This window comes from Convolutriloba macropyga, chromosome 3 (genome assembly GCF_964194025.1).
Source record: "Convolutriloba macropyga chromosome 3, txConMacr16.3, whole genome shotgun sequence".
Taxonomy (NCBI): Eukaryota; Metazoa; Xenacoelomorpha; order Acoela; family Convolutidae; genus Convolutriloba; species Convolutriloba macropyga.
This window is the reverse complement of record NC_134470.1, coordinates 43,396,684-43,685,041: the sequence shown is the minus strand read 5'-3', so window position 1 is coordinate 43,685,041 and position 288,358 is coordinate 43,396,684. Positions and strand designations below refer to the sequence as shown.

The following is a 288,358-nucleotide window of genomic DNA, read 5'->3' as shown; positions in this document are numbered from 1 at the left end:
AATACTCTTCACCTCTCTATTCCTTTTTCTTTTCCTATTACTAGTATACTTTGAATATGATATAGGACCAATTAAACTTCGTGTAAAAGACATCAAAGACCTACAAGATTGAACTAAATATAATACAGATAATACTCATTTCACGAATATTATAAATATCACCGAATCAGACCATGAAGATCTGTGGAACATACGAGCAGACTATTGGTTTCATAACTGGGGAAAACTCAGACCGCCAATTCAAATAGATACACCATTCATTAGCAGCAATATACAGATCGAAAATAATATACAACAACTAGAAAAAGCACAGCTCAAAATACACCCTCAAATACCTAAAAACCTAGAATTTCCAATATCAAAACAGAAAATAACTGTAATACACCAAGTACAGACAAGTTTTAACGCAGCGCTAATAGAATCATATAGCAGAAATCACAATATTCCTCAACCAGCAAAAACAATATTCACAAATGAAACAAAACATAACAAAATACACAAACGCTCACGAAGAATAATCGATGAAAATCTAAAACGAATTAAAAACACAATCTCAAGTGGACCACCAACAGGACCACATGACATATTTGTCGAACATTACGACTGTGAAATTAATGAAATCAGCAATGTTAAATACTATGAACTTAATAAAATTAGCACCTGCACATTTAGACCTATGGATCTCGAAATGGAAAAAACTGGAATACAACTACTCTCTAGAGCAAAAGCAATAGAAATCAAAGCTTTCGCAGTCGAAGGCACAATAAAAGAAACTGTTCATTGGTGTTCACAACACACCGATTACATCCGAGCAAGTCGTCAAAATTATTTTTACTCGGATGCCCAACGAACAAAAACATTAGACCCTGATGAGGTCAGAAATGTACTTGCACGGATTAACATCCTAAAAAATACTAAATATCTACCTAAAAATTATAATATATCTTTTAATTATATGAATAATCCAAGTTTACAAAACAGAATAGAAAAAGCACAAGGAGAAATTAGATTATCATACATCACCCCATTAACACCACAATACGGTAGATTAGTTTAAGATTACACAGACGAATCCTGGATACCAACCGCATCTAAAAAAAAGACAATCCAATTGCAAAGGAGGACGAAAATTCCAAAGTCGACTCTATTTCCTAGATTGGATTTTGTCGTTAAGCGAAGTATCACTAACCCTTAACCTAGAAACGAATGAAATTTCACTAGATGGTACCAAATTACCATGCAATGTAGAAAAAGGATAGTGTTACCCAACAGCCCTAACTAAATCAACCATTGTTTAGGAACCTGAAATACATTGTCAGATCTTTGAAATGTACGCTTTGATGCATACATGGTAAAATAAAAAGATAGATATTGGATCGAAACAAACACCGACTGGACCTTAGTTCAAAAATTCAATGAACAAAACAAAAACACAACTACACCTAAAAACAACACCCAAATAGCAACCAGATTTGAAGTTTATAGTAAATCAGAATTTTACTGCGGATCCACAAAACCCTTATACCCAACGGAATATGAAGACATCTTCATAATTTATGAACATGGCTGTGATATGAACACAGGAAAACCATACGATACAGATATTAACACCTTTGATAACGAAAAATTTATAAAAATTAATAGTAAAGATATTTCGCAACAACCTAATAAAATCAAAAACCACAACAATTACTACTACTATGGTTTTGTCAAAGAAATAACACCCCTATAAATGCGAGGGGACTTGTATATGTGTAAAATCTATTCAAAACTCAGTCTACAAGCCGTTGAACTTTACTCAAAACTATGCGAACAAACCAGAAACATTAGACAACTAGCACTTACACAAGTACACAAAGACACACCACTACTAGGTTACATACTAATCGGAGATCGTTCAATATTTGTACAGGAAGAAGGTATAAATGTCATGAAAATGTACCGATGCGCCAAAAAGGTGTCACAATTATGGGTACCAGATGATAAAACCTGTTACGACAAAATATCCATACTGTATAAAGGAGTTGTACAATACGTACATCAACTGACACGAACGACATAGGCCTGGGCTAAAAAAGTCCCTTGTTCACATAATGATTTTGATCAACTCATCTCCATTGATATAAAAGGAACAGTACGATATAGACTAACACCTTTTCCTATAAAATTTGAAACGATTCTTCATACAATTTCACCTGGAGAAATTAGAGTTGATAACTTTTTTAGTAGAGCTAGCTTAATTGAAAACGGGATATTTAGTAAAGACAACTAATCAAAGAACGAGAACGAGATTTGTTACGAGAGTATATCAGAGACAGAGCCGAGCCACTGCATGAAGCCACCTCAGCTAATGCTAAAAAATTACTAGAACTAGACCAACTAGGACTATTAGAAGCCTATAAACGCTATGAAAATTCACTCAAATGGCTTAAAGATCTTAACATTAACGGTTATAATTTCCAGATAGACCAACCCACCATAAACTGGAAATAAATATTTGATGGCAAATGGCTAAAAGACCAAATCATAACCGTATTTGGTTGGCCATGGTATATACTCGAAAAAATAGCCATTCTATTAAAATAGCCTAACACGAATTCTTTTATCGGGAAAATCCGGAATAGTTTCACACACACTAACACAATTGATTGCCGAAGCACAAGATTCAGATAATTCATCAGATGATGATAATAATAGCCATGAAACACAGAATAACACAGAAAGGATCAAACTTCAAGCCACAATGAAACACGAACCAAGGACTAAATCAGATATTCAACTAACCGAATCAACATTTGTAATAGACGATGACAACGATGTATATGTTGATACTAATTACAAACAGTATAACGCAACAATCAGACGATCAAAGAAAGGCATACAACTTAAAAATACTAATCACAAAATAAACCCATTGTTCCAACAAGAAGATCAAGCCTCGAACCTTTACACCAAGAACTATTAGCAACAATACACGACAAAGGATTGATCCGAGATCAACCATTACCAAAAATACCTCCACTAATACCACCACCTTCAATGATAAGACCACCGCCATATCAAACTCCAAGTGCGCCTGACTTATTCGATAAAAGACAAAATTACGAGACTACTCAAAAAGACGAAAAACCAAAACATTTAATTCCTTCTGTTAAATTACTTGAAATCCAAAACCCACCACCTTTGGATTTCCAACATTTAAAAGTCAATAAAAATATAAATCCATTGAATATAACCATGGATATTATGGATGAGGAAGATAGACCTCACACAAATGAAGTAACCTATTTAGATTCACAATCCATGACCAATTATGAAATTTAATACAGTATTCATAGAAAACTAAAAAAGATTCAAAAAAATCACCTAATTTATTAAGATATTCTCTTCGCTGTCATATCTAACCTATATTACATTCCTATTGAGTATAACCTTCCCATGTATAACCTTTATAATCATTGTTCTTTCCATTTTTATAACCTATTCCAACTGCTAACTCACCTCACTGATTATTCACCTGAATTTTTATTCACTTCACTAATTATTCACCTAACTGATTATGAAAGGTTGTTCACATATGCACCCATTCACAAATATCAAGTCGTTGGCATCACTAATATATATCGATAGCATCACTAATATGTAGTAATAATTGTAATGTAGCATCACGAACCTGTAGTAACAACCTACTACTATTACAATAACCTGTAGATATCAACTCATACTTAAAAAGATTTATTACAATGATTCAATTATATACAACAACTAATCTAGATTTGTTTTAGTATGTCATCAGAGTGCGAATTTAAGCCAGACTCTCCACTCAGTTACTCTGTGGAAGAGGGAGAGATTAGTTCCGGAGCAACGAGCCCGAGCTCCGCCGCAACAGTTGTAGAATCCACCACAATGGATACAGCAGTCCAAACCAGCACTAGAACAAAGTCACCAAGCACGTCTGGACAACCTCCATCTGAGCCACAACCGTCCGAGCCGGAACAGAAACTGAAGAACCTCGTTGTCCACGTTGATAACACCTACGGACAAGAAAGGCATAGCTCACTGTCGGAAAAGAGGAAACAGATCTCTGCACGAGCAAAACAAGCCCACCAACAACAAGTCAAGTAACACCCCAACCACCAACCCATAGCGAACTTTTCTTATCAGTATAATCAAGTAAATGCATCACCGCTTTGCCAGTCGACACCTATAGTAACACCTACATTGCAACAAGTTTATTTCACTAACCCATATGAAAGCCAGTATCCACCGATTCCATTATACCCGCCTCCAGCCGCTTTCAATCCTCCAATGCCTGTATCAATGCCAGAGCCAGCCACAGAAATAAACGGCACGACACCTGTGCATAATAGATTGGGAAAACCTGTAAACCCCATCATTGGGCATTATAACCTAGTTCAACGGGGAGAGATCTCAAACACTCGCCCAAATAACCTGAGATTTCCACACGCAGTCACCCCACGAAGCACTAACCCTAAAAGTTTTTTCCACGTCCCCACATACGAGCAGTCACCTAGCACACGCGTCAGCGAGACCATATGGTTCAAAATAGATGATCCCCGACTGTACGCGGACCCTGAGTATATTTAAAGCATATGTTCCACATGAAATATTCCACCTAAGTTTTAATTTTCACCCACCCCCAAAGATGTACAATGTAATAATTTTAAGGTACATGAAACGAAGCTCATACATAACTTAATTTATTATACTTATCTCTGAGACAACCTCCCACATGAAAATTTTATATATGTAAACAACCAAATGACTTCACCTTACTTCATGAAATTTGCATATATTATTAAGAACAAGTACATGAAAGGCACCCTGAGAAATTTTGACCCCGTGAAAAATTATTATATTTTCCAACCCATCGAGAACCCTGAAAGACCACTTATAGTACCAATCGAAGTGCTGGAACCAGCCGAGAACTATCATACATATCACATTAACGGAAGTGTTCCAGCGAAACCAGTAAAGAAATTCATAGAATATATAGAATCCCGACAACCGACGGATCAGGAAATGGAAATACAAAAAGCGGTAAAAGCAACAATACCCCACATCATACCCAACCTCCTACATGATGCACTAGCGTATTTCCTATCGCAAAACAAAGAGTGCGTCAAAGAGTTTGAAGAAATCAAACAGCTACCTAATTACCCGCAACAATCAAAACTGATTTAAAATTATTTAATAAACTGTCTCACTTCTATGTATTAACCTGTCTCACTTTTGTACTAACCTCTTTCATTCACCTGTTTCACTTTCTGATTTAAATTGTTTCACTTCTGTATCACACCTTTCTTTCATCTCCTGTAATGTCCTGATAGTGTATATCAGTAAAATGTCGGTCACTATTCTGTCCTAAACATTAATTAGTTTGTAATCATTAATTAGTTTCTAATCATGGTTTAATAAAAGCTTCATCGCTTCACCTATATTTAATTAATAACGAAGTGCCACCGCACTACACTAAGTGCCACCGCACTACACGAAGTGCCACCGCATTACGCGAAGTGCCACCGCACTACAAAATACCAATACACCTTAGATCGACAATTGCAACCGCACTTGAAACAAACAACTCAGAGAAATAGATTGGGAGAATAAACCACCTGAAGTGTAGATTAGTGTGAATATATTTAAGTACCCCCCATTATTATTCCTACTTAGGCAATAAAACAAAACTCATTTCTGGAATAACTTACCTCAACAATTTCAATGTAATATATGTAATGACAACTGTACTGTATGTAAATAAACGACTCAAATGACACCCAGCATGTAATTAAATATGCAATTAAATAAGTTAAGAATTTCATACATCCCAAAATATAAAGACACGTATTACCCCGAAACATGCACCTGGATGAACTTTAACGGTCATATTTTCACTAATATAGTTTTAATATTCACAATACACCTGCAAAGCGTTATCGCAAAACTAGTTTATGAATGAACTAACTAGTAAAAACATAAACGGAAAAATATAACAACTCTAAACACCGCAACGTTGACCTCCATTCGAAAATTTCTCAATACAATGTAAGAACACACTATCGTGAGTAACCGCCAATACTCATGGAAGTAGATATAACATTTCTGATGTAAAACAGAAATGAATCGACCAGCTTCGAGGTACACATTTTCTCCTTCCATCCCAGTGTTCAAAAAGTGAACACACACTTCTAATAGATAACCTTTAAAGGGAAAGAATTCAGATGTCACCCAGTTTTTGAGAACACTGATTCCCCTCCATATAGAACACTAACAACTCACAATGAAAAATGAAACACCTGTGAACATTCTCGAGTCATTCACCCCTACTGATTGTAGCCAAGAACTATAAACAATTGTACACGATACTTTCCGAGCGTGTTACATAGCAAAATTTAACCTCATAAGAATCAGGTGATTGTAACAATAATTTAGAAGGCAGAATTGTAGTACAATCAATTCCTTGCCATAGAATTTTTACATCCTCACATCTCACATTTCAAAACTCCTAGAACATATGTGATCGACTTTAACATGAATAAAGCAGATCTCTTCTTTTTCCAACCGGAAGGGATACATGTATACATGTAAAATTACAAAAAATTACAAAAATAATTGAATGTATAGTTAACAAGACCCTTGTGAACCATTCACGTTAGACTTGTTAATAAATACCTAATTTCACCTACACCTCTACCAGGTAACACTATAATAGTTTTTGATTTAATTCACAACTCACCCCTAACAATTGAAACTAAGAAACTTTCGGGTGGGTCAGGTAAGTCACTACACAACTACAAGGACAGAACAGCAACACACCAATGGATCATCGGCAGCCGCCGCTTGTGGGAACCATTGGAACTCTGATAGTTCATGGAATAGATACTTTTGTGGTTGTTGATGTTCAGAGAATGTCTTTGAGTAGCTGACCTGCCTCCAACGACCCCACCAATACAACCTTGCATGCGAATACGAATCTACCTACAACTACAATTTATTCAACTAGAAAAGAAAAGTAAAAGAACAAACTATACAGGATACAAAACTTTCAAAAACTCAACAACCCGGAAAGATGGAGTCAATCTTGATTGACATCCAGAAATAAAACTTGAACGAACTATTTATTCAAAAAAAAATAAATTATTTATTGAAACTCAAATACTCGTTTCTGATTGGATAAAATTATATTTTCTATTTTCCCTTTTAGAAATACGCTAAAACCTTTCCTTTCACTCTTTAGTTGGTTCCTTCAGAGTCAGACTTGATATAACAATAAAGTGTATGAATCTCTCTCTACTCCTCTCATGAAATATATTTGAGACTAAGTCTAGATAGCAGCATTGGGGACCCTGCTCTGTCCACTAGTACTCCCATCGAAGAGTAACAGACTAGAGTCATAGAACTTTAATTAGTCAGGTAAGCCTTAAGATTATTATTTTTATTGAGACGACCATAAGACAGTTCCAGAAGTATCCTATAAAAAGGCAAGCTCAGAACACGTCTTACTTGAGGGGTATAAGTTTTGGATACTCCTTCTATTTGTTGTTGGTTAGTTAAGAGTACTAATGTACGAATGGGTGAAGGTTTAGCTGTTCGAAATCTCGTATTCATTTCAACGGTTAGTTTTTTGCGATTCTGTAAAATTCGTGTTATTGTTTGATAGGTTTCGTTAAATTGTTTTACTTTATCTAAGAACCATTTTGCAAGAGTTCCTTTTTGCAATTTTGCAAGTTTTGGGTGATTGAAGTGTTGTTCTAGGTGGTCGCGTTCACACATTATTGAATAAAACGTATTCCCGGATGGCGGGGTAGGGGCCCTGCCAGATAGTATTCATTTGACTAAGGATCCAGGGTGCAAAAACTTTTACGATCTCGAAACCCCTCCAGTAAGTTTTGATGAGACTTTGCATGCGGCCCCGAAATGGCGAGAAAATGAGAAGTCTAATAAGTCCCATCTCCCAAATATGCTTCTGAGAAGAGATATTGCCCGTTGGGGGGGTCGAAAACCGACTTTTTGAGAAAAGTCATCCCCGCTCGCAATTTTTTGAAATTTTTTCAACTTTTTTGTTTTGCAGTTCGATCAAGCACAGGTATGATTGTTATGGCGTGCAAAGAAGTCGGAAGTCACAGAAGTCAAAATTTTTCAAAAAATCGTAATTTTTGATAATTTTTTCTTGATTTTTGACTTTTCTCGGAAATGATTGACTTTTGACCTTTGATCTCCATGATAAAAGTTTTGGGATAGGAGCATTCTAAATGTCATTTTTGATCAACGATTTTTTGACGGTTGGGGGCACAAAGACTCTTTTCATAAGGAGTTTACGGCTAGCCTAATTGAGCTATTGACGTTCTGTAAAGTCCAGTCGGCCATTCAAGTAGTTAATAATGCACGCAAGTGTTAAAAAATAAGAAAAAAATAAGATTTTTTGAAAAATTTGAAATTAATATTTTGAAATTTTGAGCCAATTTTTCGAAAATTTGAATAAGTCCGAAAAAATTCAAACATTCGAAAAAGTAATTTCTGATGGCAAAAACATGCTTCTCGGCCAAAAATTACTACTGGCTGATATTTTTTGGCCAAAAATCTGAGTAAAAACACTTTTTTTGAAGTTCTGAAAATTTTGCGAATTTTTTTTCAACTTAAGGCAAAATCGGGACTGGCTGAGGGGCTTGCCCCTGAAGACATCTCCCACATTAAACAGAAAGACATGGTAGTGCAGCCCCCTGAAATTTCAACCCGAGTCGGAACGGCTCGTCCAGGTAAGCTTTGATGATCTTGCAAAGAAAGGAATGTTTTTTGAAATTTTTTCATTACCTTGAGAGAAAATCATATCAGCCTTTTCTGTTTTTGACCGGACAGCAACTCCATTTTGACCTACGCAAACTACTGTGAGCGGCAAACTCCTGATAAAGTTTGACCGGTTGCCGAGAGGCGCAACTCCTGACCGCTCTAGGTGAGTGTGTGTAGGTTGTGTCTTACAGATGCTTTTATCTGAGGGATTCCAATTTCCAAGTTCATCAGTTGTCGTTCCCATCTTAACTTGTGTTGGTTTACGTGGTTTTTTGGTTAAATACTACTTCATAGGGTGACATTCCTAATCTAGTTTGGTATTGTGTATTGTAGGCGTAGGGGAAGAATTTTGCTTTTCGTGACCAATTATTGAATTTTCCATCTATTAATGTTCTTATGAACTGTCCAATAATACGATTTGTTCCTTCTAATAGACCGTTGGTCCATGGTACGTAGGTAGTACTTGGTTTAAATTTTATTTCAAAATATTTACACAGGTGTGTAAGTTCGGTGTAAATATATTCCGACCCGTTGTCTGATCGTAGTTCTTCCGGTAGTCCGAATGTCATGAACCAATGTTCGAATAATGCTGTATATGCATAGTAAGCGTTATTTTTTGATGTACAAATAATTGTGACAAAGTGTGAAAATGCGTCTTCTATTACGAAAATATATTGATGTCCGTCAGAAGGTGGGTTTATTGTCCTTTTGTATCTATCATGATCATTTCGTTGGAATGTGTTTTTGTTGAAGCAAGGTGTTCTGTGTTTGCTTTGTTATAGTTACTTGCAAATATTTTATTTGTTTGCCATTTGATACAATCTGCTAATAAGATCCTGATCAAAGTATGGAGGTTAGGGAAATGATATTTTTCCATCAGTTTCCGTTTTGTCTTTTCTAATCCTGTGTGACCAACTGTATCTGTTCAGTGGTTTTCAAAGAAAGCACATAGTAGTAGCGTGAGGGGTAGGCGAATTCCTATTAGTGATTTTTTCTTTATTGTGATAAGCATTGTCATTCGTGATGTGTTTTCGTCTATCACTATTGATTTAAATTTTCTGTTATATGCGAATAGTCCTTTATTTCCTCGGAATTCTGGTGTGACTGAATGTGTTTTATTATTGTTGGTTTTCCACATTTTTACTCTGTGTAGTATTGGGTCTAGAATTTGTGTTTCTTTAGTAAAGAATTGGCGATTTTTCTATTTTCGTCGTATAAGATGTCACTTATTTTAACCATGTCAAATTGTTGTTTGGATGCTTGTACATTGTTTAATAATCGACGATAGTCATCGTCGTGATGTTTAATGTAAGGTCCGTTTTGGTTTTTAGATGTTATTAGGTCATCTTTTTCAATTATTGGTGAATTCATATTTTTAATTTTCGGTTTATTTTTTGGTATCAGGTTTGTTTTTGTTTCATTTTTAAATTTTTCATATGAAATTGATTGGTATTCATTTTTATCGATATTAATTTCAAAGAAATTATTGTGGATATTAGCAAATAAAGGGCAGTATGTTTGATCTGTTTTTTCTACATTGTTGTTATAGCAGATGCTATATTGGCATTCGGTATTATTTCCAAACGGTGTTTTTGCAAAATAAAACTTAATGTTTTCTGGTATTTCAACTGTGATATCTCTAGTTTTTGTGAATTGTTCTTCGTTAATAGTTCTACTGAGGAGATCTGGCAAGGCTAAGTTCTTTCCTTCTGTCCATATAATATGGAGGGTCGGGAATTTCATTAGTATTAGTTGGAATCTGTAAACTCTATGATTAGGTTTATTTTTCTGGGTGAATAGATATATAGTAGTTTCATGATCAGAAAACAGTATTATCGGGTGTTTTGATCCTGTTAAAAGGAATTCATATTCTGTTAGTGCAAATATTATTGCGCTACATTCGCGAACGAGAGTTGATAGTCTCATTTCGATAGGTGTAAAAAATCGTGAATTTGCTGATATTAGATTCATTTTATTTTCTGTTGGGTTTTGTTGTAATAATGCTGCTCCGATTCCGGTGTTGGAAGCATCGGTAATGATGTAAAATGGTTTATTAGTGTCTGTTATTCTAATTTCGAGTTGTTTGGTTATGGTTTGTTTCATTTTCTCAAATACTGTTTGGTGTTCTTTTGTCCATTTATATTCTGTTTCTTTATGTAATAGTTTATAAAGGGGTTGTAGTATGGGTTGCATTCCATAGACATATTTAGCTAAGAAATTTATGGTCCCAAGGTATCGTTGAAGTGATTTCATGCTATTTGGTGGCTCTAATTTTTGGAATCCTTCAATTCGTGAAGTCAAAGGTTTTATTTTTTTATTTTCAATTATTTTTCCAAGGAATTTTACTTTATTCAACATGAAGAAAGTTTTATCAGGTGCTGCTTTAAGGTTTTCTTTTTGCAGTATTTTGTGATATTCTTCCAATGTTTCATACATTTGGTCGTACGTTGTTGTTTGAATGAAGATATCGTCTACGTAGGTGATTACTGTTCCTTTCTGAATTAATGGATATAAGAAGTCAGTAAGAATTGAGGCGATTGCTGCTGGTCCAATTGATGTACCATAGAACAATCGTTTAAAACAATACTGTTCATTTCCAATTGTGAAATGGGTATATCTCATGGATTCGTTATCTAAGGGAATTTGGTTATATGCACTGTTCAAATCTGCTGTTGTGAAAATTGTACAGTTTATTCGGGTTAATGCTACATCTACTGGTTCAATTGGCCAGTTACACTTTGATTCGTCTATCATACTGTTCAAGTATTTAGCGTCTAAGAAGATTTTTAGTAATTCTTTTTTTCGTAGGATGATCACTGTGTTTGTGAATGTGTTGCCGGTGGATAATTATTCTTTATTGACAGGTGAAATTATATCGTACTTTTTCAATACGTCAAGTAGTTTTCGAATTCGATCTCTTAAGTGAATTGGTACTTTGCTGACTCTCTTTTTTTTAAAGATTGCATCTTTTTTATAGGTAGGTTCAGTTTTACTTTTGTTTTTCCAACGTCAAATTTTGTTGTAGCATATACATTTCTGTATTTCATAATTATGTCTACTATTTTGTCAAATTGTTCTTGTGTTAAGTGAGAATGTTGGAAATCAAACATTTGTATAAATTCTTTGTCCTTGTCATTGTATTTGGTGATATTAAATTTACATTTGAAATTAGGTTTTCTTTCGAATGTTGGAACTTGGTTTATACTTTCGTCGTTGTTTATTTGATATAATGCTGAGAAAAGGTCTAACAAGTTTGTTTGGTAAACCTCCATATGAAACGTTTTAAATGTTGTGTTTAATATATAAATCCAATTAGTTCATTTTTGAGTATCATTCTATGATTATTTTTGTTAATTAAGTAAATGTCTGCGAAATTCTCATTTTCTTTGGTTAAGTCCTTAATATCGGTGAATGATAGGTTATGATACTAATTAATAGGTTCAAAGTAATGTAGTGATCCGTGAAGAATTTTTCCGTTTGATTTTTCCATTTTTTTGAAAATGGGAATTGGGAAGGTTAAACATTTGTGTTCGCGTGGTTCGAAGTATTGGGTTTCCTTGTTGTATACAGGGTATATTCTAGAGTAATATGGATATTCTTTGGTTGTGTTTCGAAAGAAATGAATTTCATTGTCAATATCTGTTGGTGTGTTTATTGTTAATTTATTTGTGTTAACGTTTATTGTTTCAATATATTCTTTAAAGAAAGGTGTTCCAAGAATGTTATGGTTACATTGTGTTGCATAGAAGAATATATTAAAAATTGGTTGAGGAGTACTCCTACTATTAGAGATTCTTTCCGGTGTTACGTTTAAATTTATAGTTCCCAAAGTTTCGATTTTTGTATTATTTGCGGTATCAGGGTTATAATTGATTTGGTTAATTGGAGCTGAGGATTATTGTAATTTAACTCGTTCCATGTGTCTTCGTTTAGGAGATTGAGCGTGGCTCTGGAATCCAATAAGAAATCAATTTCGAGTATTGGTTTTTGTTTGGTAAAATCGGTTTCTAAGCTTGTGCATTGATACATTGGTAGTATCAATGTAGGATTTGATTCTATCGTGTTGATCGAGTTGCAAGTGTTCTCTTGTGCGTTACAATTTTTCTAATAATTGTTGATCTTCATCCGAAGAATCTGTTGAGTAATTGCACTCGTCAATTCCAGGTGGATCTTGTTCATTGTCGGGTGGTTTGTCTTCAATATTATTGATTCTATTTCCATTTTGTCGACGGTATGGTTTATGATTATTTCGGTTTCCGTTTTTACTACTCTGTCTGTAGTTTTGATTATTTGATCCTCGATTTCTATCGTTGCTGTTGTATCTACTTCCATTATTGCTATTAGAGTTTCTATCTCTATTATATGGTGATCTGGACTGGTGCGGTGATCGTGAATGTTGATATGGTGATCGTGAATTGTATCTTTGGTTATTACGAATATTTGAAGTTGAACGGTTGGAATTACTATTATTGTTGTTTCTATTATATCTGTGGTAGATGTTGCTACGATTCCTGTTATTAGAATAGTTTCCGTTATTATTGTTTCTGTTATAACTCTGTGATCTGTTTCGGTTTTTGTTATCATACTATAAGATCGATGGTTGCTGTATGATCTATTATTGCTGTAGGGTCTACTCGAGTATCTACTATTATTATTATTATAGGTTCGATTACTGTGGGTATCTACTATTTCGGTTAGGTGTTCTACTTCTGTTGTTCCTGTAAACAGATGAAGTTGAAGGTAATTGTCTACCGTTGACGTTTTTTGAACTTATTTATCTGTTAGGTAAATTCTGGTTATTTCACATGTGACCGTAGAATGATCTTTCTCGTGGTTTACTTTGTTGTTCTCTCTGCGGTCTTTTGAAACATCTACCTTTGGTATGACCGTGTGAACTACAACAACTGCAGAATAATGCAAACTTTGGTCTGCCTTTGAAATTTTTTCTATCATATGTATTGTTGATTCCATTCTATACATTACAGACTGCGTCTTCGAATTGATCAAGATTGCTTTGGCTTAGGTTATCGGTTTTGCTACATATATCTGATGTTTGGTTAATATCTATTCGCTGGTTACTGGTGCTTTGATTTACTTCATACAATGGTTTATGGTTGTTTGTGATAGTCCTGGTTAAGTCCATTTGATTGATTTTTTCTAGTAAGGTTTTAAATGGCATTTCGGGTTCTCGAGGTGTTGGTTTGTGATTTGCGTGTTTTTTCAACGCTGCTGTTTTTAGTTCATTATCTAAGCATCGTATAAAAGTTTGGTTCATTACGATATTTTAGTAATGTTCAGTATATAAGCTATATGCTGTTTTGACTAGTGTTTCAATTCTTAATGCTAGTGATCTTATTGATTCATTTGTCTGTTTTTGAGTTTGTTGGAGCACTATTTTGGCTTGTTGTTTAGATTTTTCGGAATCGAACATATCCGAGAACTCTTTGCAGAATAGTTCCCAATCCAATTTGGTTTCACTTGGTAAGGTTGAATACCATATTTGATCAGGTCCTTGTAAGATGTGTAGGATCAATGCTGCTCTTTTTACTTTCCACTGATGATGCCCAGGTTTGTTTACTGGTTCTATACCGTTACTGAATATCATTGCTGCGATGATACTATTGAGATATTCTTCAACTGTATATCCAGGATCGGCGCCGTAAAATGGTTTAATTGTTGTGGGTACTGACCCATTTGAGCTCAAGTTTTCTATATATGGTTCTTCGTTTATAATCATTGAGATTAAATGTTTATAAAATGATAAGGGATGTTCCGTTACGGAATTATTCTTGATTTTGGTGTTTTCAGACTGTTGTTTTCTTTGATCGTATATTTCGGTTCTTCTTCTATTTTGTGTATTTATTGCATTTCTTTGATTTTGTTCTGTATTGAATTCAATTATTGTTTGTTGTATTTGATCATAAGCTTCGTTTAGTTGTGCTTCGTGTCTTCTCTGGAGGTTTTCGCTCATTCTGTTAAACTTGTTCTTCATTTTTTCTAGAAGTCTGTTAAAATTTGCTTCGGTTATTCTTGAACTTTTGTTTTCATTAAAGCTTGATGTCGCAATATGATTATTTGTAATATTAGGTACTACTGGGTTATAGGTGTATTCTTTTTTATTTCCAAATCCAAAATGAATGCGATTTTGTTGTACTTTCGGTTTTTTCTTTCTATCTGTTATCATTGCAACTTGTGGATATGAATCACTTTCGTCGTCTGTATCATTTAGGCGTTCATGACTGTTATTTTTATGAGTGAATAGGTTTGCACTCAGATTCTTGTAGGGTATAAGTGCTGATTTCCGTTTCTCCGATTGAACTATAAAGTTTTCGTTGGGTGTCGAAGTGGACGTTTTATTTTTTGGTGTTGTCATTGATAGTGATCCAGTTTGTTCTCTATCATAAATATTAACTTCTTTTTGTTGTGCTTTTATATAATTAATACTATTTGAGCTGATTTGCAGTATACTTTCGTGGTAAAGTGATGTGTATGTTAGATCCCAGAGTTGTTGTAACTATGTTTTTTCTAGGTAAGGTATTTCCTTTTCGAATGCTTTACCAATTAGGGATCGTTTGTTATTAATATATTCGATTTTATCTAACCAAAATAGATAGCATATTTCTGATACTATCTTCAAGATATCTCTCGCTGTTTCTTGATTGATTTCTCTCCTAATTTTAATTATTTTAGCTAACCAACTTCCAAAGCTTTTGATGTGGGATCGTAGTGTTTCATTAATTGATGGGTTATTTGTTTCTGGTATTATTTTAAGGTACGGTGTGATATCTTTGAGTAAATTGTAGGTTGTTTGGTTTATAGCTATAATTCCATCTCTGTCTTGTTTTAATTCATGGTTATGTATGAAGAATCGGACTATTTCTTCTAAGGTGTATTCTGTATGGTTATTATAATGTGTTATTGTTTTATTATTTTCGTCGGTTATTTGAAATATATAATTTTTGTTTAGTTGATCAGTTGTTAGAAATATTGCGGGTATATAGCGTGATAAGTGGTGTTTATTTGACGTATGTTGGGTTACTGGTTTGGTGTCCAGAAACAGGTTAATTTTTAAATTTTTTTTTATTTTTTGTATTATCTGTTTATTTTCTCTTGTACAATCAGGTGATATACTAAAAGGTGTTAACAATATATCGTTATCCATTATATTAGTTAATACTATACTAATATAGTACAGGTGATTGCACTATACAAGTGAGTAATGAGAATTACAGGTGAGAAATTTAAGAATAAAATGAAAAGGTTATTGGTTGGTTTTCTGGATGCTACCAACACTGGTCGCACCAGATAAGACGTGTTCAGAGCTTACCTTTAATAGGATACTTCTGGAACTGTCTTATGGTCGTCTCAAGAGTAGTAATAATCTTAAGGCTTACCTGACTAATTAAAGTTCTATGACTCTAGTTTGTTACTCTTCGATAGGAGTACTAGTGGATAGAGCACGAGTCCCAATGCTGCTATCTGGATTTAATCTCAAATATACTTCACGAGCGGAGTAGAGAGAGGGTTTCATATACTTTATTGTTATATCAGGTCTGACTCTGAAAGAACCAACTAAAGACTGAAAGGAAAGGATTTAGCACATTTCTAAAAGGAAAAATAATAAATATAATTTTCTCCAATCAGAAACGAGTATTTGAGTTTCAATAAAAAAATTTCTTCTCTTTTGAATAAATAGTTTTTTCAAGTTTATTTCTGGATGTCAATCAAGATTGACTCCAAAACTTTGCAAGTAAATCGAAAAAATATGCGACTTTCAAGTGGTATTCACAACGCAAAAAACAAGCTTATGTCTTTCCACCCTAAAAATCATTTTGCGATAGAGACCTGCTATCCTAAGTGGTATATGAGATAAATTGAAATTGATTCGGACCCATCCATGTTGGACAGACAAGCCGACATGTTACCATAAGGATATCAGAACTTCAAAAGAAGGATTCACAGGTGGGTCGTCATCTTGTTGAATGCAGTGGCTCCACGAATGACATTGAATGGAAAAATCAGGATGCCTGTCAAACAGTAGAGAAACTCATGACCATCGAAGCTATATACATCAGCAAGTTGAAGCCGGGACTAAACACACGCTATGAATATAGGGGGCGGGAACGGACGCTAAATGTTAGTTCATATCATAATTTTGACTTGGGAAAGAAAAATAGGGCAAAAACATTTTGTGTATGCCAAAGCAAAATTTGCAAAACCTCCTCCCAGACGGTCAATATTGAAAAATCCGGAAAAGGAATGTTTTCAAAGAAATTGATAACAGCTGTAAATATGAGTTGCAAATTGGCCAAATATTGCATAAATAAAAATTTTCGATTTGTTTCTTTAATATAGTTCTTAGAATTGTTTAAATTTGTGTCTCAAACGTAAATATTTATTCATTTATCCTTTAACAAATCGAAAATTTTTATTTATGCAATATTTGGCTGATTTGCAACTCATATTTACAACGGTTATCAATTTCTTTGAAAACATTCCTATTCCAGATTTTTCGATATTGACCATCTGGGAGGAGGTTTTGCAAATTTTGCTTTGGCATACACAAAATGTTTTTGCCCTATTTTTCTTTCTCAAGTCAAAGTTATGATATGAACTAACATTTAGCGTCCGTTCCCGCTCCCTATATTCATAGCGTGTGTTTAGTCCCGGCTTCAACTTGGTGATGTATATAGCTTCGATGGTCATGAGTTTCTCTACTGTTTGACAGGCATCCTGATTTTTCCATTCAATGTCATTCGTGGAGCCACTGCATTCAACAAGATGTCGACCCACCTGTGATTCCTTCTTTTGAAGTTCTGATATCGTTATGGTAACATGTCGGCTTGTCTGTCCAACATAGATGGGTCCGAATCAATTTCAATTTATCTCATATACCACTTAGGATTTCAGGTCTCTCTATCGCAAAATGATTTTTAGGGTGGAAAGACATAAGCTTGTTTTTTGCGTTGTGAATACCACTTGAAAGTCGCATAGTTTTTTCGATTTACTTGCAAAGTTTTGGAGTCAATCTTGATTGACATCCAGAAATAAACTTGATTCGGACCCATCTATGTTGGGCAGACAAGCCGACATGTTACCATAAGGATATCAGAACTTCAAAAGAAGGATTCACAGGTGGGTCGACATCTTGTTGAATGCAGTGGCTCCACGAATGACATTGAATGGAAAAATCAGGATGCCTGTCAAACAGTAGAGAAACTCATGACCATCGAAGCTATATCCATCAGCAATTTGAAGCCGGGACTAAACACACGCTATGAATATAGGGGGCGGGAACGGACGCTAAATATTAGTTCATATCATAATTTTGACTTGGGAAAGAAAAATAGGGCAAAAACATTTTGTGTATGCCAAAGCAAAATTTGCAAAACCTCCTCCCAGACGGTCAATATTGAAAAATCCGGAAAAGGAATGTTTTCAAAGAAATTGATAACAGCTGTAAATATGAGTTGCAAATTGGCCAAATATTGCATAAATAAAAATTTTCGATTTGTTTCTTTAATATAGTTCTTAGAATTGTTTAAATTTGTGTCTCAAACGTAAATATTTATTCATTTATCCTTTAACAAATCGAAAATTTTTATTTATGCAATATTTGGCTGATTTGCAACTCATATTTACAACGGTTATCAATTTCTTTGAAAACATTCCTATTCCGGATTTTTCGATATTGACCATCTGGGAGGAGGTTTTGCAAATTTTGCTTTGGCATACACAAAATGTTTTTGCCCTATTTTTCTTTCTCAAGTCAAAGTTATGATATGAACTAACATTTAGCGTCCGTTCCCGCTCCCTATATTCATAGCGTGTGTTTAGTCCCGGCTTCAACTTGGTGATGTATATAGCTTCGATGGTCATGAGTTTCTCTACTGTTTGACAGGCATCCTGATTTTTCCATTCAATGTCATTCGTGGAGCCACTGCATTCAACAAGATGTCGACCCACCTGTGATTCCTTCTTTTGAAGTTCTGATATCGTTATGGTAACATGTCGGCTTGTCTGTCCAACATAGATGGGTCCGAATCAATTTCAATTTATCTCATATACCACTTAGGATTTCAGGTCTCTCTATCGCAAAATGATTTTTAGGGTGGAAAGACATAAGCTTGTTTTTTGCGTTGTGAATACCACTTGAAAGTCGCATAGTTTTTTCGATTTACTTGCAAAGTTTTGGAGTCAATCTTGATTGACATCCAGAAATAAACCTGATTCGGACCCATCTATTCGGACCCATCTATGTTGGGCAGACAAGCCGACATGTTACCATAAGGATATCAGAACTTCAAAAGAAGGATTCACAGGTGGGTCGACATCTGGTTGAATGCTGTGGCTCCAAGAATGACATTGAATGGAAAAATCAGGATGCCTGTCAAACAGTAGAGAAACTCATGACCATCGAAGCTATATACATCAGCAATTTGAAGCCGGGACTAAACACACGCTATGAATATAGGGGGCGGGAACGGACGCTAAATGTTAGTTCATATCATAATTTTGACTTGGGAAAGAAAAATAGGGCAAAAACATTGTGTATGCCAAAGCAAAATTTGCAAAACCTCCTCCCAGATGGTCAATATCGAAAAATCCGGAATAGGGATGTTTTCAAAGAAATTGATAACAGCTGTAAATATGAGTTGCAAATTAGCCAAATATTGCATAAATAAAAATTTTTGATTTGTTTCTTTAATATAGTTCCTAGAATTGTTTTAATATGTGTCTCAAACGTAAATATTTATTCATTTATCCTTTAACAATTTGTGCAGCAATTTTATACTGACGATGAACGTAAAATTAGTTTTAGATTTCATAATTATTTTTAATTTGACAAAGTGGTTTCTACAAGAATTTTTTGAGCTAAAATTAATCAAGTGAAATAAATGATCTCATTGAAGCTCAGAAGGGACACATTTTTGCAAGGCCCACAAGAAAAGGCTTCAGGGGTTCAGTTGATGGTTTCATAAATCTTTCCATATGATTAGCAAAATCCATAGCCAGCAGCACTGTCCGGAAGAATCTTGAAACCGAACTCAACCCACTGTTCAAAAAGATCTTTCAAAGAACCAAGACATTCTTCAAATTTTCGTCAAAATTCAGACGTGTTCCAATTTGATTGAAATTGTTTAAAGTCAGCATTGAAGTGGGGGCATATCAGATTTTTGGAAGAGCTGGATGAACCACTTGCCTATCTTCAATTACGAAGTAATTGCACTCTATAAGGACATCATAAATCCGATTGCAATCGAGAGTTTACGTTATGTTTACGCAACTCTGCTTGAAGGCACTGAGAACTTCTGGCGTTTATCGAGACCCGTGAAACGGTTTGAGAAATTAAGGATTTCAAATTAAGTCAGGATTTCAAAAGTGAATTTTGTAGTGTCACGTTACTATGCTTAAAACACTCACGTGCACATTTTAAAATGCCGAAAGTCTTCAGTGCCAGAAGTTAAAATGCCAGAAGTTGCATTTCGTTGGCTTTCGTCATTTTAAAACGTGCTTGTTTCGTGTATTGAGCATGGCTAAGTGACTCTGCAGATGTCACTTCGAAATTCTGATTTAATATCTCGAACCGCTTCGCGGTTCTCGATAAACGCCAGAAGTTCTCAGTGACTTCAAGCAGAGTCACCACTTAACCATTACTTAAAACACGAAACGACCACGATTTAAAAAGACGAAAGTCAATGGAATTCAATTTCTGGCTAAGTAGGAACTTTTGGCATTTCATTATCTGGCACTACCGACTTTCGGTATTATAAAATGTGCACGGGAGTGTTTCAATTACGCTTATAAGCAGTAAACTTCTCGACGAAGAGGTGAACGTGGAAAAATTTAATAAAAAATTCAACCCTGATTGGGAGCAAAAAAACTTGAGTTATTAGTCTTGGGGTATATTACTCGCATTACGCATATAGCATCTAGTACCATTAATCGGGGAGTTCTATGATGGGACACTCAGTAAAGGGTGATAATTTTCAGTATAAACTGGTGTTCGACATTTTATGATCAGGGAACAATGAGGAAACATTCTTAGGGGAAAAACGTTTTAGTATTTGTTTTTGAATCGCAATAGTTATCTTAGGTTCATAGTAGTAATAGTTGGTACGTTATGAGAGTAATAACGAAAAAGACTCAGTTATTGTTACCTTGATATCATATATTATCCATACATCATTTACGTTTGAGCACCCCCCCCCCCCCCCCCCACTCCGAATCTTTTCCGTTTGTGCCCCTCCCCCAGCTTAGTGGGTGCATATTATTTGCACCACCAGGAGCATGTGCCATATTTTTAGCTAATGATATAGCATGTAATGACACGTGCTCTGTAATTGGGGGATGCATAACGTACTTGGAGGGGGGGCACAAACGGAAAAAATCCCTTTGTTCGAGTTTTTTGAACAGTGGGTTGAATCCGGTTTCAAGATTCTTCCGGACAATTTTGCTGGCTTGTTAATACTTGATTTTTATATTAGCGGGCACTTTTCGAAAATCGGAAAATCGTCAATGCTAGTGTTTTAGGCACGTTTATCGGAGAAAAATGACTGTTATTAGTACCAAAAAAGAAGCCTACATTCCCTCAATCAATGTTGGCGTTGTCCACACGCATTGCTAACCGACTTTTCTACACTTGGTACTGGAACTACCCGAATACACTTGTTGGCATGCACTGGGGTTCGAACCACCTACCAACTTGACAATCTTCATTTAACTGCTGCAGTTCGCATGCCTAGACCACGGGGCTACGCCCCCCGTTAAGAGCGCAGATTCAGCACTTTTTGAAGTGCTTTTGCTATGTGATGATCATATAATCAGCATCGAAAGCCTACGAGAGCGGTTCAAAAAGTAGCTGTTTGACAAGATCGTTTCCGTTTTTGGATCTATTCTGTTTCCTCCCCCCCCCCCCCCCCAGTGTTTTTTATGACCCACAGTTACAAATTATATTTTGTTATAGAGCACGTTACTTTGTACGAAAATAGCACGTGTGCCTGGGGGTCATAAAAAATCTATGCTCACTAAACTGGGGGGGGGGGGGGGGGTGGAACAGAATAGATCCCCGTTTTTTTTATAAAGAATCCCCTAATCTTTTCCGTTTGTCCCCCCCCCTCTTATGGCACGTGCGTCGGGGGGTGCAAATAAAATGCGCCCACTAAACGGGGTGGGGGAGGAGGGCACAAAGGGAAAAGATTCTTATCATTTGATGTCTATGAAATATCTGAGGTAGGGTGTGTGTTCGTATGAGTGAGTGAGTCTATGTGGCGAGGTAGAGCGGACGTGGAGGGGTGAGTGTCACGGAGAAAAGCACCAAAAGTGTTTCATACCCTTGTTCTGTTCTCTTCATTTGTTATCCATGCCAAACTGATGAAAAGTCAAACAAAAAGAAGTCATTCCAAATTTGCCAAAAAGCACGTGAGATAAAGTCTAAAAACGAAAAAGCGGCTCTTTCTGGGAAGCAAAGTTTAGTGGACACAAAGACATCCCAGGTTTAGGTCCAGACCCAAATTGAGCTATGATCAGACTATGCAGACTGAAATGACCTCTGATCAGACTTTCCAAACCGAAGTTACCTCTGATCAGACCATCCAGACCAAAATGATTTCTGATCAGACTTTCCAGACCAAAATGTCCTCTGATCAGACCGAACCCAGACCACTGTCCAGGCTATAGTGCGCTTATGATCAGACCCAAATCCAGACCATTGTCCAGACTATAAACAGACTATGATCAGACCATCTTCATACCATGGTCCAGACTCAATTTCAGACCATGGTCCAGACTATTGTGCGCTCGAACCGCTTTACAGACCCTGTAATTTCGGTCTGGGAACACAGCGGTGTGCGCTCGATTGGGTCTGATCATAGCTCAATTTGGGTCTGGACCAAAACCTGGGATCCTTTGATCTATTCTCTACCCCCTTGCTTTCGAGGTAAATAAGAGCGCTATATAATACAATATCGTGTCCTCCCAGGTCGAGGTGGCCAGACCGAAGTGACCCCTGATCAGACGAGTTTCGAGCGCACACATGTTCCCGGTGCGCTTGAATTACATGGTCTGGAAAAAACTTCGAGCGCACTCTCGTCTGGACATTGGTCTGGAACTTGACTGATCAGGGGTCACTTCGGTCTGGGACGGTCTGATCAGAGGCAGTTTCGAGCGCACACTAGTCTGACCAGGGGGAGTTTTCGAGCGCACACTAGTCTGATCAGGGGAGGTTTTCGAGCGCACTTTAGTCTGATCAGGGACGTTTCGAACGCACTTTTGTCTGATCAGAGAGACTTTTCGACCGCACTTTTGTCTGTTCAGAGGACGTTTCGAGTGCACTTTAGTCTGATCAGGGACGTTTTGAACGCACTTTTGTCTGATCAGAGAGACGTTTCGACCGCACTTTTGTCTGATCAGAGAGACGTTTCGACCGCACTTTTGTCTGATCAGAGGACGTTTCGAGTGCACTTTTGTCTGATCAGAGGAAGTTTCGAGAGCTGAAATAGGTTAAATACTGTCGGAAAAAATCTACAGTTGAACTAACGAACAACTTTTTGAGATTTTGCAGTATGTTTTAGGTGTATTCCCCTCCTCCTTCTCTCAACCGGGCTGGGGACCGGCTACGGCGGAGTTACAAACAAACAACTATAGGAGATTTTGAGAAGAGTGTTAGGTAAAAAAACCAAGCTCAAACTCTATCTCCAAACAAAACAAAACATAAGAAATCGCTAAATGACTATAAATGATAAATGATAAATGACTATAAAACAACTGACTATAACTAAAATTCGTTTTTAGCGAAATTCGCAAATTTCCGTATGAAACCCTAACTTTTTTCCTAGACAAGCTATACCTAAAATTCTTTCTGTTTTACACTCTAGCTACACAGGGGATACTCCATGCCGAGTTTGGTTCGATTTGAACAATTCTTTGACCCGATGAGAAAGCCCTATTTTTAAAATTCGCTGATCGCGAAATTCGCAAATTTCCCCAAATTTCCGTTTGAAAAACGAACTTTTTTTCCTACGCAAGCTATAGAAAAAATTCTTTTTGTTTTACACTCTAAGTACATATGGGTTACTCTCCATACCAAGTTTGGTTTGATTTGAATAACTTCTTGACCTGATGAAAAATACTATATTTAAAAATTAAATATCCGAATTAATCGCAAATTTCCGTATGAAATACTAACTTTTTTTCCTAGGCAAGCTATATGAGGGCAAAAATATAAGAGCACTCTGCGGGAGCTCCCGCAGAGTGTTCTCTATATTTTTACCTCAATTCGCTAATTTTAGTTCTGAATCCGCTAATCGCAATTTAAAGGTGTTTAAACAAAAACAATGAAAATGAAACTAAAATACATGTGTGTGTGTGTGTGGGGGGGGGGGGGGAGTTAAATGAAATGTTTAACAGTTTTAAAGTCCTTTTAACATATTAACCAACTTTAATGTGAAAACCTATTGGAATTTTACAGAAAGTTCAAAAATGTAAACAGATAATCAGGACACGATACTGTATGTATGCATTTTTGTAAAAATTTAACTTAACAAGTTTCTAACTTCTGACGAAGCAATTTATTGCAAAAACGTTTCAGTAATTTAACATTTTTATATCGACTTTCAACTGTGTTTTTTAAGGTATTTCATTTTGTTTTTTGTACATATTAAAAAAGATATTTTGAAGAAATGAGTTATTTGTTTTAGAGGCAGTTTTTAAGATGTTTTGATATTTATATTTTATTTGATTTGATTTTTTACATGTAAAACATTTGATTTTCGAAAAAGTGGGTTTTTTTAGAAAATTTTTCTACTAAAATTTAAATCGAAAATGTGTTTGATTATTTATATTGCATTTCAAAAAAATCACAGGAAACAATAAGATCTAGTACACACAGAACTAAAAATCTTTTCTCCTACTAATAAACATATTCTCAGTTTTACTAGAGTTCAGTTGGAGCTTAGTACCATTGAATCATTTTTGCAGAGTTGTAAGTGCAGAGTTGTAAGTGTTGCTGTACATTTGAAATACAATGTGTTTTCTTCTTCAATATGTATAAATTGCTGGTAAGTTCCAAAGTGAGCAATAGATTATATTAGGGAATAAATAAATTGTTAAGCTTTCGCAATATTTTGTTGTGATTTAAATGATTGAAAGTTTTCACAGCTTCTTAAAGGAAAGAAAGCAGGACAGAAGCAAGCGACAAAAACTAATTGAAAGTTGCTGTGCAATTTTTTTAAAAAAAAAACCAAAAACTTAGATCCCCTAGACTGTCACTGGCCATCAAGTCATCCGAAGACGTCAAGAACTTCAAGATACAGAACAATCTTCATTTTATTGTGTCATTTTGATTCAAAACAAATAAACACATAATATAAGTAGTTACTGAAGATGCAATACACTGTGCATTACACTGACATTTTACAGAACCACTAAACCATCTGGAACCACGCTGACCTCAAATTTCATTATGATTTTTTGTATAAACGAAAACAACTGGCTTTAATTTTGTGATTACAAGAGTGAGGGCTCAGCTGTTACGGTCATCGGGTGGATCTCATACATCCCTTTCAACTTAGTTTCTTCTACGAGATCTCACGAAATACTACCATTTCATTGTAGCATTTTTTTAATTAAATAACCTGTTTCCGATACAACGGGAGAGGCATAATTTGCATCTGAGGAATGGATAAAGATTGTATGACAGTCTTTTACCTCATTCGAGACAATGGTCATATCAATTTAAGCTATATAGCTCATGTCCAATTTTCAGGTTTAATGGGAAGTGGACTCTGTTTTTGCTACTCTTGCGTTAATTTTTAAACCCACGCTTCGCATTTCGCCATGAAAACACAAATTAAGGTTCAGAAACACAAAAAAATTTTGGGACACCATTATCAGAAATGGATTATTATTATTATTATTATTATTATTATTATTATTATTATTATTATTATTATTATTATTATTATTATTATTATTATTATTATTATTATTATTATTATTATTATTATTATTATTATTATTATTATTATTATTATTATTATTATTATTATTATTATTATTATTATTATTATTATTATTATTATTATTATTATTATTATTATTATTATTATTATTATTATTATTATTATTATTATTATTATTATTATTATTATTATTATTATTATTATTATTATTATTATTATTATTATTATTATTATTATTATTATTATTATTATTATTATTATTATTATTATTATTATTATTATTATTATTATTATTATTATTATTATTATTATTATTATTATTATTATTATTATTATTATTATTATTATTATTATTATTATTATTATTATTATTATTATTATTATTATTATTATTATTATTATTATTATTATTATTATTATTATTATTATTATTATTATTATTATTATTATTATTATTATTATTATTATTATTATTATTATTATTATTATTATTATTATTATTATTATTATTATTATTATTATTATTATTATTATTATTATTATTATTATTATTATTATTATTATTATTATTATTATTATTATTATTATTATTATTATTATTATTATTATTATTATTATTATTATTATTATTATTATTATTATTATTGTTATTATTATTATTATTATTATTATTATTATTATTTTTATTATTATTATTATTATTATTATTATTATTATTATTATTATTATTATTATTATTATTATTTTGTGCACCATTGACGCTTTAGGGTTTTTCACTTCCTTATCTTACTTATCTCTGTGCTGTATCAAATTCGAATTTATCCGGCTGTTGAATACTCCGGTCATGAGGAGTAACAAGATAATCGAAAGGTATATTATCTTAATCTTCGCACTATCGGCGGTACTTGCTGTTAATTGAATCTACGAAACTATCATCGGAAAAGAATGTAACGGACAACTTGAATTCATTAAGATCTTACGAAAAATTGAAGAGTGATTCAAATTGAGTAACAGTGTTTAAGGCAGGTTATTAATGGCTTTTTGTCTGTCAATTATATGGACAAGAGGTAAAATTTGGTATATGGACAAATGGCTTGGGTCCAATAATAATAATATACATTAGTCCAGTCTGTACAGTAAAGAATTACTTTAACACACCACATCTCCTACTTGAGAAGTAATTTTAGTTTACAGTAAGGTAGATTAAAATTGGAATGTTAAGTTATGCTAGTATAGCACCTGTAGCTCAGGGTGTAACCAGACTATGATGTGAGTACTTGCGAAAATTGACAGAAATTATCTCTTTCTAAACAATGTTTTACTGGATTGTCAACCTCATATAGTTTAGTAGTCACTTTCTGAACCTTCTATATCAAACTCGCTGTCAATCTCAGATTCGGGACTCTCTGTAACTTGTGTTTTTTTCTCTTTTGTGCATCTGTGAGACGCTCGGCCAGTGCTTTGGAACCTAGTGATCAGTTCAGGGCAGCACTGAGGAACCTTTGGAAAACTGAGGGCAGCAAGTTTACGCTCGTCTGTAGTGATGACGGAATCTTGGCCGGAAGACACTTAGGGCAGACGGGTTGGTTCCAAAATTTGTGTTCTGTCATCACCATCTTCCGATATGATGCTTTTACCGTGACTCCGTATTTGACAAAGGTTTTCTTTATTCGTTTTCCTCTCCCCAAATCGCTTTCGTGCTGAACATCGATTTTGGGCGATGAATGTTCATTGGATGTGGTCGCTTCTAGGAAGTGTTCGTGTTCATCAAAGTAGGGATTGTAGATTGTTCCGCTGGTTGTATACTGATGGCTTGTTCCGTATCCCCTTGGTCATTTGTGTTGAGTGGAGTTGTCCATCTCTTCGTTGTTTCGATGGAGTAGTTTTGGAGTTAGCCGGGTGTTCCAGTTGTAGTTGGGTGGACCTTCCTTTGAGGTTGGGGCGTGGTGCCCGCTTCCTGATACCTTAAAGTCTCTCTATTTCTTGTTGGGTATTTTCTGACGCTTGCCAATTTCATATGCTGAAATTGGTTCGGGATCTGAGTGCTTTTGTCTACTGCTTTTTCATGGTCGTTTTTTGGGAAATACATGAACCAATTGGACTGGATGTTGGCATTTTTCCACCCCTTCGCAAGCGTTGCGTTGCTTAAAGTTTTTGCCGATCACCCAGGTTGCAATCAATAATTTATGTGGCAATTGGGAGTTACTCGACAGTTCCGTCTACGTTGTTCTTGCTTCTGTTCTTCTCAATTTTCTTCCTCGTGAGAATGGCTCTGTCTAAAGATGTACTCTCGACCTCTTTAGTTGGGCTAAGTGTCTTGGTTACGGAGACTAATGACTGAAGTTTTTGTTCTTTGTTTTTATGGTTTCGGATATGGTTCTTGTGTGTCTCAGTATCGCTTTCGGTATTGTCATCTCCCCTTTGTTACTTCGTTAGGGTTGGTTTCGCCTCGTTCAGCTTCAGCTAATCTAAATAGCAAGATTTTTTTGGACCAGCTAAGACTATTTAGGTTTGGTTGGTTGCGTGGATAGGTTTCCTAACGTATTTTTTGCGTTTAGTCCGAAATGAGCCTCGAATGGAATTACATCAGCGGTCCGATAGATCGTTAAACTCATATGCAATATTATGGCATCTAATGTTCGTTAGAGAGCTAATTTTGGTCCGTCCGATATTTTCACGCATCCCAGTTCTTCCTTCACCGATTTCATTGCTCTTTCAACTAGCCCGATGGCTTTACGGTCATCTACCGGAACATAAAATGTTTTGAAGTTTCTATTTTCACAAAAGTTTTTGAATGCGTATCTATCAATACATAATAAAATGTAATTTTCCTCGTTTTTTGTGTGGTAGATTGGTCCCGCAAAGTCAATTTGAATTTTGCGGTGAGGTTTAACCAAATTTTTTGTGTTGAGGTTTACGAAATAGAATCTTTATGTTCTTAAACATTTCGTTGTATGGGCTACACCCTTCTGCCTTTTTCGATTAGCTGTCTATTTTATTTGGGCCACCAAGCATTTTGAGACCGAGCTATGCAGGATATAGTGCATGAAAGGTGTCATTGGAGAATCGCTGAATACTGTTGGGATGGTTGTTGTTTTTTTTGTCTACACACACGCAAAGATCAATGATACTTCGATTGTTCCAGCGGTTATAGAGGTAAGGGGTAAATTTTTGTTAGCCTCTCTGTCCTGTTTGTAGAGACAGTTTCCGACCTCTCAAAAAATTCTGTTTCGTTGTTAATTAGGCTCTCAAATATTTGTTGAAGAAGCTGTTATTATTAAATTCTAACTTTTGCGACCTTTTTAGATTGACAATTGATAAAGAGTCGAATAGGTCCGGTTCAGCGTCTGATTCGCTCTCAATTCGCTCTTCTTGTTATGGTGTAATATTTATGTTGCTTGCTGTTCTTGGGTGACAGTTTCCTAATAGCATTTGTGCTATCCTCTTCCATGATGACAATAATTGTTGGTAATGGCTCACATGATTCCTTTGACATTATGAAATTTAATGTTTTGCTATGTTGTAATTTTTAATTTGCTGGATTGGACAGATTGTTCTTTATTAGGTTGGTGTATTTGGATTAAAATTTGAAGGAGAGTAATGAGGAGAGCAAATGAATTTTGAACGCACATTGGACGAAGTCAGTTTTTGTTTGTTGTGCACTGCTGTATTCGGTTTAGCGCAAGACGTCATTTTGAGAGTCTGTGAATATTTTGAAATTTATGATGTAAACATATTGAATGAAATATTCCATTGCACATACGAGTCTAGGTAGTTCGATTTCATTAATTCTGGATGTTTCATCACAATTGTCAAGGCATCTTGATGCGAATGCTACTGTTTTCTATCCGTTTTTGCGTAACTGCACCAGCGTTGCACTCAGTTGTTCCTCTGATGCATCGCGTTTGATCCTCGTCTCAAATTGTTATCAAAATGAGTATTTTCCGTAAATTTTCTTGTTTTCTGGTTGATTTGCCTGATATATTCCTCACATTTTTTTGACCAATTACATTTTGTTCTGTTTTCAGTAGATCTCTAATTGCCGTGCAACTTTTTGCTAAATCTGGTACGAATTTGATTAACTGATTAACTGCACCTAAGAATGGCTTGAGTTGTTTTGTGTTATTTGTGGCTTTTAATTCGGAATGACTTTCATTTTAGTTTCTAATGGAATGATTCCAGTTTTTGAAATTTTGTATTCCAACTACTCAATTTCTTCGACAGCTAATTTGCACTTTTTAAGTGAGATTGCAAAGTTGTTTTATCTAGTTGTTGAAGACATTTCTCTACTAGGTTGATATGACTGTCCTTGGAACCTGGTGAGGCAATTGAAATGTCATCTAGAAAACAATGTGGTTTTTTGAGACTTCAAATTGTCATATCAGTCGCCATTTGAAATTCCGCGGACATGTCAATTAATCCATTCAAACCGGTGCGAATCTGTATGATCCAGTTGCCTTGCCAACAACGATATTGTAATTACAATGAATGATGGTGTCTCTCTGTGTTAGGGAGCTTGGTTGTATGCATATCTTAGGCCAAATGAACTAAATCTTGTATCTAGTGTGTTTACATCAGGTTTTTTATATTGTCCAACGTTATCTAGTAAAGTTGATAGAACATCTTTATACGGCATTTGATAATTGTTCTTGTGAATTGACCTGTTGATGAGCCAAAGCTAATTTGATGGATTTGTCATTTTGACGGTGATTAAAATCGGGGAGATAAAGTATTAGTCGGGACAGTTATTACGTTTCGTTATGTGTTCAAGTTCTGTCAAAAGTTTTTTTCAGATTCTGCTTTTTCTTGGACGTTTATTGGGATTTTCCGTCCCATTTACTTAATCGTTTGGACATTTTTGTAGAAACTTGATCGTACTTCAACTTGTTTAGGTCTCCCGTTTCCTAATATTAAACTTGGGAACTTTAAGGACATTGTTTGGGACATTGCTCTGAATCTAGTAAGTTAATGGACTGACCCATGTTTAATGATTTTGGGATATTCGTAGTCCTAAATTCTCGGATTGGTCTCTCCTCGGAATTCTTTTCCTTCCACTTTGTACCACAAGGATTTTACTAGTTTGGGCCGTCCAATTGCCTAAGTTCAGACAGGCAAATAGTTTTCCAACGATTTCCACGGAATCATTCGATTTGGAGTTTTTCCGAAGTTCAACCTGCCTTCTGTGTAGTTAGCTTTGTCCGTTACTTCTCTTGCACTCGGAATCACGTTTTCTGTTATAATTGTTACTGTTTTTCCGGAGTCCATGAAAAACTCGTTTCTGTGCTTTTCATCTCAATCTTAACGTTTTATAATAGTCATTATCTGACCTGTCATCATCAATTGCGATACGTTCCTCTTCATTGTCTAGGGTTTTTTATGATTGAGCCGACTCGTTGGTCCAGGTGTTCATCATTGTTTGTATCACTTGATTCCTTACCTTGCGTAGTAGCTTCAACGTTCGAAACGGCTTTATGTCTTGTTCTGAATTCTATTTTGTACTTGAGTTTTGTACATGCGTGCAAAATGGTTTATGAATCCGCATTTTGTTGCCTTTCTTTCCTTGTGCTATGCTGTTTGCTTCGTGATCCATACTGCACCGTTTCCCCAATGCCTTACAAATCTGGTTCCACCTGTTTGTTCAGGAAATCTGATCCTAAAATATCTTGTTTGTTTACCAAAAAAAATTACTTCTCTAAAGACTTCGATAATGACGGAGTGTCTCGAATGAAGATCTTTTCTTGGTTCATCTTAGTTTCGTTCTAATATCGGCTAAAATACCAAAGGAGCAAGCTCTCTCAGACAACAGTGAAACTGTTCTTATGTCTCTTCCTTTTTTTCGGGCTAGTAACTAATAGCGGTCAATTGTGATGTTTTTTTAGGCAAATGTGTTTGTTAATTTCTTCCAATCTTCGTTAAGTATCGTTGTCTAAATGTCTAGATGAGCATGTTTTCCTTTAAATAATCTCCTGTCTTCAGTGCCAAAGTTAAAATACAGTAATGATTTTTTTCATGGCAGCTTCATCCAATGGTTGATGGTTACATAATATACATTTATCTACAATTTTTGACATAGCGAGTCAATTCCGGGGATTCCGGTTGTGTTCTAATCTCCCGTTCTCGTTTTTGTGTCTAAGTTTCTCCATCTACAGTAGCTTCTTTTGCGGGTTGGGTCGTTAGTGTAATCGTTGTTGGTTTATTAGTAATGATTTTTCTCGTTCTCGTTTTTGTGTCTAAGTTTCTCCATCTACAGCAGCTTTTTTGCGGTTTGGTTTGGTAGTGTAACCGTTGTTGTTTTATTACTGGTAATACTTATATGTTCGATTCCCTCTTGAGCAATTCAGGCTAAAGTAATTATTGATAACAACATTTCCCATGCGATTAATGGCTACTGTGTAGCTTTTTCCCAGAGTGGATCTATGGCAAGGGTGCCATTGATTTTTTGCCAATGCTGCACTATGTTTTACACTCCGGTGACGAGGAGTAACGAGATAATTGAAATGTATTGTAATTAAATCTGCGCGCTACCGGATGTACTCGTGTTAATTGAATCTTCAAAACTATCGGAAAATAACGCACCGACAAAAATCAATTTCATTAAGATCATACCAGAAAAGGGCCACTAATTCAAATTGCGTAACAATGCTTAAGGCAGGTTAATGATGACCTTTTGTCAGTCAATTGTATACATAAGAAGTATTGTTTTATATATGGACAAATAACTTGTGTCCAACATACACATTAGTCCAGTAATTACAGTTAATATCAGTAAAGTTAATATCAGCAGTATCATTACTCTAACATACCACACCGCTTTTTTATTGTTGATTGTCCCTTGTGTGTGTGTGAGAGAGATGATTATATTATATATTATTGTATAGGGGAAGCTTACGCTAAACTTTTAATAAAGGTACAGGATTTTTGCAGACAAACAAATAGGTTTTGTCTGGTAATAAATGTTTAATTGGCAACATTTTATCTATAAAAAGGGAATCACGCTACGTGGGCTATCAGATTTTTTTTTAATTGACTTTTAAATACCGGTAAACTTGTACTTGTATCTTGCAGGTATGATGATAGTGAATTCCAATTCATGCTTAATGAATAGAGTTCAGAAGAAGATAGAACGGTTGAATTTTCTTCCTGTCTTTTGTTCGTTTGACGACTTGGTACCAAAATGAAAAAAATACACACTTCAAACCACTGTTCATATGTTTTTCCATAATTCATATGTTGTTCCATAGAAAGCGCCAGAGTTCAATGGGTTTAAAAGATAAATGAAGCAGAGTACTGTAAACAACTAATGAAAAGTGGTTGGAAGAGTATGAAGAATACTCTGTTAAGAAATTTATTTTGGGCAGCGAGAAACGAATTCTTCATATCTCTTAAGTCTTGAGTCTTTGAGCGTGTTGCTTTTTATGCAGCAAAACCTTATGAACTCAATTTTCTGGGATCCAAATACAACCAGGTGATTCAAAAACAAGTTTCTAAAATGTTAATGTTTTCCTGCAAAAATTGTATCTGAAAAATATTAAAACAGCTACAAAACAACAAACAATTATCCGTATATTGCCAAACCTTACCAGTTTCATTTAGTTGCTCTGGAGTTTTGTACAAATATAAACAGAAAGAAGTGGTCCATAAGCCGATCCTCTAGGAACAACTTGTTTTAGCTCAATCCATTTTGATACAACTCACTTAACACAAGATTGTTGTAATCGATAGGCAGACAAAACATTTTATGAACTGTATAGTGCAATAATTGAAAAACTTAGACAGTAAAATTTTCTATTGGGTTTAATGTAGCACTGAGTCGAAAGCTTTATTAAATTGATGAAAACGGCTTAAATCTGCAAATTTTTCTCTAACATTTTAGAAAATGAAGTAGTTGTGGAGATAGGGCGATAGTTTACAGCATCCTTGATGTAATTTGTTTTGGGCGAGCGAAAGAGACTTTTCCCTGACATTTGCACGAGCTGATGTTTTGATACCAGACTGGTCCGCTATTTGCAGCTTTTAGGAAAGGGAAATCTGGTTTCTTTTTTCTTATCTTATAGAAATTGGAGATAAACGTAATAAGAGGGTTTGTTCGTACGCCATGCAAGACAATTCAATAGATTAGTAGTGATCCCTTAATATCAGATTTCACTGCATCACAAATAATTTTAAAGACAAGACACTATAGCCGTTTAGAGCTGCGTCATGACAATTGAATTTCTATATAAGCTGATTTGTTATGAATCTAATCTCCCCTCCCGCACTATGGCACTGCATGAAATATCAATGTAAGTCCGCCGTTTGGAACCACGGCGCCCTCTGAGGCATATGACAGCGTTGAGAAGGAGATGCAGAGAAGTAATTGTCAATTAAAACTTAAATTGATTAATTAAAACGAACGTTTTCGAACATTGCGTTCATCGTCAGGTTTAAAAGTTAAATGAAATCATTTAAAAAGTACATAAACTTGTCTTTGACTATAATTCTAAGAAATGTGTTAAAAATAACATCGAATTTTTGAAATTATTTACAGTTAAAATCACATTTAAAACGTTTTATTTACACTTATTTCACTAAATTCAATTCTTTTTTTTTGCCGGATTTTATGAAAATTCCGGGTATAATGCTTTCTATTCCTGCAAAGGGATTTTTACTTTCATTCCTATCTGTTTTTATTTTTTACTTTTTGGGGTTGACAAAATTTCGAATTAACATGTACCAGAATATTTTTTGAATTTAAAAAGTCAAATTTTCGTATTTGAACTAGTACTTCAATGTCAATTCCATCCCCCGATATTCATCGCGCGTATTTAATTGCGGTTTCAGCATTTTTGATGTAGATCGCTTCTATCGTCATTAGTTCTTCAACCCCGCGACATGGATCAAGAATCTCCCATTTTACGTAATGCGTTGTACCACAACATTCAACGAGGTGTTGTCCAACAGGGGAATCCGTATTTTGATGCTCCGAAATTCTAGTGGTAACATGTCGGCTGGTTTGGCCAACATAGATGAAACTGCATCCATTACATGTAACTTTATATAGCACACGAGATTTCAGATTCTTATCAAAAGGTGAATTTAGGGTGAGCAGGCAAATTCTTAGCTTTCTTGTTAAGAAAATGATTTGAATATCACACAATTTTGTCAGTCGACTTGCAAAATTTTGCGTGATATTTACTCTGTATTGAACAAAAAAAACCTAGGTTTAGGCTCCCTATTGTTAAGACTTTTAACTTTTTTTTGATGGTGTTCATTCTGGGGTGGTTTTGCGGTGACCTTTTCCTTCGTGACCATTTTATCCAACGTCTCCATCAATACTGGAGGACCGCTCCGTTGGGTATTGATTTTCAGTCCAGATCTCTTGATTTTTCTTAAGAGCTACATCAAAGGATTGCCTGTTACTGGTTGCATTAAAAATCCTATGCACAGTCCCTTGAATCAAATTTTCTTTTATTAAGACGTGTCTCGAGTAGAATTACCTTGAGATGTTACTGTACTGAGGTCTTACAGTATCTCAGGACTATATTACAATAGTGAGACTTACCTGACTAACTAAAGTTCTATATCTCTAGTCTGTTACTCTTCTATCTGAGCTTCAGTAGACAGTGCACGGGCCCCAATGCTAAAGTTTAACGTATATCTCAATAAGAGTAGGTAAACAAGAGCGGTGTAGAGCGAGAGAAATATACTTTATTATCATATCAGTTTTGGGTATGACTCTGATCGGTACCAACTAAAAGGTTACGTGAAAGGGAGAACAGTTAAACATCAAAGGAAAGGTATTTCTTCTATTTTAACCAATCAGGAAAGGGTATTTTCAGTCTTTATTTATTTAAATAATAAAGTCTTCAAATCTTCTTTGTTGGAAGTCAACTTTGACTCCATCTTTCCTGGGTTTAAGTTTTTCAGAAGTTTTTGTGAGTACTACATTCAATTTTTTTAAATCTCTCTGGAGGATTTTCTTTTCTTTTTGTTGAGTGTGTTGCGCTTTTGCCGGTTGGTCAGTAGGTCAATTCCTAGACATAGGCTGCCCACGGAGCAAGGACTGAACATCAACAACCACAAAAGTATCTATTCCAGTACCACTTCTAGTGGATGAAGATCCTTTGGGTAGGCCCGGTGTTGATGTCGAAGGCGATCCTGATGTCCAGTGACTCACCTGACTGACCTGAATTCTTTTTGTTTGCTTATGTTAGCTGTTAGATGTTCAGAATTTTTTCGATTTAGCCTATCCTGTTAGGCGGTATTAATGTTCTTTTATTACGTAGTATCCCTTCCGGTTGGAAAAAAAATTAAAATTTTTGTTCTAAACGTTATATGAAATTCGATGGAAAAATCGAGTGTGGTTGCGTGAGTAACAACAAGAAGGTTGTTGACAACAACGAAAAATTATTTGCTATATGTCATAACAAACGGTATATTGACATGTGATTTTCCTGTCATGTTGGATTATGTTATTGGATATGAACATGTATTATTTCAATTAATGTCTCCCGGAGTCATGATATACTCAAATGAATTTAATCCTTACAGACTGCTTCATCATACTTCTACCGTTTTGTGGTTTTGTTAGTGGTTACGGTTATGTTATACGAAGCGTTTATTGAATCTGTAAATGTTTTAAGGTCGCTAATGGTTTTGTATTGTTTAAATTTTGTAAAGTTTTTAGAACACGCTTATAGGTTTAATGGGTGTGGACAAAAATGTCCCATCGCCTGATTGCTATTAACGGTTATTTCATACTTTTAAATTTAGTAAAATTATCTGTCTGCGCGCTTATTTTATAAATGTTCGCCGGATACGACGTAATGTATTTCAACAATCCAAATAATTCTCTCGGGAAGAAAGAACTTGTTAGTTGTTACTGTTAGTAGAATAGATGCTATTGCTAGACTATTGCATGTGATAATTCATAGTTGTTAACTTCATGTCGTTATTATTGCATGGTTGTTTATACATGTTGAATGCTTACCTATGAATGATTTGTCTATTAATGGTTTACCTATGAAAATTCGTTGTTATAAGGAAGTAGACTTTCCTAGTAATATGAAATTTTCGAATTAGTAATATTTTCGTTTTTTCTGTTGTTATAGACTTCGAATATTTTGTTATGTACTGTTAGTAGATTACGGGTCAATATAGTTATTTGACATATTGTTAGTGTGATTAACAAAATATCAACAAACCATCAAAAGAATTGTCATGTCATGACCCAATGTGTTATGTAGTGTTATTCAAACGTTATTTTTACTGTTCGTTGTACATGTCTGTTAGACATTACATATAGTGTGTTATTCTACACTGTAGTGCATAAAGCTATTGTTTATATCCTGTTCCATTGTACACAATATTATCAGGTACTTTTTTGTATTTTCTTTATTTCTTATTTACAAAATTGCTTATATCTAACTATGGATAATCTTTGCACATGTACATGTACAATTTACTATCTGAAGGTAGAAAATGGGTAGGAGAATAAGAAACAATAATAACAAAGGGAATAAAAAGTGTCGTTCTGAAGAAGTCAATTGTTCTTTAAGTGTTATATCAAGGTATTATATCAAGTATCAGTGATACTTAAAGACAGTGTTATATTTAAGACTAATATAGCAAATCAAATCAGGAATGTAACAGTTAAAATATTTCAACTGTAATTGAAATAGCATGTTCAAAGAGATTTGGGTAGTGTTTTTGGAATGTTTATGGCTATAGATGGTATTGCTACAAATTGGTACAATATAGGAAAACGATAAGCATATATGCAGAGAATCAAATCCATTGTGAAATGAAGCTGTTAAGATTGAAATGGCATTGTTATTAAAGTTCGAGATTTGTTACTTGTTCCAATTTTCCATTTGTTTACAATTTCTCTGTTTACTGAGAATGGTTAGTTCGATCTCTGTAATGTATATATTCCTTTACGATATATTTATCGTGTGAGAGAAAGTATGCCAACACGTCAGTGACCTCGTTGATGTTTGTTTCCGTAATCGAAGCTTATACAGTCTCCCTTAGCTCTTTTTCAAGATCTGTTGCTTTTCGTTCATTGTAATATAGAATTCTGTACTGAAAGCTCTGTTTGTTACGCTTCCTTCTAAATGATATGTATGGTACTCTTCGCAAGGTTCAAGTGCCTCGAGAGGTACCATCAATGGTCTTTCAGGTGAATCCTTAGGTTGGAAGATGTATTAATTTTTTAAGGGATCAAAATTTCGCAGTGTTCCAATGGTGTATTCCCAATTCAGTTTATATCCATAATTCAGAAAGTAGGGGGATGTTAGTTGATCATTGATATGGGTGTAGCTTTTATCTGTATAATGCTCTTTATCTCTGAATAATGTGTAATAGATCAAATTGTGAATCAGTTTGGTTTCATGTACACGAAAGTTATTGTTCTGTACGTCTTTTGGAGTGGGATGGAGAAAGTTGAAACCAAGTTGGGAAATTTCGTGTTCAATTACGCTATATGCTGAGAGATCCTGAGATGCTTTTGCTACTAGGTGATCGAATGTGCATATTACAGGTACTTTAAACTCATAATTGTAGTCGTATAGGAACCGTTCCGTTAAGCTATAAATTTGTTTAAGGATGGGGTAATTAGCTTGATGGAATTTATCCCGTCCCATATTTTTTGTACTGCGTTTGACAGTATTAGTGTTCTCAGATGGCAAAGATGGAAAGTATATGGATATGCGATCTTTCAAGTTAAAGAGAGGTGCAATAACAAAGTTATAGTTCTTAGATTCAAATGGCATTTCTGCCCAATTGCGGTAAGACAATAATGGGTTGTAGTCACTGCTATGTGGGTTGTTCAATGTTCTAGGATCCTTTTCTTGGAACCATATGGTTTCCATAACGGTAGCTGTTGGAGATTGTTCGTTAATTGGTTGATGGAAAAATGACTTCCTATTGTTACTACGTGGTGATACTGCGTAGGGGAAACGTAATTTGTTTGGTCGAATATGACTGGAACTTCTTTCGAACCAACGTTGTTGAACATGTTGTTGCATTTTGTTACTATCTGCTGTATAGTCTTCAGGAGGAGGTGGTCTCACTGGGGGGGGGGGTAATTCGGTAATGGTGGAGACATATGTGTTTCACTCGGTTTCGAGGTATTTCACGAATTTTTGTACGGAGAGACTCCTGGTTTCGTCTTACATACGGTTGTTTTGGTTTAACAACTTTTTCAGAAATTATACGTGCTATTTCCTGTGGTGTTTTCTGATTGAGTGCTGTCTGTGTGAATTGTTCAGACGTTCTGTTCTCCACTTCCACCCTCACGGTGGTGACTGTTTCTTGTGGGTGACTGTTATCGATGTAGTCATCTGTTTATGTGCTACATTCGGATGCATTATCTCTAATTGCTCCAGGGCTGGAACGTCCAGATCCAGAGCTAAGCTCGCCTTCCTCTTCGTCATAGCTGGAGATATGGCTTTATATGGAGATTCTTGTTCATAATCCATTCTGGATGCCATTTACTAGAAGATTTTTATTTGTTAACTGTTAGTTTTACTTATGTAATGGAGATTTTGTTACAGGGGGAATGTTATTCGAATATTGTTACAGAAGAGTTGTTATAAATTGTTCAGTATTATTATTTCTGAGTATCAGGTTGTAGACTATGTGGTTATTCAAGTTACTAGCTGTATGTTCGCACAAATTGTTACATGCATGAGTTACACGCAGGAATTTTTATGCATGAATTTACATGAAAGGTATTGTTACTGGTATATTTGTCATCATTTCATATTGTAACCATTCTAATGATGTTATATGTTTTTATCTATCACTGTTTAGTGATCTTGTTACAATTTGTGACAAGTTACATGGTAAGCGTTATTCTTTGTTGTTCGTCAATCATATTAGTATCAGGTACATATTATTATCAGATACATGCAATATGTACATATATGAAAAAGTAATGAATGATAGATGTTTTCGTAATATGGATTTGTTACACTTCATAAGTGTCCGCAGAAAGCGAATCACAATACGTTACTTCAATTGTATGTGGTTGATCGTTCTTTCTTAGTATGTCTAAACTATGTCTGCGGTTATGCATTTTGTTAGCCGTTAATTTTAATTGGTCGATATCGATAGGTGGTGGATTTTGTATGTCCATTAGTTTTACTGTCGGTATTAAAGGTTGTTTACTTGTTGATCTACTAGAAGGTTGAGGTATTTCATAAGGTGTTGACTGTTGAATAGGTAAAGGCGTTTCATACGAATGTCCGTTAAATGATGTAGGTTGTTGCTGTAAATGAAGTGCACTGGGTCAGGGTAATTGATTTCCTAAGTATTGATAGTCAGGTGGTGGAGTAATAAGTTGTGGTTGGAGTTGTGGTATTTTATTTTCCGATATTGTTTGCAATGATTCTACCTTACACGGTTCTACTCTAAACGGTTCTTGTTTATATGTGCGTTCTGGTAATGGTGGTTTTTGGTTCTTGGTAGGTGATTCTATTGTTCGTAATTGTAGTCCTTTTTCTGTTCTTCTAATTGTTGTGTTATAATGTGTTAATTCGTATCTACATAAAGTTTTGTAGGTTCATCATTGTCATTATGATCTGTTATATGTGGTAAATCTGTGGAGTGTCGACGAAATTTTTGTTTATACTTTCGTGAATTGTTATTTCTGTGGTGTGTGTTGTTTTCATCACTGTTGTGACTATTGTCTTCTTCTTGTATTTGAGCTACGAGTTGAGTTAATGCTTGTGAAAATATTCCGAATATTCTTGTAAGTAGAATTTTTTTTATGCTTGCTTGTTTTCCGATTGTTTCATGTATTGCAAAAGCGTTATAAAGTTTGATGATAAGATTTGTTATAAATAATATCATACTTATCATGGCGTATATTATTGCCATTTTTTCTATGACGTACAATGGCCAACCAAAGATTGTTAATATTTGTTCTTTTAGCCATGCTCTGTTAAAGACCTCTTTCCAGTTAACACTTGGTTGATCAATTTGGAAGTTATATCTATTAATGTTGAGATCTCTTAACCATTTAAGTGATTGTTCGTAGTTCTTATAGGTTTTTAATAATCCTAATTGTTCAAGTTCTAGTAAATTCTGAGCATTTGTTGATGTTGCTTCTTGTAATGGTTTCTCGCGGTCTCGCATATATTCATGTAGTAAATCTCGTTTTCGTTCCTGTACTAGTTGTTCTTTACTGTATATACCATTTTCAATTAAATTTGCTTTACTAAACATGTTATCAAGTACAATTTCTTCAGGTGATATTGTACTTAATATTGTTTCTACTTTTACTGGGTATGGTGTTACACTATATCTAGCTGTTCCTTCAGTGTCTATAGAAATTAATTGATCGAAGTTGCTGTGCGAGCATGGTATTTTCTTTGCCCATAAATAGGTTTGTCTTGTTAATTGATGTACGTATTGTACTCTTTTTTTGGATAGAATTGGTATTTTATCGTAACACTCACGAGTTTGTGGTACGTACAAGAGAGATGATTTTATCGCGCATTTGTACATTCATTTTCATTACGTTATTCCTTCTTGTTTGACAAATATTGATCTATCTCCAGTAAGATTTGTATCCGAGGAGTGGTGTTTTCTTTTGTACTTTTGTTAGTGTTAATAGTCGAATGTTTCTAGTTTGTTCCCAGATGTTCGAATAAAATTCTATTGCTTGTAGACTTATTCTCGAGTATATGTTACTCATGTAGAGGTCCATTTTCATGTTCATGTGTGTGTTTTGTTTACAAAACCATAGTAATATTGTTTGTTTTCCACGTCTTCGTACCGTGTGTGTTCTGATTTTATTTGTTTTGGTTTAATTTTTATGCACTTTTTTCTTCTTCAAATTTGTCTTTTTTTTCTTGTTACTTTTTGTCCTGTGTGCATATCGAATTTGTATTCGTTATTATGTAAATGTCGTCGTACTCTGTTTTGTGTATTGGTTGGAGTGAACCCTATTCGCGTTCTACTAATGGGTAGACTTCAAATCTGGCGGCAATAGTGTCTAATTGTTCATTTTTATTTTTTGTGTTATATCATGCTGTTGAATTGTTGTCCATTCCGCATTTGTTTCTATCCAGTATCTGTCTTGGTATTTTACCATAAATGCATCAAATCTAATAAGTTCAAATAATTGACAATGTGTTTGTGGTTCCCAAATTATTGTTGCTTTTGTGAACGGTGTCGGTAGACACTCTCCTTTCCGGAGATCACATGGTAATTTTGTTCCCATATATGATATTTCTTCAGTGTCCAAGTTTATTATTAATGATACTTCTTTTATTTTTAATGTCAAATCTAGTATATCTATTCTGTTTTGTTTTTTTTGGTCCTTTCATGCAGTTTGACTGAGCATTTTCAGTTTCATTTGGTATCCACATCGGGTTTGTATAATCGTAGACTATTCATCCGTATGGTGGTACCATAGTAGTATCAAATTCAAATTGTATTCTGCCTTGCATGTCTTCAATCTTTTTCTGAAGTGGTGGGTTAGCTATGTACTTAAATGAAACATTATATCGTGTTGGTTTATATTTTGTATTTTTTAGGAGGTTAATTCTAGCGAGTTCGTTTCGAACTTCATCTGCATCTAATTTTATTGTTCTTTGTGCAACTGAGACGTAATAACTAGGTCTTTTAGCTCTAATATAATCAATGTGTTTTGAACACCATTCTACGCGTTCTTTGATTGTTCCTGTAACTGCGTAGGCTTTTATTTCTACTGCTTGTGCTTTTGATAGTAGTTGTACTTCGGTTTTTGTCATATCTAAATCGAGTGGTTTGAATTTAAATGTACTAATTTTGTTTAGTTCATAATACTTAACATTAGTAATTTTTATGCATCGCAAAGGTAACGTTCTATGAAGATGTCTTTTGGTCCAGTTTTGTTTTTCTTTTGTGTCTTTGTTGTTCATGTTGAATTTCTCTAGTCTACTGTTTGTTAATTGTTCTCTATAGAAATTCCAATTTCGTATCCATTTATCGACGGCTATTTCCCACATTGCTTGGCAGTCTGAACTGTTTTTAAACTCTTCTAGTTGTTTTATTTTGATGTCATAGTTGAAATATTGTGGATTAGTTTTAAATTTGGTGTTGTTGTTAAATACATGTTTTTTAAGTTGATTGAATTTCTCCTGGTTGAATGTGTATGATGTATTTGTATTTATTGTTTTGTTTTTGCTTTGAAAATTATTTTTTATGTGTACTGCCATTCTTTCATTTATACGATCCTTGATACGTTGTTTAACACGGTTATTTAGTCTGTGTTCTAATTGTGTTTTTGTTTAAATTTTCATGTAAATTTATATTATTATTAATAACAATATTAATATTATGACTTTTAGTTGAAGCGACATGTATATGATAAACTGGTGTGTGGATTGTAGAATGTTGCAAATCCTAATGTTTGTTTTGTATATCTGTCAAATTTATATATAAAATCAATGCAGATAAAAAGTGCTGGGGTCTTAGTTGTTATTATCGATGGTGTAGTTGCATGAAATGGATGGTTAAGGATAGTGTCGCATTTTATTGTAGTGTTAAATTTGAGTTCTAGACTAGGTGTTGCTAAAACGCTAAGTGTTGTGTTACGCTGTCGTGCTGTTATATTTAAGGTGTTAATTAATCTATTTCGTGACCAGTTTGTAAGTGTGTCTCCTAAGTTAGTGGGTCCGTATCGTGGTGGTGGTGGATTCCAAGTTTTGTGATCTAATGCAAAAAGATATGTTTGTTCAATAATCCTACTTCGAGTAGGTGGGTTTGGGTTTAGTATTGGTCTTGATCGTGTTGTACCAGGATGGTTTGATGGTAGTCTTACTTCTGGTATGAATGACTCTGGAGATAAAGCTGTATTCCTCGGTGGTTGTAGGGAGTCTGTCGGATCGACTCTTGGTATGTTTACTGATGTGTCTGATGATGAAATTTGATCTGTTCTTTGTAGTGTTGTGCTAGTACTTGCGGATTGTGGTGATGTTGCTGACCAGAGTGAGCTATTTGGTGACTGTAGTGGTTGTACGCGGAAATGTTCTTGAACAAAATTGAAGTCTTGACTTTGTTTGAATGTAGTAGTAAGAAGTGGTTTGCTCTTTTTTCGGATGGTGTTGGTGTTCGGATTGTACTATTAGCTGAATTATGACTCGGTGAATTTATACTAAAATTGTGCGTTGTTGGCGTTCCAGTTATACTTGGAAGTTCTGACTGTCTTGCTTCTATAGGTCTAATTATGTTAGAATCAATATCTGTTGAACCATATGAAATTAATGTTGAATCTTGTGTTGGAAATGATAAGGAAGATCTACGTCGTGCTCCTAAGAGCTCTCTTCTTTCCGGGCGGTCTCGCCTTACAGTGCATGGGTTTTCGTTTCCTGGGTTTAAATTATCATCAATTTCCGGGGATGTTGGTATGTTTGTTAAATCTGTGACTTTGTTATGATGTGGTCTTTCTTGATTGTTATTGTTGTTACTATGGTTACTGTTTGATGACGAATTTTTTATTATATATTTTTGCTCCTGAACAAGGTCCGTGTGGTGGAAGTTGAATGTATGGTGGTGCTAGTATTATTAGCGGTATAAGTTCTTGTTGTGGTGGCTGTGTTTGTGCTCCTAAATTGGATATCCAAATTTCGTTATTTTCTAGGCAAGGATTTAATTGATAAATAAAAACGTTGCCGAGTAATGGTGAATTTTCAGGGAGTCCTTTTTGTAAAAAGAATTTTTGGGAGTGTAGTTTGTAATATATTGATTCTTCTATATCTGGGATAGGATTAATTTTTATGGGTTTATGAAATACTCTATTAAACCTAAACACGTGCGTAGGAAGAAATAAATTAGGAGTGCAACTTTAATGAATTTAAAAATTTCTAGTTCTATAATATCTGTATTGGTTTTACATATCTGGTATATATCGGAGTGAATTTCGTTCATTAGTTGTTACTGTATTATTTTACTGGTGGACTTGCATAGATAACTCTACGGTTTCTGATAACTTCGTTTATTGTTACTATTGCTAAGTACGTAGAAATAACAACTATGCAGGGTACTAGAAAGATAGTTAAGAGGAATATTAGTTTAGATAATATTATGTATGTTGCTATTAATGCGTCTGGGAAATCAACTTTTGAAACTGAAATTACTGTGTTTTTGTTTGTATTAATTGTTATGTGTGTTGAAGTGTATGTGTGTGTGATAGTATCTTATATCGTAACTATAGTTAAAGGTGAAATTGTTTTGTATACTTGTTTTGTATACTATAGCTGGAGATTGAATGCAATGCTCCACTGCAAAGTGACAGTTATTTACTAATGTAACTGACACTTAACGATGATGCACTAGCAAATTCTTGTGCTTCTTTTGTTACACAACTATGACTATTATAGGTATCATGTATGGTTCTATTCTTTTAGTTTATCGTCTAATAATTCTATAGCTTCTTTTTTGCAAACTACTAGAAAAACTGTATGTAGTTTGTTTATATCAACACACCTTTCTGTCTTAATTTGTTGTTTCAGCGTTCCAAATTTTGTAATTGTTTTGGTGCAAGGTGCTGTGATCTTTAGTAATTCAAAATGTTGATCACCCCAAAAAAGTTTTATTTCTTGTCCAGTTTCAGTTTTACCTTCTATTATAAACAAATAATTTTTGGGTGATACTTTACAATTGGTTACCGTAACACTAGCGTTGTCAAAATGTATATGACATCCGAAAGGATAGTCATGGTTAACAAAATCGTCTCGTTGGACTGTTATCTTTATAAAAACTTGATTTCTATTGAGTGATTGCATAAACTCTGATACACTGAGCATGGGTGGTGTTTCATTACAGTGAAGGCTATAATGGTGAAATGGTCTCTCAGAAATAAAATTGAAATAAATCAGTTTACCTTTTGTTGTTAAAATGTTTTGTGGAGAATAGTTGATGATAAAAGAAACAAATTTGTTATAAATGTCTGAAAAAATGGAGTTTATCGGTTTATCGGTTTATAGAAATGATTTGCGTTTTTAATGAAGTGAAAATTTCAAAATGAATTGAATTCGTTTGAATGTATTGTGACAATACAGGTTGGGAATGGAATTGAGATCGAGAATCAAAATTTTAGAAAGTTATTAAAATCTGAGGCAAGTCAGAAAGAATGTTATTTTAGAATTGAAGTTATGAAATTTTTCTGGCTGAGTATTACAAGTTTTGTTTTGTGTTTTCAGCCTAGCTGAAATGTTCAAAATATTCAAGTTTTACTTAGGTAGTGATCTGTACGAGACAAAATCGGAGTTGTGATTTTTGTTTTACTTTCTGTTGCTTTCTACAATTCTCCTGACATTTAGATGTCTTCCCTTTTTCTTGTTTGTTTCTTGAAGTTGCTAATTTCAGATTTTTCTAGATCTAATTACTTTCTGGAGTGTCAAAGTTTTAGAATTACACGATTCGTTTGAAGTTTCGTTAACTTTGTTGTGATTGTTTTTCTCCTGTAATTGATATGTTTGATGGTATAATGACGTGCTTTCGTCATGGTATGATTATGGTAGTTAGTCTAATGATGTTTTATATTTACTCGTTAACATTTAGTTTCAAGTTGTCCGTTAATCAATAGGTGCCTTGTGGCGTCAACTTTGATTGTTACCAATAACTTGATGGAGAAGGTAATTTGTTACTAAATAGTGTGGTGCAAAAGTTAATTGGTTACCAAGTTATTTTGTGCTAGTGTTAATTGGTTATTCGATAGTTTTGTCAACTTCAAATTGATTTTTGTGCTATCGAAGTGGTAACTTCAACTGCTAATTGATTTTCGTCAGATCTATCATGGTATTCACCATCTCGTTGATGGTGTTGAAATTGTTAATTGGTATGACATTATCTGTTTGTTACTAATTGCGTTTGCAGGGAAATGTTCAGCCCTATAATTTGTTCTTAAATCTCTTCATCTATGAAGGCATAAAGAGATCGTCAAGTTTTTTTTTTCTTGTTGGTGTCAATTCCTTTCGCTTTTTTAATGGGTCCTTGTTACCTTTGATCATGCTAATGACGGTACTAATGAGATTTTAGTTTGCTAATAAATGTAATGACGTTGGTTTATGATGACGTCCGTCTTTGGATATAACATCCGTTTTTGCTTTTATGACGTATACAATTTGTGTAAGTGTGTTCAGATGGCCGAACTTTAGTCGGTCGAAATGATATAAATCCAAAATTATTCTGGTAAACTAGTTGGTCTAATACTGGATACTTATAACCTGAGGTTATTTGGCTGAGACACATGTGTCTTCCTAATTACTTCTTAGACGAGTATTTCTATAAAATAATGTCCAAGGTTTCTATGAATTAATGAATTGGGGTCATAGGTTCATTCTACAGTTGATGAATGTACTTTCGTTTCGCATACTAAGAAGTGTTTATGTGTTTACTAGGTATCATACTGGGTATCTTTGTGCGGAGTTGATCTGATATAGTATGTATCGGTAACTACTTTCTGTATGTAACGTTTATGTTGTTTTATAGGTAATGAATCTGTGTTCAACGCTGTATGTGTTAACGAGAAACAGATATGTATGGTTATTGATATTGATGATCGATGTCGATGTATCTTGAATTGTTACATTTATGCCATTACGTCTACATAGAACGTTATGATCGTTACAAAAGCGACAATATGTTACAGTTGTTACACAATCGGCAGAATGTTACAGTTATGTGTATTGCACTTATTTTTGTGTAATAATTATAGCACGTTCTTTGTTATAACTTTTCGCTGTTATAGCACTTTGTTACTGATTGTGTTATAACACTTCGTTGTTAAATTAATTGTTATCTACAGGAAGTTATCTACAGGAATTTACACGTAAACGGTTATTCGTCTTATATTTTACGCGCTAAGTTCCGTTTTATTATTTGTTTCCTTTTTCTGTACTAATTGCTGTTGTAACAGGGTTTACTGTGTTATTGAATCAACTCTTGTTATTTTGCAACTTTACTCATGTGTGTATATTGTTTACTGTTCTTTTTCTACTTTAACCTCTACAAAGTATCTATTCAATTCCGTGAATCCTCGAACGTGAGAGGATATTGTTATTTGTTTTTATTTGCTATTTGATTGTCTTTAATGTTTGATTGATTGTTTATTGTTTGTAATGTTGACAAATCCGTGATATCTATTCCAGTTCTAAGCTTGTGAACAACAAGATACCATTTGTTTTTTGATTATATTGTGTTTTGATTTCTTTGTTTACATGAGACCCTTTTTTTCCATTCAGTAGTGGTGGTTCCAAGGGCTACTATCAAAACCTATTAGTATTAGTATATCCTGTTTGGATATTCGGTTTGTTATTTGAATTTGTTGTTATTTGTTTATTTGTATTACAATATGGATGGTGATGGTGAATAGACAGTAAGATGATGGTGGACAGTGTAGGTGAAGATGGTGTTAGTTCAGTTTGTCGTTTGATTGTTGAAAGAGTAGTATTCGTTTATATTAATATCGTTTTTATATCTTGTTTCGCTAGAAGGTGTTAATACATATCGTTAAAATATTAAATGTTGTTTGTTTTAAACTGTTATTTATTGAACATTGTTTAGTGACATTGTTTAGTAACATTTTGTTTTAAAAACTTGGTACTAATTCACATAGTTGCTAGTCGACATATGTTATAGAGGTCAGAGTTTAGGTGGTTGTTAACACCTTTTAGTTTTGATTTGCGTTTGTTTTTATTTGTATTCCAATATGTATATTAATGTTTTCATTCAGTAATTTAAATGTGTCTTTTTACTTTATTTTTCTAATATTCTGGAGGTATGCACACAAGGTTCGGGTTAGGGAAGTGTGCAATTGTAGTAGAATACTGGATGTTAACAAAGTAGTAGAGTACTGGATATTTCAAAAGGATAAAGTATTGATTAAAAGTAGGATGATGTATTCGAAATTAGTTTCGTAGTGAAAATAATAGTCGAATTGTGGATGGGTGTATTATAGTATAATACTGGATGAACATTATCAGAATAAGAAGAATTTATATAGTGTTATATTATGTAGCAATTTAAGGTCAGTCCGTTTATTGTTATTATTATTATTATCATTATTATTATTATTATTATTTTTATTATTATTATTATTATTATTATTATTATTTTTATTATTATTATTATTATTATTATTATTATTATTATTATTATTATTTATTATTATTATTATTATTATTATTATTATTATTATTATTATTATTATTATTATTTATTATTATTGTTATTATTATTATTACTATTATTATTATTATTATTATTATTATTATTATTATTATTATTATTATTATTATTATTATTATTATTATTATTATTATTATTAATATTATTATTATTATTATTCTTATTATTATTATTATTATTATTATTATTATTATTTTTATTATTATTATTATTATTACTATTATCTATAATATCATTATTATAATGTTATTTTCTTTTTGCAAAGATTGTACTGATCATTTTTCGGTTCATCTGATTGTTGTATTGCTCGTTCTTGTTTAACATTTTCGTGTGGTTGTCTCAATATTGGTATTTCGTTTGTGAGAAGATAGTTTTGTAATCCCAACTTTATAGGTTTTTCTTTAGGGTTGTATGGTACAATGTGATTTCTGTGTATTGTTATTTGTTTTTTATTGTTATCTGTTAGTATTTATGTTGTTTCTGTGGGCTTATCGATGATAAGATAATGTCCTGTTTTCTCGAGTGGTTTTGCTGTTCTGAATCTAAGATTCATTTCATCCGTTAATTTTTTTCTGTTTTGTAGAATTTTGGTTATCGTTTTATATGTTTCATGGTAGTGTTTTTTTTGTCAAGGAACCATTTGGCAAATGTTCTTTTCTGAAATTTTGCAATTTTTGGGTGACTAAATTGTTTTCCTAAATGGTTGTGTGTTGGTTGTGTGTTACATGCACTTGGTTCAGTTGGGTTGCAGTTTCCCATCTCATCTGTTGTTATTCTAAGTTTTATCTTTGTTGGCTTTCGTGGTTTTTGGTTAAAAACAACTTCATATGGTGACATACCTAATCTTGTTTGGTATTGTGTATTATATTTGTAGGGGAAAAATTTTGCTTTCCGTGACCAATTATTGTATTTTTCCTGTAATAATGTTCGAATAAAATAACCAATTATTCTATTTGTTCCTTCTACTAGACCGTTGGTCCCGGGTGCATAGGTTGTACTGGTTTTGAATTTGATTTCAAAATAGTTACAAAGGTGTGTTAGTTCTGTGTTATCCGATCTAATTTCTTCGGGTAGTCCGAATTTCATGAACCAATGTTCGAATAATGCTGTGAATGCGTAATGTGCATTATTTTTTGGTGCACACATTATCGTTACGTAATGTGAAAATGCATCAACTATCACGAAGATATAGTTATTTCCTTCAGAAGTTGGGTGGATTGGTCCCTTTGTGTCGATCATGATAATTTCGTTGAAATATGTTTTTGTTGTCGCTAATTGTTCTTGTTTGCTTTTTGTTCTCGTTTTGGCAAACACTTTGTTTGTTTGGCATTGTTTACAAATTTAATATCAGCTATTAGTATTTTTAATATCAGCTATTAGTATTTTTAGCCGAGTATTGAGGTTTGGAAAATAGTATTTGTCCATTTTATTACGTTTTGTTTTTCAAGGCCTGTGTGACCTACTAGCTTAATGCAATGGTTCTCATAGAATGTACAGAGTAATAATATCAATGGTAAACAGATTCTTTGTATAGATTTTTTGTGTATGATTATGATTATTTTGATTACTCCAGATCGTTCATCAACTATTATTGATTTAAACTTTCTAAAGTAAGCGAATAGTCCTTTTTTTCCACGTATTTCCATTGTTACTGAGTGTGGTTTCTTGTTATGTTTTTCCACATTTTTATTTTGTGAAGTACAAGATCTAATAATTGTGTTTCTCTGATCAATTCTACAGTTACTTTTGTTTTTTCGTCATAGAAGTTATCTGATATTTTTGTGTTTTCGTAATTTGGTTGTTGTTTTGTTTTTATGTTTATGGTATTGATCAGTCTTAGGTAGTCATCATCGGGATGTGTTGTATAAGGTCCTTTTTGGTTTTTCTTAATAATGAGATCGTCTTTTTCTACTATTGGAGATTGCCAGTTTTTTATTTTTGGTTTATATTTTGGTATTAAATTGGTTTTAGTTTCGGTATTATATTTTTCGTTTGAAATTGGGTGATATTCGTTTTTATCAATGTTAATCTCGAAATAGTTGTTTTGTATGTTTGCTATTACTGGGTAGTGTGTTTTTACTGACGTTTCGTCATATGTGTTGTTACATATGCTGTATCTGCATTCTAGGTTATTTGCAAAAGGTGTTTTCGCGAAGAACAATTTTATAGGTTTTCAGGTTTTTCCACTGTTATATCACGTGTTTTAGTAAAATGTTCTTCATCAATTGTTCTACTCAGAAGGTCGGGGAGTGCTAGGTTTTTTCCCTCGGTCCAAATAATGTGTAAATTTGGAAATTTCTTTAGAATGAGTTGAAATCTGTAGACTCTATGGTTAGGTTTGTTTTTCTGAGTGAAGAGGTAAATGATCAATTTGTGATCAGTAAAAAATATAATTGGATGGTTTGAGGCTGTTAGCAAGAATTTATATTCTGTTAGAGCGAATATTATCGCTGAACATTCTCGAATTAGTGTGGATAGTCGCATTTCTATAGGTGTGAAAAGTCTTGAATTTGCTGAGACTAATCTCATTTTCTTCTCAGTTGGGTGTTGTTGTAGTAATGCTGCTCCTATGCCTGTATTCGAAGCATCTGTTACGATGTAAAATTGTTTCGTAGTATCTGGCATTGTTAACTCTAAATTGTGTGTTATTGTTCTTTTCATCCGTTCGAAAGTTGTTTGATGTTCTTTTGTCCATTTGAAATATCTTTCTTTGTGTAGAAGATTATATAATGGTTGTAGTATTGGTTGGTGGTTGTAGTACTTGTTGGTGGTTCCAGTTTTTGGAAATCATCAATTCTTGAAGTTAGTGGTTTTACTTTCTTGTCTTCTATAATGTGTCTTAGAAATTTGACTTTTTTAAGCATGAAATATGTTTTATCAGGTGCTGCTTTAAGGTTTTCTTTCAATAGTATTTTGTGATATTCTATCAGTGTTTCATACATCTGTTCGTACGAGTTTGTTTGGATAAAAATGTCATCAACATAGGTGATTACTTTTCCTTTTCTGTTTAAGGGGTAAAGAAAGTGTGTTAGTATTGATGCAAAGGCTGCGGGACCTGTTGATGTTCCATAAAATAATCGTTTAAAGCAATATTGTTCATTGCCAATTGTGAAATGAGTGTATCTCATTGATTTTTCATCTAGTGGTATCTGGTTGTACGCACTATTGAGAACAGCTATTGTAAATATTGTTCCGTTTATTCGTGTTAGTGCCACGTCAACAGGTTCAATGGGCCAATTGCATTTGGATTCATCTATCATGCTATTCAAGTACCGAGCGTCCAATACGATCTTTAAGGAATCTCCTTTTCGTGTTATTATTACGGGGTTTGTAAAGGTATTTCCCGTTGATAGTTGTTTTTTATTGACCGGTGCAATTATGTCGTATTTTTAATACATCGAGTAGTTTTTGATTTCGTTCTCGAAGGTGTATCGGTACTTTACTGATTCTTTGTTTCTTAAAGGTTGCATCTTTTTTCATTGGTAGATTTAGTTTTACTTTAGTTTTTCCCACGTCAAATTTTGTTGTTGCGTAAACTTGTTTGTATTCTAACATGATTGATACTACTTTTTCAAATTCTTCTTGTGTTAAGTATGGGTGTTGGAAATTGAACATTTGGATGAATTCTCTGTTTCCGTGTATTTGTTAATATTGAATTTGCATTTGAAATTAGGTTTTCTTTCAAATGTTGCGACTTGTTCAATTGTTTCATTGTCTTGAATAATTAATATTTACTTGATATCGTTTTCGTTTTCGTTTTTTAAATGGAATAATGCTGCAAATAAGTCTATTGAGTTTGTTTGGTACATTTCTTCGTTGTGCTTTCTAAAATTGATGCTTTGATATATAAAGCCGAGTAATCCAGTGTTGATGGTTTTTTATGTTGATTTTTGTTGATTAGAAATATGTTGATAAAGTGTTCTTTTTCTAGTGACAGATCTTTTATATCTGTGAATGATAAGTTTTGGTATTTGTTTATTGGTTCATAAAAGTAGAATGATTTATTAATTGTTTTTTCACTTGATGTTTCCATTTCTTTGAAAATTGGTATTGGAAAGGTAATGCATTTGTGCTGGTTTTCCTCAAAGTACATTGGTTCTCTATTAAAGATTGGGTATAATCTAGAATAGTAGGGATATCCTTTTGTGCTGTTCATAAAGAAAGTAATATCGTTATTTTTAAATGTGTAATATCGTCTCCAAGAATGTTATGATTGCATTGTGTTATATAGAAATAGATATTAAAATTTTGTTAAAAATTTTTTCTGCTGTTCGACGTTCGTTTTGGTGTTAAATTAAGTGTTACTGTCCCGAATGTTTCTATGGTGGTATTATTTGCTGCGGTAAATATTTTGTTAGCTTTTTCGAGTTGTATTTCTGGGTTGTTGTATTTTATTTCGTTCCATGTATCTTCGTTCAAGAGGTTTAATGTTGCACCAGAATCCAATAGGAAATCGATTTCGAGTATTGGTTTCTGCTTTGTAAAAGCTTGTTCTAGTTTGCTTTATTGGTACATCGGTAATATCCACGTATGGTTGCTTTCTAGTGTATTTCTTACGGTATTGCACGTGTCTTCGTTTGCGTTGTAAAATTTATCTAATATTTCTTGGTCTTCATTAGATTATTCTGATGAGTACTCGTTCTCATCTATTCCAGGTGGATCATCATTTTGTGTTTGTCCTTCTATGTTGTTTATTCTGTTTTCCTTGTAGCTATTGTAACGGTTTCCGTCTTTACTGCGATCTCTTGGTTGGTATATATTGCTTTGTTCTCTATCTGATGAACTTGTTCTATTGTCTCTGTTATTGTAAGAATAATGTCTATTGTTACTATTTGATCGTGGTCTATATCTATCACTTCTGTTTGAGTCTCTGCTATAGTTTCTTTGTCTGTTATATTTATTGTTGTTGTAATTATTGTTATAACTTCTGCTGTATGGTGAAATTTGTCTTGAAAAGCTACGGTTCGAATATCTCTAGTTTGATATACTATTGTTTTTTCTGTTATAATGACTGTTTCTATTGTAGCTATTAGTTCTACTTCTATTATAATTGTTCCTATTATAGCTGCCACTTCTATCCTTGTTATTTCTGTAAGAATTCCCGTAATCTTGTTGATTTCTGTTATTTTTACTAATGGAATTATTGTAGTATCCATTTCGTAATTGTGATCTATATGGTGTTCTGCTTCGTGAATTGTTGTAAACTGGTGATGTTGATGGTAATTGTCGTCCATAAACATTGTTTGAATCAATTTTTCTATTTGGTAGGCTCTGGTTATTTCTCATGTGTCCATAGAATAACTTTTCTTTTGGTCGTGTAATGCTTTCTCGTCGTGCTCTTTTGAAGCATCTGCTTTTTGTGCGAGCTGCAATAGCTGCAAAATATTGCAAACTTTGGTCTTCCTTTAGAGTTTTTTCTATCATATGTGTTGTTAATTCCGTTAAGAACGTTACAGATTGTTCCTTCAAACTGTTCCAGGTCATTCTGGTTTAGATCGTTAATACTGTTACAAGCTGCGTTCATTTGTTTGAGAGTTTGGTTGATATTTGACGTAGTTTGGTTGACTTCATATAATCTTTTATTATTATTTGTTGCTGTTCTTGTTAAGTCCATTTGGTCAATTTTACTGACTAATGTTTTGAATGGCATTTCTGTTTCTCTTGGCGTTTGTTCATGGTTTGCATGTTTCTTCAAAGCTGATGTTTTTAATTCGTTGTCCAAGCATCTGATAAATGTTTGGTTCATTACATTATTTTTATAGTCCTCTGTATAGAGTGAATATGCTGTTTTTATTAATGCTTCGATTCGTAATGCTAATGATTGTAGGGATTCATTCGCATATTTCTGTAGTTGTTGTAAAACTATTTTTGCTTGTTGTTTTGATTTCTCTGAATCGAACTTGTCTGAGAATTTTTTGCAAAATATTTCCCAATCCAGTTTTGTTTTACTTGGTAGAGCTGAGTACCACTTTTGAGCTGGTCCTTCTACAGTATGTAAAATTAAAGCTGCTCTTTTTACTTTCCATTGGTAATGTCCTGGTTTATTTACGGGTTCTATGCCACTACTAAACATCATCGCTGCTACAATGCTATTTAAGTATTCTTCGACAGTGTTTGCTGGGTTTGTACCGTCGAATGGTCTAACTTTTGTTGGTACTGAACCACTACTAATGTTCTGTTCTATTTGTGGTTCTTCATTTATGCTCATTGATGTTAATTGTTTATAAAATGGTAGAGGAGGTTCTACGACTTTTTTTTCTTTTTCGTCAGTTGTGATAGATTTATTTCTTCGTGTACGATTTTCTTGTTGTCTATTATTTTGTTTATTGTTATTTTCTGTGTTTCTGTTTTCTGTTCGATGAATATTTTGTCTATTAATGTCATCTATGGTTCTTTCAAGTCTGTTAAACATCATTTCCTTTGCTTCTTCTTGTCTTTTTCCTATGTTTTCATTTATTTGTCTAAATTTGTTTTCTAGGTTATCTATTAGTTTACTTGTATGATTTGTAACTTTTTCTGTTATTTCATATTTTAGTTCTTTATAATTGTGCACTTGTTGTTCTTAGTATAGTTCTTGATTTTCAAGGTTATCGTTTAATGAGCTAATGTGTGTATTATTTCTATTATAATTATGTTTTGTTGGATACTGATTTTTCTTACTAACGTTCTGATTTACTGATGGCGGTAGCCAGTTCCCAAAATTGAGATCTTTTTTATCTGAGTCAGAAAGGTATATTTTGTCTGCTATATTGTTTTGATGGCCAAATAATTTTGATATTAATGGTTTATCCGGTTTTATTGTTGATTTTTGTTTTGACTGTAAACTGGTATTTACTTGAACGTCTTTTGGTGTTGACCTTGATGTCAAATTTCTTGACAAATTAAATGATGAAGAACCTGCATGTCCTTGGTCCATAATTTTTACATAATTTTCTAATCCTTCTATGTACTTCAAGCTGTCTGAACTCTTAGTGTGCTTTCAAAGTGTGGTGAATAGTTCTCACTGTTCCAGATGTTTTTGAGGTCGTCACATAAGTTTTAAATCTCTTCGTAAAATGTTTCTCCAAATTGTATTCTTTTGTCATTAATGTGTTCAAAATTATCTAACCAGAATATTAATGTAAAATCTGAAAAATTTTTTTATTACATCTAATGTTGCTGTTTTAATTCTGCTTTAAGTTCAATATTTTTTGTTAGCCAATTGTTGTAATTTATTATGTCAATTTGTAATTTGTCATTTACTGATTGTATTTGTTTCTTTTGTTCGGTTAAATATCCGGCTGTATTCCGAATTATTTCATATGTTGTGTTTGGCATTGCTGTTAGTTTTTGTTTTTTCTTGGGAATCTTCGTGTCTCCTCAAGAAGGTTTTGAATATATCAGATAGTGTTGTTTCATTCTGGAAATTATAGAATATTTTTCTATTTCCTTTTTCATCTGTTAAGGTGAATGTGTAGTGTTTGTTAAGTTGGTCTCTATCCAGCAGTATTACTGGTAGATAATGAGCCAGATTATTTCTATGGATGTTAATTTGTTGTATATGGTTTGTATATGAGGTTACTCTTCAAATATATTAATATTCTGTAAATAATTTCACGGTTTTCTTGCGGGCAATCGCTAGCAATTGTAAATGGTGTTAAGAAATGACTGGTAGTCATTTGTGTTTGATGGCTGGTAGCCATTAGTATGTTTTTATATGTAGGTTAAATAATGTGGTTATCAATAATAATTCCGTTAGGGAAATTAAGGATTTTTTGGTTTGTTTTTGTTTTAGTTCGGAACGCTATCGACTGGTCGCACCAGATAAGACGTGTCCCGAGTAGGGTTACCTTAAAAGATTACTCTTCTGAAGTCTTATAGTATCTCAAGAATATATTACAATAGTGAGACTTACCTGACTGACTAAAGTTCTATATCTCTAGTCTGTTACTCTTCTATCTGAGCTTCAGTAGACAGTGCACGGGCCCCAATGCTAAAGTCAAACGTATATCTCAATACAAAACAAGAGCGGAGTAGAGAAAGAGAAATATACTTTATTATTATATCAGGTTTGGGTATGACTCTGATCGGTACCAACTAAAAGGTTAAGTGAAAGGAAGAATAGTTAAACATCAAAGGAAAGGTATTTCTTCTATTTTAACCAATCAGGAAAGAGTATTTTCAGTTTTTATTTATTTAAATAACAAAGTCTTCAAATCTTCTTTGTTGGAAGTCAGCATTGACTCCATTATGTTGTAACGGTGCACAGCTACGGAAATTTAGGATTATGCGGGTATCAGTTGATTTTTGATACAAATGACAGCTGATTTTTCTATCTTCGTTTAGGTTTATGTTTAGATCTAGGAATACCAGGTCTGCACTTCCGTTTGGTGTCTCATGAGTGAATTGTAAGTTCTTGTGAAGAGAATTTGCATACTCAAGGTAATCTAGAGGGTTCCCCTTTAGCGTGCACACTATGTCATCCACATACCTCTTGTATAATTTCAATTCCAGTATGTCCTCTTTTCAACCTTTTTCTTCACAATAGGAGCAGATCCAAACAATTTCATGCATGGTCTGATATTCTGTGTCAGTGATACCTTGGCATTTTGCATGAAACCAGTTTTCGCATGATTCGCACTCGACTCCTTTCCCTCGGAAAATAACGCGTCGGTTACAGTCAATGCATATCAACTTTTTGTCAGGTGTTTTGATCTCCCTTCCCTTTTTTGGTTTCTGCAAAGATTTTTCAGAAGATTTCATCCACAAATTTGCCAAAATTACCGCCAGCGAACTTGCTCGCCCACCCTAAAATCACCTTTTGATAAGAATCTTAGATCCCATGTGGTATATAAAGTTACATGTAATGGATGCAGTTTCATCTATGTTGGCCAAACCAGCCGACATGTTACCACTAGAATTTCGGAGCATCAACAGAAGGGTTCCCCTGTTGGACAACACCTCGTTGAATGTTGTGGTATAACGCATAACGTAAAATGGGAGATTCTTGATGCATGTCGCGTTGAGGAGTGCAAAACTTATTCCCGTGCGTACTTATGTTATTGCGTCCGAGTATGATTCGTTTGTGTTCCGAAATTTTGCTAGCAAATTATTTTATAGTGAGCGTTGTGGACGGTACTGCGCCTCCTTTCAGGAAGACACGAGCGGAACGAAATTACTCTTCTCGACGTCAAGTCTCCGTTGCCCATACTTGAGGCACTTCGACCAATCATGATATTTGTACGCTTCTGCTGATTATTTCGGGCATGAGTTGGCGAGTGTGGTGAAGGTTTTCATATCGAAGAAATAACGGCTGAACCTGGACCCCCGTAGGCCGTTCGCTTTAATGTCTATTTGCGCGTTTTCATCAGTGCTAGTAGTTTTGTGTATAAAGGACTTACCGTGAAGCAACTGAAGAGTCGGCTCAACTTCGACATAGCAAACGTCATATATGATCTTAGCAAAGTTGTCTCGGATCTCGTATCTATACCCACTCTTTGCACAGTAGAGAGCATTTTGTAGGGTGAAGTTTTGACCACATGGACAATTAATGGCCGTATTTTTGGCCTCGATGTTATATCTAATACAGAGACGGTCTTTAAATTGGACTTCCTTAGTGAAACCGTAACGTTTAACTGGTAGAGCTGTGAGCCAGTCCGAGGCTCCTTTTTCCAAAGCAGTTTCTATTACGTAGCGTTCAGCGATCGAATTTTATTCTGGCTTGCTGTTCGTTGGGCGGGCGTTCTGGGTTTTTGTGTGAGATGAGCATTTGAGTTCAGCGAAGCGTATGCGGTCAGCGAAGCGTCGTACTCTATTTCTAATATTGGCTCTATGATGATAAGGCTGCCCTCCCGGGTTGGTAGCGGTTACAATTTCTAGGCGGATTGAGATGCCAGATATTCGAACGACGGTAGGACGTTCGTTTGGATGTTGGCTTCCGCGTGTATAATTAAAAATTATCCCATTGCCGAGTGATTTCTTCTCAGCGGCCCTAGTCCTGTCTAGGTCAGAAAGTTCTTAAGTAAAGACTTTGTTACATCCAGCATATGACATGTAGATCATTCCTTTATATTTGACATATTTGATATCCTATATATTAAACGCATGACAGTTTATAAGGCACCGTGTTTAACGAAAGACAAAAATGCATGTTTAACAGGCCTCTGAAGAGCATGTTTAAGAACTATCGAATAGAATGTTTAGGAGTTCTCGCGTAGCATGGTTAAGAGGGCAGATTGTGAGAGGTCAATGACCGAAAAAATTGCTCTTGCAAAAGGTCAATGCCCGAAAAGCGCAGACTGCTAAAGAGTCATTGACCTAAATGCAAAAATCGTCAATGGCCGATAATCCAGCAGCCAAAATAATAACGCGCCACAAAAAGCAAAAAAAACAGGGATGCAAGAAAAGTCATTAACCCCAAAATATCAATTAGAAATGGATCCGAAAAGAGGGTATTGCCCTTTTTGGCCTTTCATTGATTTCTTTTTGTTTCGTTGACACAATGCTGGTTGCGAACATATGAGGTTAAACTATTCTAATTAATTGCTCTCAAACAAAGTTTGTAGCATTTTTGTTAGTCCTGTTGGTCTTTTTATGCCATTTTTCGCCTAACCGACTTTTTATACCCATTTGACTTCGACCTTCAAAACGGGATAAACAGATAGCGCCCAGCGGACATTTAGTTTCATTAGAAGTCCTAAGTCTTGTTAAGTAGTCTTTCAAGTGCTTAGTGTGATGTATGTACTGGGAGGTCCGTAGATTATGGTTAAACGGCCGTTATAAGAGTTTTTGAGCCCAAAATGTTAATTTTCGTGTTTTTTTTCATTTTTTTCAAATTTTTTTGGAACAGTCTAAAATTGAGGTTGGTTAAAGTGGATAAAGGTCTTTTGCAAGACACAGGTACTTTTTCTGACCATTTTAACAGCCATCTGTTTGGTACTCTAAAAAAACACGCAAATTTATACGAATTTTCTAAATTTTTTTCAGCCGTGAGTGCTGCAACGTTTCTAAAGAAAATGAAATGGAGTACAAAATTTGAACATCAGAAATTCTAGCATTTTTCTGAAAAAAACTTGTTTTCATTTTTTGTTACATTTTTTGTCATTATTCAAGTTTTTCAATCTTTGCTATTTTTCAAGTTTTTTTATTTTCTGTGTTTTGGTTTCTCTAGACTCAACAGCCAAGGAAGCTACTCTAGGGTTTGATAATAGGTTACTGCACAGTTTATGTATGTAATTCAATGTTTTTCAAGATTTTAACACCAGGAGTTCTAGCATTTTTTGAACAAAGTTTGCAATTTTTAATTTTTTTTACCCTTATTTTTATTCATTATTCATTATTCAGGTTTTTGGGGTTAAGAAACCTCTTTCAGGCTTCAAGAACACGTTACTGGATTTTTTGGCCGTGGAATAGTTTTCATTTTTTCCTATCACAAATTTTAGAATTTTTTTGTCTCAGTTTCTCAAGCCTCAACAGCCATGGAACCTTCTCTAGGATTTGATAATAGCTTACTGAATAATTTCTAAATGTAATTTTTTCAAGATTGAAAATTTTGTTATCTTTTTGAATTTTTCCGGGCCCAGGAATCTTTTTGGATTTATGGTTTGGTAATAAGCTACTGCATAGCTTTCATGAGTTACTGGAATGGAATGGTAATACATATTTTAGTAACTCAAATTTAATCAATTGTTTTCACAAAACTCAAGTTTTTGGAAAGTTATTCGTATTTTCCAAGTTAATGGATGTTTATAAGCCACTGAAACTCTTTAAGGCTTGAAATAGCGATACTGGGTAGTCTCGTGAGTCGTTGAAAAGGTTCTGAAGATATTGATATCACGAATTATTGCAAGATTTTGTTAAAATTTTAAAATTCGTTGATTGTTTTTGACCTTTTCTGAGTTTAACAATCATTACTGGCCAAAAAAACTTTTTGCAGATGGTTTTTATGACAGAAATCCAGACCAAAATAAAGGATTTGAACATTTTTTCCAATTCAAAATTTGGAAAAGTTTTTGAATTTCTCAGTTTCTATATGATTTAATTACCAATAAGGCTAGAAGTTGCGTCGAATCTCATCATGGAGAATTTTCCGCTCTTGCTGTCAGTCTTTCTCTTTCTTTCTCTCTCTCTCTCTCTCTCTCTCTCTCTCTCTTATGGTTGGGCTTTTTTCTTTCTCTTTCTCATTCACGTCTTCTCTCACACTACCTCAAACGAAGTTTGTAGCAATTATATCCTGATGATCTTTTGTACGCGTTTTTCTGCTTGAACAATTTTTTGTCAGACCCATTTGTCTTTTTGTCCTCAGAAACGGGATAAAGAGGTAGCGCTCAATTAGTATTAAGTTCTCTTACAGCCTTTCAGCTCATTTGTCTCCAAGTGTGAGAACCACAGAAACTGTTTTGGAGACTTATACTTATCGTGTGAAGGGCGCTTCTTAGAAATTGATCCCCCACCCCGCCCTCATATCAGCCCAACCCCACCACTCCCCACCCCTGCACATTATTCAGACGGTAAGGGCGCCGTGCAGCCAAAGATCCCCTCCCACCATGGCCCACCTCCCCCAATGTTGCACCCGCACGCTGCGGTGCACATCCCGTGCTCACCTCATGCCCCTTGAATTAAGCTAAAGCTAGCTTCGCTAAACTGTGGTAAGCTACTGATGGAGCCAATCGCTTGCCGACCCTTTGAGAGCAATTCGCCCGAACTTGGTCGCTTATGTTTCAACTTTTGGGAAATAGTTTTTGTGGGCTTAGCGAGTTTTACGATTTCCCGCTCACGATCGAATAATTAATTTATCCGTTAATTGCTTTCCATCAAATTTTTTCAGTCAAAGTTTTTGTCTGACAGATCAGGACTTTTGATATACTTGTTTGCCTTTGTATTCATGATTTTCTCTTGCACATTTTCAAGCACCATTTTTACTTTCGAAAATGAGGTGGAATGTGCACCAAGCTTAATTATTAAAAGTTTATCGGAGGTTCTGATATTGCTTCAAAAAGGTTGAAGAAGTTTTCTAGCTTACCGCCAACGCATGTTGGATTTCGCTAATACTTTTCGAGGGCGCTCCTTCGGATTTTAGTGGATGTTTCATTGTCATTAGAACGGAAAAAAACTTCAATTTAAATACAAATTAAGCAGTCATGCTTAATATTTGTGAACTTTGCGCTCATTTTCCTGATTTTTGCCGGATTTTTAAAATTAATTCACGATCATATACAATTTTTCATTCCTCGGTAAATGGATCAATGAAATTAGGGTTGGAATGCGCACATTTGTTCGTCCAAAGTTTTTAGAAAGTTCTTGAAAAAAGTTCATTTAGATTGCTTTTACGGGCCTGCTAGTTACATTTGAAACAAAAAGCGCTGACGTGTACGCTGCACGGCTCGTTACAATGATCTCAGAGGGGATCAGTTGGTGGTGGAGGAACCGTTCTATCTTGGGGTAAAAAAGGCGGAGTGACGGTAGTGCCCGCGAGGAGGTTAAACTAATCACTCAAACAAATGTGGAGAACACTTACTCTAAATGCTTGGCCGAGAAAAGACAAATTAAGTTAAAAGTATAGGGAAATAATCAAGCAGATGAGGAGACTTCTCGCCAAATGACGAAGAAACTTCTGACAGAGATGTACGAACACTATTTCCACAGAAACTACAACGAACTCGACAGCTGCACCTGGAGACTTCTATGCAACTGTGGAATCTGCAATCCAATGAAAAAACTCGTGCCAAACGAAAACTGAAGGGTTCCACACCCGAGGGCTCCGACCCTAAAGACTCTTCTACTACTACTACTACTACTACTACTACTACTACTACTACTACTACTACTACTACTACTACTACTACTACTACTACTACTACTACTACTACTACTACTACTACTACTACTACTACTACTACTACTACTACTACTACTACTACTACTACTACTACTACTACTACTACTACTACTACTACTACTACTACTACTACGGCATTTCTGAATTTGGACCACCAAATCCACGGATTTAGCATACCCCCGCGAACAATGAAAACGCGTTCCGGGTCCAAAACACATGCCATAACGTGATAGGTCAACGTATTTGTAGCTCAAAAATCGAAAAAAGCCCCGAAAAAACAGTTCATAGGACCATTTTTAAGTTGAAAGAAAATTTTTCAATTTTTTTTTTTTGCAAATTTTGGCATTTTTTTAGACTTTTTCTCACAATTTTTCCAAAAAAATTGCACTCTGAATAAAGTACGGCTCACGCACAATCCGTAGCAAATTGATTGATGGTTTTAAATTGAATATTCGAGGATTTATGAACCGAGCGGAGTAGGGTACCAAAAGCGGCCAAACACCACAAAAACTGCGAAATACAGAAAATGCATTTTCTCCGCAAATACACGTTCTTTTGCAAAAATTTTTTGATATGTGTCCTGTCGGAGTACTTTAAAGCATATTTGGTATTTGCAAGATAGTGCGTAGTCTTTTTAGAAACGACCGTTTTTTCAGCTTTTGATTCAGGTTTGTACTAGTAGACCTCACCTGCAAAACCCAAGGATCCAAAAATAAGTGATTTGGCAAAAATCATCATAGAAACCTGAAATTTTGCATGTGCCTTCCCTTTAGTACAACAAACTCATATGCAAAGTTTTGAAACAAATGATCTTATTGATTTTGAGAAAAAAGGGTTGAAAAAAAAGCGTTCTTAATTTGGGAGGCGGAAGTTTCCCTTAGTCTGGCCACTTCAGCATTTCTCCTGAACCCATGAGAATTTGCCACTAAAACAACTCATTTGAAAGTCGAGATTTTAGGCACATGCCGGAGACAAATGCGGCCATAAAAAAAATGCCAGTGACAGTTTTTTTTTTAAGAAGTTGTGTTGATGTCAATTTCGAAATCAGACCGTTCATCAGAAAACTTGAGGCCATTTCAAAGCAATAGTTATTTAACTTTTTAAAAAAGCTGCCTTTGATTGCTGCTGTAATGCAGTGATGGTCTCCTTAAAAAAACAGACCTACAAGTTCTAGAAGGGGGCAAATTGAAACAATTTTTCTGCAAGGAAGTCCTAGAATTTTTCATTTTTGAATGATCACTGACACTGACTTAATTCGTTCTACGCCTCGTTTTTTTGCAGCGATCAGGTATTTATTTTTACCGGGATGAGGCTAAAGTAGAAAAAATCTGTAAAAAACGTTTTTGGTGATATTTAGAGCTTTTGATTGCATCAGCGAAATTTTTCTGAATTTGGGTATGGAAAATTATTCCAATTCCAATCCGCTTATATAAAAATACTCTAGGTACTCTAAACGTACCTAAATGGTCCAAAAGCGCAATTTTTATAATCTTAGCAGATTTGTCTGCAAATGGCATTGAAAAAAAACATGAACCAATGGTTCTGCTTTTATATAAGTATTCGCATTTACTGCAAATCTATAAATCAAAAATATTTCAATTTGCTTTTCTCTAATCAATCCTGTACTTGAGATCTTCTACGCAAAAATTGGACACAAACAAATATGTCCACGTCAACTACAATGTAGGAGCTTTGCAACGATATGTGTTTCATTTGGTTAGTTATTCAATTAACATCCAATATCTTTACTTTTTACAAAAATTTTTAGAAATCAGCACGAAAAATGACAGTTTTGAAAAAAAGTGATACTTACAGCCCTCTTACGATCCCAATTAGCTAATGGCTGCAACAAAGGGATTCTTGTCTTCAAAGTGGACTATATATCAATTCACTTGAGTGATTATTCGTTGAGAAATTTTACATCATCTACAAATCGAAATTTCAACTCGCTGACCAGTGCTTCTAGGAGACATAAACGCACCTAAACGGTCAAAAAGTGCCCGTTTCTTTTTCCTTGCACAATTGTCTACACAAGAGCTTTTCAAAACTTTATATAGAGTCATTGTACCAGTCTTAAAAATGGGCGGACTTAGCCACTATTTACCAAGTCATAATAGCTTCGATTTTTCTTTTATCTTTGAAGCCACTTTAGGTACCCTTGAAGCAATCGTTTACAAAAAATAAAACATACGACTGCAAAGCCTATTTAAAATGCATTAAAATGAGCTATAAAGAACGCAAATTGAGCTAATATTTGTTACGTTCTGAGTAAAACAAACAAACATCGAATCTTGTCTAATTTGGGCCTAAGCGTTTAAAGGGTCGTTTCATGGTCAAAGCGGTCAAAAAACGCATGTTATTTTATCATCGCGCATTTTTGTAAACAAAATCTTTTCGAAACTTTATATAGAGCTATTGTACTATTAAAAAAAATGGGTAGACTTAGCCAATATTTACCAAGTCATAAACGACTCGATTTTTCTTTTATGTTTGATGCCAATTTAGGTACCCTTGAGGCTTTTATTCATAAAAGTAAAAAAAATGGCTGCAAGTCCTATTTTATGAGCTTTAAAATGAGCTATATATGAAGCAATGTAAAACAATATTTGTTACCTTTTCAAAAAAACAATCACTAGTTCTATCTTGCCTTTTTTGGACCTAAGCGTTCAAAGAGGAGTTTCATGTTCAAAGCGGCCAAAAAATGCCTGTTTTATTATCTGCGCCCAATTTTCAATACAAAAAAACTTCAAAAATTTATATACTGCAATAATGTCGATCTTAAAATTGGTCAAAAATACCCTCAGGATGACAGAATAGATAGAAAACTTGAAAATATTTCGTTTCTCCAGGTATTTTTGCTTCCTAGAGCAAAAGCTAAGAGAAAGAAAGTGCAAATTTATTGTTTTAATATAATCTCCCGCATTGAAGAAGTTCAAAAATACAATTTTTAACTCATTGGACGCCTATTTATACACCACAGGATGACAGAATACATAGAATCCTTGAAATTCGTTTCTCCAGGTATTTTTCTCCCTAAAGCAATGTTTTTCCGCAAAAAGCCTGGAATTTTTTATTAGCGCAAAATGACGCACGCAAAAGAGGTTTGTGATGAGGGGTCAAAAAAAATCCCCAGTGGGCCAAATGGCCCACTGGGGATTTTTTTTTTATGTTTTTTGCAAATAATTTTTTTCTAAAAATAGGCAATTTATCAATTGAAACTGAGTTTCGGTGCAAAAATTTGACACTTGAAGGAAATTGGTGGTTAGCAAATATTTTTGCAAGGCAATTTGTTTTCCTGGAAAGCCAAAATGTTTGAGATAAAACAGTGATATCGTGCAAACAGTTCTTCAAAAAAGGATCTCATTGAAAAATTTTTCGAAAACTTTTGTGAAAAGAGTGTTTTTACAAATCGCCAAATGCATGAAACGCTAATGTAACAAAACACTTGAAACTCACAAATAACAGACTAATCCAATTGCAGCCGGAACTTACAAAAAAACGCAAAAAACGTTGTTTTTTAGTTGTTTTTTTAATAGGAACAATATTTTTTTTCACGGCTCTCCACGTCAAAACGAAATACGGCTGTCTTTCCGTAATACGCCTGGAATTTTTTATTAGCGCAAAATGACGCACGCAAAAGAGGTTTGGGATGAGGGGTCAAAAAAAAATCCCCAGTGGGCCAAATGGCCCACTGGGGATTTTTTTTATGTTTTTTGCAAATAATTTTTTTTCTAAAAGTAGGCAATTTATCAAGTGAAACTGAGTTTCGGTGCAAAAATTTGACATTTGGAGGAAACTGGCGGTTGGCACATCTTCTCTCAAGGCCATTTCTTTTCCTGGAAAGCCAAAATGTTTGAGATAAAACAGTGATATCGTGCAAACAGTTCTTCAAAAAAGGATCTCATTGAAAAATTTTTCGAAAACTTTTGTGAAAAGAGTGTTTTTACAAATCGCCAAATGCATGAAACGCTAATGTAACAAAACACTTGAAACTCACAAATAACAGACTAATCCAATTGCAGCCGGAACTTCCAAAAAAACGCAAAAAACGTTGTTTTTTAGTTGTTTTTTTAATAGGAACAATATTTTTTTTCACGGCTCTCCACGTCAAAACGAAATACGGCTGTCTTTCCGTAATACGCCTGGAATTTTTTATTAGCGCAAAATGACGCACGCAAAAGAAGTTTGGGATGAGGGGTCAAAAAAAAATCCCCAGTGGGCCAAATGGCCCACTGGGGATTTTTTTAATGTTTTTTGCAAATCATTTTTTTCTAAAAGTAGGCAATTTATCAAGTGAAACTGAGTTTCGGTGCAAAAATTTGACATTTGGAGGAAACTGGCGGTTAGCCGATCTTCTCTCAAGGCCATTTGTTTTCCTGGAAAGCCAAAATGTTTGAGATAAAACAGTGATATAGTGCAAACAGTTCTTCAAAAAAGGATCTCATCGAAAAATTTTTCGAAAACTTTTGTGAAAAGAGTAACTTTACAAATCGCCAAATGCATGAAACGCTAATGTAACAAAACACTTGAAACTCACAAACAAAAGACTAATCCAATTGCGGCCGGAACTTCCAAAAAAACGCAAAAAACGTTGTTTTTTTAGTTGTTTTTTTATTAGGAACAATATTTTTTTTCACGGCTCTCCACGTCAAAACGAAATACGGCTGTCTTTCCGTAATACGCCTGGAATTTTTTATTAGGCAAAAAGACGCACGCAAAATAGGTTTGGGATGAGGGGTCAAAAAAAATCCCCAGTGGGCCAAATGGCCCACTGGGGATTTTTTTAATGTTTTTTGCAAATCATTTTTTTCTAAAAGTAGGCAATTTATCAAGTGAAACTGAGTTTCGGTGCAAAAATTTGACATTTGGAGGAAACTGGCGGTTAGCCGATCTTCTCTCAAGGCCATTTCTTTACCTGGAAAGCCAAAATGTTTGAGATAAAACAGTGATATCGTGCAAACAGTTCTTCAAAAAAGGATCTCATTGAAAAATTTTTCGAAAACTTTTGTGAAAAGAGTGTTTTTACAAATCGCCAAATGCATGAAACGCTAATGTAACAAAACACTTGAAACTCACAAATAACAGACTAATCCAATTGCAGCCGGAACTTCCAAAAAAACGCAAAAAACGTTGTTTTTTAGTTGTTTTTTTAATAGGAACAATATTTTTTTTCACGGCTCTCCACGTCAAAACGAAATACGGCTGTCTTTCCGTAATACGCCTGGAATTTTTTTATTAGCGCAAAATGACGCACGCAAAAGAGGTTTGGGATGAGGGGTCAAAAAAAATCCCCAGTGGGCCAAATGGCCCACTGGGGATTTTTTTTAATGTTTTTTGCAAATAATTTTTTTTCTAAAAGTAGGCAATTTATCAAGTGAAACTGAGTTTCGGTGCAAAAATTTGACATTTGGAGGAAACTGGCGGTTGGCACATCTTCTCTCAAGGCCATTTCTTTTCCTGGAAAGCCAAAATGTTTGAGATAAAACAGTGATATCGTGCAAACAGTTCTTCAAAAAAGGATCTCATTGAAAAATTTTTCGAAAACTTTTGTGAAAAGAGTAACTTTACAAATCGCCAAATGCATGAAACGCTAATGTAACCAAACCGCCACCCCCCCCCCAAAGGACCCACCAAAACACAAACCGACCAGCGCCAAATTTTGGCATGAGTTCTGGATCAATGCCATGGAACTCAGACAACTCTAAAAGTGAGATTTACATGTCAGTAAAATGGTCATCAATGTAGTGTTTCCCCTCCTCAGGGGTCAATCTGGGGTCAACTTTCCCGGTCAATTTCTCGAAAACGGCTGAAGAAAAACACAAACGCCCTTAGTACCGTCTGTAGCACTGCTTGAGATACGCATCATATTAAAAAATGAGCCCAATCGGTACATTTTTTGAGGAGTTATAGCAAATAGAAGGTACCGTACCAAATGACCCCAGAGCAGAGATACAGCACATTCAGAGCTAAAATTGACCTTCAGAACTTCATAAAATGGCCTGTAAAATATATATGGGGACAATCCCCATTACAAAACGAATCTAACGAACTAACTATCGAGTCTAAAACAGCGAATTTTGATGGTGTAACATGTACATACACGAAAAGTACCGGACACGAATTGGTGAAAATGGAGGTATGTGTCCTGGCCAATTTCTCAAAAACGGCTGAAAGAAACAAAACGCCATTTACAGGGATTCAAGTACGGCTCAAGCTGAGTTCAATTCAACAACCAAATCAAAAATCGGTTCACTATACGAGGAGATATTCCAACATAAAGGTACCGTACCAAATGTCAAAATTGACCAAGTACGGCTCATGTTTCGCTAAAATTCACCATCTGGACTACATAAAACTGCATACGAAATATATATGGGGAGACTCCCACTAACTGAGGATTTCAAAACAAACAACTTTCATAATATAGTTCAAAGCTTCAAGGTTTCACTGGTGTCAACGGGGTCACCCGCTGGTGTCAACCGCTTCTGGGGCTTAAATCGAGGGCAAGTTTACTGGCTAATTTCTCTAAAACGGTCGAACCAAAATAAACGCCCTTAGTACTGTTTGTAGCACTGCTCGAGATACGCATCATATTAAAAAATGAGCACAATCGGTACATTCTTCAAGGAGTTATGGCAATTATAAGGTACCGTACCAAATGCCAAAAAAAGCGAGGTGACCGCTCTGCAGAGTCAAAATTGACCATGTCAACTACATAAAATACTATATAAACTATATATGGGGATACTCCTCGCTAACTGAGGATTCTAAAACACTAACATTTATTGGGTAAATCGCGTGTTTTGTAGTACCGAAATTTGGGTCACCCATAATAGCCCGAAAATTCGAACTATTTCAAATTTGAACATTTATAACTTTTTGATTAGGCCGATTTGGGAAACCAACCAAACACTGCAAGCAAGAAGGGTTCAGTGCTAACAAAATGCGACCACTCTCGTTTAATTTGGTCCAGTAGTTTAGCAGATATTAACAAAATACTGTTCTGTACCCCATTTTTTTGGCTATAATCGAAGCCCAAGATCTCCGGAACCGACGTAAAACAACGTGAAAACGCGTGCCCGGCGTATTTGTGGGTGTAATTCTGGTCCACTTCCACGTTCTAGGTCACGGCAAACCTTCATGACAAGGTGGGAAAAAATTTCCCACCTCGCCATGAAGGTTATGATGTTTTGTGTGTTTGGACACAAAACAACATCCACAGAAATTTGATGAAATCGTGAAGAAAGAAAAATTGTCGAAATAACCTCATCCTTTCATACAAGTAGCTCCAGGGACATGAATGGAGACTAGAAAACACATACTGCACGCTGAAAAACCTGTTCTTTGCGCAAAACACCACTAAGCGATTAAAATTTGAGAAATGTTATGTTTTTCAGTATTCACTGTAAAATTAAACATTCACAAAATTTTTTAGGGAGAAACTAATAACCCCATTAAAGATACGCTTAAAGGGAAGAGAATGCAACCTAAATTACGTAATTTGATTAGTAATTGACAGAGAAATAAGAAGAAAGTACAAAAACTAATTGCCTATTTTATGCGACGAAATAAACTTCGTTCCTCAGCATTTGCAGACTCTACTTGATTATCCACCGTAAGTACTTCAAATAACCCGGGTATTATCTTTTTATAGGCTTGGAACAACGTAAATGATCAAAAAGATACAATTGAGAGAAATTTCTAACTGCCAAACCATTGCTTTCAAAAGAGTGTTTTACTTTTATCAGACAAAAAGTTTGATTAATTTTCATTTCAAGAGAAAAATGTTGTTGTTCTTAATTACCAATAGCTAAGAGAAAAATTTCAAGAAGCTAGTGAATGACATTTGATGAAACAAACATTAGCACTTGAAAGAGGCGCCAAAAAACTAAAGAGAGTCAAACAATTGAAAAGCATGTAAGAAAATTTATTAGAGACTTTAATTAACTTTTCTAGTTGTTAAAGTGCAGCACAGTCATAGCGCTGCGTTCTTTCCACAAGGGAAGTTGTAGAACGTTTATAAACGTTATGAGGACTATGCTGAAGTGGAAATTGAGAGTTTGAGTTCACTTGCAATACAAAAACTTTCCTTTGACTTATTAAGGATGAAAAAATGTTAGTTGAAAACTTTTCACTTTTATAATCTTAAAAATCAATGAAATGAAGTTTTATACTTTAAAATATGTGCACTGTTGAATTTTTGTCGATTGTGTAACCAATGAAGAGCAAAGGTCTAATGAAAAAGTAGCAAAAACTATCCTTGATCCACTTTACCCTAACTTTTTTACAACTTCTAAAAATCAAAAAGTTTTCAATTTTATTCAATTTTCCCATTTTTTGAGCCTTAGTTCTCACTTCAAACTTGTGTAGGGTTCAACGGAGGCCCAATTCTGCTGCAGAATGAGTTTAAAAGGGATTAGAACGTTGGGGGGCATTTGACCAATTAGGAGTTTTGCCAGGTATCTATTTCATCAGAGAAAAATAATGTTATCGCAACAAAAAACGTATGATTGACAAATTTGCCGCAACTTTTTGATTTTTCTCGCTCAACTAACTACTGACAATTTGTTTGTAGTACTTGCTATCTAATAACAATTTAAGATAAAGGGACTCTCAGAAAATGCTTTCTACAGAACAAAAAGTCGAATAAAATATTTAAAATCACAATCTGGAACACACTGGATGCTTTTGTTCGATCTTTGTACTACCTGCCACTTCACTCAGTTTTGTTATGAACAGAAAAAATTATTGAATCAATCATGAAAAAGTATCAAAAACTATCCGTGATCCATTTTACCCTAACTTTTTTACAACTTCTAAAAATCAAAAAGTTTTCGAATTTTTTCAATTTTCGTAAAAATTTTGAGACTTAATTCTCACCTCAAACTTGTCTAAAACTCAAAAGAAGTCCTATTTGGTTACAGAAAGAGTTTCAAAGGGATTAGAACGTTGAGACTTTCCACCATTTAGGATTTTCGGCAGGTATCTATTTCATCAGAGGAAAATGATGTTATCGCAACACAAAACGTATGATTGAGTATTTCGCAGCAACTATTTGATTTGTCCTCTCAATTAATTACTGACAATTGTTTTTTGTAGTACTTGCTACCTAATGATAATTTAAAATTAAGGGACTCTCAGAAAATGCTTTCTGCAGAACAAAAATTCGAATAAAATATTTAATATCACAATCTGGAAGATTTTTTTTATCAAGTTTGGCCGTAAATAACTTGTCTATTACAACGAATGAAGGAAGCAGCCAGCCTAAAAAAGAACAGCTCAGTATCATAAAAATGCGACTATGCTGAACACTTTTGAAACAGTACTTTAGAGATATTAACAAATTCCTCAAATATACCCAATTTTTCATAATCTTCATGTTTGAACGGTATTTAGGAAAAGTCAATTAGAATGAGTTCTGCATTTCGATATGCTCTTGAAAAACAGTTCAGCTGATTTTCAATTAGGTGCCCAAAATAATCAAAAAAAGTTTGCCAGAAATTAAAAATTCTCAAGATTGTTGCCAGATTCTCGCAAGATTTTGAATCTGGATTAAAAAAATTTCTCTTGATTATCAATTTGGTAACTTGTTTTTATTAGCGATATTGTTTCTCAAAAAAGTTTTCTAGAGTGTTTTTAAATTTATTTTACTTGTTTTCTTGCGTTGATATCTTGCAAGATTGCAGCAAGTATCTTGCAAGTTTTGAATCATCTCAAAATATTCTAGCAAGATCTGAATGCGTTCATCTTTAGGAAACGACTTCACTGATTGAAAATAAACGCAAAACACGCCAAATAACCCATGAAAACATCATTAGCACAATCTGAAAGACCAAAACACGATGAGAAGCTTGCTCGAGAGAATGCCCAACATAATCTTAGAATTCGCCCTACGTGGACAGATACATCACGAGGAAGTCATTTCCTAGCTTCACAACTGCTGCCGACTGCTTCGATTTAAATAGAGGAAAGACATGTTTGTTATAGCTGTTTGTCAAAGTTATGCCTGTTATGTTTAACAATTGACCTGCACTGCCACATAAATTTGGGCGAATTTTTTTTCGTGTTTGGTGTTTGTTAAATTTCTGGTCGAATTTTTGCATTTTAATCATTAAACTTTTTAAAGTCTTGAAAATGAGAAGTGTCTTTTTTTGTCGTAGTTTCACAACCCTTTTTAGCCCAATTTCTGATTCGGCCATCATCCCCATAACACTTACCCAAATTCCAAGGAGTAGTAGGAGTGGAGTAGGAAAATGGGCACCGGGCCAATTCCGAAATTGGTCAAAAAATCCATTTCTGAATTTGGGCAACCCTCTTCTGAATTTGGGAGGCGGAAGTTTTTCGTAAAATGGTCTTCTTAATTTGGGTAAAATGTTTTTCACGGCTATTCTGAAAATGGTCGAAGAAATTGCCCAAATTCAGAAAAGGCTACTACTACTACTACTACTACTACTACTACTACTACTACTACTACTACTACTACTACTACTACTACTACTACTACTACTACTACTACTACTACTACTACTACTACTACTACTACTACTACTACTACTACTACTACTACTACTACTACTACTACTACTACTACTACTACTGTTTCAACACTTTAATTCCAAATATGAAATAAAGGCACGGTTGGCAACAAATACAAATACAAATACAAATACAAATACAAATACAAACAAAACAAGAAGAGTTATTTGTTTGGTTATTCTGTGAAGTGCTGTACGACGAAATTGTTGAAGGCATTCTTTGACCCGGTTGCTGCTTTCTCCTGCAATCTGGTGAACGATACTTTGTTTCGTACACAGTCTCCTTCGATTTGACTCATCCACGTTTTCCGTTGCCCCCCAGGAGCGCGTCTGGCATGGGCGTATTGATCGGGCGGGTCCCAATCGAAGGCACTGCGGGCTAATCTTCCTGGTTCCATTCTCTGGATGTGACCGTACCATTTTATCCGTTTGAGCATGATCATCGTGGATAGTTGGGGCATTCGCGATCTTGACATAATTTCATCGTTCGTTGCTTTCTCCAGATATGACACACGTAGAATTCTCCGAAGACAACCACAGTGGAAACTCTCAAGTTTTCTCTCCATTAATTTCGAAAGAGTCCAAGTCTCTGAGCTGTACAGCACGGCTGATAAAACGAGTGCTTTGTACAAATTGCACTTGAGGTGCACGCTGAGCTGCTTGCTCTTCCAGAGATTTTGGAAGTTAGCAAACCGTTGTCTACCTTCTGCAAGTTTGCAATTGACTTCCTGGAGGTCTCCATGCTTGAGGCTGACATATGATCCGAGATACTTGAACGCTTCTATGTTTTCAAACTCGTTTCCGATAACATCTTGTACTTTGCAGGAAAACACGCGTGTGGCAGCTGCTTTAGGTTTGCCACAGTATCTCGATTGGTGAACTTTTCGGCCATTGACTGTTTTGAACTTCCTTTCACACTTGTCACAGGTGAGGCTCGCCTCTAGTTGCTCGAACTTTGACTTGTCGACGACATTCTTTGACAAACCGGCTTTGCAGAATCTTGTTTGGTGCACTTTGCGTCCGGTAACTGTACTGAATTGCCGCTGACAGTTCTGACATCTTAAAGACTCTTGATCAGCCACCGCTGACCCACTCTCATTTTCTAGCGACTCTAAATCCGCTACTGCAGATTGTTGTTGTGAAGCTACCAACGCTGGCTTAGCCTCCGCTAAGCTTTTCAATCTGAGCTTCCGGCCATCTTGTGTTTCGAACCAGCCCGCTTTCTTTTTCGTTCCCAGCAGCACCTCCGTGCCGATGGTTAGTCGTGACTGGCTAGATGTCTCTGCCAGGAGTCCTAGTTTGCCTTTGTGTGTTCCAGTGAGTATCTCCACGTTCTGTTGGATACTAGGCACTGCAACAACATTTGGGCTGTCGCATTTTACGCCCATATTCTTTGTTTTGGCCACATTAATCTTCAGACCAGCGGCTTCCGCTAGGGCCTCGATTCGATGTAGGTTTTCTTGCACCTCACTGTCTGAGACCCCCACGAGAGCAACATCATCAGCAAAATCTAAGTCAGCCACCAATCTCCCAATGTCTAATCCTCCATGCACCGAGTTAGCTAAAATGTAGTTGATGACAAGGCCGAATAGGATTGGGGACCACACATCACCCTGCCTAACGCCTGTTCTGACATCAAATAAGCGTCCCTTCTCACCTTCGGCTTTGACTCGACATTTGAATCCATCATAGCTGTTTCTTATGATGTTTATCACTTTTTGCGGCAGACCATAGTGTTTCATTATCTGGTACATCTGCTCACGATCGACAGAATCGAATGCCGCTCGAAAGTCTATGAAACAAAAGCTAATATCCAATTGAAACGCCATTGATTTCTCTATTATTTGACGCAGGGCAAAGAGTTGATCGGCGCATCCTCTGCTTTTTCTGAAGCCGCACTGCTCTTCCCTTAAGACGCGATCCACTGAATCTTTGCATCGATTGAGAGTAACGGAAGCGAACACTTTGCCTGGTACTGACAATAGAGAGATCCCTCGGTGGTTCGAACACTCTGACCTCTTTCCTTTACTCTTGTATAATGGGACAATTTCTGCTACCTTCCAGTCATCGGGCAGAACTTCCGTCGACCAACATTTATCTATGATGTCCCAGAGCCACTCGACAATACCCTTGTGTGCTTTCAACATCTCACAGGAAATGTTATCGGGTCCACTTGCCTTGCCATTCTTCAACCTGCGGACAGCTTCAAGCACTTCTTCAAATCGAATTGGGCTCAGGTCAATCGGCAAGCTTTCAGCTGCTTCTTCGGGATCCAATCTCGTACTGCAACTGAATGTTGAGGGATTCAGGAGTTGACTAAAATGTTCCGTCCAGCGTTCAAGTCGTTCCTCTTTCGTCCGTAAGTTGACGCCAGTGCTTGAAACTAATTTGGTCAACTGGGGCCTCCAGTTTCGGCAAATCTGCTGTGATGCCCCAAAAACCTCTTTTAAGTTGCCTCTGTCCGCGAAGCTCTGCACTTCTTGGCCTTTGCGTTCAAGCCATGCCCGTTTGTCTGCACGTAGAGCTTTTCTGACTTCCTTACAGCAGTTTGTGAACTCTAACAGCGCCTCCGCGCTGCTGTGTTTCTTTAACTGTAGATCGGCTCGTTTCCGGATAAGTTCCAGAGAATCTGGAGAAATCCAAGGTTTGTTCACTCGCTTGTCCGGAAGGAGGCATTTCACTGCTGCTTGGTTCAGGGCTTTTCGAAAATTGTCCCAAGACTGCTCTGTATTCTCGAAATCGCCGCTCTTATCAAGATGTAACTTGACCTCCTGCGTGAATAAGTCACGCGTTGTTTCATCTTGCAGCTTTGCAGAACTGATTCTGGGCGTGAAGCATGACTTTTTAGACAAAAGTTTCATAGATACTTCCGCAATGACCAGTTCGTGATCGGTAATTGTGGTTTTCCCTCTTCTGGACCTCACATTCGTCAGACACCCTCTGTATCTCACTGCAAACAGAATGTGATCCAGCATCTTTTTTCGACAACTCGGATCGGGAGGGTTGAAGGTGTACCGATGCACTTGTCGATGCTGGAACCATGTACCACCTACGAGCAATTTGTGTGAAGTGCAAAATGATAACAACTTTTCAGAGTTTTCATTTTCTTCACCCATTCCAAACGGGCCTCTGCAGCTCATGGTGTCATTCAACTGGTGTCCAGGCTCTGCATTGAGGTCACCGATGACACAAATACGCTCCCTATGTTTGAAACTGGAAACTAGGTCTGAAAGTTGACTCCAAAACAAATCCTTCTCTTGGAGACTAGCTTCATTCGTAGGTGCGTAGCAGACAACAACAGCTAGATTGGCTCTCCTCTGAGCCGCGAACTTGACGTAGCAAATACGTTCACTTAGAGCCACTTGTTCTACGATGCTGTTTATCAATGACTTCTTTACAGCAACGCCCACTCCTCCTTGTCTCGACTTTACACCAGACAACCACGAGTCAGACAGGTAGAGCTTGTGGTCTCCGAGATCAATTTCTTGCTCCTGCAATCTCGTCTCCTGCACTCCCAGAATATCCAACTTGTATCGCGCCAGATCCATTTTCAAAGCCTCTAGAGATCCGGCTTGGGTCAGTGTTCTGACGTTTAAAGTTGCAATTCTGAGTTGGTTCCTCGGGAGATTCTTAGCACCCCTTACCCGGGACTCGGGGCCATGGTTGATTGTCTTCTAGTTGTCTGGTCTTCTAGTTTGTGGCGCAACTAGTCGTATCTCAGCCTTCAAACACCAAAGCAATGAGTACTACTACTACTACTACTACTACTACTACTACTACTACTACTACTACTACTACTACTACTACTACTACTACTACTACTACTACTACTACTACTACTACTACTACTACTACTACTACTACTACTACTACTACTACTACTACTACTACTACTACTACTACTACTACTACTACTACTACTACTACTACTACTACTACTACTACTACTACTACTACTACTACTACTACTACTACTACTACTACTACTACTACTACTACTACTACTACTACTACTACTACTACTACTACTACTACTACTACTACTACTGCTACTACTACTACTGTTTCAACACTTTAATTCCAAATATGAAATAAAGGCACGGTTGGCAACAAACTACTACTACTACTACTACTACTACTACTACTACTACTACTACTACTACTACTACTACTACTACTACTACTACTACTACTACTACTACTACTACTACTACTACTACTACTACTACTACTACTACTACTACTACTACTACTACTACTACTACTACTACTACTACTACTACTACTACTATTACTACTACTACTACTACTACTACTACTACTACTACTACTACTACTACTACTACTACTACTACTACTACTACTACTACTACTACTACTACTTAGAGGTCTTACGCCGCTGCTAGGATTTGGTCGGTAGTCGACGATCCTCGCGGGTAAAATTTATAGTTAGACCATCCATGCTAAAAAACAACGGAGATGCATAAGTGAACCGAACCGGAAGTTCGCATGACAGTCTTGGTCTCTAACGATCGGAAAAAATTTTCTGAATACACACTGTTTCGGAAAACCGGTCTAGTGTAGCAGAACCCTAAGTAGTCGGGCATTTTCTGTTTTCGACGTTTCATACCGTGAAAATAATTTTTTTTTGAAAAGTAGGTTCTGAGTCGGTATTGGGTGTTGGGAAACAATTTTTTGTCAGTGTGTTGTACTCCTTGTCTAGTATATCATCTGTTTTTGCGTTTTTAGATCAATCGTACTGGGAATTCAAGTTTTGCAGGGTTTTGCCCATTAGCAGCAGGCTCCTCTCTCTTTGGGCAACCTTTAGTGTTTCCGTCTGTGCAATACATATTTCATATTTCAGAGTTGATTTGATTGCTAACAATGAATGATACAGTTTGTACCTTCACGCCGGAACCCCCCGCGCATGAAATTGTGTTGAAAAGCCATGATTATATTGAGACGACTTCGGAAGTTGCTGGCCCAAGCACGTCAGCTCCCACTACTAAACGAAAGCGGTCCCATCTAACAACACCAACGCCCAAGAAGAAGACGAGGAATTGTGCAAATCAGGAGAATGATAAGGACAGCCAGCTAGACTCGCAAATAAGTGCACACCGAACTCCGTATGGCCGCTTGATGTACAGTAAGTTTTTATTTAGTGAGATCAGACTTCGTAGCTATATATATATATACGGTATCCATTCTGAGTTTTTTTTTAGCCGACCCGATATCAGAGGCTTCTGATCTTGACGAGATCCAACATTTGGATAGTCCCAGAGTGCATCGTGTGATAAAGAAGTCACGCTGTTATGTGTGCGGAAGGAAATTGGCCGATATGGCACAGCACTATCAAAAATCCCACTACAGGATGACGAAGACTGTGAGACTTTATCTCTTGGATTGTAGAAGGCACTTTAATCGTTCCGGGTCATGTAAAGATCCTGTTTATGATTGCACGCTGTGCTTACGTCGCTTCGTCAACCAAACTGATCACAAGAAGAAGGGAGATGAGAGAAATCGCAAAATTAGCAACGGCCTCCGTGATCACTTTGACAATGATATAGTCCGCATCAACAACCCCAAGGACCCAGGAGAGATGCCTGAATTCATTCAAGACGAGTTATCTCAACTAAGAGAGCCCAAGGTGAATGGAGGAGTGCTCCTTGAGTATTTTGTGCGTGACCTAGTGAAGAGAGCTAGCAGAAAGAATAACAGCACGGACGCAGTTCATAAACGAGTGACAAAGACTTTTCAACACCATCTTAATCGTTTGTGGGTTACCACCGGGCAGTTCAAGAGACATGAAGAAGCAGCGAAATTTATTGACGAAATAAAGAAGAATGGGAACTACAAGGCTAGTAGTATGGTTCTTTTCATTGTCGTTCTCAAAAAGTACCTCAGGTACATAAAGCGAAACCAAAAACAGGTGAGACTTCCGTATGACATTTGGGTTGATGTTCTGAGCGAAATTTCAAGTGATTACAGACACCAAATGAAGAAAGATCAAGTTTTGTTGATGAACAAGAAGAAGGAAGAGACCCCGACAGCAGATGAATGTGCATCGATGTTACGCTGTGTCACGGACCACCTTGATAGTCCGACGTCTGATAAGTATTCATACAACTTGCTGAAGGGTCTGGTCTTCTTTTACTTTCACTCCTTATCCGGTACCAGACCTGGACCAATTCTCAACTTAAAATACGAACAGTGGGCACCAATGCGACGAGGCGAACCCGTGTACTCAACAGATCACAAGACAGGTGCTCAATTTGCTGTGAAATTCGAGCTCACCGTGCCCCCGGTCCCATGGTTCGAGAAAATGTTTTCCGCATTCAGGAAGGAGACCGGAATGGAGCCCTTGTACATATTTCCCACCATCCTTAACCACAAAGAGAAGTCGATCGCACGTTTCGTGAAGGACTCGTTAACTGAAGTAGCACCGAAGTCCCTCCTCACTAAAAGTTTTAACCCGACATCAATGAGAAGAGTGTTATCAACTTACATGTATGGGCTAAAAGAAAAGAATCCACAACTCTACCAAGCACATTTAAATCAGACTGCGCACGAGGACAAGACGGAATCGAGACACTACGTGATGGACCTTATAAACACAGGGAAGGTACTGCAAGAATATGGGAAGCTTTTTCGCCTACCAACAGAGAGAATCAGAACCCTCCCCTCTAACTTAACGCCTGAAGAATTCGACGAGATGAACAGAGAGACCATCTATTTCAATTGTAGCGAGCCCGGTGACCCCATTTTCCCCCATTTGTACGAACAAAAGGCTGGACCAAGCGCTAGCAGAGAAGTGAGAGAGGACCTCAGTGATAATGAGTCGGAAATGGATGAGGAGGACGTGACTGCTATGTTTGAAGTGGAAGCCCATGAACAACACGTCGACGACATGGAAGATGACAGCGACCTAGAAGCAGAGGAAATGGGTAACTATCTTCAGTCTGATGGTTAGGGGGGGATGAGGACGACGAAGAAGAATTTGACCCGCAGCAAGAAGATTTCTCAGACGTAGATGAGAATCTCTCGGTGTTTTCTTCCACTGTATCCGCCAGAAAACTCCAGAGTGTGGTCCCGGACAGCAGGAGGAAGGAGTTTATTGCTAGTCTAAACAAATTCTCTGGTAGAATTAATTGGAGAGCGGAGGAGAAAGGCCTACTTTTACTTTTTGCTCAAATAAAGACAACGCCGAATAAGCAGCAGATTTCGGCAACCATTCGTGAAAAACTGGGTAGAAATCCCCATAAAAACACCGTCAACAAGATCTATGACAAACTTAAAGCTCTAGTGAATCGGCTGGCCGAGTAAGAGACCTACAAACTTTAGTACTCAAACTGGTGAGACAGGACTTCATTGCTAACTTTGTTAAACTTCTTTTGTTTTATAGTGATGTTGATGTTGTGTTAAGCTTACTGTTGTTTTACTATCCTTGTTATGCCGTCTCACCTTTGTTTATTGTTTTAATTTGTTTTAGCTACTGTGTAGCCTATCTTTTGTTATATATACATTTATATTACTCGGATTATGCATTTCAAAAACTGCTCTAGCAGTCGGGTCCGTGGCCCGTTTCAACCATGTTTCAAAGCCCATGTATATAGAAAAGGATCAAGAGGAGACGTTAATTCAAATGTTGGGGCTAGATCTTGTTTTCTATTGAGATCAGAATTAGAGACCAATATTTCAAGTGGAAAAGTGCAAGAAGTGGGTTGACTACCCAGTAGTGGCTATCAGTAGGCTACGTGATCAATTTTTTGATGAATTTTTGTGTCAGGTGTCACTGTTATTAGTGAGCACAGATTTCACTCAGAGGCTTGTAGAAACTTTTTATACTTTCTTGCAGTGTCCATACAGGTAGGTTGTAGCTCTAGACAGTGAAAAACATGTTGTTAATCAACAACATGTTGAAAATGAGAGAAGTTTTTATCTTCAATATTAGCAGTAGGCTCCTCTCTCTTTCCACAACCACCGCTATGTAGGTACCACAAATAATGATTTTAGATACCTAGTTCCTATACTAGGATGTCTTTCTAGGCCAAAACAATGATATTGGTGCAAAAAAAGTCATCCAAAATGTAAATTGGGAATCTCACACACGTATAAGCACTAGCAGCGTGGTCTGCTCACCAACCTACTACTAAAAAGTTAGCCCATCTTTATAGCTTGAAATTTGAAAAAGCCGAAAACACAAATTGTAGTGGTGCTAGAGAGCTTTCAGAAAAACTTTAGATCACTTTCAAGAGCCTTAGGAATGTGCAGAAATCAGCCTATGAAAAATTATTATCACTCACGTCTGTGCTAAAAAGGGGTGTAGCAGCTAGGTCTGATCACCCACGATATTAGGGTCCACTACTAGGCCGGTAGTGGGCATTTTTCCGTCCGGCAAGTTAATTGTTAAGGTCTTATCTAATAGTAGCGATGTCGAGCTACCCTCCCAGCCAGGTTTCCGCTGTCTAAGGCCCCTAGTCTAGGCTCTGCACATAGTACGTAGTTGATCACACTGAGGAGCGGCGTCTCAGACAGCCGCTGATAACTACACCCGCTGCTCTATATAGCACGAAGGTCCCGTGCCCATACTACTACTACTACTACTACTACTACTACTACTACTACTACTACTACTACTACTACTACTACTACTACTACTACTACTACTACTACTACTACTACTACTACTACTACTACTACTACTACTACTACTACTACTACTACTACTACTACTACTACTACTACTACTACTACTACTACTACTACTACTACTACTACTACTACTACTACTACTACTACTACTACTACTACATACTAAATATGCAATCGTAGACAATTCTTTTTGATTATAATTGTTTGGGATCTTTTCCGTTTATGCCCCCAGTACGTTATTGTTGTTGTTGTTGTTGTTGGGGATTTACAGTTTTCACTGAGGGGACTTTTGTCCCAGTCGTCGTCTTAGAAAATTGTCCTATTATTTCTGCAGATCTGACAGTCACTGTATAGATGCCAGCTACAGATGTTATTTTCGTCGAATCGCTCGTTTACAAACTTCCACATGAAATTTAAAACTCGATTTTTTAAGGACTTTTTCGTATTAAATTCAATGTATTTTTCTATTCGATTTGCTAGTCTGCATGTACGGAAAAAGAAATCATTTCTAGCCTTTTCAGTTCTGGTTTTCGGGAGCTTGAATAATTCATTTGTTCTTCCTTTTTCTGAATTTTGTTTCAGCATTGGTAAAAAGCTATCGTCTTCTGTCAATTTCGATAAAAGTAGAATGTCATTTAGTTGCATGAACATTGGTAGTGGTAGTATGTTAAGAAGTCTCAGTTGATTTGGATACGGCATGACTTTTTGTCCAAGGATCCATTTGACTACTTTCTTTTGAAATCTTTCAAGCTATTGTAGCTCACCTCGGTTCGGATTTGTGCATGCAGAGCCATATAAGAGTACTGGCAAAATTAGTGACTTGTAGAGTCCGAGCTTGATCTCTTTTCTTACTTGAAGAGCTATGTTTCGTCGAAGTAGGTAGAGTACTTTGTTCGCTTTTTTCAGTCGCTCTTCGATGTGTGTCTTCCACGTCAGGTCATGGGAAACATAGATGCCGAGATCTTTGATGATTTTGGATGACTCTAGTTGAGTGCCCATAAGCTCGTAATTTTGTGTTTGACCTCTTATGCTCAGCTTTGCACATTTGTCCATGGCTAATCTCATTTTAGTTTCGTTTACCCACTGTTCAATACCATTGAGATCGTTTTGAACTTGCCAAAACGTTTTCTTCACTGCAAGAATTTTTAGGTCATCCGCGAAGATAAATGGGTCAAAGAAAACTAACACATCAGGTAGGTCATTGATGAATATGCAAAACAGGAGTGGTCCGAGAAGAGAACCTTGGGGTACCCCACTTGTTACATCTAAAGTTTACGATCTTGTGTTGTCTAACCGAACGAATTGTTTCCTATTGTCTAAGTAGTCAATGATAATTTCTAATAGGCAACCTCCCACTCCATTATTTGCAACTTTTTTTACAAGCTCAAAATGCGGCACTTTGTCGAAAGCTTAGGAGAAATCTGTGTAGAATGCTACAATTTCGGTGCTTGATTCGTTATCGAGTGCGTCGTGAAATGATTTTAAGAAGGATAGGATATTTGTATTAACTGAGCGTTTTTTAACAAATCCATGTTGGTGTTCTGTTAGGAATTTTTTGAAGTGAGCGTATAAAGTTGAACAAATGCAGTTCTCAAAAATTTTACTGTCAATGTCTAAAAGAGAGACTGGTCGGTAATTTTCTACTTTCCGTCTGTCATCTTTTTTGTAGATTGGTGTCACAGCTGCAATTTTCCAGGAGTTTGGGATTTTTCTCAGTCGTTTTATCTGCTTGAAAAGTACATTTAAATTCTTACTTGTTTCGCTTGCTGTACGTTGGAAAAGTGCAGGCGGTATGCCCTTTGGGCCTCGCGACTTTGTGGCATCTAGCGAAAGAAGTATTTCGTAGATTGCTTTCTTTGAGATTTCGAAGTTTCTAATTTAAGGATTTCTCAATTTTACATCTTGTATACTGAAAGGAATTTTGGGTGAGAACACTGAGTGAAAGAACTCGTTCATCATGTTGACCTGCTCTTGCATTTTTGTGCTTCATGTTTGTAGTCTCTTCATGTTGTAAGAAGTGAAACTTGATATCCAGGGAGGTAGACTTTGTCGGTGTCTAGTTCTTTTGGGGACGTGGACCTTGAATATTTGATCCATGTACTGGTAAAATTCTTTGCACACGTTGTTTATGTTAGTGAAGCAAACTGGTTTGAAGGGTTCCATACTTAAAATATTATTTATGCTTTTGTAGTCAGCGTTTCCGAAACTTCTAAAATTTCCAAGAGTTTCTTTGGCGTCTTGGCGTGGACATTCTAGTGTTAACTGGATTGATTTATGATCCGAGCAGTCGTAAATTGAGGAAAGTTTCTCGTCGAGATGTGCCACCAAATTACAATTTTTGTAAAATGCTACATCAAGAGTGTTCTGCCCACAGGTGGGGAAGTTTTTGATTTGTCTGTATAGGGATTCCTCAAACAATTCAATGACTTCGTTTTCTTCTTCATTTGCACTTGCTAGAGTTTTCCAGTTAACATCAGGACAGTTTATATCCCCACATAAAATGGTCGTTTTTGATTTAGGAATGATTTTAAGGAGTTCTTGGAAATTGTTAACCTCGTAACGGTACGGGCTAGTTCTTGGGGGGTTGTAAAAGGCAGAAATAAAAGTTTCGTTCTCAGCTAATTGTATTTTGCAGACAAGACTAGAATCCGGTTGCTCAGAAATGACTCTTTCGGAGATGAAGGAGTTCTTTACTGCTATGAGGGCGCCTCCGTGGGTATTTTTGTATTGATCCATTTGTGTGTTTTGTCGGTAGATGCAAAAGTCCTTTAGAAATAGTTCAGATGATGGAATGTTATCATTGAGCCAAGTTTCACAGAGACATATAACGTTGTAGTCTGAGTTTATTACAGCATTTGCAAACTTAATTCTCCTCTCTACGTTCACAAGGCTCCTTACGTTTAGTTGCAGAATTTTAGCAAAACCTAGTCAGTTTGACTTGGTTTCTACGGAGGCAATCTCCACTTTCGCACCATCGTTGAATAGTTCTAAATTTCGAATTTTGAGTTTATCTCGAGGAACTCCTTCTGTCAACAGTTCTCTTTTCTTTTTCAGAATCAGGTTTTCTTTGAGGGCATCTTCTTTGCTGAGAGCTGGTAGCAAGTAAATATTTCTCTTTGCTAATTCTTTTCGATGTTCAATAATTTTGGCTAAGGCTAGCCTGGCTTCATGTTCGTTAGCGACCGTTACTAAAAGAGTTCTTGGTTTCTTCCGTTCTCTCTTGAATTCACCTAGTCGTTTGACTTCCTTCACTTCAGGCCTAACGCCTATTTCACTCAGTATTTCATTTACTTCGTCAGTTGTGGGGCCAAGATTTTCAGCTTTTGTTTTGTTTTGATCTTCAGGGATTCCTTGTAATCTGAATTTTTGTTTGATGTTGTCGACGCCTTTCTCTTTCTTAATTAACTTTCCAAGTTTCCTATCTGTCTCCTGTGTGGATTCCACGGAGACCACGGCAGCATACGTTTTATTAACTTTTTCACAATTTGTTTTGATAGCGGTTTCTATCTTTTTGTCTACAAGCTCAGTCAATCTCTTTTCCATGTTTTTGAGTTGATTGCTAAAGTCCAAATTTTCAATCTGCATTGTTCTGCATCTTATGAATTTATCTCGCTCGTTTTTGTCCACGCATCCATTGCAGAGAAGCATAATGTTGTTTCCAAGATCTATTATCACGTTGAGTGAGGCCGCGGCAAGTCCTGTGAAAATTGTGGTCATGTGTATATGACAGTTGCAGGCAACGCATGTATATGTTTTCTCTTGTGCCTGTATTGGCTTTTTACAGGTCTTACAATTTTTTCCCATTTGTTCCATAAGCTCTGATCAATTCAAATTGAACTTAATCAGCAGGAGTTTCACAGAACTTACTACGTTGACTTAAAATTTTGATCAAGTCCAATTGAACCTAATCAACAGGAATTTCACAAAATAATTTGATGAAGACTTAAATTTCTGATCGATTCCAACTGAACTGAATCAATAGGATTTTCACAAAAATTTTGAATAGAAACTGCGATAGGGCTTAACAAAAGCTAAACGATTTTGCTTAAATTGACGACTGGGACTGAAAACTGGTTTTGATCAATTGCAATTGAACTCAATCAATAGGAATTTACAAAACCAACCTAGTGCTAGACTTACTCAAATTTTGGCTGCGTTTCGTTTCTTTTGCTTTTTCTTTCGTTGCTGTTGAGACGGGCTGTGTTTCTTTTTGATAATCGCTTTTAGATTGTCGCCGTGATTTCGTACAATAGTTAGGGTTTTGATTTCAAGGTGTGGTGCAAGATGTAGTTGGCTGTAACTGCGAACAATTTCTTTGTCCTTTTGCTTTCGCCTCGAGAGAAGGTCCTTTACGATGTGTAGAACAGGTATTCCCGTTCCCTTCAGCTCTTTGTAAACGTCTGGTGCTCCTTCTCTTACGCAGTAAACTATTCCAACTACTTTATTCTTGATATTCTTGATTTCGTTCACAAGTTGTTTTTGGGGTAAGTGGCTTTCTGGGGTCTTTGCGGGGGCTTGTCACAGAGTTATTGATTAGATCGTGCCAAATAATCAACTGCTCGTTTTTCGTTATCAATCGAAGTCGTTTTTGAATAATTTTAGACTTATCTTGAGCTCCTCGGTGAAGATTGTATCCTGGCTTCGTGATCACTTGTCTGGATAATCGCTTCTTGATGTTTGTCCACCTCTCCAAGGAATGGTGAAGAGAACTTGCTCCAATAACAATTACCATTTACAAACAAGGGCCACCACGGCTGCCCTGAACAAACATTATAACCTGAAACAGAGCACGTGTCAGTACATGGTAAATCATTGTAAAAATATTGCACGTGCTTCTGGGGGGGGGGTTGCAAATAATATGCACCTCCTAAGCTGGAGGGGGGGGGGGCACAAACGGAAAAGATCCAATTTTTCTACCGGAACCTGAAGTACCCGGTAATTGGGGCTACCTAATCAGTATCCGGTCGCTGTTTACGCAGTAAATAAAAACAATCACCTGTTGAAAAGAAATTAAATAGCCTCCCGTTTAGAAGCGGAAACTATTTTTCAAGTTCATCACAACAATTAGGCAAGGAGTGGAAGAAGAGTATATAGATTTCAATGTCTTTCATAACATTGAAATCTATATAGCTCATGGTCCTATTTCAGGTTTAATGGGACGTGGACGCTATTTCTGCGACTATTGCGATACCTTTTTAACCCACGACTCGCCCTCCGTTAGGAAAACACACAATAATGGCCGGAAGCATAAAGAAAATGTTAGATACTATTATCAGAAATGGGTTGAGGAGAAAGCGCAATCTTTAATTGACCAAACGACAGCACAGTATTCAAAAGTAGCAGGTGGGGCTGCCGTACCACCGCCTTCAGCCGTGACTCGGCCAAAGGTTCCGATAATGGGACGACCTCCGCTAATGACTCCAATGGGTCATCCAATGCATATGGGACCACCTCCTCATTTTGCTCGCGGCATACCTCCCCACGGTGCACTGCCTCCTCCGGGAATGGTACCTAGAGGAGTTCCTCATGGAATGGGACCTCCTATGATGATGAGAGGCCCACCTCCTGGAGGAATGCCACCTCATGGACATGGACCTCCTCCGCATGGATTTGGTCCTCCACATCCTCACCATCCGGGAATGAGACCTCCATCTGGCGCATCTGTGAAACCGGAGCCAGCTTCAGAGAGTTGATCCAGATGTTGCAAACAAGTCAAAATGCAATAGAATTAAACCTCTCGTTGTTTACAGTTACTGTTTCTAACCTTGTCTCGTGAATTGATCGATATTTTTGTCATCTCCTTAAATTTGATTAATCAAGTTGAGCGGAGCTAAGTAAGCTAGGAGCTATTGAGTGGCGCTTTGGGATGTTTTTTAGTAGCTGCACAGCGATAACTGGAGCTATTATTGCCCTCCTCTTGTTTTTTTTACAATTCAAAGAATTTGAATTGTATTGGGGCGCTGTCTTTTCTATTACTTGAAGAGTATTGGTGGAGCGTCTTTTTACGACGCAAAGAGGCTTTATGGTTTTCTGTTTTTTAAGACTCGAAGAGGCTTTAGGCACCCAACAAGTTATGTTTAGCCGCAGTGTTGAGATTCATTGCAGGACGTGGCTCACCAAGTACAACCATCAGCGCCAACGGTACGAACTTCTTTGGAGCAATCAAGGAACTGAGAGCATTCACACAGACATGGGACAAAGCTAAGATCAAGATTGAGTTATCGAAGAACATAATCTTAACCTTCAACTTATTGAAGACCCACAACAGTAGCCTCATAGACGAGGTTCTTAGTTTGACAATGCGTCTTGTCAAGCAAACCCAACGTACAACCGCTGTCTGAAGTAAGTGATGACACCGAAGATCTGTTAGCCCTTTCGCCCAATCACTTTTTGTTAGGACGTGAAAATACCGTTGTTCCTTGCATGCCATCCAGAAACGGTACCAAAATCTGTAAAAATCATTCAGGTACCGTTTCTGGATGGCATGCAAGGAACAACGGTATTTTCACGTCCTAACAAAAAGTGATTGGTTGAAAGGGCTAACAGAACTTATTAAATTAAATAGTTTCATATAAATGTATGCTCGAGCAACGATCACTACAAGGGGGATCAGTGAAAGTGGACCTCCTCAGTGCTCCAAATGTTCGACAGACGTGAATGAGACTGACAATTCAATTCTTTGTGACAAATGTGGATGCTGGATTCATGTGAGTTGTACAAACATACCTGCCCAAGCACTGAACATCCTTGAACTAGAAGGCGTCTTCTGGTTTTGTGAGCTATGCAGCAGGACTATGAAGAAACTGACAAAACTGAAGAACACATCAGACGCTGAATTTCGAGCAGACCTGGAAGCGGGCCTTGCCGAGATAAAGACTGCAATAGTCGAGTTAAAAGCTAAGTCACCTTCCTTACCTTTAGCCCCAGATTAAAATTCAGGTAATCAGTTAAGCACTGATATGAATATCAAATTGGATATGGAAATTACTATATCTGGAGTAAGTGAATTTACTAATCCCGACTCGAGTATAAAGCCTAAATCAGATGATATTGTGACACATGAAATTAGAAACGTAGCTTACATACTCAATTGCCTAGATGAAGATGATTCCTGCGTAACAAATTTTCGTCGCCTAGAGAAATTCAATGCCGGCAACAACAAACCACGATCTTTACTAGTTAAATTCAATAATCCTTGGGTCGTTCGAAAAATTTTAGCACGCACCTATCGATTGAAACGACACAACGAGGAAAACAACACAAACATCTTTGTGAATCGCTCCTTGTCGAAAGAAGAGCAACAGAAGAGAAAAGATTGTCTCACAAAAAGGTGGAAATTGATCTCCGAAGAGAATTACGACAAGACAGAATTCAAAATTAAATCTGAAGTTATTCTACAACGGTAACGAAATCTCGACAAAAAACGGTTCCCACGCCCTATGACTAAATAATTTAAAGTCAGACAATATAACATTCCTCGCATTTAACATTCGGAGCCTATTGAGTCGTGAGAGAAGGACTACATTTGCTAACCACATAAATGTACTTGCACTCACTTTCTTTATGATTACAGAAACTTGGCTTTACAGCAATATTCTAGACACGGAACTATTTCAACCGAGCTTCACAACTTATCGATCAGAAAGAGACCCCAGTCACGGGAAATCAAAACATGGAGTTGTTTTGATTGGCTTACGTTCTGATCTGGTATCAGAACAAATTTTTTGGATGATATTCCTGCAGGTATGCTCGTAGCTTGTATAGTCACAATGGGAGAACACCGTGTTCTGGTAGTCTGCTTATACAATCCGCCCAATGATAGCCCTTATTCCATGGCACAATCATCTTTGAATATTTTGCTTGAAGACGTTCTCAAACATTCATCTTAGGTTACTTCTATTATTATCTATGGTGACTTCAATTTACCTGACATTGATTGGGAAAGCTACTCCAGACAACCAAGCTTTTATTGATCTCATGTTGGATAACGATTTGATACAGATAATCGACTTTCCTACTGCAGCATCAGGTATCCTAGATCTTATTTTTATCAGCAAAGACCTCGATGTATCCTCCTGCAAAATCGGTGATGAATCGATTAACTTGCTGTCTAATCATTTCAGTATTTTAACTCAACTATCAATTCCCAATTTTAAGTCATTGCGACCTGGAAAACCAAATGCTAGCTTTAGTTATTGCAACGCCGATTTTGATAAACTCAATGCCCTCATACTAACTAAACCATTCTCAGGAATTTGTTGGAGCAACGTAAATGTTCTAATTGAACAATGGTATAATTGGATAAGACTATTCATATTCCAGACAGTTCCACGGAGAAAAAGGCACAGATCTCAATTATCACCTTGGGTAACCCAAACTACTTCGAACCTGATCAAAAAACTTTATACTGTAAAACGTAATCAGCCTGGTAACTACGAGAAGATTAAATTGATGCAAAGATCTTGCGAACGAAGTATCGATTAAGACCGTGCTAACTTTGAAAGTCGGCTAGCAAATACACGATCTAAAGGCAAGCTTTTCAAATACTTTCGAACTTTCAAGTCGACATGTATTCCTGCTTCTGTCTCTTATATAAATGAAATTGCCACTGATTCGAAGTCGCAATGTCGTTTGTTCTCAAAATTCTTAGCATCTATATTTACTGTATCTAGCGATTTTGTACCTAAGGGAGAGGTCGAAGTTGAGAACCCCTTGCTTGATTTTGACGTATCTCAAAGTAAAATTCGTTCTATATGTGAATATCTTGATGTTACGAAAGCCGTGGGCCCAGACGGAATACCTCCAATCCTTTTTAAAATGTGTGCTAAAAACATCAGCAAGTCCATGGCATCAGTGTTCTACAAAATAAAGCGAACGGGTGTTTTTCCTGTATGCTGGAAAAGCTCTATTGTCAGTCCAACTTTTAAAAAAGGTTCTAAAGCGAATGTAGAAAACTACAGGCAAATATCACTCCTTTGTATTATCTCAAAAATTTTCGAGCGAACTTTGTTTGATTCTCTTTATAGATTTGCATCACCCTATTTCAGTGATTCTCAATTCGGATTCCGGAAGCAACAATCTTGTATCACTCAACTACTAATATACCTTGAGAAAATCTACAATTCCCTAGATTCTGACGACGAAATTCACGTCATTAACACTGACTACGAAAAAGCTTTCGACAATGTCGATCACGGGATTTTGTTACAGAAACTATATAAAAGTGGGATTCGTGGCAGAGTTTTTAAATTGCTGCAATCATACTTAGCGAACAGAACTCAACGTGTGCGAATCAACGGAACCTTTTCCAAAGTAATTCCGGTTACCAGTGGGGTCCCACAAGGCTCAATCCTCGCCAGCCTTCTCTTTCTTCTTTATATAAATGATTTGCCCTTCAACTGCAAGAATTGCCAACCCCTGCTATGTGCCGACGATGCGAAATTCATCTCAATCAACAGCTCCTCATTGCTCTTTCAGCTGGACTTATCAAGAATTAAAAAGTGGAGTGATCATAATAAACTACCACTTAACGTTAAGAAATGCACCCATCTTGACTTCAGCAATACAACCAAGGCGTTTTTCTTTTCAGGCAACGAGATACAAAAGCATATTGTGCAAAAAGACGTGGGTTTGTTGATATCCCGAGATCTTAAATGGGCTGATCCGATTAGAGCAGCATGTAATAAAGCGATAGGTGTTTTATGCTTGTTTAAAAGGAGCTCGCCCCTTCTTACCATGTCCGTTAAACTGAATCTTTTCAAATCCATGATAATCCCTGTTCTTATTTACGGCAGTAGTTGCTGGTATGCCAATATCGACAATTTGAAATCATTAGAAAATGTCCAGAAACGGGCTCTTAAATGGGTTTGCTCGGACCGAAACAGTACTTACAAAGAGCTCCTGTTAAAAGCTGGAATACTTCCCCTGTCATTATACATGCAATTACAAGATCTGCTCACTCTATCCAAATGTATGACGGGATATTTTGATATCGATTTTAATCCATACCTTTGTTTGAGGAAATGCACTCGTGACATCCGATCTTCACACGACGTTAGATTTGACCACCGCAAACCACGTGAAAGCCAAAGCGAGCAGAGCTTTTTCGTCCGTACCGGTGCCCTCGTCAATAGACTGCCAGCAACGATCGACATCAATAACCCCACTGGCCTAAAACAACGACTACTACGTGTTCTCTGGACTTTCTTCAACGCAAATTACAACGAACTTGTCAGTGCGACGTGGAGAGTGTAATTTGCCATCATTCACCATCACGAAAGAAAAAGGGAGACGATCCCCGTGCCAGCGGATGAAGATATCTCCTGGCCGAATCCCAACTACTATTACTATTAGCTCAACTATACGCTGACAATATCTGGAAAAGTTTGGCTCAAGAATACATTCTTCATTGGAATTAAAGATCGAAATGGTCGAAAACGTTCGTGACCAGAAAGAACTTGTTTGGATAGAGGATGTGGCTATCAGAGAGGACAAATAATTTTAGTCTTCATCGCCGACGATAGCTTCGTAGGATCAGCAAAGGTCAAAATGGCACATAGGAGAATTCAACAGATCAGTAGTGGAATTGGCGCCGTTATTATTTGATGCTGTTTCCAAGATCGAAAACAGGGTGCGCATTGTTGGCACCGCTAATAAACAGAAGAGGTAGACATCAGCCCAACAGAAATATTAAACCCCATTTTATGAGGGAAACTCTTGAGTGACCAAACGTTTCAGCAAGTACTTAAGGCATTCTCTAAGCCACCCATGAACTCTGCGAAGGTGATTTAATCATATCTACACGTGTGTTGTTATTAGCCTTTATATTGTGCATTGTGCATTTCATATTTTGTCTATTTTATTAAACTTTTTGATGTGATAATTCTATAATCCCTTTGCTGTGCTTTCGTGGTCAGATGCCATTTTTTAGAAATGTTTATTGCGTATGTCTCGGCCTTGCTTTTGTCAACAAAGACATTGTGTGCAGTTGCTTAACAATTACTGTGTAAATTGTTACCTAAATCGCTCCTTGATTAATCAGTCGGCGAACCACGCATTATGAATGAAATTTAACTGTTTTTTCGCCTTAACCTAATTGTCAGAATTGAATTGTTTATAACTTTGTATTTTTAACCACCAGAAACTGTTACAAGGAACAATTGTCTGTATTTGGCTATTTTAACATTTTTATTCGGTTTTGTGTTCTGTTATGTCTTAAGTCTGGCGTTATTTATAAGTTATGTAAGCTTTCTGTCAAAAATTTAGCAACAAAAGGGACGTAGGCTGAAGCGTTACCAACTTCAGAAACAGATTGAACATAGTAAACGAAGTGAGGAAATAGGTTGGCGTAAAGTTCAAGAACCAGGTTTTAAAAATTGGTATCCGCTGAGACGCTTTAGCAGCCACAATATTTAAATTTACTCAAGCAGAAAAATTTTGATAAAAAATGAGCTGATGCAACAGCTAGGAAAGTCAGGCAAGTCGACCCGTGGCGGCCATTTTCAAGACTTAAATCAGGTTGTAATAAACAATAGAACTAAATTTTACAAAGGAGTAAGTTAGGCCGGCCACAGTGGACCCAGATAACAGGAACCAATATAATAGCGAACCAAAACAGCAATAAACGGAGCAATTACAGAGAAAAAAATATATAGGTTCGAAACCGACAAACGTAGTTTTTACCCAAAACAAGATATTCCGATGACCTCAAATATACGACTGTAGAAAATTTTGAGTCCAGATCAGCTTCCACGTCATCCACAGGTTTGCACCCGAACAACAAAGAAGAAAGGCGTGGTATGATAATGTACATTCCGAAATTTTTGAAACATTGTCTACGCGATCTCAACTGCTTTCCAAGTACGAATTTTGAAAATTTATTGAGTTGAGCATGCAAAAAAATTGTCATAACGGAAATCTGTGATACCTACAGGGACTAAAACTTAAACTATATTACTAAGTGCGAGAGAAGTCTCCTTCAATCTATAATTTCCCCATATGATATTGAATCATCAAATATAGATACAGCTTCAAGAATGACTAACTCTTCTCAACTCTTTATCAATTACATCATAAGACGATTATGAAACAATCATAGTAGTGGATACAATTTTGAAAACTGTTCATTTTGCAGCAATTTCCTGTCTTAACTATGTGATGATAAAAAGAAAAAAAAATTGACGAAAAAAACTACAGTGACGAGCGATAAGATATTATAATTTCAATGAATTATCAGAAGAGTATTAGCACTAAATGCTCCAATTAAAAACTGTTATATTAGAGTGTAACAACCAAAATTTCTAGAAAAATGGCTATACGAGAAAACGAAAAACAAATTTTAAGAATTAGCGATGACGAAACAGAAAACGATTTACTTCGTCAAAAAAAAACAACTTCTCTCAAATTTCATGGAGTTAAACAATGAAAAATCCAGACGGAACATCATTCAAAGTGTTAGTAATGAAGAAAAGACTCAAACAAGAATTTAAGCTTTGTTAAACAGTTTTGGTAATAAGATCTTAGAAGTTACAGTTTTTCTTGGCTTGCAAAAAACAAACAACGTTCCTCCACAAACTGCTTCGAAAAAGTAAGTTCCGATACATAACAACCACCAATGTGCTCATAGATTCATTATATACAAGTAAACCACTGTCCTTCAAAAAATACCTGCATTGGAAAATAAGGTGCTAAAGCGGGCGAGAGGAAACGCTTTGTTATCTCATTACTCACTTTACCACAGAAGAAAAATTACCGGAACATCTGAAAGAAGCCTGAGTAACTCCTCTTTTCAAAAAGGGAAATCCTGAAGACCCACTCAATTATAGACCTATTTTTGTGACTTCGGTAAAAAAAACTTTTGGAAAGACGTTTACTTCAAATATTTGATTTCCTAGAAAAGGGGCTATTATTGTCTGTCAATCAATTTGGTTATAGAAAACAAATTTCAACAATTGATGTTATCTTGAAATCTGTAGAACAAATAAGATAAGAATTAAACAAGAGAAAAACTGTTACAGGTGCTTTTTTTATCTTTCGAAAGCATTCGACTCCTTAAACCAAAGATTATTTTTACGGAGACTTAAAAATATGGATATTGACGAACATGTTACAAATTTAATAGAAATTTGTTTGAGTGAAAGAACGCAGAGTTGTCCTTAAGGAGTTAAATCAGATTGGATAACTTTGAAAAGAGGAGTCCTATATGGTACCATTTTAAGACCTCTGTTATTTAACATTTACGTCTCTTATTTAGCAAAGATTGTAGAAAAAGGTTGGGCGGTCGTCCAGTATGCAGACGACTTTTTTTTACATCTAACATTGATAAAATTTCGTCAAATATAAAACTTGAACACGACATCTCAAAAATTAAAAAACTTTTTCGAAAGTCGCAGTTAATGGCGAGCAAACGAAAGACAGAATATATTGTAATCAGCACCAGAAAGAAGTTAGCAAATACCGTTCTGAATGTCGACAACAAAAAAATAGCAGAATCAAAGTGTGAAGCATATTTGCGTAATTATTGATATGAAACTAAAATTTGTTGAAGTGAAAATGCTTGTGGAATAAAAAATTTGGTTGAACTAATTAATTCTTTTCCGGAGAAAATTTATTACTTAGTGCAATAGTAATAAGTCACGTACATTATTCAGCTTTAGTTTTGATAGGGTTGCAAATAACATTACTCACAACTTTGGAAAGACAATTAAGTTGGAGAATTCAACAAAATTTCAGCTAAAATTTGCTTGATTTAATAGATTACCTAAGGGAATTTATCGGCTATCCTGGAGGTCATTGAGAAACTAGAATGGGGTTTTGAAAATTTTCACGTTAGGTTTTTCTTTGGTGTGCGCAATAATCAAAAAACAATCCAAACGCGCTTTGTTGCTCAGAGGATTTTTTTTACTAACCGCATAGCGATGGCTGGGGCTATCTTTTGCATTCTCTGGGTTTTTACAATCCAGTGAATTTGGATTTTATTATCTCCTCTACAATAAAAAAAAATGGATTGTATTGGTTCTCTCGTCTTTTACAATCCAAAGAATTCGGATTGCTTTGGTTTTCTGTATTTTACAATCCAAAGAATTTGCATCGTAAAATTCTCTCTCCTTTACAATCCAAAAAATTGGATTGTTTTGTTTCTCTGTCGTTTTTACTATCCAAAGAATTTAGAATGTATTAATTTTCTTTATTTTACAATTCAAATATTTTGGACTATATTGGTTCTATGTCTGTTTTACAATCCGACGGAATTGGATTGTATAATTCTCTTTTACAATCCAAAAAATTTGGATTGTATTGTTTCTCTGTCGTTTCTGAAATCCAAAGAATGTGGAATGTTTTTGTGTGCTGTTTTTTTACAATCCAAAGATTGTACTGATTCTGGATTGTACTGATTTTGGATTGTACTGATTTGTGTCCTTTTTTAAAAGAATTTTAAAGAATTTTTGTTGTGGTGGTGCGCTAACTTTACAGTCCAAAAAATCTGGACATATTTACTCTATTTTTTTTTACAATTGAAAGATTTGGATTGTATTGGTTGTCTTTTTTATTATCAGTGAACATTAAGTCGTCACGAAAGAAAAAATTTTAGTGGGATCGAACAGTGTTTTTTCGAAATACTTTTAAATTGTAGTGACAATTTGGTGTTTTGAACATATTTTCTCTAAGATGGAATTTTTTCACGTGCGTCAGTTTCTTCTCTTTTTAGTGTTTCCATGAGCGGTTTCGAGATGATAAATTTGCGTTCTAACTGCGCCTACTTGCCTTTGCTTGAACTCATCAAGGGGCAGCTAAAACTTGATGAATTTGACACTATTTGTTGTAAAATTTGAAACTATTTGTGCTCTTTTTATTTATCTTAGTTGTCTTATCGATTAGTATCATCAATAACAAGTTTGGCTGGTTGCTAATGAGGCATAAAAGATCCTGTTTAATTGTTCGAGTTAATTGCTAGTGGTTTTCATGATTTTTTCATGATACTACTTCCGAAAATTTCGAGTGAATTGTTGATTATTTTGAGTGTTTGTTGTACTTTTTGTTCTCTGATCGTTTAATCGCATTAGGGACAGGTTCTGAGGTTGCTAATAGGGATACAGTTGATCCGTTTAGTCGTTTCTGTTCAAAGTTATTGCTTTCTATGACATCGACACTAGTAGTTTGAACAAAGTTTCATTAAATTTTTGTTGGGCGAGTTTTTATTGTTAACTTAGTCGTCTAAACTCAGTCTCATTTTTGACAGGTCTCATTGGTTGCTGAGAAAGCTTCAGTTAATGCAAATAATCTTTTGATTTCGTAGCTTTCTCTGACTTATGCGCTTTTTTAATAGTAATGAATTTGTGAGTTTGGCCAGAGTTGGTTGTACTTATTGCTGCCTTATCACTTAGTCTTATTAATGACAGGCCTCATCGGTTATCAATGAGGATTTAGTCAATAGATGTATTTGCATTAGTCCGAAGCTGTTGCCTTCTTTGACCTTTACACTATGTGTTTTCAAGAAGTTTCTCCGAGATTTTTTTTGGTTATATTTTTGCCTTAATCAGTAATCATTTTATATCAGTAATGACAAAACTCATCAACATTTTATGACCTTATTAAAGTGTTCTCTATTTTGACACCGTCTTTTGAAATAACTAAAGTTGTCTTTCTTGTTTTTGTTGTTCTTGTGGTCTTATTGCTTAATCTCATTACTAGCAGCTCTCATTGGCTTTCTATTGTGGCGTAGAAAATGGTCAGGTCATAAGTGAATCCGTTTCCGATTTTTCTTTCATGACTCGTCCTGCTATGGTTTCGTAAGATGTGTTCACACATTTTTATATGACTTTGAGCCTTCAAAACGTGATAAACGGTAGCGCCCAGTGGGCACTAAGTCTTGTTAGAATCCCTAAGCTTAAGCTTTCTTTCAAGTGTTTGGAGCGTTGATATTGTTGGGATTTTGCAGGTGAAAAGGTCATTTTTGTAGTTTTGCGCCGAGAATGTTTACAATTTTCATGTTTTTGTCAATTTTTTGAGTTTTTGTTAGATGGGTATGCAAATAACGCTTTTCAAAATTTTTCAAATTTTTTACTAGACAAAATTATTTTTAGGTCTTTTTTAGTGTTATTTGTTTTGATACTACTTCATACTTAAACAGAGAAATTAATTGTGATTTTTGCTTTTTTTTTAAAAATTTTTTCAATTTTTAGTTTTTCTATCTTTAGCGGTCATTGCAATTTTTTGGCTTGAATTTGGGTTATTGAATAGCATATAGAGACATTGAAATGGTTTAAAGTATAATATCAGTAAGTACAACGATTTTTCAATATTTGACTTTTTAAAAAAAAATAGTTTGTGAGATGTGTTGTCATTATTTGAGTTTTGCTATGATAAGAGTTAATGAAACTTATGGCTTGACCACGATTTAGTGTTTAGTTTTAGAAAGAGAAATTGTTTTGATCATATTGATATCAGCAGATGTTTCTGAGAAATTTGTTTTGTTTATCGTTCAATTTCATCCTCGTCTACTGCCAAAAAAAATCTAACAATGACCCTATTGTTCAATTTGGAATGAAAATAATCTGGAATGACAATAACTAGAATGTTGTCATACTTATGCGCGTTTTAATGAGAAGAGCAACTAATCTATCGCCTGGAATGTGACAAAAGCTTTGCAGTAATACCTTACGGAGACTTACGGAGGTTGTCCTTACGGAGACTACATTTGGCAAATCAATCTCTAAGTATTACCAACAGGTGGTAAGTTTTGTCCTATTATGTGGCCGGTCTTCGTACATGTCTAGACTTTACAGATCATGTCTAGACCATACAATTTTTCTGTAGTGTTTTTTTAGCAAAAATCGCATTAAATTGATGACTTAGCTTACTATAAAGAAACTGATGTGGCGAATAACACGCTGTAAACGTCTTCTTTTGAATGATGATCCATGTGGATAATATAAATTTCAGATCTTGATGAGGGTTGGATCAACCATTATAAGAGTGTCAAAATGCCACCATTCAACTTCAACTGTGCTGAAAACTAGGCCGACAGGTAGTTTATTGTGAAAGGGTTGCAATTTTTAATTGCTCTCAAATGAAGTATCAGGCTTTCATTCATGTAACAAATCTTCTTTAATAATAATTAAATTACAATCAATTATTTCAAATTTGTCAACATTGTTAATTTTTACTGTAATTTCCGATTAATCATTTTTGGTTACTTCTGCCAAAGTAGTTATTTTACATCATGCATGTTGTATTTCTCCAACATGTTTTAAGCCTACCTTTTATAGCTATTTGACTGAATAGTTGATCGAAAAACGAAAAATACTTAGCATAATTAAAGAAGAAAAGTAACAATCAATCATAAACTACTGACAAGATTAGCCTGTTTTAGCACAATTAAGGCCGGTAATATCTTTAACAGAAATGGAAACGCGTCAGTTTTCGATTAATTGAGTTATGAAGCATGAAATTCTTACCCAGTTTTCTTCGTAACTTAGCTGGCCTGAAATGTTGAATATTCTCCAAGTTTTAATCAAATTTTGTTACGGAGTCTCAAACTACGTCAACTTTTTAAAATCAGATATTAGTTACTGAAGATAGAAAATTCATTGAAATTTTTCATACAATGCCAGCAATGCACGAAGGATAAAACTGCTATTCGTTGTGAAATTGGTCTACATTTGAGACTATAGATTTCACCCAAAAATGAACAGAATAAGATAAACCAAAGTGGTGACTGGGACGATATCTCTGCGTTAATTGTATCAATTGCCCACTTGAGTAAAATATTGACTCAAGGTAATACGTAAAAAGAATAACATATATTCAAAAATCGCAATTTCTATTTTGAAAAATGAGTTTTGACTTGGTTAGAGAAACAATTTTAATTGAGTGAAAATGATAATTCAATCTGTTAAATTGTTTTACTTCCGATTTCGGGTGGGTAGATAGAAAAGTTTTGGATAAAGAGTTATTCAAAAATTTCAATTGCTGTACGGATCAGCGAGTTTTCGGACTGTCTTCTTTAGTAGAGAAATAATAACAGTGGCCTTTAAAAAACACACTAGAAGCTCAACCTCCCAGTGAATTGAATTTTCTTTATTCAATTTTTACCCAAAAATAGATTTGTTTATTGTCTTTTCATGTAATCGGTAGTGGCAGTTCAAGTAGTATAGAAAGTATTTATTTTGTATTCTTACTATATCTTGGGTAGATGTTAGACTAGTAGAGATAACTTTGTGAAAATAGAAATGGCACTGAAATGAACATTGTTACGGATTTGAGTAAACCGACATCTTCAGAATTAAGTTAGTTTTTAGTGGAATCAAATCAAATAACTTTTTGAACTAAAAAAATAATACGTAACTAACTATGGACCGACGGTTACTGCCGCACGATATCAACAATCTTACTACAATCACTGCTAAGATTGATGAACTTCCTGGTTAAAATTAATGCATGACCTATAGCATCATTAACAGCAGCAGCAAACTTAGTTCAAATGAATGGGCTGGGGCCGAATATGTTCACTTTGGTATCTTGTCTTGTTTAAAAATTGAATTCCTACAGCTATTCTTGAGTGATCAATGGCTTATAAGGTTTTATATTGTGTACGTCCATTATAGTTTGTATTAAAATTACTATCTCTCTAAAAGGTTGAGGGATGAAACTATCTTCAGGATGAAACTCAATTCCAATGTTACAGTAACACTCAGCTACATTTATCTCATTAAATACACTTGCATCATTAGTGTTCATGTAACTTGTTGGATTTCTTGTTGCAGCAGCCATCTGTTGCAACCTATTTTACTTCCAATCTCAAGGGCTCTTACTGGATTATTGGCAACTTTTTTTCCAAAGGTTAAAGCAGCTTTACCCACACTTTCAGACCCTCGTCTCAAAGCATCAGAAACCATCATAGCTTTTTTCATATTACAAGTTGTGCAATCACCTCTAAAAAAATTATTGCCTTACTGTTAATGTCACCCCAGATGTTCGTTGTGCCATTATATTTGCCTCCAACGCAAAATGATTTTAATTTTGTTATAGTTGTTTCCAGATTTCATTGCCATTGAATTTACTATAAACAAAAAATGATAACAGTAAGGAATATTTCAATAGTAGACACCGTTTGTAGTTAATTGGCTCTTCGTTTGGTAAATTCAGGATCTGCTGAATTGTCATATTTTTCATTCCATCATCATTAAATTTTTTTAAAAGATTGAAATTTTTCACTGAATTGTTAAGAGAAAACATACATTTGAGAATACTTCACAATTTTGCTTCATACTATTTTATCCACTGATTTCGAAAATATACCACAAAATGTAGCTGAATCGAAAGCTGTGGTGTTGAATATGTTAATCCTGTCCCAGTTTTGGCGAATGCAGTTGCAGTTGATGCTGTAGCTCTTGATTTTAAATTCTCTTATTTCTGCAACGGTAAAGTATATCTGTTTGATTTCTTAAGATATTTTTTCATTTTCACAAAAATTGTTTCATATCTTTTTTAATATTCAGGTTTTTGTTGAACATATTAATAGCTGTTATCTTGTTATAAATTATTCGCTCTGAAACAGTTTTTGGGGTACAAAAACCTTTCCTTATGCATTTATGGAGGCGCTGACGGTTCTGTTGTTGAAAGCATTTTTATATCTGAGAAAGTAAATTTTATCGACTTTCACTTTGTTTTTTCTTAATATATTAAGAGCCTTCTGTTTAATTTGTTTAGTTTTGTAAAAGTTTTTACTTTTTATTTCCTTTCTTAATTTATATTAAAGTTTATTCGTTATTTGTAATCTAATTTTTCTTTGTTCATTACAAAATAGATTTTAATTTCCCTAATAATATGTCCTTCATTAAGGTCATAATGCATCGCCAAGCTTGATCTTGATTGTTCTTTGTTTTTAACTGATTTACTTTCTCACAGTAATGCAATTCTGAACTGCACAATAGTCCTCATTTTTAAATGTTCATTTCTCAATCCTCTCCACCTATTAACACACTCTTCCATTAGGTGAATATTAAACTTTGCATTATTGGTGTTTCATAAGTTTTATATAAACTAAAATAAAACAATAATCACTGTAACTAGTTTGTCTTTTTTTATTGTATTGCCTTTTCCCTTTGTCATTTATACAATTTTGCCAAAAAAATTTGCCACAAATATGGTTTGATTTTGTAATCATTTTTGCACATTTGATTGTCATTTAGCTTTTTGTAAACTAAAATAAAAGCGGTGAGAATTAGTGGGGTTTCGTTTTATAAATGGCATTACGCTTTTTCCCTTTGTCGTTTATTCAATTTTAATTAAAGTTTAACCTATTCCCTTCACTTTTCGATTTAAAGTAGTTCTTGATCTGCTAATTTAATACATATTTTCTGTGTCTTTTGATTTTTGGTTATTGACTATTAGTTTTTTCCTAATAAAATCCTATTTACCATAATTTAAGATGAAATTATATAGTTGTTCTTTGTGGATTATTTTCTGTCTTGATAAATTTTCTGATTTGTTAATCATTTCTTCATACTGTGTCCAACCATAAGATGACCACCCATAGGCTTACCATCAAAAGCTGAGCTTCATGATCAGCTTTTGTTTCTAAAACTGGTAATTCTGACCTCTCAAATAAGTGGTTTGGAACTGTTGTTAATCCTGAAGCTTTTGTTTTTTTTTTTCGTTATTAATATCGTTGTTATCATCATTTCTAATTAATTTTTAGGTTAATGCTTATAGATGTAAGATTTCTGATAGTTTTGGCTAATCAATTCGCGTATCACCTTTTCGCTCAATAGAAGTAACATTAAATTCAATATTCTCTCTTTTCCTTAAATTAATGCAAAAGTTAGAACTAAATCCAAAAACCTGTTTTTAACAATTAATATATATAAATAATATCATTTTGTGAATATACCAAAAATTATACATCACATTTTGAAAATATGTCATCAATTAATTGTTTTTTAAATGAACTTTGTTGATAAATATTTAAATAGCAAATTAAATAGCAATGCCACAATCTACTTTATCTAGAACACTAAAAGATTTTATTCTTGTTTGTTTGAGAAAATTCGATACATCAATAACAAAATCAAGCTAAGAAAGAACAACCCTTTGTGATATTTGTAATAAATTATTCTTTACCACGCTTTCTTTTTAAATGTTCTGTTACGATTTCTCCCTTTGTCATTTACACAAATTTAATGAAAGTTAATCATATTCCCTTCAAAAATCGATTCAAAGTAGTTATTGATTTACTATTATAATATATGTTTCTTGTTGTCTTTTTTGGACTATTATTTTTTCGTTAATAAAATCATATTTACCATAATTGAAGATAAATTTATCTAGTTGATTATTTTGTCTTGATATAATTTTTGATATGTTAATAATTTCCTGATACTCTGTCCACCCCTAAGCTGACCACCCATAAGCTGATCATTAGAAGATGAGCAGCATGATCATCTTTTGTTCCTAAAACTGGTATATCTGACCTTTCAATTAAGTGTTTTGGATCAATTGTTGAACCTGAAGCTTCTATTTCTTTTACTCTAATAATATCGCTGTAATCATCTTTCAAGGTTTAGGATGTTGCTTAAGTGTTATATTCTGATAGTTTTGGCTTTCACTTCGCGTATCAACTTTTTGCGTATATTTGATATCCTTTAGGAATTTTTTTGTTTTTGTTTTCGATGCGTTTCTATCAGTAACAGGAATAGTAATGTGGTATATTTTTGGGGAATAAGTTTGATTGTTCAGTTATTCTGCCGTTTAAATTTGAAAGTTAAGACAATTGGGTTTGATAAATGATGCAGCAGACCTCATGTCATATAAACTTTTTCTTTTCAGTATTTTTCTCAAGTCGTCACTTCTCCGCGACTACAGGGAAAGATGTGTCTGCCTCATTCCCGACAACTGTGATCACAACCGACAGAGAAGGTGTAAAATATTACAATAATGAGCGTGATCGATATGATGACATGAGCTACTACGACCTAGAAGAGGACATGAAGAAACTGAGACTCCCTCAGCCAAGTCCATACAGTAGCTGATAAAATATAAACACAAACAATGAGTGAACATGGATTGGTTGCTCTTTTAAAATTTTCTAGTGAATTTAACTAAATAGATGACCTCTGTTTTCATTATTAATTGCTCTTGAACGAAGTTCATGGCAATTATTGTAAACATGTTGGTCTTTTTTATGCAAATTTTTCGCTTGACCATTTTGCGCTTTTCTTCTAGAACATTCTTTGACTTCTCAAGTTACTTTTTCACGCTTTCGTTCTTTTTTGAGTGATCTCCATTGCTCTTATTCCGAAGTAAAGCTTATTGCTAATATAAATTGGTTGCAGCAGCTTAAAAAGAAGTGCCTGATGGCCGACTGGGCAGTTAACTTGGTTAGGGATCGTGCGGTCAATGGTTCGAATCTCGGCATGGTCAAAAAATTTACTGCCCGCTGGTCGTTCAAGAGCAATTCTGTATTCATACAATTTTTGGTCCACAAACAATGTGGATCTTCCTTTGATAGCAATTGATCAGTCTCTCTGGCAAATCCCCCCCCCTCGACCTTTCACTCATGCTGACCACCCACTCCATTCGCAATTTGTTGGTTATCTGATTGTTAAATAGCGAACTATTGTCAAATGCACGTGCCATGGTGTTTGAATTTTATGCACTGGCTGATTTATAATTGCATTATAGTTAATGCAAAAGTGACAAAAGTTATGGGCCACAAGTGTTCAGGTATTGGTTGTTCCCAGTGACCTTATTACATGCCTCCGCCATATACAAACCAGAGAGGGGGGTTTCCATTAACGAGATTGATAGAATTGACACCGCTATTGCAAGAATAGTCTGTCCACCTTCGCTTTTTGTGTAATAGAAAAACGGGTGAATACTGAGTCACAAAAAGTTGATTTGATACAGTAAAAGGTAGGAGCACTCATATTTGTACTCCAAGTGTGTTTCCTTGTCAGTTCAATCTACAAAATGTGAATTGTGGACCATGTTCTATTAAGCGCAGCTTTCGAAGGTTGACCCAAAATAATTTTGCCGTAGTTGACATTTTGCGGTAGCAGCTTTCAGTTTTAAATGCCTAGAGCTAAGACAGTGACATTCAATTGTTATGCTATACAGTTGTCTATTGTGTAATATTGTAAACAGAGCTTATGATCACCTCAAAATACTGAGGCACTCTTTGAACCCAACTTCAAACGTAAATTGTTTGGCTTTGCTGCTGACATAATGCCTTTGGCTTTTGTAATAGTAAATCAAGTCACAAGGATTCTCTAGATTGCGATACAAGTTAAAGAACTACACAAATGATCTCAAAGTTTGACGGCATAGCCTGTTGTCAAGCATTGCATTGAGCTCGAGCTGTTTGGTGAGTTGGCTATATGACAGCAGCTATAGAACTATAGACGTATTTGTGTTTACCTTTCAGATTAATATGCAGTATGATGAAATTGTGCAGCAACAGCTATGAGCTGCTGAGGTAGCAACATGACCCCACTTTATCTATGGAATTACATTTGGCATTTCTTTATTGTTCGCGAGACGGGCTAATGTGTTGTCATTATGATTAAATGGTAATTTGTTACTTGAATTCTCGGAAATTATTGAAGAATAGCTTGCCTTAATTTATGTTTTTACCAAAAATATTTTCCAACGTGAACCACAAACAGCCTTAATTCTACTTCTTCCTTAAATTGGTGATTTTTTGCGAGTGTTGTCCAATATTGTCTCACTAACTTATTGGGAAGCAGTTCTGTTGTCGACATGGGTGCTTTGTCGTCCATTTTCTTCAAGGGTGAGTTAGCTAACCAGTCCTTTGTCCTATAATAAATTGATTGATTTAACGAGACATTTCCTTGAAAGTCAACCTGTGATGATTTATAACGGTGATTGATACTGTTTTGTAAGAAACTAGTTGGAGGATGGGGGGGGGGGTTGGTTTATGGGAATGACCACTAAAGTTTTCGGCATCGATAGAACCCCCTATAAAAATTTTAAAAAAGCTAAAATATCGTACTAATATTGATTGACTTCAACGAAACTGTCTCCGCTAAAAAGTCTATGGCGTTGTCTACAGTAACTGCTTCGGTTCAACTTGTTCTATTTGAAAATTAGGACGATATCTTATTCCCTCAATGTTTTTCGGCGGTTATCAAATTGCACCTGTTCGTTTTCCACGTTAACAAAAATTAGTTGTTCTTCAACATTGTTACAAATTAGTGCTTTTTGTGCTGATAATGACTGCATACCCAGATTGCTATTATGATAGTTATTATATTTATGAACGTAGTTTTTATCTACTGTTATAATGTCACTGAAATTGACCAAATTTAACTTTGGCTGCGCAACGCATAATAATAGGTTATTTGATCACCCACCCGCTTTTACGTTCATCAGAGATCAGCAGAGGGTGTAGGGGACTCGAGAAAGGCAGTTAGCGTGATTTAGTGAAATAGTGATCTGTGTTAGTGATGAGGTCATGGAATAGAGGGACATTAAAGAGGCATTCAGGATTGATGACCACGCGGATGAAATTGCATGCAGTGGTAGTCTCCATTGAAGCATTTCAAATTCACAGCAAGCAAACTCATGCTATTACGGAAGACCAGTTTGAGCTCAGAATTTGTTGCTAGTTCTGTTATTTCACCAGGACTGCTCAGGCTCTGCTAAGTTGAGAGAAAAGGATCGTTTCCATTGTTTTCGAACGACCGCGATTCGAAGAAAGTGCAGCAGATGAATATCTATTTTGTGAATTACTTAAATAATGATTGCGTGATAAAAGTAGTCAATCTCTTGTGTTTATATTACCATGTTTATACCATTGACTCCAGCAAGTTACATAAATTTTGCTGTAACAATTGAAGTTTGTTAAGTTTGTCTTCAGTGGTTTATAGAGTCGGACAGAGTTAGGTAAGTCTACTTCGCGCGCAGAAATAAGATTTCTAAATCTAGAAACCTTAAGGCAATAAAGAGAGCCCTGACCGGGTCTGCCTTAGAGGCAAGTTTTGGTGTTACTCAAAAGTGGATCAAATGGGAAAGAATTGGTTGCCGAGCGACCGACCCCACTCAATGTGTCGAGCAAGATATAACTATAAGATTGTTAGAATGACTATTTCGAGCTCTTCGAAAAACCTCACTACAAACCATTCTGACTTAGAATTAAACATAAGACCAGATTGTTTTGTTGATCTTACCAAAAAAAAAACTTGGCTTTCAAAAGGGGCTGCGATGTAAACATCTTTTTTCCTTGAACTGTAGGAGTTGGCAATCCTAACTTAATATTTAAAAGCGCCTTTCCCTTTAAAACAATAGGTATGTTTTTTTTTACTGTAATGGAAGCATATAGAGATAGCAACTGTAATAAAGACAATCAACAAAGCTTTTGAAAGTAAGACGTTGTTACATAAAAATCATGACTTCTACATTTCCGATTTCATTTTGAACGATTTGATTTTCTTACATGACTATACTCGATACAGTGACCTCTAATTGCTACTGTGTCCTACATATCTCCCCCTCCTGAGTGTCGGAGACCCAAAACACCGTAAAATTAGAATATCCACCAAAATTGGCAAAATACACAGAATATCGTAGAATATCCACCAAAACTCGCAAAATATCAAGAATATCGTAGAATATCCACCAAAATAATACCCAAATTGTCCCATAGAGTGTCCACAATGCCCAGTAACTTGTCCACATTGCTCAGTAGGTTGCCCACGTCGCCCAAAATTAAAATAAGCTGAATACCTAAAATAACCAAATTTATCAAAAATAATAAATGAGCGAAAATGGAAAGTAATTAAACAAATTTATCAAACAATGTCTTTTAATATCAATTAATAGTTACAAATGAGTAAAGAATGCTGAATTAGGCCAGGTTTCTGTCATAAAAGAGGAGAAATTATGTGTTAAATTGGACGAATTTGGCCAAAATTTGGGAAAATTTTACTTCCGTACAAAACTTGCCTTTAAGATTGCTTGTAGTTGTAAATAATAGCAGCTTTTATTACTGACAATTTAATGGGGAGTCCTTGGGACAAAATATAACTAAATATCCGAAAAAAATATTTGGGTAGAGTAACAATGTTGCAAAACAATCTGCAAAAAGCTGCAATTAAGTCAACATAAAGGCAAAATTGTTCAATTACTGCCTATCTTCTCAGATTCTATGCGCACATGCTTGACAGTGAGAATGCTTTTGCTCGTTGAGCAGAACCATGAGCCTTTTCGATGTTCTCTTAAGCCGACACAATCTAAATGAAACCATTTGATGAGGCAATTTTTGTTACAACATTTGAGCATTGCTCGATTGTATGGCTCATTACAAAGTCAATGGCGCTCTTGAAAAGTTAAATTTGTCTCAAGATTGCTCTAAATTGGGCTTTCTTTTGCATCTTTTTTCGACTGAATGCTCTTTTTGGCGGCTAAAGGCAATTTGCACGGTTTTAGTTTTTGTATACTGTTTGGCTCTAACCATTCTTTTATTTGCGCTGTTTTCAACTCATGATTGAAAGAGACTACATCATGTGGACCAGATTAAGGAGCCTCTAATGGCTGTTTTACAGGGTCAACACGCAGCCAGACATGAGGACATTGAGAGTTCTTTCGGAATAAAAATTTTTTCTTTGGAACTTGATTTTGTTTTTCTCTCTGAGGTGAAAACTAATCAGTCTAGATGACTTTGTGGCTGGCGAATATACTCAAAAGACAACCTTTCTTATTTATCATTGGCTATGGCATTGGGGATTAGAACATCAAGACCAGTGTTGGCCGATAATGCAGAAATTTCATTTTCGTCAGGTTTAATCCGGATTCCAAACAGAACAATAGGCAAGGCTCTGAGCCAATCGCTTTTAGCCGACTTTAAAGCCTCTTTAAGTGTTCTATGAAATCTTTCTATCTGACCGTTTGATTGAGGATGATAAGCTGTTGTTCTTAGCCGAGAAAAGCCAATAGTCTTTGCTAAGCATTCGAAGAGTTCACTTTCGAATTGAGAGCCTCTGTCTGTGGTTATGTATAAAGGCACGCCAAATCTAGAAAACCAGGAATTTAGAAAGGCATCACTCGTAACAACAGCTGTAGTTGATGATACAGGTTGTGCTTTAACCCGTTTTGTCATTCTGTTGGTAAACGTTACAAGATACCTATGAGGAGAATCTAGAACTGCTGAAAGTGGTCCCACAATATCAAGACTGAATTTGGTAATGCCGTCATTAGTCTGGCATGTCTTATTGTTTGTATTTCTTGAAATTTTGTTTTGTAGGCACTGATGACATTCTTTGCACCACAATTTGATTTTTTGATCGGCTTTTGGCCATGCAAATCTTGCTAGAATCATCCTTTTCGTAACTTTCCAATCAGGATGACATAAGTCATGGAACTGGCTGAAAATAGGAAAGCGACAATCCGGAGGTAAAATAGGTCGTGGAACAACAGATTTATCACAGAAGTTTCTCATTGCCAATAGTAACCTCTTGAACTCCGTTCAAATAATCACTTGTCATTTGAGTACAAAAATCTTCTGTCTTTTCGCTAATTCTGATAAATCGAAAACATCGATATAGACGCCGGATACATTTTGAGATTGTTCATTAGTACCAACTGAAGGACGAGAGAAACAATCGGCAACAATATTTTCCGATCCAGACAAATAGTGAATTTCATATATTCAGCTATAAAAAGCTCTGACTTGTCGAGGACTATGGTTATTAGATGCGCTTAATCGACAAAAAGTGCAAGCTATAGGCTTGTGGTCGTGAAAATAACAGTTTTTCTGCGTTCTATGAGATAACGAAAATTAACGGTTGCAGCATAAAGCAAAAGTGCTATAATTTTGTTCTGCTTGTGTTAGGCGTCTAGAGAAAAATGCTAGTGGTCGGTTTTTGTCTGAACCCGATACCTCATGGAGAGCTGTACCAATAGCTATTTTTGAAGCATCAGTTGTTACTGACAAGGTGGTATCTGGTGATATATGGTGAAGAAGTATTGATTTGCTCAAGCCTTCGTTAAGTGCGCTAAAAGATTCTGAAGCTGGGGAAGCCAATCATAAGTGGGTTCCATGGTATTCAAAAGCAATTCCTCCTTTTCTGTGTTAGTTGACTTGAATTAAGAAGATGCTGTAGAGGTCCGATAATTTGGGCATATTGCGGAATATGCTCCATGTAAAAGGAAAACTTTCCCATTATTCTTCGGAGCTCTTTGTAACTTTTGCGTTCTTCTAAACCAATCAAGCTTTCAACCTTTGATGTAAGTAGTTCAATACCATCAGAGGAAATTTCAAAACCTAAGAAATCAACAGTTTCTTAAGCCATATGCATTTAGTCAGGTTTATACGCAACCATATTCATTTGACAAGCGGTCATGTTTTTCAAGATTCGACTCAATATCAGAGGATGCTACCAATACGTCGTCTGAGTACACGAACACATCTGATATATTCTGAACAACTTCGTGAATGAAGCGTTGAAATGTTTTTCCTGCATTCTTCAGAACGAATGGCATTCTAATAAATTCGAACAAACCAAAAGGTGTAGTTACGGCTGTTTTTATGTCATCTGAGTAAATCGGTTTCTGATGGTATGCTTTGACCCAGTCAAATTTGCTAAAATTTTTTCTGCCATTAAGTTCGACCATTGAAAGCTCAAGCATTGGATAGCTATCTCTGACAGTTAGGTGATTTAGAGATCGATATTCTCCACAGGGTCCTCAATCGCCCATTTCTTTCTCCGGAACCATATGCAAAGGTGATGAATAAGGACTCTTAGATGGTCGTATTATACCAAGCCGCTGCATTTCATCTTATTTGGCAATTTCTGACAATTTTAAGTTTTTCTGGTGTCAACTGTCTTGGTTTAGAGAAAACTTGTTTCCCGGATGTTTCAATTTTGTGGACTGTTTTAGTTTTGCTTCGACATCAAAATTAACATCACCAAAATCATCAGAATATTTTTCCATGATTGCTCTTAGTCTCTCATTTTCACTTGACAAAAAGTCATTGTTAGCAACTTGGACTGATAAATGACTGTCTTCAACTGGTGTTAAAGATTGTCTCGTAGAAAGACCTGTTATGTTGTCAGTTAAGGTTATCACAATCAACTGTAATTTTGAACTCATTCAGGAAGTCTAAGCCAAGAATATTGTCTTTGACATCTGCTATAGAGAATGTGAAAGGAAATGTTCTTCGCAGAGGGAATCGATATTGATAACGACATTCTGCCAAAAATTTTAATTGAGTCTCCATTGACAGTTCTCAGCTCTGTTACAGTAGGTGTTAAGAAGTTTATATTAACAAAACTTGGCATAGTGATTGATGTCATTGAATCTGTGTCTGCTATGAAATCAATTGGATTGTCTCCTAATTTAGCGGCTATGCGAATGCAGAGATTACCCCCAGAGGTTGCCGCACACAAACTAGGGGTTACTAGTTTGAGGGATTTGCTGGGCAGTTTCCGCGGGATGTTGGTTCTATGTGTTTGGGTTTCTGTCCTGGCCACTGACACCATGGTTTACTTGATTTCGCCTTTTCAGCAAAGTAGAGATAATAGCGCCAAATTTGTGGTCTTTGACCTGCTGTGAAAGGTCTGTGTGTTCTCGATTGATCTGTTTGACTATGAGTGGTTTACTGATTGGTTGCTTTTCGTTGAATGCTGATCGTACAATGGTCTTTTTGGCATCTGCTGTTTAGAGGCTGCAAATAAGTTTGGAGAAGTTGTAGCATTTACAGTGATTGAGTAGCTGTACATTGTATCAGCTAATTTGGCGAATTGTTCAATAGGAAGTTCTAGGTGGGCTGAGTGCTGTTTCCACAGAAATTGGCATTGCTTGCATTAACTTGTGCTTTATGACATCGTCATCTAACGTCAAGTTACATTCAGCAAGCTTTCGTTGATTTCTCATCAAGCACAATGAAGGTTTTCGACCGTCCAATGAAAACATTTCCAGGGCTTCTTCAATCATTTCTTGTTTTGACTTCTGGAAAATGCCGCAGATATGATCTTTGATGTCTCTATAATTGTCTATGGGGAGATTGATTGCAACGTCGTCAGGAAATGCAGTTAGGATGTGATAGAATTTTGTCTCATCATTTGTTATTCCGGCGAGGAAAATTTGAGATTCCATTTGACAAAACCATACTCCAGGATGTGGCCTGTAGAAAACAGGAGGTTTCACAGAAACTCTTCCAGCGTAGCCACCTGGAGCTAAATGTTGCTGAGCAATCAACAAATTTAGATCTATCGCTCCAGAAAGAGTTTGGGATCCTGATGGAAATTGTACTGCAATACCTGAACCTGCAGTGTCAACTGAGCCTGTGCCTATACATGTACCCGCCATACCAATACCTGTTATAACCATACCCAAACCTGTACCAAACTCTGACCAGTACCCACCAAACGCTGACCAGTACCTACTGAAACCGAACTCGAAGAAGCAAATTTAAGAAGTCGAGCAAAGGTAAAGTTTGATGTATTAAAACGAGTAAATTTGGTTAGCGTTAAGGACAAAAATACTTATTCAGCTTCCGTATTTGGCGTATCTTAACAGTTAAGGGTCACCACTGTAGGAGTTGGGGAGTCCTTACTTAATATTTAACTACGCCTTTCCCTTTAAAACAATAGGTATGTATTTTTTACTGTAATGGAAGCATATAGAGATATCAACTGTAATAAAGGCAATCAACAAAGCTTATGAAGCTAAGACGTGGTTACATAAAAATCATGACTTCGACATCTCCGATTTCGTTTTGAACGATTTGACTTTCTTACATGACTCTACTTGATTCAATGACCTCTAATTGCTACTGTATCCTACAGAACTCAGGCATGCATCCGGTTTTTTGGATCATCAACTTTTACGAGGCCAGTTGAAATTGTTGGGATTAGAGGTCGAAAGACTGTACTGGACTGAATAATAATTGAGTAAAAGATACTGAGTTTAAATAATGGCCAGATTTTAATTTTTGGGATCAGAATTATGAGGTACCTCATGGTCATTTTCTGGATGCTTCTTGAGCTGAACTCAAACGTAATAGATTATTTAAAGTATTGAAAAGTAAGAGGATCTGTAGCGTCTGCAATTAACCTCACGTGTAAATCATTTGCGCTTAAGTTTCTCGCGGACGATGCAAACAAAGGTCGATTTTACGTTTTGAAATTTTATACACACTTAATAGCAATCACTTCGTTGATTATTCAATCTCATTATAAAATCAAATAAATTACAATCACGTGAAATATTAAATATTCTCGTCTTCAAAGTGGGTGAAATTCCTTCATCACTACGTCGGGTAACATTATTATCGAGATGTTTCATCATTTTGGTTTTTATATACAAAATTTTAACATAAATGTATTTATTCTTTTTCTCTCGGTATAATAGTATTTATTGTATCATTTATATTAACACTCAACCTTTCCTATCCATTGTTAAATTTACTCAGTATTTACACAAGAGAAAATGTTGACGTCAATTGCTGTTCGAAAAGAAGTTAGGTTGAAGGTATTTGAAAGGATCGGCAGCGATTGACGTCATCTCGAACTTGGCAACTGATGTGATGGGGAGCATAGAGGAAAATCAAATTAGCTTAGCTAAAAATAACTTTTTTAAAACTGCAAATTGAGTGATTATTGATATTGGCTAAACAACCTTTAATGTTATGTTTTTATCAATTGAAATTTATTGAGTTAATTGAAAAGTGAATAACAGTTGGCAAAATAAAAGGCTTTGAACCCGCATTTTACTCCAAAGATACCAGAGGTAAAACGAAATAGTAGTATAGAAAGAACCATCTTATTGCAGTAGTTGCATACAACTTCCTGCAAGATAACAATCTAATACCCCGGGATTTGAGTAAGATCAGTGCTGCAATTTTTAAATTTTTTTATAGGTTTGTAAAAAACCTATCATCGCAATAACTTAGTAATTCACACTTTTCAAAACTGGACATCTTTTCTAGTTGTCCGTGTTTTTCAAGCTCCTCACCGTTGTCTACCCTGTTCCTTCGGATTGGTTGAACATGTCTCTTCTTTGTTGGTTATCAGCCTGTTGTAGAGTCGGGTCCCTTCTGGTGCTTCTTTTTTCTTTAGATAAATTTCTATGTATCAGATAGAGGAAGTTCAATTCATTTCAAAGTTCGAAGTGTATGGTTCACGCAAGCTGCTGAGGAAGCAGAATTTCTATTAGTACGAGCAATTTTGGGTTTCAGGAGGAGACCCCCAGCCCCAAAACTTCCGGGTGGCATCGTTTACCATAAACTAGCAACAACCAAAGCCCGTTCTTCGTTTTTTTGATTGCATTTAGTTAGGAGGTCATTATCTTCTCGCTGGCTATTATAGCGCCCCTAATTTTTTCTTTGCTATTCAAAGAAATTGAATTGTATTGGGGCGCTGTTTTTTACGACTCGAAGAGCAGTATTGATTGAGCGTCTTTTTGATCGGTAGTTTTGTTGAAGTGTAATTAAAACAGGAAGAAAAAACCAAGTGTTCAGGTCAAATTGCTGGAGAAGAGAGGGCTGTTCTGTTCATGTAGCATTTTCGAGAGAGGGCGAGAAATGTAGGTGCGAAAAAGTTTTCGCTGAGTGAGCAATTTTTTTACCACCTGCGGCATTCTCGAAGCATTTTTTTAGTTCTTATTCCTTTTTTTTCAGGTGAAAGTGATTGTCTCAATTATATTAACTTGTGTTAGTACGTTCACAAGTGTTTTTGACCATGTTAAGCAAACAGTACAATTTTAGATTCAATTTTGAGCAATTTTTTACAATTGTGCTTTGTTGGAGCAGTTTTTGTATTCTTCGATTTTTTTTGGAATTAGGGTAATTATTTGGTTCACGCTAGTTGCTCTGGTTGTCTGGTGGCCTTTGGATTCAATTGATGGTTTTTAAGTTGTTTCAGTTGAAGATAATGGCAAAATTTTAAACAAATTTTGACCGATATCCGATTGTTTTTTGGTTTTTTGCCTATTTCTTCTGATACTGTGCTTGTCGTTATATTTTAAATTTTTCAGTTTTTAATTTTAAAAGTTGTTTTCAAAAGTTGTCACTGAAAGCTATGCCGGGAACTTCATGATGATGTTTGAGTGAATGATTGATCAAAACAAAACTTTTTTCACTATACAATATTTTTGATGTAACGTCTTAGAATTTTCTGGATAATTTTGTTCCGGAATTTTTTACAAAATGCAATTTTTGTTGACTTTGTCCTCAATTTCCTTTTTTCCTCTTCGGTTTTCTCTACATGAACCCTTCTGTTTGTTCTTCTCAGCTATTAGTTTCTTAATGAATGAAGATTAACTGTATCGCACTCAAGGCCTTTTGCTGATAGCTGTTTTGGAGTCGCAACTTTTGAATATAAAAAAATATGAGATGCCGTATCAGTTTTCGTTGTCAGATATTTTTCCATTGTTTGTTTTTACTGCTTTTTATTCAAAACGATTGGTATAAATGAGTAGAAGGTTTATTATGTCAGTTAGTTTGGTAAATTTTCTACTTCGTGTCGTTTCCGGAATTCTTGCTATGTTTTTTAAGCTCTGTTCATACATTTTTATGATTTTTGATGTCAAATTGGAGAAGTAATTTTTAAGCTAGACCACATTCCAATGACCTGTAAAAATTGAGAATAAGCAGTCAGACCCTAAAGGGTTTCACTGCAACAGTAAGCACACACTCTCTTTGATATTCTCGGTAAATCATTCCGAAAAGGTGAATTTCCGCTGACCGAAGAAAGCTGACTTAATGAGAGACACCGAGACTTTCGTACATGACTCTACTTGATTCAATGACCTCTAATTGCTACTGTGTCCTACAGAACTCAGGCATGCATCCGATTTTTTGGATCATCAACTTTTACGAGGCCAGTTGAAATTGTTGGGATTAGAAGTCAAAAGAGTGTACTGGACTGAATCATAATTGAGTAAAAGATACTGAGTTTAAATAATGGCCAGATTTTAATTTTTGGGATCAGAATTATGAGGTACCTCATGGTCATTTTCTGGACCCTTGTGCTTCTAATCTACGACATTGATACCAGAAGTTATGCTTCTTGAGCTGAACTCAAACGTAATAGATTATTTAAAGTATTGAAAAGTAAGAGGATCTGTAGCGTCGGCAATTAACCTCACGTGTAAATCATTTGCGCTTAAGTTTCTCGTGGACGATGCAAACAAAAGTCGATTTTGCGTTTTGAAATATTATACACACTTAATCGCAATCACTTCGTTGATTATTCAATCTCATTATAGAGAGAGAGAGAGAGTTTAGGCTTTTGTGGGTCTTTCCACATGGGTTTGCACCCTTCATATAACGACTGAGCTGAGCTTCTGCACCGGGTTACAATGTCCACAGCTGCAGTTGAAAGCCCAGGAACATAAGTTGACTTCCGAATAACTTTTGAAGAAGTAGTTCCAGTATATTTTTGTTAAATATTTCTTATCAATTTGATCGAGATCGACGTTCCCTACTTTTCGTATTATATTCAGTAAATAACTGGTTCTTTTCCAGAAGTTTTCTTCAGCCTTCCGTGTTCTTGTTTTATTAATTGTTATTAGCTCGTTTTGACGTGTGCTTAACAACCCTTCATTATTGTTTGTTTTAATGGGTATTTTTATTTTGTAAGATCCTTTAAGCAGTGAGATGAGCATTAATAGATCATGCAATTCAAAGTAATATGACAAAGGCAGCAACTTCAGTGTGGTCAGTCTTTGCTTGTAACTAATTTCCCAGTTACTGATTATCCACGACGTTGCTTTTCTTTGAATGCGCTCGATGTCTTTGCTTTCGGTCTTATTCGCGAACCATGCTTGTGAGGCATAACTTATGACTGGTATAACGTAGCCGACATATGCATTGAGTTTTGTTGTTTGCGATGCAAGGTTTGATATGTTTCGTTTTAGGAAATAAAACGCTTTCCAGGCTTTGCTACAACGTTTCTTTATATTCGCTTTCCATGATAACTTAGTAGCCATAATTATATCTAGATCTTTTTGCTCGCTTTTATTTGAGAGAGTTTTGGAGTTAAGTATAAAGGAGTGCCAGTTTTTTTCGTTTACTTTAATCGGCAGGATGTGACATTTGCTTTCATTGAGTTGCATTTTGTTGTTATGGCACCATTTTTCGATTTTTTCCAGGTCACTTTGTATATTTGCTGGATTTGTTGATACAAGCTTGAAATCATCTGCGTATCCAAACGCAGAGAATCTTATTTATAAGATCAAATAAATTACAATCACGTGAATTATTAAATCTTCTCGTCTTCAAAGTGGGTGAAACTCCTTCATCACTACGTCGGGTATGATTATTATCGAGATCTTTCATCGTTTTGATTTTTATATACAAAATTTTATCATAATTGTACTTATTGAAAAAGATTTATTTAATAAACCACTATTTAAAATGGTTAGTATAAAGTGTGATAAATGAAAAGGTAAAGCATGGATTATAAGTTGTGATGAATTTAAAATTAAATCATGACATTATCACATGGGATAACATTTCAATGAGCCCAATTTTGATTCTTTGTGCATTGTGTAAATTAATTGAACATGTCAGTGAATTTAGATGTGAGGATAATAAATGTAGATTATATGTTTATCTCAAAAGATATAGATTCAAACATACTATGAATCTGTTTAAAGAATATGATTATAAATATGATATTCAGATAAAAATTATTCTTATTCAATTGAATATAATCGAAGCTGTAGTCGTTACAGTTACAGTGTTAGTAATAATTGCATACAATATATATATATATATTATTTTACCACCCGCAACCAAAGACTTAGTCTGCTTCTTTTTGAATGGTGCATAAAATTTTAAAAATAAAAATGCTGTAATGGTTCTACTTTCCCATTAGTTCCTCTTAGGAACATCCGATCATTTTGATGATTTTCTTAAATGACTGCCAAAATTCGAGCAAGTTTTAAAGTACGGCTCATTCTTGATTTTCAGAGGAAAGCGTGGCCAACCATTTGAGTTACAAATGTTCGAATATTTAGAATTTTTATGTATTCATAAATCAACCCGTGTCTGAATATCCGCCCCATCAACATTTAGTACTTGTTGCCAACGTAAATTTTCGCTTTTCTCGATTGGCCAATATTGCTCTTGAAGATATTATACGGCCTCAAATGATTCAATCGAAAACGTGCAAAAAATTTCTTTCTCTTGGTATAATAGTATTTATTGTATCATTAATATTAACGCTGAACTTGTCCTATCCATTGTTAATTTTTATTCAGTATTTACACAAGCAAAAATTTTGACGTCGAATGCTGTTCGGAAAGCAGTTAGGTTAGTCCAAGTTATTTGAAAGGAGGCGCAGCGACTGACGTCATCTCTAACTTAAATTATCCATTCGCAACACTTCAATTTCTCGAATTGTAGAAAAACGATCGATAAAAATTGGCAACCGATGTGATTGGGAGTATAGAGGAAAATCAAATTTGCTTGGCTAAAAATAACTTATTTAAAACTGCAAATTGAGTGTTTAATTATATTGGATAAACACCCCTGTAACGGCTGCTCTCCTATCCAAGTCGAGGAAAACTTTACACCGCCCAGTGCGTTTCAGCGGTTTCAAATCTGTCCAGATAGTGTTTTTGCAGTTAACTTTTGTAAACTGTATTATCCGCTATGCTGTAGATAACCGTTGCATTACTTGTTGCTCAATTAGTCTTAGTAACTGACTGCTCAGCTTTGCTGTATAACAAACTTGTTTCTTTGAGAATAACAAATAATTCAAATTGAAACAATCCAATTTTTGCTTGTTTTGGTTAACAAATCAACTTCTAATCCTCTATGTCCAGCTCTATGTAACTGTCCTAGCTACTGGTTAATGCTAATAATTTCTATCTCCGATGTCTTAATATTTTCGGAGACTTTTTCCCGATAGTCAAATTTAACAAATGTAACCAAATCCGCACTTTGTGCTTCTCAGCCCACTCAATAGCTCAATAACGCAATTTTTGAACTACACTAGGCTTCGTTAAAGCCAGTAAGAGAAACTGACTTTATGTTTTGCACAAAGCTTCTCTTACTTAGGAACTTTGTTCCTCAGAAAGAAAGTTTTGAGAATATCAAAGTTAATTCTCTTTTCACAAGTCTGCTTTAAAACTGTACAATCAACAATATGATTGTACAGTTTTACAATCTGATTGTACAACAATATGATTGTACAAAGTAAAGTTAAAACTGTACAATCAACAATATGATCTACAAAAACAAGAACCGATAACAAGTAATTTACCGCTCAAGAAAGTGTGCTTCAATGCGCACTGTATGTCAATTTAATATAACCAAAATTGTAAATTTAAACTGATTTTTGTTAGTTTTCCAAGCTCTATTTATACTGCCGTGCTTGTCAAAATTCTATCTCTGATTAGTTGTAGATTACTATGTCGTAAGATTCTCTGAACACACTTTGTTTGGGGTTCTGGATACCTTAAACGGTTCCGCGTACTCTCTGAATTGATAGGAAAATCGTAAAATTCATCGAATCTGGCTTACCATGTCGGGTATCTCTTGCTCCGTTTGAGCTAAATTTGTGTGATTGTGAACACTGGAATACGTGGCAATAATGGAGTAGTTCGAGTTTGAGTTTCAATTTGGCTTCATGTTTGACGATTGTGTACTAATAATAGTTGTTAAATATAAAGGTTGAACAAAATGAACAAATCCGTATGGCTTTAGTAGAATGTAGCATTAAATTTCGCTCTTCATGCTATTCTAGCTTTAATGCTTGAAATGGCCTTGAAGCGCTATTCAATTTGGTTATTGAGTTAGTAGGCTCAGCCGCCAAATCGCCGGCCCTGTTTTCTATCGCGAAAACATCTTTTCCAGGTAGTACTGGGGCGAGCTTCACTACTGGTCTCTTGTACACTCCGTCGTTTGTTTGAACTATCGCTGATCGAATCATACCGTCGGACCCATCGATGGTCTCTGTAACTCGACCTAAGTTGTAATATCCACGCTTATTGCTGTCTTTGATCAACCAAGCGAAATCGCCTTCTTTAAGGGTTTCGTTCGTCGTAGGTCGCCATTTTTGCCGGTTAATCAAAGTTGGCAGATATTCTTTACGAAATCTGTCCCATATGAGATTTGCATAGGCTTGAATTTTCGAAAGAGCTTTTGATGATCAACGAATTCTTCCGCGCATTATAGATAGGGTAAGCAAAAGTTCATTTTGCCAAGCAAGAAGTGATTGGGGGTCAATGCTTCTAAGTCATTAACATCTGAACTGACTGGAGTCAACGGTCTTGCGTTCAATGTCTGCTCTACAATACACATAGTCGTTGAAAGAACGTCCTCGGTGACTGATCTGTTCCACAACACTGCATACATTGCTTTCTTGCAACTTCTCACCAACCGTTCCCATACTCCTCCAAAGTGAGTTGCTGCGGGTGGGTTGAACTTCCATCTGATTCCTCGTTGACTTAGATGTTCTTCGATCCCTTCTTTATTCCATGCAGCAACGTACTCTGAAAACTCTCTCTCAGCTCCAACAAAATTTGTCCCGTTGTCGCTGATGATCGTATTCGGTTTGCCTCTTCGAGCAATAAATCTCATTATTGCATTGAGACAACTATCTGTGTCCAACTTAGGTACCAATTCTATATGCACCGCTCTCATAGTTAGACAAGTAAAGAGACAACACCATCGCTTTTACTTTTTTGTGTCCAATCTTCAAAATGAAGGGGCTAAAGTAGTCAACTCCAACATTCGAAAGGCTGTTGAAGCATCTAACCGCTCTTCGCAAAGATCTGCCATTACTGGTGCTATCGTTTGTGCTCTGCCTTTCTTGAGGTAACACACTTGTTCTTGATTGATCTTAAGGCGTTTCGTATGCCTAGGATCCACATCTTCTGCTGAACAATGTTTCTTACATGCTCAATGCCTTCGTGTTGATTGTCCTTGTGCTCATTGCGCAAGAATAATTCAATCGCATGATGTTTCCAATGTACCAAAATTGGATGCTTTGCATTGAAGTCCAATAGACTTTTGCCTATTCTGCCTCTGGCTTGAATAAGTCCTTCTTCATCTAGGAAAGGGGAGAATTGTAGGATTTTGCTGCATTTTGGAATTTCCATTTGAGCTTTGAGAGATTTCGTTTCTTCGCCAAATTGTTCTTGCTGTAGTGGTTTGAAGATAGTTGCTTCTGCTTTTTCTCTTTCTTCAATGCTGACTACGAGTGTTGCTGGTTTGTGTTTGTTCAATGCTCGCTGTACGTATGCCATTGTATTCACTAGTCTGTTGAAGTTAGTGAATCGTTCCCACTGAATAACGGCTTTCTTCCCTTCAGCCTGTATCATGAAGACTGACGAGAGTATATTCTCTTCATCTGATGCAAAGATTAGGTTCACTTACTCTGGCCATTCACTTTCTAGTCGTTTCAACCAGGCCAGAGCAGTGAGCCACTCACTTCTCTTGAGTTCTTCAATGTTGATTGCTCTGGTGCCAATGTTCGCTGTGTTGTTGATACCGCTCACATGTTTCCACTGTGAAACATCAGTTGTATCTAATATCTCAGCCACTCGATTGGCCACAAACACTTGTTGTTTACGATGAGAACTGTGTATCCACTGCAATATTGTAGTTGAGTCTGACCAAAAACTGCAACTATTTATCTTCATTTCGTGTTCCCTGACTATCTGTTCCTTCAACCTCACTTCCATGACTGCCGCTTGCAATTCCAGTCGGGGTATTGAAAGATGCCTCATCGGTGCCACTCTGCATTTTCCAATGACAAAAGCTAAGTCAGCTGAGTATTCTTTTGGTTGTGAACGTAGATAGGCCACTGCATACATCGTGTCTTCAGACGCGTCAGCAAACACAAGTTCAGTTTTATCCCTCTCTCTGTTGAAGTATCTTCTATCGATGCTCGTTTCAGCTAAAATTGGAAGACCACTGACATATTCTTCCTCTGGGTTATAGGTGTTTCAACTTCCTTGTTCGTACCTCTGCACACTTGAAGACTATCATTAGTAACAGTGCATTGTAGTCCTAGCACTGAGGATCCCTCTGTATTAGGTTCCACTTCGACTTGCTTCGTGTTGCTGATTGACTTCAAGTCTTCTGAGATTGCTTCGGTAACTGCATCATTGTTGCTTATCCACTTCTTCAATTCAAATCCATGTGAGAGAAGAGGTTGTAGTTGATTGAAGTCCTCAATTGCTTCTTCAAGGGTTTCTACCGATTTGATGAAATCGTCCTTGTAGAAGTTGTTCTGTATTGCCTTTACTGCAATTGAATACTCCTCTTCATTGTCCAGTCCCCCTCGTTTGAGAGCATAGATTGCACAAGTTGGAGAACTCTTAGCTCCAAACACGTGACGCTGATTTTCGTATACCCAAACAGGTTCGTTAGTTCTTGGACGCCATAAGAACCTCAAGCAACTTCTGTCCTGCTCGGGAACTTGCACTTGTAGAAACATCGATTCGATGTCAGCTGTTAGGGCTATTGGTCCTTCACGAAATCTGAATATCGTTCCAATCAACCCATGTAGCAGATTAGGCCCTGTAAGACGAGTGCTGAGGTAGGGTTACCTTGAGAGGTTACTCTACTTCTGTCTTATGGTGTCTCAAGAATATAGTCAAATCTTAAGGCTTACCTGACTAACTAAAGTTCTAGATCTCTAGTCTGTTACTCTTCTATCTGAGCTTCAGTAGACAGTGCACCGGCCGCAATGCTAAAGTCTAACGTATATCTCAATACTAAAACAAGAGCGGAGTAGAGAGAGAGAAATATACTTTATTATTATATCAGGTATGACTGGTACCGACTAAAGGGGTAGCGTGTTGTGTTACCAACGCGTAAACAATTAAACATTTAAAGGAAAGGTATTTCCATAATTTTAACCAATCAGGGTTGAGTATTTTAGTTTATATTTATTAACATAAATAAAGTCTCTAGATCTTTTTGTTGGAAGTCAACACTGACTCCACCTGCTAGTAGCTTGTGATTCAGGCATACTTCTTTGTACTTTGATGCAGCATTGCAAACAAGTCTCACTTTGCCATTATTTTTCGGGTTTAACTCTGGATGATGTGGCAAATACCATTCCTTCCCAAAGGTGCCTTTCACTTCGGACTAGTTCAATATTTTTACGAATCCCTTTCCTACATCTGTATCTATTTACTGTTGATACAAACTCTTCAGGTTTGCGTCCCTTTGGAATCTTCGCTCCATTGAGCAAAGCTGACCCAAGGCTGAGCTGTAGTTGTTCGGTAGGTTTGGCTTCTGTACTATGAGTAAATTTCTCTTTATTCTCTCTGAAGGGTTTTTTTATTCTCTCTTTTTTGGTTTCGTCAAAGAGTAGAGTCCCAGACATAGGTTTCCCACAGAGCAAGGAATGAACATCAACAACCACAAAAGTATCTATTCCAGTACCACTTCCAGTGGATGAAGATCCTTTTGGTTAGCTCCAGTGTCGATGTGTTGTGGCGCTCCTGATGTCCGGTGACTTACCTGACTTACCTGGTTTTTTTTTGTTAGTTGTTAAAGTGTTTACTAAGTGTTCTGTGTTAATACGTAGTAACCCTTCCGGTTGGAAGAGTTTTTTGAAATTGTATTTATGTAATTCGACGAAGAAATCGGGGGTAGTGAGTTTATTTGTTAATCGAAGTCTCTATTTACAATCATGGAAATTGTTAGTGACATGTGACTTTTTTGGCCATGTTATATTTTGTTACTGAAGATGAACAAGTATTATTAGTTTTGATGTCTCCTGAAATCAGGGGTTATTCTGATGCTATTAGTTTTTACGAATTGTTTTGCCATACCTCTACTGGTGTGGGGTAACTGTTGTTCAATGTTATTTTTCGCGTTTGTCGTATCTGTAAATTTTTTGAAGGTTACAGATCTCGCTTATTTTCTTTATAATGGGTAGACGCAAAAAATGTCCCATTTCCTTATTCCCATTAACGGTTATTTCATCATTGTGTAAAAGGTTCGCTGGATACGATAAAATCTTCCAAATAATGCCTCTTTTCCTTTTGAAGGAAAAGTATTTAGAGCATTTGTTACAAACAGATGTTAGTTGTTACTAATGTATTACATGTGATTGCATAGTATGTGGTAGAGTATCATGTGCTTTGTTTTGAATGTGAAAATTTCGAATTGTGAACATTCTCAATGTTTCATCTGTTCTACCTTTTGTTGTATGTGTCTGGAAAGTATTGGTAACTACTGTCAAATACTTTTTATACCGTATGTTATGTTCTGTATGGAAGATTCTACATGTACTGCATGATAAATCTAGTAATTATGTTAGCAGGGTTGTCATGACTCATGTGGTTAGTTAGTTAGCATGCAATCTATGTTATAATTGTGCATGTTTGTTAGTACACATTACTATAGTGTATTATTATACACTGTGTTACTCATTCCGCTGATTACTAATACCTTGTTCTATTTTTGTTTTCTTTTTATTTACAAAATTGCATATATCTAACTATGGAAAACTTTGCATATATACATGTATACAAGTAGCTAAGAATAGGGGTGAAAGTTAAAGTAAAAAAAATTTCGTTTTTTAGATTTTATTACACATTAAGTGTCATACTAGTACAAATGGGGTTCAATCACGTTTAAGGATTGTTTGCAAAATGGGTATTGTTACTAGCATTTATAAAATATTTATTGCACGTGAAATATGCAGAGAAACATCTATAGTTAGATGTATAGCAATAAGTATTTATGACAATGTTACAATGAAATTGTTCTGAATATTACGAAATTTGTTACTACATTGAAGATTGTTACAGAGCAGTATTTGTTAGAGTCTCTCTGTTTGTTTAGGGTGATTTGTTCGATCCCTATATTGTTGATATTCCTTGATGAAGTGATCATCTTTTGAAAGGAAATATGCCACGAGATCAGTTATTTCAGCTAGTGACACTTCTTTTATTGATGCTTTTACCGAGTTTCGTATTTCTTTCTCGATATCTGAAGTCTTGCGTTCATTGTTAAATTGTATCCTGTTCAGGACAGCTCTGTTTGTTACGCTGCCTTCCAAATGGTAAGTGTGATATTCCTCACAAGGTTCTAAGGCTTCTATGGGTACAATGAGCGGTCGTTCGGGCGCTTCCTTGGGTTGGAAGATATAGTAATTCTTTACAGGGTCGAAATTACGCAGTGTTCCAATTGTGTATTCCCATTTTAGTCTGTATCCGTAATTAAGAAAGTATGGTGAAGTTAATTGATCGTTTATATGTATATAGCTCTTTGTAGTATTCTTGTTCTTATCGCGTAAAAACGTATAGTATATTAAGTTATGGACCAATTTCGTTTCATGTACTCTATAATTTTTGTTCTGAACATCCTTTGGTTTTTTGGTCAAAAACGCTGTATGCGGAAAGGTCTTGTGATGCCTTTGCTACGAGATTATCAAATGTACATGTTATAGGTATTTTAAATTCAGTCGTAGTCGTATAAAAAGCGTTCTGTGAGACTGTAGAACTGTTTTAAATTTGGGTACGCTGTTTGATGGTATTTATCGCGTCCCATATTTTGGTACTACGTTTCACTGTATTCGTGTTCTCAGAAGGTAATGGTGGAAAAAATTCGGAGACACGATCTTTTAGGTTATGTAACGGTGCCATTACAAAGTTATAGTCCCGTGAATCGAATGGCATTTCAAACCAATTTCGATAACTTAACAATGGATTGTAGTTACTGTTATGTGGGTTATTCAATGTTCGGGGATCTTTGTCCTGAAACCATATTGTTTCCATTACTGTTGTTGTAGGGGATTGTTCGTTAGTGGATTGGTGGAAAATTGATTTCCTACTGTTGCTTCGAGGTGTTACGGCGTACGGGAATCGTAAATTGTTCGGTCTTATATATGAGGGATATCTATATGACAAACGTTGTTGAACGTGATATTGCGGTAATTCGTGTTCGTTATCTTTAGGTGGAGGTGGTCGTACTGGTGGTGGATAATTAGGTAAAGGTGGCGATTGGTATACTGTATTTGGCGTGTTATCGTTACGTGGTCTGTTATTCTGGTAACTATGTATGTTAGTGCTGGTTCCTTGTTCTGTTACGTTAGTATTTGTTCTATTATAAAAGGAATCTTGATTACGTTTGTTTTCTGTTTGTTTTTTCCTAGTAAATTTTTCTTTTATAACCTGTGCGATCTCTTTGGGTGTTGGTTGGTTCAGCGCTGTTTGTGTGTGTTGATCGGAAGTGGCACATTCCACTTCGACTCTCATAGTTGTTATCCGGTCCTGTGGGTTGTCGAAACGATCGTCTGTTTGCGTGCTGCAATCAGAGGCGTTATCGCGTATTGTTCCTGGACTTGAACGTCCTGATCCTGAACTGAGTTCTCCTTCCTCAACGTCGTAGCTGAGGGGCGAATCTGCTCGGTATGGAGTCTCGGGCTCATAGTCCATTTTGTTTGCCATATCGTTTCTTGTTTGCTGAAAGGTAATTCAATTTGTTATATATTTTTAACTTTGTATTAATTACAATTGATTGTTACAGGTTTATATATGAAACGTTGTTCACTTAGTTTGTTACAAACACACTTGTTATCAGTGGTACCTTTGTTATTGTCTGTTATGCAGTTATTATTATTATTATTATTCATTTGTCGGTATTTATGAATATAATTTCCATTCATATTCGTACAAGAATGTTTCTGTGGTGAATTGGTTAGTACCATTGTGTTACTTATATATGTATGTTATATTGCAAGGAATAGGAAGTTTACATGTATTTCTCGAATGTATCAGATGTGTTATGTATAAATATAGGAAAATACATGAAATATGGGTGGCGGGTGTATTGGAATGTAAATTAGGATAAGTAGGGGAATATCTGGCAAGTAAAAATGTCTTTGAAATAGTATAAAGAATGTTAGTTGTTCATAGCTGAGTACAGTTTTATACTTCATATGTATCTGCCGAATGAGTGTCAAAATATGTTACTTCATTCGTATGTGGTTGGTCATCATTTTTCAGGATGTCTAAACTATGGCTGCGGTTATGCATTTTATTAGCTGCTAGTTTTAACTGAATGAAATCTATTGGTGGGGGGTTTTGTATTTCCATTAGTTTTACTGATGGTATGAGGTTTTGTTGGTTTGTCGATGTAGGTGATGGTTGTGGGATTTCGTATGGTGTTGTTTTACTAATACCCAAAGGAGGTTCATATGAACTTCCATGAAATGTTGATGATTGTTGTTGGATGTTAGGTGCACTAGGGATGGGTGCGATATGTGGTGTAGTAAGCGATGTTGTTTGGGGTGTATTAAAAGATACGTTATTTCCTAAACATTGATATGCGGGTGGTGGAGTGATGAGTTGTTGTGGTAGTATGGGCAGTTTGTTTTCAGTTATTGTTTCTAATGGTTCAATTTTTAATGGTTCTTGTTTGTACTTTCGTTCTGGCAATGGTGGTTTTTGTTTCTTCGGTGGTGAATCTATTGTTCGTAACTGTAGTCCCTTATCTGTTCTGCAAATAGTTGTATTATAGTGTTTGTAACTAGTGTCAATATAAACTTGTGATGGTTTATCGTTATCGTTGTGATCTGTTATATGTGTTATATCTGATGAGTGTCGGCGAAAAATGTTCTTCCGTGGTTTATTATGTCTGGTATAGTGTGAATCATCACTAGTTCTCATCACTATCGTGACTAGTTTCTTCTTCTTGAATCTGTGCTACTAGTTGTGTTAATGTCTGTGAGAAGATACAAAATATTCCTGTTAAAAGTATTTTTGTATTACTAGCTTGTTTGCCAATTGCTTTATGAATTGCAAAAGCAATATAGAATTTTATTATAAGATTTGTTAAAAATAGTATCATACTAATCATGGCGTATATGAGTGCCATTTTTCCGAAGATGTACCATTGCCAGCCAAAAATTGATAATATTTGTTCTTTTAGCCATGCTCCGTCAAAAATTTCTTTCCAGTTGACACTGGGTTGGTCGATTTGGAAGTTATATCTATTAATATTTAGATCTTTTAACCATTTTAGTGATTGTTCATAATTTTTGTATGTTTGTATGTTAGTCTCTCTGTTTGTTTAGGGTGATTTGTTCGATCCCTATATTGTTGATATTCTTTGATGAAGTGATCATCCTTTGAAAGAAATCATGCCACTAGATCAGTTATTTCATCTAGTGACACTTCTGTTATTGATGCTTTTACCGAGTTTCGTATTTCTTTCTCGATATCTGAAGTCTTGCGTTCATTGTTAAATTGTATCCTGTTCAGGACAGCTCTGTTTGTTACGCTGCCTTCCAAATGGTAAGTGTGATATTCCTCACAAGGTTCTAAGGCTTCTATGGGTACAATGAGCGGTCGTTCGGGCGCTTCCTTGGGTTGGAAGATATAGTAATTCTTTACAGGGTCGAAATTACGCAGTGTTCCAATTGTGTATTCCCATTTTAGTCTGTATCCGTAATTAAGAAAGTATGGTGAAGTTAATTGATCGTTTATATGTATATAGCTCTTTGTAGTATTCTTGTTCTTATCGCGTAAAAACGTATAGTATATTAAGTTATGGACCAATTTCGTTTCATGTACTCTATAATTATTGTTCTGAACATCCTTTGGTTTTTTGGTCAAAAACGCTGTATGCGGAAAGGTCTTGTGATGCCTTTGCTACGAGATTATCAAATGTACATGTTATAGGTATTTTAAATTCAGTCGTAGTCGTATAAAAAGCGTTCTGTGAGACTGTAGAACTGTTTTAAATTTGGGTACGCTGTTTGATGGTATTTATCGCGTCCCATATTTTGGTACTACGTTTCACTGTATTCGTGTTCTCAGAAGGTAATGGTGGAAAAAATTCGGAGACACGATCTTTTAGGTTATGTAACGGTGCCATTACAAAGTTATAGTCCCGTGAATCGAATGGCATTTCAAACCAATTTCGATAACTTAACAATGGATTGTAGTTACTGTTATGTGGGTTATTCAATGTTCGGGGATCTTTGTCCTGAAACCATATTGTTTCCATTACTGTTGTTGTAGGGGATTGTTCGTTAGTGGATTGGTGGAAAATTGATTTCCTACTGTTGCTTCGAGGTGTTACGGCGTACGGGAATCGTAAATTGTTCGGTCTTATATATGAGGGATATCTATATGACAAACGTTGTTGAACGTGATATTGCGGTAATTCGTGTTCGTTATCTTTAGGTGGAGGTGGTCGTACTGGTGGTGGATAATTAGGTAAAGGTGGCGATTGGTATACTGTATTTGGCGTGTTATCGTTACGTGGTCTGTTATTCTGGTAACTATGTATGTTAGTGCTGGTTCCTTGTTCTGTTACGTTAGTATTTGTTCTATTATAAAAGGAATCTTGATTACGTTTGTTTTCTGTTTGTTTTTTCCTAGTAAATTTTTCTTTTATAACCTGTGCGATCTCTTTGGGTGTTGGTTTGTTCAGCGCTGTTTGTGTGTGTTGATCGGAAGTGGCACATTCCACTTCGACTCTCATAGTTGTTATCCGGTCCTGTGGGTTGTCGAAACGATCGTCTGTTTGCGTGCTGCAATCAGAGGCGTTATCGCGTATTGTTCCTGGACTTGAACGTCCTGATCCTGAACTGAGTTCTCCTTCCTCAACGTCGTAGCTGAGGGGCGAATCTGCTCGGTATGGAGTCTCGGGCTCATAGTCCATTTTGTTTGCCATATCGTTTCTTGTTTGCTGAAAGGTAATTCAATTTGTTATATATTTTTAACTTTGTATTAATTACAATTGATTGTTACAGGTTTATATATGAAACGTTGTTCACTTAGTTTGTTACAAACACACTTGTTATCAGTGGTACCTTTGTTATTGTCTGTTATGCAGTTATTATTATTATTATTATTCATTTGTCGGTATTTATGAATATAATTTCCATTCATATTCGTACAAGAATGTTTCTGTGGTGAATTGGTTAGTACCATTGTGTTACTTATATATGTATGTTATATTGCAAGGAATAGGAAGTTTACATGTATTTCTCGAATGTATCAGATGTGTTATGTATAAATATAGGAAAATACATGAAATATGGGTGGCGGGTGTATTGGAATGTAAATTAGGATAAGTAGGGGAATATCTGGCAAGTAAAAATGTCTTTGAAATAGTATAAAGAATGTTAGTTGTTCATAGCTGAGTACAGTTTTATACTTCATATGTATCTGCCGAATGAGTGTCAAAATATGTTACTTCATTCGTATGTGGTTGGTCATCATTTTTCAGGATGTCTAAACTATGGCTGCGGTTATGCATTTTATTAGCTGCTAGTTTTAACTGAATGAAATCTATTGGTGGGGGGTTTTGTATTTCCATTAGTTTTACTGATGGTATGAGGTTTTGTTGGTTTGTCGATGTAGGTGATGGTTGTGGGATTTCGTATGGTGTTGTTTTACTAATACCCAAAGGAGGTTCATATGAACTTCCATGAAATGTTGATGATTGTTGTTGGATGTTAGGTGCACTAGGGATGGGTGCGATATGTGGTGTAGTAAGCGATGTTGTTTGGGGTGTATTAAAAGATACGTTATTTCCTAAACATTGATATGCGGGTGGTGGAGTGATGAGTTGTTGTGGTAGTATGGGCAGTTTGTTTTCAGTTATTGTTTCTAATGGTTCAATTTTTAATGGTTCTTGTTTGTACTTTCGTTCTGGCAATGGTGGTTTTTGTTTCTTCGGTGGTGAATCTATTGTTCGTAACTGTAGTCCCTTATCTGTTCTGCAAATAGTTGTATTATAGTGTTTGTAACTAGTGTCAATATAAACTTGTGATGGTTTATCGTTATCGTTGTGATCTGTTATATGTGTTATATCTGATGAGTGTCGGCGAAAAATGTTCTTCCGTGGTTTATTATGTCTGGTATAGTGTGAATCATCACTAGTTCTCATCACTATCGTGACTAGTTTCTTCTTCTTGAATCTGTGCTACTAGTTGTGTTAATGTCTGTGAGAAGATACAAAATATTCCTGTTAAAAGTATTTTTGTATTACTAGCTTGTTTGCCAATTGCTTTATGAATTGCAAAAGCAATATAGAATTTTATTATAAGATTTGTTAAAAATAGTATCATACTAATCATGGCGTATATGAGTGCCATTTTTCCGAAGATGTACCATTGCCAGCCAAAAATTGATAATATTTGTTCTTTTAGCCATGCTCCGTCAAAAATTTCTTTCCAGTTGACACTGGGTTGGTCGATTTGGAAGTTATATCTATTAATATTTAGATCTTTTAACCATTTTAGTGATTGTTCATAATTTTTGTATGTTTGTAGTAATCCGAGTTGTTCGAGTTCTAGCAATTTTTGCGCATTTGCTGATGTAGCTTCTTGTAATGGTTTTTCGCGGTCTCGCATGTATTCGTGTAGTAGATCTCGTTTTCGTTCTTGAGTTAATTGTTCTCTACTGTATATACAACTTTCTATCAAACTTGCTTTACTAAACATGTTGTCTAGTACTATCTCTTCAGGTGAAATAGTGTTCAATATTGTTTCGAATTTTACAGGGTATGGTGTGACTCTGTATCTCGCTGTTCCTTCAGTGTCTATTGATATTAACTGATCAAAGTAACTGTGTGAACATGGGACTTTCTTCGCCCATAAGTATGTTTGTCGTGCTAGTTGGTGTACGTATTGTACTCTGTTTTTGTATAGGATTGGTATTTTGTCATAACATTCGCTTGTTTGTACATATAGGGGTGATGATTTTTTCGCGCATTTGTACATTTTCTTTACCTTGACTCCTTCTTGTTTGACAAATATTGATCTGTCTCCAGTGAGGATATATCCTAATAGCGGAGTGTTCTTTTGTAATTGTGTTAATGTTAATTGTCGAAGGTTTCTAGTTTGTTCGCAAATTTGTGAATAGAATTCTATAGCTTGTAGACTTGAATAAATGTTACTCATGTAAAGGTCCATTTTCATATTCAAATGTGTGTTTTCGTTTGCAAAACCATAGTAGTATTGTTTGTTATCTTCGTCTTCATATCGTGTACGTTCTGATATTATTTGTTCTGGTTTTATTCTGATAAATTTTTCATCGTCAAATTTATCTTTCTTTCTTGTTACTTTTTGTCCAGTATGCATATCGAATCCGTATTCGTAGATGATGTATATATCATCATATTCTGTTTTGTGTAGTGGTTGCAATGAACCGCACTCGCGTTCGACGAGTGGAAATACTTCGAATCTAGTAGCGATGGTGTCTGTTTTGTTTAATTTTATTTTTTGTGTTATGTCTGGTTGTTGGACTGTTGTCCATTCAGCGTTTGTTTCTATCCAATATCTATCTTGATATTTTACCATGAATGTATCAAATCTGATTAGTTCAAATAGTTGACAATGGGTTTGTGGTTCCCATACTATTGTTGCTTTTGTTAATGGTGTTGGGAGGCATTCTCCTTTACGGAGATCGCAGGGTAATTTTGTTCCCATATATGATATTTCTTCGTTATCAAGGTTTAGTATTAGTGATACTTCGCGTATTTCTAGTGTCCAATCTAATATATCTATTCTGTTTTGTTTTCGTGGTCCTTTCATGCAATTGGATTGTGAATTTTTTATTGCGCTTGGTATCCACATGGGATTTGTGTAATCATAAACTATCCGTCCGTATGGCGGTACCAAAGGGGTATTCATATCGAATTGTATTCGACCTTGCATTTCTTCAATCTTTTTCTGAAGTGGTGGATTTGCGATATAGTTGAATGAGATATTATATCTTGTTGGTTTATATCTTGTGTTTTTGAGAAGGTTTATTCTAGCGAGTTCGTTTCGAACTTCATCCGCGTCTAGTTTTGTTCTTTGTGCGTCGGAAACGTAATAACTTTGCCTATTGGCTCTAATGTAGTCGGTGTGTTGTGAACACCATTCTACGCGTTCTTTAATTGTTCCTGCAACTGCGTATGCTTTTATTTCTACTGGTTGTGCTTTGGATAATAATTGTACTTCTGTTTTTGTCATATCAAGATCTAATGGTTTGAATTTACAGGTACTAATTTTGTTAAGTTCGTAGTACTTAACATTTGTGATTTCTTCTGCATCACAATCATAGTGTTCTATGAATATATCTTGTGGTCATGTTGCGGAGCCGTTAATATTCTGTCCTGTTAATTCTACAAAGTCCATTTGTGTTTGTCTTTTATTTTTCATGTCAAATTTTTTTAATATACTATCTGTTAATCGTTCTCTATAGAAGTTCCAATTTCGTGTCCATTTGTCGATGGCTGTTTCCCACATGGCTTCGTAGTCTGAATTGTTTTTAGTGTTAATTAATTCTTCTATTTTAGTATTGTTAAGGTATTTTGGATAAATGTTGGTATGATTGTGGTGAAATACATAGTGTTGAAGGTTATCATATTTTTGTTGATTAAATGTATGGTAATTATTAATGGCTTTGTCATTTCTTGTTTTGTTTTTTTTTAAATTGTTGGTTTTGTATCTCCATTTTTTCGTTGATACGGTCTTTAATGCGTTGTCTAGCTTCATTTTTCAGTCTTTGTTCCATTTGTATTTTTGTTTCCACTTTCATATATATGTATATTATTATTAATAATAATATGAGAATAATAGCTTTCAGTTGAATCGACATGTGTATGATAGACCGGTATGTGGATTGTAAAATGTTGCAAACCCTAAAGTTTGTTTTGTACATCTATCGAATTTGTATATGAATTCAATGCAGATGAAAGGTGCTGGGATTGTGGTCGTTACTATAGATGGTGTTGTAGCGTGAAATGGATGATTAAAGATAGTGTTATATTTTATCGTTGTGTTAAATTTAAGTTCGAGAGATGGTGTTGCTAGAACGTTAAGTGCTGCGTTGCGTTGGCGATGTGTGAGATTTAAAGTGTTTGTTAGTCTATTTCTTGACCAATTAGTAAATGTATCACCAAGATTGGTAGGTCCGTATAACGGCGGGGATGGATTCCAAGTTTTGTGGTCTAATGGGAAGAGATATGTATGTTCATTTGTTCTACTTTGAGTTGGGGGTTACAATTAAGTATGGGGGTAGATCGAATTCGTCCTGGATGGCTTGAGGGTAATCTAATATCGGGTTTGAATGATGATGGGGATAATGCTGTATTTCTCGGAGGTTGCAAGGTGTTTGGGATTTCGACTCTTGGTAAGCTTACTGATGTATTTGATGATGTTTGATTTGTTCTCAATGGTGTTGTACTTGTACTTGTGGATTGTGGTGATGTTGCTGACCAAAGTGAACTATTAGGTGACTGTAATGGTTGTACTCGGAAGTGTTCTTGAACAAAATTGAAGTCTTGTCTTTGTGAAAATGGTGGTAAGAAAGGATTTGCTCTTAATTCGGATGGTGTTGGTGTATGATCTGTATTAACACTTGAGTGTTGACTTGTTGAACTGAGACTAAAATTGTGCAATGTAGATGTTCCTGTTCTACTTGGTGGTTCGGAGTGCCCTGTTTCTAAAGGTGTTATTGTATTAGATTCTATGTCTGTTGATCCATATGAGACTAATGTTGAGTCTTGTGTTGGAAATGATAATGACGATCGACGTCGTGCTCTTAAAAATTCTCTTCTTTCCGGTCGTTCCCGTCGTACAGTATACGGGTTTTCGTTATCTGGATTTAGCGTATCATCAATTTCTGGTGAAGTTGGAATATTTGTTAAGTCTGTGACTTCGTTATGGTGTGGTCTTTCTGGGTGATTGTTACTTTGGTTATTACTTGATGACGCAATTTTTGCTGGCTATATAATATGCTCCTGAGCCAGGTCCGTGGGGTGGGATGTTAATGAATGGTGGTTGTAAAATAATGAGTGGTGTTAATTCTTGTCCTGGTGGATGTGTTTGTGCTCCTAGGTTCGATATTCAAATTTCGTTATAATCTAGTGAGGTTTAATTGATATATTATGACGTTACCGTATAATTGAGAATTTTCTGGAAATCCTATTTGTAAGTAGAATTTCTGTGAGTGTAGGGTGTAGTAAATGGATTCTTCAATATCAGGAATAGGATCAATTTTTATGGATACAGAAAATATTCTATTAGACTTAAACACATTCGTATGAAAAAGTAAATTATAAGTGCGATTTTAATAAATTTAAATATTTCGAGTTCTATGATATCTATATTGGTTTTACATATGTGGAATATATCAGAGTTTATTTCATGCATGAGGTGTTTTTATTGTACTGGTGGGCTTGCATAGACGACTCTACGATTTCAGTTATGGTTACTATAGCTAGGTACGTTGAAATAACTACGATACACGGTATTAGAAATATAGTTAAGAAAAATATTACTTGAGATAATAGTAAGTATGTTGCTATTAATGCTTCCGTGAAATCAATTTTTGAAACTATTGAATTTGTACAAGTTTTCAATTTTTTCTTGGGTGTTAGTGTGATTGTTAGTGTAAATCAGATACAATGCTCCACTGGAGAGTGACAGTTATTTACTGTTGCAACTGACACTTAACGGTGCCGCACTATCAAATTTTGTGAAAGCTTTAGTGATATATGACTATGGCAATGAGTGGTATCATTGCAGTTGTTACTTTTTTGTCCTGTCGTCAATAAGGTGTATAGCTTCCTTTTTTAAAACTACGAGAAAAACTGTGTGTAACTCGTTTAAGTTGACACACTCTCTAGTTTTAGTTTGTTCTTTCAGTATTTCAAATTCTGTGATTGTTTCAGTAAACGGTGCTGTGTTTTTAAGTAGATCAAAGTGTTTTTCTCCCCAAAAGAGTTTTATCTCTTGTCCAGTTTTTGTTGTTCCTTCTATGATAGAGATAATTTTGAGTTGATGTTTTGCAGTTTGTTAGTTGAACGCTATCGTCATCAAAATGTATATGACTGCCAGATGGGTATTCAAATTCAGTAAAATCGTCTATTTGGACTGATATTTTTATGACAAGTTGGTTTCTATTAAATGAATTCAATAATTCTGAAACTGACAACATAGGTGGTATTTCATTATGATGGTGACTATAATGATGTATAAGTCTTTTTGAAATGAAATGAAGATAATTCGGTTTTACCTGGTTTGTCGAATTGTTTTGGTAGAAAATTGGTAAGGATGTGATAGAATTTTTAAAAGCAGTTGATACAAAATTACTTTGAATGATTTGGTCAAGGATTGTCTCTACAATTGAGAGTCGATGATGAAATTTTGTTGAGTTGGAAATTTGAATTTAAGATATTGTGTTAAGTTAGAAACAGAGTTTTAGTTAGTTTTAACTTTTGTTATCAGCTTAGCTGAAAATGAAGAAATTTTTCTGATTTGAGAGAGGTTGTGATTTGTACAAGACAAAATCGGAGTTGTGATTTTTACTTAAATATTCAGTGCTCTCTACAATGTTGGCGACATTAACATATCTTCCGTTTTTCTTTCTTGGTTCTTGAAGTTGCCAATTTTACTAATTTTCTGGTTGTAATTAGTATTTTGGATTGTTATCCTTTGATTTATAAGTGTCTTTTGTGGATTTTCTTTGTCTTTCTTGTTTTGGTGTTTTTCTTGTAATTGGTATGTTTTAAAGTAACTGGTATGTTTGATTGGTTACTGACGTTATCTTTTTGCTGGTAGGTAAGATACCAATTAGGTAAGATATCAATTAGGTAAGTTATCTTAAAGGTAGTAATCTGTTTCAAGTAGGTTTTTTATTGATGGTGTGCTGGATGAAGATGGTGACTCCATCTGCTGGCTTTTTTAAATCCTTTGAAAGTTTAGTGCTAATGAGCTACAGGTTCGTTAATTGTTTCAGTTGGTGCAGAAATGGTGTAAATAGTGCAAACTGTTAATTAGTCTTTCTGTTTGCAACGTAAATATTCGTTGATGGTTGATGTTGAGTTGAAGTGTCTACTTCAACACATAATTGATCTGTGTTAGATCTATTGTGTTAATCACCATCTGGTAATGGTGGGAAATGTTAATTGGGTTGACATTTTTAGTTTGTTACTAATTGCGTCTGCCTGGGAGCCGTTTGTCCCGGTACTTTGTTCTTCAAGTCTCTTCATCTTACTAATGAAGACGATTGTTTTAATCCTTTCTTCTCTTTTAATGATGTGTTCGTTTACTAACGAGGTATGTTGTTACTAATAAGGAGTATGACGTCCGTCTTTTTAGTGTCCGTTTTTACTTATGACGTAGGTTTGGGCTATCACGTATAATTTGTTAAAATTAAAATGTCACTGTGAAATGTCTAGTTAGCCGAAGGTTATTTGACCGATGAATAATGAAATTTGAACTGAATTGTGTTTGTATATATTTCAGGTAATGAGTCATTTCACTCTGGATTGTTACTGTCTGGATTGGTACATGTAGGTTACAACAAATGTATTGTTACAACGAATGGATTATTACAACTACTGGATTGTTACTTATAGTAATTACTGTTCTCACTGGATTGTTGCACTGCTTCATAGTTCTATCACGTTTATGCCTTAATGTTAAATACTTGCTAGTAGGCTAACAACGTTGCCAGCAGTGTTAGTTAGTTCTGGCAAAGATGTGTTCTTGTCTTTGACCTGTATTATTATTTGTACTTATTCATTATTATGCGGGTTACTCGTTTAAAAAGAGGAAGTTATTCCAATTTGTAAAGAAGAGGTTATTCTTCACCACGTATATGTTGGAGATGAAAGGAGGAAGTTGTTCTTTTCAGTGTATGTTTATGTTGAACTCATTATTTTTTATTTCGTATTCGTTTTAGTGTTATCCGGTTTAGTAATAGTAACAATAGTGTTTTACCTGTTTTGTGTTATTATTAGTGTTCCGTTTTTTATATTATCTATTGTTTTGTAATAAATTGTTTGTTACTAATGTTGACATCTACAAAATGTCTATTCCATTCCGCGAGTCCTCAATCGTGGAGGATATTATTATTTTGTTTTAATTTGCTATTTGAACTTTGTTATTTGGTTTATTTGTTTATTGTTTTTACTTCAATTGACTTCAAAATCGTCTATTCCAGTTCCAAGCCTGTGAACATCAAAATACCGTTTGTCATTTGTTTTATTGTGTTTTGCTATTTTGTTTATATGAAAATAACGTGTAGAATCTTTAGTGTTTGGTTCAGGGGCTAGTATCATGACCAGTTTGTGTTAGAATAGTGTTTGTTATTTGACTTATATTGTTTTATTTGTTATCTGATTATGTGGTGACTGCTAGTGTTCACGTGTAGTACAGGAGATGGATTTATCTTGAGGTGGATTGAAGATGATGAATGACAGTGAGTGAAGATTGTGAATTGAGGTGTTCAAGAAGTGTGAATTGAAGTGTTCAAGAAGGTGTTGGTGATGAAGGAAGAAGATGTTGATGATGAAGAAAGTATTCATCATGAAGAAAGTATTCATCATGAAGAAAGTATTCACCATTTGGTTATAATTCTTTTTTTATTGTTTGTGACCATTGAAGGTTTTAATAAGTGAGTGCCTTGGTAATTTGAAAGTTATAAGAGATCTGGTTTGATCGGTCTTGTGAAGAGGTGATATTTCAAGGCGATATTCTAATGTTTGTTATAATGTATGTTTTAAAGGTTAGGGATTGAGTTAGGTGTATTTGTTATTAACACTTTCCGGATTTATTGATGTGTTTTGTACTTTTTGTGAATTATTATTATTATTATTATTATTGTTTTAATATAGATGTTCTTTTGAATAACCTGGTTTCTGGGGTACACACACAGGTTCGGGTTAGGGAAGTGTGTTAAAGTAGAAATACTGAATGTATTCTGGGTATATTTAGGTACATGTTAATCTTTTACAGAGCTGGAAAATACGGAGTGTCTTTTACCAAAATAGTACTCTGTATCAAAATAGGTAGACATAAATATGATTCATAAATAATATAGATTGTAGATAGTATATATATATATATATATATATATATATATATATATTTATATATATATATATATGTAGATAGTATATATATATATACTAGTTAGTATATTAGTATAGTATAGTTAGATAGTATATAGATAGTGTTTTATATATATATATATATAATGTATAAATGATAGCTTGTAAGGTAGTCCGTTTAATGATAATTATTAATATGAATATCATAGTTTTATTTAATAAATTATATGTTTATTAATATTATATAATTACTTATTATTAATTCTATTATTATTTTACGTTTTTACTATTGTAATGTGGTTATATTGATGTGTATGTTTTGTATCCGGGTTGTGGATATCTTTTTGAATGTTAGTTGATGTGTTTGGTTGTTTCAGTGTTGGTATTTCTTTTGTTAGGAGATAATTTTGTAGTTCTAATTTGATGTGTTTTTCTTTTGGATAATATGGTACAATGTGATTTCTGTGTATTGTTATTTTTTCTTTATTGTTGTCTTTTAAGATGTACGTTGTTTCTGTTGGTTTATCAACAATCAAACATGGTCCTGTTTTTAGGGGTAATAATTTTTTCGATACTCCCTCAATTTGTTGTTGATTAGTGACTAAAACAAAAGTATTTTTCTCAAGGGGTTTTGCTGTTCTAAATCGAATGTTCATTTCATCTGTTAACTTTTTTCTGTTTTGTAGAATTTTTGTTATTTTTTGATATGTATCGTTGTAGTGTTTTTCTTTGTCTAGGAACCATTTTGCGAATCTTCCTTTTTGTAATTTTGCAATTTTAGGATGGCTGAAATGGTTTTCTAAGTGTGTATGTGTAGGTTGTGTGTTACATGCACTTTTATCCGATGGGTTACAATTACCCATTTCATCCGTTGTTGTTACGAGTTTAATTTTCGTTAGTTTTCTCGGTTTTTGACTGAAAACGACTTAATAAGGTGACATGCCTAGTCGTGTTTGATATTGTGTGTTGTACGCGTATGGGAAGAATTTTGCCTTTCGTGACCAATTATTGTACTTTTCATTTAATAATGTTCTAATGAATTGTCCAATTAATCTATTTGTCCCTTCCACTAATCCGTTTGTCCAAGGTGCATATGTTGTGCTTGGTTTTAACTTTATTTCGAAATAATTACATAAATGTGTTAATTCTGTATTGATGTATTCAGATCCGTTGTCAGATCGGATTTCCTCGGGTAGTCCGAATTTCATGAACCAATGTTCAAATAAAGCTGTAAATGCATAGTGTGCGTTGTTTTTTGGTGCACACATAGTAACGTAGTGTGAAAATGCGTCAACTATGACAAAGATGTAGTTCTTTCCTTCTGATGTAGGGTAAATTGGTCCTTTTGTATCTATCATTATCATTTCGTTAAAGTAAGTTTTTGTCGGTGCTAGTTGTTCTTGTTTACTTTTCAATTTTGTGTTCGCAAACACTTTGTTTGTTTGACATTGTATACAATCTGCAATTAGTATTTTTATCCAAGTTGTAAGGTTTGGAAAATAGTATTTTTCCATTATGTTTCGTTTTGTTTTTTCGAGTCCCGTGTGACCTACTACGTCTATGCAATGGTTCGCGTGAAATGTGCATAGTAATAATGTTAGTGGTAGACAGATTCGTTGTATTGACTTTTTATGAATATTTATCACAATTTTGATTATTTCAGAATTTTCATCAATGATGATCCATTTGTATTTCCTGAAGTATGCCAATAGTCCTTTATTTCCACGTATGTCTATTGTTACTGAATGTGGTTTACTATTATGTTTTTCCACATCTCCACTTTGTGAAGTACAGGTTCTAATATTTGAGTTTCTTTGATTAGTTTTTCTGTTATTTTTGTTTTTTCGTCATAGAAAATGTCTGATATTTTTGCATTTTCATAGTGTTGTTTTTTTTGTATTGTTATGTTATTTATCAATCTAAGATAATCATCGTCATGATGGATTGTGTTTTGTCCTTTTTGATTTTTCTCAATAATGAGATCATCTTTCTCTACCGTTGGAGATTGCCAATTCTTTATTTTCGGTTTGGTTTTTGGTATCAAATTTGTTTTTGTCTCTTTGTGATACTTTTCGTATGATATTGGGTGATATTCGTTTCTGTCGATGTTAATTTTGAAGTAGTTGTGAATGTTAGCTAGTATGGGGTAATGTGTTCTATCTGTACTTTCGTCGTTTGTATTATTGCATATGCTATATTTGCATTCTAGGTTATTTGCGAATGGTGTCTTCTCAAAGAAGAATTTTATGTTTTCTGTTAATTCTACTGTTATGTCGCGTAATTTAGTAAAATGTTCTTCGTCTATTGTTCTGCTGAGAAGGTCAGAGAGGGCTAAATTTTTTCCTTCTGTCCAAATGATGTGTAAGTTTGGAAATTTCATTAATATTAGTAGAAATCTATAAACTCTATGGTTTGGTTTGTTCTTTTGAGTAAATAGATAGATAATCGGTTTATGGTCTGTAAATAATACTATTGGGTGATTTGATCCTGTTAAGAGGAATTCGTACTCGGTTAGTGCGAAAATGATTGCAGAGCATTCTCTGATCAATGTAGATAGTCGCATTTCTATAGGTGTGAACAATCTAGAATTTGCTGATATCAATTTCATTTTCTTTTCGGTTGGATGTTGTTGTAGCAATGCTGCTCCAATGCCTGTATTCGATGCGTCTGTTATGATGTAAAATGGTTTTGTAGTGTCTGGCATCGTTAGTTCTAACTTGTGTGTTATTGTTTTTTTCATTTGTTCAAAAATTTTTTGATGTTCTTGTGTCCATTTGAAATCAGTTTCTTTGTGTAAAAGATTGTAGAATGGTTGTAATATGGGCTGCATGCCATATACGTTTTTTGCAAGAAAGTTAATTGTTCTTCAGTATCTTTGTAATGCCTTCATACTTTTTGGGGGTTCTAGCTTTTGAAAACCGTCAATTCTTGATGTCAGTGTTTTCACTTTTTTATCTTCAATTATATGTCCAAGAAATTTGACTTTTTTCAACATAAAGTATGTTTTGTCAGGCGTTGCTTTGATGTTTTCCTTTAAGAGTACTTTATGATATTCAATGAGGGTTTCGTACATTTTTTCGTATGAGTTTGTTTGAATGAATATATCGTCAACGTATGTAATTACTGTCCCTTTACGAATTAATGGATAAAGAAAGTGTGTTAGTATCGATGCAAGTGCTGCGGGTCCGATTGATATTCCGTAAAATAAACGTTTAAAGCAATATTGTTCATTGCCAATTGTAAAATGAGTATATGTTATTGATTCTTCGTCTAGTGGTATTTGGTTGTATGCGCTATTTCGATCAGCTGTTGTGAATATTTTTCCATTTATGCGTGTAAGTGCGACGTCAACAGGTTCGATTGGCCAATTGCACTTTGTTTCATCAATCATGCTATTTAAGTATTGTGCATCTAGTACTATTTTCAATGATTCTCCTTTTCGTAATATAATTACTGGATTTGTAAATGTATTTCCTGTAGATAGTTGTTCTTTGTTCACTGGTGCAATTATGTCGTACTTTTTTAGTACGTCTAGTAATTTCTGGATTCGTTCTCTTAAGTGTATTGGTACTTCGCTTATTTTTTGTTTCTTGAAAATTGCATCTTTCTTTATAGGTAGATTCAGCTTCTTTTGTTTTTCCAACGTCAAATTTTGTCGTTGCATAGACTTGTCTGTAATCTAATATGATTGTTACTACTTTTTCAAATTCCTTTTGGGTTAAGTGTGAATGTTGAAAATCGAACATTCGAATAAATTCTTTTTCTGATTCTGTGTATTTATCAATGTTAAATTTGCATTTGAAATTTGGTTTTCTTTCGAATGTGGCTACTTGTTCAATTGTTTCATTGTCTTGTATGTTTAGTATTTCGTTGATATCATTTTCATTTTCATATGTTAAGTGATATAATGCTGTAAATAAGTCTATAGAATTAGTCTGATACGTTTCTTCGTTCTGTTTTTTGAATGTAATGTTTTGATACCTAAAACCAATTAAGTTTTCATTGATTGTTATTTTGTGTTGATTTTTATTGACTAAGAATATGTCCATGAAGTGTTCTTTTTCTGTTGTAAGATCTTTTATATCCGTGAATGATAGATTGTGATACTTGTTAATTGGTTCGAAATAGTAATTTGAGCTATAAATTGCTTTCCCGTTTGACTTTTCCATTTGTCTGAAGATGGGTATCGGAAATGTTATGCATCTATGTTGTTCTTTTTCGAGATAGATTGATTCTTTGTTATAAATTGGATATAGTCTAGAGTAGTAGGGGTATCCTTTTGTACTGTTCATGAAGAATGTAATGTCATTATCTAGAATTGTGTTAGTGTTTATTGTTAATTTGTTCGTATTTACATTTATTGTTTCTATATATTCCTTGAAGAATGGAGTTCCAAGTATGTTGTGATTACATTGAGTAACATAAAAATGAATGTTAAATTTGTGTTGTATTTTATTTCTGTTGTTTGATATTCTATCTGGTGTTAGATTTAATGTTATTGTTCCAAATGTTTCTATGGTTGTATTATTTGCTGCTGTTAGTGTTTTGTTTGCTCGTTCGAGATGTATATCAGAGTTGTTGTATTTTATTTCATTCCAGGTGTCTTCGTTTAAGAGGTTTAATGTTGCTCCAGAGTCCAGTTGAAAATGAATTTCCAATACTGGTTTTTGCTTTGTAAAGTCTTGTTCGAATTTGTTACACTGATACATTGGTAGTATCCATGTTGGGTTACTTTCTAGTGCATTCACTATAGTATTGCATGTGTCTTCGTTCGCGTTGTAAAATTTGTCAAGTATTTCTTGATCTTTATTTGATGATTCGGATGTGTATTCGTATTCATCAATGCCAGGTGGATCTTCGTTTTGTCTATCTGTCTCTATATTATTTATTCTGCCTTTATTGTTATTATTGTTATATTTGATTCCATCTGTTCTTCCGTCTTTTGATTGATGTCTGTTATTTTGTTCTCGATGTGACGAATTTCTTCTATCATTTCTTTTGTTATTGTTTGAATAATGTCTGTTATTGCTATTTGATCTTCGTCTTTATCTATCAGTTCTATTTGAATCTCTGCTATCAAATCTTTGTCTGTTATAATTATTATTATTATTATTATTACTATTATTATTATTATTATTATTATTATTATTATTATTATTATTATTATTATTATTATTATTATTATTATTAATATTATTATTATTATTATTTCTGTTATACGGTGTTATTGGTGTCTTGATTGACTGCGATTTGTGTATCTTGAGTTTGATCTACTATTGTTATATCTATTTTAATTATTGTTTCTGTTGTAGCTATTTGTTCTACTTCTATTGAAATTTTTTCTATTGTAACTTGTATTTCTATTGTTATATTTGTTATTCGAGTCGCTGTTTCTTTGATAATTTGACGTATTATTGTTGTTATTTCTTGATTGTGGTCTATATGGCGTTCTGCTTCTTGAGCTGTTGTACACTGGTGATGTTGATGGTAGCTGTCTTCGTGGGAGTCGATTCTTCTATTCGGTAAATTTTGATTATTTCTCATGTGACTATAAAATGATTTTTCTTTTGGTCTTGGTATACTTTCTCGTCTTGGTCTTTTAAAGCATCGGCCTTTTGTGTGACCGTGGGAACTACAGTACTACAGTAACTACAAAATAGTGCAAATTTTGGTCTTCCTTTAAAATTTTTTCTATCGTATGTGTTATTTATTCCATTTAGAACGTTACAGATCGTTCCTTCAAATTGTTCCAAGTCGTTTTGATTCAGGTCGTTTGCATTATTACAAGCTATGTTCATCTGCTTTAAGTCGTCTTTAATGTCATTTGTAGTTTGGTTAATTTCATATAATCGTTTATGATTGTTCGTTATTGTTCTTGTTAAGTCCATTTGATCTATTTTATCAACTAGTGCTTTAAATGGCATTTCTGGTTCTCTTGGTGTTTGTTTATGGTTTGCATGTTTTTTCAAGGCTGCCGTTTTTAGTTCGTTATCCAAACATCTTATGAATGTTTGATTCATTACACTATTTCTATAATCTTCTGTATATAGTGAATATGCTGTTTTGACAAGTGTTTCTTTTCTCAGAGCAAGTGACCGTAATGATTCGTTTGTATGTTTTTGTAATTGTTGTAATACTATTTTTGCTTGTTGTTTTGATTTTTCTGAGTCGAACATATCTGAGAATTCTTTGCAGAATGTTTCCCAATCCAACTTGGTTTCACTCGGAAGAGTTGAATACCATTTTTGAGCTGGACCTTGTAGTGTGTGTAATATTAAGGCTGCTCTTTTACTTTCCATTGGTGGTGTCCTGGTTTGTTAACTGGTTCTATGCCACTGCTAAATATCATTGCTGCCACTATACTGTTTAGATATTCTTCGACAGTATATGCTGGATCTGTGCCATCAAATGGTCTTATTGTCGTTGGTACTGAACCACTACTTATATTTTGTTCAATTTGTGGTTCTTCGTTTATACTCATTGATGTTAATTGTTTATAGAATGGTAGTTGAGGTTCTGATACCGTTGTTTTTCTTTCTTCTGTTGTATTTGAATTTGTAGTACTTGGGGTTGATCTTCGTGTTCTAATTTCATGTCTGTTATTTTGTATATTATTGTCTTCTACATTTCTGTTTTCTTTTCGTGTATTGTACTGTATATTAATGTAATTTATCCTTCTTTCGAATCTGTTAAACATTGATTGTAATGCTTCATCTTGTTTTCTTTCCATGTTTTCGTTTATTTGTCTGAATTTGTTTTCTATATTGTCTATTAATTTATTTGTATGATTTGTTACTTTTTCTGTGATTTCGTCTTTTAGATCGTGGTAGTTGTACATTTGTTGATCCCAATGTAAATCGTGATTATCATTGTTTTCGTTTAGTGAGCTTATATATGTATTGTTTCTAATATATTCTTGGTTCATTGCTTGTTGAGTTTTCTTCCTAACTCTCTGATTTACCGTGGGTGGTATCCAGTTCCCAAATTTTATTTCTTTTTCATCTGAATCAGAAATATATATTTCGTCTATAACATTTTGTTGATTTCCAAATAATTTTGAGGTTAGTGGTTTGTCTGGTTTTATTGTTGATTTTTGTTTTGCTTGCAGACTTGTGTTTATTTGAACGTCTTTTGGTGTTGACGTAGTTGTAGGTGTTTTTGATAGGCTAAGCGATGAGGAACCTAGTTGTCCTTGATCTGTGATTTGTACATAACCTTCTAGTCCTTGTATGTAATTTATACTGTCTGAACATACTTTTAATGTACTTTCGAAGTGTGGTGAATAATACTCACCGTCCCAGATGTGTAAGTTCTTCATTCAGATTTTCAATCTGTTCGTGAAATGCTTCTCCAAACTCTATTCGTTTTTCGTTAATGTGTTCAAAATTATCTAACCAAAATAAGAATGTAAATTCTGAGATGATTTGAATTATATCAAATGTAGCTGTTTTTAATTCTGTTTTTAATTCAATAATTTTTGTTAACCAATTATTATAATTTATTATATCGTTTCTGAGTCTATCGTTTACTGACTGTATTTGTCTTTGTTGTTCGTTCAAATATCCGATTGTGTTTCGGGGTAATTCGTATGTTGTAGTTGGTATTGCTGTTATTTTTGATCTGTCTTGCTTTTCTTCATGTCGTTTTAGGAATGTTCTAAACATATCTGATAGTTTTGTTTCATTTTGGAAATTATAAAACGTTTTCTTGTTTCTTGTTTCATCTGTTAATGTGAATATATAATGTTTGTTAAGTTGGTCTCTACCCAGTAGTATTACTGGTAGATAATGTGCTAGATGGTTTCTATGAATACTGATTTGTTGTATATGTTTTGTTTCTTTGAAGAAGTTATTCTTCAAATTTATTAGTATTTTGTATTGTCTCGCGGTTTTCTAGCGGACAATCATCAGAGATTGTAAACGGTGTTAAGAAATTGTTAGCATTTGTTTGTTGTAGGTAACTACTGGTCATTGTTACTATTGTTTTGTTAGATCTAGAGATTGTTTTGTTCAATTGTTAATTTTTCCGTTATGGAGAATAAAAGATGAAAATTTGTTATTTCAATATAGTCCGGCACTGGTCGCACGAGATAGGACGAGTGCTGAGGTAGGGTTACCTTGAGAGGTTACTCTACTTCTGTCTTATGGTGTCTCAAGAATATAGTCAAATCTTAAGGCTTACCTGACTAACTAAAGTTCTAGATCTCTAGTCTGTTACTCTTCTATCTGAGCTTCAGTAGAAAGTGCACCGGCCGTAATGCTAAAGTCTAACGTATATCTCAATACTAAAACAAGAGCGGAGTAGAGAGAGAGAGAGAGAAATATACTTTATTATTATATCAGGTATGACTGGTACCGACTAAAGGGGTAGCGTGTTGTGTTACCAACGGGTAAACAATTAAACATTTAAAGGAAAGGTATTTCCATAATTTTAACCAATCAGGGTTGAGTATTTTAGTTTATATTTATTAACATAAATAAAGTCTCTAGATCTTTTTGTTGGAAGTCAACACTGACTCCACCTGCTAGTAGCTTGTGATTCAGGCATACTTCTTTGTACTTTGATGCAGCATTGCAAACAAGTCTCACTTTGCCATTTTTTTTCGGGTTTAACTCTGGATGGTGTGGCAAATACCATTCCTTCCCAAAGGTGCCTTTCACTTCGGACTAGTTCAATATTTTTACGAATCCCTTTCCTACATCTGTATCTATTTACTGTTGATACAAACTCTTCAGGTTTGCGTCCCTTTGGAATCTTCGCTCCAGTGAGCAAAGCTGACCCAAGGCTGAGCTGTAGTTGTTCGGTAGGTTTGGCTTTGTTTATCTCCACAGCATTCCCACTTCGTACCGCTCGCCTGTGAACTTTTTCGTACTCTCTAGCATCTTTTGTGCCTGTTTTTTCTTTGACTGACTGACGACGTTGATTTGGAAGCATAGCATGTCCCACCAAGTTTGGATATTCTCAGCCACTTTCACATCTTCTGTGAAGGCGAAATGACAAACGTTTTGTTTTCGCTTGCCCGTCATGGGTCCACGAGTCATAAGAATCTTGACCAAGGATGATGCCAACTTCCACCAAGTTGAAGCTTTTGTTGGGTAGAACACTCAAGTGATTGAAGCTTTGCTTCAGCTTGCTGTAGTTGTAGTTTGTGTTTCCCGAGGAAATTGACGGGTGTGCAAACGCTTCGATTGATTGCACCTTTGAATGTAGTCCCTTTGTTTTGAGAGGAACCTTTGTGTCTTCAGATCCTTTGTTCCATGTTTGCCAGCTATATTGAGCGTCACATCGGTGCGTTAGGCTCATAACTGTTTCACTTGCACACTTTGATCGATGAATGAAACCGTTGATCCACTATCGAGGAAAGCGTATGTGTTGAGCCTGTTGTCACCGCTCTGTATTAAGACAGGAACTGTCTGAAGGAAACTAGTAACTTCGGTACTCTGGTTGATTGTTGCTGCGCTTACGTTGACTGCGTGATTGCCCTCGTCCATTTGTTTTTCTGAGTACTGCAATCGGTTGTGCTTCTTGATGCATTTATTGATACCGCACACATTGACTTTACGATCTTAGATTGCATGCCTTTGCCTAGACATCCGTAACATAAGCGTGGCTTCCTCAACGCTGCGTACCGATCATTCACACTCATGTTCCTGAATAGTGGACAGTTCCAAATTTTTTGATTGCCATCAGCTAGCGGGCATTGACCAATTTGCATTTGCTTGGTTTCTTTTACGTTCGAACTTGCTCTGAAGTTCATTGTTTTCGAGAACAGTTTGTCTCTATTTGTGCCAACATAGAACCACCACTTCTCTTTGAGAACTTGAGGTAGTTTATCTACTGCCAAATAGAGTATCGAGCTTGATTGCAGATCACCAATCTGCTTGTACTCTTTGAGCACATTCGCAAAGTTCAAAACAATAACTGAGAAACTGATCAAACCTGTTGTAGTGAGGTTTCAACTGACTTGCTTTGCGAAGACTCTCCAGTTGTGCGTCAATGATCACATGAGGCCTTCCAAATTTCCTCTCCAGAATGCTCCATGCAGCACCATGGAACTGCCCAGAATAGCCCATTCCAGAGATTGCTGACCTTGCTTTACCTGTCAGTAGAGTCTTCAGATGGCTCATCTTCTCTTGAGTCTGGTATTGGGCGTTGACGTACTGTAGCAATGAACATACTAGACCACTCCGGTCATTCGAGAGGGTTTCCATCGAAGTTGTTCAACTTCAGCTTTGGTAGGCTACTGTTATCTGCGTACCCACTGTTGTATCGCAGTAGACCCACTCTGGGGGAAACGTCCCGGTCTTCAACACTTGAGGAACGGTCTCGTCAACTGCGATATCGTGAGAAGTGACTGTGCCTGTTCACTTCAGGAGTTGCTTCGAAGCGAGCTGTTGATCTGGTGTTAGAAGGTTGTTGATTCTGCTAGCCCAGTCTGAGACATCTCTCTTCTTTCGGGTCCAGTTGAAGGGTGACTTGTCGCGAGCACTAGTTGATTGGGAACGGCCATCATCATTCTCTAAGGTTGTTCTCTTCACATTGCGCTCTTCCGCCAGCAGTTGATGCTTGGTTTCCAGTTCCTTCATTTGCATTTCCAGCTCTAGCCTCCTCCGATCGAACCGTGCCTGTTTTAGTCGCATCTTCGTTTTTAACTCGTCTTTGCTTTGCTGAAGATGTTTCCGAAACATTCTCCGTCTCTTGCCCACTTGCTGTTGCTCCATTTTGCACTGCTGGAGCAACTGGGTTGTCCGTTGGGTAGTTGTTATTACACTCGCTGTCGTTCACTGCTTGCGTTGAGTTGATTTGCTCTGCATTCATTGCTGGTCGCGTGCCTTTGCTTATATATGCAAGCCAATGATAATCCAAACTTGCTTTGCACTTGCTTGCTTCTTTCAGATGTTCTTCAACGGAATTAGCTTAATAAGGCACAATCTTGTTTCGATGCTGCAGTTGCTTAGGTATTTCGTCTTCTAGAATGTGAACAGTCTGTTGGTAGGAGGACCTTTAGTTTGTTGGGTTGATCTGAACCTTCAATTATTTTGTAGCCAATCCCTGTTTTAGTGTTAACTTCTTCCATTAAATCTTGGAACTTCTTGTCGTAACTTTGAGCTGTTGATTGAAGGTCCTTTCTGAGGGTTGTGCTTGAATTGACAGGTTGCAGTTTGCTTTTGCTTGGCTTTTTCCTTTTAAACGAGGTTAGCTCTTCAACGTTTTTTGTGAATTGCATTCTTACCTTTCTTTCTGCCTCGCTGGCGTTGCGCTGCTGATTCGTTTGATTCTCTTTGGGTGGTGCCTTTGGCACTCTCTTCATCAGATTGGACAGCAGTTTACATTCCACTGTCCGGATCGGCGGACCAAATGTACTGGATTCAATCATAATTGAGTTAAAGATACTGAGTTTAAATAATGGCCAGATTTTAATCTATGGGATCAGTGGTACATTATGAGGTACATCAGTGTCATTTTCTGGACCCATGTGCTTCTAATCTACGACATTGATACCAGAAGTTATGCTTGATACCAGAAGTTCTGCTTGATACCAGAAGTTATGCTAGTAATTTCTATCTCCGATGTCTTAATATTTTCGGAGACTTTTTCCCGATAGTCAAATTTAACCAAATGTAACCAAATTCGCACTTGGTGCTTCTCAGCCTATTCAATAGCAATTTGTGAACTAGACTAGGCTTCGTTAAAGCCAGTACGAGAAACTGACTTTATGTTTTGCACAAAGATTTTCTTACTTAGGAACTTTGATCCTCAGAAAGAAAATTTTGAGTATATCAAATTTAATTCTCTTTTCACAAGTCAGAGTAAAGTTAAAACTGTACAATCCCCAATATGATCTACAGAAACAAGAACCGGTAACAAGTAATTTACCGCTCAAGAAAGTGTGCTTCAATGCGCACTGTGTGTCAATTTAATATAACCAAAATTGTAAATTTCAACTGATTTTGTAGTTTTCCAAGCACTATTTATACTGGCGTACTTGTCAAAATTGCACCTCTGATTAGTTGTAGGTTACTATGTCGTAAGATTCTCTGAACACACTGAGTTTGGGGTTCTGGATACCTTAAACGGTGCCGCGTACTCTCTGAATTGATAGGAAAATCGTAAAATTCATCGAATCTGGCTCAGCAAGTTGTGTATCTCTTGCTCCGTTTGAGCTAAATTTGTGTGATTGTGAACACTTGAATACGTGGCAATAATAGAGTAGTTCGAGTTTGAGTTTCAGTTTAGCTTCATGTATGACGATTGTGTACTAATAATAGTTGCTAAATATAAAAGTTGAACAAAATGTACAAATCCGTATGGCTTTAGTAGAATGTAGCATTAAATTTCGCTCTTCATGCTATTCTAGCTTTAATGCTTGAAATGGCCTTGAAGCTTTATTCATATTGGTTATTGAGTTAGTAGGCTCAGCCGCCAGATTTTTATTCAGTATTTACACAAGCAAAAATGTTGACGTCGATTGCTGTTCGGAAAGCAGTTAGGTTAGTCCAAGTTATTTGAAAGGAGGGGCAGCGACTGACGTCATCTCTGACTTAAATTATCCATTCGCGACACTTCAATTTCTCGAATTGTAGAAAAACGATTGATAAAAATTGGCAACCGATGTGATTGGGAGTATAGAGGAAAATCAAATTTGCTTGGCTAAAAATAACTTATTTAAAACTGCAAATTGAGTGATTAATGATATTGGCTAAACACCCCCTTCATGTTATGTTTTTACCAATTGACGTTTATCGAATTAATTGAAAAGTGAATAACAGTTGGCAAAATAAAAGGCTGTGAACCCGCCGAAGCTACCAGAGGTGAAACGAAATAATTGCATAGAAAGAACAACCTTATTAGAGTCGTTGCATACAACTTCCTGCAAGATAACAATCTATTACCCCGGGATTTGAGTAAGATCAGTGCTGCAATTTTTAATTTTATAGGTTTGCAAAAAACGTATCTTTGCAATAACTTAGTAATTCACACTTTTCAAACATGGACAACTTTTCTAGTTGTCCGTGTTTTTCAAGTTCCACTCACCTTTGTCTACCCTGTTCCTTCGAATTGGTTCAACATGTCTCTACTTTGTTGGCTATCAGCCTGTTGTAGAGTCGGGTCCCTTCTGGTGCTTCTTTTGTCATTAGATAAATTTATATGTTTCAGATAGAGGAAGTTCAATTCATTTCAAAGTTCGAAGTGTATAGTTCACCCAAGCTGCTGAGGAAGCAGAATTTCTATTAGTACGAGCAATTTTGGGTTTCAGGAGGAGACCCCCAGCCCCAAAACTTCCGTGGCATCGTTTACAATAAACTAGCAACAACCAAAGCCCGTTCTTTGTTTTTTTGATTGCATTTAGTTAGGAGGTTATGTTTAATAGCCGCCATTATCTTCTCAGCTGGCTATTATAGCGCCCCTAATTTTTTCTTTGCCATTCAAAGAGTTTGAATTGTATTGGGGCGCTGTTTTTTACGACTCGAAGAGCAGTATTGATGGAGCGTCTTTTGGATCGGTAGTTTTGTTGGAGTGTATTTAAAACAGGAAGAAAAAACCAAGTGTTCAGGTCAAATTGCTGAAGAGAGGGCTGTTCTGTTCATGTAGCTTTTTCGAGAGAGGGCGAGAAAAGTAGGCGCGAAAAAGTTTTCGCTGAAAGAGCAATTTTATCACCTGCGGCATTCTCGAAGCAGTTTTTTAGTTTTTATTCCTTTTTTTCAGATGAAAGTGATTGTCTCAATTATATTAACTTGTGTTAGTACGTTCAGAAGTGTTTTTGACCATTTTAAGCAAACAGTACAATTTTAGATTCAATTTGGAGCAATTTTTTACAATTGTGCTTTGTTGGAGCGGTTTTTGTATTCTTCGATTTTTTTTTGGAATTTAGGTAATTATTTGGTTCACGCTAGTTGCTCTGGTTGTCTGGTGGCCTTTGGATTCAATTGATGTTTTTTAGTTGTTTGAGGTGAAGATAATGGCAAAATTTTAAACAAATTTTGGCTGATATTCGATTGTTTTTTGGTTTTCTGCCTATTTTTTCTGATACTGTGCTTGTCGCTATATTTTAAATATTTCAGTTTTTAATTTTAAAAGTTGTTTTCAAAAGTTGTCACTGAAAGCTAGGCCGGGAACTTCATGATGATGTTTGAGTGAATGATTGATCAAAACAAAACTTTTTTCACTATACAATATTTTTGATGTAACGTCTTAGAATTTTCTGGATAATTTTGTTTCGGAATTTTTTACAAAATGTAATTTTTGTTGACTTTGTCCTCAATTTCCTTTTTTCCTCTTCGGTTTTCTCTACATGAACCCTTCTGTTTGTTCTTCTCAGCTATTAGTTTCTTAATGAATGAAGATTAACTGTATCGCACTCAAGGCCTTTTGCTGATAGCTGTTTTGGAGTCGCAACTTTTGAATATAAAATATGAGATGCCTTATCAGTTTTCGTTGTCAGATATTTTTCCATTGTTTGTTTTTACTGCTTTTTATTCAAAACCATTGTTATAAATGAGTAGAAGGTTTATTATGTCAGTTAGGGTGGTAAATTTTCTACGTTGTGTCGTTTCCGGAATTCTTGCTATGTTTTTTAAGCTCTGTTCATACATTTTTAAGATTTTTGATGTCAAATTGGAGAAGTAATTTTTAAGCTAGACCACATTCCAATTACCTGTAAAAATGGAGAATAAGCAGTCAGACCCTATAGGGTTTCACTGCAACAGTAAGCACACTCTTTGATATTCTCGGTAAATCATTCCGAAAAGGTGAATTTCCGCTGACCGAAGAAAGCTGATTTAAAGATTCGAAGAAAGTGCAGCAGATGAATATCTATTATGTGAATAGTTCAGCCAATCACAGACTCTGGTAAATAATGATTGCATTATAATGGTAGTTATTCTCGTGTTTATATTACCATGTTTATACCATTTGACTCCAGCAACTTATTATTATTGCTGTAACAATTGAAGTTTGTCTTCAGTGGTTTATAGAGTCGGTGAGATGGACTGAGTTAGGTAAGTCTACTTCGCGCGCTGAAATAAGAGTTCTAAATCTAGAAACCTTAAAGCAATAAAGAGAGCCCTGACCGGGTCTGCCTTAGAGGCAAGTTTTGGTGTTACTCAAAAGTGTATCAAATGGGAAAGAATTGGTTGCCGAGCGACCGACCCCACTCAATGTGTCGTGCAAGATATAACTATAAGATTGCTAGAATGACTATTTCGAGATCTTCAAAAAACTCCTTGACTACAAACCATTGACTCAGAATTAAACTAAATACTAGACTGGTTTGTTAATCAGGCATGCATCCGATTCTTTGAATCATCACCTTTAACGAGGCGAGTTGGAAGTGTGTGGATTAATGGTCAAAAGATTGTACTGGATTCGATCACAATTGAGTTAAAGATACTGAGTTTAAATAATGGCCAGATTTTAATCTATGGGATCAGAATTATGAGGTACCTCAATGTCATTTTCTGGAGCCTTGTGCTTCTAATCTACGACATTGATACCAGAAGTTATGCTTGATACCAGAAGTTATGCTAGTTATTTCTATCTCCGATGTCTTAATATTTTCGGAGACTTTTTCCCGATAGTCAAATTTAACCAAATGTAACCAAATTCGTACTTTGTGCTTCTCAGCCCACTCAATAGCAATTTGTGAACTAAACTAGGCTTCGTTAAAGCCAGTAAGAGACACTGACTTTATGTTTTGCACAAAGTTTCCCTTACTTAGGAACTTTGTTCCTCAGAAAGAAATTTTTGAGAATATCAAAGTTAATTCTCTTTTCACAAGTCAAAGTAAAGTTAAAACTGTACAATCCCCAATATGATCTACAGAAACAAGAACCGATAACAAGTAATATACCGCTCTAGAAAGTGCTTCAATGCGCACTGTATGTCAATTTAATATAACCAAAATTGTAAATTTCAACTGATTTTTGGTAGTTTTCCAAGCTCTATTTATACTGCCGTACTTGTCAAAATTGCATCTCTGATTAGTTGTAGATTACTATGTCGTAAGATTCTCTGAACACACTGAGTTTGGGGTTCTGGATACCTTAAACGGTGCCGCGTACTCTCTGAATTGATAGGAAAATCGTAAAATTCATCGAATCTGGCTCAGCAAGTTGGGTATCTCTTGCTCCGTTTGAGCTAAATTTGTATGATTGTGAACACTTGAATACGTGTCAATAATAGAGTAGTTCGAGTTTGAGTTTCAGTTTAGCTTCATGTATGACGATTATGTACTAACAATAGTTGCTAAATATAAAGGTTGAACAAAATGGACAAATCCGTATGGATTTAGTAGAGTGTAGCATTAAATTTCGCTCTTCATGCTATTCTAGCTTTAATGCTTGAAATGGCCTTGAAGCGCTATTCAATTTGGTTATTGAGTTAGTAGGCTCAGCCGCCAAATTTTTATTCAGTATTTACACAAGCAAAAATGTTGACGTCGATTGCTGTTCGGAAAGCAGTTTGGTTAGTCCAAGTTATTTGAAAGGAGGGGCAGCGACTGACGTCATCTCTAACTTATATTATTTCTCGAATTGTAGAAAAACGATCGATAAAAATTGGCAACCGATGTGATTGGGAGTATAGAGGAAAATCAAATTTGCTTGGCTAAAAATAACTTATTTAAAACTGCAAATTGAGTGATTAATGATATTGGCTAAACACCCCCTTCATGTTATGTTTTTACCAATTGAAATTTATCGAATTAATTGACAAGTGAATAACAGTGGGCAAAATAAAAGGCTTTGAACCCGCCGAAGCTACCAGAGGTGAAACGAAATAATAGTATAGAAAGAACAACCTTATTAGAGTCGTTGCATACAACTTCCTGCAAGATAACAATCTAATACCCCGGGATTTGAGTAAGATCAGTGCTGCAATTTTTAAATTTTTTATAGGTTTGCAAAAACGTATCTTCGCAATAACTTAGTAATTCACACTTTTCAAACATGCACAACTTTTCTAGTTGTCCGTGTTTTTCAAGTTCCACTCACCTTTGTCTACCCTGTTCCTTCGAATTGGTTCAACATGTCTCTACTTTGTTGGCTATCAGCCTGTTGTAGAGTCGGGTCCCTTCTGGTGCCTCTTTTGTCATTAGATAAATTTATATGTTTCAGATAGAGGAAGTTCAATTCATTTCAAAGTTCGAAGTGTATAGTTCACCCAAGCTGCTGAGGAAGCAGAATTTCTATTAGTACGAGCAATTTTGGGTTTCAGGAGGAGACCCCCAGCCCCAAAACTTCCGTGGCATCGTTTACAATAAACTAGCAACAACCAAAGCCCGTTCTTTTGGTTTTTTTGATTGCATTTAGTTAGGAGGTTATGTTTAATAGCCGCCATTATCTTCTCAGCTGGCTATTATAGCGCCCCTAATTTTTTCTTTGCCATTCAAAGAGTTTGAATTGTATTGGGGCGCTGTTTTTTACGACTCGAAGAGCAGTATTGATGGAGCGTCTTTTGGATCGGTAGTTTTGTTGGAGTGTATTTAAAACAGGAAGAAAAAACCAAGTGTTCAGGTCAAATTGCTGAAGAGAGGGCTGTTCTGTTCATGTAGCTTTTTCGAGAGAGGGCGAGAAAAGTAGGCGCAAAAAAGAGCAATTTTATCACCTGCGGCATTCTCGAAGCAGTTTTTTAGTTTTTTTTCCTTTTTTTTCAGATGAAAGTGATTGTCTCAATTATATTAACTTGTGTTAGTACGTTTAGAAGCGTTTTTGACCATCTTAAGCAAACATTACAATTTTAGATTCAATTTTGAGCTATTTTTTACCATTGTGCCTTGTTGGAGCAGTTTTTGAATACTTCGATTTTTTTATGGCATTAGGGTAATTATTTGGTTCAGGTAAGTTGCTCTGGTTGTTTGGCGGCCTTTGGAGTCAATTGACGGTTTTTTTAGTTGTTTCAGTTGAAGATAATGGCAAAATTTTAAACAAATTTTGACCGATATTCGATTGTTTTTTGGTTTTTTGCCTATTTCTTCTGATACTGTGCTTGTCGCTATATTTTAAATTTTTCAGTTTTTAATTTTAAAAGTTGTTTTCAAAAGTTGTCACTGAAAGCTAGGCCGGGAACTTCATGATGATGTTTGAGTGATTGATTGATCAAAACAAAACTTTTTTCACTATACAATATTTTTGATGTAGCGTCTTAGCATTTTCTGGATAATTTTGTTTCAGAATTTTCTACAGCATATAATTTTGTTGACTTTGTCCTCCATTTCCTTTCGTTCTCCTCGGTTTTCTCTACATGAACACATTTGTTTGTTTTTCTGTCAACTATTAGTTGCCTAATGAATGAGGATTAACTGTATTACACTCAAGGTCTTTTGCTGATAGCTCTTTTGGAGTCGCAACTTATGAATATAAAAAAATATGAGATGCCTTATCAGTTTTCTTTGTCAGATACTTTTCCATTGTTTGTTTATATTGCTTTTGATTCAAATCGATTGGTATAAATGAGTAGAAGGTTTATTATGTCAGTTAGGGTGGTAAATTTTCTACTTCGTGTCGTTTCCGGAATTCTTGCTATGTTTTTTAAGCTCTGTTCGTACATTTTTATGATTATTGAAGTCAAATTGGAGAAGTAATTTTTGTCACGCCGAAATAGGAAGTGGAGCGAAAAAGAGTGGTTTCGGGGCGTGAAATTTTTTCATTGTATTTTTAAAGCAGAGTTTGAAAACGGTGTTAGATTAAAAATTCGCTTTTGCGCTAGTGGTTTTTTGTTCACATTCGGTAATTTCACTTAAATTTTTTTTTTACCTTTTTTCGACTTTTTGAATCGGATTTTTTTCTAAATGGTTTTCCCAATCCATTCATTGTTCATTCGGGGTCTTGTTTTTGTTTGAACATAAATGTGCTTTTTCGCTGGTGGTTTTTAATCACATGCGGCAATTCAACATTTATTTTTTTACTGTTTTCTCGATTTTTTAGAATGGTTTTCCCGCAATCCATTCATAGTGCATATTAGGTCTAGTTTTCTGTTTAGTCATTGAAAATTCTTTAAATCATAGGTCAGGACTCCTCCTGCTATGTATTTTTACTTCGCCGAACAAAATTTTGTTTCGGTTCACTTCATTTTGCCGTTTTTTCGGTATTTTGCGTGACATATTTTTGAGTGTCTAGGCTAGTTGCACTCCTCTTATTCTGCTTGAAGTGCTTTTAATTAGCAGTTCATCAGCAAAGCAATTCAAATAGAACTGAGTCAGTTAATTTGCACTTAAAAAATGTTTTTGTACAAAAATGATTTTGTGTTTCATTATTTTCTGTTCTTTCAACCCCAATCGTGGTTATGGGAATCAACAGCGGCTACTCTCCGGCAATATGCCGGATATGTTTTTGTTCGCTGTTTGTTTCGCTGAGTCATGGTTAGCATCCTGCCAGTTTCTGGTGACTATCGCTGCGTCAAAACCTATTTATTGCACCTCGTATGACCTGCTGTGTGACCGCTTCACCAGCAGCCTATGTGATTCTTTAGCTGTTTTTCGAAGTAGTCATGCGGTAGTCATAAATGATTTTTTAGTAGTGATACAGAGGCTGTATTTGATTTTGTTGCGAACTTAAATGATATCATTCAAATCATATACAATCATATACGCACTGATAGCAACTGTCTTCACCGTATTAGTCTTCTCATATACTGTGCTCCCATGAATTCTATTTTTGATTATTTAGAATCATCATATGGTTTCATGCGACGGTTGTGTATGATTTGTTTGTCATACAAAAATCGTAGATGCAAATACGTTTTGATTTGTGTGACATCATATATTATCCTTGCATGGTTAGCAAGAAATGGCGACCCGGGTGCTCGCACTTATCTCTCGCATTGACCTCTGATTTTACCCCTCCCTCTCTTACCTACTGTGGCTGGCAAACCTGAGCCTAAGACAACTCGCCAGTCGTGCTTGACTTCTCACTCACCTAATTGTTTCAACTAATTGAATTTAAAATACTCAGAAAATTTACGCGAGTACGTTAACGGTCAAACGAAGAAACCAGACGACGAAAACTAGAAAATCAAACGGGACGGGATAAACCACTAGAGAACGGTACTAAAACGTAAAAATTAAATACGGAATGTATTGGGTTATCAAGGACCCTTAGAGTATACTGCCAACTTGTTTTGGTATCAAGCTTATTGCTCTCCAATTTAGTAGCCGAATTTGCCATATTTAAATCTAATGAGATTGCAGAAGACATTTAAACACTTTCTCACATTTAAACACTGTTCATTTCCAAACAATTTGTAAAAGCTTATAAAAACGTACGTGCGTCGACATCACGGAAGGCGTTAAGTATCAATATTTATGTTCTATCGAAAAGACCTTTTCAATCATTTCCAATTCTCAAGCTTTTTAATTGCTCCCAAACGAAGTTGGTAGCAATTATATTTGTCCTGTCAGTCTTTTTTTATGCGATTTTTCGCTTGACCGATTTTTCGTCTGACGCTTTTGACTTTTCGTCCTCAAAAACGGGATAAACAGGTAGCGCCCAGCGGGTATTAAGTGCTCTTAGAGCCTTTCAGCTCTGTTTCAGCTCAAACTGTTTCGGGGGCTTATACTTATACTTATGGTGTCAAGGGCGGTTCTTAGAGGTTGAATCCCCCCCAACTGTTGACCCCCCCAATATTGCCGCCCACCGCGCTGTTGCCCCCACCCGACTATTGCAACCCCCATCAGCACCCCCTCCCCCATGGCTAGTTACTGACGAACAAGCGCTCGCTAAAAACACGCAAATTTATACAAATTTTCACAATTTTTTTCAAGCTTTTTGAAAATTTTTGTCATTTTTGTAAAACTTGTCGAATTTTTGAGTTTTATCAACCCTAGATGTCAAGGAACCTACTCTATGGTTTGATAATAGGTTATTGCACAGTTTCTAGTGGTAATAGAATAGATTCAACGTTTCAACTTCACGAATTTTTGCAATTTTTTTAAAAAACTTGCAACTTTTTTCAAGGTTTTTGAAAATTTTTGTCGGTTTGTAGGTTTATCCGGCCTCAATAGCCAAGGAGCCTCCTCTAGGGTTTGATGGTAGGTTGCTGTATAGTTTCTAAACGTAATTTTTTTCTAGATTTTAACATCACGAATTTTAGCATTTTTTTTTTTGAAAAAATAGCATTTTTAAAATTTTTTTCAACATTTATTGTCATTATTCAAGATTTTTCGGCCTCAGGGTTCAGAAAACCTGCTTAAGGGTCTAATAATATGTGGCTGCATAGTTTTTAGTGGTAAAGGAATGGTTTTCAAATTTTTTATATCACAAATTTTATCGCTTGTTTTTATAAAACTTTTTAATAAAAGAAAATTTTCGTCATTTTATAGGTTTATCTAGCCTCAAGAGCCAAGGAACTTCCTCTAAAGTTTGACAACAAGTTATTGTATAGTTTCTAGATGCAATGGAGTGTTTATAAAGTTTTTAACATTTAAAGAGTTTTAGCATTTTTTTGAAAAATTTCCGACAATCTTCATGTTTTTTGAAATTGTCATTTTTTGAAGGTTTTTCCAGCCTAAAGCGCCAAGAAGCCTCCTTTGAGGTTTGATACTAAGCTGTTGCTTAGTTTCTGGAGTTAATGGAATGGTTATCATTATTTTAATGACTCGAGTTTTTTTGATAAATTTTAATTTGAAAAATCTTTGAAAAATTAATATCATGTTCCAAGTGTATAGATCTTTATGAGCCAGTGAAACTGTTTAAGGCTTGAAATAGGCATACTAGATGGTCTCTTAAGACAATGGAATGGTGTTCTGAAGATATAAATATCACGAAGTTTAGCAAGATTTCGTTAAAATTTGCAATTGTTTTTAAAATTTTTAAGTATTTTTGTCCTTTTCTGAGTTTAACGATCATTACTGGCCAACAAAGCTTGTTAAGTCTTGCAGATGGGTTACTTGACAAAAATCCAGAGACAAAAAATGTTTTTTAACATTTCTTTACTGCGAAATGTAGAAACTTTTCTTTGGAATTTTGCACTTTAAGTTTTTTTCTATATGATTTAGTTACTAACAAGTTTTGAAAACTTGAAGTTGTAGAGTCGAATCTCATCATGTAAAAATTTTCTAGCTCTCTCTCGCTCTCTCTGTGTTGGCTGGGGCTTCTTTCTTTCTCCTCGCTCACGTTTAATCTCTCTCTCTCTCCTTATTATTTTGTTGAAGCCGCACTTCAGCGGCTGTTATGTGGCGTGATGTCATCGTCTATTACCCTAATCTCAGGTCCCTTCAATCAAGCTAATGCTAACGTCACTAAAGAGTGGCTAGGTACTGACGAAGCCAACAGCTCGCCAGTCGTTTGAGAGCAATTCGCCCGACGTTAGTCGGTTATGTTTTAATAAAATGCATCAACATTTTTGTGATATGCATCCTGTAATAAAAACTCTGCTAAAATGCGACAAAAAGTTCAACTGTTTTAATTTATAACTATGCAACGGATAGTAGATACATTTAGATAATACACACTACAAATGCGACTTACATGTGACAACATGAAGATGAATTTTGAATTCTCGGACAGTTTTTTGAATCTTGTTTCCTTTTTGATTCGCGTGGGGTTCCCTTAGAGTTTTTCATCTCGAGTTTCAGAGCCAAAGTATTTAATATTTACGGATATTTAAGCTGTCTAAATAACTTCAGTGATAATAATTTAGAATCTTTTTTTTTGGCGAAATATAATTCACCGAAGATCCTATCGTTTTTTGGGCTCCTTGCGAGTTTTAAAATGTTTGAAGCATTTTTTTGCGAAGAGGGGCAGCTATGAAAAGCAAGGAAACGAGATTAAGCAATTATATGCATTTGACTCCCCCAATGTTTGAAACTACGATGATAGCTCGAAGAGTGGCTTTTTGTCAAAGAAGTTGAGAGGGCTAAGAGAACTGAATGAAGACAAATATACGAGACATGCCTTTACTATTCAATGAGTTTTTTCGTTGGAACTTTGATTTCGTAAATGGCACCAAGTTGCTAAACATGACCAAGATTTATTCAATTCAGTTATCGATTATGAAAAACAAAATGTATGCATATCGGAAATGTGCAAGTATGAATTGTGTTTGGGCATTGTTCTTGTTGTATTTAAATATTTTCCTTGTTTTTCCTAAGCGGAAACTGTTCCCTTTTCACCCCATGAACAAACATTTTGTTTCCATAAATCTGTATATTGAGTCAGCCAAATGCTGCTTGTTTTTGCGTTATAGCAATTTGAATGCCTTAAGAGGTACGGCTAACCAGTACAAATAATGGATGATGCTTAAAGTGTTAATTAATTAATGGCAGTGAACCAAACATTCATTCAGGGGGGAGGAGGAGAAATAGTTGCCGTATTTCAAATGTATCTTTTTGTCAGTCTTGGAAGATGCTGGTTTCTGTGTGGTTGTGCCCCAGTTATAGTTATAGTGCTGTGGCTATTCCATGTTTGCAGTTTTCCATGATGAAGTTTGTCAGTTCCTCCTTGTCAACAAGTGCATTCCCATCACTGTCTATCACATCGTACACTTTGTCCACCATATCTTCGCTCACATCTCCAGCACTCGAGATCCCATTCTACAATCCACAACCTTTCCAATTATACAAATTGATTCGTTTGAACATTTTTTTTACCCTATGCGCTCAAACGATTCACAAAAAACTTGAATCCCAAAGACTTACCGTTACTATGAAAATAGAGTGTAGGGTAAACGTAAAATTTAATTAACAATGAGTTGGGGAAAAACGTATCAGTTGAGGTAATTATTGTATTGAAGTAAGGTTACATTAACTGAATTTGAAGTCTCCATGATACGCTCCCATAACATAGTTTGTGAGAAGTTTGAATTTTCTTAAAGAAATGGGTCCTAATATTTTTTCTGTTTGAAATTGAAGAGTATTATTAATTGCATTGGATATGATGAAGTCATTCCAAGATTCTGTATGTCTGGAGAGAAAACAGTTCTTACAGTTCTGCTAATTTTAGGAGAACTGATGCTTTATTCGACAAAACTTTGAGCAAATAGTAATTCTTTAATCCTCAGAAGGTATTCGAATGGAAGTATTTGATACTGTAACTTTAAGTCATGAGATGTATTTTTTCTTCTGTTGACGGACGATTTTATTGCCGAGTTTTTTCTCGAGAGAAATCAGAAGAGAACAAATTATGTCACTCAACAGGACAGCACTATAACAGAAATGACTGACAACAAGTGCATTAATAAGTTTAGTTCTTTTATAAACTGCGAAAGCTCTTGATTGCATAACCTGCTTTTATTCCACGCGCCATTTTTCGACCACTTTTTTCAAATTGCTTTTGGTTGTTTCGATTTCTGTCGGACAAATCCTAAGTATTTCACCACTGGAAGTTATAGAGCATTTGTTGGTTATACATTTTTCTATTCTTGCAAAAAAAACGATGAATTTTGTTTTTGATGTTTTGATTTGGACTATTCCTATCAAAGTATGAGGCTTATCTCTCCACTGAATCTTTATTTTTTTGCTATGTCAAGATCTACATTGGAAGCGTGAACTAAGGAATCAGCTGCGTATTGAACAACGTTGCATTGAGCATCGATGTGGTTACTCAAATCATTGACATAAATAATGAAAAGTTAATGTGCGAGCACAGTTCCCCGGGGACACCCTGGTAGAATTCAGTCCAGTCAGACTCGTTGTTGAAAGGTCTCTATCAATTAAAGTGCTGTTTTCAAAACCTATTGAGAGCAGTTTTTAGTAAAGTATATCATGTTTACTTGAGTCAAAGGCTTTGGACAGTTGAGACAAGCAGATCTAGCAAGGCAGTTGAGAAAAATTCATTGGCATTATTTTTGGAACGCAAATTTCTACAAAAAGTAATAGCGTCTGGCGTTGAAGAAACTCCTGAAACCAAATTGCCTTGGTGATGAAATATTGATTGATTTCAATTGCGGTTTTGTGACTCAAAATCAGATTTTCTTTTGAGAGTTCAGAGCTCTTTTGTACCGGATTGGTCTATATTTTTTTCAGTTGTCTGGTTGCCGTTTTTTTTTAAATTGGCAAGTTCTGATGGATGTGTACTCCGGTCAATACACTGGTTAGCAAGCACTGTAAGGATTTATGCATCATGTTTTAGCGCACATGCGGGTTTAGTTGAAGGTCCAACTGTTTTGGTAGGACTAAGTGATGGATGAGCATATGTATTTCCTGCTAGATAACGAATCTAAATGTGAATTTTCGCTTTCGTCTTTTATTAATTTTCACAATTCTTGAAGTGGATTCTGCGTTTTATTTTGAGTAGATTTACCGCCAATTGAGCTCAAGCTTGTTCTTACTATAGAGAACATTTAAGGAATAGGCTGCATATTCGTATTGAGTAGCGACCAGGTCATATTTTGTAATAATGTAATTCATTGTTTCGTTCTCGAACGTTCTTTTCAGTTATCACCACTAAGTTAACTTGCCCTGCCTGTCATTCGAGAGCATTTTGTCTGGCGTTAGTCGGTTTATGGTTACAGAAATTTAGCCGCAAACTTCGGTGAATTTGTTTGAATTCATCACGGGGCAGCTAAAACTTTTTAATACTCTGACGTTTTGTTGTCGTAAAACACTAGTGAATCTCTGATTTTGTCCTTTTTAATTTATCTCAATTATAGGCCTTATTGGTTGCTAATGAGCCATGAGAGAACGTAATCAATCGTTCGAGTTAATTGCTAGTGGTTTCCTTGACTTTGACATTACTTTTTCGAAGAAATTTTGAGTTTATTTTTGAGTCTATGTTGTACTTCTGTACTTTTGTTGTCATCGTTTATTCTCGTTAAGGACGGGCCTCACCGGTTGCGTATAAAAGCTGCTTTTTGATAAAATTTAAATTTACATTTCCAAAATAAAAATGAGTACGAACAAATGGGCCCCTTTAATACTGATAATTTGATCATTTGTTGATCAGTGCGATCCATCAATGGATCCGTGAAAAAAATCCCGACGTGTAAATAAGTAATATTTAGAAAACTCTCACGTTTCAAATTATAACTCTATAGGTCAAAAGCTTTTCACGAAAGCATACTTGCAAAGCTTGAAAAAAATGTCTGTGAATTTTGGTTGCACCGAATACATACCGTCATGTCCAGAAGCTTTATGAAGTTCATTAACTCATAAGAATTGTTGGAATTTAAATTGATTTTAATTTTTGCAAGGATGCTATTCCTTTGTTCCGTTAGATATGCTGAAAATTTCAAAATTGAGCGTAATATTTTTAATGAAAAGGGCTTATTTTTATTCGCTCTATTACGTAGCGCAGAGAAAAGGTACAATGGTATGATATTCTTTCAAAATCTTGAATCCAAATATAGATTTTTCGTCAATCAAGAATTAGTGGTTTAGATGTGACTAAGAAGTCTAATGATTAGAAGCAGGCAGGAATGGACCCGATTCCCTTGAAACAATCAAGGAAGTAGGGTTTATGAGGGAATCAAAGATGTTTGAAGTGTTAATAAGATTTGGGCTAAAGGCCGATGGTTATAACTCGAATTGCTGCGATATAAAGGCTAACAGTGTCTCTCAGACAATTTCTCAAATATAAGCAAACCATTTTTTCAAAACCGGATCAACCTTTCACTTGATCAATCTTGACAGCAGCTGTAAATACAAGATTTTTTCCTGCTTAAGTCGTACGAAGTGTTAAATTTAAGTAACGAGAAACATTTAAATCAAGTCTAGCACCCGATTGTTAGTTAGCGTCTTATAAATTGATCAAGTAGTGAGTATCGAAATAGGTACGATGTTTTTGAAGCTAGTTTCCTTTCTTAAATTCCATATATAACATACGACATTTCTCATGTTTTTTAGATTTACATCGAATTGAATATACGTGAGTTAGTTCTCATAGATGCCCGTTTAAATTGTCAATTAAGTGTCTGATATAGATGTGTTAAATTTACTCACGTATTTGAGGGTGACCAGGCACTCTTTTAAGAGTCCTTTGCACTCGTCTTTGTCCAGGACACAGTTCCCGTCCTACAAATAGTCTCATCTGTCACTCAAGGTTTAAAAGCCATGAATGTTAGTTTAGCAGAGATTGTAGCAATTAATTTAATTATTAATAGCAGCCTTCATCTTATCAGCCGGCTATTTTAGCGCTCCTATTACAATCCAAAGTATTTGGATTAAATTGTGTGCTTTTTGTTCGACTCGAAGAGGAGAATTGGCGCAGCGTCTTTTTTCGATAATTTTTTATTTTTGTATTTAAAATAGGATCTATAAGTCAATGCCGCACATGAAAACTAAGTGCTTAGTTCAAACGACTGAACGAATTCAAGAGCAGAGAGAAGAGAGAGTGACTTTCTGGCCATGCCCCGCGTTTTGAGAGAGAGCGAGAAAAGTAGGTGTGAATTTTTTTTCGCTCAGCGAGCAAAGTTTTTTGATCACGTGCGAATTTAATACAATTGAAGATTTGATTGCATGTTTTTATAAAATATTTTAATCAATTCTGAGATTTGTAGTGTTTCCTTTTGGCTAGTTTTTTTTGTGTTTCACAGTTCCTTTTTTATGAAGAGAAATTTTTTGAATGGCAGTTTAGAAAAAATTTCAAAAATTTTCATGATTCGTTTTTTTTACTGATACTTGTGTCCTCTTTTTATTGTGTCCAATTGAGTGGTATAATGAAGCTAATTGTTAAAAAAAGTCTGACGGCTATGTCTTTTTTAAGATCCGTTCACTTTTTTCGGCTTTTTCACGTCTGTGAGGCCAAATTAGGTCACGTCAGTGAGGTCACGGTGAAGTAGTAAATGGAGTGACAATTAGAATAAGTTTGAGGCGAGTGTGAGGCACCTTTAAAGTGGAGTCAGAAATTGGTTTTTGAACAAACTTTTAGTTTTTGAGTGATTTTTTTCACGTGCGTCAATTTGACTTCTGTTTTCAGTTTTTCGTTTCCTTGAATGCTTCTAATATGATACACATATGTTCCAATTGCGCCTATTTGCAATAGTTTGATTTCATCTAGGGGCTGCTGAAACTTTATTACTTTGACACTGTCGTAAAACTAGTGAATCTCTGATTTTGTCCTCTTTTTAATTTATCTCAATTACAGATCTGATTGGTTGCTAATGAGGCATGAGAGAACCTAGTCAATTGTTCGCGTTAATTGCGAGTGGTTTCCATGAATTTGACACTACTTTTTCTCAGAAAATTTGGGTTTTTTTAGTCTTTGTTGTACTTATGTACTTTTGTCGTCTGACGGTTTATTCACGTTCAGGACAGGCCGTTTAATTGTTGTAAATAATAATAGAGAATTTTGCTTTATGCGATTTCTTTATATCTTTGTTTTCTGATATCTTAGTCTCATTATTGACAGGTTTCGTTGATTGCTAACAAACCTCTAATTAATGCAAATAATTTTCTCAGTTCATAGCTATTGCTTTCTGTGAGTTATACGCTGTCCTTTTTTTTAAAAACGCTGTCCGTATTGGTTCTGCTAGTATTAGATGTACTTATTGCTGTCTTATCACTCTGTCTCATTGATAACAGGATTAACGGGTTGCAGATTAGTACCATATTAATGGAAGTAAATGTATCAGTCCCTTGCTTTTATTTTATGTGAGTTTTATATTATTTGTTACCAAGCTTTTTTTGTCTTAGCATTTAATAGCATTAATGACAGGTTTCGTCGGTTGCTAATGAAAAACTATGGAATATAGTTAGTGAGTTGAGTTCATATTCTCTGGTTTTTGACCAAATCTTTTCAATTAAAAAAGATGATATTTTAGTTTTTCTTGTTTTTGTTGTTCTTGTGGTCTTATTGATTAATCTGCAATGGTGTCAAAACTAATAGCTCTCATCGGAGTTATAATGCAGCGTAATCATGTCAGTTCATAAGCTAAATAAATTCTGGATTGTAATTCGGGTTTTGTCCTGCTTATGGGTGTCTTCATAGGGACTGTTTCTTATTGTGTGGTGATAAGAGTTTTTGAGACTCAGCAGTTTTTGGAGAGTATTATCGAAAATTTAAGTTTTTTTTAGGTTTCGTGCCTAATTCCTTTCTGTTTGCTCGGCTTTTCTCCTTTTGGAAGTATCGTTGGTTGTGTTTCCGATGAATTCATTTCCCTTTGTTGAACACAATTAAAATATACGCGAGAATATGTTACAAATAATGCTTTTGGAGTCGCAAGTTTCCAAGAAAAAAAATCAGAATCTAGTTTTCCCTGATTTGTTTCCTCAGATTGTTGTTTCAAATTGAATGGTATATGAATTTTAAGAGTTAGTGTTTAGCAAGGATTTAGTCATATTTTACTTCATGTCGATTGCGGAGTCCTTCGGCTGTTTTTATTTCGTCTAATAAAAATTTGTTTTGCTTTACCATCTTTTTAGCTACTGTAGGGTGGTTTCTTTTTTCGCCCATTCTCACCAAAGTGTTTTTAGACAGCAGTTGCTCAGCGAAGCAATCTAAATGAACTCAGTCAAAGCCAAAAAAATGAAATTAAAAAAGAAACGAGATAAATCCATAGAGCCCAACTTAAGATGACCGCTACTTGAGCTTTTTTATAAGTCGCAGTTACTAGTGCTCATTGGTTCCGATATTAGACCTTCTATTTTCTCATTAAGAAACAGGAGTAATTCCAAATACCAAATGGCATCAATAGTTTGCACTTGAAATTTTTTTTATACATCTTATCTTTTTTTTCTTATTTTCTGTTTTATCATTCCCAACCTGGGTTATGGGAGTCAATTGCAGCTATTTTGCGGCATTTTACTTGTGCTCTGGTGTTGTGTTTTGACGCAATAATCTAAACCCCTCAATGGGCAGCTAATTTTTGTATGACTTTAACATGTCTAGTTTCGGAAAATCTGAGTAATTTTTTTTAATTTTTGCCTTTTTCAGCTGTCTTATTTATTGTATTGTCACTTGGTGTCATTAATGATAAATGTCATTGATTTTTAATGAGATATTTTTGAGTTTCATTGGTTGTTTTCGTTTATAGCATTTGGATTTGAAGACTTTGGATTTGAAGTTCTATTTTTATTATGTTCTTTGTTTCCTTATCACAGAGTTTTATCAAAAAAGGTCTCATTGTTTTTTCTAATAAAAAGTTATTGGATCTTTTTCAAGGTTTTTATAGCTGCTTTTGTAATGACTTGCACTTTTAATGAGTTGTCATGAAATATTATAGTATTCTTTGCTGTGTTTGTTGTCTTGGCATTTAGTCTCGTTAATGACAGATCTAATTAGCTTTTTTTAACGAGTAATCGAACCAGCCTAACGTAGTCAATTGCATTGTTTTTTATTTTTCCCACTTTGACAGTGTTTGTTTTTATAAAAAATTAATTGAATTTTTGTGTTTTACACGTATTTGTTGTTTTGTTTTTTCCCACTTTGTCTCACCTGATGAAGGCTCTCATCAACCACTTAATCCGGCCAATTTCAATGTGTTTATTCGGTTCAACTTGTAGTTATTTTTTTTCTGGGATACCATTTCTCTTCAAATTTTTGAGGAATTTTTGAATCTTGCCTTCAGTTGTAGCATTTGTCCGTGGGCGGAAATAATCAACTGATATTATATGCTTTATATATGCGTCCAATAGTATAATGTAGTCAGAGACATCACTATATCATTTTTTTTGAAATTTTGATGCCACTATTTTAAAAAAGGTGGTCTTATTTTGCCAGATTTCTTATTTTTGTATTTTATATTTTTGTAATTTTCATTTTGGTTTTCCTTGGCCTGAAGACTAGTTGTTCTCCCTGTTTCATGTATGCTTTCTCTTCTGAGATGATACATTGCTTGTTCTTTTTTGTTTTTTGTGTTTTGACACCACTAGTTTTCCGAAATTTGTTTCAAGATTTTATAATTCCTTTCTCTTGTATATTTAATTGCTGGCTGTTAAGTTGTTATTTTAATAAAATTCTTTGGATTGTAATTCAGAACTTGTGCCGCTGTTTTTTAAAATTTGTTCTACCTTTCGATACGTTTTTCGTTAGTCAGGACTTTACGTTTGACTTCTGAATCACCGCACTGTTTCAACTGATTGGAATTTTAAATACTCGATTACGTTCGAAGTCAAAAAGCGGAATGGAAGGAAACTGGATAAACCAATAAAGGCCGGTCACTAAGACCTGGCGTTTTGAAGTTATCGCTGTTTCTTAGGGTATAATGCGAACTGGTATTAGTATTAATCTGATTTTTCTGCAATTTAGAGTAATGGATTGACCATATTTATCGAATCTTATGAAAATACAGATAAAAAATTAAACACCGGCTATTTTTAAAATTTGTAAAAATTGCAAACGCGTAGCTCTAACGTTCGCGGAGGAAAATTATAGTAGCCGGATTGTTTTAATACTTATTTTGGAGGAAGTATAATTTGATTTATTCGATAATCACGCTTGAATGTTTGTGGCTCTGTTCTTTGTTATCCTCGGAAGAGATCGAGTTCTATCAAATTTAAAAAATAAGTTGCAGAGCCTGATGATGCCTATCAACTTACCAGATCGTACTTTTCGAAGAGGGTCTCAATGTAGTTTTTGAGCTTGCCAAGTTGCTCGTCGGATAAGGCCATGATTGATGGATAATGGATCTAGTTGGAGTGTAAGTAGCTGATAGAACTGGCTAGACAAGGTAAATGCTACTAACGCAAAATAAAGGATTTGCAGAGATAGAGGGAGAGAGAGAGACAAAAGGACTTAATTAGTAAATGTCAGACGCCACTAACGAGCTGCCCCGAACAACTGTTCTAAGTGAGAGCACGGAAAAATGTTAAGTGGCGAACAATGAAATTTGGTGTTTGAAGGTAGCGGGAATGTTGGATTGTAGCTGAGTTGGAACAACTGATTGATGGTTGATGGTGCTGATTTTGCTATTTTATACGGCTGCTGTTTCACGAATCAACTGTTTCTGTTGTGAAAATCAAGGATGTATTTTATTATTTCTGACAACCTACAGACAAATCCACCTTTGTAGCACTGTCCTCTCAACTGATTTAACTGCGAGATGCTCTTCTGTTTTCCTCCACAATACAAGAGGAGACTATTGAGAGTTTAAAATTGAAAATTATAACAGCAGGCTATTGTCTCTTTGAAAGGTAGTAGGTATATAATGTTGTATTTTTAGATGCTTACTTGTTTCTGATAGTCTTACTATATATTTCAGGATAATTTATATGTCAATCTGTTCCGACGTGGGGGTAGTGCCAAGAGTCTAATATGTGTATTAAAGATGTTAAGATTAACTATAGTGTACTTGTATCAAATGGTTGTATCTGGTTGGTCAAATAAAAAGAGCAAGATTTAGTCGTCTGCTCCTGCTTCGATCTTTTATTTCCCTTCGCAGAGGCTGGAAATAAATGTGCGGGGTGCAAAATATGGAAATGAAAAATAGCAAAATTGTGCTAACTACCAGTGGGGCTTCTAACTTGTGGGGGGATTTGCGATAATTGGCCGAAAGTGTTCTTATCAGAATATATTGACTACTTGTAAAGTACCGAGGCAAAAAAACGAACAGGCTAATCTGAATTATACTTAATATTAATGTTCAAATGACTACGTGATTTTAATCATATCGGTTGACGACATGTAAGTGTTTAACCTTTGCTTATTGTCGTGGAATTTACACGTTTGAATGAAAAAAATCTAATCTAACTGAAGATCTTGATCCAAAAACAATGTCTCATCTCTTTTGACTATTAGCACTCGGTAAATCACTGACTTTTTTCTTAGCAGCCACGCAGATTTAATCTCAATTAAGAACCCGCAGTGCACGCTTCATTTTAACTGAGTAATTTTTGTGGTTAAAATTGTGTGTCTTTCCCCATTATAGCCCCCCCCCCCCCCAGCTTAGTGGTCAGATAACCTATAGCCCCCCATTATGGTAAACATACCATAATGAGGAATATAAATTTCGTTGGGGTGGGGGGGGGGCTATTGTTTTTCCTCAATTATTGTTTTTTCTCGATTAGAAACTTGAAATTTCAAGTTGCTGCTAGAAGTGCTCAAAAATACTCATCCATTTCAGTACGTGGTGGTAATTTTTTATTCAGTACTCATTGTAACTGAGTTGAGCGATTTCTATAGTAGACTGTTATTATTCTATAAATAAAAACAATAATATTTAATTGTTTTGATTAAATCAAATATATCTCGACTTTTCAATACAATTTAAAATTTAGAGCAAAAAATTAGTTGTCGTGGATTGTGGCGTGATAAAAACGTTCGTTGGTTAAATAATTTGTTGATTTGATTGCTAGCTTAGAGCCCTCCGATCTATTAGAGGCCTTTGATTTATTAGAGCCCTCCGATTTGAAAAAGGTGTAAGTAGTCGACGGGAGTATTCTGAGTGAGCTTAGTGCTAGTTGGTCATCCGGGTAATTGTATAGTCGTGGCTGTTCATTCGAATGTGTGGGTGGGTTAGTTAGAGGTGAATTGGGGTTACACTTGAAGACTGTTAATCAGCGAGGATACTTTTCAAGCCGGACGCAATGAGGAAGTAATGCTAGCGGGTAATATCTCCTCTTGACGGATAGCTCCCGGTAGCAAGTATTCAACCCCCCCCCCCCCCCCCAGCCAACGCATCCTCTACATCTCTGACTTGTCTGTACTCAGGTATGTCGATTTTGCGCTGCGCTCATTATGCTAGTAAAAGGAGCTGCAAGCCCTACAGCAATTGAACCATCAAATGGAAATCTGTTACCTTTTGATCTGTTGCACTGCCCTGCAATGCAGTTTGTACCGTGATTTTCGAAGTCGCGCTCATCTATTGATTAACTCTGATCCCGTTCGATGTAAAATTGTTAAGTTTCTCTTAATCCGACCCATCAAGTCATCTAGCCAGACCATTGGAAGTATTAAAGTTCTCCGGGGAATTATGCTAACTTTGATGATGTTTGTTTGATTTTGCGATTCGATAGTGTAACGGAAAAGAAAAAGCGCAGGGTGTATTGGAAGGTTGAGAGGGGAAAACTTAATGTAAATTGTGCATAAGATATGCTCGACTTGTTCAACGGATACTTGGCTAGAGAAACGAAGCCTAAGGGAACAAGAAAGAACGTCAGAATGGGTCATAAGAGATGCCCAAGTACGAGAGCTTAAGACCAGTTGGTATAATGCATAGCACACAAGGGTTGCAAGTAAGAGCTGCTGGTTGGAATCCAGCTTTGGTCTATTTTCATAGTAGTTGCACCTGTTAAGAACCCCTAACACTCTGTGTATAATGCATTTGTGCATCAATATTTGAATCTTATTATGTGATCACATACATCAGGACAACATTTAGTTTCGCGCTTTCGCCTAGCTCCATACTGCCTCTAATAATAATAACAATAATAATAATTGTGGTTTCTGCGTAATCGCAGCGGAACAGCATTAGGCCTACAGTAGCCTGTTCTCAGCTGCCCTTTTTACTTATTATTCCCCACATTTCAGACAGATCATGTTATGAGCAGAATTGCGCTTTTTTTGGTGACTATAGCCACTTTTTTTGCGTCTGAAACTTTCACGTGGTGGAGTCAGTGTTGACTTCCAACAAAAGGATTTAGAGACTTTACTTATGTTAATAAATATAAACTAAAATACTCAACCCTGATTGGTTAAAATTATGGAAATACCTTTCCTTTTAATGTTTAACTGTTTACCCGTTGGTAACACAACACGCTACCCCTTTAGTCGGTACCAGTCATACCTGATATAATAATAAAGTACATTTCTCTCTCTCTACTCCGCTCTTGTTTTAGTATTGAGATATATGTTAGACTTTAGCATTTCGGCCGGTGCACTGTCTGCTGAAGCTCAGATAGAAGAGTAACAGACTAGAGATCTAGAACTTTAGTTAGTCAGGTAAGCCTTAAGATTGTACGATATTCTTGAGACACCATAAGACAGAAGTAGAGTAACCTCTCAAGGTAACCCTACCTCAGCACACGTCTTATCTGGTGTGACCAGTGCCGGACTATATTGAAATAACAATTTTTCATGTTTTATTCTCCATAACGGAAAAAGTAACAATTAAACAAAAACAATTCCCAGAGATAACAAAACAATAGTAACAATGGCCAGTAGTTGCCTACAACAAACAAATGCAAACAATTACTTAATACCGTTTACAATCTCTGATGATTGTCCGCTAGATAACTGCGAGACAATACACAGAATAATAATAAATTTGAAGAATAACTTCTTCAAAGAAACAAAACACATACAACAAATCAGTATTCATAGAAACCATCTAGCACATTATCTACCAGTAATACTACTGGGTAGAGATCAACTTAACAAACATTATATATTCACATTAACAGATGAAACAAAAAACAAGAAAACGTTTTATAATTTTCAAAATGAAACAAAACTATCAGATATGTTTAGAACATTCCTAAAAAGACATGAAGAAAGACAAGACAGATCAAAGATAACAGCAATACCAAATACATCATACGAATTACTCCGAAACACAATCGCTTACTTGGACGAACAACAAAAACAAATACAGTCAGTAAACGATAGACTCAGAAACGACATAATAAATTACAATAATTGGTTAACAAAAATTTTTGAACTAAAAACAGAATTAAAAACAGCTACGTTTGATATTATTCAAATCATTTCCGAATTTAAATTCCTATTCTGGTTAGATAACTTTGAACACATTAACGAAAAACGAATAGAGTTTGGAGAAACATTTCTAGAAGAAATTGAAAATCAATGAAGAACTTAGACACATCTGGGACCGTGAGTACTATTCACCACACTTCGAAAGTACATTAAACGTATGTTCGGACAGTATAAATTACATACAGGGACTAGAAGATTATGTACAAATAACGGATCAAGGACAGAGAGGTTCTTCATCATTTAGCCTATCAAAAACACTAACAATACGTCAACACCAAAAGACGTTCAAGTAAACACAAGTCTGCAATCAAGACAAAAATCAACAATAACACCTGACAAACCACTAACGTCAAAATTGTTCGGAAATCAACAAAACTTTGTAGACGAAATATATATATATTTCCGATTCAGATGAAAAAGAAAAAGAAAAAAAATTTGGGAACTGGATACCACCAACAGTAAATCAGAGTGTTAGAAAGAAAACTCAACAAACAATGAATCAAGAATATATTAGAAATAATACATATATAAGCTCACTCAACGAAAACAATGATAATCATGATTTGCATTGGGAACAACAAATGTACAACTATAATGATTTAAAAGACGAAATTACTGAAAAAGTAACAAATCATACAAATAAATTAATAGACAATATAGAAAACAAATTCAGACAAATAAACGAAAACATGGAAAGAAAACAAGATGAAGCATTACAATCAATGTTTAACAGATTCGAAAGAACGATAAATGACATTAATATACAATATAATACACAAACAGAAAACAGAAATGTAGAAAACAATATTAACCAAAACAACAGGCATGAAATTAGAACACGAAGATCAACCCCAAGTACAACACATTCAAATACAACAGAAGAAAGAGAAACAACAGTAACAAAACCCCCATTACCTTTCTATAAACAATTGACATCAATGAGTATAAACGAAGAACCGCAAATTGAACAAAACATAAGCAGTGGTTCAGTACCAACGACAATAAGATCATTTGATGGCACAGATCCGGCATATACTGTCGAAGAATATCTAAACAGTATAGTAGCAGCAATGATATTTAGCAGTGGTATAGAACCAGTAAACAAACCAGGACACCATCAATGGAAAGTAAAAAGAGCAGCTTTAATATTACACACACTACAAGGTCCAGCTCAAAAATGGTATTCAACTCTACCGAGTGAAACCAAATTGGATTGGGAAACATTTTGCAAAGAATTCTCAGATATGTTCGACTCAGAAAAATCAAAACAACAAGCAAAAATAGTATTACAACAGTTACAAAAACATACAAACGAATCATTACGATCACTTGCTCTAAGAATAGAAACACTTGTCAAAACAGCATATTCACTATATACAGAAGATTATAGAAATAGTGTAATGAATCAAACATTCATAAGATGTTTGGACAACGAACTAAAAACAGCAGCATTGAAAAAACATGCACACCATAAACAAACACCAAGAGAACCAGAAATGCCATTTAAAGCACTAGTTGACAAAATAGACCAAATGGACTTAACAAGAACAATAACAAACAATCATAAACGTTTATATGAAATTAACCAAACTACATATAACATTAATGATGACTTAAAACAAATGAACATAGCTTGTAATAATATAAACGACCTAAATCAAAACGACTTGGAACAATTTGAAGGAACGATTTGTAACGTTCTAAATGGAATAAATAACACATACGATAGAAAAAATTTAAAAGGAAAACCAAAATTTGCACTATTTTGCAGTTACTGTAGTTCACACGGTCACACAAAAGGTCGATGTTTTAAAAGACCAAGACGAAAAAGCATACCAAGACCAAACGAAAAAACATTTTATGGTCATATGAGAAATAACCAAAATTTACCGAATAGAAGAATCGACTCCAACAATGTCAATGGAAGACAACTACCATCAACATCACCAGTATACAACAGTTCAAGAAGCAGAACGCCATATAGATCACAATCAAGAAATAACCACAATAATACGTCAAATTATCAAAGAAACAACGATTCGAATAACAAATACAACAATAGAAACACAAGTTATAACAGAAACAATTTCAATAGAAGTAGAACAAACAGCTACAGCAGAAACAATAGTTACAATAGATATAACAATAGTAGATCAAACTCAAGATATACAAACCGTAGTCAATCAAGACACCAATCACCATATAACTGAAATAATAATAATAATAGTAATAATAATAATTATTATAACAGACAGAGATTCGACAGCAGAGATTCAAATAGAACTGACAGATACAGACAAAGATCAAACAGCAACAACAGACATTATTCAAACAATAACAATAGAACCGATAGAAGAAACTCGTCACATCGAGAACAAAACAACAGACATCAATCAAAAGACGGAAGAACAGATGGAAACAGATATAACAATAATCACAATAAAGGCAGAATAAATAATATAGAAACAGATAGACCAAACGAAGATCCACCTGGCATTGATGAATACGAATACACATCCGAATCATCGAATGAAGATCAAGAAATACTTGACAAATTTTATAATGCAAACGAAGACACATGCAATACTATAGTGAATGCACTAGAAAGTAACCCAACATGGATACTACCAATGTATCAGTGTAACAAATTCGAACAAGACTTTACAAAGCAAAAACCAATATTAGAAATTGATTTTCTACTGGACTCTGGAGCAACATTAAACCTCTTAAATGAAGACACTTGGAATGAAATAAAATACAACAACCCTGAGATACATCTCGAACGAGCACACAAAACACCAACAGAAGCAAATAACACAACCATAGAAACATTTGGAACAATAACATTAAATCTAACACCAGATAGAATATCAAACAACAGAAATAAAATACAACACAGCTTTAACATACATTTTTATGTTACTCAACATACTTGGAACTCCATTCTTCAAGGAATATATAGAAACAATAAATGTAAATACGAACAAATTAACAATAAACACTAATACAATTCTAGATAATGACATTACTTTCTTCATGAACCGTACAAAAGGATACCCCTACTACTCTAGACTATACCAGATTTATAACAAAGAATCAATCTACCTTGAAAAAGATCAACACAAATGCATAACATTTCCGATACCCATCTTCAAACAAATGGAAAAGTCAAACGGAAAAGTAATTTATAGTTCAAACTACCATTTCGAACCAATTAACAAGTATCACAATCTATCATTTACTGATATAAAAGACCTTACAACAGAAAAAGAACACTTCATAGACATTTTCTTAGTCAATAAAAATCAACACAAAATAACAATCAATGAAAGCTTAATTGGTTTTATGTATCAAAACATTACATTCAAAAAACAAAACGAAGAAATGTATCAGACTAATTCTCTAGACTTATTTACAGCATTATATCACTTAACATATGAAAACGAAAATGATATCAACGAAATACTAAACATACAGGACAATGAAACAATTGAACAGGTAGCAACATTCGAAAGAAAACCAAATTTCAAATGCAAATTTAACATTAATAAATACAGAATCAGCAAAAGAATTCATTCAAGTGTTCGATTTTCAACATTCAAATTTAACCCAAAACGATTTTGAAAAAGTGGTAACAATCATACTAGACTACAGACAAGTCTACGCAACAACAAAATTTGACGTTGGAAAAACAAAAGTGAAACTGAATCTACCTATAAAGAAAGATGCAATTTTCAAAAAACAAAGAATAAGCAAAGTACCAATACACTTAAGAGAACCAATCCAGAAACTACTGGATGTACTAAAAAAATACGACATAATTGCACCAGTGAACAAAGAACAACTATCTACAGGAAATACATTTACAAATCCAGTAATTATATTACGAATGGGAGAATCATTGAAAATAGTACTAGATGCACGATATTTAAATAGCATGATCGATGAATCAAAGTGTAATTGGCCAATCGAACCTGTTGATGTCGCACTAACACGCATAAATGGAACAATATTCACAACAGCTGATCTAAATAGCGCATACAATCAAATACCACTAGACGAAGAATCAATGAGATACATTCATTTTACAATTGGCAATGAACGATATTGCTTTAAACGTTTGTTTTACGGAATATCAATCGGACCCGCAGCATTTGCATCAATACTAACACACTTTCTTTATCCATTAATTCGTAAAGGAACAGTAATAACATACGTTGACGATATATTCATTCAAACAAATTCATACGACCAAATGTACGAAACACTCATTGAATATCATAAAGTACTCTTAAAAGGGAACCTCAAAGCAGCGCTTGATAAAACATACTTTATGTTTAAAAAAGTCAAATTTCTTGGACATATCATTGAGGATAAAGAAGTGAAACCACTGACATCAAGAATTGACGGTTTTCAAAAACTAGAACCCCCGAAGAGTATGAAAGCACTACAAAGATACTTAGGAACAATTAACTTTCTTGCAAAATACGTATATGGCATGCAGCCAATATTACAACCATTCTACAATCTTTTACACAAAGAAACTGATTTCAAATGGACACAAGAACATCAAAAAATTTTTGAACAAATGAAAAAAACAATAACACACAAGTTAGAACTAACGATGCCAGACACTACAAAACCCTTTTACATCATAACAGACGCATCGAATACAGGCATTGGAGCAGCATTGCTACAACAACATCCAACCGAAAAGAAAATGAAGTTGATATCAGCAAATTCTAGATTGTTCACACCTATAGAAATGCGACTATCTACATTAATCAGAGAATGCTCTGCAATCATTTTCGCACTAACCGAGTACGAATTCCTCTTAACAGGATCAAATCACCCAATGTTATTATTTACAGACCATAAACCGATTATCTACCTATTTACTCAAAAGAACAAACCAAACCATAGAGTTTACAGATTTCAACTCATCTTAACGAAATTTCCAAACTTACATATCATTTGGACAGAAGTAAAAAAAAACTTAGCCCTTCCTGACCTCCTCAGCAGAACAATAGGCGAAGAACATTTTACTAAAACCGAAAATAAAGAATTGGCAATCTCCGACGATAGAGAGAGATGACCTCATTATTGAGAAAAATCAAAAAGTACCATACACAATTCATCATGACGATGATTACCTTAGATTAATAAATAACATAACAATCCAACAAAAACGAAACTATGAAAATACAAAAATATCAGATATTTTCTACGACGAAAAAACAAAAGTAACAGAAAAACTAATCAAAGAAACTCAAATATTAGACCCTGTACTTCACAAAGTGAAGATGTGGAAAAAACATAACAGTAAACCACATTCAGTAACAATGGACATACGTGGAAATAAAGGACTATTCGCATACTTCAGAAAATACAAATCGATCATTATTGATGAAAAATCTGAACTAATCAAAATTGTAATAAATATTCATAAAAAATCATTACAAAGAATCTGTCTACCACTAACACTATTACTATGCACATTTTACGAAAACCATTGCATAGACCTAGTAGGTCACACAGGACTCGAAAAAACAAAACGAAACATAATGGAAAAATACTATTTTCCAAACCTTACAACTTGGATAAAAATACTAATTGCAGATTGTATACAATGTCAAACAAACAAAGTGTTTGCTAACACAAAATTGAAAAGTAAACAAGAGCAACTAGCGCCAACAAAAACTTACTTTAACGAAATGATAATGATATATACAAAAGGACCAATTTACCCAACATCAGAAGGAAAGAACTACATCTTTGTCATAGTTGACGCCTTTTCACATTATGTTACCATAATGTGTGCACCAAAAAACAATGCACACTAGGCATTTACAGCATTATTCGAACATTGGTTCATGAAATTCGGACTACCCGAAGAAATCCTATCAGACAACGGATCTGAATACATCAATACAGAATTAACACTTATGTAATTACTTCGAAATAAAGTTTAAACCAAGTACAACATATGCACCTTGGACAAACGGACTAGTGGAAGGAACAAATAAAATAATTGGACAATTCATAAGAACATTATTGAATGAAAAGTGCAATAATTGGTCACGAAAAGCAAAATTCTTCCCATACGCGTACAACACACAATATCAAACACGACTAGGTATGTCACCTTACGAAGTTGTTTTCAGTCAGAAACCAAGGAAACCAACAAAAATTAAACTCAGAACAACAACGGACGAAATGGGTAATTGCAACCCATTGGATAAAAGTGCATGTAACACACAACCTACAGATACACACTTAGAAAACCATTTCAGCCACCCTAAAATCGCAAAATTACAAAGGATCATTCGCAAAATGGTTCCTCGACAAAGAAAAACACTACAACGATACATATCAAAAAATAACAAAAATTCTACAAAACAGAAAGAAGCTAACAGATGAAATGAACATTCGATTTCGAACAGCAAAACCACTTGAAAAAGATACTTTCGTTTTAGTCACCAACCAACAACAAATTGAAGGAGTATCGAAAAAACTATTACCCCTAAAAACAGGACCATATTCGATTGTTGATAAACCAACTGCAACAACATACATCTTGAAAGACAACAATAAAGAACAAATAACAATACACAGAAATCACATTGTACCATATTATCCAAAAGAGAAGCACATCAAATCGGAACTACAAAATTATCTCCTAACAAAGAAATACCAACACTGAAACAACCAGAAACATCAACTTGCATTCAAAAAGATGTCCACAACCCAGATACAAAACATACACATCAATATAACCTTCGGAAAAGGAAGGTCACACTACAATAGCAAAAATGTAAAATAATAATAAAAATATCAATAATAAATAAATACATAATATTAATAAATATATAATTCCTTAAACGAAACTATGATATTCATATTATCCACTATTCATATTATCAACTATATTACTACGCAAGCTAACCCTATTACTACACAAGCTAACCCTCAATGATGTTACCCCTACATTATATTATATATCAATACTAATATATATAGATATATATATAAAAATGTGATATATACAATCTATTCTATACACGAATCATTTTTATGTTTACCTAAAACAATATATATATATATATATATATATATATATATTTATATATATATATATATATATATATATATATTCCAGCTCTGTAATAGACTAACATGTACCTAAACTTGGACCCAGTATACATTCAGTATTTCTACTCTAACACACTTCCCTAACCCGAACCTGTGTGTATACCCCCGAAATTAAAGTCATTCAAAAAGAACATCTATATTAAAACAATAATACTGTTAATACACAAAAAGTACAAAACACATCAATGAATGTGGAAAGTGTTAGTATCAGATACACCTAACTCAACCCCCAACCGTTAAAAACATAGATTATAACAAGCTATAGATTATAACAAACCTTAGAATGTCGTTCAACAGATCGATCACACCAAATTTATTATAACTTTTTCAAATCCCAAATTACCCAAATACACACGTATTAACACCTTCACTGGCAACAAATAATAAATAAATAATTTTAACAAAACGGTGAATACTACATCATCAACATCTTCTTCCTTCGTCATTCACATCTTCCTCATACATCTTCTTCACATACCTCAAGTCACAATCTCCTCTCACGGTCACTATCACCTTCCATCCACCTCCGGACACATCCATCTCCAACACAGTCCGCCAACACATAAATCCACTGACAAATAAAACAACAGATATCAAAGAACAAATAAAACAATATAAATCAAGTAACAAATAACTAGCATAACACAAACTGGTTATGATACTAGCCCCTGAACCAAACACTAAAGATTAGTCACGGTAATTTCATGTAAACAAAATACCAAAACACAATAAAACAAAACACAAATGGTATTTTGATGTTCACAGGCTTGGAACTGGAATAGACGATTTTGAAGTTAATTGAAGTAAAAAACAATAAACAAATTTCAAATAACAAATTAATATCAAATATCAATATCCTCTACGATTGAGGACTCATGGAATGGAATAGACATTTTGTAGAAGTCAACATTAATAATAAATAATTTATTACAAAATAATAGATAATACAAAAAAGGGAAAGATAAAAATAACACTGAACAGGTAAAGCACATTTACTAACATTCCAAAACAAGAAAACACTAAAACGAATACGAAATAAAAAATAGTGAGTTCAACACAAACAAAATAAACATACAGGAAAAGAATAACTTCCTCTTTTCAAATTGTATAACTTCCTCTTTTTAGATGAGTAATGCGCTCATACTAAGTTATACGTTTAAAATAATAATCCAGAACAAAGCCAACAACACATAACACTGTTGACAACATCGTTAGCCTAAAAGAAGTATTTAATACAAACGCCAAATAATAGCCAAATGGTGATATAACTATGTGTAACAATCCAGTAAGAATAGTGTAACAATTCATTCGTTGTAACAATACATGTGTTGTAACCTACATGTAACAACCCAGACAGTAACAATCCAGGGTGAGATGACTCATTACCTGAAATATATACAAATACAATTTAGTTCAAATTTCATTATTCATCGGTCAAATGACCTTCGGCTAATTAAACATTTCACAATGACATTTTAACAAATAAGACGTCATAACCCAAACCTACGTCACAAGCAAAAATGGACGTTAAAAAGACGGACGTCATAGTACTCATTAGCAACAACATACCTCATTAGTAAACGAACAAATCCCTAAAACAGAAAAAGGATTAAAACAACCATCTTCATTAGTAAGATGAAGAGACTTGAACAACAAAGTACCGGGACAAACGGCTCCCAGGCAGACGCAATTAGTAACAAACTACAAATGTCAACTCAATTAACATTTTCCACCATTACCAAATGGTGATTAACAAATTAGATCTAACACGATCAATAAGGTGTTGAAGTAGACATTTCACCATAACACCAACCATCAGCGCAAGACGTTGCTAACACAAAGACTAATTAACAGTTTGCATCATTTGCACCTTTTGCACCATTTCTGCACCATTTAAAACAATTAACGAACCTCCAGCTCATTAGCACTAAACTTTCAAAGGATATACAAAAGCGAGCAGATGGAGCCACCACCTTCATTGAACACTATCATTGAACACCATCAATAAAAAACCTACTTGAAACAAATTACAACCTTTAGGATAACTTACCTAATTGGTATTGGTAACTTCCTAATTGGTATCTTACCAAACAGCAAAACGATAACGTCAGTAACCAATCAAACATACCAATTACTCTCAAACATACCAATAACAAGAAGAATGCCGTAACAAGAAAGCCAAAGAATATCTACAAAAGACACTTATACATCAAAGGATAACAATCCAAAATACTAATTACAACCAGAAAATTAGTAAATTGGCAACTTCAAGAACCAAGAAAGAAAAACCGAAGATACGTAAATGTCACCAACATTGTAGAGAGCCCCAAACATTTGAGTAAAAATCACAACTCCGATTTTGTCTTGTACACATCACAACCTCTCTCGAATCAGAAAAATTTTCTCTTTTTCAGCTAAGCTGATAAGAAAAGTTGAAACTAACTAAAACTCTGTTCCAAAAACAAAAAAACATCTTAAAATTCTTTCAAATTCAACAAAATTTCATTGTCGACTCTCAATTGTAGAGATAATCTCTTGAATCATAAACTATTTCTTGCCTCATTCTTAAACAGAATAAAAGTTTCAACCGTATCTTCCAAAAATCTAATTCTCAGTGTTTCCTGAAATCATTCGAAATAAATTTGTATCAACTGTCTTTAAACATTTCTCTCACATCTTTATCAACTTTCTACCGAAAACAACTCGACAAAACAGGTAAAACTGAATTACCTTAATTTCATTTCAGACAGACTTATACATCATTATAGTCACCATCATAATGAAACACCACCTATGTTGTCAGTTTCAGAATTTTTGAATTCATTTAGTAAAAATCAACTTGTCATCAGAATTTCAGTCCAAATAGACAATTTTATTGAACTTGACTACCCATCTGGCAGTCATATACATTTTGACGACGATAGCGTTCAACTAACAAATTGCAAAGTATCACCTCAAAATTATCTCTTTATCATAGAAGGAATAAGAAAAACAAAACAAGAGATAAAACTCTTTTGGGGAGAAAAACATTTTGATTTACTCAAATACACAGCACCGTGTACGGAAACAATCACAGAATTTGAAGTACTGAAACAACAGATTAACACTCAGAAGTGTGTCAACTTAAACGAGCTACACACAGTTTTTCTCGTAGTTTTAAAAAAGGAATCTATAAACCTTATTGACGACAGAACAAAAAAGTAACAACTGTAATGATACCACTCATTGTCATAGTCATATATCACGTATCACTTCAACCCTCACAAAATTGGATAATGCGACACCGTTAAGTGTCAGTTACATCAGTAAATAACTGTCACTTTTCAGTGAAGTATTGTATCCAATTTACACTAATAATCACACTAACATACACAAACACATAAAACAAAAAAAATAGTTTCAAAAATTGATTTCACAGAAGCATTAATAGCAACCTACTTACTATTATCTAAAGTCATATTTTTCTTAACTATTTTTCTTGTACCGTGTATAGTAGTAATTTCAACGTATCTAGCTATAGTAACCATAACTGAAATCATTCGAAACCGTAGAGTTGTCTATGCGAGCCCACCAGTACAATAAAAATACCTCATGCATGACATACACTCTGATATATTCCACATATGTAAATCTAATATAGATATTATAGAACTAGAAATATTTAAATTTATCAAAATCGCAATTATAATTTACTTTTTCATACGAATGTGTTTAAACCTAATAGAATACTTTCTGTATCCATAAAAATTGATCCTATTCCTGATATTGAAGACTCCATCTACTACACCCTACACTCACAAAAGTTCTATTTACAAATAGGATTTCCAGAAAACTCTCAATTATACGGTAACGTTATAATATACCAATTAAATCTCAGACTAGACTATAACGAAATTTGGATATCAAACCTAGGAGCACAAACACACACACCAGGACAAGAATTAACACCACTCATTATTTTGCAACCACCATTCATCAACATCCCACCTCACGGACCTGGCTCAGGAGCATAACAAATAGCCCGCGAAAATTGCGTCATCAAGTAATAATCAAAGTAACAATCACCCAGAAAGACCACACCATAACGAAGTCACAGATCTAACAAATATTCCAACTTCACCAGAAATAGATGACACACTAAATCCAGATAACGAAAACCCGTATACTGTACGACGGGAACGACCGGAAAGAAGAGAACTTTTAAGAGCACGACGTTGATCGTCATTATCATTCCCTACACAAGACTCAACATTAGTATCATATGGCTCAAGAGACATAGAATCTAATATAATAAGACCTTTAGAAACAGGACACTCAGAACAACCAAGTAGAACAGGAACACCTACATTACGCAATTTTAGTCTCAGTTCACCAAGTGAACACTCAAGTGTTAATACTGATCATACACCAACACCATTCGAACTAAGAGCAAATCCATTTTTACCACCGACATTTTCACAGAGAGAAGACTTTAACTTTGTTCAAGAACACTTCCGAGTACAACCATTACAGTCACCTAATAGTTCACTTTGGTCAGCAACATCACCACAATCCACAAGTACAAGTACAACACCATTGAGAACAAATCAAACATCATCATCAAATACATCAGTAAGCTTACCAAGAGTCGAAATCCCAAACACCTTGCAACCTCCGAGAAATACAGTATTATCCCCATCATCATTCATACCCGATATTAGATTACCCTCAAGCCATCCAGGACGAATCCGATCAACCCCCATACTTAATTGTAACCCCCCAACTCAAAGTAGAACAAATGAACACACATATCTCTTCCCATTAGATCACAAAACTTGGAATCCATCCCCGCCGTTATACGGACCTACCAATCTTGGTGATACACTTACTAATTGGTCAAGAAATAGACTAACAAATAGTTTAAATCTAACACATCGCCAACGCAACGCAGCGCTTAAAGTTCTCGCAACGCCATCTCTCGAACTTAAATTTAACACAACGATAAAATATAACACCATTTTTAATCATCCATTTCACGCTACAACACCATCTATAGTCACAACCACAATCCCAGCACCTTTTATCTGCATTGAATTTATATACAAATTCGATAGATATACAAAACAAACCTTAGGATTTGCAACATTTTACAATCCACATACCGGTCTATCATACACATGTCGCTTCAACTGAAAGCTATTATTCTCATATTATTGTTAAATTCTCATATTACTTTATATGAAAGTAGAAACAAAAATACAAATGGAACAAAGACTAAAAATGAAGCTAGACAACGAATTAAAGACCGTATCAACGAAAAAATGGAAATACAAATCCAACACTTTAAAAATAAAAACAACACAAAAAATTACAATACTATTAATAATTACCACACATTCAATCCACAAAAATATGATAACCTCCAACACTATGTATTCCAACATAATCATACCAACACTTATCCAAGATATCTCAATAATACTAAAGTAGAAGAATCAAATAACACTAAAAACTATTCAGATTACGAAGCTATGTGGGAAATAGCTATCGACAAATGGACACGAAATTGGAATTTCTACAGAGAACGACTAACAGATAGTATACTGGATAAGTTCAATATGAACAATAAAAGACAAAAAAGACAAACACAAATAGATTTTGTAGAATTAACTGGACAGAATATTAACGGCTCCGGAACCGGATCACAAGATATATTCATAGAACACTATGATTGTGATGCAGAAGAAATCAAAAATGTCAAATACTACGAACTAAACAAAATTAGTACATGTAAATTCAAACCATTAGACCTCGATATGACAAAAACAGAAGTACAATTATTATCAAAAGCACAAGCAGTAGAAATAAAAGCATACGTAGTTGCAGGAACAATTAAAGAACGCGTAGAATGGTGTTCACAACACACCGACTACATTAGAGCAAACAGACCAAGTTATTACGTATCAGATGAACAAAGAACAAAAATATTAGATGCGGACAATGTTCGAAACGAACTCGCTAGAATAAACCTACTCAAAAACACAAGATATAAACCAACAAGATATAATATATCATTCAACTACATCGCAAATCCACCACTTCAGAAAAAGATCGAAGAAATGCAAGGTTGAATACAATTCGATATGAATACCCCATTAGTACCGCCATACGGACGAATAGTTTATGACTACACAAATCCCATGTGGATACCAAGCGCAATAAAAAATTCACAATCCAATTGCATGAAAGGACCACGAAAACAAAACAGAATAGATATATTAGATTGGACACTAGAAATACGCGAAGTATCACTAATACTAAACCTTGATAACGAAGAAATATCATATATGGGAACAAAACTACCCTGCGATCTCCGTAAAGGAGAATGCCTCCCAACACCATTAACAAAAGCAACAATAGTATGGGAACCACAAACCCATTGTCAACTATTTGAACTAATCAGATTTGATACATTCATGGTAAAATATCAAGATAGATATTGGATAGAAACAAACGCTGAATGGACAACAGTCCAACAACCAGACATAACACAAAAAATAAAATTAAACAAAACAGACACGATCGCAACTAGATTCGAAGTATTCCCACTCGTCGAACGCGAGTGTGGCTCACTCCAACCATTACACAAAACAGAATATGATAATATATACATCATCTACGAATACGGATTCGATATGCATACCGGACAAAAAGTAACAAGAAAGATAAATTTGACGACGAAAAATTTTTACGAATAAAACCAGAACAAATAATATCAGAACGTACACGATATGAAGACGAAGATAACAAACAATACTACTATGGTTTTGTAAACGAAAACACACATTTGAACATGAAAATGGATCTTTATATGAGCAACATTTACTCACGAATAAGTCTACACGCTATTGAATTCTATTCACAAATTTGCGAACAAACTAGAAACCATAGACAATTAACATTAACACAAGTACAAAAGAACACTCCACTATTAGGATATATCCTCACTGGATACCGATCAATATTTGTTAAACAAGAAGGAGTGAATGTGATGAAAATGTACAAATGCGCGAAAAAATCATCACCTCTGTATGTACCGCAAACACGCGAATGTTATGACAAAATACCAATTTTATACAAAAACAGAGTACAATACGTACACCAATTAACACGATAAACATACTTATGGGCGAAGAAAGTCCCATGTTCACATAGAGATACAGAGTTACACCATACCCAGTAAAAGTTGAAACAATATTGAACACTATTTCACCTGAAGAAATAGTACTAGACAACATGTTTAGTAAAGCAAGTTTGATAGAAAGTGGAATATACAGTAGAAAACAATTAATACAAGAACGAAAACGAGATTTACTACCAGAATACATGCGAGACTGCGAAAAACCATTACAGGAAGCTACATCAGCAAACGCACAAAAATTGCTAGAACTTGAACAACTCGGATTACTCCAAACATACAAAAATTATGAACAATCACTAAAATGGTTAAAAGATCTAAATATTAATGAATATAACTTCCAAATCGACCAACCTAGTGTAAACTGGAAAGAAATTTTTGACGGAGCATGGCTAAAAGAACAAATATTATCAATCTTTGGTTGGCCATGGTACATCTTAGAAAAAATGGCAATCATATACGCCATGATTAGCATGATACTATTTTTAACAAATCTTATAATAAAATTCTACAACGCTTTTGCAATTCATAAAGCAATTGGCAAACAAGCTAGTATTACAAAAATACTTTCAACAGGAATATTTGGTATCTTCTCACAGACACTAACACAACTAGTAGCACAGATTCAAGAAGAAGAAACTAGTCACGATAGTAACGAGAACTATTCACACTATACCAAACATACTAAACCACTGAAGAACATTTTTCGCCGACACTCTTCAGTTTTAACACATATAACAGATCACAACGACGACAATAAACCATCACAAGTTTATATTGACACTAATTATAAACACTATAATACAACTATTCGCTGAACAGATAAGGGACTACAGTTACGAACAATAGATTCATCACCGAAGAAACAAAAACCACCATTGCCAGAACGAAAATACAAACACGAACCCTTAAAAATTGAACCATTAGAAACAATAACTGAAAACAAGCTACCTATACTACCACCACAACTAATCACTCCACCACCTGCATATCAATGTTTAGGAAATAATGTAGCTTTTAATACACCTCAAACAACATCACTTACTACACCAAATATCACACCCATCCCTAGTGCGCCTAACATACAACAACAATCACAACAATCATCAACATTTCAGGGAAGTTCATATGAACCTCCTTTAAGTATTAGTAAAACAACATCGTATGAAATTCCGCAACCATCATCTACATCAACAAACCAACAAAACCTCATACCATCAGTAAAACTAATAGAAATACAAAACCCCCCACCTATAGATTTCAATCAGTTGAAATTAGCAGCTAATAAAATTTATAACCGCAGCCATAGCTTAGACATTCTGAAAAATGATGACCAACCACATACGAATGAAGTCACATATTTTGACACTCATTCGGCAGATACATATGAAATGTAAATCTGCACTCAGTCACGAACAACTAACATGTTTTATACTATTCCAAAGACATTTTTTTATTACTAATAGACATTCTCTTATCTAAAGTTAAATACTATTCACTAACTACCCATATTTTTTGTATTTTATTACACTTATACTTAACACACCTAGTATATTCGACAGATACCTGTAAAAATACATGTCAACCTCTTACTACCTGCAATATAAACATACATAACAAGTAACACAATGGTACTAACCAATATATCCCTGTACGAATATGAATGAACCTTGTCTTCATAAAACATAATACCGACAAAAGAATAATAATAACTGTGTAACAGATAACAGATAATAACAAAGATAACACTGATAACAAGTGTGTTTGTAACAAACTGAATTAACAACGTTTCTTGTATATACCTGTAACAATCAATTGTAACTAAGTTAAGAATATGTAACAAATTGAATTACCTTTCAGCAAACAAGAGACGAAATGGCACACGAAATGGACTATGAGCCCGAGAATCCATACCGAACAGATTCGCCCCTCAGCTACGACGTTGAGGAAGGAGAACTAAGTTCCGGATCAGGACGTTCCAGTCCAGGAACAATTCGAGATAACGCCTCTGATGGTAGCACGCAAACAGACGACCGTTTCGACAACCCACACGACAGGATAACAACTATGAGAGTCGAAGTGGAATGCGCCACTTCCGATCAACACACACAGACAGCGTTTAACCAACCAGCACCCAAAGAGATTGCACAGGTTATAAAAGAACAAGTTACTAGAAGAAAGCAAACAGAAAATAAACGTAATCAAGATTCCTTTTCTAATAGAACAAATACTAATGTAACAGAACAAGGAACCAGTACTAACATGCATAGTTACCAGAAGCACAGACCACGTAACGATAACACGGCAAATACAGTATACCACTCTCCACCTCTACCTAACTATCCACCTCCAGTACGACCACCTCCACCTAGCGATAACGAACACGAGTTACCGCAATATCACGTTCAACAACGCATATCACATAGATATCCATCACATATAAGACCGAACAATTTACGCTTCTCGTACGCCGTAACGCACCGAAGCGACAGTAGGAAATCATTTTTCCACCAATCTACTAACGAACAATCCCCAATCCCCTACAGCAACAGTCATGGAAACAATATGGTTTCAGGACAAAGATCCCCGAACATTGAATAACCCACATAACAGCAACTATAACCCATTGTTAAGTTATCGTAATTGGTTTGAAATGCCATTCGATTCACGGGACTATAACTTTGTAATGGCACCGTTGCACAACCTAAAAGACCGTGTCTCTGAATTTTTCCCACCATTACCTTCTGAGAACACGAATACAGTTAAACGTAGTACCAAAAATATGGGACGCGATAAATACCATCAAACAGCGTATCCAATTTTGAAACAATTTTACAGTCTCACAGAACGTTTTTTATACGACTACGATTATGAATTTAGAATACCTATAACATGTACATTTGATAATCTCGTAGCAAAGGCATCACAAGACCTTTCCGCTTACAGCGTTTTTGACCACCAGATTTTTCAACTTATCTTCAACTTCCTACATCCGACACCAAAGGATGGCCAGAACAATAATTATAGAGTACATGAAACGAAGCTAGTTCATAACTTAATATACTATACGTTTTTACGCGACAAGAACAAGAACAAGAACACTACAAAGAGTTATATACACATAAACGATCAACTAACGTCACCCTGTTTTCTTAATTACGGATACAGACTCAAATGGGAATACACAATTGGAACACTCCGTAACTTCGACCCTGTAAAGAATTACTATATCTTCCAACCTAAGGAAGCGCCCGAACGACCGCTCATTGTACCTATAGAAGCCTTAGAACCGTGTGAAGAATATCACACTTACCATTTGGAAGGCAGCGTAACAAACAGCTGTCCTGAACAGAATACACTTTAACCATGAACGCAAGACTTCAGATATCGAGAAAGAAATACGAAACTCGGTAAAAGCATCAATAACAGAAGTGTCACTAGATGAAATAACTGATCTAGTGGCATGATTTCTTTCAAAGGATGATCACTTCATCAAAGAATATCAACAATATAGGGATCGAACAAATCACCCTAAACAAACAGAGAGACTCTAACAAATACTGCTCTGTAACAATCTTCAATGTAGTAACAAATTTCGTAATATTCAGAACAATTTCATTGTAACATTGTCATAAATACTTATTGCTATACATCTAACTATAGATGTTTCTCTGCATATTTCACGTGCAATAAATATTTTATAAATGCTAGTAACAATACCCATTTTGCAAACAATCCTTAAACGTGATTGAACCCCATTTGTACTAGTATGACACTTAATGTGTAATAAAATCTAAAAAACAAAAATTTTTTTTTACTTTAACTTTCACCCCTATTCTTAGCTACTTGTATACATGTATATATGCAAAGTTTTCCATAGTTAGATATATGCAATTTTGTAAATAAAAAGAAAACAAAAATAGAACAAGGTATTAGTAATAAGTGGAATGAGTAACACAGTGTATAATAACACACTATAATATTGTGTACTCACAAACATGCACAATTCAATACTAACATAGATTACATGCAAATTCACTAACTAACAATATGAGTCACAACATGACAATCGTGTTAAAATAACTATTCGATTTAACATGCAATACATTTAGAATCTTCCAATACAGAACATAACATATTGTATACAAAGTATTTAACAAATAGTTACCAATACTTTCCAGACGAATATAACAAATGGTAAAACAACCAAAATATTAAGATTGTTCACAATTCGAAATTTTCATATTTCAAAATGATACTTTAAGACATACTATGCAATTACATGTAATACACCAGTAACAACTAACATCTATATTTGTAACAAATCCTCTGAATTCTTTTCCTTCAAAAGGAAAAAAGGCATTATTTGGAAGACTATATCGTATCCGGCGAACCTTTTGCACAATGATGAAATAACCGTTAATGGGAATCAGCAAATGGGACATTCTTGCGTATACCCATTATAAAGAAAGTAAGCGAGATCTGTAACCTTCAAAAAATTTACAGATACGACAAACGGGAAAACTAACATTGAACAATAGTTACTCCAAAACAGTAGAAGTATAACAAAACAATTCGTTAGAACTAATAGCATTAGAATAACTCCTGATTTCAGGAGACATCAAGAGACATAATACATGTTCATCTTCAGTAACATAATATAAAATGGCCAAAAAAGTCACATGTCACTAACCATTTCCATGATTTTAAACAGAAACTTCGATTAAAAAATAAACTAACTACCCTCGATTCCTTCGTCGAATTACATGATTACAATTTCGAAACTCTTCCAACCGGAAGGGATACTACGTATTATACGTAGTAACACAGAACACTTATTAAACACTTTAACAACTAACAATATTAACCAGGTAAGTCACTGGACATCAGGAGCGCCACAACACATCGACACTGGAGCTGCCCAAAAGGATCTTCACCCACTGGACGTGGTACTGGAATAGATACTTTTGTGGTTGTTGATGTTCGTTCTTTGCTTTGTGGACAACCTATGTCTGTTGACTTTACTCTTTGACGAAACCGATCACCAAGCAACACTCTCAAAAAAGAAAGAAAAAACTTCAGAGAGATATAAAGAGAAATTGACTCAAAGTACAGAAGACTTTCAAAACTCTAAAACCCGGAAAGATGGAGTCAGTGTTGACTTCCAACAAAACGATTTAGAGACTTTACTTATGTTAATAAATATAAACTAAAATACTCAACCCTGATTGGTTAAAATTATGGAAATACCTTTCCTTTTAATGTTTAACTGTTTACCCGTTGGTAACACAACACGCTACCCTTTTAGTCGGTACCAGTCATACCTGATATATTATTAAAGTATATTTCTCTCTCTCTCTACTCCGGTCTTGTTTTAGTATTGAGATATATGTTAGACTTTAGCATTTCGGCCGGTGCACTGTCTGCTGAAGCTCAGATAGAAGAGTAACAGACTAGAGATCTAGAACTTTAGTTAGTCAGGTAAGCCTTAAGATTATACGATATTCTTGAGACACCATAAGACAGAAGTAGAGTAACCTCTCAAGGTAACCCTACCTCAGCACACGTCTTAGTGGCACCATAATTGCAGCCAACATTGGTCAGGCTATGGTCAACCTGAAGCTATGGTAAAGTAAGAGCTCATCCTCACACAGACAGCTTCACGGAGGCAGGGGATTGAACTCTCAATCCTTGGCGTGTGAACCACACACCTTACCTCTCGGCTATCACGCCTCTGTGGCGCCCGATCAATGCGTCGACGTCCCGTTGTCGAAGCTTCCACGACGGATATTAAATTATATTCAGATCTTGATTTAAAATTATCTTTAGTATATGGCTCTCATTCCTTTGCGTTTTATCTGAACTATCGTTATATTTTAAAGCTCTTCCACGTTTGACTATTCCCAGAGTTTATACATGTACATAGGAATTGACTTGCCGCCGAGTTGACTGAGTAACGTTTTAGGGCAAGGCCTTCCCCTTAATTGACGGTTTTCTATTTGATAATCGGGTTAGGACATGCCAAACTGTTGTTCTAGTGAAATTTTCTAATTTTTTGTACACGTTCGAAACGTGCGCGAATTATTATTTAATCATACATTTTTCAACTTTTTCAGGGCACCCTAGTCTAATAAAGAATGGTTTTGTTTTGAAGCTAAGTGCATCTAGAATTCAACTTTTCCTTTTTTCGAAAAGATGATTCGAAACAAATTTTGGCCTTACTGAAGGCTATTTTTGCCATAACAGTATAAAGAACGAAAAGTCAAAAAAGCGATATTAATTAATGAAAGTAGGACCAAATCTAGTTGATTTTAGTTGCGCTCGAATGAGAGGCAATTATTGTAAGCGTGTATGTTTTTTATGCAGATTTTTTGCATGACTATTTTTACCTAAGGAGTGCCGCTGGCAATAGGTTACCCGTGTGCTTCTAGATTGGTTTATTCTAAGCTGTTTATTTTATGAAAAATTCATTTACTCGCCGATTTTGCATTAAAAAAATTATCTGCCTTTGTTGAATTTTGTTTTCACGATTTTTTGTTTGAACGCCATAATACAATTTTTGTAATTTTCAGGGTTTTTGTTATTTTTGTGAGATAATTGGCCGTTGACACAGAGACTCATTTCGTTCGAAAAGGTGACTTTTGATTGTTTAATTGCTCAAAGTATTGCAAACCTTCTGATGTATTTGCTTGATCTATGTTTTAGACGGTGTGTTCCTATCTTAAATGTAATATCTGACTGAGGGTCAGAACAAATATTTTTCCATTAAAAAGCCAGTAAATGTGGTTTCTTTTCGTTTGTCATATCTTCAATGGACAGGTGGTGCGTAAGTCCCTGAACTAAATAGCACGGATAGAAAATTTTAACAGTCTTCATTGCAACATTATCTTTGACTTGTTGTTTCAACTCATTGTTTTTAATTCAGTTTGCTTGCTGCGTTTTGGTTTATTAAATAACCAGAAAAAAGTGAAGGTATCAACGGTCGTTCTAATAATATTTTCTTTCAAGTTTTAAAATTTCAATCAATCTGTATGCTGCTTTTTATTAAAATTATTAAAATCTGTATGCTGCTTTTTATTATCGCTAGATAATCGAACAAACTTTGTGATGGAGTGGAGTCGGAACATTACTGGGCCTCCTTGTTTAGATGTGTCATAGCTATACTTTACAGTGTTCGACTTGAATTAATGGTTAGTTTTTTTTCTTCTGAAGTGAGCTTTGTGGAGTGGAGACACTTATTGCAATTGCCAAAAGGTTTATCATCTCTTCCTGAAAATTGAGGACATCGTCTATTTTAACACCTGACCATCTTAATACCGAGGGTTTTTGCGCAACATTTTTTCTAGACTGATGCCCCTAGTCATCCTATCTAGAATGATAGCCTGAAAATACAATTGGCCTCTTAAATAGTCTCGCTCTATGTAACTGTTTGGTTAAATAAGTGGGTTTGGGTTTTTGTTCTGGATACATACACTATGTACGTGTGCTTCGGATGTTGGCTACTTTCTGCTCAAGTTTGTCCTCGTATTTGTTAATGTTTACCTTTTATTATCATTTTTATACTTAGTATATTAGATGATAATTAATAGCATCTCGCGGTGCCCTCAAGATAAGTTGGGAAGCAAAACAGGGTAGGGCACGCAGTAAGTAGGATGTAGGTCGAGGGAGCTTTTAGATTATTTTGTTATACAATTTACTTTTGAACGCGTGGGTTGGCATCAAAGGTGTGGTGGTGTAGATTATAGGTGGGTTACTTACGGATGAGAGGAAGGGGCGGTGGGAACAGGGATGGTGTTAGATTAGATGGTGGAAATAGGTTGTTTTGTGGGCAGCAGATTATAGAAGGCGGACATAGGAACCTTTTACTTTTAACTGAGATGGCACTGGTGTGTTTGTGGCCTCGAATCAATATCTCTTATCAAGTGAGCCTCAATTGCGTATCCCGCTGATTAAACGTGTGCAAATTAAGGAAATGAATTGTAAAAGCAAAGGTAGCAAAATGAAGGAAGAGGATGTCTTTGAGAATAATTGTTGGTCAATTGAACAAGCCGCGCGAGAGACAGGGTTGGATTAATCACTGCTATTGTTCAAACAACAATGAATCAATGCATTGTAATACCACTTAATCAGTTAGCAAAATAGTCCAAATTGTTATTTCATAAACATTTCCCAAGATAACAACCATCTTCTGACAACAAAGTTTAATTGTTGAGTAATATTAGCCTGTTCAAACAAATGACTTTGTTTGAAAAGAGTCGCAAGTCTCTGTTAAGTAAGTGGTTCTCTTTGTGGTGCTTTGATTAGCTGGCTAGTATATCTCACTAAGTCTATCTGAATCGCTGCTTGTAAATGTTCCTTTGATTGAAAGCTACCTCTTAACCTCAATAAACACTCGGAGGGTTTCACTGTACAGTTAGGTAATATATAAAAAAAGCGTCTGGTTGTTTTCGGTGTCGCTTTGATCAGGAAACAAAGCAATTGACAATATATGCTGCGCCTTGCTTCTAGAAATACTTTTCTCAAAATGTTTTTGAAAGAAAATGATAGCTCTGATTTGGCGATCTTATTTGCTGCCTGTCCTTTTATGAAATAGTTGTCAATTTATTAGCTCCAGCTAGGACTGCTTTTATCTTGGTAGTTTTAAAGGTGCTGGTATATAGCTTTTAAATTATCCTTGAGTGTTACCAAAACATTCCAAGACAACCCATAAATTTTAACAGCCGAGCTGCAAAATCGTGCGAATAATCTTAAATAAATCATATAATCAAATTTTAAGCCCACATTTAGACTGAAGTAAGGCAATCCACAGCGTACGAGACCGTATTTCTTAATAATTCCGAGTCCCTTCTATAAACCTAGTTTTGTCAGGTGCTAAATTTTACTTGAGATTTTCTCCAAGAAGTAAACTAAACGCAAATACTAGTCTTGCTGATCAGGGAAATGTTTGACACTTTAAAGAAGACAGATCTTGTTACTCTGTGTGGCAATTCAACTGTCGGCCATGTTTCTTTCCTCAAGTGTAATGTATTTCTATAAGAAGGGGACTAACTTGGTTGAGTTGAAGGTCGCTAAATTCTACCTCCCGCCGTGCGCCCTGTTAATACAACCTTCTCGGCTTACGACGAGTGTGAACAAATTTCTGTTCAAATTTGTGGGCGTATTTTCAGAGCTGTAAAATGAGAGTAAAAGGGACAAAGTTGAGATAGTCTTTGACTAAATTAACTTTGATCTACAATAAATGGAAAGTGGGTGGGTACGAAACTTAGTTTATCCAGGACATGGTGTTAATTTGAAGTATTTGAAAGTAATCAATGTTAATGAGAAATAAGAAAATAAGAAATTGAAGCAAGTTTGACCAAGGATTTTAGTGTTAACTTCTTCGGCTTTGTATATTTAGCTTCAAAAGTTGTGTTATAATGTCGAGTACAACATTAGATAGAAAGGCGTAATTGGCAGTTACGCTTTCTTTCTACATGAAAAAACTGTGGTCTCCTTGTTAGTTATTGCAGCTGGTCTTCATCCTAAGTCAGGTTTCTCAAGAAAGCTTTGGTGGGCGTTTTTGAGAAATCTTTATCGTTCTAACTTTTCGTGTCCTAGAAATGAGGAAACATTTATTCTAGGGCAGTTTTTCCACCACATTCAATTTTTCCATGGCCTAGAAAATAAAGCGGTGACAAATTAAATGTTCTGCGGAATAATAGTTGTCGGACATTAAGATTCAGAGTTAAAGAAAACCTATAGAATATTCCTACTGATTGGACAAAAAATGTAAATAAAAAGTATAAATAAGAAATGTACCGCACGAATGATTGTTCATTATAGAATTGCTTTTTGTAAAACTCAGCACTATTCATCCGCCTCTGAACTTGTTAAATTTTTTCTTAGCATAATACCGGACGCTTGCGAACTTAAACACTTGGAGATTTTTGTAAAAAGGGAAACATAAAAATTACGCTTCAAATTCTATCATTAGGAGGAGACCTGAGAATATCTATAGTTCCTATCTATAGTTGCGATCCTCAGCTGCTTCATTTGATTAACCTCTCTTCTCAGACTCTTTTCGGATTTTGTTTGGTTGCAAAGAACTCCATGTAACATCAGAGCAGCGGAACGGCTGGATGTCCATGGTGACAAAAAAAGACCGCGAATCGATTTCATCAATGAGGTTTCGTTTTTGCGCTACTATGAGAGCAAAAACCATTTCATTTTAATTAGAACATTGTTTGAAGACAGATGTTCAAGATGTTCAGCAATCTTCGAAAAGAATTTCAATTCTCATGACCTAGCTTTAGAGCTGCGTGATGAGAAATGAATGGAATGACGCAGATCTAAAGAGTTATAGTGCATTGTTTTTCCATGAGAACCCCTAACTTTTTAAAACCTGAGCTGCAAAATTGTGCGGATAATCATAAATAAATCATACAATCAAATTTTAAGCCCACATTTAGACTGAAGTAAGTCAATCTACAGCGTACGAGACCGTATTTCTTAATAATTCCGAGTCCCTTCTATAAACCTAGTTTTGTCAGGTGCTAAATTTTACTTCAGATTTTCTCCAAGAAGTAAACTAAACGCAAATACTAGTCTTGCTGATCAGGGAAATGTTTGACACTTTAAAGAAGACAGATCTTGTTACTCTGTGTGGCAATGCAACTGTCGGCCGTGTTTCTTTCTTCAAGTGTAATGTATTTCTATAAGAAGGGGACTAACTTGGTTGAGTTGAAGGTCGCTAAATTCTACCTCCCGCCGTGCGCCCTGTTAATACAACCTTCTCGGCTCACGACGAGTGTGAACAAATTTCTGTTCAAATTTGTGGGCTTATTTTCAGAGCTGTAAAATGAGAGTAAAAGGGACAAAGTTGAGATAGTCTTTGAGTAAATTAACTTTGATCTACAATAAATGGAAAGTGGGTGGGTACGAAACTCAGTTTATCCAGGACATGGTTTTAATTTGTAGTTTTATAAAGTAATCAAGGTTAATGAGAATTAAGAAAATAAGGCATGGAAGCAAGTTTGACCAATGATTTTAGTGTTAGCTTCTTTGGCTTTTTATATTTAGCTTCAAAAGTTGTCTTCTAATGACGAGTACAACTTTAGATAGAAAGGCGTAATGGGCAGTTACACTTTCTTTCTGCATGAAAAAACTGTGGTCTCCTTGTTAGTTATCGCGGCTGGTCTTCCTGCGAAGTCAGGTTTCTCAAGAAAGCCTTGGGTGTATATTTTTTGAGAAATCTTTATCGTTCTAACTTTTCGTGTCCTAGAAATGAGGAAACATTTATGCTAGGGCAGTTATTCCACCAAATTCAATTTTTCCATAGCCTAGTAAATAAAGCGGTGACAAATTAATGGTCTGCGGAATAATAGTTATCGGGCATGAAGGTTCAGAATTAAAGAGAACATATAGAATATTCCTACTGATTGGACAAAAATGTAAATAAAGTATAAATAAGAAATGTACCGCACGAATGATTATTCATTATAGAATTGCTTTTTGTAAAACTCAGCACTATTCATCCGCCTCTGAACTTGTTAAATTTTTTCTTAGCATAATACCGGACGCTTGCGAACTTTGTAAAAAGGGAAACATAAAAATTACGCTTCAAATTCTATCATTAGGAGGAGACCTGAGAATATCTATAGTTCCTATCTATAGTTGCGATCCTCAGCTGCTTCATTTGATTAACCTCTCTTCTCAGACTCTTTTCGGATTTCGTTTGGTTGCAAAGAATTCAATTTAACATCAGAGCAGCGGAACGGCTGGATGTCCATGGTGACAAAAAAAGACCGCGAATCGATTTCATCAATGAGTTTTCGTTTTTGCGCTACTATGAGAGCAAAAACCATTTTGATTTCATTGTAATTAGAAAATTTTTGAGACAGATGATCAAGATGTTCAGCAATCTTCGAAAAGAATTTCAATTCTCATGACGCAGCTTTAGAGCTGCGTGATGAGAAATGAATGGAATGACGCAGATCTAAAGAGTTATAGTGCATTGTCCTTAAATTTATATACGCAGTGATGTCTCATAGTAGGGGATCACTACTCGTCCATTGGATTGTCATGCGCTGCTTATGATCAAACCCGTATTCAATCCTATATTTTGCGCTACTATGGAAAAGTTAGCCAATGAACAATCTATGGCTAGCCGGTCGCGTTTTCTGTCGTGTCATGAAGTGGCGTCTTTTTTTTGGCATACGACATCATGGTCACTGAATGCATCCGAAGTGCAATATGGATCCTTTCTCTTATTGTCATAACCATTTATTTCAATTCTGCACTTTACGCTCACCTGATATTAATTACAGGACAAAGGCAGGTTTAGGGCTGGTATGCGAGCTACAGCTAGACGTGCGCTTGATTTTGGAAGAGTCGGCGACGCAATTTTTGTTTTTCGTATTGATTTCTAGTCGTTTTCGATATCTAAGGACTCCATTGATTTGTTTCGAATGAATTATGTCAACCCTCTTAAAGAACTGGGGGACTCTCATACGGAGCTGTAAATTTCTCCTTGAGAGACTGACCTGTATTTTTAAACCAAACCACTTGACGCTAAGAGCGAACCCACGCGAGCAGCTTATTATTGACGCTATTGCTTGACTCCTAAACTTAAGTGACTAATTGGGAAGCTGCCAAGCGTTGTCTGAAATAACAGTTTCAAAAATTTGATCCAAAGTTTCCTATTTTACTCAGAATATTTTGACAGAATATTGCAAATCAAAACGAAATCTAATTTCGAATCGAACTGTTTTTGAATCGTATCTTTTCGGATTTGAATGTTAAATAGATCAAACATAATTCCAATTTTTGTGATCGGGGGAAGATACTATGACAGACTATAAAATAATTACAAGCCACGATAACAAGTTTTATAAAGAAAAGAAAGATGCCAAATTAAAGCTCATGAAAGTTTGTAGGAACATGAAAATTTGCTTGCTGGTTAGATAGAGTTTGTTGTTGTGTAGGGAAAGAGATGCGTATTCTGATGGCTGGCCTGGACAATGCTGGCAAGTCGACTGTGCTGGCTAAGATGGCCAACAAGAGTGACGAAGTGCAGACCACTGTCGGATTCAATGTTGATAAAGTCAAAGTTGGAAAGGTACCTACTATATTAGTACTACTGATCCTCTTACGCTACTCTACTGATTAGTTTTATACGATACCAAACATTTTTGTTTTGAGGTGTCGAGGTTCTCTAGCCATTTGACCTGAACATCACTCATTTAAGCAACTGAGCCCGTCTTCCTTCTTACATTGCCCAAATAGCAGGACCATGCGCCATGATATATATAAACATAACCTTATTCCCGATAGAATTTGTTGGGCCATCATACATAACATTTTAAATTATTAGAATTCAAGATTACAGATGGACAGGAAAAACAATGCAATCACTGTTTTTTTAGTTTGCCCGCGTCGTTTGTAACATAGACCTATGAACATCAAGTGAGATCACGGGAGCACTAAGGATGTAAAGGAGAGATAATGAAAAGAATAATTAACACAAAGTTAACAGTAACGCGAAAAAAAAATATTTGACAAAGACTTATCTATTTAATGCTTGTCTGTGTTTTAGAACCTAAGTGATTGTCAAGTTTTCTTTATGGTAATTAATTAGTCTCTTTATGAACTTAACGAACGTTTACCTTTATGCTAAACAGTTTCGCTGTTGACCTTTATGTTTTCGCTCTAACAAGACACTTCATTATTTAGCTAAAGCCTGAAAAGCTGGATTCATTGAATAAATACCCTTATATAAAAAAATTTATAAATGTATATAAACTTGTATCTAAAAACTTAGATATATGTAAACTTATAAAATCTTATTGTGAATTGGACTTGGAAATAACATCATTTTCTCCACGTATAAAGGGTACCGTGAGTAACGTTAACAAAATTGACGAGGTGAGCGAGTTAGTTGACCAAGGAGGTTCGGTTTTTACGGTCAAAAAACGGAACAACAGGAGCAAGAAGTTGCAAAATTGCAGCAAAATAAAAAAATTAATGACATATTACGACTGCAGGAATCGTTTTCCGGGAAAGACTGTATTCTCACTTCTAACCCAACTTTTGAGGCCCGGAATAGTTCAGATGTTACTCAGGATACTTTGAAATTTTTTTAAAACTATTTGGGAATGAAAATTGAGTACAATTGGATGGAGGTGTGTCATCTATTACCTGGAAACAATACAAAAACTACATTGACTGTTGTCTGCAAATTGATCTTCTTTCAAGATAAAACTGGAGTCTACAAAAAACGAAGGAGTTTTACGCAACAAAAAGAATTTCATAAATAAATTGAAACTGTACATTAATGAATCGCTGCCTGTATTTGAGCCGGAAATTCGAAACGAGGCAAACAAAATAGACATGATCACGGGCACGAACAACTGCGTTGTATCGGTACTAAATCATAATGGAAACGATAGCACCAAAATTTTTAAGGTACATGAAGTCGAGGATTTGGACAATTTAAGCGTTGTTATAAAAAGACGACCTAATTAGCGCAAAAACACAAAGGTGTCGCCTCAAAACAAACTTCGTTATTTTCGAAGAAACTGAAAAACAAACAAAAGAGCACCAATTGCATGGTGTCAATTCGACCTTTTTTTATGACGTTGCTCCATCTTTTTGTTGCAATGTAAACTATTTAGTCGAACAAAAAAAAAACAATTTTTTCCAGTGAGGATAAATTTTATTAGACTTCGACAAAACCTATTAGTGATCTTAGCTGTTGACTCTCAACTACTCTGCGATCTCCACAGACTGCACAGTTTGGGAGAAGGGAAGGTGAATTCTATAAAAAATAACATATTTGTCTTCCACGATCTGCGCTGAGCAACTAATGCTTTTTTTTCAATTTTAAAATCAAAATTCTCCCTCTGATTTAACCAGTTAGAAAGAAATGATTTGAACAGGCATTTGGTTGAACTCTTAGAGTTTAAGAAAAATGAAAGTACCGCAGGACATAAGCAATACCGACATTTGGCAAAAATAAATGGATTTTGCTCCAAAAATGAATTTCGAATTTTTATTAAACAAACTGAAGTGGAACCGCTCATAATTTGTCTAACAGAAACTTGGATGAGAACACCCCCGAACAGAAGTGTTTTGTTTTAGAAGACTACTCCGAAATTGAAGCCTTTAATAGTAAGGGGGTGGTGGTGTTGGAGTTCTTCAAAATAATTACGAAAAAAATAGCTTCAGTTGAAACAAACAGTTTACAAGCCATCAGTTTAAAACTATTTTTGCACGATAAAACTGCCTTGTTACATGCATGTATGTTCCTCCAAACTGAACTCCAAAACAGTAACATGTCAGAGGTTTTCCTCGTACATAGATAACTTGAATGTACTGCTGTGGTGATTATCACATTTTGTTATTTATCGGAACGTATTGGAAGTGCTAAATTGTGAATGGTCTTTTAAATATTGTAAGTAATCTCTTGTGATATGCGGATCCGTAAACAATTTATATGAGTCAAAAGCAGCTGTTCCGAAGCATCCGAAGTCAAGCAACAATCTAAATATCTCCCACAATAGCGCGAGTGCATTTGTATTAATAATTTTTTTCGCAACTATTTCAATATAGTTAGGTTATTTAGGAAATGCTGAAGTAGAACAGTAAAAAATAAAAAATGAATTTGCCTGCGTGTAGTGTACAAACGCAGGCAAACTCACTACACTACACGCAGGTAAATTTATTATTTTTTTTACTTTTCTATTTCAGCATTTCCTGAATAACCTAACTATATTGAAATAGTTTCGAAAAAAATTACGAATACAAATGCACTCGCGCTATTGTCTGAGATTTTTAGATTGTTGCTTGACTTCGGATGCTTCGGGCCGGCTGCTTTTGACTCATATAAATTGTTTACGGATCCGCATATTACAAGAGATTACTTACATTGTTTAAAAGACCATTCACAATTTAGCAATTCCAATACGTTCCGATAAATGACAAAATCTTAAAATCACCACAGCAGTACATTCAAGTTATCTATGTACGAGAAAAACTTCTGACATGTTACTATTTTGGAGTTCAGTTTGGAGGAACATATACGCATGTAACAAGGCAGTTTTATCGTGCAGAAATAGTTTTAAACTGATGGCTTGTAAACTGTTTGTAAACTGTGTGTCAGGATAGAGAAGTTAAAATGATAAACTTTTTAAAGATTGTCGCGCTCTATTAAAAAAGGAGCTCTTGTACCTTCGCATGAAGTGGAAAGCTAATAATCAATATTCTTCGAAGACTAAGTTTTTTTTGCTTGCTGATTTACAAATGAACGGTGTTATGTCTGTGTACTTAGCTTATCTCAGAATTGTCTAATGGCTGTCAGTCAATTTATTTTTCATTTTTCTTGCAGGTGACTTTCAATGTGTGGGACGTGGGAGGCCAGGATGCCGCTAGACCTCTTTGGAGGCACTACTTCGAGGGAACCAGGGCACTAATCTACGTATTTGACTCAACAGACAGGGCCAGGCTGCAGTTGTCCCTAAGCGAACTCAAAAATCTCTTACAAGCTGATCAACTTACCAGGTAAGTTAGCTTTTGCTTCAAATTAACACGCAACTGCAAATTGACCATTATAACCTCAATTTTTTTCTTTGTTATTGTCTCCTGTACGCCTTGCCTCTCATTTGATGTCAATACAGGCTAAAGTTCATAGTTTCAACTGCTTCCGGTATACGGTTGGATATGACCATTTATTTTTAATAGCCGCGAAGCGATAGCGGCTATTATTGGGGACATCATGGTTTTTTTTTACAATTCAAAGAATTTGAATTGTATTGAGGCGCTGTCTTTTTACGACTCGAAGAGGAGTATTGTAGAAGTCCTAAAAAAAGGAACACTGTATTTCTCCTAATATCTGTAAATGTTTCAGTCATAGTAAAATTTACAGAGATAGGCAGTGTAGAATATTGATAATTACAACAGAGAAACTAATAATTTATAATAACTAAAATGTCGACCGGATAGAGAAGTCACTTGTATTGGCGGGGAGGGACGACAGTAACATAAATTCAATACAAAACAAAGAAGTTTAATTGAACTTAAAATGTTTCCAAGTAATTGAACCATGTTGGGTTTTCTTCGTGTCCTTCTTGTATTCATTAAGAAAAAACTGCTTATATTTCTTCTTTGCAAGACTGTATGACATTGACAAATAATTTCTTGGGATAGAATTGTGCTGCAGAATACCTTTTTTAATAATACTTTTTTCATACAAATTGCATTTTGAAATTGTCGGGGTAAAATTTTTTTGAGTTCGCTCGTGTATAAAAAAAAACTTGCGGTTGGTAATTTCAAAGCTGAGCTTGAGAAGGCAGGCTTCTTTATATTCATGATGCTATGACAGTAAGTGGCAGCCCTGTAATCAAAAAGCAGCGAAATAGGTAGTATAACAAGGTTCATTTTACGACGATGAATCTTACGACCTGACTTCTTGGAATTTATTTCTTGGGATTGACTTCAGTGACTTCTATTACTTTGCAGTTAAAATTTGTGTTGGTGACGTCATTTCCGCTTTTAAGTCAATTGCGTGACTTACATCACCTAAAAAATGACTTCTGAACTCACTTATGGAACTTTAAATTTTATGAACATTTAGTTAAAGATCAATAGAGGTGCATCTAAGTAGTGTCAAACGTATATGCCCTAATTCTTGTGTATTAGTCTTGAGTTGTTGATTTCGAATATCAATTTTGAAAAATCTTTTGAAAAAAAAGCAAACTGTCGTGATATACAAGGATATTTTAAAAAATAGGCTAGAGCTTGAGTGATGCTAGTGCTTGAATTTGGGCAGATAAAACATTTCTACTTTTTTTAAAAACATTTTTTTTGTTCCGAACCACTTTGATGGGGGAGGAGCGATATACTCAAATTGTTTTTTTGTTCAGTCAACTTTCGCCGATCGATATATTCATCGGAGAGGGTTGTGAGTGGTATCATTAGAAAGCTAGCGCAGCGCAGAATATATAATTAAAAAGATTTTTTCTGAATTTAATTTTTCAACAGAGTTATCGAGTTGCAAAGTTTTGTGAACATTTGACTGGTTTCCGTTTGTTTCGTTCGCATTCTCCGCATTTGTGGTAAAAATTTTCGTCTTCTTAGCTAAAAAAAATTGATAAAATGTCGTCAATAGTATTATTATTTTATTAGTATTCTTTTATTAGTATTCTAAAGATATAAGTGTTCCTCAACTTTTTGATCAATTTTTTTGGCTAACATTTGGGCTCTATTTTTCAAAATTCAGTCTTTTTTTCTTCAAAAATAACACGAATTAAGCTTTGTTCAAATTTGCAGGATTAACACACCTGAAAGCTGCTGACACAATTTTTGTAATTTCTAAAGAGCTGGTTTTACTTGCGTTCTTTGAGAGTGTTCTGGAATTAAAATTTGCAGGTTTTTAAGGTTTTTAGCTAACTTAGCGCGATTCGATTTATCATTTATGCATCATTTATTTTTGGAATGTTAACATTTTTTTGACAAATTATCCATATCCACAATTTTAAGAACAAATATGTACAGCCATTGGACGAAGAACAATAGCAAGACTAGTTGTGGTCTAATCGTTGCGTTTTACAGACTAAAAATAATTCGGATTGTAATCACTCGCTGTCTTTTTTTAAAAAAATATTTGCGCTTTTTTGGCTTTTTCAAATTAATTACAGAACAACAATCAAGATCAAGGTTTTCTAATGACAGACCATTTTTGCATCCCAAGGAGTTGCAAATAAACCTATCTAGTCTTTTTCAAATCGAGCGCTTATGGTCGTTTAGACTTAAAAAAATTTTCAAAACAAACAATGGATTATTGAGCTTTGCATTTTCTCTATTGTAGCAATGAGTAGCGACTTTTAGCTTTCGAGTCTGCGACGTCAGGTCAGATCGTATCGTCTCTCTAATGAATTAAAACTTAATTATTATTGCGGTTTTACGTTTTAAGTAATGGTGTTTCTATTTTTTGACATTTGCCATCTGAGGTTTCTTGTCTTTTGTGTACATTAATGACAGGTCAAATATTACATTATTGGTGTTCAACAAGAAGGCGCATTATGGTTTTGACTACTTCGACACCATCTAGCTGAATTTAAGGGAATTTCTTGTTTTTGTCTTCACTTGTCGTTCTTTTTGTAGTCGAGCAAAAAAAAATCTGGATAATGGCAGGTCTCAGCGACCGCTTATGGAGGGAAAAGAACCTTTTTATTGCTTTCAGTTGAGAGCTAGATGTCGCAGGAAGGTGCAATTAAACATATCTAATGTCTTTAGTGAATTGGTTATTGTTTTAACGGCTTCGACACCGAATTATGCAAAAAAAAAATCTAATTTTTTATCTGTTTCAGTTTTCCGTTTTTTAAGACGTAGGACGTATTCTGACTACTGATAGATCCCAATGACTTTTTTTGAGAAATGAATGGATTTATCGAAGTTGCAATCACGAAAGGAACCAATTGATCATGGAATTTTTGTTTTGAAAACTTTGAGAGACTAAAATTTGAGAAACTGTACAGCAAACATTTTTGACGTTAAAATTTTAGTTTTCATTAAATGTGCACAGTCATTTCATTGGTGCTGTTTTTTTTAAAAAAAATTGACGATCAGAAATTGTCAACCGGTTGTCCCAACAAAAAACAATGGTCAAGTAACAATTCTGATATTCATTTCGACGTTTAAGGTGTCCGCTGTTGATTCTTCTGAACAAACAAGATGCACCAGAAAAGCTTTCGAGGGAGGAAATGCTGGCCGCCCTGGACAGCCTGAAACCAGAGCTGGAGAACAGAGCCTATCTGGCACAACCCACTATAGCCATACAGGGGGTTGGACTCATAGAGGGCTTCCGATGGCTAGCCAATCAGCAGAAGCAGAAAAAGGGCAGATGATAATTTATGCAAATGATGCTCATATTTATAATAAACAGAAACGAGCCAACAAAAGCCTTCCATACATTCGCATTACGTCTCATTTTTAAAAAAGAGAAGTTTTTAAGGAAAGGGCTTAGTATGTAGTCGAATTGAATCAGTTTTTAATTCCATTCTCAATTTCTCGTAATTGTTCCGAACCACTTTAGTGGGGGAGGAGCTATATAAAGGGTGTTTTTTGTTCAGTCATTTTCGGTCGATTGATGCATTCAACGTAGAGTAGAGTGCTGAGTGGTATCATTAAAAATCCGGTTCAGCGTAGAATATCGAATTAAAAAGATCTTTTCTAATCTCGCGTTTTTCAACGGAAGTTTTGTGGTTTAAATTTTTGTGAACATTGGACTGATTTTCGTTTTAACGATGGTTCATGGCTTAACTTCTTACAGCAAAGTGGTGTTGCCGATCTGTTTGATTCAATTTTCTTTGGCTAAAGTTTGGTCTAAGTTTTTAAAAACTTAGCCGTTTTTAAATCAAAATGGCACAACTTATGATACTTTAACCCTGTTTGTTTATACTTACTGGAAGCATCAAACATAAAACTACTGACACAATCATCTTAAGCTACAAAGAGCGCTCTTTTTATTTCAGCTTCCTATGAGAGCGTACTGGTTTTGAAATGCTGCCTGTTTTTTGATAACCTAACGCGACAATTGCAAGGCTGCAATACAAGGCTTGCTTTTGTCTAATCGCTGATTTATACAGTTCGGAAACTATTCGGTTTTTGTGGCGCGCTGTCTTTTAAAATACTTTTGCATTTTTCGTTTTTGTGTTTGTGTTAATTACAGACTAGAAAGATTGCAAACCGGGGCTCAATTATTGACAGACCTAATTTACGTTCGAATGAAGACCAGTGAAAACATTAATATGATTTCATTGGAAAGCTCATGGTTTTTACGGCTTTTAAGTCTTTGCTTGTATAAAATTGTTTGCGAAATTTTGTTCTGGTTGTTTTCGTTTTTATTTTGTAGTTTCATAACTTAATCTGTCATAGTTTAGTTGAAAGCTGATATAGTTGATCTAATGGTTTTCATGAAATTGTTTTCAAAGAATATAAACATTTTTTTTCAATTTTGAATTTTTCTTTTTGTCTAATTGTTACTTATTATCTCTAGTCTTTTCATGTCTTTTTAGTGAAGTACAAGTTAATTTCTCTACTTTATGTTAAATGTGATTATATTTGATTTTGTTATCAAGTATCTTTAAGAAAAATAGACATTTGAGTTTTGATCGTAATTATTTTTTGTTTTGTTATTTGATTTTTATTGTTTAATAGCCGCCCTCATCTTTTCAGCTATTATAGTGTTCCTATTTCTTACTTCGTTGAAAAACTTTTTTTGCTTTACCTTAGTTCTCAGCTTGATCAACATTTTGCTTAGAATCTTTTTAAAATTCTCTGGGCTAGTTCCACTCTTCTTCTCATATTGCTCATAGTGTTTATAAGCAGCAGCTGTTCCGCAAAGCAATCTACAATCAACGGTTTCGTTATTACAAAAACGAATTCAGAAGTAGAAACGCAATAAACCCCATAAAACCCAATTTTACGTGCCGGTTACTTGAACTTTATTGCTCTTAGTTACTATCTCTAATGCTTATTAGTATTGATACTAAGACCTGTATCCTCTCACTAAGAAAGAGGAGTATGTTCAACTGACATTAAAATATGCACTTTCGAAAATGTTTTTTTACAAAAATTTTCTTTTTCTGTTGTTTCAATACCAATCGTGCTTATGGAAATCAACGGCGGCTATGTTCGGGCAATCTGCCGGGTATGGTTTTTAAAAGTTACCCTAATCTTCTCAGCCGTCATTTTTAGCGGGCCTATTTTTTAAAATTCTTCAATAAAATATGGTTTCGCTTTACCTTAGTTCATAGTTCACAGCTTGTTTAATATTTTGTGTAAAATCTTTTCGACTTCTCTAGGCTAATTTAGCTGTTCTTTCATTCAGTTCAAAGTGATTTTGAAAACCAGCTACTCAGTAAAGCAATCTAAAATGAACGGTGGCAGTATAAAACCAAAATCTGAAATAGAAATAGAATAAACCTATAAAGCCCAATTTTAGATTCCTGTTACTTGAAATTATTTCTTATGTCTTGGATATCATCTTCAATACTTTTTGGCTTTGCTACTACTCCCTGTAGCCTGTCAGTAAAAAAGAGGAGCGTGATCAACTACAAAATGACATCAAAATAGTTTGCACTTTAAAGATATTTTTTCAAATCAACGGCGGCTTTTTTCCGGCTGCATTCTGTAATTAGTTCAGTGGTTTAAGTTAAAGGCGGTTTTCTAAGCACTTGAACGAAACTTGAAGCAAGTACTATAAACGAAAATTGAAGCAAGTAAAGTACTTTAATGCAAAATTTCCTGTTGACTGTTTCGACTTTTTAAGTGACTTTTACGCTCTTCACACCTTGCTTTTTACGTGATCTAAATTTCTCTCTTATTTACATTTTCATGAAGCTAAACTCAATTGGCGGCAATTTAATACTTAATGTCAACAGATAAGTGCGCCGAAATTGGTGTCATTTTATCACTATAAATCTTGATAGCTGTATATAATAGCCTCTAATGACCTCATTTGAAGGCCTCTAGTGAAATTTCTAGTCCCCCTCAGGCTAACCCCACTCCGACTGAAGCAGGCTGCAATTGATTAGAGCTACCACTGGTTGCTCGAGAGCAATTCTTCCGACGTTAGTCTGCTATGTTTTTACTCATACACCATTTTTTTTCAAACAGTTCGTGAATTGTTGAAGGTTTTTTATCTCTTTCTCATTTGGTATTTGGTAAGTCGAAAATGTGGATGAGTCGGGTCGGAACATTATGTGCAAACGCACTTTACTGAGCCTCCTTGTCATTTTGTAGATTATTTTCCCTGTCGTTAATGTATGATGGCTTTTTAGAAATTATCCAAATTTTGTCAAATTTCTACTCCTGTTTCTACATTTTGGTATATCACTCTGGCTTTACTTTCTCCTGGCTATTTAATTATTTGCTTTATTTGCCTAATGGCTAGTTTGAGTAATGGCACCTTCAAATCGAAGATTCAAAGTTAGTGAATTGTGTGATAAATCTTCAATGTAGGAACAGGCCTGCATACTTCGACCAAAATCTAATGGCCAATAGAACTCTGTTTTTATTACTGATTTAGACATTACTTGAGATTAATCTGTGAAACAATCAAATTGTCATCACTCATATATTTACTATTTTCTTGTGGAAACTTCATTTCGATTCATAAATACCAATTGCCTTTTCGCCACAGTGCTATTTCGGTTGCAAGTTATTTTGCTGAGCTAAATTTTACAGTTCAATGTGTTCAAATATCCGTTTTTAGTTGATTCCCGGTTGATTACCCGCAGAGTTTCAAAGCAAGTTGGCTATTGAGTGCACAAAGCGCATCCTTGTGTTTCCTCTAATGAAGCCACAAAACTTCTCACAGTATTCGAGAAGCGTTGAGCGGTTCGAGATATCGCCTAAAGTTTCGAATTGACTTTTTAAGTCACGTAACCATTTCCAGGCACAAGTTGTGCAAATTCAGTGCGATTTAAACTACTACAATTATCTATAGTTTCTGGCGCCATCGTACAACTTGGTTGAGCTTGTTTTACGTAAGTGTATAATGTCTTTTTTGATCCGAGTGTGAAGAAAGAATCTGTTTCGAACCCCCCTCCCCACCCACGCAGCTTAGTTGGCAAAAACTTTTACGCCCACAGGCGCACGCGCTATTTTTACTCGGTAACGTTTGTAATCTTGGGGGTGCAAAACATAATTAGGGAAAACTGATTTTGGAAACCAAATTTTTGGTTAATTGCTCTCAAACGAAGTTTGTAGCAATTATATTAGTCCTGTCGGTCTTTTTTTATGCGATTTTTCGTCTGACGCTTTTGACTTTTCGTCCTCAAAAACGGGATAAACAGGTAGCGCCCAGCGGGCATTAAGTGCTCTTAGAGCTTTTCAGCTCTGTTTCAGCTCAAACTGTTTTGAAAATTTTTGTCATTTTTTTAAAACTTTTGTCAAATTTTTGATTTACATCAACCCCCCTAGATGTCAAGGAACCCACTCTGTGGTTTGATAATAGTTTACTGCACAGAGTGGTTTGATAGTTTATTTTTTCCGGTTTATAGGTTTATCCAGCCTCAAGAGCCAAGGAGCCTCCTCTAGGGTTTGATGATAGGTTACTGTATAGTTGCTAGACGTAATGGATTTTTTTCAAGATTTTAATATCACGAATTTTATCTTTTTTTTTTGAAAAAATAGCGTTTTTTAATTTTTTTTTAAACATTTATTGTCATTATTCATGATTTTTCAGCTTCAGGGTTCAGAAAACCTGTTTAAGGTTTTGATAATATGTGGCTGCATAGTTTTTAGTGGTAATGGAATGGTTTTCAACTTTTCAATATCACAGTTTTATCGATTTGTTTTTATAAAACTTGCAATTTTTTCAATTTTTTTGACAATTTTTGTGATTTTATAGGTTGATCTAGCCTCAAGAGCCAAGGAACCTCCTCTAGAGTTTGATAACAAGTCATTGTATTGTTTCTAGATACAATTGAGTGTTTTTAAACATTTTAACATTTAACGAGTTTTTGCTTTTTTTTTGAAAAATTTTCGGCAATCTTTTTTATTTTGAATTGTCATTTTTTTGAGTTTTTTCCAGCCTCAAGAGCCAAGAAGCCTCCTTCGAGGTTTTATACTAAGCTGCTGCTTATTTTCTAGAGTAAAGTTAAAGTTTCTTTATCATTATTTTAAAGACTCGAGTTTTAGAAATTTTTTGATAAATTTTAATTTGAAATTTTTTTGAAATTTTATTATCATGTTCCAAGTGTATGGACCTCTATGAGCCAGTGAAACTGTTTAAGTCTGGAAATAGGCGTACTAGATGGTATCTTGAGACAATAGAATGGTGTTCTGAAGATATTATTATCACGAGTTTTTGCAAGATTTTGTTAAAATTTGGAATTGTTCTAAAAATTTTTGAATATTTTTGTCCTTTTCTGAGTTTAACGATCATTACTGGCCAACGAAGCTTTTCAAGTCTTGCAGATGGATTACATGAAAAAAATCCAGAGACAAAAATATTTTTGAACATGTTCTCTACTGCGAAATGTGGAAACTTTTCTTTGGAATTTTGCACCTTAAGTTTTTTTCTATATGATTTAGTTACTAACAAGTTTTGAAAACTTGAAGTTGTAGAGTCCAATCTCATCATGCAAAAAAACTCCTAGCTCTCTTTCGCTCTCTCTGTGTTAGCTGGAGTTTGTTTTCTTCTCCTTCTCGCTCACGTTTAATCTCTCGCTCACTCGCTCTCTCTCCTCTCTCTCTCTCTCTCTCTCTCTCTCTCTCCTTAATTCTTTTGTTGATGCGGCTGTTATATGGCGTGATGTCATCGTCTATTACCCTAATCTCAGGCCCTTCAATCAAGCTAAATGTATCCTCACTCAACATTGGCTAGGTACTGACGAAGCCAACCGCTCGCCCGTCATTTGAGAGCAATTCGCCCGACGTTAGTCGGTTATATTTTTATTTGATGGCGTTGTTTTTATTTACATTATCGATCCGCGATTCATGTTTACTGGTTATTCGTTCATGACTCCTTTGTTTAATTACTCTCTAACAAAAGTTGTAACTCTAATATTAGTAAAGTATTCATAAATAAGCAAGAGTGGTTGGGGTAAAAAAGACTCACATATGTTAAAAGATTATGTATAGTCTATTTTCAACGATTTTCCAAAGATCTACCTTAATAAAGAGCGAGAAAAATAGACCTGTCAACTTATCTTCATTAACCCCTGGAGAAATGCTTCTCCAGTTGTGATAATTGATTTTCCGCTCTTATGTTTTTCTGTATAGCTAATCTGATCAACTTCATCGATGTAAATGGCTAGTGTTTATGTACTGTTCGGAGGTATGTACCTTTTGGAGGTGTATTAACATCTAGTGTTGAAAAACCATTTCATCTGTGTAGAAATATCAGCGTGAAATTAGTGTCGAGTACGTGCTGGTTTGCACTCTTGGTGGCTGGTTTTCAAAAGTGAACAGAAGTAGATACATACTTTTGGTTCACGCGATAGACGCTTTCAGATTCTAGATATTCATTCAAGTAAATCTGAGAATCTTTCTAAAAATAATTTTAATTCTTTTATAATTTAAGAAATTTTTGTGGATAACAAAATATCTTTTGAACAAGAAAGGTATTAACTTGATAGACATGTAAATGAAGAGATTAAATTTTATCACATCTGATGCTGTAATTTAGTTTCCAAGCAGAAACTATTGCATGAAAGAAAACACCAGTCCAATAATAGAAAGGTCGATATATTAAATAAGTTACGACAATTTTTTAATTGAAAAGATAATGTGAATTTAATATATTTTAGGTGGAAAAAGACGGGGTATTTCCTAATGTGAAAACGTTTTGAGTGGGCGAACTTAGTAAATGTGCTTCATGTTTTATATGTTTTTAGTGGTGTTTGTAAAAAAAAGTTTTTAGTTATACATTTCTGAAGGAAAGTTATCTTAATTAAAAAAGTTACAAATCAAAAATTAATCAATCGATGTAAACGGGAAGTTTTGTAGGTATATACTTAGCAAAGTGTTAGAAACATCGGGAGTTGAAAAATCATTTCATCTGTATAGAAATTGCAGCGGGAAATTATTCTCCAGTACGTACTGGTTGCTCTCTTAGCGACTGGTTTTCAAAACAAAGGTACGTACATCCTTTTGGTTAACGCAATAGAAGTTTTCTGATTCTAGATATTCGTTCACGTAATTCTGAGATTATTTCGGACAATAACTTTGAATCTTATATACCATTCACAGAGCGTTTTTTGCATAAAAATATCCTTTGAACGAGAGAGGTATTATCTAAATAAACCTGATAATGAGATTAATTTTACCAAATCTGATGCTGTAATGTTTGTTAAAAAGGAGAAATTTTTGCATGAAAAAAACACAAGTTAATAGAGAAGCCGATATATTGAATAATTTGGACAATTTTCTAATGAGTGGACAATGTACCGATTGAAAAGATAATGTAAATATATTTTTTGTGAAAAAAGGAAGTGTTTTGAATATAGCCAAGCTTGATGGGTTTTTTCTGATGCGAAATTTTTGAGTGGGCGAACTTAGTAAATGTGCTACTTGTTTTAAACGTTTTTAGTGGTGTTCGTAAAAAAAATTAGTTGTATATTTCTGAAGGAAAGTTATATCTAAATTAAGACAGGTACAAATCCAAAATTAATCAATCGATGTAAATGGGAAGTGTTGTAGTTAGGTACTTTTCAGAGTATTAGTAGCATCTAGAGTTGAAAAATTTTATCTGTGTAAAAATATGAGCTTGAAATTAGTACGTGCTGGTTTGCACCCTTATCGACTGGTTTTCAAAATTAAGCGAAAGTAGTTACATCTCTTTGGTCATGCAATAGAAGCCTTCTGATTTTAAGTTTCAATTCAAGTAATTCTGAGAATCATTCTGAAATTAATATTGAATCTTATAGAACATTAACTGAATGTTTTGCGGATGAAAAATATTTTTTGAACAAGAAAGGTTTTATCTAAATAGACATGTAATTGAAGAGATTAATTTATTACATCTGATGCTGTAGTTTTAACGTAGACGGAAAAGTTTTTTGAGTAAGAGAAAACACAAGTTAAATAATCAAGACGTTAAAGTGAATTAGTTAGCACAATATGTTGCTTGAAAAGATAATGTCAGTTTTATATTTTTTATGCGGATAATAAAAGGAACGGTTTTGAATGTAGTCGAGCTTGATGGATTATTTTCTGATTTGCAACCGTTTTGAGTGGGCCAAAATAGTAAATGTGCTTCATGTATTTTATATTTACATGGAACAGACCGTCAAAAAGTTTATAGGTGTACATTTGTGAAGGAAAGTAATTTCTAAATTAAAACGATTACAAATCAAAAGTCGATTAATCGATGTAAATGAGACGTGTTTTAATTATGTGTTTTTCGGAATGTTAGTAACATCTAGAATTGAAAAACCATTTCATCTGTGTAGGAATGTCATCGTGAGTTTGTAGTACGTGCTGGTTTTGTGTACGTGCTGGTTTGTACTCTTGGCGACTCGTTTTTCTAAGTTTTTCTTCAGTTTAAATGTAAGAGCTCGTGGAATTGATTTTTTGCCGCACTATATGCATATTGTCCACATTGATAACGAGAATTCATTGCCAACAGCAACGAATTCGATATCTTTCATGGCTGCAGCCTCATTAATAGCTTTACGAAAAAGGGATCTGAGCAGTTCTTTATGGTTGGTAAGTGGGCTTTTGCTGCGTAATGCGGCTCTTTGCATAGTTAAATCTTGAGAACAAATGAAAATGTTCATTAAACGTTCTTCAACTTTCATTGAGCAATTCCGCGAACAGAATTTAATTTGGGTTATACCAAATAAGAATTCGTGTTCTTTTTCAGCAGCATAACTTCTAGAACGTCTAGAATAAAGCAAATGATAAGTATAAAACGATTTTTCAGATGGGTAAATGTTGAGGAGTTTTACTAGAACGCTAAACGATATACTGCGTGTCAATCTAAAGTGTTCCTCTATATTGGTGAATTAGTGGCGTTTACTTTGCAAACGTACGTAATTTTTTTGCTTGTTAATACAGCAATAAGTGTACAACTATCAAGTTATATTTTGAAGTCAAGTGTCCAATAGTATCATCCAGTGATGATTCTGAAATAAAATAGGAATAAAAACACGCAATCTTACAATATTGTAAGTTAAGCGTAAGAAACTGCTATTTTTGAGACGCGGTAATGCATCACCGCTCTCGCGGTTTGCCCGCCTCGGAAGAGAAAGCAGTATACCGTTTAATTTTGCAGACTATCAACTCCTGTTTGTGTGAATCGAACACGGTAAGCTCTTTTTTCATCTCATCCCTGTTCGCGCTTTGTGAGACGAGGAATGAGTGACGAAGTGCAGAAGGCACATATTGCTGCCCCTAGAGGGGACACCATCTTTGGCAAGATCATTCGCGTGGAGATCCCAGCTGATATCCTTTGAGGATGATCAGTGTCTGGCCTTCAGTGACATTGCTCCTCAGGCACCCGTCCATTTCTTAGTCATCCCAAAGTTTTTTTCCATACCAGTTATCCACCTCTTTCAATTTGTCTCGCCTGATTGTTTTCCTTATTTTTGTTGGAGATTTTTGGACAAGCCAGGCCTCATTTTTTTGTACCTGTGAACTAAAGTCATATGAGTGAATTGCAGAATTACAAATTAGTGGCAACAGGTTTAACGATTCCAGAAAATTTGATAGGAGAATTATTCATTCTTTTTTATAGCTGTAAACTGAGCATAGCTATGTTGCGGTGCTCTTGGTTTTTGCAATTCAAAGGATTTGAATTGTATCTGGGCGCTTTCTTTTTACGCCTCGAGTTTTGGTGATCTGTTTTTTAATCGGTCCAGTAGTTATGAGACAGGACGTAAAAGTCAATGGCCACACGTGCTAAAACTGATTTTCTTTTGTTTTTGAACAAAATGGAGAGTGGAGAGAAGAGAGAGAGAGAGAGAGCAAGAGCGCGAGAGACGAAGGGTGAGTGAGTGAGAGAGAGAGTGAGTGAGTGTGAGTGTGTGTGTGGGTGTGAGAGATAGTGGTGATTAATTGCTCTCAAACGAAGTTTGTAGCAGTTATATTAGTCCTGTAGTCTTTTTGTGCAATTTTTTTTGCTTGACCCATTTTGTCTAACCCATTTGATTTTCCGTCTTCAAAAACGAGATAGAACGGTAACACTCGGAGGGCATTAAGTGGTCGAGCAGCTCTCTTAGAGCCTCACGCTTCACTAGTCTCCAACCAGGCGATTCACATAAACTGTTTTGACGAGAAAATTTCGAGGTGAAGCGGATTTCAAAAGTTTGACCCCGCTCTGTCACGTCACCCCACCCCCTCAGTCAACCCTCCCCCACTCAGTTAACTCCCCGCCCGCCTTCATCCTCAGCCAACCCGGTGATTTGGAAACCATTTCGTCCAGCTCTCCCACAACCCTACCTCCCATCACTTGACCCACCCCCCCCCCCCCACCACCAATCGCTTGACAAAAAAACCATCTAATTTAACACATTGTCATCTAGATGATAAATAAGAATCACTAAGTTTCATAAAATCTTCGTCAGAGGCAAAATGAATACATTTTGAAAACAACGTTGAGTGATACACAGAGTCAAAAGCTTTCTGAAATCTAAATAAACAACATGTGAATTATATGTAAAAATAATATGGGTGAATGGTGCTAATGTATGAGCTGCTTTACTTAATACAGTCGCGGTATGCCATCAAATGCAGGAATCGAGCTACTTGGGACACTTAAAAGATATTTTTGAACTTCATCAAGGCTGAAATGAACATCAGGTAATTTGATCTCATTGCCTCAGACAAAGTCAGTTAACCCTATTTCAGTCTTAGTTCGAAAAACTGAATGTAAAGTTTTGTTTACAGAACAGATTAGCTTTTACTGAGCCTTCAGAAGACTCCTCGTTCTTTTAGAACATTTGTTTAGGGAAGCAACTCCTGCCATTTAAACTTCTCAAAAAAAGCAAACGCTTCATTTGTATTGAACTTCTGTACACTGTTCAACAGGACTTGCTTGTCCATGTCAATAAGAATCATCAGCTCCTTTTCGAGGCATTCAACTGAATTTTGTTGACGTTTGCGAGCTTTATTTAGTTTATTTAAACAATGCATTGTCTGCGATGAATAATAGAATGGAGCTTCAAAGCGTTGAATGGAGCTTCAAGTTTCGGCGATGCTGAGCAAACGATCGTGAGATTGATAGATGCGAAAAGTCAGCCTCGTTGAAAGAGCTGATCGTATAAGTGTGCCCATTTGCATATTGGTTATCTAGGTCAACATTTGTTCAAAAAAATAGGATAATGGTCTGAGGAGAATCCCTCTACGATATTAAGGTCCCATCTGTCAGGATGGGAGCAAAAATTAGATCCAAAATTTTTCCGAGTTTATTAGTAGGCAAATAAACAATTTGTTGAAGCAATAAATCAGTGCATAAAATATCCAACAATTTCTGCTCATCAGACCACGGAGAATTTTGTATATGTTTTCAGGATTTTGACTTGCAAGTTGACGTTTCTGCAATCGGAAATTGTACTGCTAAACTCTGTCAGCTTTAGTTAAGTCTAGTGACATATATACACATTCAAAACTCTGACAATTCTTCAATGTTACTGACTTACGCAGAAACTGATTTTCGTTTTATCATTTCTCTAATTTTGAGAAGCAATAACTGATTCCTTATGTGTTGTTGTGATTTTCCAATCACTTTACATTGAATATCAGATGCCACAAGAGATACGTTAATTTGGTTTGCAATGTTTTCAACAATATTGTAGCCAGCACAATTGCCAGATGGCTTCTCTCTTTTTACGCCTAATTTCAATTTTTTGCATCTTTACTTGATTGTTCTTGCTGAATTTTAGCAAAAAATGTTGCTCGAGTCTGCTTGAGGGATAACAAGATACAGGGAATCTGTTATTGCTTCTCAAATTTAAAGAAATGCTCAATCGAAATAAGATTTTACGTAAGTCAGTAACTTTGAGGAATTGTGAGAGTTTTGAATGTGTAGATGTGTCACCAGACTTAACTAAAGCTGAGAGTACAGCAGTAAGATTTCCAATTGCAGAAACGTCAACTTGCAAGTCAAAATCCGACAATTATATACAAAATTTCTCGTGGTCGTGTAGAACTGGAGAAATGACTACAGAAGAAAATATCGCAAATCTCCATCTTTCAAGGAATTCGTGGGATGCAGTTGATCGATATAATGTTGATCTCACGTAAGATGAAGCTCCTTGGCAGATCAGGGCGAAAGTTTAGCATAAACCTGATCACTAAAATGCCTCCGTAGACAGAGGCTAACCAAAATCAAAATTTTCAGTCCGTCGAAGCAGATCAGGCACTATTTAATAAGTTGATCACAACATTTATGTTTTTATATTTATATATATTTCAAACGTTCATTTCCAAATTTGAGCATTTTCCAAGATTGATTCGAAGCTGAACGAAATGGGGAAAATTTGTTACAGGTTGACATCATTTGGAAGGTATGCTAACTCCTTCCCATTCAGCTATATCTGAAATCGAAACCCTACCTCCTCAGCAATCTTTCATAATGGAAAAATAACGCTCGTTGAAGAGACAATGTGGTTGTTATTGGAATACGTTTCGATTCTGCTAAGTTTCTGCAGTACTCCAAATTTTCTGGGACAGATATTTATATAAAAAAATCTTGTACTTGTTATTGTGTAGCTCTGACTATAGATCGAACAGCTGTTTCGTTATACAATCATCATTTTGGACTTTTAATACATAATATTGCACAATCAAATCTTTTACTAAATCGGACTGTTCTTTCGTTTTGAGTAAAACTGTCAAAAAAATGGCGAAAAATGGAGAATCGACATGAATAATGTCAACCTTGTAAGCATCGACAATTCCGTCTTATCTCTCTTGTAAATTTTTGCTAAAAACTGTAAATGATTTTTATTCAACATTTTTACTCAACATACGAGTAAAATTAAGATACAAATACACAAAAAATCATTAATCTAGAGAATATTTTAAACGCTGATTTTTGATTGGGGAAAGTATGGTTGGAAGGATCCAAGACAATAGCTTTGTTGTACAGTGATTACTTGTTCCTCAAAGATCGGTGGATACTTTTTCTCAATGTTACTTGGTGGTTACTTCATTGTTAAAGCAGACTCATGTGCTAATTTCAATTTTGAATACCACCAAATTTGATTCGAGAGTTTGATTATGACATTCTTGAAATAGAAAAGATATCATTTCCATATATGGAACGATAAGTCATAGCTGGGTACTTTGTATGAAAATTATTTTTCTTTTTCACTGTTGTTTTCAGAATTGGTTGCTAAGCACTTTAGCCCAATTTAGTTCAATTCATCTTGGACGAAAGTTTTTACTGCCTGCTTTTGATAGAAATCTGCCAGTGAAAAGCAGCATTGGCACGGCACAAGAAATCGTGACAATGGGACTTTTTGTCCCAATTGGTCCACCTTTTTGTCTACAGAGAAAGAGCAGGACTTGAATTTCTATCTCGCTAACCATTATGCTCTTGAGGTTGCGAAGCTTAGAACTGTGTGTACTGTATGCCTAGAGGAATTGCCTAGTTTTTATTCTCGAACAACACGAGGGAACGTATGAACATCGGCAAAATTTGGAACCAAATAGAGTGAGAAGCTTAATAAACGCCTAGAGTCAGAGGAATGGGAAATGGGAAAAGAGCAGCTACAGCGCCAACTTTTTTCCGACAAGGCTGAGATGGAGAACGGGAGACATCAAGTTTTCATAGCAAAAAGTTGAAATTGGTTTTCGAAAGAAAGATGATACGACACAGTAATCAAGATTTACATCTCCGGATCGTCTACACACAGACGAAGTACTTGACAAATTACGAGAAAACGCACAATGCAATGAACGACAAAGTGTTTTAGCAATTGAGCAACGTTTCAAAAGAACTACAAAGTTGTGCTAACAAAATTGAAATTTGAGTGTCGTGAACCCTTAATTATTGGATTCTTTGACTTCAATACGCTAAGTTGCGTATTTTAGAGCTCTACTATAACTTCTTTGACAGGTTTTTCAATGTGAACACGTTTGAGGAGTTCGAGATGGATACAGATTCTTGCTATTTAGACCTAGCTCATAGGCATTTGTTTAATTTTGTTCTACCAGCCTGGAAGCGGTAATGGGAAGCTTTAAGAGAGAAAAACTCATGACTCTTTTAGAGCGGGTGCTTTTGAAAGTTTGTCCCCTTGAACCTAAGAAGCATCATAAACAGGAACCAGGTCTCTCTAAGGAAGACAGATGTACGGAGATAATTTGTTTGTTGCAAAACTTATTGTTGCAACGATGCAAAGTCTGTCTAATACAAGTTCAGTTGTAAAGGTCTCAACAAAAGAAAACTAGAGGAGAGCAGAGTTGGCCCAATGGAGAAATATTGTCGTGTGATGGATAATGTTGTCAATCCTACTTCAACGAATATAGGCTTCAGAACTTTAAACCATTGTGTTGCTACTTATGAATAGACAAAGAAGGGACTGTCCTATTTCTGCATTTACGCACTGTTCAATGGAACGATAAGTCATAGCTGGGTACTTTGTATGAAAATAATCTTTCTTTCCCACTGTTGTTTTCAGAATTGGTTGCTCAGCACTTTAGCCCAATTTAATTCAATTCATCTTGGACAAAAGTTTTTAATGCCTGCTTTTGATAGAAATCTGCCAGTGAAAAGCAGCATTGGCACGGCACAAGAAATCGTGACAATGGTACTTTTTTGTCCCAATTGGTCCGCCTTTTTGTCTACAGAGAAAGAGCAGGACTTGAATTTCCATCTCGCTAACCATTATGCTCCTAAGGTTGCGAAGCTTAGAACTGTGTGTACTGCATGCCTGGAGGAATTGCCTAGTTTTTATTCTCCAACAACACGAGAGAACGTATGAACATCGCAAAAGTTGGAACCAAATAGAGTGAGAAGCTTAATAAATGCTAATAAATGCCTAGAATCTGTTCAGGAGGAGGAGTGAGGAATGGGAAAAGAGCAGCTACAACGCCAATTTTTTTCCGACAAGGCTGAGATGGAGAACGGGAGACATCAAGTTTTTATAGCAAAAAGTTGACTTCTTTGACAGGTTTTTCAATGTGAACACGTTTGAGGAGTTCGAGATGGATACAGATTCTTGCTATTTAGACCTAGCGCATGGGCATTTGTTTAATTTTGTTCTACCAGCCTGGAAGCGGTAATGGGAAGCTTTAAGAGAGAAAAACTCATGACTCTTTTAGAGCGGGTGCTTTTGAAAGTTTGTCCCCTTGAACCTAAGAAGCATCATAAACAGGAACCAGGTCTCTCTAAGGAAGACAGATGTACGGAGATAATTTGTTTGTTGCAAAACTTATTGTTGCAACGATGCAAAGTCTGACTAATACAAGTTCAGTTGTAAAGGTCTCAACAAAAGAAAACTAGAGGAGAGCAGAGTTGGCCCAATGGAGAAATATTGTCGTGTGATGGATAATGTTGTCAATCCTACTTCAACGAATATAGGCTTCAGAACTTTAAACCATTGTGTTGCTACTTATGAATAGACAAAGAAGGGACTGTCCTATTTCTGCATTTACGCACTGTTCAATGGAACGATAAGTCATAGCTGGGTACTTTGTATGAAAATAATCTTTCTTTCCCACTGTTGTTTTCAGAATTGGTTGCTCAGCACTTTAGCCCAATTTAATTCAATTCATCTTGGACGAAAGTTTTTAATGCCTGCTTTTGATAGAAATCTGCCAGTGAAAAGCAGCATTGGCACGGCACAAGAAATCGTGACAATGGTACTTTTTTGTCCCAATTGGTCCGCCTTTTTGTCTACAGAGAAAGAGCAGGACTTGAATTTCCATCTCGCTAACCATTATGCTCCTAAGGTTGCGAAGCTTAGAACTGTGTGTACTGCATGCCTGGAGGAATTGCCTAGTTTTTATTCTCCAACAACACGAGAGAACGTATGAACATCGCAAAAGTTGGAACCAAATAGAGTGAGAAGCTTAATAAATGCCTAGAATCTGTTCAGGAGGAGGAGTGAGGAATGGGAAAAGAGCAGCTACAACGCCAATTTTTTTCCGACAAGGCTGAGATGGAGAACGGGAGACATCAAGTTTTTATAGCAAAAAGTTGAAATTTGTTTTCGAAAGAAAGATGATACGACACAGTAATCAGGATTTACATCTCCGGATCGTCTACACACAGACGAAGTACTTGACAAATTACGAGAAAACGCACAATGCAATAAACGAAAAAGTGTTTTAGCAATTGAGCAACGTTTCAAAAGAACTACAAAGTTGTGCTAACAAAATTGAAATTTGAGTGTCATGATCCCTTAATTATTGGATTCTTTCACTTCAATACGCCAGGTTGCGTATTTTAGAGCTCTACTGTAACTTCTTTGACAGGTTTTTCAATGTGAACAGGTTTGAGGAGTTCGAGATGGATACAGATTCTTGCTATTTAGACCTAGCTCATGAGAATTTTTTAAATTTTGTTCTACCAGCCTAGAAGCGGTAATGGGAAGCTTTGAGACAGAAAAAATGTCATGACTCTTTTAAAGCGGGTGCTTTTGAAAGTTTGCCCCCTTGAACCTAAGAAGCATCATAAACAAGAACCAGGTCTCTCTAAGGAAGACAGATGTACGGAGATAATTTGTTTGTTGCAAAACTTATTGTTGCAACGATGCAAAGTCTGACTAATACGAGTTCAGTTGTAAAGGTGTCAACAAAAGAAAACTAGAGGAGAGCAGAGTTGGCCCAATGGAGAAATATTGTCGTGTGATGGATAATGTTGTCAATCCTACTTCAACGAATATAGGCTTCAGAACTTCAAACCATTGTGTTGCTACTTATGAATAGACAAAGAAGGGACTGTCCTATTTCTGCATTTACGCACTGTTCAATGGAACGATAAGTCAGAGCTGGGTACTTTGTATGAAAATAATCTTTCTTTCCCACTGTTGTTTTCAGAATTGGTTGCTAAGCACTTTAGCCCAATTTAGTTCAATTCATCTTGGACGAAAATTTTTAATGCCTGCTTTTGATAGAAATCTGCCAGTCAAATGCAGCATTGGCACGGCACAAGAAATCGTGACAATGGGACTTTTTGTCCCAATTGGTCCACCTTTTTGTCTACAGAGAAAAAGCAGGACTTGAATTTCCATCTCGTTAACCATTATTCTCCTAAGGTTGCCAAGCTTAGAACTGTGTGTACTGTATGCTTGGAGGAATTGCCTAGTTTTTATTCTCCAACAACACAAGAGAACGTATGAACATCGGCAAAAAATGGAACCAAATCGTGTGAGAAGCTTAATAAACGCATAGAATCATAGCAATGGGAATTGGGAAAAGAGCAGCTACAGCGCCAACTTTTTTCCGACAAGGCTGAGATGGAGAACGGGAGACATCAAGTTTTTATAGCAAAAAGTTGAAATTGGTTTTCGAAAGAAAGATGATACGACACAGTAATCAGGATTTACATCTCCGGATCGTCTACACACAGACGAAGTACTTGACAAATTACGAGAAAACGCACAATGCAATAAACGAGAAAGTGTTTTAGCAATTGAGCAACGTTTCAAAAGAACTACAAAGTTGTGCTAACAAAATTGAAATTTGATTGTCGTGAACCCTTAATTATTGGATTCTTTGACTTCACTACGCTAAGTTGCGTATTTTAGAGCTCTACTATAACTTCTTTGACAGGTTTTTCAATGTGAACACGTTTGAGGAGTTCGAGATGGATACAGATTCTTGCTATTTAGACCTAGCTCATGGGCATTTGTTTAATTTTGTTCTACCAGCCTGGAAGCGGTAATGGGAAGCTTTAAGAGAGAAATACTCATGACTCTTTTAGAGCGGGTGCTTTTGAAAGTTTGTCCCCTTGAACCTAAGAAGCATCATAAACAGGAACCAGGTCTCTCTAAGGAAGACAGATGTACGGAGATAATTTGTTTGTTGCAAAACTTATTGTTGCAACGATGCAAAGTCTGACTAATACAAGTTCAGTTGTAAAGGTGTCAACAAAAGAAAACTAGAGGAGAGCGTAGGTGGTCCAATGGAGAAATATTGTCTTGTGATGTTTAAATTTGTCAATTCTACTTCAACGAATATAGGCTTCAGAACCCTAAACCATTGTGTTTCTACTTATGAATAGACAAAGAAGGGACTGTCCTATTTCTGCATTTACGCACTGTTCAATCGGACAACTGTTTTGTTATACACTCATCAATTTGGATTTTTTTTATACATAATGTTGCATAATCAAGTCTTTTATACATAATCAAATCTTTTACTAAATGGGACTGTTCTTTCGTTTTGCGTTAAATTGTCAAACAAAATATGGAGAATCGACATCAATAATGTCAACTTTGTATAAGCATCGACAATTCCGTCGTATCTCTTGTAAATTTTGGCCAAAAACTGTAAATGGTTTTTTTTCAACATTTTTTAAATATGAGCAAAATTTTACGCAATACTATATTTATGTGAATGAAAGTTAAAAATAAGATACAAATACACAATAAAACCTTTAATCTAGAGAATATTTTAAACGCTGATTTTTGATTGGGGATAGTATGGTTTGGAGGATCCAAGACAATAGCTTTATGTTGTACAATGAATACTTGTTCCGACAATATCGGTGGTTAATCAATGTCTTTAACTTCATTGTTAAAGCAGATTCATGCGCTAGTTTCAATTTTCAATATCACCAAACTTGATTCGAGAGTTTGATTATGACAACATTCTTAAAAAGAAAAGATAACAGTTCCATATATGGAACGATAAGTCATAGCTGGGTACTTTGTATGAAAATATTTTTTCTTTCTCACTGTTGTTTTCAGAATTGGTTGCTCAGCACTATACCCCAACTTAATTTTATTCATTTTGGACGAAAATTTTTAATGCCTGCTTTTGATAGAAATCTACCATTCAAAAGCAATGGCACGGCAGAAGAAATCGTGACAATGGGACTTTTTTGTCCCAATTTGTCCACCTCTTTGTCTACAGAGAAAAGGCAGGACTTGAATTTCCATCTCGTTAACCATTATTCTCCTAAGGTTGCCAAGCTTAGAACTGTGTGTACTGTATGCTTGGAGGAATTGCCTAGTTTTTATTCTCCAACAACACAAGAGAACGTATGAACATCGGCAAAAGTTGGAACCAAATCGTGTGAGAAGCCTAATAAACGCATAGAATCATAGCAATGGGAAACGAGCAGCTACAACGCCAACTTTTTTCTGACAAGGCTGAGATGGAGAACGGGAGACATTAGATATTCAACTCCAGTCGATTGTCATAAAATTAGCAGAAAGTTGAATTTGGTTTTCGAAAGAAAGATGATAAAACACAGTAATCAGGATTTACATATCCGAATCGTCGACACACAGATGAAATACTTGACAAATTATGAGATGACGCACAATGCAATAACCGGAAAAGTGTTTTAGCAATTGCACAACGTTTCGAAAGAACTACAAAGTTGAGCTAACAATATTGAAATTTGAGCATCGTGAACCCTTAATTATTGAATTCTTTGACTTCAATGCGCTAAGTTGCGTATGTTAGAGGTGTACTATAACTTTGACAGGTTTTTCAATGTGGACAAAGTTTGAGGAGTTCGAGATGGATACAGATTCTCGCTACTTAGCCCTAGTTCATGAGATTTTATGATTTTGTTCTGTCAGCCTAAAAGCGGTAATGGGAAGCTTTGAGACAGAAAAACTGTCATGATTCCGTTAGAGCGGGTGCTTTTGAAAATTTGCTCCCTTGAACTTAAGAAGCATCTTAAACAGGAATCAGGTCTCTTTAAGGAAGACAGATGTAAAGAAATTATTTGTTTGTAGCAAAACTTAATGTTGCAGCGATGCAAAGTCTAACTAATACAAGTTCAGTTGTAAAGGTGGCAACAAAAGATCGCGGAAAGGTGGCAACTAAAGGTGGCGGAGCTGGTCCATTTTAAGAAATACTGACGTGTGGTGGATAAATATGTCAATCTAATATAGGCTTCAGAACCTTAAACCATTGTGTTGCTACTTTTGAATGGACAAGGAAGGGAATGTCCTATTTCTGCATTTACGCTTTGTTTAATCTGACGTTATTCATAGAACACCACTCAACATGAAATTTGCGTAACACTTTCACATTCCACAACTTTCTGGTGCATAATCTATATTGCATCTGTAATTTTGTACTTTTTTAATTCTTTTTTTGTATTATCTGACATTTTCCCTTTTAATGAGCGCTCAAAAGACCAAAATTGAAGTTGTGACATAAATCCCCCTGGATAATTAGGGTAATTAAAAACCCACGCGAATTGTTTTCTCATTTTAAGATCCTTTTGGTTAACGCAGTAGAAGTTTTCTGATTCTAGATAATCGTTCACGTAATTCTGAGAATCTCTCGGACAATAATTTTGATTCTTATATAGCATTCACAGAAAGTTTTTTTGCATAAAAATATCTTTAGGACAAGAGGGTATTATCGAAATAAACCTGAAAATGAGAAGATAAGTTTTATCATATCTGATGCTGTAATTTTAGTTAAAAAGGAGAAATTTTTGCATGAAAGAAAACACAAGTTAATAGAGAAGATGATATATTGAATAACTTGGACAATTTTGTAATAAGTGGAAAATTTGTTCTTTGAAAAGATAATGTCAATATAATATATTTTGTGTGAAGAAAGGAAGTGTTTTGAATATAGTCAGGTTTGATGGTTTTTTTTCAATAAAACCATATAAAACAAGCAGCACATTTACTAAGTTCGCCCACTCAAAACAGTTTCAAAACAGTTTTGAGTGGGCGAACTTAGTAAATGCGCTGCTTGTTTTATATGTTTTTAGTGGTGTTTATAGAACAAAATTTAGTTGTACAGTTTTCAAGGAAAGTTTTATCTAAATTAAAAGAGTTACAAATCAAAAATTAATCAATCGATGTAAGTGGGAAGTGTTGTAGTTATGTACTTTTCAGAGTATGAGTAACATCTAAGTTGAAAAATTGTTTTATCTGTGTGAAAATTTAAGCTTGAAATTAGTACGTGCTGGTTTGCACCCTTAGCGACTGGTTTTCATAATTAAGCGAAAGTAGTTACATCTCTTTGTTCATGCAATAGAAGCCTTCTGATTTTAATTATTAATTCAAATAATTCTGAGAATCATTCCGAAATGAATATTGAGTCTTATAGAAAATTAACTGAAAGTTTTGCGAATAAAAAAATTTTTTTGAACAAGAAAGGTATTATCTAAATAGACATGTAAATGAAGAGATTAATGTCTTACATCTGATGCTGTAGTTTTAACTTAAACTGAGAAATTTTTGCATAAAGAAAAACACAAATTAAACAATGATGACGTTAAATTGAATAAGTTAGGACAATATGTTGCTTGAAAAGATCATGTTAATTTAATATATTTTATTCGGATAATAAAAGGAAATGTTTTGAATGTAGTTGAGCTTGATGGTTTATTTTCTGATGTGCAACCTTTTTGAGTGGGAGAACATAGTTAATGTGCTACATGTATTTTATATTTACATGGAACAGACCGTAAAAAACTTTATAGGTGTACATTTCTGAAGGAAAGTTATATCTAAATTAAAACGGTTACAAATCAAAAGTCAATTAATCGATGTAAATGATTAATTGAAGTGTTTTAGTTATGTACTTTTCGGAGTATTAGTAAAATCTAGAGTTGAAAAATCATTCAATCTGTGTAGGAATGTCATCGTTAGTTCATTTTCGAGTACGTGCTGGTTTTTACTCTCGGCGACTTGTTTTCTTAAGCTTTTCTTCAGTTTAATTATTAGAGTTCGTGGAATTGATTTTTTCGCAGCACTATATGCAGATTGTCTTCATTGATAACGCGAATTCGGTGCCAATAGTTACGAATGCGATATAAAAAAAGAACATTGTTAATTTCCTCTGGTACACATAAGTATAAAAAGCAAATGGTAAAAGAGGCAATGTAAAGTTAAGAATATAACATTATGTAAAACTATAAAATCATTAAATTACTTAACTAAAAATTTGACCTTTCATTATTAAAAAATGGCCTAAAATGCGAGCATAAAATGTTCTCACAATTTTATATGTACATCATGAAGATTAAGAAATAAAATTAAAATCTAAGGCTCTCAAGGTAATCTTTTATATCAGTTACTTTCGGGTCCTTCAAAAATTCTTTCCAAAAATATTCTTTCAGTTCTTTTTTTAAGGAAGCTTTCGATGTTGTTATCAGTCTAATATTAGAAGGCAGACTATTATAAATTGGAATGGCTTGTGCAATAAAAGAATCAGTTAAAAACTTATTGTTCTTTCTTATATCGAACGTTACTTTTTTTGACCTGTCATGTTGTTTTATTCTCATGGTAGAGAGAGGTTCAATTTTATATGCTGGAAGATCGTTGCTGAGTAAGTGAAAAAATATTTTGAGCAATGGTATTTCAAGAGAAAAGAAACTGGTAGTATTTTGTTGCGAAGTTTGAGATCTGTAGACCGATCGTATTTTCTCCTATTAAAAATGGATTTTATTCCCCAATTCAGTTGTTTTTCTAAAGTTGTGAGTAATGACTTTTGCAATCCTATCAAAATTAGAGCGGAATAATGTAAATGACTTATTACTATTGCATTAAGTAATAAGACGTTCGTTTTCTCTGGTAAACTTTTACTTAGCGTATTCAAAACTTTTATTCCACAAGCCATTCTCTGAAGAATTTTTTTCACTTCATCAAATTTTATCTTGCTATCAATAATTACGCCTAGATACTTCACACTATTGGATTCTGCTATTCTTTCATTGTCGACATTCAAAACAGTATTTGTTAACCTCTTCCTGGTGCTGAACACAATATATTCTGTTTTTTGTTTGTTCACTACTAACTGGGACTTTGCAAAAAAGTCAATAATTTTTGAGATGTTATGTTCAAATTTTGTTTTTGACGATATTTCATCAGTGTCCGATGTAAAAAGAAATGTGTCGTCTGCGTACTGGACGATCGTGCAATCCTTTTCTACAATCTTTGATAAATCGTTGACGTAAATGTTAAATAATAGAGGTCCTAAAATAGTACCTTGTGGAACTCCTCTTTTCAAATTTATCCAATCTGATTTAATTCCATTCAGAACAACTCTTTGCGTTCTTTCACTCAAATAATTCTCTATTAAATTGGTAGCATGTTCGTCAAAACCTATATTTTCAAGTCTCCGTAACAGTATTTTGTGGTTTATAGAATCAAAAGCCTTTGAAAGATCTAAAAACGCCCCTGTAACATTTTTTTCTTGTTGAGTTCTAATCTTATTTGTTCTGTCGATTTCAGGATAGCATCAATTGTTGAAATTTGTTTTCTATGACCAAATTGACTAGCAGACAATAAATTCTCCCTTTCTAGGAAACTTGTGATTTGTGAACTGAACGCCTTTTCAAAAATTTTTGACAAAGCAGAAGTGACAGAAATAGGTCTATCATTGAGTGGGTCTTCGGGATTCCCTTTTTTGAAGAGTGGAGTTACACAAGCTTTTTAAGATCTTCTGGAAATTTTCTTCTGTAATGAACTGATTAATGAGATAACATAGTGGTTCCGCTAGCGCTGCTTTAGCATCTTTTATTGCCAAAGCTGATATTTTTAAAGGACTGACTGTTTACTTGTATTCAATGAATCTATGAGCACATTTGTTTCCTTGGTTGTTATATATCGGAACTTGAAACACTTTATTGTCATATTATGTTATTGTCACATTGTTATATTATCTGTAATTTAGAAGATTTTCAATTTCCATGGGCTTTGTTATCTTATCGCCAAAACTGTTTAATAAAGATTGAATTCTTGCTTGAGTCTTTTCTTTATTACGAAGATCTTGAATGAATTTCCATCTGGCTTTTTTACTGTTTAACTCCATAAAACTTGAAAGAAGTTGTTTTTCTTTTTGACGAATTAAATCGTTTTTAGTTTCATCATCGCTAATTCTTGAAAACTGTCTTTTTGTTTCCTCACATAGCCATTTTTCTTGAAGCAAAAATTTTCGTTTATCTGTTCTAATATAACAGGCTTTAATTGGAGCATGTAGTGCTAATGCTCTTTCAATAATTCTTTGAAATTCTAATAACATCATATCTCCTGTCACTGCACCGTAAAAGTGTCTCCAGTCTGAATTTTCAATAAATTTTTGGAATGCTATGGCTGAATAGTTTTTTTGTCAAAAAATTTTTTCTTTGTTGTTTTTGATTTTAGCATCACAGATTTAAGAACTGTGATTTTTGCAATATGATCAGTTATCAAAATCGTATCCGCTACTACGCCTGTTTCGTAATCGTCTGTTATGATATAATCGATAAGTGTTGAAGAAGAGTTAGTGATTCTTGTAGCTGTATCATTATTCGTTGGGTTAAGATCATATGGAGAAATTACAGATTGTAGCAGACTTCTGTCGCGCTTTGCAAAATAGTTTAAGTTGTAGTCTCCAGCAAGTATGACAGATTTTCCTTCAGCCATAGCAAGATCAATTCCCAGGACCAATTTTTCCAAAAACATCTTTACAAGTTTTTTTCGGGACAGTATGATAAATTCAAAACGCATTTCTTTTTTGTATGCTCAACTCAACCCATAAACTTTCAAAATTTGTATCCGGAAAGCAGTTGACGCTTTCGTGGCTGCAGCGTCATTAATATCTTTACGAAAAATGGATCTGTGCCCTCTCTTTGAAATGTGTATAATGAGCTCTGATAATATCAATTTAACCTCTTCAGTCACATTATAAACCTCCCCGGCTAATGGGGGCCACACTGGAACCGCATGTCGTTTGAGAGCAATTCGAATGACTAGTCAATTTGTTTTACTGTTTGGACTTGCAGTTTTTACAATGCGTGATCCATATGTTCAAGTTATTTGGAGCCACAACGAGGGTAGCGGGTTACGCGTAGATTATTAACAACTATTTTCATTTATGTCGGTGAGTGCTGGTGTGGATGTGGTACGAAATTGGAGAGTAGGTACAAAAAGACAAAAAGTTATTAGGTCGTTTATTTACACGGGCCGATAAAAAATGTGTTGTTTCCAGAACTTACTTTTTAGCTTCAACATAAAATTTTTTTTTTGAGTTTTATTTTTGAAGTGAAGTTCGGTTTTTCCAATTTTCAGTGTAGCATTTTCCTTGCTTAGCCTTTTTTTGCGTATTCGACTGTCACAACTTATAGCCGTACATTTTCCTCTGCTATTCTCGTTTTAAAGTCGTATCTCCGTCGATGCCAAGAACAACTGACCTTGGCTTATATCATAACGACTGTGATAGCGACTCGTTTTGAGAGCAAACTGACTGGACTTAACACCATCATCCAACAGTAAGGGTAATGTGCCTCCCCTTTTCTTTTTTCTCAAGAATGGCGATGCCCCTCCTGAGCAGTTCTTTATGGTTGGTAAATGGGCTTTTGCTGCGTAATGTTGCTCCTTGCAAAGTTTTATCTTCAGTAACAAATGAAGGATGTTCATTAAACGTTCTTCAGCTTTCATTGAGCAATTCCGCGAACAGAATTTAATTTGGGTTATACCAAATAAGAATTCGTGTTCTGTTTCAGCAGCATAACTTCTAGAACGTCTAGAATAAAGCAAATGATAAGTATAAAACGATTTTTCAGATGGGTAAATGTTGAGGAGTTTTACTAGAACGTTAAACGATATACTGTGTGTCAATCTCAATTGTTCCTCTATATTGGTGAATTCGTGGCGTTTAATTTGCACACGTACGTATTTTTTTTGTGGGTTAATACAACAATACGTATACAACTATCAAGTTATATTTTGAAACAATTCAAGTGTCCAATAGTATCATCAAGTGATGATTCTGAAATAAAATGGCAATAAGAAATAACACACGCAATCTTACAATATTGTAAGTTAATCGCAATAAAACTTCTGATTTTTGAGACGCGTTAATGCTTAACCGCTCTCGTGGTTTACCGGCCTCGAAAGAGAAAGCAGTATACCGTTTAATTTTGCAGACTATCAACTCCTGTTTGTGTGAATCGAACACGGATACCTCCTTTTTCATCTCATACCTGTTTGCGCCTTGTGAGACGCGGAATGAGTGACGAAGTACAGAAGGCACAGGTTGCTGCCCCTGGAGGGCACACCATCTTTGGCAAGATCATTCGCAAGGAGGTCCCAGCTGATATCCTATATGAGGATGATCAGTGTCTGGCCTTCAGTGACATTGCTCCCCAGGCACCCGTCCATTTCTTAGTGATCCCAAAGGTTTTTTTTCCATACCAGTTATCCATCTCTTTCAATTTGTCTCGCCTGATTGTATCCTTATTTTTGCTGGAGAGTTTTGGTCAAGCCAGGCCTAATTTGTTAGTACCTGTGAACTAAAGTCACATGAGTGAATTGCAATATTTCAAATTAGTGGCAACAGGTTTAACGATTTCAGAAAATTTGATAGTTTGATATGAGAATCATTGATTCTTTTTTAATAGCCGCCTTCTCAACCGGCACATCTTCTCAACACATCTTCTCAACCGGCTATTATAGCGCTCCTATTTTTTTACAATTCAAAGAATTTGAATTGTATTGGGGCGCTGTCTTTTTTTTAAGATCTGTTCACACATTTTCATGATTTTTGAAGTCAAATTGGAGTAGTGATTTTGGTCACGCCGAAACAGGAAGTGGAGCGAAAAAGCGAGTGGTTTTGCGGCGTGAACTTTTTCCGCTCTAATTTAAAGTAGTGAGAAAACGGTGTTTGAACAAAAATTCGCTTTCTCGATAGTGGTTTTTTGTTAACATGTGGCTATTTCACTTTAATTTTTACTGTTTTTTTACTTTTTGGATCAGATTTTTTTGCTAAATGGCTTTCCCAATCCATTCGTAGTTCATTCTAGACCTAATTTTTTGTTTGAACCAAATTTCCATTTCGGCTAGTGCTTTTTTTGTTGACATGCGGCATTTTGACACTGATTTTCTTTTTTTTGTTTTTTTTATCTAATGTTTTTGAATATGGCTTTCCCAATTCACTCATAGTCCGTTCTAGGTCTAGTTTTTTTGTTTAGTCAATGAAAATTCTTTGAATTGTACATCAGGACTTGTCCTGCTATTTTGTTTACTTCGTCGAACAATGTTTCGCTTTACCTCATTTTGCCCCTTTTTCAACATTTTGCGTGAATTGTCTTACCATCTCTAATGCTTATTGGTATTGATAGTAGCCCCTGTAGCCTCTCTCTATGAAACAGAAGTATGTTCAACTACAAAATGCCATCAAAATACATCGGACTTAAAAAATGTTTTTGTAAAATTTTTTTTTTCAATCTTCTATTCTTTCAATCCCAATCATGCTTATTGGAATCAACGGCGGCTTTTTTTCCGGCAGTCTGCGGGGTATGTTTATAGCTGTAGGCTGAGCATAGCTATATTGCGGTTCTCTTGGTTTTTACAATTCAAAGAATTTGAATTGTATCGGGCCGCTGTCTTTTTACGACTTGAAGAGTTATGTTGATCTGTTTTTTGATCGGTCCAGTAGTTCTGAAACAGGACGTAAAAGTCAATGGCCGCACGTGTAAAAACTGTGATTTTCTTTTGTTGAACAAATGGAGAGGAGAGAAGAGAAAGAGAGAGAGAGAGAGAGAGAGAGAGAGAGAGAGAGAGAGCGAGAGAGAGAGAGCGAGCGAGCGAGCGAGAGAGGAATAGTGAGAGTGAGAGAGAGAGAGGGAGAGAGAGAGTGAGTGGGTGAGTGGTTGAGAGACAGACACAGAGAGAGAGAGAGAGAGAGAGAGAGAGAGAGAGAAAGTGAGAGACTATGTGTGAGAGAGAAAGAGTGGTTATTATTTGCTCACAAAAGAAGTTTGTAGCAATTATATTAGTCACCCGTCCATTTCTTAGTCATCCCAACGGTTTTTTCCATACCAGTTATCCACCTCTTTCAATTTGTCTCGCCTGATTGTTTTCCTTATTTTTGCTGGAGAGTTTTGGACAAGCCAGGCCTAATTTATTTGTACCTGTGAACTAAAGTCATGAGTGAATCGCATAATTACAAATTAGTGGCAACAGGTTTAACGATTTCAGAAAATTTGATAGAATCATTGATTCTTCTTTATAGCTGAAAGCTGAGCATAGCTATATTGCGGTTCTCGTGGTTTTTACAATTCAAAGAATTTGAATTGTATCGGGGCGCTGTCTTTTTACGACTTGAAGAGTTATGTTGATCTGTTTTTTGATCGGTCCAGTAGTTCTGAAACAGGACGTAAAAGTCAATGGCCGCAAGTGCAAAAACTGATTTTCTTTTGTTGAACAAATGGAAAGGAGAGAAGAGAAAGAGAGTGAGAGAGAGCGAGAGAGAGAGCCAGCGAGAGAGGAATAGTGAGAGTGAGTGAGAGAGAGAGGGAGAGAGAGTGGGTGAGTGATTGAGAGACAGAGACAGAGACAGAGAGAGAGAGAGAGGGGGAGAGAGAAAGAGTGAGAGAGTGAGTATGTGTGAGGGAGAAAGAGAGTGGTGATTAATTGCTCATAAAAGGTTTTTTAATCGGTCCAGTATTTCTGAAACAGGACGTAAAAGTCATGGCCGCACTTGCAAAAACTGTGATTTTCTTTTGTTGATCAAAAGATGAGAATGAGTGAGTGAGAGAAAGAGAGTGTAAGAGGGAAAGAGAAAGAGTGACAGAGTGAGTATGTGAGCGAGAGAGAAAGAATGGTGATTAATTGCTCTCAAAAGGAGTTTGTAGCAGTTATATTAGTCCTGTTGTCTTTTTTTGTGCAATTTTTCGCATGACCAATTTTTTGTCTAACCCATTTGACTTTTCGGCTTCAAAAACGAGATAGAACAGTAACACTCGGAGGGCATTAAGTGGGCGAGCAGCTATTTGACCTGAGAATTGGAAATGTGCTTATGTTACCCCGGTTCACAAAAAGCTATTCTCCTCCAAGTATGCGATTCACCAAAACTGTTTTGAGGAGAAAATTTCAAGGTGTGAAGCGGATCTGAAAAGTTTGACACGTCACCTCTGTCATGTCACCCCCCACCCCCTCAGTCACCCCCCCCCCCCCCCACTTAGATAACCCATGACCGCCTTCACTCTAAGCCAACCCGGTGATTTGAAACCCCTTTCGTGCAGCTCCCACAACTCTTACCTCCCATCACTTGACCCCCCCCCCCCCCGATTCACAAGTCGCTTGAAAGAAAACCATCTAATTTAACACATTGTCGTCTAATTTAACACATTGTTTCACAAAATCTTTGTCAAAGCCAAAATCAATAATTTTTGAAAACAACGTTGACTGATCCACAGAGTCAAAAGTTTAGCTGAAATCTAAATAGACAACAACCTCACTTCAGACAACAACTTCAGATATAACTTATGCAGAAATGTGAGCAATTGCGTAGCTGTTGAATGTTTTGCTCGAAATCATATTGTCTAGGATTTGGCCTATCTTTGATCTTCAGACTTATAAACAGAAATAGAATTTTCATTATATTTACCGAGAACATCGGGAGAATTGAAAATGGGCGATAATTTTCAACGTCCGCTCAATGTCCTTTTTGTTAACAAGGGTATCATAAGCACTTTTCCAAAGCTGAGGTCAAATTTGCGAATTAATAAAAGATGTGGAAACAAGATGGGTGAATGGTGCTAATGTAGGAGCTGCTTTACTTAATACAGTCGCGGTATGCCATCAAATGCAGGAATCGAGCTACTTGGGACACTTAAAAGATATTTTTGAACTTCATCAAGGCTGAAATGAACATCAGGTAATTTGATCTCATTGCCTCAGACAAAGTCAGTTAACCCTATTTCAGTCTTAGTTCGAAAAACTGAATGTAAAGTTTTGTTTACAGAACAGATTAGCTTTTACTGAGCCTTCAGAAGACTCCTCGTTCTTTTAGAACATTTGTTTAGGGAAGCAACTCCTGCCATTTAAACTTCTCAAAAAAAGCAAACGCTTCATTTGTATTGAACTTCTGTACACTGTTCAACAGGACTTGCTTGTCCATGTCAATAAGAATCATCAGCTCCTTTTCGAGGCATTCAACTGCATTGTTTTGTTGTTCGCGGGCTGTATTTAGTTAATTTAAACAATGCATTGTCCACGATGAATAAAAATGGAGCTTCAAACCGCTTGCTGCGTTTTCTATTGAGACTTTTGTTGAGAGCGCGAAATTCTTTACGATAGAACGTTGATAGAAAATCAGGATTCAAGTTTCGGCGATGCTGAGCGAACGATCGTGAGATTGTTAGATGCAAATACTCAGCCTCATTGAAAGAGCTGATCATATAAGTGTGCCCATCTGCCTATTTGTAATCTAGGTCAACATCTGTTAAAAAAATAGGATAATGATCTGAGGACAATCGGTCTACAATATTTAAGTCACATTTGTCCACATCAGCAAAAACACGTCGAAATTTGACTTCTGTAACACCGGGGTTGATATAAAACACCGATCCTTGAGGAGGTAGATATGCAAGTATAATGCAGAGAGTATGAATCTTGTTACCTAAGAAAAGAACACAAAAGTGCTCACGTCGAATAATAAATTCAACTAACAGTACCCAAGAAAGTGTTACTCATTGCTACTAGAAATCCACCCTGATGACCGGACGTTCGATTTGATCGCAAGACGACTGTATAAGGGTGACTTGCGAAAGTTCCATCATCACTGACCGAATCATCAAGCAATGTTTCTGTCAGACAAAAAAAAGGCGAGTGAAACTAGGCATAAGAGCTGGCCAGAAGTTCAGTCTTCTCTCAATTTATAGAAAGCTCTGAAAGTTACGAAGGAAGATCGAGATTTGAGAGGAGATTGTTTTCTTTAGTCAATTCTCCTGTTGTACACGACCTCGACGAATTTTGTATGTTTTCAGGATTTTGACTTGCAAGTTGACGTTTCTGCAATCGGAAATTGTACTGCTGTACTCTCTCAGCTTTAGTTAAGTCTAGTGACACATATTCACTTTCAAAATTCTGATATTCCTCTATGTTACTGATTTACGCAGAAACTGATTTTCGTTTCATCTTTTCTTTAGATTTGAGAAGCAATAACTGATTACTTGTATATTGTTGTGATTTTCCAATCACTTTATATTGAATATCAGATGCCACAAGAGATACATCAGTTTGGTTTGCAATGTTTTCAACAATATCGTAGCAAGCACAATTGCCAGATGGCTTCTCTCTTTTTACGCCTGATTTCAATTTTTTTGCATCTTTACGTGATTGTTCTTGCTGAATTTCAGCAAAAAATATTGCTCTTGTGTGCTTGAGAGACAAGATGCAGGGGTTCAGTTATTGCTTCCCAAATTTAAAGAAAAGATAAAAAACGAAATCAGTTTTTTGCGTAAGTCAGTAACTTTGAGGAATTGGGAGAGTTTTGATTGCGTGTGTAATTTCCGATCGCAGAAACCTCAACTTGAAAGTCAAAATCCTGCAAGCATATACAACGTTTGTCGTCGTCGTGGACAACAGAAGAATTGACAACCGACAAAAGTCTCTCACATCTCCATCATTCAAGGAATTCTTGGCATGCAGTCGATCGATGTAAAATTGATCTCACGTGAGCTCCTTGGCAGATCAGGGCGAAAGTTTAGCCAAAACCTGATCACTAAAATGCCTCCGTAGACAGGGGCTGCCCAAGATATTTAGTCAGTCGATGCAGATCAGGCACTATTTAATAAGTTTATTAAAACAATTATATTTTTTGTTTATATATATTTCAAAAATTCAGTTGCAAATTTGAGAATTTTTCAAGATTGATTCAAAGCTCAACGAAATGGAAAAAATTTATTACAGGTTGACATCATATGTAAGTTATGTCAACTTCTTCCCATTCAGTTATATCTAATATCGAAAGCTTACCTAAGCTCAGCATGTCAATCTGTTTAATAATTGAAAAATAACGCTCGATGAAGAGTCATTGTTATTGGATCAAAATTTGGAATACGGTTCGCTTGTGCAAATTTTCTGCAGTACTCCACATTTTCTGGGACACATATTAATATGAACAAAGTTTGTACTTGTTAAAGTGTAGCTCTGACTATAAATCCAACAATTGTTTTGTTATACACTCATCGTTGTGGTTTTTTAATACATAATGTTGCATAATCAAATCTTTTACTAAATGGGACTGTTTTTGCGTAAAAATGTCAAAAAAATTGTCGAAAAATGGAGAACCGACATCAATAATGTCAACTTTGTTGGCATCGACAATTCCGTCTTATCTCTTGTAAATTTTTGCCAAAAACTGTAAATGATTTTTACTCAACCTTTTTTACATATGAGCAAACTTTTACGCAGTGCTATATTTATGTAAATGAAAGTTAACATTAAGATACAAATACACAACAAAATCCAGAATCTAGAGAATATTTTAAACGCTGATTTTTGGGGAAAGTATGGTTGGGAGGATCCAAGGCAATAGCTTTAAATTGTACAGTGAATACCTGTTCCTCAAATATCGGTGACTACTTTTTCTCAATGTCTTTAACTTGTTGTTAAAGCAGATTCATGCACTGATTTCAATTTCCAAAACCACCAACTGTGATTGGAGTGTTTGATTTTGACAACATTCTTATAATCAAAGCGATATAATCTCCATTTATGGAGATAGCTGGATACTTTAATTGCATGAAAATAATTTTTCTTTCTCACTGTTGTTTTCAGAGTTGGTTGCTCAGCAATTCACCCGAATTTGATTCAATTCATCGTGTACAAAATTTTTTAATGCCTGATTTTGATAGAAGTCTAGCAGTCAAAAGAAGCATTGGCACGGCACCAGAAATCGTGACAACGGGACTTTTTTTGGTCTCAATTGTCCACTTCTTTGTCTACAAGGAAAAAAAAGGACTGAAATTGCCATCTCGCTAACTATTATGCTCCTAAGGTTGGAAGCTTAGAACTGTGTGTACTGTATGCTTGGAGGAATTGTCTAATTTTTATTCTCCAACAACACAAGAGGAGAATGTAATAACGTCGACAAAAGTTGGAACCAAATCGAGTGAGAAGCTGAATGAACGCCTAGAATCACGGGGAATGGGAAAAGAACTGCTGCAGAGCCAACTTCTTCCTGACAAGGCTGAGATGGAGAACGGGAGACATTAAGTGTTCAACTCCAGCTCGATCTTCATGAAATTAGGAAAAGGTTGAAATTGGTGTTTGAAAGAAAACTGATACAACATAGTATCAGGATTTACATCTCCGGATCGTATACACACAGACGAAGTACTTGGAAAATTACGAGAAGACGCACAACGCAATGAACGAGCAAATGTTTTAGCAATTGAACAATGTTTCAAAAGAACTACAAAGTTGAGCTAACAATATTAAAATTTGAGCATCGTGAACCCTTAATTATTGGATTCTTTAACTTCAATACACTAAGTTGCGTATGTTAGAGCTCTACTATAACTTCTTTGACAGGTTTTGCAATGTGGACAAGTTCGAGGAGTTAGGGATGGATACAGATTCTCGCTATTTAGCCCTGGCTCATGAGAATTTGTATGATTTCGTTTTACCAGCTGAAAAGCGGTAATGGGAAGCTTTGAGAGAAAAACTGTCCTGACTTTTAAAGCAGGTGCTTTTGAAAATTTGCTCCCTTGAACGTAAGAAGCATCATAAACAGGAACCAGGTCTCTTTAAGGAAGACAGATGTACCGAAATGATTTGTGTTTGTAGCAAAACTTATTGTTGCAACGATGCAAAGTCTGACAGTTGTTAGGGTGCCAAGAAAAGAAAACTAGAGAAGAGCGGTGGTGGCTCAATGGAGAAATACTGTCGTGTGATGGATATATTTATCAATATTACCTCAACGATTATAGGCTTCAGAAGAATAAACCATTGTGTTGCTACTTATGAATCGACAAAGAAGGGACTGTCCTGTTTCTGCATTAACGCACTGTTCAATCTGACTGTATTCATAAAACACCGCTCAACATATAATTTGCATAACTTTTTCTCATTCCGCAACTTTCTGGTGCATAATCTATACTGCGTGGAGTCAATGTTGATTGATATCCAACAAACTGAGAAAGACTTTATTTATGAAAATAAATAAAGTCTCCAAATATTCGATTCTGATTGGCTAGAAACTATTTACTACTTTTCCTTAAATGTTTAACTGTTTCCCTTTCACTCTTTTAGTTGGTTCCTATCAGAGTCAGACCTGGTATAACAACAAAGTATATTTCTCTCTCTCTACTCCTCTCTTGTTTTTTTCTTTGAGATATATGTTAGAATTTAGCATTGGGGCCCGTTCATAGTCTACTGAAGCTCAAGAATAGAAGATTAACAGTCTAGAGATCTAGAACTTTAGTTAGACAGGTAAGCCTTAAGATCATATAATATTCTTGAGACGCCATAAGACTTCGATAGAGTAACCTCGCAAGGTAACCCTACCGGAACAGGTCCTATCTGGTGCGACCAGTTGATCGCATCCAGAACCGAACCAACCAAAAAATAAAAAATTATATTTCTATTTCCGACAAACTAGTTACACTAACTACCTAGTAGAACTTAGATCAATCATAACGACAAATAAATTGCTACCAACCATCCAATACCAATGACTACCACTCATTCATTAATACCTTTTACAAACGAAAACCGTGAGGTTATATACCGAAGTCTTAAACTTGAAGAATAACCTCTTCAAAGAAACGAAAAATATACAATCAATTAACATCAATAGAAACCATCTATGACATTACCTACCGGTAATAATTTTGGATAGAGATCAATACAACAGAAATTATACATTCACCTTAACTGACGAAAAGGGAAATAGAAGATCAATTTACAATTTCCAAAATGAAAGCAGCTTGGAGAAGATGTTTAAAATATTCGTGAAAAGGCAGGAAGATTCTCAAGATAGAACCAAAATAACAGCTATTCCAAGTGCAACGTATAAATTATTTTAAAAATACTGCCGAATACCTATCCAAAAAATCAATACAAATAACATCAGTAAACGATAAATTACGTAACGACATAGTACAATTCAATAATTGGCTAACAAAGATTTTTAAATTAAAAAACAAATTAAAAACAGCAACGTTGGATGTAATTCAGATTGTATCGGAATTTACATTCCTTTTCTGGTTAGATTATTTTGAGCATATTAACGAAAAAAGAATAGAATTCGGAGAAACATAAAAAGAAGAAATACAAAAAATAAATAACGAATTATTCAACCTCTGGGACCCTGACAATTTCTCACCACATGATCCTAAAAATCAGCTCAGACAGCCTAAGCTATATAATAGGGCTAGACCTAATAGGACTTCAACTTCAACTCCAAAAGACATTCAAACCAATACAAGTCTACAATTAAACCAAAAATCAACAATAAGACCTGATAAACCAATAAAATAAAACCTATTCGGATTTCAAAATAATACAAATTATTGCAAAACATATTTCCCAGATGCAGAGGAAAATGAATTACACTCAGACAACTGGCTACCGCCATCAGTTATCCAAAGAGTAAGAAGAAAAGACCCAGAACGATTAATAAACTATCCAAATAATAAATACAAAACAGTTAAGGCAATAACGAATAACCAAGGACAAAGAAACACAAACTGGATACAAAAAACTGAAGATTATACAGATTTGAAAGACGAAATAAAAGAAAAAATAACGAATCAGACAAACAAATTAATAGATAACCCAGAATATAAATTCTCACAAATGAATGAAAAAAAAAAGAACGAAAACAAGAAGAAGCTTTCGGAGCAGGTTTTGCAATGTGGACAAGTTCGAGGAGTTAGGGATGGATACAGATTCTCGCTATTTAGCCCTGGCTCATGAGAATTTGTATGATTTCGTTTTACCAGCTGAAAAGCGGTAATGGGAAGCTTTGAGAGAAAAACTGTCCTGACTTTTAAAGCAGGTGCTTTTGAAAATTTGCTCCCTTGAACGTAAGAAGCATCATAAACAGGAACCAGGTCTCTTTAAAGAAGACAGATGTACCGAAATGATTTGTGTTTGTAGCAAAACTTATTGTTGCAACGATGCAAAGTCTGACAGTTGTTAGGGTGCCAAGAAAAGAAAACTAGAGAAGAGCGGTGGTGGCTCAATGGAGAAATACTGTCGTGTGATGGATATATTTATCAATATTACCTCAACGATTATAGGCTTCAGAAGAATAAACCATTGTGTTGCTACTTATGAATCGACAAAGAAGGGACTGTCCTGTTTCTGCATTAACGCACTGTTCAATCTGACTGTATTCATAAAACACCGCTCAACATATAATTTGCATAACTTTTTCTCATTCCGCAACTTTCTGGTGCATAATCTATACTGCGTGGAGTCAATGTTGATTGATATCCAACAAACTGAGAAAGACTTTATTTATGAAAATAAATAAAGTCTCCAAATATTCGATTCTGATTGGCTAGAAACTATTTACTACTTTTCCTTAAATGTTTAACTGTTTCCCTTTCACTCTTTTAGTTGGTTCCTATCAGAGTCAGACCTGGTATAACAACAAAGTATATTTCTCTCTCTCTACTCCTCTCTTGTTTTTTTCTTTGAGATATATGTTAGAATTTAGCATTGGGGCCCGTTCATAGTCTACTGAAGCTCAAGAATAGAAGATTAACAGTCTAGAGATCTAGAACTTTAGTTAGACAGGTAAGCCTTAAGATCATATAATATTCTTGAGACGCCATAAGACTTCGATAGAGTAACCTCGCAAGGTAACCCTACCGGAACAGGTCCTATCTGGTGCGACCAGTTGATCGCATCCAGAACCGAACCAACCAAAAAATAAAAAATTATATTTCTATTTCCGACAAACTAGTTACACTAACTACCTAGTAGAACTTAGATCAATCATAACGACAAATAAATTGCTACCAACCATCCAATACCAATGACTACCACTCATTCATTAATACCTTTTACAAACGAAAACCGTGAGGTTATATACCGAAGTCTTAAACTTGAAGAATAACCTCTTCAAAGAAACGAAAAATATACAATCAATTAACATCAATAGAAACCATCTATGACATTACCTACCGGTAATAATTTTGGATAGAGATCAATACAACAGAAATTATACATTCACCTTAACTGACGAAAAGGGAAATAGAAGATCAATTTACAATTTCCAAAATGAAAGCAGCTTGGAGAAGATGTTTAAAATATTCGTGAAAAGGCAGGAAGATTCTCAAGATAGAACCAAAATAACAGCTATTCCAAGTGCAACGTATAAATTATTTAAAAAATACTGCCGAATACCTATCCAAAAAATCAATACAAATAACATCAGTAAACGATAAATTACGTAACGACATAGTACAATTCAATAATTGGCTAACAAAGATTTTTAAATTAAAAAACAAATTAAAAACAGCAACGTTGGATGTAATTCAGATTGTATCGGAATTTACATTCCTTTTCTGGTTAGATTATTTTGAGCATATTAACGAAAAAAGAATAGAATTCGGAGAAACATAAAAAGAAGAAATACAAAAAATAAATAACGAATTATTCAACCTCTGGGACCCTGACAATTTCTCACCACATGATCCTAAAAATCAGCTCAGACAGCCTAAGCTATATAATAGGGCTAGACCTAATAGGACTTCAACTTCAACTCCAAAAGACATTCAAACCAATACAAGTCTACAATTAAACCAAAAATCAACAATAAGACCTGATAAACCAATAAAATAAAACCTATTCGGATTTCAAAATAATACAAATTATTGCAAAACATATTTCCCAGATGCAGAGGAAAATGAATTACACTCAGACAACTGGCTACCGCCATCAGTTATCCAAAGAGTAAGAAGAAAAGACCCAGAACGATTAATAAACTATCCAAATAATAAATACAAAACAGTTAAGGCAATAACGAATAACCAAGGACAAAGAAACACAAACTGGATACAAAAAACTGAAGATTATACAGATTTGAAAGACGAAATAAAAGAAAAAATAACGAATCAGACAAACAAATTAATAGAAAACCCAGAATATAAATTCTCACAAATGAATGAAAAAAAAAACGAAAACAAGAAGAAGCTTTCGGAGCAATGTTTGATAAACTCAACAGAACATTAGAAGAAATCAACACGCAAAATAATCATCAACGAGAATTTAGAGATACTGAAGCCAACAATTTACAAAATAATAGACAGACAGAATTTCAACCTAGAAGAACTACATCAATACCAACAGAAGGAGAAACCACAGTTACGGAACCACCTCTTCCATTCTATAAATAATTAACCTCAATGAGTATAAATGAAGAACCACAATTAGAACTCAGTAGCTACAACCATCACAGACCATTTGACGGTGCAGATCCGGCGTACACAGTTGAAGAATACTTAAATAGTATAGTAGCCGGAATGATCTTTAGTAGTGGAATAGAACCAGGACATGATACATACACTACAAGGACCAGCTCAGAAATGGTATTCTACCTTACCAAGTGAAACCAAATTGGATTGGGAAACGTTCTGTAAAGAATTTTCTGATATGTTCGACTCAGAACAATCAAAACAACAAGCAAAAATAGTATTACAATTACAAAAACATACAAATGAATCATTAAGATCACTACCAGCAAAAATACTATTACAACGTATCGACACACTAGTCAAAACAGCGTATTCACTATATGCTGAAGACTATAGAAGTAGTGTCATGAATCAAACGTTCATTAGATGTATAGACAATGGATTAAAAACCGCCGCATTGAAAAAACATGCTAACCATAAACAAACTCCCGGAGAACCAGAAATGGCATTCAAAACATTAGTCGATAAAATAGATCAAATGGCTCTAACGACAACAATAACGAATAACCAAAAAAGATTGTACGAAGTCAACGAAAGTACAAATATTAATAAGGACTTACAACAAATGTCTGAAGCATGCACTAATATCAATGATCTCAGCCAAAATGATTTAGAAAAATTTGAAGGTTCAATTTGCAATGTACTAAACGGAATTAATAATACATACGACAGAAAAAATTTTTAAGGAAGACCAAAATTTGCACTATTCTGTAGTTTTTACAGTTCCCATGGACAACAAGGGAAGATGTTTTAAAAGACCAAGACGAGAAAGTACACCTAGACCAAAGGAAAGATCGTTCTATGGACTTATGCGAAATAACCAAAATTTACCAACCAGACAAATAAATTCAAATAACGTAAATGGACGACAATTACCATCAACATCTCCGGTTTACAACCACTCGAGAAGCAGAACACCTTATAGACAACAGTCATGAAATGGATACTACAACAGATCCAACAGTACAGATAACCAAAACTACCAAGAATCCAGAAATTACAGTAGAACTAACAATGATAGAGGTAACAGTCAAAATAGAAATAACTAAAGCAGAAGCAGAAATAAGAGCTACAACAGAAATAATAGTTATATTACATACAATAACAGATCAAACTCAAGATATGCAAATCGTAGTAATTTGAGACAAAATTCACCATTCAGCAGAAACAATAACCAAAATAATAAAAATAATAATAACAATACATGTAGTGGACAAAGACACAATAGCAAACAATCAAATGGATATCGCAGATTTGATGATAGACAAAGATCAAATAGCTGTAACAACAGATGTCAGACAAACAGTTATGACAGAGATAACCGAAACAGTTTGTCAAACAGAGAACAAAATAAACGATACCCTTCAAGAGATAGAAACAATGATAGAAACAATTATGATAACCGCAATAAAAGTAGAATAAATAATATTCATACAAAAACACAAAACGATGACCCACCGGGAATCAATGAATATGAATACACGTCAGAATCTTCAAACGAAGATCAAGCAATATTGGACAAATTCTACATCGCAAATGAAGATACATGTAATTCCATTATAAATACATTAGAAAGCAACCCAGCCTGGATATTGCCAATGTACCACTGTACCAAACTGGAACAAAACTTTACAAAACAGAAACCAATACTTGAGATAGAATTTCTCTTAGATTCAGGAGCAACATTAAACCTATTAAATGAAGATACCTGGAATGAAATAAAATACAATAACCCAGAAATAAACCTAGAGAAAGCCAACGAAATACTATCAGCAGCAAACAATACAACTATAGAGAGAATTGGAACAGTAAAACTAGAATTAACCCCAGAAAGAGTAGCCAATGGCAGAAGTAAACCTCAACAAACTTTCACTATCTACTTCTATGTAACACAATGTAACCATAATATTCTCGGAACTCCCTTCTTCAAAGAATATATAGAAACAATAAATGTGAATATAAACAAGTTAACCATCAACACCAATACAATTAGGGATAATGACATTACATTTTTTATGAGTAGTACGAAAGGATACCCAAAGTATTCACGATTCTATCCGATCTACAATAAAGAGCCAATATATTTCGAAAATAACGAACATAAATGTATTACCTTCCCAATACCTATATTCCCACGAATGGAAAAATCTAATGGAAAATTGATATACGGATCACTTCATTACTTTGAACCAATACGCAAATACCGAAACATGTCATTTGCCTGTCAAAGACCTGTCATTAGAAAAAGGACATTTTGTCGATATATTCTTAATAAATAAAAATAGACAGAATAACCATAAATAACCGATTAATTGGTTTCATATATAACATTCAAATATAACATTCAAAAAACATAACAAAGAAATGTACCAAATGAACTCGATAGACCTCTTCTCGGCATTATATCATCTAACCTATGAAAATGAAAACGATATAAACAAAATTTTGAACATACAGGAAACTGAAACAATTGAAAAAGTTGCTACATTTGAAAGAAAATCTAACTTCAAGTGTAAGTTTAACCTTAACGAATATACTAAAACAGAAAAAGAATTTATACAATTGTTCGACTTTCAACATTCACATTTAACACAAGAACAATTTGAAAAAGTAGTAACAATCATTCTCAAATAAACAAGTCTATGCAACGACAAAGTTTGATGTAGAAAAATCAAAGGTAATACTAAATCTACCTATGAAAAAGATGCTATTTTCAAAAAACAAAGGATCAGTAAAGTACCAATACACCTTAGAGAAAGAATCCGAAAACTATTGGATGTCTTGATAAAATATGACATCAGTGCACCAGTAAATAAGGAACAACTATCAACAGGCAATACATTCACTAATTACTGATCACTAATTAGTGATCATATTACGAAAAGGTGAATCTTTAAAAATAGTACTAGATGCTAGAAAACTAAATAGCATGATAGACGAATCAAATTGTAACTGGCCAATAGAACCAGTTGATGTAGCCTTGACAAGAATAAATGGAACAATATTTACAACAGCAGATCTAAATAGTGCGTATAACCAAATACCACTTGACGAACAGTCAATGAGATACTCATTTTACAATAGGCAATGAATAATATTGCTTCAATCGACCATTCTACGGAATGTCAATTGGACCAGCAGCTTTTGCTTCGATCTTAACCCATGTCCTTTATCCACTGATACGAAAAGGAACCGTGATAACCTACGTTGACGATATCTTTATACAGACTAACTCATATGACCAAATGTATGAGACATTAGAATACCATAAAATATTGCTAAACGAAAACCTTAAAGCAGCACCAGACAAAACATACTTCATGTTGAAAAAAGTTAAATTTCTTGGTCATATCATAGAAGACAAGAAAGTAAAACCACTTACATCTAGAATAGATGGCTTTCAAAAACTAGAACCACCAACTTGTATGAGAGCATTACAACGCTACCTCGGAACCATTAATTTTTTGGCAAAATATGTCTATGGCATGCAACCAACATTACAACCACTGTATAACTTATTACACAAAGAAATTGATTTCAAATGGACAAAAGAACACCAAAAGATTTTCGACGAAATGAAACGAACAATAAAACATAATCTGGAAAAAACAATGCCAGATACAACGAAACCATTCTATATCTTAACAGACGCCTCAAACACAGGCATTGGAGCAGCACTGTTGCAACAACATCCTACCAAAAAAATGAGATTAATTTCAGCAAACTCGAGACTCTTCACACCGATAGAAATGCGACTCTCAACACTAATCAGAGAGTGCTCAGCAATAACCTTTGCTCTAACAGAATATGAGTTTTTGTTAACAGGTTCAAACCACCCAATCGTATTATTTACTGACCATAAACCAATAATTTACCTATTTACACAGAAAAACTAACCAAATCATAGAGTATATAGATTCCAACTAATCTTAATGAAATTCCCAAATTTACATATCATTTGGACAGAATGTAAGAACCTAGCCTTGCCAGACCTCTTGAGTAGAACAATCGACGAAGAACATTTTACAAAATCAAGGGATACAACCGTAGAAATCCCCGATAATATTAAATTCTTTTTTACAAAAACACCCTTTGCAAATAACCTAGAATGCAAATATAGTATTTGCTACAACACGAATCAAGAAAATTCAGACAAAACGCGTTACCCAGCCTTAGCTAATATACATAAAAACTACTTCGAAATAAACATCGATAAAAACGAAACCACCCAATTTCATTTGAAAAATACAGTACAGAAACAAAAACAAATCTCGTACCTAAATACAAACCAAAAATTAAAAATTGGAAATTACCAATAGTGAAGAAAGACGATCTTATAATTGAGAAAAATCAAAAGAGACCGTACACTACTCACCATGATGATGATTACCTCAGACAAATAAACAATATTAAAATACAACGCAAACCAAATTATGAAAATGTAAAAATAACAGACATTTTCTATAACGAAAAAACGAAAATTACGTAAGAACTAATAAAAGAAGCCCAAATCTGGGACCCAGTTCATCACAAAGTTAAAATGTGGAAAAAACACAATAATAAACCACATTCAATAACAATGGATATTAGAGGGAATAAAGGACTATTTAAATATTTTCGAAAGTTCAAATCAATTATTATTGATGAAAAAACTGGAATTATAAAAATCATTATAAATCATTCTCAAAAAGTCAATAAGACGAATCTGTTTACCGTTGACACTATTACTTAGTGCATTCCATGAAAACCACTGCGTTCACCTTTTAGTTCATACAGGCCTCGAAAAATCAAAACGGAATATAATGGAAAACTACTACTTTCCAAATATTAACACTTGGATCGAAATACTAATAGCAGATTGCATTCAATGCCAAACAAATAAAGTGCTTGCCAACACAAAAACCAAAAGCAAACAAGGACAATTAGCAACAACTTTAACTTATTTTAACGAAATGATAATGATAGACGCAAAAGGACCAATCAATCCAACATCTGAAAGAAATAACTATATCTTCGTGATAGTTGATGCATTTTCACATTACGTAACGATAATGTGTGCACCACAGAACAATGCACCTTATGCATTCAGCGCATTATTTGAACACTGGTTCAAGAAATTCGGATTACCCGAGGAAATTAGATCAGATAACGGATCAGAATTCATTAATACCGAATTAACCCACCTATGTAATTATTTCCAAATCAAATTCAAACCAAGTACAACCTATGCACCTTGGACGAATGGACTAGTAGAAGGAAAAATTGAATTATTGGACAATTTATTAGAACATTATTGAATGAAAAATACAACAATTGGTCAAGAAAAGCAAAATTCTTTCCTTACGCATATAATACACAATATCAAACAAGACTCGGAATTTCACCTTACAAAGTGGTTTTTAACCAAAAACCAAGAAAACCGACAAAATTAAAACTTGGGACAACAACCGATGGAATTGGAAGTTGCAAACCAACAGATACAAGCGCATGCAATACCCAACCAACACACACTCACTTAGAAAAACAATTTAGTCATCCAAAAATTGCAAAACTGCAAAGAGGAACATACGCAAAATGGTTTCTTGACTAAGAGAAGCACTACAATGAAACATACCAGACAATAAAAAAAATCCTCCAAAACAGAGAAAAGTTAACAGAGGAACTGAATATCAGATTCCGAATGGCAAAACCATTGGACAAAAATACATTTGTACTTCTAACAAATCAACAAGTTGGAGTTTCAAAAAAGCTATTACCATTAAAAACAGGACCATATCTGATAATAGACAAACCCACAGAAACGACATACATATTGAAGGACAACAATAAAGAAAACATAACCATCCACAATATCACATCGTACCGTACTATCCGAAAGAAAAACATATAAATCAGAATTACAAAATTATCTCCTCAATGACAAGATTTCAACCCTAAACAAGCCGAGAGTGTTGGAAAAAACAAAATCTGAACTAGAAAAAGCAGAAACAACTAATAATACTAAAACCTATAACCTCAGAAAAAGAAAAATAAAACTAATATAAAAGATTTATGTGTATTATAGTTAATATAAAAGTTTAAAAGTTTTTATATATATATATATATATATATATATATATATATATATATATATATATATATATATATATATATATATATAAATGAAAATTTGAACCTAACAGACCGGATACTGATTTATTATTCACAAGCATTGACCGCTAGCTTTATGACAAACGAAACTGCTTTTTCAAATTTAAGAAATTCGAATTCATTCAGTATTTTAAATATGAAACCCAATTACAAACCCAATTGAATTCAAATTTTTGAACGTAATAACACCAAATTCATAATTGAATTCCGCATATTTGAATTCAACACTGAATTCAAATTCGATCTCTTTGAAAATCCGAAACACCGACATCTTCACGTTCGACGCGTCGACCTTTCAAGATCCGACATCTTCAAATTCGATCTTTTTCATTCTATACTTTTAGATACCACTCCTTCATATCCGAATCACTGAGACCGAATGGTTCGACCTATTCAAATTTAACCCGAACCCATACCCCCAACCCCCTTATCTACCCCATAACCATCGAAACAGATTTTAAAACAACTTAATTAAATTTAGAATATAACTAAATACATAGAGAAAAATCAAAATAATAAATATCACTAAAAAGTGTTAAACTAAATCCTAACCACTAACCATTAAATTAAAACCACAAACCCCATTTGAATTGAAAGACTAAACTACTTTAATTAGATCACCATGTTCATTAAGTCAATACTAACCAATAGTTATACCCAATAGTTATAACCCATTTGGTTATAACAAAGTATATTCAAATTCAAACCATATGCTATACATACTACCCGTTATAACTCAAATCCCAAAAAGTATAATCAAATTCATGACCAAATCTAACCAAAAATTAGACGGGGCAGGATAGAAAACCGCACTTATGAAATAATAACACTTTTTAGAATAAACAAGTAAATATTAACAATACCAATAACAAAATAATATAAATGTTAAATTGCACAGAACTGTACCAATAACTGTGCTTGTATCTATCCATTACAATCTCCCCATCTGCATCCTTCTCGACAGTAGCAGTGTGATTGTAAATTAGCCTCATCACCATCACCACATTTCACCAGCAACTCACTTTCATGTCACACACTCTGTTGTTCAACACATTCTACTGCACTCACCAGACCACTGTACTTATTGCACTCTCCAATCCACATTCGTCATTGCAATCAGCCACCATCAGAACTGCACACCTGATAACAAATAAAATACAGCCCAAAATAAATAAATAACAAATAATAAATAACAAATCACAAAGAATGATGAGAGCAGTGTAACTACTATAACCCTCATCCGTACTGATACTAGCCCATCAAGCAACTCACCCAAGAATGTCATGAAGCAACTCACAAAAAGATGTCAATAAACAAAGAAACAAATAACAATAAACAATAATAAACAAAGCCCAAACGCAAACGGGTATTCAAACAGTAAACAATCAAACAAAATAAAATGAAACAAAGAATAATCTGGAATAGATACCATGTAACCGTTGAAGTTATAACAGTAAACAATAAAAATAAAATAATAATCAGCACAAAACGTCCAGCCATATTAGCTTGTTGCACACGAAGACAGGCTTTGTATAAGAACAGCAGCACAGTAACAGCATTATAATAGGGGCGCTCATTCTGTTATTGCGCTCATCTTGTTATAGCGCTCATTCTGTTATAACGTCGATTCTGAATACAATCGTCCATTATGAATACAAACGTCCATTCTGTTATAACGCCTATCTAGTTATAACGCTCATTCTGCTAGAACGGATAAAAGGAACCACACAACGGAAGTAACCCATATAAGGTGCTAGGACAATAGATCGAAAGACAACAGATCGAAAGCGAAAATTGGGACAATAGATCGAAAGTTAAATTACTCAAGTAGAGTATTGGCCAATCAGATTTGAGCGCTCATTTATTATACAGCATATAACATGTTCTGTTGTGATATTTTGTTCGGTTGTGATAGATTCATATCAAGTCCCACGGGCCGCTAAGGCATGGCCATGGCTCGCGAGGCATGGCCAAAATGTGGTAATTATATTGAAGCTCGCAAATAATGCTCAATTTCAACCAATAAGAACAGAGATTAATATTCGATCTATTGTCCCAAATTTTCTGTTTTCGATCTGTTGTCCTTTCGATCTATTGTCCGGTCACCCCCATATAATACTGTATATAACACGTCATTATCTAAAACACGGAATAACATTATAACATAGACCAAATTATACATCGGCTAGTAGATCGGAAAGGAAATACACTTCAATACACAGTACACAATACACTACTGAAACATAACTCATAGCAAACACTATATCTGATAAAACACACTTTCTGAGAACGCACCTTCAGTTCACATTAACTACGGATTCACGTGGATGTGTTCACATCAGAACGCACAAATCAGTAAACTAGTAACGACAGTACACTGATCAGTTCACGATCAGTACAATGACCAGAATACTTACCAGTGCATTGATCAGTTCACGGAACTACCAGTAGTGGATAAAACAAGGGATTCAGCCATCAGTAAAATTTGACCCTTTCTCCTAACGCTAATCGCGCATGTCGAATCGGGCCAAATTTTACTGTTTGTTGAATCCCTTGTTTTATCCACTACTATATATTAGCTCTAAATTCAATAAAAAAATGAATTAAAATCAAAAACAAAAAATCAAAGCAAAATTTATATTTCACTCTTAAAGAGTGATTCACTCTTATTCGGAGTGATCCCCAGTAGAAAAGATCGCTCTTTTTCGCTCTTAAAGAGTGAATCCCTCTTTTTTGATATTTTTTTATATTTTTTTATACTTTTTATTTCAAATTATCTATACTTTTCAATAAATTTATATTTTCTTTTATTTTTTCTATATTTATTCCATTATTAATAAGAAATGATACAAAATTATAGTATTTACATGAACAACTTTCTTCTGTTTGGTTAATAACTAAAGGACTTACAGCTCTAGGACTTTGCCGTAGGATTAATTGTTTTATCCGCGAAGCGGTTACACCGATCAGTTATATCAGGGAACCTGCTAGGATTAATTGTTTTATCCGCGAATTAATTGTTTTATCCGCGAAGCGGTTACACCGATCAGTTATATCAGGGAACCTGCTTTGCAGATTTCTACTAAATCCTCTAATCAATTCTATATCTCGATGTTGTTTCTTTACATGAGCCCGTATCCCATCATATCTCACAACAGAAGTACAATATGGACAATTAACTTTAGCTGAAGTACAACTTCTACATGTATACTTACCCTCATCAAAATTATTTAGTGGTTTTATATAATTACACTTATTACAACATCTAGTTAATACTTCTGAGCTGGGGTTAGGGTTAGGGATAAGGTTAAGGTTAGGGTTGGGGTTAGGATCTGAGTTAGAGTTATAGTCATAGATAGAATCAGAACCAGAACTAGAGCTAGAATTGGGGTTAGAACTAGAACTAGAACTAGGGTTAGAAATAGAATTAGGGTTAGAACTAGAGTTAGAATTAGGGTTAGAACTAGAACTAGGGTTAGAACTAGAATTAGAATTAGAATTAGAATTAGAACTAGAAGTAGGGTTAGAACTAGAATTAGAATTAGAACTAGAACTAGATTCATTTTTTAAAGAACAACCCCATGGGGAAAAATCATTAGCACAAATACCACTTAATATTATATTACCACACATACATTTATCAGTTTTATCTTTATGAAACGATTCATAATGATATTTTAAAACAGCAATGTTTCCACATTTATAGTTACACTCTAAACATTGTGAAAGCATTTATAATAGGTGAAATTATAAAATTAGCTAGGCTGTAGAATAATATTTAGCCATGATTTCAATTAAATCTTTAGTATTATCTTTAGATGTGATACACTCTGCTAAATATTTATTTCCTAAAGTATTGAGTGTATTAGTTTTACATCTCTTATCTAAGATCAAATCAAGGTCTAATTCTTTTTTATCTTTAACAAAATTTATAATCTTTTCTCTAAATTCTTCATTATTTCCATATAGTTTGTTTGAAAACCTTCCTCCCTTTCTATTCAAAATTCCCATCTCTTCATTGACGAAGTCACAGTTACACTGATCAGTATACGAACTTTGTTCATGGTTTACCAAACTGCTTCGTGTTTCACCTTCCAACTCTTCTCCATATCCAACATTAACTAATGTATTTACTTTACTCAACATTGTGCTTGCTCCCATTGCTACAGTTCCAGCATTTCTTGATATTGAATCGGGATAAATATAACTAAATATAATTAAACCTGTGCCTATAATTCCACCAATATTTGATAACATTTTCATACCCTTTCCCATAATCATTTCTTTAGTTAGAACATCATTCTCTATTTTAATATTATTTAAAGTAAGAAGTTTATTAAAATAAAACTGATAATTATCACGATTAATAACATTTCTATCTGTTGCTTTAATCATTAGTGGTTTTATATATGCTATAAGTTTATTTATGTCTTCTCTTTCTAAATCATCTTTTAAACTAAGAGCTTTTAAATCAAGGAAACCAACTCTTGAATCATATATCATTGTTCTATTACTACTTATAATAATAAAAGTATTTTCCTTTTTATTATATTTAATTATACCATAACGAAGTTCATCTGACATTCCATCTGTATAATTATGATAGTTACTATTTAATTCACTAATTATTTTATTGAAGTCTTGTTCACATTTATATAACTCATTAAAGTTTTTAAATAGGTCAGGTCCATTATAAGTTGTTAAATAAATAGTATCACAACTCATTCTTGCTGTATTAATTATTTGAGCTGGTTTATGACACATTACAATCATTTGAATATTATAATGTCTACCTTCAGTAAAATAATAATCTATATCCTTATTTAACCTATCACCCATATCATCAAGTACTATTACACAATTTTGAAATTTATGCATATTATTTTTTGTGATCATATATCACATTTATTAAACCCAGTATAAAACTTATTAGACTCAGGATCTATCCAGTCTCTGTCATCTTTACAAACTATAACTATAATTTTAGCTTGATCTTGAACTTGATCTCGATCTTGATATTGATTTTGATCAGTGAAACTGCTTCGCAGATCTTGATTTTGGACTGAGTATAATTTTAAATATTGTCCAATAAAATATGTTTTGCCTGTACCAGTTCCACCATAAACAATAGTATGTAATGGTGACTTTTCATATTCAAATCTAACTAGACTCCTATTCATAAATCCACCAAAGCTTTCTTCCAGTTTTGTATATTTACTTGGTCTTGAATCATATATTATATAACAAATTCCAATAATAATAATAAAAATAAAAACCGCACTACCTGTTTCCATTTTTATATATAAAATTTATATATATAAAAATGCTCATCCTAACTTTTGAGGAATTCAATAATAAATTTAATATTGATAATAATGCTATGAGTGATATCAGAATAAAAGATATAGGTAAAGATATAAGTCTAACACCAATTGAGATTGTAATGAGAGATCAAACTCCAGATAGTATCAGGGATCCTAACTTCAACATTATTGTAAATCTACATCCTACTGAAGGTACACATTGGGTTTTAGTTATAAGAAGAGAAGATCAGCGAAGCGGTTACACCGATGGTCCAACATATTACTTTGATAGTTTTGGTGTAGAAACTCCACCTTTATTTTTAGAAGAATATGTTGATCTAGGCTCCAATGAAAGAATACAACAATAAGATGAATCCTATTGTTGGGCTTACTGTTTATACATGATCTATCTTATTTATAGAGGATTTAGAATTAAAAGTGTTTTGAATATTCTAGTTAATCAATGTAAATATCCAGGAATATATAATGAGTGTTTTTGTTTAAGTTGTAATGTTAGTGATAAAGATAATGTTAATGTTAATGATAAAGATAATGTTAATGATAATGATAATTTTAATGATAAAGATAATGTTAATGTTAATGATAATGTTAATGATAATGATAATAATAATGATAATGATAATGATAATTTTTTATATATATTGGATGAAAAACATGGTGAAACATCGGATGGGTGAAGCCTCATGGCGAAGCATGGACGAAGGCCCATCAAAAGTTTAAACCTAATAACAATGGTGAAACATGGACGAAGTCCCATAGTCCTACTAACAGTATCCGCGAAGCGGTTCAACAGAGTTGTTTTGCAAGTTTATTAAAATAAAACTGATAATTATCATGATTAATAACATTTCTATCTGTTGCTTTAATCATTAGTGGTTTCATATATGCTATAAGTTTATTTATGTCTTCTCTTTCTAAATCATCTTTTAAACTAAGAGCTTTTAAATCAAGGAAACCAACTCTTGAATCATTTATCATTGTTCTATTACTACTAATAATAATAAAAGTATTTTCCTTTTCATTATATTTAATTATACCATAACGAAGTTCATCTGACATTCCATCTGTATAATTATAATAGTTACTATTTAATTCACTAATTATATTATTGAAGTGTTTTTCACATTTATATATCTCATTAAAGTTTTTAAATAGGTCAGGTCCATTATAAGTTGTTAAATAAATAGTATCACAACTCATTCTTGCTGTATTAATTATTTGAGCTGGTTTATGACACATTACAATCATTTGAACATTATAATGTCTACCTTCAGTAAAATAATAACCTATATCCTTATTTAACCTATCACCCATATCATCAAGTACTATTACACAATTTTGAAATTTATGCATATTATTTTTTGTGATCATATTTATATCACATTTATTAAACCCAGTATAAAACTTATTAGACTCAGGATCTATCGAGTCTCTGTCATCTTTACAAACTATAACTATAATTTTAGCTTGATCTTGAACTTGATCTCGATCTTGATCTTGATATTGATTTTGATCAGTGAAACTGCTTCGCAGATCTTGATTTTGGACTGAGTATAATTTTAAATATTGTCTAATAAAATATGTTTTGCCTGTACCAGTTCCACCATAAACAATAGTATGTAATGGTGACTTTTCATATTCAAATCTAACTAGACTCCGACTCATAAATCCACCAAAGCTTTCTTCCAGTTTTGTATATTTACTTGGTCTTGAATCATATATTATATAACAAATTCCAATAATAATAATAAAAATAAAAACCGCACTACCTGTTTCCATTTTTGTATCTAAAATTTATATATATAAAAATACTCATCCTAACTTTTGAGGAATTCAATAATAAATTTAATATTGATAATAATGCTATGAGTGATATCAGAATAAAAGATATAGGTAAAGAAATAAGTCTAACACCAATTGAGATTGTAATGAGAGATCAAACTCCAGATAGTATCAGGGATCCTAACTTCAACATTATTTTTAATCTACATCCTACTGAAGGTACACATTGGGTTTTAGTTATAAGAAGAGAAGATCAGCGAAGCGGTTACACCGATGGTCCAACATATTACTTTGATAGTTTTGGTGTAGAAACTCCACCTTTATTTTTAGAAGAATATGTTGATCTAGGCTCCAATGAAAGAATACAACAATATGATGAATCTTATTGTGGGGCTTATTGTTTATATATGATCTATCTTGTTGATAGAGGATTTAGAATTAAAAGTGCTTTGAATATTCTACTTAATCAATGTAAATATCCAGGAATATATAATGAGTGTTTTTGTTTAAGTTGTAATGTTAATGATAAAGATAATGTTAATGATAATGATAATTTTAATGATAAAGATAATGTTAATGTTAATGTTATTGATAATGTTAATGATAATGATAATGATAATTTTTTATATATATTGGATGAAAAACATGGTGAAACATCGGTGGAACCGGTTCCCGGATGGGTGAAGCCTCATGGCGAAGCATGGACGAAGTCCCATCTAAAGTTTAAACCTAATAACAATGGTGAAACATGGACGAAGTCCCATAGTCCTACTAACAGTATCCGCGAAGCGGTTCAACAGAGTTGTTTTGCAAATTCATCGATTTCTGTAAACATAAATGATGATCTATATTCATGGTTAAATGATGATGATATAATTACTGAAGCCGCATTCCCAGATAACTTTAGATGTATAATATCTGGTCCTAGTGAATGTGGTAAGACATTCTTATTGAAAAAACTAATTCTAGCTAGTATATACTTTGATAAGCTATACATCATTGGACCTACTGGTGATCAGTACCGTGGTATAGAAAGATTAAACCCCAAATCAGATGTTGAATTTATTAAAGATATCAAAGATTTACCATCTCCCGATAAACTACCCAAAGACTTAAAGAAACTAATCATATTCGATGATGTTAGAGCCAAAGAACCAGTTATTAATGAATACTTTTGTAGAGGTAGACATAATAAGTGTAATATGATATATCTTAATCAAAACCTGTTCTCTCTGGATAGGCAGAGTGTTAGAGAGAACTGTAATCTATTTATTTTATTTGAACAGAGAGGTAAAGTCCTAGCATCGATATGTCAAGATTTCTTTAATAATGTTGAACTTAGTTATAATGATTTTGCTAATATATGTAATAAGGTATGGAAAGAGCCTTATAATTATATTGTCATTGATATAACTAAAAATAAAAATATTAATGGTAAACTAAGAATTAATTGGGATCGGAGAGTTTTGTAGTTAAGTTTATTTTAAGTCATAAAGATAAAGACTTAACTAGATCAACGAAGTTGCTGTGTTAACAGAGATGTAAAGTAAAACTTAATACATCACCATTAAAGTCTATAGGTCTTCCATGCTCATCTTTAATATGAAATTCTATATATTCTATTCTATCTTTAGTTACATTTTGATATAAGATATTAGTTGGTATAATATTTATCAAGTAACCTGGTGGTTCTGTTAGATTAAAAGTATATAGTATGTCTGTATCTATACCATTATCTTTAGCTCCAGATATAATATTACAATGAATTTTAATAGTACTAAAACCCATAATATCAATAATTTTCTGAGATTTATATCTACCTTTTTTATAAATTATTTTTCTAAATCCTAGTAATGAGGCTAGTGAGTTTTCTATATCAAAGCTGAGTGCTCCTTGTTTTATTTCCATTAAACATTTCATCGTATTCTTATCAGGTTTTATTATAACATTACCATCAGTTTCTTCTTTTATAAATTCTGCTATATCAGTTAACTCATATGCTCCCGGTGTAATAGTTGAATATAGCAACGGGATTCCTTTATAATTATGATCAAGTATAGATGTAATGTTTGGGCTTGAGGTAGAGATAGGGTTAAGGTTAGGGTCAGAGCTAAGAGCCTGAGGTAAAGCTCCATCATCTTCTATAACAGTACTAGCATATAAGAATTGATTATTTCTCCTATTCACATTAAACACCGAATTATAAACAGATAATCTAATTAAACCTAATTTTGTTGTATTAAGTATAGGTTCACTAAAGTTAAACTTTTCTGTTGGTTTTATCATTCTAAAGTTAAGTGTATACTCTTCTTTAGTTTTAGTTAAAGCTTCGTGTATATTTTGTAGTTCATTTAGAATCAAGTTGTCTGTCATTTTTTATCTAATAAAAATGGATTTTAATTTGGATGCAACTTATGGTTACAAAAATGATATACATAAAAGTAAGATTTTAAATTATAAACCAAATAACCTGGCAACAATGAATACGATAAATACCAATATTAATATCATACTCAATAGAGAAGAGAATCACTTAAATTTGCGTGATTCCTATCTAGAGATAGAGTTTGTTGTATCAGATGATGCTGGTGGTGTATTTGCTAAAGATGCTAATATTAGATTAGTTAATTATGGTATGAAGGCATTGTTTAGTTCAATTAAGCTTGAAACTAGTGGTGGTAAGACTGTTGAATATATAGATCATTGTCATCCTAATCTATTGATGTATAAGTTATTAACTAGTACTGATGATGAATATGAGAGTGGTTTTGTTAAAAATCAGGGCAATAGAGATAGTCAACTTAAAGGTGACCATATTGCTGCACAACGAGGTCATATGTATATGATGATTAAGATGAGTGATCTATTTGGTTTCGTAAATGATTTAGAAAAGATTATATATGGTTTAGGATTTAAACTAATATTAAAAAGAAATAATAATGATAGAGCTCTATTTAGAGTTAATGCTAATCCTGGTGCAGTTGCCAATGATGGCAATATAGAAATTAGAGATATATCATGGTGTGTACCTAGTATTGATCCTAGTAATGATAATAGAATTATTGTGCAAAAGGGTTAAAGTAAAAAGAATAATATAGACTTTAGTTATTATGAAAGGAAGACATTTTATAAGAATATACCCAATGCTACTAACTTCTTGTTTGATCTAGGTATGGAAAGTGGTATGGAAAGACCGCAATATATAATAGTTGGTTTTGAAAATAATAATTTTAATGAACAAACTCATGATGCAAGTACATTTGATGTAATTAATGTTACTGAATGTTATTGTAAGATTGGTAGTGAGTTTTATTCCGAGGATAGAATGAATATTAATTATGGAACCAATAATTATAATGAGGCTTTTAAAGAGATTGTTAGCTTTAATAAAGATTATAATGGGCTACCACATAATATAAAACCATATATAAATCATAGAACATTCAAAAGTAATTATAGAATATATGTATTCGATACTAGATATCAAAGGGATTATATAGGTCCACAACCAATACAACTTAATTTTAAATTTAGTGCTGCAGTTGCAGAGGTTATATGTCATGCATTAGTATTAACTAGAAAGGTTATTAGTGTGAATAGTGATGGTAATAAGATGGTAGACATAATATCATAGATATAATTTAAGTCATAGATATAATTTAAGTCATAGATATAATTTAAGTCATAGATATAACTCTAGTGATAATTATAATTTTAGATATAACTCTAGCGATAATTATAATTTTAGATATAACTCTAGCGATAATTTATAATTATAGTATAATATAGTTATTGTTATAATTATATACTTTTACTTATACATAACCATATACTTATACTTATAGCTAGTCAGCTCTAATTGTTACTCTTGTTAATACCTAACTATTTCTTATTAGTATTAACAAAACCTTTAGCATAAATAATGTCTAATTTCTTTTTATTCTCTAGAGCTAAGCCTCCAGCTTCAAGCTTAATCTTAGGCTTAGGTCTAACCTTGGCCTTAGACTTGGGTTTAGGCTTAATAACAACAAAGGGATTATACTTTTTAACTTCCATTATTTTTTATATATAGAAATGAGTCTTTTAAATAAGTTCAAAACTAATTCATATTGTGTTGGAGGTAGACATTATAGTGGTACTGTTAATATAAGAAGAGCTATCACTTCAAAAGGTACTAAAATGTTAAAAGGTAATTGTGTTTTATGTAGAAGGAATAAATCAATGACAGTATCTGATGCAACAATAGAAGCAGAAGGACTTAAAGATTTCTTTAAAAGTGTTGGTAGAGCTACAGTTAACTTTGGAAAGAAAGTTGCTAATAATCCAGTAAGAGCATTAGAAATAGCAAGTAAAATAGGAAGTGCAGCTGCATCTAGAAACCCTAAAGCAGCTCTAGCGGCTACACCTGATTTAATTAAACTTGCAAACTACTGGTGAAGGTATAAAAGTAGTACAAAAAGGAAGAGGGTTATACTTAGGTACAAAGAAAAGATAATTATTTGATTATGATTATGATTATGTTTATGATTATAGCTATGATTATGATTATATATTTATCGATAAATATTAATACTAATATTATTATTACCAAAAACATTGTTATTACTAAGCACTAATATCTTTAATCTAAAAAAATACTCACCTTGTTTTTCTTGTTCTTATAATCCTCATATAACTTAACAAATTCATTATACTCATCATTATCTATTTATTATCATTTATTGATTTAGTATATAGTTTATTAAACGTATCACTAAACTATTTACTTAAAATATACATTTGTGAATACTTTATAATTTTATTTCTAATTTTAGTATTAATTGTTTTTGATAATGAACCACAAACAGTTGCTGTAGCAAAAGCTGTTGGTATAGAATAGCTAATCCTATACCTGTTAATGAAACTGATGTTGTTGTTGCAGTTGTTGCTATTGATGATAATACTATTTCTGTTGTCTCAGCTATGTTAATATAATTCTTATATCTACTTAACTTCTTATTATAGTTATTAGTTTCAGTTTCATAATAATTTCTAATATCTTTTATAATGTTAATATTGTTGTTAAATTTATTATTAGCTTGAATCTTTTCGTTTATCAATCTTTCTGATACTGATGACAAATCTGGATATAGTAATCTCTCACTCGGTGCTGTTGGATTGGTCATTGCTTTGCTTATTTTCATTAGTAAAAATTCTTTCTATTTCTTTCATTATATCTTCTTGATTAAAACTATAATGCATCTCAAGTATGTCTTTCTCTTTATTATCAAGTAACTTACTTTGTAAAACTATAGCAATTATATATTGTACTATAACACCTCTAAGAGATTTATTGTATTCTTTCATTTCTCTCAGACCGTTAGTAAACATTTCATCTAGTTGTATGTTAGTGATATTCTGATCAAACTTATTATTATCAAATTCTTGCTTTAATTGATTATATTTAGAGATAGTATCTGCAGCAACTTTATTACAAAACTTAACAGAATTTCTGACTTCATTTGTTGATTCAATAAACTCATTAATTAGTTCTTCATTAACTTGTGTTTCATTTAGTTGTAATGTTTTAGTTGTAACTTTATCAAAGTCACCCTTTCTTAGTTCAGTTATGTTTCTACTTAAAATGTCTATTTTATTAGAAGAGGATAATAAGTTATTGTCACAATACTCTTTATTAACAACATCTTTTTCATCTATCGGGGGATGTACATTTGTAATTTTATAGGTATCCTTCATATCAATATTATCATTATCTTCTAGGAATAACCCACGAGCCTTACTTAGTGTTAAGTTGTTTCCATTCTCTATATGATGTTTCGCTTGATTGAATCTGTTTCTTGTCATTATTTATTTTAAGAAATATATTTAATGATTCTAAAACTTTATTATTAGATTCAAAATCAAACTCGGATTTCAATAGTTCCTGTTCATAATATTTGCCTTCTGTTATCTCTCCATTAATATCTTCTATTTTAGATGTTGGTGGATGTGTTTTTAGAACTTCATTCACTTTAAACAATTCTCTATTCCAATTAGAAGTGTAACCTTTAGAGAAGATATTACGTTTATCTACATTTCTAACATAATCACCAACTTTAAATTTTGGTGTTGCTTTGGTAGAATTAATCTGCGAAGCAGTTTCACTGATATAGTATTTAACTTTATCAGGATTATTAGAAGCATCAACTGGTGTCATAATAATTGTTGAGTGAATGTTATTGTTATATGTTACAACAGCATCATTTAATATATTTACCCAATTACCATCTCCATTGATGAACATTGGTTTATTTATTATGTGTAATAATGTTCTATTAAATCTCTCTATAAACACAGCCTTTAAATCACTATAAGTAGGATATAGCTCTATCCCTGAAGCGGCTTTGCCGGTTCCATATTCTTTAAGTAAAGATTTAAATGTTTTATTGTAAAACTCACTACCTCTATCTACCCATAATTTTTCTGGTTTTCTTCCTTCTGATAGGATTGTTTTAAAACCATTAGTTTTAGATAAACCAGATTTATTCTTTAAAGGAATAGCCCATGCATATTTTGTGAATATATCTATAACTGTTAATATAAACTTATAATTATTATTGTATTTACTTAGAGATGACTTATCAATTAAATCAGCTGACCATGTTTCATCTTTATATAGTGGTATTATTCTTTGTCTTTTAAACTTTGTTTTTTGAGGACTGAATACTTCTTTAGCTAATTGTTGTTGATGTTTTTCCATCATTATTCATTTCCCATAGTTAAAAACAAAATTATCTAGTTGGCCTTGATTAATAATATTCATAGATAATAGTTGCTTAGATATATCTAGCATTTCATATTATAATCCATCATGACCAGCTTTTGTTTCCAGTATTAATAATTCTAGTCTTTCTACTAAATTATTTGGGTTGCCATTTAATCCACTGCCAAATATATCATCTCTTACCCCCATTATACGTTTTACTGTTCTATATCTAGCGCTTTTCTTATCCCCTTTTCCTAAATCATATCTAATATCCTTTAAAAACCTTTTAATTTTGTTTTCATCTTCCTCAACCTTATCATCATGTGTTACATTTGTTTTAGTAAGAAATTCAGTAAATCCTTCTGAAAACTCATATACATTATCCCTTACCAAAAATGCACCCTGCTCTAGAGTTATATCAACACCATTCATTTTATATCTCCTACTAGGTAAATCTACGAGTTCTAATTTTAATTGAGGATTAGTTTGAGCCCCCATGTCATGAAGAAGTTTGGCTGTTTTTGTATCAACATAAACTGGTGCTATATCTGAGTTTGCTTTATGGTCCCCTTTAACGTTTCACCAATCTTGGAAGCAGTTTCACCCATCTGCGAAGCAGTTTCATTAAACTGGGAACCAGCTTGCTCGATCTGCGAACCAGTTTCACCAATCATCTTAGTTTGTTTATCTAACTCTTGATTTTGCCAATCTATTGCTCTTAATGTTTGTTCACTTAATGCAAGATTCCGTTCATTGTTTGCGTTTATCTGCGAAGCAGTTTCACTGATAGTTTTAGTTAAAGGATCGAATAACTCTTCTATTTCACCATAATATTCTTGTTGTTTTAATTTATCTTATCTATTTCTTCTGTTTTGTTTTTCTAGATTGTTTAATTCTATAAGTTTATCTAGTTTAGTCATTTTATATGTATTGAAAAATTATAATAAGAGTAAAAAATGGATAATAAAAACAGCTTCTCTTAATCTAAAAAGATGTTTAGCTTGTAAAAGACGTTGTAATACTATAGATGAGTTTATTGATCATATTAAGTAACCAAATTATGATGATTTAATAATTTCAACTTATTCTAAATATGTAGATGGGGCTGGGAAGATAATAAACTTTCTAGAATATAATAAAAATAAAATAGCTGGAGCTACACTACATAAGAATACAATCATGGGAGACACTATGGAAAAATATATGGTTCAGATAATGATTTATAATATACTAACTACCAACCCTATGGATGTAATGAATGAATTAGGTCTATAATTATTTGTTATAAAAATTAGCAAAGCTCGTTATATAATATAATAGCAACTTCAATTAACTTTCTATCATCATTAATGGTTAGTTCTAGAATCTTATTAACCAGTAGGTCTTTGTCTCCATCTAATGATCTGCGAAGCAGTTTGTTAAACCGCGAGCTTTGCTCGTTCACTGATGCTTGGTGGATCATTTTTTATTAAATCTCTTTTGAATAGATATAGATTCTCATCATGAGGATAGCTTTTAATATTATTTACATAAAATCTTTTATCAAATGTGTTTAGACTAATCTTAATTGTTTTTGTTGTTCTCATGTTATCACCAACTTTTTGTATTCTACATTCATCTACTGTTCTCTGTGTATTATTCATTAATGCATCATAATAATCTATGTGCCTAGCATTATTATGCTTCTTTATTCCTTTTTCTTTAGTTTTTTTAGGATAATTTTTGAAGCTATATGTTTTGGGGGACAATACTATAAATTCCTCAATAATCCTACTTCCCAGCTCGTGCTTAAACTTGCCGGGGACTTTATTATTAGTTTTTATAGGTATGTCTAGATTACTTAAGTCCATATGCTCATCACTAACTTTACCCTCACTATAACTTAATACGAAACTGTCCGTATCCATATAGTGAAGTGTTAGATCTTTGAGGGATGGTTGTAGAATATTATAGAATACATCATACATGTGTAATTTACTTAATTCTAAGATAGTAACACCTACATATACTGGAAAATCATATTCTATTTTTTCTTTATATATTCTATTTGGCTATAATCTCTATATCTAGTTATATTCTTAAATGTTGGTTTACTTACACTTTTCATTATCTTTTCTTCATCATGCAAGAACTTGCTTTGAAAGAAGTGTAGAGGATTCATGCACATTCTTCCATATAATGAGTTATTCATTAATTTCCTTACATCCTTTTCTGCTTCAGTTTTAGCTGTTGCTCTTTTATTTGTATTGTTTTGTATATAATCTCTACATATGTAGTCTTGTTTAAATTTAATTACTCTATGTATTTTTGTTACTTTTACTCCCATCTTAACATAGAACTTGTAACATCCTATAATGAACCATATATTCTGTTTTGTTGTTTTGGTCTAAGATTAATTTCTCGGATCTTGCTTTACTTTTCTCTCTTTGTCGGTATCCCAATTCATTATCATTTATCTTTCTTTTATTAGGCATTAGTGCTAACTGTTCTGTTCTCTCTTTACATTAATTAGTATAATCAATATCACAAACTATATAGTAACCATGATCACTATCATCTGGAGTATTCAATATTACATCGAGGAACCCGCTTTGCGGATCTAGAGTAGTAGTAGTAATAAACTCAAAATCCTTATAAGGTAACTTTTGCATCATTGCATAACCATATAGGTTGTTTGCGTCTATGTACCATATATTTCTATTTATAACTTTATCATTAGTATCTGCGAAGCAGGTTCCCTGATTAGTATTAGTACTAGTATTAGTATTAGTATTATCATTAATATTAGCATTAGTATTAGTATTACTAATATTTATATATCTATCTCCCATTATTCCTCATATACCAGCTCTCTTTGCTCCAACAAAATCATCTAGCATTTGTTTATCTTGTAATGTATCTAATGTTACACCGCTTGACATTAACCAACAATCAAAACTATAACCCGGGAGACTAACGTAATGTAGGGGATTGAGCTTGAATTCTTTCATACTTAGTTTAACATACTCATTCATGCAATAGTCTAATATTTCCACATCATTCTGTAAATACTCTATAGTTAGATCTTTACCAGTTTTATGACTGTTTTCGTTATTAAAGTTATCTACTTCTTCTTGTGTTGGTAATTTATTATGTAGTGAGGATTTAAAGTCTTCTATTTTTAGATTACCTATAACTTCTTGGTAGGTAGCTTTGCTACCATTGGCAGCTTCGCTGTCATAATCATCCAAACCAAAGTATTCATATGGATATAATGTTTTAGTTTTACATCCGTATATCTTTGCCATTTGATCTAGAGGCATAGCTAAGAAGTTATAACTGTCTAAGAATTTGAGACAACCAATGCTAAACATCTTAGATTTACCAGCAGCTAGTGGTATGTTATCTACTTTTCTTTTATCATTTTTCTGTTTAAAGAGTTCACTGTATAGTAGGTTGAAGTCATAGCCAGAGCCATTATGGAATATTACTGGAATGAAGTTTTGCTGTTTGTATCTTAGATTACATATTTTACATGCTGGTCCTCTATATTTCATGACAATGATCTCTTACTTTGTTAATACATGTTTTGCTGCAGATATGACAAGTGTTATTAGTTTCATGATATAATTTATCTTCTTCTGTGAATATCATCTTTTCATTATGTTTGAAATTATTCTCAGTTTCTATTTCAAACAGATCTCTAGCAAATCTTTTGATGCAGCCTAGACCAAAGTAGTGTTTGAAGTTACCTTGCCAGGTGTAACCCACAGCTATTGGAATATGTTCAGCTATTACATATTTACAATCATTAGTTGTAACTTCAACAATGCAACATTCTATATCGGCAGTTATAATACTTTTTATATTCTGACGTTTGTGTTCATTTACAAAAGTAATATGTTTTTTCTTAGGACAAACAATCTCTGGTTTGAATGAGTTGTTGCATTCGTGTTTATCATATTTAATTTGTGAGTTAAACCAATAGGTACACCTATCACAATAATAATATTTAATGTTGTTTTTATTTGGTCATTCTAACAGCGTCTCGATATTTTTTATTAGGGCACAGTGTTCTATTTGACCATTACTCCAAACTAGTATTCTTACATCTTTTCTATCTTTATTAAAATCATCCACTTGTTTAAACAATTCTATTTTACCATTACCACAAGGTGTGTATACCCAAATATTAATACTATACAATTTCTGTATTCTTATTATATAAGCAAAATCATCTTCATGTTGTTGTCGTGGTTCAATTAGTTTATCTACATATTTACTTTCTCGAGTTGCATGATGTGGGGCGGGATGTAGACAAGCAGTTATAGTTAGTTGTAAGCAATTGTATTTATAACTACGTATATTTAATATCGATTTAGAGTTTTTGAGATCAGGAGGTAAATCTATATAACTACCAATAGATGCTTTAGTTGGTTCAATGTTTAACTGAATACTTCCTATTCCAAGAAACTCAAAATCATAACCATAACCTTCATATATTTCCTTTTCGAAATCTAGCCACCGATTGAAGTCACCATTTTCATATATCGGTGAAACCGCTTCGCGGATTGCATTATTATTAATATAATTAGTATTGAAAAATATTTTAGTAGTTTTAACTTCTTCTTTGGTTCTCTTCTTATAATCACATTCAGCCGTGATCTTATATTTAAAACTCTTAACTTTACAAAACTGGTAACAGTTTTTAATTTCTTCTAAAGAGTAATTAGTTGCTTCATCTATATCTTCAATGTAATTACCACCTTTATCAGTAATATAAAATTCTCTCATGTTCTGACTTGAGTTTATATCGAAGTCTTCTGTGTTTTCTAGATACATGCGATTGTGACTATATGAATGAGTAGTTAGAGCTACATTTCTTCTAAATTCTTCATGACATTCTTTACATATAAACCTAATCTTAGAATAGATATTGTTTTCAGTTTCAGTTTCTGATTTAGTTTCTGTTTTAGTTTTAGCCCTAGTTTTAATAATATAATCATCTTCATCCGGATTATACACCCTCTCCAAGATTTCTTCTTCTTCAGACTCAAACAGTTTCTCCAATAGTGCCTTATGTTTGAGATCATAAGATTGGTGTCTGTATAAACCCTTCTTTGATTCAAAGGATAGATTACAGACATCGCAGAAGTTTATGACTCTAGTATTAGTTGATGTATTTAAGGGAAATAATCAAAAAAATAATTTTTCGAAAAATGAAAATGAAATGCGAGAAGTGTATAAATAAACCTTGGAAAGAATTTTGTAATAATTGTAAAGAATTAGAATATTCTTGTTATGTATGTAAAATGTAGACTATGTATTTATCTTCATAGATATAGATATGGTCACACTAGAAATCAATTCAGAGAGCATGTCTATAAGTATAATATTCAAGAAGACATAGAAAAACACTAATCACTGTTTCCACCGATCTCAGTGTTTTTGACTGTATACTCTTTTTGTTCAAGTTATCCACGAAGTGGCTTCAGATCCACGAAGTGGTTACAACAATTTCCGCAAGTTTGGTTTTACGTGCTTGTTACACGATCTCACTAGTTATACTGAAAAACACTAATCACTGTGTTTCCACCGATCTCAGTGTTTTTGAATGTATACCCATCACAGTGTGTCCCATATACAGTCTCGCAGCAGGGATTATCCTTTTTAAGAAATGTGAATTTGGTTTTTTTTTATCTCACTTAGTTTCATAGTAATTCATCAAAGTCGGGGGACGTTCAATGGAGTCAGTGAGGAAGGAACCCCAAACCTTCCGTTTGCTAAAGCAACTTAACTAGACTCGATGATTTAACCACTACACCAAGTGAGACAGGAAGTTTTATTTTTAAATTGATTAAATATTGATTAGGGGATATATGAAAATTTTTATTTTTTTAATATTTCTTTCAATTTTCAAGTTTTTTCGCAAGTTGGTTTTACGTGCTTTTTACACGGTCTCATCTGCGAAGCAGTTTCACTGATTAGTTTTATACTAGTATCTGGGGACGTCCACCGGAGTCGGTGGGGATAGAACCCGAACTATCCGTCTGATAATGGTTAATTACCAGCTTAACTCTGTACTAGTGGCTTGCACTAAGTGAGACAAGAAATGATAGATTTAAAATATAAAAGAAGTGAATATAGAGCTAATATATAGTAGTGGATAAAACAAGGGATTCAACAAACAGTAAATTTTGGCCCGATTCGACATGCGCGATTAGCGTTAGGAGAAAGGGTCAAATTTTACTGGTGGCTGAATCCCTTGTTTTATCCACTACTACTACCTGATCAGTTCTCATCCGTCAAATAACCGCACAGGTCATATAATTATAACAATGGACGTCGTCTGATTGGTTTCAAAAAGGTAACACTGATCATACTGATTACACTAATCATGTATTATATCACTGAACCACCGTTCATATCATATCACTGAACCACCGTTCATTGATCACATATAACAATCGGCCATAGAACCATCGGCTATATGAACATGAATAGTACAAGCGAAAACGGACGTCATAGATATGGAAACGGACGTCAAAAAAACGGACGCTATAGAATTCATTAGCGACACTAAGTAGCTACTACTAGTAATACTAACAGTAACTAGTAATTCTAACCATCATTAAAAATACTTGACATTTTTCCAAGAACCTCATTAGCAAATCTTGATATACTAACACCATAAAACACCATAGACAAATGGTGATTACCATGATAGATAAAACAAAATCAATTAGCAGCTGAAGTAAACACTTCCTGCTGCAGAAACACCTTTGAAAACATCATAATTAGTCAACTAAAGATAAACTTGAAAGCTAAGGGGATGGTACCCAGATAAGAGAATATGACCCAATTACCATTTTACACCAATTATCATTTTGACTCTTTGAAATACCAATTAACATTTAAACTAAAATAACTTGAAAACGTAAAAATTGGCGTCACCGAACCACTTGCCAGGTGACATATACGCTAACAATCAAAAGAATTACTTGAAAAGAAACACCAAGAAGAAAACTGGCACCCGTTTAACACTAATTATTACCAAAGTCATGCCAAGAATGACAAGAGTACGTCATCATACCAATAATGATACCTAAGTATACCAACGAGTAAACCAATTATTGAAAAGGGCACACCATAAGTACACTTTTTTAACGAAAGGGCAAAACAATTACCAGCAAGAAAAAAATATTAACTTCAAGAAAACCTATACTTGAAAAGATGAAAGAACCAAAAATAGTGAGACCCAGAAACTGTCAATCTGACGGCATCAAGTAGATACCAGAAAAAACGGAAGGCATCAGAAAATGTCACAACCACTTCAGAATTGTAGAGAGGAAGAAACTAAAACTAGAAATCACAATTCTGATTTTGTCTCTTGCAATTCAACTGCCGAAAAAATTTGAAAAAAATTCTGAAATTGAGCTAAGCTGAAAAATCACAAAAAATAGACATAAAATTTTTGACGAACTCCAGTTGAAACTTCGCCTTCTAAATCACAATTTCTCCCAACAACAACAATATTCTCAACTTCACCAATTTGATAAAATTCGTAGTAATCTGTAAACTCAGTCACCTTCTAACTCTCTCTATCTTAAATAAATCATCAGAAAACCTATCAGAAAACCTCAGAAAAACCCTATCTCCTACCTATCCGAACGGTATTCAATAACAAGTTGTCATATTTTAAAATCGATTAACCTTTGCGTGTTTTCTTAGTAATTTAAAGAATTTATCAAACTGACCGCACATCTACTCAGCGCAAGTTTACCAGCAAAATCAGATAAACTGAATTATTATAGGTTTTTCTATAGTCTGTTGAACCACCACTATAGACAACATTGCTATGAACCACTACCTATGCTCTCAGTTAATGAATTTGTGAAGTATTTGGACAAAAACCATTTTGTCTTAAAAATCATAGTACAGACGGAAAATTTCACAAACCCAACTTATCCAGTAAACTCTCATATACATTTTGACGACGATAGTATACTGCTAACGAGTTGAAAAGTCTCAACCAAAGACTATTTGTTCATAATTGAGGGACAACTGAAACCGGACAAGAAGTAAAACTTTTTTGGGGTGAACAACATTTTGAACGTTTGAAAAACACAGAACCGTGTGATGAAACAGTATTTGAATCCGAGAAATTGAAACAAAAGACGGTGAAAAGTGTATAGATATCAATGAATTACACACAGTTTTTATTGTAGTCTCTAAGAAAACAGTAATAGAATTATCCCAAGATTAAATGGTACCACTTATAGTAATAATCATTTACGAATTATAATATTTCTGAAGTTTCAAGTCATATCTATAACTTAAGTTAAACAATTCTTTTTAGTAATCAATACTTCAATATTCTATAATCCATTCTTTGATAAATTCACCCATAGACAGTCTTCGAATACGCAATCCACATCCGCGATATTCACTCCACCTAACTCCACATCACTAATACATCTCAGTGATATATCTAATCTATAACCACAATACACGACTACACCTTTCACCATACTTCATCTTTTCTCATAACAGCATTAATCGGACACACTTGAATAAACCTCCCTCCTTTATTTATAAAGCAGCAGTGTCATTGCAGCACTGTTGAATTTCAGTCATAATGGACAATAACGTCCATTTTAAGTAGAAAACTGTCACTCTTCGGTGCAGCATTGTATTAACCTGTTTGTAATAACCGTTGTTTGTATTAACATATAACTAGAAATATTTCAAAAGACATTCCACAATTCACAATACACAAACACGTTATCCACTCCATCAGTTGAATCACATCATCAACCACCACTCCAATAACCTTCTCCAACCCATCTGATCAACCGAAAAGATCAACACAATTACAACTACAACGAATCACAACACATTTGTATTCGATAAATAGACAAAATAAATACGCCCAGTTTCAAAGAAACTCTAATCTCCGAAACACTAATTGCAAATCAGTGATACTATCACAGATTTTTTTTTACCTTACCATATTCCTAGTACCGTGTATCGTAGTTATTTCAACCTACCTTGCAATAGTAACAATGAAAGAAGCGCTTAGATATCATAGTCATTTTTGATAGTCCACCTGTTAGATAATATTGATGAATGATTTACATCCAGATATATACCACCTTTGCAAAAAATAATACAGATATGATTGAACTAGAAATATTCAAATTCATCAAAATAGCGTTTATTATATATTTCTTTCTTCGAATGTGTTTAAATTTAATTGAATACTTTGTTAATCCATAAAATTACCAAACAGAAATATCTCAAAAATTGATCCCAACACAGATATAGAGGAATCACTCTATTGTACTTTACACTCACAAAAACTTTACTTGCAAATCGGCTTCCCCGAAAATGCAACGTTCTATGGTAATGTAATAGTATATCAATTAAATCTAAGATTAGAAAACAACGAAATTTGGATATCAAATCTGGGCGCACAAACACATACACCTGAACAAACACTAATACCAATAATAATACTCGCACCACCATACATAATCATTCCACCACACGGTCCTACTTCAGGAGCTTAAAAAAACATAGAAAAATTGCGTGACAAAATAATAATGATGATAACAATCAGGAGAGACCACACCATAACGAAGTAACTGATTTAACGAACATACAAACATCACCAGAAGTTGATGATAGTTTGAACCAAGGAAACGAAAACCCGTACACCGTATGGCGAGACAACCCCCAAAGGAGAGAATTAATAAGAGCAAGACGCAGATCATCTCTCTCATTCCGCACCCATACGGCTCAACAGATATTGATTCGAATATAGTAGGACCAATAGAAACAGGAAGATCGGAACCACCAAGTAGAACGGGGACACCAACATTACAAAATTTTAGTATTAGCTCACCCGGTGACATATCACCTAAAAGTACTATACCAACACCAAAATCATCTGAATTACGAGGAAACCCATTTTTATCACCAACTTTCCAACAAAGACAGGATTTTAACTTTGTAAGGGAGTATTTTCGGGTACAACCAATACAATCGACAAATAGCTCTCTTTGGTCAGCAACAACACTAAATTCAACATTAAGTAGTAACGTAACTACACCTCAAAGAATAATAAACATAACTTCAACGGACACATCTGGAAATATATCGCAATCTCAATTAAACCAATCGAATTTTTTAACACCCAAGATACACTGTTCTATCACCAACATCTATTCTACCAGAAATCAGACTACTTAGTGACCATCCAGGTAGAACCAGAGCAACACCAGTATATAATCCTAATCCACCAACCAGAAGTAGAATTTCTGTACATTTATACATTTTTGCATTAGATCATAAAACTTGGAATCCACCACCTCCACTACACGGACCAATAAATCTAGGAGACACATTAACGAATTGGTCAAGAAACCGACTAATAAATCCACTTAACCTAACAACAAGTCAACGAAACGCAGCACTAAACGTTTTAGCAACACCAAGCTTAGAGCTAAAGTTTAACGCAACATTAAAATACGATACTTTTTTTAATCATCCATTTCACGCAACGAGAACATCCATAATCACAACAACCACACCGGCACCATTCATTTGTACCGAATTCATCTACAAATTCGACAGATATACAAAACAAACACTAGGCTCTGCATCATTTTGTAATCCACACACAGGATTATCATACAAATGTCGTTTCAACTAAAGACAATAATACTAGTTGTAACACGAAACATTTTTTACATATACTTCAAAATTGAAACAAAAATAAGATTAGAAAACAGACTATTAAACCACGTTAAAGAACGAATAAAAGACCCACCCTGGCGTAAAAACATGACTGCAGGACACAAACTACCATCTTTTGAAACACTCGACACTAAACCAATAGAACTTGAAAATAGTACAGATTACGAAGCAATGTGGGATATAGTAATAAATAATTGGGCACGTAATTGGAATTATTATTCAAAAGAACTAACGACTGATGTATTAAATCTTCTCTAGATTTTACACAGAACTCAAAAGGCAACGACGACAATCAAAAATAGAAGTAACAAGTCAAAACGCAAATGGTTCAGTAACAGGACCACAGGATTTTTTTATAGAACTTTACGATTGCGATGTTAACGAGATTAGTAATGTTAACTACTACGAAATGAACAAAATCAGCACATGTAAGTTCAATCAGTTAGACCTGGAAATGACAAAAACTGAAGTACAATTACTCTCTAATGCACGAGCAGTTGAATTAATAGCCTTTGCTGTAACAGCAACCATAAAAGAAAAGGTCGAGTGGTGTTCACGACACACAGATTACATTAGAGCTAATAGACCCAGCTAATATTACTCAGACGCAACAAGAACAAAATTCTTAGACCCAGATGATGTAAGAAACGAATTAGCAAGAATAAACCTATTTAAAAACACAAAATACAGACCAGCAAACTTTAACATATCATTTGATTTCATAAACAATCAACAATTACAGAAAAAACTAGAACAAGGTCAAGGAAAAATACAAATAAACCAGAATACGCCAATGATAGTATACGACTATAACAATCCAAGGTGGATACCCACAGCAGCTATAAACCCACAATCAAATTGTCCAAAAGGACGTGGAAAACAAAATCAAGTAGATATCCTCGACCAGACCCTAGAACATAAAGAAGTATCATTATTACTTAACCTAGAAGCCGACGAAATATCACTGTCAGGAACGAAATTACCATGTGATATTTAAAGAGGAGAATGTCAACCGACACCTCTTACAAAAGCAACAATAACTTGGGAACCTCAAACACAGTGTCAATTATTTGAATTAATTAGATTCGATGCATTTATGGTAAAATACAAACAACGATATTGGATAGAAACCAATGCAGAATGGACAACCGTCCAAAAACATGATTCTACAAAAAAGACGAGCATGAATAATACTAAAACACAAATAGCAACCAGATTTGATGTATACCGAACATGAATGTGGATCACATTGACCAATACACAAAACAGAATACGACGATATTTACATTCTGTATGAATACGGATTCGATATGAATACTGGAAAAGAAATAACAAAACAAAAGGATAACAAAATAAAAATTTTATCAAAATAAAACCGAAATCAATAACCTCAGACCATACACGATATGAAATGAAAACAGACATTTCTATTATGGTTTTGTAAACGAAAACACACATATGAACATAAAAGTGGACCTTTATATGAGTAACATATACTCTAGACAATGTCTACAAGCAATAGAATTCTACTCAAAAATCTGTGAACAAATGAAAAACCTCAGACAATTGACATTAACACAAATACAGAAAAACACCTTACTACTTGGATACATGTTAACTGGAGACCGATCAATTTTTGTCAAACAAGAGGGAATAAACGTAATGAAAATGTACAAATGTGCCAAAAAGTCATCACCATTGTATGTACCACAAGAAATAGAATATTACGACAAATACCAATCTTATTTAAAAACAGAGTAGAATATGTACACCACCTAACCAGACAAGCCTACCTATGGGCAAAGAAAGTACCATGCTCACATAGTAACTTCGACCAACTAATTTCAGTAGACACTGAAGGAACAGCAAGATACAGAGTAACAACTTACCCAGTAAAAGTCCTAACCAAAATAAATACCATATCACCAGAAGAGATTGTAATGAAGGCCCAACAGAAGTCTGTCGATACAAATTACAGACACTACAAGACAACCATTCGAAGAACAAAAAATGGTTTGCAACTACGAACCATAGAATCACCGAAAAACCAAAAACCACCATTACCTGAGCGAAAATAAATACATGAACCATTTAGAGTAGAACCATTAACCACCATATCAGAAAATGAGAAAACAAATGAAAAATTAGTTATCGCCCCCACCAATTATAATACCAGCACCAGCATTCAGTGCTCGGGCGCACAACAACTACCAAGTGCACCGCAGTTGCAACAGAACACTTCACAATTTCATGAAAAAATACCACCATATGAAATACCTCAACCTGTAACAAAACAACCTACACAATATGAAATACCTCAACCTACAGCAAATAACCAATAACCACTAATCCCAACAGTCAAACTCACAGGAATTCAAAACCCACCACCAATAGATTTTGAACAATTAAAAATAACAGCGAATAGAATACACAACCGAAGCCATAGTTTAGATATAATCAATAATGAGGATCAACCACATACAAATGAAGTAACCTACTATGACACACATTCGACAGGAAATTACGAAGTATAAATTATATCACTAATTATTATAATCATCGCGATTTATTAATGATATTAACCATAATCGTTATTCCAATAACCCATTTATAAATTTAATACATATCATCTATAATACTCATCAGTAATATCTGTTTCACCATCACATATACACTCAGACCTTTATCCAAATAATTTAACCGGCATCATTCACACATGAGAACATTAACAACTGAGATGTGTTACAAGAACATTACACGAACATTATACACAGAGGTTCTATACCTTGCCCTGTTTTATTCACCATAATGTTTTATTCACAGATGCTCTGTTCAGTAACACATTCGATTTACACTATCTTCACTAATAAGCAAACGCCAATAACCTAATTTCTTATAACACAGATCTATAGGAACACATTGATAGACACAGATTTGATACATAATCTGTAGTTAAACCAAGCCATTGATAAATTCTGTTCAGAACAAATCTATTCTTCCCTGAGACAAGTCTGAACAATATAATAATTCTACAAATTCAATCACCTAATTGCATTATTCAGTCAACTGCATTTATGTTAACACGCCACCCAGTACTGTCGACCATACAATACCAAGTATACATTAGTACGACATCAGTCATTTCAGTACTAGTCCGCATCAGTTATTTCAGTACTACACTGTAAATGGACTTCACTACGTACCATTTAGTACTAGTATACTATTAATTAACACACCTTTCAGTTTTATCGTTACAGATACTGGAGTATTAATGAAGATACCACAGTATAAACACTAAACCTGTGATAACACCTAGCTGCGACAACATGCATAACATCAGTATCATCGAATATAATACTAACACGGAATAACCTTTCCCACTCATAACCTATAACTAATTACCATTAATAAACCTTTGACCTATAACCATTCATACCTTATAAATAATAACAACTAACAACATTTCAGTACTACACTGTAACATTTCAGTACTAACAACATTTATAACGTCTCACATTTACAACTGTTAATGAAACATGTAACTAACAATATTTATGCTTTATTAATGGCATCCAGAATGGAATATGAACCCGATTCACCGCTCAGCTATGATATGGAAGAAGGCGAGCTGAGCTCAGGACGTTCGAGTCCAGGTACCCTTCGTGAAAATGCGTCAATGCAGCACTCAAACTGACGACTGCGAAACAGTAACAATGACCGTAGAGGTAGATAACGACCAAACACCTCTGGAAATAGCACGAAGAATCGCCGAACATACTGTACAACCGAAAACGTCGGACGTGAGAAAAAACCTCGAATCATTCAGGACTAGAACAAACAGGATTAACCAGGCAAATCAAGTAAATCAAACAGATATACCCGAACCTGACAATAACACAAAACCCAGTTACCAACATAATAGACCAGTGAAAAACAATGTACATCAACAAAACCAGACTAACACTCAAAACGCAAGACTACATGTAAAAAATGCATCACCGCCGATGCCAATGCACCCTCGACCTGTTAGACCTCCACCACCAGTTGAAGATATAACTACAAATAGCTATAAAATGCAGCAACGTGCACAACAAAGATGGTTCAAAAGGAACTCCGCACATATTAGACCGAACAATCTAAGGTTTCCATATGCGGTGACACCCCGCAGTAATAATAAAAAATCATTCTTCCACCAGTCTACAAACGAACAGTACCGAATTCAACCATAAGTGAAACGATTTGGTTCACGGAAATGGATTCGCGAAACCTAAATAACCCTCATAACAGCGAGTACAACCCTTTACTGTCATATAAGAAGTGGGCTGATATGCCATTTGATTCTAAAATGTACAATTTTGTGAAAGCACCGCTTCATAAAATAGAGTCTCTGAATACTTCCCACCTTTACCATCGGAAAACACGAACACTGTGAAACGAAGTACAAAAAATATGGGAAGAGACAAGATACACCAAGCCTCTTACCCCATATTGAAACAATTCTACAGTCTCACTGAAAGATTTTTATACGATTATAATTACGAGTTCAAACTACCACTTGTATGCACATTTGACCATCTAGTGGCAAAAGCATCGCAAGACCTGTCAGCATACAGCGTATTTGACCACGAAATATTTCAGTTGTTTCAATTTTTTACATCCAACGCCAGAGGATGTTCAAAATAACAACTATAGGGTTCACGAAACGAAACTCATCCGTAATTTGATGTTACACCTTTTTTCGGGACAAAGTAAATCACACCGAAAAAAGTTAAATGTTTTATTCATATTATTGACCAACTCACTTCACCGTAATTTCTCAACTATGGACATAAACTCAAGCATGAATACTCAACCGGAACATTACGTGATTTCGACCCGATAAGAAACTACTATGCGTTTCAACCAAGCTATGCACCTGAGAGACCTCTTATTCTACACTTAGAAGCGCTCGAGCGGTGTGAAGAATATCACACCGACCATCTGGAAGGGAGCTCGGCATCTGGAAGGGAGCTTCTCAAATCTAGCATTCGAAAACAGAGTCGACTTCCATGTTCATAGAAAAACGACCGATTTAGAAAGGGAGATTAGGAAAACATTTAAGGCATCGATCACAAATATTAGTATTGATAACCTAACCGATATGTTAGCCGACCTGCTATCGAAAGACGACCATTTCATGAATGAATATAACAATTACAAAAATCATTCTAACCACCCGGAACAAACTGATCAACTATAATCTACCTAGCCAAACCGACTGATGCTGATGCTAACTTAATTTTGTTAAACCAGTGAAACTACTAACCTAAACTCATAACCCAGTTTATTTGAAATAGATAAAAACTTGATCATGTTATTTGTATTCAATGTATACACTCAATATGTATTTCATGTATAAACGTGATATATTCGATGTACTCCGAGTATTGAATATTCATCTGTCTACTACCCACATTTTAGTTATTTGTGAAAATTAAACCATGGTATATTACGTTACCAATATCGCAATTTAAATAAAAAATTAAAAAATTCTTTTCCTCGTTAACACTAGATACATAGTTGTCTCACCCACAATTTATAAACGTACATGTATACATATATGCACAGACTTCCCATTGTTAGATACATGCAAAAGACCTGTAATTTTGTATACAATCGTAAAAAAGTAACCCCATAATACAAACCTGATAGATCCAGCAAAACAAACGGAAAGGAATATATAACCCTTGAATAATAAAACCAGTATTTTACCATGCATTAAACAGACAAATGTGAATAACATCGTGATAAGTAATAACGAATACACATGTACGATACTATATCATGTGACCATACTAAACCATTCATAATTCAATGCACACATTCAGAAATCAAAAACCATTTTACAAGTAATAACCACAAGAATAGTTAACTGAAGTATAGAACCTAGCTTAAAAACAATATTTTAACACAATCTATTTAAAATATAACCGAAATCTGAAAATCTGAGTGATATAAGAAATGACCATATTCTTACGTCGCATTTTTCAAATTTCCAATATTCACTTCAAACATTGAATAAACACGTCTGAAACATAGAAAACGGGTATAACTAATAACTAACAATGCCATTGAAAACATAGGCTTTTATCTGATTTCACCACGATCCTCCACCCATTTATTACAAAAGAAAAACCATATAACCAAACCACTTCACCGGAACGAGAAGGATTCTCTAATTGTACACATGTAAACCATAGATAGTAACACCTAACCAGTTTAAACCACGATAATCAGAATAACAAACACTTAGACGTTCAGCTCTATCGTTTAACCGATAATTCTGTGATTTGTAAAGGTTCGATAAGGTTTGTTATAGATTCATATCTCATTCGTATGTCGTGTTAAGCGTACCTTTACAAAATATAAGCGTCTTAAAAGAGCCTTTAACAAATTTACGGAAACGGAGAAATATAACTAAATTTTGTAACGCAAAACCATACTGGATCAACTAACACTTAAACATAAAAGAGAAAATAGGAAATAACCGTTAATGGGAAGCAGGCTAATGGGAATAACTGCTAGCTAATGACCATGGAGACTCAAACATTAAATAATAAATGTTCCGTTTCGTCTAATAAATTAATGGTTCAAAGCCATGTCACTTAACCTCGATTTTTCCACCATGTTCCATATAAGACTAATTTAATAAAAAACCAGTTAACTAGTTTTTTCTTTTTCCTACCGAAAGGAATACTGCGTGAACAAAATCATACTATAACCAAGTAATTATGTAACAAAGTAAACCAAAAAACACCTAACAGCTAACACTTATCAAAACGAAGTCAGTTAAGTCACCGGACATCAGGAGTGCCTTCGACATCATTACCTGGGCCAATCGGAAAGGATCTCTACCCACTGGAAGTGGCAATGGAATAGATACTTTTGTGGTTGTTGACGTTCAATCCTTGCACTGTGGGCATCCTATGTCTGGGAATCGACATACTGACAAACCAACAACGCAACACACTTCAAAAGGAAAAGAAAATAAACAAGAGACAAAAAAGAGAAATTGACTGGCTGTATTAATCAGAAATCTTTTAAAACTCAACAACCCGGAAAGATGGAGTCAATGTTGATTGACATCCAACAAACTGAGAAAAACTTTATTTATGAAAATAAATAAAGTCTCCAAATACTCGATTCTGATTGGCTAAAAACGATTTACTACTTTTCCTTAAATGTTTAACTGTTTCCCTTTCACTCTTTTAGTTGGTTCCTATCAGAGTCAGACCTGGTATAATAATAAAGTATATTTCTCTCTCTCTCTCTCTCTCTCTCTACTCCGCTCTTGTTTTATATTGAGACATATGTTAGACGTTGGCTTTGGTGCCCGTGCATAGTCTACTGAAGCTCTGAATAGCAGAGTAACAGACTAGAGATCTAGAACTTTAGTTAGTCGGGTAAGCCTAAAGATCATATAATATTCTTGAGACGCCGTAAGACTTCGATAGAGTAACCTCGCAAAGTAACCCTACCGGAATACGTCTTATGCGTCTGTAATTTTCTTCTTTTTTAATTCATTTTTTCTATTATTTGACATTTTCTCTTTTAATGAGGGCGCAAAAGACAACTAGTGAACAATTTAGTCAAAAGCTTAGGAGGATTAAATTTTGCAACTGACTGAAAATTTAGAGACCAAATTTCAATTTGTGACATAAATCCCCCTGGATAATTAGGGTAATTAAAAACCCACGGGAATTGTTTCCTCATTTTAAGATGACCTAAAATTTTAAAACCAGAATTCAACATGTGACATGATTACCCCGGAGATAATTAGGGTAATTAACCTAGAGCAATGAACTATTGTATTGTTCTCAGGTAAACACTTAATAATTATTCAAAACACATTATGATGTCTACTATATATCCTACGCACACAAAATTTTAGCTTATCAGAACGCACTACCTAATCTTAATACATGTGGCTGATCAGACTAGCAACTCTTCGAATTCAAATTTTCATTGATAGTTCTGGGTTTTGACCAAAAGAATTGCAGTGCAACAACTTTCGTTATGAAATAAAAAGTGTTAAAACTTCGAGCATGAATTGTTGTGTGTTCAGAAACCAATAAGTGGCATCAGCAAAGTGGAGGACTGTGATGAACAACTAATGGGTCATCTGATGATTGTGGCTAAGAAGGTGGCTGAACAGAAGAGTATAAGCGAGACAGGCTACAGAATTGTTGTGAATGATGGTGCGAACGGGGCACAGAGTGTGTACCATGTACATATTCATGTGTTAGGAGGACGGCAGCTGTCTTGGCCTCCTGGATAGGTCGTGATATCTTTGGCATAGAAACGAAAACAATGCATTGAAAACATACATAGAACGTCTGCTTCTATTTTCATGCGCATGCTTTTTGTAATGGCATGTACTCCTCAACACCTGGAAGTTTGAACCATGAACTTGTTGCAATATAACCCTGTTATGAGTTTGATGGAAACGATTATATTTTGTAAGTTATCCTGGAGTCGTAAAATTTATCACTGCTGCTTGATTTTTATTGCGTATCTGTATGATGATTGAACTAACCGATGAAAAATGTTATAAATGTGTAACTTTTATGCTGACAGCATTTAGAAGGATGATAAAAGAAACAGTTAAATAGCGTTTAGCGAGTTCTCAAATCTCGGAAAAGCCTTACTACATTGGGTTATTGACATTTTTATCTCAATGTTAAATTTATTTGTGGATTAGGAGTTACAAGGACTGTTTTTGTTCTGCGCCGTTGTCAATTCTGCGCAGGTATATCGATTTCTTTTGCGCAGGTATATAAATGTATCTTACTGGCGTTTTTTTTAAATACATTGATGTTTGCTAATAGACAGAAAGCGATAGCTGGGCTATTATTGGCCTTCTGTTGGTTTTTTTTACAAATCAAAGAATTGAATTGGGGCGCAGTCTTTTTATCACGACTAGAAGAAGATTATTAGTGGAGCGCCTTTTTTGGTCGGTAATTTTGTTGGTGTGTATTTAAAACAGGAAGTGAAATGCGTGAAAAAAACTGTTTAGGTCAAATTTCTGAAGAGCTGAGAGAGAGAAGAGAGAAAGTAAGAAAGGAAAAAAAAAGAGATACATCTGCATTGTTTTTGAAAAGAAAGGTCCAAGCCTACTTTTTTAAAATACCTTTAATTGCTATTTAAAATTGATAATTGTTATTAAATTTATTTCACGATGATTTGTCGCGTATTAAATCTGCAGACCATGTTTCATCTTTGTATAATGGTATTATTCGTTCTCTTTTAAACTTTGTTATATATGGAATAAATAATTCTTTAGCTATCTGTTGTTGTTGTTGTTGTTGGTTGTTGTTGTTGTTGTTGTAGTAGTAGTTGCACCATTACATATTTATTCACGGTAGAAAAAAAAGTTCTATAGTTGTCCTTGAGAACTAATTTGCGTTGATACAACTGTTTAGATTTTTCAAATAGCTTCTCAAATAATCCATCATTTCCCGCTTTTTCTTCAAGCATTATTAATTCTAATATTTCTAATAAGTGGTTTGGTCTTACTAAACTACTAGCTGCAAACTCTTGCTCACTCTCGTATAAAGTGTCTTCACTACTAGTTGAGAATGCGATTGGTAGAAGTTCATTAATTTCTGATCTGCTACTTTTAGCGTCTCCTCTTCCTCCTCCTCCACTTCCATGCATGTAGTTGATGTAATTTAGAAGCTTTTTTGTCTCCTTTTATTTTTTGTTCAGTTAAAACTTTATTAGTGATAAACATAGTGGAACCTTTAGTGGAGTCATAGATCTGGTCTTTTGCTTTTGTGCCATTGGGTTCTGTTTAGAAACAAATTTCCTCTATTATGTGGCTTCGATAAAAGACACGGGTTTCTATTCCTTTAAGAACATTAGTGTTATCTTCAGGAGCTTGTAGTGTTTTCTTCTGTATATTGCTTTGCTGATCCAGTTGTTGATTTGTTCACTTAGTGTCTTAGTTAAGGGATCAAAAAATTTTATGTTACCAGATTATTCTTCTTGTCTTAATTTATCTTCCAATCTGTTTCTTTTGTTCTCTTTTTCTAATTATTCAATACTATTTTAGTGTCTCTGGTTGACTCGTAGACTCTGTGAGACGCTTCGCCGATTTTATTCATTCATGAGTTCATGATTTAGTTTCTTATGTTATTAGAAATCCTTATGTTATTTACACGGTCGAAAATCCTAGGCTAAAATATTTATAACATAGAATTAATTTGTGATCTGAAGTTAAAAATTAATAGATAAAAAAATTTTCGAGAAACAATTTAATTCTAACAAATTTAAAATTTTATAGAAATATTAGCGAATCACCATGATGCTAGTTATTCATTTTTTAGCATCTCAGTTAACATTGTTAAACTTGTTTTCAATTTTGTTTTTGTCGGAAAAGGACATCGTCTTGATTATTGTGACAAAAAGGTGAACAATAGCGGATGTACAGTTAGGTACAGCCAACTGAGCTTCATCTGAAATTTTCTATTACGCTGTGTTATATTTGGAATATGAGTTACAGTTTGAGTGTGTAACATTTGCGAAAATGTATGTAAAAAAGTATACAATTTGTATGAAAATGTATATTCAAAAAAATTATTATATTCTGATCCTCTGGTGTGCCTGGAGCCCCGATCTACACATTACTAACTTAACTAATCAACAGCATTATAATGAGTGCTATAATTCAATATTAGTTGAAACGTTTTTCACATTCTATCAGCCTAAAAGATGAACATTGAAGTACTGCTTCCGTTATTCAGAAGTTCAATTTGTTTAGAGGTCACTTATTTACACATATTTAGAGATTAGCGTAAATATTGACGCGTTCTATTGTTCATTTAAAAGAACATCTAATTTAAAGAACGCTCCGTAGGTTGACCACCATGAACAATTCTTGGCAACCATATCCACGCCACATATGGAGTTTATGATAAGTTGGCAACCATATAGCTGACCACGGAAAAAAATCAACACTGCTCAAAAAGCGCTTAAAACACCCATGCATTGCAGTCGGATGGAATCAAGTTACTTTTTCAGGTACGTTTTCAAAATTTTTTACCAATTGAGGTAAAGAACGAGTTTTGTTCATGGCGTTCTTGGAAACCATGAAAAACCCATCATGGAATTCTTGGCATCCATTGAAACAACATTCATTGTTTTCTTGGCAACCATGCCAAGATCATGCAGGAACTTTTTCATGGCCTCTATTGAACCATATATGGTTCTTGGATA

General features: G+C 34.7%; 4 protein-coding genes across 7 annotated transcripts; all 4 read left to right on the top strand.

Moving 5' to 3' along the window:
• The first annotated feature begins 87,060 nt into the window (after positions 1-87,060).
• On the top strand, positions 87,061-87,741 carry LOC142337072 (U1 small nuclear ribonucleoprotein C-like). Its single transcript, XM_075386138.1, has one exon. The coding sequence runs from the start codon at positions 87,089-87,091 to the stop codon at positions 87,626-87,628; it is 540 nt and encodes a 179-aa protein (XP_075242253.1). The 5' UTR covers positions 87,061-87,088; the 3' UTR covers positions 87,629-87,741.
• A 740-nt stretch (positions 87,742-88,481) lies between these two features.
• Positions 88,482-104,047, top strand: LOC142337071 (uncharacterized). Its single transcript, XM_075386137.1, has 3 exons — positions 88,482-88,493; positions 98,875-98,961; positions 103,764-104,047. Exons 2-3 carry the CDS (start codon positions 98,883-98,885, stop codon positions 103,964-103,966), a joined length of 282 nt encoding a protein of 93 aa, XP_075242252.1. The 5' UTR covers positions 88,482-88,493; positions 98,875-98,882; the 3' UTR covers positions 103,967-104,047.
• Positions 104,048-105,273: 1,226 nt separating this feature from the next.
• LOC142336221 (ADP-ribosylation factor 4-like) lies at positions 105,274-208,661 on the top strand. The gene is made up of 4 exons (XM_075384895.1): positions 105,274-105,726; positions 201,537-201,670; positions 204,938-205,110; positions 208,250-208,661. Exons 1-4 carry the CDS (start codon positions 105,696-105,698, stop codon positions 208,452-208,454), a joined length of 543 nt encoding a protein of 180 aa, XP_075241010.1. The 5' UTR covers positions 105,274-105,695; the 3' UTR covers positions 208,455-208,661.
• Positions 208,662-233,670: 25,009 nt separating this feature from the next.
• Positions 233,671-285,703, top strand: LOC142336220 (adenosine 5'-monophosphoramidase HINT1-like). 4 transcript variants are annotated; one of them, XM_075384891.1, is made up of 3 exons: positions 233,671-233,735; positions 234,068-234,320; positions 285,207-285,703. In XM_075384891.1, exons 1-3 carry the CDS (start codon positions 233,713-233,715, stop codon positions 285,417-285,419), a joined length of 489 nt encoding a protein of 162 aa, XP_075241006.1. In that variant the 5' UTR covers positions 233,671-233,712; the 3' UTR covers positions 285,420-285,703. The 4 variants fall into 4 exon arrangements, with proteins under 4 accessions (XP_075241006.1, XP_075241008.1, XP_075241009.1 ...); XM_075384893.1 differs by having other exon boundaries at positions 233,673-233,809; XM_075384894.1 differs by having other exon boundaries at positions 233,709-233,731.
• The last annotated feature ends 2,655 nt before the right edge of the window (positions 285,704-288,358 follow it).

What these genes read in the sequence shown, in the direction of transcription:
- LOC142337072 (XM_075386138.1), top strand. Translation starts at nt 87,089, where the DNA reads ATGGGACGTGGACGCTATTTCTGCGACTATTGCGATACCTTTTTAACC.
- LOC142337071 (XM_075386137.1), top strand. Translation starts at nt 98,883, where the DNA reads ATGAGGGTTGGATCAACCATTATAAGAGTGTCAAAATGCCACCATTCA. An exon ending in GCTGAAAACTAGGCCGACAG is followed by an intron (nt 98,962 to 103,763) that starts GTAGTTTATTGT and finishes TTTTCTTTTCAG; the next exon opens with TATTTTTCTCAAGTCGTCAC.
- LOC142336221 (XM_075384895.1), top strand. Translation starts at nt 105,696, where the DNA reads ATGGGTGCTTTGTCGTCCATTTTCTTCAAGG. An exon ending in GTCGTCCATTTTCTTCAAGG is followed by an intron (nt 105,727 to 201,536) that starts GTGAGTTAGCTA and finishes GTTGTTGTGTAG; the next exon opens with GGAAAGAGATGCGTATTCTG. An exon ending in ATAAAGTCAAAGTTGGAAAG is followed by an intron (nt 201,671 to 204,937) that starts GTACCTACTATA and finishes TTTTTCTTGCAG; the next exon opens with GTGACTTTCAATGTGTGGGA.
- LOC142336220 (XM_075384891.1), top strand. Translation starts at nt 233,713, where the DNA reads ATGTTGAGGAGTTTTACTAGAAC. An exon ending in TTGAGGAGTTTTACTAGAAC is followed by an intron (nt 233,736 to 234,067) that starts GTTAAACGATAT and finishes TTAATTTTGCAG; the next exon opens with ACTATCAACTCCTGTTTGTG. An exon ending in ATTTCTTAGTGATCCCAAAG is followed by an intron (nt 234,321 to 285,206) that starts GTTTTTTTTCCA and finishes TTGTGTGTTCAG; the next exon opens with AAACCAATAAGTGGCATCAG.